General features: G+C 39.3%; 1 protein-coding gene and 1 pseudogene across 2 annotated transcripts; one reads left to right on the forward strand and one right to left on the reverse strand.

Annotated features, from left to right (window-relative positions):
• Positions 1 to 66,838: 66,838 nt before the first annotated feature.
• On the reverse strand, positions 66,839 to 80,058 carry LOC309639207 (large ribosomal subunit protein P1 pseudogene; annotated as a pseudogene). The gene has a single exon. The product of its transcript is annotated as a large ribosomal subunit protein P1 pseudogene (transcript).
• Positions 80,059 to 117,936: 37,878 nt separating this feature from the next.
• On the forward strand, positions 117,937 to 240,730 carry KLHL14 (kelch like family member 14). Its single transcript, XM_082416113.1, has 9 exons — positions 117,937 to 139,101; positions 141,101 to 142,078; positions 167,211 to 167,332; positions 214,664 to 214,753; positions 222,651 to 222,729; positions 230,334 to 230,524; positions 230,606 to 230,764; positions 233,628 to 233,785; positions 235,878 to 240,730. The coding sequence occupies exons 2-9, from the start codon at positions 141,144 to 141,146 to the stop codon at positions 236,016 to 236,018; spliced, it is 1,875 nt and encodes a 624-aa protein (XP_082272239.1). The 5' UTR covers positions 117,937 to 139,101; positions 141,101 to 141,143; the 3' UTR covers positions 236,019 to 240,730.
• The last annotated feature ends 4,594 nt before the right edge of the window (positions 240,731 to 245,324 follow it).

The raw sequence follows: 245,324 nt of genomic DNA on the forward strand, positions 1-245,324 counted from the left end.
TTTATAAACACTTAAGATTTTGATAACTCTGCATGCTAAATTGAAAATCTGTATGTCTAGAGTAGTTCCAAGGGGAAATACATACTAGATGACTTTGTCATTAAAAAGACATAAAACCCAGAATTATCATAAAGTGACATTTCTTTGTTTTTTATCGTGAAAAGAGTTGGCAACATCAATATCTTGGTTATTTTAGGATTTCCAATCAGGTATTAAGGAAATTAGATAGTAGGAAATCAGTAGCCTGCCTCCACAGCTGTCTTTCAAATCACTGAAGTCATTCCAGTAATGTCCCTCATGACATAATGAAAGTGAGTAGCAAAGAGCTGGGCAAGATCTCGCAGGTGTGAAAGTAATTTCCAGCTCTAGGCCCACATGTCAGCTGATTTTCCGACTCGGCGTTTTCTTAAGCTGGGAAACATGGGTGGATCACATTGAAACCACGTGGGTTGTGTTCTTAGAACATATCAGATAGAGAGTATTTCCTAGGAATTAAGGATTAATTTAAGAAGTGGAACTGAAGCATTTTTCCCTATAATATTTAATAAATGTGTTCTTGGATATGCGATAAGATTAAAATTCAAGGCAATTCTGGCCTTCACCCAGCCTCCTGATTCCTGTAGGAATTGAAATTAGTAGTAGTCTTTCTGATTCTGCTTCTCCAATGGAGACATACGAGAAGATTCTCTGTCCTATCTGTGGCGGTGTGTATGTAACAGTTTGTTCCGCTCGACGCATCACACACCACAGAACAAACACCTCAACCGCAGACGCCGGCTTTCTAACTGCGCCCATACCTGACCTCAGGGCTCGGCCACAACACAAACTTCTGACCGTAGGGAGGAAACTCGTGAGGTGTCAATCAGGGTCACGCCAGTAGAAGAGCTGGAGATAAGAGAAAGGCAACGAGAAAGAAAAGGAGAAAAAAGCTGGTGCAGGATGCATCAGAGCAGAATTATTTTTCATTCTCAGAGCTTTCCAAATAAAATTATGGAGGAAGCTGAAAAGCAAACTGTAACTGTAGCCAGTAGAAAGCATCATTCTCCAAGGAAGTTGCCTCCCTGCTCTGAGCTGGAGGGTCTTGATAGCAAATGTTTGCTGGGGATCATGATTTAATAATAATTGCAATAGAAAGGATTAGTTAAGAATGACTGACTGACATCATGAAACAAGCGAGAGATGACGAGGGTGGATTTTGAGCTCCGATTCTTCCACGCCAAGAGAGGAGGTCCGCAGTGTATCTGCCCAGCTGTGGCTGGAGCCTCTTCTTGAGCACCCACGTTCTTAGTAATTCACTTATTGTCTTCTGCATCCCATTGTTATCCTGCACTGATCCACCACAGAACCGGAATGAATTCTTCTTTAAATGTGTTGGTTTTCTTAACTAATTGCTGAGGACTCTTGTCTGTCTGCCTACAATTATCAGGCTCGCCTTTAACTGTATTGCCACAGCTGAAATGATATCGGCTACTAATTTGTTTCCGCACAAATGAGTGTCAGACAAAACCTTAGAGAAGGGTCTGTCTTCTTGCTCTGCTTTGCACTACCGTGATAGTGTGGATTATGTAAAACATTCTGACATTTTGGCAGAAAGACAACAACTTGTACAATGGGGGAAAATAATTAACCACTGTCTATAAATCATTGATTCTGTGTTACACTATTAGATAATCCTTAATGTTTCATGTCCACTCGGAAGGAATTAAACTTGAGATGACTAAGATAAGTGTTATGAGATAACGTTTACAGGACTTTGGGGGGAATTCTTAGATATGATTATGTCTCTACACATGACTTACAAAGATTAATACACTAAAGTAAAAACATAAAATAGGTTAAGTATTAGGACTAAGGAAAATATAGCTCCCAAGAAATCAAATGAACCAAAGAGTGAAGTCAGCACAAAATACATTCAGAAGTCTTATATATTTGCAAATTAGGCTCTGAACCTTCTAGTAGCCAACACAAGGAGGCAACCATTGCAATAACTTGATCATTCCAAGTTCATAATCCTGAACATGACTATTTAGTGGAATGTACATCATTTTATTTCATTGAACATTTAACTATAATTACTGCATGTTCAACTCTGTATACCCAGTGTTAGGCATACTCTATTGGTGGCAAAAGAGGAAGAGCTTAAACATTCATCGTATGAAAGAATGAATACACAACCTAGGTCAAAGTTTGAATGGCAGTAATAAAATAATAACCTCTGAATTTCTCCTTGAAATCCTTTAGCAGAATTGACTACTCACAGTCACACTGAAGATCTTTGACTTTTACCTCTGTTGTCATAACCAACTCAGAATGGTTCCCATCCAGGCCTTTGCAGACCATCTTTATTGGTTTACAAAACACCATTGTTTGTACTCAGTGTTATGTAATGAATCCAGAATTATTCCATTGGTATTTTATAAGTAACTGCTTGGTGCTGAAATTCCCCAAATCTTATTATTCCAATGATAACTTTTAATGCATTTTATTATTACAATACCTATCTGGCAGATCCTTATTTTTAAGGTTTATTCTTCATAAGTATAAGATAACAAGGTGTAAAGAAAACAGTGCAATACCGTTTATAGTATATGCATGTACATTTATCTCCTAGAGCCATAGATTCATAATCTCATTCACATGTAAAATGTATATGGTTAAGATGTGAGTAGCAGCATGAAAGAGAGAGAAACAGGTCAGAGATAATGAGAGGAAGAGAGAACAAATAAAAAAGGAAATGTATTGTGTAAGCCATTTAGAGTAATATTTTATTTCTGAGTCTTCATCAAAATCACAAAGCAGTTTCTGAATATGAGCATAGTTGTATATGCCTCTTTATTTGTAACAATTTTATTTTGGCATTTGGAATTGAATCACCCATTAAGATGTTATTTTAGTTGCTGACTTTATTAAATCATTTGAAACAAATCATGTAAGGAGATAGGAATGCTTCCTAAGAAATCTGTTCTGAGCAAGACAAGTGTACTCCGTTTTAACAAGGCACTCACAAGTCCATTGCTGGATTCCAAAACAGTTCAATCATGTTGCATTCACACAACTAGTCTGTAAATGTACCAATTTAGTTCTAACACATCAAGCATAAATTTGAGTTTGAAAGTCTCACTTGAATGAATTTTACAGGTGTCCGTATTGTTCCGACTATGATAAAAGGTGACATTTGGGCCATTGTGGAAAAGCCTTGTGCTGTATCTTGAAAAAGTTCACAATTTCCTCCTGTTCTGGTTCACTGTTGGTGTCTAGATCATCTTCTTTCACCTTTAACACATTCATTTTACCATCACAGCCTGCACAATAGTGTATTTCATCGACTGGATGTTTGCTAAGAATGACTGACCCAGGCTCTGCTTATTCTACCCAACCAACACGTCATAGCATTAGACGGGCTTAGAGGTGACTTTTAGAACCTGTGAGAGCCTGTGAGGAAAGGGAAACAAGGGAACTTAGTAGCACACACGTCACCAACAATCAGCAGTGGTCCTCTTCTCTGACTGCGACTGCAACTTATGAAAGGGCACATGGGGAGTGTTTAAGAGAAAAGAGAACGGCTTCCTGACCAGCCAGATAAACTCTGGTGATGGCTGGAGTGAGAGATCACATCCAGATTGACCTCATGTCTGGTCAGGAGTTAGATCAGTATTTCTGGAATGTTCAATGGGGAAGAAAGAGCAGGAAGGAGCAAGAGATGGCACTAGGGGAACCATATAATTTATTACTAAGACTGGAACAATTATGATCACAAAAGAAGGTAATACTAACAATTACACTGGGCAAACAAGCATAAGCCAGGACTGCCCTGGGAACACCGGAATGTACGTTACCCCCAGATAGCAGTAACCCAGTTACTTCCTTCAAAAAGGTTTATATCTTAATATGGGAAGCCTGACAAAGGCACAATCTGTACAAATCAGTAAGCTATGAGAAATGTGAGTTTAGGAGTGCATTGGGGAGCAGGAAGTTCAGTGTGATTAATAATATTGGAGGAGATAATTTCAGTTGCCTGTAATTGAACAATGAATTGATTTAGAATCAGAAACTCATACCAGTTCAGATGAATATACTCTGGGAAGTAAAGTGAGAGTAAACAATGTTCTTACTTGTTCCACTCAGGGTAGATGTAGTATTAACTCTTTCTGGCCACTAGGGGACCACTTAGTACTTTGCACATTGCATTGAACTGCTTATATCATCCTGTACAGAGACTTAAGAAAGACAATAGGATGCTAGTAGCATAAGGGTCCTGTGACATCTCTTGCCTATACAGCGCATACCGATAATTGATTATATGATACCATTGTCTAGTTGCTTCAAGTGTGTCAGTTTGGTCTTTTCCAACTCATGGACTTCTTAGATGTGCTAAAATCTTTGGCACATCTACCAAAAGCCTGGGACAGAGCTGCATACTCAGTAAGGATTAAACCCATTTTTTCTTCTTTTTATTGATGCGAATAGCAGCCCTATCTGGGAACTCCCATGGCCCTTCCCTAAGTGTTGCAATCTAATCTCAGGTAATAATTTGAGCCCTGGAGATAACAACAATAGAACTAAATTAAAATGATGACATATGTACTAGGTACCAGGTGCTATGTATTTTTAAATATATATTGTTTCTGCACCTACAGTTTCTTCCAATAAAGTGTTATTTTTCTCATATTAGAGATGAAAAAAACTTGAGACTTTGATTGAATTACTCAGGTAAGGCCCGAGGCCATAGAGATGGGGCAGAAGTGGAATCTGGATTATCATCCAAAGTCTGTGTGCTTTGCCCTGTCCCACAGCAGCCAAGGAGAAGCAACAGCTAATCACCTAGTTCTTGTCACGATGTCTGTGAATCCTAGTTTCCAAGCAGAAACTGGCCAACAGGAAGTCTCTCACTGACACACTTGCATTTGCTGTGGACTCTGTACAGAAGACCCTACCCCACGGTGTCTGCCTCACGGGCTCCCGCACGTCCTCCAACATCACCTACTGAAGGGGACATTCAGGGAGTCATCCTGGAGAGTGTCTCTGTGCCACGTCATGCACAGAGGTACCAAGGCGTGTGTGGAGTGCCAGAGCTGCAGCACCCTCAAAAATCTCACTGTCTGACATTATTTGTTGGGTGCCGATAATGGACATTTTGTTTCATTATTTTTAACGTTATTGTTTTTATTATGATTTTATATAGCTCTTAGGTAAAGTGCTAGAGAGAGAGAAGGGGAGAGAGCTTGCTTCAAGGTCACAACCACTGCAGCCACATGGCTGTCACAAGGTCACCCCATGTGGAAATTCTGGAGCGAGGACACCCACCAACCTCAAGTGTCACCACTGTCATGGTACTCATCATATCATATTGTGATTTTTTAAAAATGTAACATACCCGAGAGCTGTGAGAGGACAAAGCCGTATCTTTCCACAGAGCCTTTCCACAGAGAGATTTTCTATCACAGCAACACCAACACAATTAAAATGGACTATTAGACATCCCCAGGGCTGAAAAGTGCTTCCGTGATGTTGCCATGTTTCTCTTATCAGTTGTCTCTTCGCTCCACTCCTAAGTGTTCATGTCTAATGCAGAGCAATTGAAGTATTTCTTTTGTTTCCTTTTCTCCTGCTATTCCAGGTGCTAATGTATCCCCTGCAATCCTAAGGAATTTAGAGGATCATTTTCAGAAATTAAAGTCTTTGCTAACTCTTAAGATAACATATAATTTTTAATCTCACAATGGAAGGAAGGAAAGGAAGAAGGGAGTGAGAAAGGAAGGAGAGAGGAAAGAAGGGAAAGAATGGGGGAGGGGGAGAGGACACGAGTATGGAAGCTGCTTACAGCCCAGGGCTATTTTGTAAGGATGCAGAGAAATTGTGTTTCAGTCTCAAAACTACCATCATCCTCTTACTAAAGCACATAACTTACCTGGGGCATAGGCTTGATTTCTCTGTCTCTCTTCCCCTCCTCTCCCTTTAATGACATATAATCAACATGAAAAGCATATATTTAAAGTGTACAATTGGATTTTGTGACATATGTCTACACCCGTGAAACCATCATCACAAACAACCCAATGAACATATCCATCACCCCAGCATTTCCTCAGCTGCTTGGTAACGCCCCTACCCCTACCCTGTCCCCAAGAGCTCACTCATCTGTTTTCTGTCACCATAAATTAGTTTGCATTGCCTAGAATTTTATATAAATGAGATCAAACATCTTTTTTTTGTCTAGCTTTTCAGTCAAGGTGTATATTTTGAGATCCATCAGGTTTTTGTGTATATTAAGAGTTCATTATTTTTCTTTGCTGCAGAATTCTGTTGTATGGATATATAAAAATGTGTTCATCTGTTCATGAACATTTATTTCCAGTTTGGGCTATTACAAATAAGACTGCTATGAATGAATATTCATGTACAAGTCTAGGTATGTTTTCATTTCTCTTGGATAAATATCTGAAAGCGGAATGGCTGGATCGCATGATAGGTATGCATTTAACTTTTTAAAGAACCATCCAAACTGTTGTCCAAAGTGGGTGCACCATTTTATGTGCCCACCAGCAGTGTATGAAAGTTCTAGATCCCTCTGTATCCTTGTCTACATTAAGTATGGTCAGCCTTTGAACTTTTGGTCATTCCAATAGTTGGGTAATGGCATCTTGCAGTGCTTGTAACTTGTAGTTCCCTGAAGTCTAATGTTGTTGAACATCTTTTCATATGTTTATATGCCATCCACATACCTTGGTCAACTGTTCAGATCTTTGCCCATTTATAATTGGGGTGTTTGTTTTCTCAGTATTGCACTCTAGAGTTCATTTTCTATCCTAGATATTGGGTGGGCCAAAAGGTACCTTCGGTTTTTTAAGTAAAAATAAAAGACACATTTTTCATTCTCACCAAGAACTTTTTTGAATAATGTATTCACCCTTTTGTTCCACTACCTTCTGCCATTTTTCAGACAACTTCATAATTCCATCTTCCGAAAACGTTTTATCGTTTTGAGCAAAGAACTGCTCCAGGTGCTTTTTACAGTCTTCCAGGGAATTGAAATTTTTTCCATGAAGAGTATTTTGTAAAGACCTAAATCAATGGAAATCCGAAGGTACAATGTCTGTTGAATATGGTGGATGAATCAGAACTTCCCAGCCAAGCTATGACAGTTTTTGCCTGGTCATCAAAGAAACATGTGGTCTTGAGTTATCCTGATGGAAAATTATGCATTTTCTGTTGACTAATTCTGGATGTTTTTCGTCAAGTGCCGTTTGCAGTTGGTCTAAATGGGAGCAGTACTTGTTGGAATTAATTGTTTGGTTTCCCAGAAGGAGGTCATAATAGAGGACTCCCTTCCAATTCCACCATATACACAATATCACCTTCTTTGGATGAAGACTGGCCTTTGGTGTGGTTGGTGGTGGTTCATTTCACTTGCCCCACGATCTCTTCTGTTCCACATTGTTGTACAGTATCCACTTTTCATCACCCGTCACAATTTGTTTTAAAAACAGGACGTTTTCATTACGTTTCAGTAGAGAATTGCATGTGGAAATATGGTCAAGAAGCTTTTTTTTTGCTTAACTTATGTGGAACTCAAACATCAAAGTGATTACCATAACCAAGCTGGTGCAAATGATTTTCAGTGCTTGATTTGGATATTTTGAGTATGTCGGCTATCTCCCGCGTGGTATAACATTGATTCTTCTCAATTAATGTCTCGATTTGATCACTATCAACTTCAACTGGTCTACCCGACTGTGGAGCATCGTCCTGCGAGAAATCTCCAGCACGAAACTTCGCAAACCACTTTTGACACGTTCGATCAGTCACAGCACCTTCTCCATACACTGCACAAACCTTTTTTTGTGTTTCAGTTGCGTTTTTACCTTTCTTGAAATAACAAAGCATAATATGCCAAAAATGTTGCTTTTTTCCTTCCATCTTCAATATTAAAATGGCTACACAAAAATTCACCAATTTTGATAAGTCTTTTTTTAAATGCACACTGATATGACCGCTATCACATACAATCTAACAAAATTGTTTTGAATGAAGTTAAAAGACAACTAAGTGCTACTAGAGCCATCTTATGGAAAAAACCGAACGAACATTTTGGCCCACCCAATACAATTCTATAACAAATAGAAGCTTTGCAAATATTTTCTCCCAGTCTGTGGCTAGTCATTTCATTCACTTAGTGTTTTTTGATGAGCAGAAATTTTTAATGAAGTGTAAATTATCAGTTTGTTCTTTTATGGATACTCCTGTTTTTGGTCATGTCTATGAAGTCTTCACCTAAGCCAAGGTCACAAAAATTTTCTCCTTTGTTTTCTTCCAGAAGTTTTACTCTTTTAGGTTTTATAGTCAGTTTCATCATCCATTTGACTTATTTTTTGTATATGGTGAGAGACATGGGTCGAAGTTCATTTTTTTGTATATGGATATCTAATTTTTCAAGTACCACTTATTGACAAGAACATCTTTTCTCCACTGAATTGCCCTTACACCTTTGTCAAAAATAAGTTGTCCATAGACTCTCTGTTTCATTGTTCTACTGTCTATCTTGATGCAAATACCACGTTGTCTTGATTGCTATACGTTTATAGGTCTAAAAAAGTGTGAGCCCACCAACTTTGTTCTTCTTTTTCTCATGTAGGTATTAAAATCAGCTTGTCAATTTCTACTCCCCAAAAGAAAAAAAAAAAAATCCTGTTAAGATTTTGATTGGAATTGAATTGAATCTATAGATCAGTTTTAGGAGGACTAATATATCTAAATAATTTTGTCTTTTTTTTTTAACATCTTTATTGGAGTATAATTGCTTTACAATGGTGTGTTAGTTTCTGCTGTATAACAAAGTGAATCAGCTATACATATACATATATCCCCATATTGCCTCCCTCTTGTGTCTCCCTAATATTGTCTTTTAACCCACGAAAAGAGTACATCTGCATATCATCCTTAATTTCTCCCAGCAAAATTTTATAGCTTTTCGTGAACAGGTCTGTCACATATACTGTCAGATTTTATTCCTAAGTATTTTATATTTTTCATGCTATACTATTGTACATGAGATATTTTAAATTTTAATTTACAAGAGTCAATCATCAGTATATACAAATACATTTGCACATAAATCTTATATCCTGAAATCTTGAAAAATTCATTTATTATTTACATTTCTTGTAGATTCTGTGTGATTTTGTACATAAATAATCACATAGGAAAGCAAATAATAGTCTTACGTCTTCCCTTCCTATCTGGATGACTTTTCTCTCTTTTCCTTGTTTTATTGCATTGACTTGAATCCCTAGTGCAATGCTGAATAGAAGTGGTGAAAGTGGACATCCTTGTCTTGTTCCTAGTTTTAGGAGGAAAGCATTCAGTCTCTCATCATTAAGTATGATGTTAGCTATGGGTTTTCCATAGATGTTTTCATCAGACTGAGTAAATTCCTTTCTAATCCTGGTCTCCTAAGAGGTTTTTTGGTTTTGTTTTTTGTTTTTCCTTAATGAAGAATGATTGCTGGATGTCTCTAGTAAGATGATCGTAAGGATTTTCTTTTTTGGATTTTCAAATGTTAAACCAAGTTTGCATTCTTGGGATCAACCTGTTTGGTCCTTTATACATATAGTTAGATTTGATTTGTTAAAATGTCATTTAGAATTTTTGTATCTATGCTCATGAAGAATATTGGTCTACGGTTTTTTATTTCTTGCAAAGGATTTGACAGGATGCAGTATCAGGCTAATTCTGGCCTCATAAAATGAGTTGGGAAGTAATCTCTCTATTTCAGAGGAAAAAATATACACACACAGTCTTCTCATTTTTGAAGCTGTAAAAAATAAATTTACTTCTCCATATTTAAAAAGTTATTTTGTGATCTCCTTTTCTTTCACATATTTCTCATATGATATGCTCTCCAGAACCCGGACTTTACTTTCATCTTGAAAAGTGACCATCTTATACTCTCCTTCTTAAAATGCGACTCTGAGAAGAACACAACCCTAGTCATATTTTCTTGTCACTTTATTGAACAGCAGGACTTTCACATTCCTTGGTTGTGTCACTTAATTTTTATTAATGCAGCCAAAGATGGCTTTAATACAAACTAAACACTTCTCCACCGTCACTGCCGAAAAGCCATGTTATTATGTCACAACCAAAGCCTGAAGGAGCCCCAAATGAAAGGACCCTGTCCTTCCACCCCTGACAGTAAATTTTACTCTGCCTTTACCCAAATAGACAAGGATGCCCCTTCTTAAACCACAGACATAGGGAAGATCTAAGGAGTGAAAGCCTCTTATCCTTTTACTGGCAACTACTCCTCATATGAGTACAAAGAAAGTCTTTTGTCAAGAGATTATTCAAGGTTGCCTTTATATGTAGCCATCGAAACCGGGTTACCAGCCAAAGACCAGATCTAGGAATAATGAAAAAAAAATGAGGCTAGGGGTGAATGGACAACTCAGTTATTGGCACCAACAGAACAAGTCTTATCTTCTGTTTGTATGAGTCTTTTGATTTAAAAACAATAAAACTTGCTACTTATACTTTGGCCTAAGTGAACTAAAAAAAACCAAAACCAAAAAAAACTGGCTTGATATGAAAATAAGCTCTTATTCAGTGTCAAGAGTAACAGACATATCTTGAGATGACTGGTAGTACCTGTCTCCCAATTACAGGCCTTTATCCCAATAGGACATGGCACAACTAAGATAAGGAACTCATAGTTAGCTTTATCTAAAGCTTATTGACTATTTGGTAGAGAATGAGCTCTAAAGAAGCTCAGTGGAATGACTGGTAAATAGTAGATAATGCATAAGTGCTTGCTACATACATAATTAAGTAAATAACAAAAAATAACAGTAAATAAAAACACAAGAGAATGAATGAATAGATGTTGTAATCATCCAGGATAAGGGGACAAAGAAACAGGTGGTACCATCAAATTAGAATAATTCAGAGGGTTTATATACAAAACACTGATTCTAAAGACATGAGTAAAATGTAGAGGAACCATAAGGGATGGAGCAGAAATTCTGGGCTAACAGAAGTGGAACTCTCTCCACATCTAGACAGAAAGCGTAAGGGGAGGGAGAGGGCATGGAGGCCCATTGATGTTATCTGTGCAGATCTGCCTCCTGAGGCAGATAGCGGAGGAGGGTGGGCATTGGATCTGGAGGAATAAGAAGAGGATATTCAGTAAAATCAGGCTATGAACCAGGCCCAAGAGCAGTGAACTCCGGGAAAGAAACAGCTGCCAATGGAGCTCCAAGCTGTGGAAGAAGAGTCTAAATAAGATATTAATAAGTAGGAAAGGAAGTGGTACTCAAATGGTATTATCTGGAACACAAGTACATCATCATGTAAATAATAATCTCACCCCCAGACCGAGTGTCTGACCTCAAATTTACCAACATCAATTTGCAAGCAGGTCAACAGGAGGGGTGTGATCCCCTTCCCTTGGTGGCAACCAGGAGGTGGTAGAGAACAAGAAAAGGAACTTTAGAAATGGTCCTGAGTCTTGCAGCACTATTTACAATAGCCAGGACATGGAAGCAATGTAAATGTCTATCAACAGAGGAATGGCTAAAGAAGATGTGGTATACATATACAATGCAATATTACTCAGCCATAAAAAAGAATGAAATATTGCCATTTGCAGCAACGTGGATGGACCTAGAGATTGTCATACTCTAGGTCAGTGAAATAAGTGAAGTAAGTCAGACAAAGACAAATATCATACGATATCACTTATATGTGGAATCGAAAAAAAAAAGGTACAAATGAACTTATCTACAAAACAGAAATAGAGTTACAGATGTAGAAGGTAAACTTATGGTTACCGGGGTGTAAAGAGGGGGAGGGATAAATTAGAAGATTGGTATTGACACATACACACTACTATATATAAAATATATAACTAATAAGGACCTACTGTATAGCACAGGGAACTCTACTCAATACTCTGTAATGGCCGACTTGGGAAGAGAATCTAAAAAAGAGTGGATATATGTATATGTATAACTGATTCACTTTGCTGTACACCTGAAACTAACTCAGCATTGTAAATCAACTGTACTCCAGTAAAAATTTATAAAAAGAAACAGTTCTGGGTTGGAATACTGTTGATCACTTTTAAACGTAAAACAAAATAAATTCTTCTTAAAACCTAATTTCTTAAACCAATGCCAAAATAAGAATTCTGAACCAAAACAGAACGTGACAGTCTGCTGTACTAGTATCCAAAATCAAATAGTCTCCTCCAGGCAAATTTACTGTTATGATTTAATAGGAGACAGGCGGTGGCCTCCAATCTCTCAGCTCGTGCCTTTCCCCTTTTGCTCACGTTAGTCTAGTGATAAATGATGTAGAATTTCTCAGAGAGAGAGAGAATTATGCCCAGTATAAAAAGTGGTTGAAAAAGCTGATTACAGAGTCATTAGCCCCTGTGGGCTCATTTTATTGCTATAAAGTCATCATTCAAGTAGACATATATTTAGCTTCTGTGGCCTTCATTTGTGGTAAGCAAAATAACCTCAGACAAAAAAAAAAAAGGAGCCCAAGTTCAAACTTCCTATTTTTAGTGATGTGACAGCCAATTTGCTAAATTAGAAAAGCCCAGAGCAGAAGCAGAGACATGTCAGCAGCTCGTGTTCCCTGTACTGTGTGCTTACGGCACATCTGGAGACAAGTTTACCCCTGGATCATGGGTTTTCTTGTCATCCAACATGTGGCCAGAAGAAGGTACCAAGGACGGTGAGGAACTTATACTCCTTGACACATGAGAAGTAGTTAAAGGAAGCAAACACATTTAGCCTAGGAAACAGAGGCCTATATGACATAAAAGTCTTTTTTTATTTAACATTAGGGCTGACTGTGGAAAATATTGATTTATTATCTAGCTAGTCCAGATAAGTTGTGGGCAAACATTTTCAATTCAAAGTGAAACATTCATTCATTACTCATTCATTCAATATTTACTGATCAAATATACTTTTTCTGTTATTGTGCTAGGTTCTAAACGTTAAAGGAGAATTTATTAGCAAACACTGTGATTTTAAAAATTGTTAACTCCGTATCACTAGTGGGTCTGTAATCAGACACTAGGTAACTATCTGTGAGTGGTATTATAGAAGGGAGAACATCTGTGTTCCTTCATTTTAAAGTGCGCATGAATTACCTGGGAATCTTAAAAAGTTGCAGATTCTAATGCAGTAGATCTGGGCGGGAGCCTGAGAGTTTGCCTTTCCAACAAGCTCCCCGGTGATTCAGATGCTGTTGGTCCTTGGATCACACTGTGATTAGCAAAGCATTTAGGTCACTGCCTCTTGTACATTCTATGCTGTTGATGAGGCTCAACAGATCTATTTTGTGTTATCTCAGGTTCAATGTCTCGCATTTCAGAGAAAGAAAAAATTAGAAGACGTAGGCTTGTCAGATATCTGTCACTAGAAGGGTGAGTTCATGGAGCTGGCTTGGAGTTTGGCTCTGCGTCCTACCTTGCTACTGTATCCAGATTAAGTATATTAAGCTGCTTTGCCCATCCTGCTAATATAAACTGCAAACCATGCGAAAAGAATACACTAACGTGCAATCCGCATTCAAAATCTTGGTTCTGAGCTACTCTCCTTGACTTTCCCTCACACCAAATCCCTTCCTGTTGCAGCCCTTCCTATACACTCATCCTCCAGTACTGATTTTGTTTAGTTTGCCCTTCAGATTTGACATTTAGTGCTTTTTTCCGGGTTCAACCTTGGGGTATTTCAGCAAAGATCTTCCCTATCACTCCCACCCACCCTGAGGACCCAGGCTCCTCAGTAAACATTCTTGCACTTCAGCTCAGAATCAGTCTCCCGGAAACTGTTTCTGCCACTAGGTTCTTTCAGTGCTGAGAGGGGAGTGAACAAATCAAGGCTACTGAGATCAGGTTGTCACCTCAGGTGACCTAGAATCATTTCAGGTTTCCAGAAATTATTAGAGGGGCAGAGTTCATCCAACATAATTTTCAAATATTTTTCTTCTGTAAGTAAGAGTTAGAGGAGAATATTGACAAAATCATGTTAGCGATTCATCTAATAATGATAGTTGCAGTCTTTGGAGGAAAATGGGTTGCTTCCTTGGAAGGTAACCTCAGAGTTTACAAGTACAAAGATGCATTCCATTTTATGGGCAAAAGCTCCAAATAACCTCCTCTATCAAAAATCCATCTTCAGGTGGTTTCCATGTGGTTTTGATAAACTTGACTACTACATTGAATAAACTGATAAGCAGACACTAGGAAAACATACAATCATTGAGAGAAACTAGAATGATTTGAATACAAATGAACTAATTCTTGACACAATCGATATAAACAATATCCCTCAGTTTTTGCAACATATAGTCAAATACAGCAACATAGAAAGGAAGCCATTCCATTTCATATTTATGGCCACCATTGATGAACTCTGACAGAATTCCTTGTCTGAAGAACCCCCTAATAATTTAATGTATTCTATTTGCTACATATTAAACTTGCTTTTCCCCAAAATTATAAGCTCTCATAGGCAAGGACTATGTTTGATTCTTCCTTTGCATTTTCCTCTGTACTGGGCACCTAGTAGGGACTTAAAGAATGCTTGTTGTTTGATTTGAAGATGTTAAGACAAATATTTTCCCAACAACAGATGTGATACCTGCTTTCTATTTGGTAAGAGGTGAGTCAGTTGTAACTGGTGTTATGGAGGTGGGAATTGTAAACATGGCAGAGGCTTTTCAGACTGTTGTTTTGAATTCTAGAAAGAAGGGCTGAGCAGAAAGTCTCTGGGGTAGATGTGTGCAGTAGAGGCAGTCAGAGGAAGGAGTCTGAGCAGGGCCTTTGCTGCCTATCTTTTTACCAGGTTGGGGCTGGTGTCTGCTGCTTCGGAACTACCATGACCCCTGCCTGCACTTAAGAACAAGAGGGAGTGAGGACATCTTGTTACTAAGCTATTCAAGAAGAAAGACAGGTTTGTGTTGTGTGTACCATGTTTGTATGGCTGACTTTAAAATACTTCAAAATCTATGAGGTATCAGTAGTCACGCACTTCCCTTTTTCTCTTCAAAAACAAAATTATGTCACTCTCCTTCTCCACCTTTGTCTTCTCTGACTCCTCAGCCTGTGCCTTTATGTGAGCTCATGCTCTGCGGTATGTCCGTGTCAAACTGGCTGGGCCACTGTGTGCAGATATTTGGTCAAGAATGATTCTGGATGTTTCTGTGAGAATGTTTGTGGATGAGATTTACATTTAACATGGTGGACTTTGAGTAAAGCAGATTACCCTCCATAGTGATGGTGGGCCTCATCCAATCAGTTGAAGAACTGATTAGAACAAAAGACTGACCTCCCCCAAGCAAGAGAGAACTCTGCTGCAGAAGGCCTTTGGACTTGAACTACCACATTGATTTTTCCTGGCTCTCCAGCCTGACAGCCCGTGGACTTAAACTGCAGATCAGCTCTTCCCCAGGTTTCCAGCTGATGACCCACTTTGTAGATTTTGAACTTGCCAGCCTCCATAATCACCTGAGCCAATTTCTTAAAACCTCTCTCTCACTCTCTCCCTCCATACATATATGCACCACACTGGTTAGGTTTCTCTGGAAAACCTTAACTAATACAGGCTCCTTTCACTGTGACATTTGGAAGTTGGTCCTTTCTCACATGGCCATAGTAGCCATAAAACATTAAAAGAAACTCAAACAATCACATGGAGAAGACATTGACTGGCATAAAAGTTGCCTATCTTCAGTTTCCAAAGAGACTTTAGCACAGTGCAAAGGAAGGAAGCATCTGGATAAACTGGAAATGCTTCTGGTGTTTTCTCCACCCTGACAGAAGACTTCTCCAACAAGCCTCTTGTAGTACACGAGCTAAACTTCCACATCATCTGTCTGTCAGGACACAAAGGCTGTTCTGTTGAACTTAGTGAGAAGTGAGAGAGAGAAGGGGGAGGAAGCTCAGTTCATAAGGGTGCCATGGAAGACAAGGGCCCTGAAGCTCTGAAATGAAGACTATAGGACTGAAAAAGTGGGCAACAGCAACCAAATAGAAGGAGATCCTTCCTAACTGGAACTTTAGGAGAAGCAACAGAAGCTGCAGCATCTCACATAGGAACACTGGAAATCCACTGATGGCTCTCGCTATGGCATTCTGTTCTGCAATTTTTTTAACTTGATTCCTGTCCAGCACTATAGAGCAAGGGTGGCATTTGTTCATACTTACGGGCTGTAAATGTGATCATTTTTTCCAGTTGGCCATACTGTCAAAGAACCATATAATCTCAGGCAAAGATCATTATTGACTATAAAAATCAGCAACAAAGAAGAGATTAAATTTCAAACAATTCTACTTTTCTATGAGTAATGGGTAGAAAGGTTTCCTCTACCAAAATGGAGGTCTCCCCATAATTTTTTGCTGGATCTTAGACTGTTTGTCAGCAAGTATATTTCATTTCTTCACAGTTTCAAAAACCATGAAATCTTTACTCTTCTGGCTGCTGAAGTTGGAATTAGTTTGTAATTTAACACATCTGTGGTTATCTCTGGACAGGAAAAAATAAAAAAGAAGCGAACCCACCGAAAATTCCAATTTATGTTCCCAAGTATCCTGAAAGTGTGTCTTAATACCTCTCCCTTCCCTTCCCCTAACCTTCTATTGTTTTAGCTTGTCTCCCAAACAGTGATAAGCCCAAGGTTACATATTTTCTCCAGTTTTCAAATCAATATTACCGTGTATCACCATTGCTGCTCAGTTTAGGGCTTTGCGACTAGCTACCATGACAATAGATGCACAGCCTGGAACCAGTTTTAGTTAATTAGAGTCAATCAATCCAAACTTTGCTAACTTACTCATGTGAAACGATAGTATAATGAACCAAAGTCGGCAAGATGATTGGGAAACACAAATTATTGCACCCTGATAAATTAAATGTGACTATTACAAACCTTCTTTCTAAATGAATACTCAGAGAAGAAATGTATGGGTATTTAATATAATTAAGAATACAGGGAAAATGAACTTAAAGGAGCTATTAAAAGCCCCGCCTTTTTTTTTTTTAAAGGAAGGAAAACACTCAGCAGTTGTATAGTGGGAAGAGCTTGTGGCATCACTATGAGTGTTCATTTGGGAAAATATCTTCCTGTTGATTGGGGTCCTTGGGTGGAGTAAACAGAAAAGCAGGACATGCACACCTGTGGGCGGCAGAAACGTGGCAGGGTGGTGAAAGATCCAAAAGGCAGGGAAGAGACAGAAGAGTGTAAGCTTCCAGGTCTATGTGTGTGCAGTGCCCAGGGCATGGGTTTCTGTGACTAAAGGGTCAATGCTTTGATAATGTATGAAACTGAGTGAAAGCTCTTCCCCAGAACTCTGGCAAATCTGATGTGCCACCTATTTATCATTGGTCTTTGTGGCACATATGCTCGAAGTTAAGGGCCTGCTATAGACTAAATAAAATAAACAGCCATACACACATATAATTAATAGAATAAGACAAACCCAGGATTCACCATCCCGTTAGCCAAACCTTGCAGTTGCTTTATCCCAAGGGAATATGTGAATCCTATCAGAAGTATTACTTTGGGCTAAAAAACTATGTTTAACCATAGTTAAATGGAGGATAAGGGAGTTTTGAAATGCAAATTGATATGAAGGTATTAGAGGTCCCATTTGGGAAGTAAGAGGAAGCAAAAAGGAACTGGATAGGGGGTGAGAAGAGTAGATAAAGGATTGTGAAAAATATATAGAAGGATAACTATTAAAACAAGATTCTTATGCCTCAGCTTAGGCTAAAATTGGTCCTATTATTGGCTGTTGGCAGTAAACCATCTCGCATAAAAAAGCTTTGTGAGAAGCAGAGTGGAAAGAGCTCTGACCAGGAGATAGAAGACCTGAGGAGGAGGGTCCTTGCCCAGCTGGTTCTATGATGCATTTGGCCTCTGTTTCCTTACCTGCAAAGTGGGGTGTTGAGGTAGACAATCACGGAGGAAGCTTATAGCTCAAAATATTCCAACTCCAGGTACAATTTCAAGAACAGTTTTTAATAATTTACTGTAGTGACACATGTTCACTACTGCTATAGACTGAATGTTTGTGTCTTCCCAAATTCAGAAACTGAAAACTAACCCCCAATGTGTTGGGATTAGGAGGTGGAGCCTTTGGAAGATGATTAGGTCATGAGGGCAAAGCCCTCATTAATGGGATTAGAGCCCAAATAAAAGAGGCCCCAAAGAGCTATCTCTCATCCATTCTGCCATATGCAAAATGATAGGCATCTATGAACCAGAAAAGGGGCTCTCACCAGACAACAATTCTGCTGGAGCCTTGATCTTGAACTTAAATAAGCGTTTGTTGTTTAAGCCACCCAGTCTATGGTATTTTTGCTATAGCCTCTCAAATGGACTAAGGCAACTACTGACTTACTTTGTTACTTATGTCACATAATCAGGCAGATCAGGCAAATGCCAGAGATATTTACAGTGTGATTCATATGTTATGTTATATTTGATTGTTTTATATTGAACTCCCATCTATTTTTCTCATAATCTAAATCACAGCTAATTTAGTCTTCATATACTCTCAAGCTCATATACATTTTATTATCATTTACCAGGTGCATAAACAGGGCTTTTCTTAAAAAAGGATTTAAAGATTAGCCCCACATCCATGGTAAGACTTTGTGTCTGCATCTCATTGGGTTGGGAGGGGGACTGAGTGTGTTTCATTTTCCTTATTTTTAAAAGATGACTGCAGTGGTGATAAGGTGTCTCACCCTTCTTCAAGCCATTAATAAATAGTCAAATTAATTTGAAGCTTCTAGAAAACAAGGAATAGGAATTATAACAAATTCAGGTGTCTTATACTGTCTAAATGGTATATCAGCTATAGAAGCTGTTAGATGATGCATAGATGGATGGATAGATTACAGATGGGTCAGGGAATACATATATAAATATATGGAAAGTCAATATGAACACAATGGTGTATAGTTTCTATTTCTCTGCATTTAGAAAACTTTTCAGTGTTCAATTTTTAAGAGTCCTATTTTGAGAAATGGCAATATTTTATATAATATTTTATGTAATAGAACTGTATCGTGACAAAATTGGATGCATTTTTCTTCAGATTTGCTTAACATATCATACTCATTTATTACTAAGAAAGTGTACCCAAAGATAACAAAATAATGTTTTAAATTTCAAAGATGTGTGGCTAATTTAATCCTACATTTCACATCACAGATTCAAATTCTATCATTCACAATAAAATGAATTCTTTACCAAGGGCTTACTTTCTAGATAAAGTTTTCCTCTGTAACTTAAGCCTCCCCAAACCAGTTTCTTCTTCCCAAACCACATTAAAACCACAAAGTATTTCACTGACCATGACACCGCCAAATGGTGATGAGAAATTTGCTTGTGCTTTTGACACTTCTATGTAAAGCAACAGCTGCTTCACTCACTTGGAAGCAGCCTTTTTCCCCCCATTGGGGATTCTTATCCCCAGTGGAGGTGGGTGGACCTCCTGCTGGCAATGTTGCATGCGTACAAATTCTTCGATACTCCGTAGCTGACAGCTAAAATGAACGCATTCTGTAAAGAATATGTTTTCCAGTGGAAGACAGCCAACTACTTTCCTTTGGGGAATAGAGCATGAGAAGTACCATGGCCCTGTTCTCATCCTAGTGACTCAAACACCCACAGTCACACGGAGCCAGACATGTACCTTGCAGAAACCAAAGGCTAATACGTTAAATGCATCTTATCTACTAGAAGGAAAACGCTAGGTCGAAAATGAGCAGATGATTTAAAACAGAAACATATGTGGGAATGTTTCTCCTGTCATCGTCACCATCAACATCATCATTATTATTCCCTCACCCACCCTACCTTCTTACCTTTCAAAGTTCCTGAAACTTGAACGTTTGTTTCCCTTTCCTCCGGTCTCCCTTCCTACTCCCATAGGTACCTTAAACCATGCACTTAATGAGCATCCACATTTGTTGTGCTCTTAAAACTCAACCCCAGGGGAGAAGGAAGCTTCACTTAGGTACGTAACATCCAAAATCTGAGCTCTTAGAAGGTGGCTATCGTTCTGATACATTCCATACTAGGTATTTTGGTCCAGATCCTGCTGATTTTGTTTGCACTGTCCTCACAATGCACTTCGTGTGTAGCACTCCTTTACTTATCAATCCCACGTTTATCGTGCATGGTTTTGGTGCAAGTCCAAGGCTAGCTCGGCATGAACTCAAGTTCATGGGAATACAGCAAGGAGTCAGAAGACTTCACTTTATATACTAATGCCACTGCAGGGTGGATCTGTTCACCTCATGGAGTTGTGATAAGGATAAGTGCTTACTGTTGGTGGGAATGTATATTGATACAGCCACTATGGAGAACAGTATGGAGGTTCCTTAAAAAACTAAAAATAGAACCACCATATGACCCAGCAATCCCACTACTGGGCATATACCCAGAGAAAACCAGAATTCAAAAAGAGTCATGTACCACAATGTTCACCGCAGCACCATTTACAATAGCCAGGACATAGAAGCAACCTAAGTTTCCATCAACAGATGAATGGATAAAGAAGATGTGGCACATATATACAATGGAATATTACTCAGCCATTAAAAGAAACCAAACTGAGTTATTTGTAGTGAGGTGGATGGACCTAGAGTCTGTCATACAGAGTGAAGTAAGTCAGAAAGAGAAAAACAAGTACCATATGCTAACACATATATATGGGATCTAAAAAAAAATGGTTCTGAAGAACCTAGGGGCAGGACAGGAATAAAAATGCAGACATAGAAAATGGACTTGAGGACACGGGGAGGGGGAAGGGTAAGCTGGGAAGAAGTGAGAGAGTGGCATGGACATATATACACTACCAAGTGTAAAATAGCTAGTGGGAAGCAGCCGCATAGCACAGGGAGATCAGCTCGGTGCTTTGTGACCACCTAGACAGGTGGGATAGGGAGTGTGGGAGGGAGACGCAAGAGAGAAGGGATATGGGGATATATGTATACATATAGCTGATTCACTTTGTTATACAGCAGAAAGTAACACAACAGTGTAAAGCAATTATACTCCAATAAAGACGCAAGAGGGAAGAGATATGGGAACATATGTATATGTATAACTGATTCACTTTGTTATAAAGCAGAAACTAACACACCATTGTAAAGCAATTATACTCCAACAAAGATGTTAAAAAAAAAAAGATGTTAAAAAAGAAAAGGATGAAGGTCCTTAGTAAAGAGCACAGGGGTTTGTTAATATTGGTTATTACTATGAGGAGTGGTAGAGGAGAACCCTGAGTGTGGAAATTTCAAATCTGCCTTCAGTCCCTTGTTAACTCTGTGACATCACTTAACCTCTCTTAACTTCATCATCAGTATCTATAAAATGATAACATATGACTTTAATGATATGAATGTGTGCACATGTATGTGTGTATATACACAAATACAGAAGTACACGTCTAGATAGATAGATCTGACACTTCTCTGACTCTTCTAAATGGCTATTTCACTGATTGTAGCAAACAATTTAAGATTTTTAATTGAACTTTGAAAATTTTCTAATAATTTCTGTATTGTATGATATCCAGAATATAGGGGAAATTTTCATACATGCTATTACTAGTACAATGCAAAACAGATAGTAAATATCATTAAAATGAAGCCAACAGGGACTTCCCTGGCGGTCCAGTCGTTTAGACTACACACTCCAAATGCAGGAGGCATGGGTTCAATCCCTGGTCAGGGAACTAAGATCCCGCATGACGCACAGCATGACAAAAAAATTTAAAAATTAAAAACTTTTAAAAATTAAAATGTAGCCAACAAGAGAGAGTAATAAGCCAAAAACAGTCACTACAGAAATTCAACAATATATTTAGGGTAATGTATAAAAGAAAAGAAAAGTTCTTTTATCACTTCTTAGAGAACATCTAATGTTACTCTTTTCTCCCCCATGACCTATATTACAATCCAGAAGGGAAGCTCTGTGTTACTCTAATTTTTATCGATAGTCCACATGTTTCTTCTGTGATTCCTAAATTTTTGTTTCCACACTGATATCTATTTGGATTCTTACAACTTTATGTCTGGTTCCTCTTGATACTTGGATGTTTCACAGGCACCTTGAACACCACAGTTCCAGAAATTGAACTTCCCATGTTTCCTTCCCAAACTCTTCCTCCTGAAATGTTTTTACCTCAATAATTGGCCAAATGTCCACTCACACGCTCAGGACAGAAACCTCACAATAACCCTTGACATCTCCCTCTCACTCACACCCGTATTCGTTGATTATTCTTTTAAAATCTACCTCTAATTCATCCATTTCCCTCTACTTATTTCCACCACCGACAACCCCCGTGCGAACCATGCTTTGCCTCTTCACTTTCCACACTGACGCTTGCCCTCCTCCAACCTCTTCTCAGAGAGGTTGCTGGAGCAACGTTTCATAAGCTCAAATCTGAAAGCCATGTCTCTTCTCAAATATCTCCCATGAATTCCAATTTCTTTTAGGATAAATCATCAAATTAGTAGCGCCTCTGAATTTTTCATATACAAAGGGGTAAATATGAGAGAGTAGGGGGGGGCTCTGGCAGGAAGTTGGTAATTAGGGGGCATCTCTTGGAGCTACATTTGCATGGGATGCATGTTGTCCCAGCCTCGTCCATGGTCACATCCCTAGCATGGCCTGCCCTTGAAAGCATTGATCCAGACCAACTTTCTAACTCAGCCCCTATCTCGCTTCCCTCACTCACTGTATTGGAACCTCATTGCCTTCTTCAAATATACCAGGTTCATATGTGCATTTGCTGTTTTCTCCATCTGCCACTATCACCTTTTAATCACATTCCCCCTAAAGCCCCCTGTCCTCCTCACTTCAACATCTTTCTAGTTTCTGCTTAATGGTCACTTCTGCAGTGAAGACGTCTCTTCTCTAGGTCAGATTCCCCTCCTGAATGCCATCAAAGTACCTGAATTTGTCAGTTGAGGAATTATCACAGTTGTAGTAACATGACCTTTAGGAAGTCTTTTGTTTGAAGTCCACCTCATTCACTATTGTCTGTGCCCAAGAGGGTAGGAACGAGGTTGGTTTGGTTCACTCCTGAACCTTCAGTACCTAACACAGAGCTGGGCACATACTGGGGGCCTAGACAAATTTGTTGAGTAAAGAACTTACTAATTCTATTTCAGTCACTCTTTTCAAACTCCCTCTCAGGTCTCAAAAAGAACCAGTAATTTTAATTGTGTGTGGATATTCTCTTAAGCAGAGCAAATGAGACCTTTTCCTTCCAATATCTAGTTTGTTGATTGACTATTAGGCTGAGAAAGGGACCTGACCCTCAGATCTAATCCCATATGATTTTAGAACGAAGAAGAAGATGTTTATTTTTAAATTTGTTTTTAAATTAAAACATTCCTAATTGTTTAGGAATCCTCTAAATCTGCTTCTTAAGTGATCAATAGTATATATTTATTAAATTATAGATATTATTTTCTAAGTTTTTCCTGGAAGTTTGATTTTACTGAAATCCTTTCATAATTATTCATTTACTGAACACTTATTAGATACCTATCCTATGCCAGGACCTTAGCTATGTTCTGTGAATGGAAAACAATATTTATTGAGGACGTTATACTCTAGTTAGAGAAACCAATAAGTAAATACATTTATACACACACTTCTAAGACAGTTAATAAGAGATCTAAGATAACTATGTATATAGTGCTGTGGACACATAACAGAGAATGAATTAACTGTATCTGTGAAGATGAGGGTGTGTCACAGAGAAGGGGAAGCATTGGGACTGCTCTTCAGGGTGACTAGAAGGTGACCGGGCAGACAGTGGTCTCCTCCAGTCGTTCAGGAGGAAGGAAAACAACAAGAGTAAAGGCAAGCAGACACACATTTAACTACTGTCCTGTGTAACTGACTCATTAATAAACAGACCTGCCTCTTATCTGGAGAAAAACATGGTTCGAAAGGATACATGCACCCCGATGTTCATAGCAGCACTGTTCATATTAGCCAAGACATGGAAGCAACCTAAATGTCCATCAACAGAGGAATGGATAAAGAAGATGTAGTATACACACACACACACACACACACACACACACACACACACACACACACACACACTGGAATATTACTCAGCCATAAAAAAGCATGAAATAATGCCATTTGCAGCAACATGGAAGGACCTGGAGATTATCATACTAAGTGAAGTAAGTCAGACAGAGAAAGACAAATATCATATAACTATTGCTTATATGTGGCATCTAAAAAAAAAGGATATAAATGAACTTATTTACAAAACAGAAACAGACTCACAGACTTAGAGAACGAATTTATGGTTACCAGGGAGGAAGGGTGGTGTGGAGGGATAAACTGGGAGTTTAGGATTGACATGTACACGCTGCTATATTTAAAACAGATAACCAACAAGGATCTACTGTATAGCGCAGGGAACTCTGCTCAATATTCTGTAGTAACCTAAATGGGAAAAGAATTTGAAAAAGAATAGATACATGTATATGTATAACTGAATCACTTTGCTGTACACCTGAAACTAACACAACATTGTCAATCAATTATACTCCAGTATAAAATAAAAATTTTTTGAAAAGAAAAAATAATAATAAAATAAAGTATGACAGACAGGGAAAAAAAGAAACACATCTACATACCTGTGGTGAGCAAGACTCTCCTGAGATATAATGTCACTTCGCTGGGTCCTCAAAAGAGTTGATCTGAAGGGAATTCAGATTTAATAACAGGTCTCATTTTCTTTCTGGTCAACTATCAATATATGCAACTTCCCAGCAGTCACAAAATATGGACAATTTCCTCCTGTAAAGATACACTTTAATGATTCACCAGTGACTGTATTATAGCTCATTTGTAAAATCCCAAAGTATTAAAAAAGCTCCATCTTCATTATTACCAGACGTCTTACAGGCTCCTAAGTCAACCCTTCTCCTGCCCATCCTAGGGTAAAAGCTGAGAGTGAGGAGAGGCCAGCCTGCGTCCCAGCTACATGGAGATCCAGATCCCTATCTCTACCTTTTCAGTTGACTTTATTCCCAAGGTCTCTGAAAAAGAGGTCTTCCCTTGTTAAATCATCTAAATTCTGCATTTAAGACTGCTAGAGATATGCTTTTGTCCAAAATCCTGCTGAGAAAGAAAAAAAAAAAGCAAACTCTTTCGAGACTGCAAGTTCCCTGCAGCCTGAGCTGGCAAAACACACTCAGCAGTAACCATGGACCAGAGAATCCTGGGCTTGAGTGAATGCCCTGATTCAACATGGCCCTGAATGACATACGGCATCTATGCATTCCCATACACCCACTTTCCCCCTTCTGAAGTCATCACTGGATTCCATGTCTCTCACTGTTGTATGTTTTACCTTTAAAGTATTGCATTGGCAAACTGTTTGGGTTTTTTTCCATCAGCTGTAATCAGTTTCTGAATTCTGTTGTGTTTTATTTTTTTTTTATCCAAGTATGGTTCTCATGGTGTAGTAAATGACATTAGGCTTTTGTAAATTCTTGCAGAATATAACAGATCATTGGTTTTATAACACAGTCACTGCTTTTGCATTCTGATGAGATTATTAGTAGCAGCCTAGAATACAACATCCCTGCATACTGTTAGTTAAAAAAAAATAAAAGTTTACTAAATGGTCTCTTGTCAACTGTATCTGAAAATCATTATAGTTTCTCTGTTTCCTCTATATGAAGGGGCTCTTCAGCAAGCTGGTGGGTTATGTCAACATGAGGTTACAAAATTATTATCCCAGCTCTGTTTCAGTGGGGCTTATGCCAGGTATTAGTATCCCTACTGTAAGTCTCAAGGGCTTAGGTATTTGTACATCAGGTGTAGAACAATTCCAGTGTTCAACCAGAAGATACCCAAAGCCAGTTGGCCTAGTGGTAGGTAGCTTTCATCAGGAACAAATTCTAAGGGGGGGGAAAAAACGCACTGGGGCTTTTCTGATTTTCCATCTCTCCATAACATAGATTAGCCCTTTGGGGTGTTCTGTGGCCTCCTGTAGAGAGATTTAAAATCCATTCTATTAATAAAATTAAGCGTTTTTCCCTCTTGGGGCCATAGTCTATAATGCAAATTAGCTACGTGTGATATTTAAGGGGCAAATGGCCTTCCACGCGCTGCATTGTGGCGGCTCGGAAGGGACATGCTTGGCGTGTGAAGCAAGTGCCTGGCAGAGATCAGGGAGCAAAACGTTCCCTCCAATGTGTGCACTCCTCTTTTTTTTTAGGGCGGAAAAGAATGACATTTGAAAATTGCCTATTGCACGTGCACCTTACCTTTCTCTTCATACCACTTTACGTGTGCATATCTGCTATCTGCATTAGGATCATGTCATTCTGGGCTTCAAATTGATACAATGACAAATAAAAAGCTATTCTGTGAGCCGTAATGGTTCTCCAGTAGTCACGGCATTCAACATAGTCAATAATATAAACTTTTAAATGTGCAAATGCATATTAAAATGAGAGATCTGATTTGCTTCAATAGTTCTGGCCTGTAAGACATATAATACGGTGTTTTAAAAAACTGCTTACATCTAGTTTGCATTTTACCTGAATATGGGAATAATAAGAAGGATGAATTTTGTAAAAACTTCATATTCTGTTTTGAAACTCCCTCCATGCGACAGTTCCAAAATAGAATCAATTTCTCTCTCTTATTTTCTTTTATTTCAGTTTCTGGGGATATCTTTGCTTTGTTGGCCACACTTTAAAATTGAATAATGTTTAAAATTAACATTATTCTCTTTGGACTTTTAAGTGTATCCTTCAGATTCGTTTTTTTTTTTTTTTTAGTCATTCTCAACTAGTGACATAGTGACATGCCCCATCAGGTTTATTTATGGTTAATATTTAAGAACCACAATGTAAGTTCTTCTTAAAAATGTTTACTCTTCAATTGCTATAACTTATTTTATTAAACTAGCTCATGTGAATGGAAGACTGAAACAGTCAAATAAAAACAATTTCAAGGGATCAGGGTTTCAGGAAACACTCCAGACATCTGCCTTCCCCTGAGCTACAGAAACTGAGCTGAGTCCTAGGGGTGAGGAGACCAATTACAGCACAATATATTAAGTGCTCTATGATATATAATCAGAGGGTGTATTTTTCCTGAAAATCAGTAAGACCTAGAACTTCATCATGCACTTTTACACTTCAGCAGAAGCAGTCTTTTGACCCAGTGATCAGGTTTCTTTGCAAATCAATAGAGGATAATGGAATTCAAGTTCTAAATGTAAACAGTTAAAGGTGTAAATCCCACCTCCCATCCTTGCTGAGTAAAGCAAAAATCAGTAACTTCTCTTAACTTTATGTTTTCCTTCTGTGAAAATGGTGTGATATTCACACCTGCCTCATAGGTTTATTGTTCTAGGTGAGACACTGCATGCAAGGAGCTGAATACAGCGCCTGGCACAAAGCAAGTGTTCAGGATATGCTATGTGGCTGTACGATTATTATTGTTCATAGAGCCCAGGTGATTACGTACTTGACCTGTGTGCCTCCAAGAGTTGGGTGTTGACAAGGGCAGTGAATTTCTTCTCACTGAAATACGTGCTTCTTTCCCCTGATTGGAGCAGAGTGTGGTCCAAATGCTCCTGTAAAGTTCTCGCCCATATGGCTTCATCCCCCATCTCTCCTGATCTGATAAATGTGTTCCTTTGGCCCATTTTGCTCTCTCCCTGTCTGTGAAATTAAATTGCATATCATGAGGAAAGTGGATTTGATCAAAAGGATTCACATGTCTGTTTACATGTAGAAATGGAAGTTCATTCCATTTATTGAATGTGATGTGGCCTCCACTGTGTTCCGTGACAGCTTTGATGATCTGTGCTCTGCTTTACCCTGGAGCTGTGGTTCTCATATTTTTTCTATGTGAATGAGTACATTGTGCTGTTTTCTTAGGCGTCAGTCAGTACACAGTTGACTGGTCTCTGGCAAACTGCCAGGGTTCTGAGCCGAGGTCTCTGGCCTCTGCATTGACCTAGGCTCTGCAATGACCCAGGTCCTGTGCTGGGACCCCCTCAGCTGATCTCACTTTCTGCAGTGTGGATGCCAAGCCTTCCTCTCTCTTCTCCTCCTCCCACTTAGTAAATGCTTCCTTTGGATCTTAGTCTATGCAGACTGCTATAACAAAATTCCATAGGCAGGGTGGCTTATAAACAACATTTATTTCTCATAGGTCTGGAGGCTGGAATCCATGATCAAGGCACCAGCAGATTCAGAGCCTCCTGAGGGCTTGGCAGTCTTTTTACTGTGTCCTCACATGGCAGAATTGGGGAGGGAGCTCTCTGGAGCCTCTTTTATAAGGGCACTAATCCCATTCGTTGAGGGCTCCACCCTCATGTCCTAATCACCTCCAAAAGCCCACACCTCCTAACGCCATCATAGTGGGGATCCAGGTTCAACATAAGAAATTCAGGGAGACACATTCAGTCAATAGCAATTCCTTTAACTAAACACACACACACACACACACACACACACACACCACACTACTCAACTCTCCTCATCAAAACTCTTTAGTGACATTCCTTCAACAAATATTATTTGAGTGCCTTTACGTGCCAGGCACTGTGAATAGCACCAGAAATACAAAGTAAGCAAGAAAGAACTGGGCCTTGAGAACACTGCGTTTATCCTAGACAATAGAGGATAAATAGCAGACAAATAAGTAAATAACTAAAATCTTTTTAGACTGTGATTAGTGCTTTGAAGGAAATGAAGAAGTTAAGAGGGGAATTTACTCCCATGTCATGGACACAGAAGGTCTCGCTGAAGAGCAGACATTCAGGTAAAGATCCAAAGAATGAGGAGAAGCCTAGCAAATGAGGAACCAGAGGGGAAAACTTTTCAGGCTGGAGGCACAGCAAGTACATAATTCTCGAGTATGGGAAAGAACCAGAAAAGTTTCAATAAACATCCCCCCCACACAAAAAAATCAGTGCATTAGCTAGACTCTAGTGAGGCCGTACATGTTGGAAAGAGGTAGTCAAAAGCTAGAACATTCAGGGTCTTGCAGACATGGGGTAAGGGTGGGCAGTGGATGGAGAAGGATTGGTTGTGTTCTAAGCACAACAGAAAAATAACACAGGATATTAAACAGCAGAGCTACTTGCTCTGATTTATCCTGTGAAGAACTCTAAAATTTGAGTGGAAAAGGGGATATAGAAAAATCAGACTTACTGCACAGTGGTCAGTGTGGAGGTTATAGAAGATTTCCAGAGACTAGGGTATGAATTAGGGGCAGGACAGGAGGTGGCAGCAGAGTTGGCAAAGATTGAGTTGGTTTAGGATATATGGGTGGTGGAACCAAAAGAACTTAATGACAGATTTGGGGGAAGGGGTGAAGGGAATGGGGAGGATAAAGGAAATGAAGAGATTCCTGATGACTCCAGGTTTCTGGACTCAGTAACCAGGTAGATGACATGTTGATAATTAAGGTGAGGGAAACTTGGGAGGGACAGGTTTCAGGGACTGAAAGTAAGTGTCTAAAGTGCAAAATGCCTGGGAGACATCCAAGTGGAAATGTCAAGGAGGTACTACCCCACAGGGTCGGTGTGTCCCACTTACCTGGTCACCACTATGTCAATATGGCTTACTTTGGAAAACGTAAAAGTAACTGCCACCATTTTCTAGGTGACAGTTTGATCCATTTGGTGAATAGCATCTCTTTTGTGTATTGGCTCAATGTGACTTTGACACGTCAGGGTTGTTCCTTACTATCAGGGCCAACACACAAAGTCCACTGTAATAAATGTTCATCACAGAGCTCAGATAAGGAATGTCTAGCTGGCAGACTTTTGGAAAAGGCAGAAGGGATGGAAGTGCCAAATCCATAAGTCAATGAGGGGTGTCTCATGATCTAGAATCTGAAAAATGAGAGTGGACCAACAGGAAAACAGCCACCTGGAGAGATGTGACATAGTAAATGCTGACAGTATGCCTTGGTCAACACACCATAATGGTCTCACCAGGTTCCAGAAACGTCAAACCAAAGATATCTCTTCTAAAACACAGATCAAATGGTGCTGCATAGAGCAAAATGTTGGGAGGGAGGGAGGGAGGCGATGGGAGGAAAATTCCACAATCACATCCTCGATTCTTAGGGAAGAACATCGCAATATGCAAATTTTATCAAAGAAAACTGTATAACGTGTGGCAGAACCATTCCTTTCAAATGAATATAAGATGCTAATTGGTGATGTATGTAGTCCCAGAGATGCTTGACATGCAAAGAGTGAGTGGAGTACGACAAAGCATTTGCATGGGCCATCTGGAAGGGCATACCACACCCCTGTGAGTGATGAGAAAGTGGAATTAAACAGAAACTTTGGAAACCAAGCTCTAAATATGCATGGCTCTGGGTGCTAACATCTTTTTCACTGATCAAGACCCTGGTGAGAAAACTGTCCCTGCACCTAGAGACCACAGTGACCAAATGAAATAGAACCCGACTCTCCCCTGCACAGCCACCCCCTGTGCAATCGGCAATCTGAAATCTGGACATCTCTACAGCTTTACTAATCACGCAGGTTGTGTTTCTCATGTACTTTATATGTGAAACCTAACGTTTGACCCTGGCTTACTTCCAGAAGCAAGTATTTGACCTCATGTGATAGCAAACATACACAGTATTTCGATTTCTAAGGTGAAGATGCTTTCTACATGCACATACACACACACACAAATATTTTCCACAAACACCAAAGATCCTATGCAAAAAAGACATGTTTATTTCTGGTCTATCACCACGTGAGAGAATTTTTTAAATGTTCACCGCCAAAAAAGAGTAAAAGGTATGATCTACATTTTTATTCATTTCAGCTTCTAAATTGGATTTCAGAAATTAAACTTGAGGGTAATATCTCATTTTGAGGGATGAAAGTTTTCCTAAATTTTGTGCAAATAAATGTCTCACAATGTAAAGAGAACTAGTCCATTTTTTAAAGACTATTTGAAAGCCAAGAACTGGCCTAATGCTTGAAAACGGGCCATAAAATTTGATGATCAATTTTTAAATTAATGATTTGGTTTCCAGTGAGGAAGCCACAGCAGCATGAATTGTGGAGAGAGACAGAAGGGGAGAGAGCAATTCAAGAGAATAGAGATTCCCCCAAATTAGGGTGTTTGCATGCTCAGCCCTGAGTTCTGCACTTCAAGGCGCATGTTTTCTTCTAAGTTCTTGTAGTTTATGTCCGTTCTGAAAGAAAGTTTAGAGATTTCTTTAGCCCACAGCTGGTTAAAAGACAAACGAACCAAAAGACCTTCAAGATGGCAGAGGAGTAAGACGTGGAGATCACCTTCCTCCCCACAAATACATCAGAAATACATCTACACGTGGAACAGCTCCTATAGAACACCCACTGAACGCTGGCAGAAGACCTCAGACTTCCCAAAAGGCAAGAAACTCCTCACGTACCTGGGTAGGGCAAAAGAAAAAAGAAAAAACAGAGACAAAAGAATAGGGATGGGACCTGCACCTCTGGGAGGGAGCTGTGAAGGAGGAAAGGTTTCCACACACTAGGAAGCCCCTTCACTGGTGGAGACGGCGGGTGGGCAGGGGGGAAGCTTCGGATCAACAGAGGAGAGCGCAGCAACAGGGGTGCAGAGGGCAAAGGGGAGAGATTCCCACACAGAGGATCGGTGCCGACCAGCACTCACCAGCCTGAGAGGCTTGTCTGCTCACCCGCTAGCGTGGGTGGGGGCTGGGAGCTGAGGCTCGGGCTCCAGGGTCAGATCCCAGGGAGAGGACTGGGGTTGGCTGTGTGAACACAGCCTGAAGGGGGCTGGTGTGCCAGAGCTAGCTCGGAGGGAGTCTGGGAAAAAGTCTGGACCTGCCAAAGAGGCAAGAGACCATTGTTTTGGGGTGCGCGAGGAGAGGGGATTCAGAGCACCGCCTAAACGAGCTCCAGAGAGGGGCACGAGGCGCAGCTATCAGCACAAACACCAGAGACGGGCATGAAACTCTAAGGTTCTTGCTGCAGCCACCAAGAAGCCTGTGTGCAAGCACAGGTCACTATCCACACCTCCCCTCCCAGGATCCTATGCAGCCCGTGACTGCCAGGGTCCCGTGATCCAGGGACAACTTCCCTGGGAGAACACATGGTGCACCTCAGGCTGTTGCAACGTCATGCTGGCCTCTGCCACCACAGGCTCGCCCCACAATCAGTACCCCTCCCTTCCCCCAGCCTGAGTGAGCCAGAGCCCCCAAATCAGCTGCTCCTTTAACCCATCCTGTCTGAGCAAAGAACAGATGCCCTCAGGCGACCTACACGCAGAGGCGGGGCCAAATCCAAAGCTGAACCCCAGGAGCTGTGCGAACATAGAAGAGAAAGGGAAATCTCTCCCAGCAGCCTCAGGAGCAGCGGATTAAATCTCCACATTCAACTTGATGTAGCCTGCATCTGTGGAATACCTGAATAGACAATGAATCATCTCAAAATAGAGGTGGTGGATCTTGGAAGCAACTGTAGACTTGGGGTTTGCTTTCTGCATCTAATTTGTTTCTGGTTTTATGTTTATCTTAGTTTAGTATTTAGAGTTTATTATCATTGGTAGATTTGTTTATTGATTTGGTTGCTCTCTTCCTTTTTATATATATATATATATATATATATATATATATATATATATATATATATATATATAGTTTTCCTTTTTCTCTTTTTGTGAGTGTGTATGTGTATGCTTCTTTGTGTGATTTTGTCTGTATAGCTTTGCTTTTACCATTTGTCCTAGGGTTCTGTCTGTCCCCCCCTTTTTTTTTTTTTTTTAGCATAGTTTTTAGCACTTGTTATCATTGGTGGATTTGTTTTTTGGTTTGGTTGCTCTCTTCTTTCTTTCTTCTTTTTTTTCTTTTTTTATTACTCTTTAATTTTTTATTTTTAATAATATTTTTATTTTAATAACATTTTATTTTATTTTATTTTTTTCTTTCTTTCTTTCTTTTTCTCTCTATTTTCTTCTGAGCTGTGTGGCTGACAGGGTCTTGGTGCTCTGGCCGGGTGGCAGACCTGTGCCTCTGAGGTGGGAGAGCTGAGTTCAGGACATTGGTCTACCAGAGAACTCCTGGCGCCATGTAATATCATATGGCAAAAGCTCTCCCAGAGAACTCCATCTCAACGCTAAGACCCAGCTCCACTCAACTACCAGCGAGCCACAGTGCTGGACACCTCATGCCAAACAACTAGTGAGACAGGAACACAACCCCACCAATTAGCAGAAAGGCTGCCTAAAATCATAATAAGGTCACAGACACTCCCAAAACACACCACCAGACGTGGTCCTGCCCACCAGAAAGACAAGATCCAGCTTCGTCCACCAGAACACAGGCAAAAGTCCCCTCCACCAGAAAGCCTACACAACCCACTGAACCAAACTTAGCCACTGGGGGCAGACATCAGAAACAATGGGAACTACAAACCTGCAGCCTGTGAAAAGGACACCCCAAACACAGTAAGTAAAATGAGAAGACAGAGAAACACACAGCAGATGAAGGAGCAAGGTAAAAACCTACCAGACCAAACAAATGAAGAGGAAATAGGCAGTCTACCTGAAAAAGAATTCAGGGTAATGACAGTAAAGATGATCCAAAATCTTGTAAATAGAAGGGAGAAAATACAAGAAACGTTTAACAAAGACCTAGAAGAACAAAAGAACAAACAAACAATGATGAACAACACAATAAATGAAATTAAAAATTCTCTAAAAGGACTCAATAGCAGAATAACTGAGGCAGAAGAACGGATAAGTGACCTGGAAGATAAAATAGTGGAAATAACTACCACAGAGGACAATAAAGAAAAAAGAATGAAAAGAATTGAGGACAGCCTCAGAGACCTCTGGGACAACATTAAATGCACCAACATTCAAGTTATAGGGGTCCCAGAAGAAGAAGAGAAAAAGAAAGGGACTGAGAAAATATTTGAAGAGATTATAGTTGAAAACTTCCCTAATATGGGACAGGAAAGAGTCAGTCAAGTCTAGGAAGCTCAGAGAGTCCCATACAGGATAAATCCAAGGAGAAACACGCCAAGACACATATTAATCAAACTATCTACTATTAAATACAAAGAAAAAATATAAAAACAGCAAGGGAAAAACAAGAAATAACATACAAAGGAATCCCCATAAGGTTAACAGCTGATCTTTCAGCAGAAACTCTGCAAGCCAGAAGGGAGTGGCAGGACATATTTAAAGTGATGAAAGGGAAAAATCTACAAAAAAGAGTACTCTACCCAGCAAGGATGTCAATCAGATTCAACAGAGAAATTAAAACCTTTACAGACAAGCAAAAGCTAAGAGAATTCAGAACCACCAAACCAGCTTTACAACAAATGCTAAAGGAACTTCTCTAGTCAGGAAACACAAGAGAAGGAAAAGACCTACAATAACAAACCCAAAACAATGGAGAAAATGGGAATAGGAACATACATATCGATAATTACATTAAATGTAAATGGATTAAATGCTCCAACCAAAGACATAGACTGGCTGAATGGATAGAAAAACAAGACCCGTATATATGCTGTCCCCAAGAGACCCACTTCAGACCTAGGGACACATACAGACTGAAAGTGAGGGAATGGAAAAAGATATTCCATGCAAATGGAAATCAAAAGAAAGCTGAAGTAGCAATTCTCATATCAGACAAAATAGACCTTAAAATAAAGACTATTACAAGAGACAAAGGAGGACACTACATAATGATCAAGGGATCAATGCAAGAAGAAGATACAACAATTGTAAATCTTTATGGACCCAACATAGGAGCACCTCAATACATAAGGCAAAAGCTAACAGCCATAAAAGGGGAAATCGACAGCAACACAATCATAGTAGGGGACTTTAACACCCCATTTTCACCAGCGAACAGATCATCCAAAATGAAAATAAATAAGGAAACAAAAGCTTTAAATGATACATTAAACAAGATGAACTTAATTGATATTTACAGGACATTCCATAGAAAAATAACAGAATACACTTTCTTCTCAAGTGCTCATGGCACATTCTCCACGATAGATCATATCTTGGGTCACAAATCAAGCCTTGGTAAATTTAAGAAAAGTGAAATCGTATCAAGTATCTTTTCAGACTAAAATGCTGTGTGACTAGATATCAATTACAGGAAAAAAATCTGTAAAAAATACAAACACGTGGATGCTAAACAATACACTACTAAATAACCAAGAGATCACTGAAGAAATCAAAGAGGAAATCAAAAAATACCCAGAAACTAATGACAATGAAAACACGACAACTCAAATCCTATGGGATGCAGCAAAAACAGTTCTAAGAGGGAAGTTTATAGCAATACAATCCTACCTCAAGAAACAAGAAACATCGGAAATAAACAACCTAACCTTACACCTAAAGCAGTTAGAGAAAGAAGAACAAAAACCCCACAAAGTTAGCAGAAGGAAAGAAATCATAAAGATCAGATCAGAAATAAATGAAAAAGAAATGAAGGAAACAAGAGCAAAGATCAATAAAACTAAAAGGTGGTTCTTTGAGAAGATAAACAAAATTGATAAACCATTGGCCAGACTCATCAAGAAAAAAGAGGAAAAGACTCAAATCAATAGAATTAGAAATGAAAAAGGAGAAGTAACAACTGACACTGCAGAAATACAAAGGATCATGAGAGACTACTACAAGCAACCCTATACTAATAAAATGGACAAAATGGAAGAAATGGACAAATTCTTAGAAAAGCACAACCTTCCAAGACTGACCATGAAGAAACAGAAAATATAAACAAACCAATCACAAGCACTGAATTTGATACTGTGTACAAATCTTCCAACAAATAAAAGCCCAGGAACAGATGGCTTCACAGGCGAATTCTATCAAACATTTAGAGAAGAGCTAACACCTATCCTTCTCAAAATCTTCCAAAATATAGCAGAGGGAGGAACACTCCCAAACTCATTCTACGAGGCCACCATCACCCTGATACCAAAACCAGACAAAGATGTCACAAAGAAAGAAAACTACAGGCCAATATCACTGATGAAAATAGATGCAAAAATCCTCAACAAAATAGTAGCAAACAGAATCCAACAGCACATTAAAAGGATTATACACCATGATCAAGTGGGGTTTATCCCAGGAATGCAAGGATTCTTCAATATATGCAAATCAATCCATGTGATACACCATATTAACAAATTGAAGGAGAAAAACCAAATGATCATCTCAATAGATGGAGAAAAAGCTTTCAACAAAATTCAACAACCATTTATGATAAAAAGCTTCCAGAAAGTAGGCATAGAGGGAACTTACATCAATATAATAAAGGCCATATATGACAAATCCACAGCCAACATCGTGCTCTATGGTGAAAAGCTGAAACCATTTCCTCTAAGATCAGGAACAAGACAAGGTTGTCCACTCCCACCACTATTATTCAGCATAGTTTTGGAAGTTTTAGCCACAGCAGTCAGAGAAGAAAAAGAAATAAAAGGAATCCAAATCAGAAAAGAAGAAGTAAAGCTGCCACTGTTTGCAGATGACATGATACTATACATAGAGAATCCTAAAGATGCTACCAGAAAAGTAGTAGAGCTAATCAGTGAATTTGGCAAAGTAGCAGGACACCAAATTAATGTACAGAAATCTCTTGCATTCCTATACACTAACAATGAAAAATCTGAGAAATTAAGGAAACACTCCCATTTACCATTGCAACAAAAATAATAAAATATCTAGGAATAAACCTTCCTAAGGAGACAAAAGACCTGTATGCAGAAAACTATAAGACACTGATGAAAAAAATTAAAGGTGATAGAAACTGATGGAGCGATATACCATGCTCTTGGATTGGAAGAAACAACATTGCGAAAATGACTCTACTACCCAAAGCAATCTACAGATTCAATGCAATCCCTATCAAACTACCAATGACATTTTTCACAGAACTAGAACAAAAAATTTCACAATTTGTATGGAAACACAAAAGACCCCAAATAGCCAAAGCAGTCTTGTGAAAGAAAAACAAAGCTGGAGGAATCAGGCTCCCAGCCTTCAGACTATACTACAAAGCTACAGTAGTCAAGACAGTATGCTACTGGCACAGAAACAGAAATATAGATCAATGGAACAGGATAGAAAGCCCAGAGATAAAAACATGCACTTATGGTTACCTTATTTTGGATAAAGGAGGCAAGAATATACAATGGAGAAAAGACAGCCTCTTCAGTAAGTGATGCTGGGAAAACTGGACAGCTACATGGAAAAGAATGAAATGAGACCACTCCCTAACACCATACACAAAAAGAAACTCAAAATGGATTAAAGACCTAAATGTAAGGCCAGACACTATCAAACTCTTTGAGGGAAACATGGACAGAACACTCTATGACATAAATCGCAGCAAGATCCATTTGGACCCACCTCCTAGAGAAATGGAAATAAAAACAAAAATAAACAAATGGGACCTAATGAAACTTAAAAGCTTTTGCACAGCAAAGGAAACCATAAACAAGATGAAAAGGCAACCCTCAGAATGGGAGAAAATATTTGCAAATGAAGCAACTGACAAAGGATTAATCTCCAAGATTTACAAGCAGCTCATGCAGCTCAATATCAAAAAGACAAACAACCCAATCCAAAAATGGGCAGACGACCTAAATAGACATTTCCCCAAAGAAGATATACACACTGCCAACAAACAAATGAAAGGATGCTCAACATCACTAATCATTAGAGAAATGCAAATAAAAACTACAATGAGGTATCACCTCACACCTGTCTGAATGGCCATCATCAAAAAATCTACAAACAATAAATGCTGGAGAAGGTGTGGAGAAAAGGGAACCCTCTTGCACTGTTGGTAGGAATGTAAATTGATACAGCCACTATGGAGAACAGGATGGAGGTTCCTTAAAAAACTAAAAATGGAACTACCCTACGACCCAGCAATCCCACTACTGGGCATATACCCTGAGAAAACCATAATTCAAAAAGAGTCATGTACCACAATGTTCATTGCAGCTCTATTTACCATAGCCAGGACATGGAAGCAACCTAAGTGTCCATCGACAGATGAATGGATAAAGAAGATGTGGCACATATATACATTGGAGTATTACTCAGCCATAAAAAGAAACAAAATTGAGTTATTTGTAGTGATGTGGATCGACCTAGAGTCTGTCATACAGGGTGAAGTATGTCAGAAAGAGAAAAACAAATACCGTATGCTAACACATATATATGGAATCTTAAAAAAAAAAAGTTCTGAACAACCTAGGGGCAACACAGGAATAAAGATGCAGACATAGAGAATGGACTTGAGGACACGAGGAGGGGGCAGCGTAAGCTGGGATGAAGTGAGAGAGTGGCATGGACATATATACACTACCAAATGTAAAATAAATAGCTAGTGGGAAGCAGCTGCATAGCACAGGGAGATCAGCTCAGTGCTTTGTGACCTCCCAGAGGGGCGGGATAGGGAGGGTGGGACGGAGACGCAAGAGGGAGGAGATATGGGGATATATGTATATGTATAGCTGACTCACTTCGTTATAAAGCAGAAACTAACACACCATTGTAAAGCAATTATACTCCAATAAAGATGTTAGAAAAAAAAAAAAAGAGACAAACGAACCCAAAGCACAGACACCTGAGAAATTGCATCTCTGTGATCAATCTACCTCTTCTTAAATATATTTTGTTTGTTTGCGTATCTGAGTGTAGGCCCCAAGGCAAGAACTATCTTTTTAATGTCTTGCGCAGCACCAAGCATATTGTAAAAGCTGAGGCAATGATAAACAGTAGTAATAATGCCATTCAAAGGGAATGAATGCTGACGCTAATAGCATGAGTTTAACCCTAATGGTTTAGACATTGGATTTGGATCCAAATCCAATGGCCAGACGTGGATAAGAAATATTATTTCGGGGCTTCCCTGGTGGCGCAGTGGTTGAGAATCTGCCTGCCAATGCAGGGGACACGGGTTCGAGCCCTGGTCTGGGAAGATCCCACATGCCACGGAGCAACTAGGCCCGTGAGCCACAACTACTGAGCCTGCGCGTCTGGAGCCTGTGCTCCGCAACAAGAGAGGCTGTGGTAGTGAGAGGCCCGTGCACCACGATGAAGAGTGGCCCCCGCTTGCTGCAACTAGAGAAAGCCCTTGCACAGAAACGAAGACCCAACACAGCCAAAATTAAATAAATAAATAAATAAAAATTAAAAAATAAATCAATGCTACTATTAAGTTTAAAAAAAAAAAAAAGAAATATTATTTCATTACATCAAGCCATTTATATTGGAGAGTCATTTATTAAAACAGCAGACTGCATCCAACAACACTTGTAGCGGTGGAGAGTTTCCTTCCTTTACGTCAATGAGTTTCAGGATTTTTTTTTTTTTTTTTTTTTAAGGAAATGTCAGTCTGGAGCTAAACATTTTACACCCACACTGATCTTTCAGTAGCTCTGCACTAATGCCCACACAAGGCTAAAGGGTAACTAAGCTGATGGACTTAACAGTTTTTTGATGGAACGTAAAGCAGGGGTCACGGCGATCTTTACACTGAGTGATGTTTTTCTCCGGAGAGGTGTGCATTGTTGGATTCGTTCCATAAGCGTCACCTTCCATTATGGACCTTGCCACGTGGAGTCTTCTTAGAATTCTACTTTCTTTGGAATGAGAGAACCACAGAACTCTTTGAACAATTACTGAATATTCCTTGATGATTATATAATCACACATATTAGAGTATGAGAGGCCTAGACCCTGGACTATGGCGATGCAGCTTAAGTACAGCCTGGATGTGTCCGTGGGTTGGTAGCAAGAGTCGTAGCAAGTGTGTGGGATTCCTGGACCTTCTCTTGAGAGAGCAGTTCTACAAAGAGTGTATTCGCTTCACCTCTCAATCCCAACCCACAGGAAGGGTAGAAAGAAGAACTGAGTATTCTGCATTCTCTTTCTCTACTCCCATCTGGGTTTTTCACATACTCATTGGAATAAAGATATCTGGGAGCAATAAGAGGGTACATAGATTACTGGTGTGTGTGTGTGTGTGTGTGTGTGTGTTAACTGCTACGGTATCTGGGAGAGAAGAAAAATAGGGCAGGGAAGTAGAAGGGGTATATGAATATCCACCCAATCTCTGGCCTTTTGCAACCAGATGACTGGTATAATTCTGCACAATAGTATCATAGATACTATTAATTAGGATGTCATATTATTTGATAAACTTTTATTATAAACAAGAATATTTCAAGTTTTTCACTATTAATAACCAATAACATTTGTTTAGAACTTGATGGCCCACACAGCACTTTGTATAAACATTATCTCAAAGCAGACACTTTTTGTGACCCACATTACATTTATCTGGCCCACCTCTGAATTCAAAGTAGCTGCAGTAAGTACTTCCACGCACTAATTCTGCCACCCTCCTTTCTCAAGCCCAAGCAGCAACTTTTCTCCCCTTTTCTGCCTGCGGACTTTCTCTAAATCCACACAACCCACTCACAGCCAGGAAGTGTGGGCGTGGGTTGGGGGAATAATATCCCCGGGGCAGGATGGGACCTTTAACTAATGAGAAAGAAGCATCAGTGGATGAATGCCCCAGCATCCCATGTTTTAGATAGATCACTTTGAGGTGCACCCTCTCTACATTTCTTCAGAGGGTCCCCAGTGGGATTAATACCTAGATGCCCACAACAAGAACCAGTCCATAGTGCATGTGTATTATTTTTCCTTTCTCCTTCCTGCTCTGTCAAGACTGCTTCCAGGGATCATCTCCCAATAAACTACCTGCGTCCAAATCCTTGACTCAGGATCAACTCCAGGGTAACTTCACTAAGGCATCTCATTTAGTCTTCACTACTAGAATAGAAGCCCCAAGAATCATGACATGTACCAGTTTCATTTGTAGTTAAAAAGTAAAAGGTAGCCCATCCTCCCTCTGCTGAAGAATTTAAGTTGTCAATTAAGGACTGGCAGAGACGCATCTCACGTCCAGGACAGAAGTGCATGAAGCCCAGTGGAAGCAGTGATGGCCCCAAAGGTGCAGCTCAACAAAGCCTCACTGCCCCTCCCAACCACTTTCCATCAGCCAAAGGAAATCACGTGACCAAGACCAACGTCACTGGGGTGGGAGGGGTTACAAGGGCACATGGCAAAGGGTGTGGATAGAGGGAGAGGAGGAGGGTTGAGAACAATAAGATAATCTACTACAATTGGTAATTACCATGAACAATCATGCATTTAATAACTTATTTACCGAGTACATGACATGCCAGACGCTAGGGATTCAGCTGTGAACAAGATAAACATAATCTCTGCCCTTAATAGAGGTTACAGGTGTGTGTGTCCAAAGGTTATATTGTGCATAATTCATCCTTTGTTGATTTCAAAATACACTTGATGTGTGTTAGTTGTCTCCATTCTAAGCATGTTTTTATTGTGCAGTATTTAGATGAGGAAGATATAAGGAATGAATTGAATATACAGTAATTCCAAGATGTCTTTTCATTTTCAGTTTCAAATCTGATTAAATCCCCAAATCCTTACAATTTCCCCCCGTACAACAATGAAGCCCTTTTGAAAATTCCAGTTATTTTAGTCTTACATGTATTTACCTTCTAAATACATGGGAGTTCAATGTAAAAAATAAATATTCTCTTAAATGAGGTGAGTAGAAGGTGAAATTAGAGAATCTATGAAGTCCCGAAAGTGGCATGTTTCTATTGATGAAATCAATGAGGTTGATATAATCATTCTCATTCTTTGCCAAATCTCCTGATGTTTTTTTCCCATCATCTCTTATTCTCAGACAGAAGAGAGCATCCGTGTCATTTCCTCAGTGACTAGCACAAATACTGAAATATAGTAGGGGCTAAGTAGACATTTATTGAATCAATGCAGGAATGAGTACATGACTCAATCAATAAATCAGCCAATGAGAAAAGAGATAAAACTAATGATTCCCTGCTAATGTCAATAGACTGCCACAGGCTTCTGTAGTACAAGCTGGTTAGACATTGGGGGCACATATATCTTTGGAGATGGGTTGTGTGACCACTGACAAAACTCCCAGGGGTCAAATGGCAGCTCTCCAATTAACTCTCTTTCCTTGGTGTATTGTATCCTCTTACTATTATGAGATATGCCATCATCTGCAGGAGTTACAACATGTCCCTAATGTTGCATCTCCTAGGTTTCCACCAGCAGCATTCTCCTCCTCAGCTTACTGAGCTACTGTAGTTTCCAGAACTTGCCATGCTCTCTTCCACTTGACTGGTGACTATAACTGCTTTTTGCTATTTCCTGTCTATCTCTCCCTTCCTTGCCCTCCTAGAAAATCCTCCATTTCTCCAATGCAAACATATTTATGAAGTCTTCCCTGAACTCTCAATGCAAACCGCTGCCCCCCTACATTCCCAGAGAAACTGACACGCATGGAACTCTAACTTCATGGACATTATTCTGCAGTCACCAGCTCTTATCGTAGTTCCTACATAGGTGCTCGAATACCTGCTAAAAAATAAGTAATAACAGGTTTGCTCAATTGGCTAAAGAATTGTCAGCCAAAAATTTACTATTAAGTCACACATAAAAATGCTATAATAGGCATAATACACAGTCTTTTACAGGTGTCCTCAAGCCTTTCCCTCAATCCCACTATAAACACCCACTTCATCTCACATTCTGACCTCTTTTTATCAACAACCATTTTTGAAAACCTGGGAAACAACAACAAAACAAGCAGATGAGCATATTACCATGAAATATGCAAAATTCTATATTCTTGTTTGAAGGGTTGCATCTATCGCCCTTAATCCAGTTTACAAATTGAAGGAGCTTAGGATGCTCACCGACCTTTGTGTTTGATGAAGACATGACTATATATTTAAGAGCTGGCAAGTCTATTGAGCCTGGCTGTGATTGTAGCAGTAATTAGGCATTTTAACACATATTAATGTAAACAGCTGTGTAAAATCCAGATCAATGTTAGAAACACAAGTGATATGGTTCAACTAAAATATTACAAGGTTGGTTTCTGAAGGTGGCTGGAAAATGCTAAGATGTACCTGGGAAAATTCATTGTTCCCACACAACAACCTAGGCTAACAGAGGTGAATTTAAAGGAACTGCCTTTCAGATCGTATAAACCAGAGAAGATGCAGTAAACAGGAGACTCTGGGGCCAGGATTCCTTTTCTAACTCTGCCCCAGTCTTCCTGAGATGTCCTGCGTCTTGACAGAGCAAGTCTCACTATTGCTCACAGGAACTGGAAGATCTCAATAAAAGTAAACTGGGCAAGACTGCAAAGGCAGTCTTAGTTAGTTGTCACATTAATCAGGCCACAACTAAACACTGCCACCTTTTACGAGTTAGCAACTATCAATAAGTAGCTCCTACACTGGGAAAACTTTATGCCTAGAAGCAATGCATAGGTTTTTGGGATGGACACACCTGATTTCAAATCTCTGCCCTGCTCTTTACTATCTGGATCTGTTCTAGATCTCAGTTTTCTCATCTGTGCAATGGGCATAATATCTGTCCTGTGTTAAAAATTAAATGAAAGTATGTATCTCCTGAAGGTGCAATAGAAGATCCATATTGTCATAGATGATATGGATATCCCACGAAGTATATCATAAGCAAAAGATAATAAAATAGACTGTTACTCTATCACTTTATGTATTATGCTATATTTAAAGGATCTAATCCTCCATTGCTTCCATAGTCTTATGATGGTAGGTATGCTGCCTGTAAGGGCCAAGCCAAAGGACTGTCTGAGTCCACCAGCGTGTTCTGATGGCAGAGAATCCCTGGGGTCAGAAGCAGAATTTGAAGACCTCAATACCAGCTCTACTAAAGCCAGTGCTAAAGCCAGCGCTGGATACCAGACAGTCAAATGGTCCAGGTAAATTCCTGCTGTCCTTGGTGGGAGAGAGACAGAGATAGTGTAACCCTGCCATCTGTTGACCTAGCAGCATATTGTGCTGCTTCTCATATGATTTAAGGGCTCTCAAAGCTCAGAAGGAGGATAAAAGATCAATGTTTACAAGAATGGAATTGCTAACTTTATTCTGCAAACTCTAGCTGTACTACTGCACTTTAAATATTATACGCAGTTTGGTGAAACCAGAGATCCCAGGAACAATATTCCCTGCAAGTTCTTTCAGTTCTATCCCACTCCATTCCACCCGAATACCAATATGATTATTAAAACAGCTATCTGCACTTCTCTGGGGGGCACATTCACTAGATTTTTGAAGGTAAATCATATGAACAAAGAAGAAAAACTCCAATATATGTCATTAGAAATAAAGGGGTCCCTATAGGGCATGTGGCATTTTTAGCTTTATATACCTGATCTGTTAGCAAACACACAATACTGATCAAAAATTAATATACTATGTTCAGGGGAAACTGTAGTTCTTGTTCTAAAATATAAATTGACCTCTGATTAGATTTAAAATCCTATCCTAGAGCTGAAGCTGTATTTCTTGAGAAAAAGAAATCAAGAAATCATCATTTCCCTATTTCTAAGCAGGACTACATATGTGATTTTCAGATAGCTTCTAGTCTATCCCATTTTGAAAGATCTCCAGAAATTCCACTCTTGTTCTCCTTCCATTAGCATACCACAAAAGCACCTACAGCTTTAGGATGAGCTCGGTTTGTGCCAGGCTTCAAGCACCTTTATTTTTTTTCCTTTTGCCAATGAGGGTTGGCATCAGTGGGTTAATAAACCCTCTCCTAGAAGAGCTCTCTAAATCTTTAAGACAAGTATTCAACTTGACATTCATGTACTTGTTACTGAGTATTTCCTTTATTTTGTCGTGTTTTGTTGGTTTATTTTTGAGAGACAGGGATGTTTTCATTCCATTTATGCAATGAAAAGATGTTTACATGGTGCCTGTTAAACAGTGAGCAAAATGCTGAGTGATGAGAATTCTGGTGCAGGGGTTGGATACATCACAAGCAAATACTCAGGTGTGGGAAATGTGGAACTTTTCCACTTTTTTCTATGTGTCCATTAAAATCCCAATTTTAAACCCACATTTCATTTAATTAAGGAAATTTGCTACACGTCAGCTCAGGATTGTCTCACTCCCTTTCTCCCTAGAGTGGCATTAAAATTCCCAGAGGATTTCTGAGAATTTCAGGCATCCTCCACTCCCTACAAGTTCTCAATGAGGAGTCCCTCTTCTATCTCGTCTTTGGTCTGGCTCAAATTTTGCTCCAGGGAGATATGTCAGGTCCCCAGATGGCCATTGCTCCTCAGGTCCTGGTAGTCAATCTGCATCCCCACATCTCAACCCCAGGGCTCCTGGGCTTTCCACCAGCCCACTCGGTGGTATTCCACACCCCTCTCAAGAAGCACAGAAACTGTGATGTTCTCCTACACCTCTCTGGGTGGCTCTAGGAAGGAGGAGAAATGCCAGTTCAGGAGGTCTGTAGAGTTCCTGGCAGCCAATTTTTGTTTGTTTGTTTCCGCTACTCTTGCCTGGGGCCATGGAGGACTTTCCGGAGGGGCTCCGCCCAGGTTGCTCTCCTGTCCATCCCTTCTCTGCTCACCCCCATCTCAGGCTCCCTGCCTGCAGCAACCAAAGGGCCCTTTCTTGGGACAGATCTAAACAGTCTTCTGGGACAAGCTAAGCTCTCACAAGCAACTCTTCCCAAACTGAAAAGTATTTTCTCTACCCTTAAAGGATGTGAATAATCAGGCTTTCACTTGTTTACTTACTGTTCTTGTGTATCCTATTCTACTATTGCACTCCGTTCAGTACGCATCCCTGGAGACAATGAATGTCACTGATTCAATGGGACAGAGAAAGGTGGGAAATTTGGAAGGGGAGTGGTGGCTAAACCAGAGCTAATACAGTATCTCCAAATTTTATTTCATCACCCACCCAAAGAGAGTGAAGCACACACTAGTGAGATTTCTGATCTGACCAGCCTGCAAATTATTTGAAGGTAATGTAGTGCAGTTAAAATCCTACTTCCTGTCTTTATAATTACGCATCTGTTCCCTGGAACTCCTCCTATTTCTACCTCCTTCCCTTTTGTATAATTTCCATTACTTAAAGTTTCGAAGCATACACTGACTGTGAAAAATGAGTTGATCCTCCCAAAACAATGAGGTCAATCCCAGCATTTCAGCTACTTCTGACAAACCACGTGGGGGGGACGGGGGAAGTTTTAGTGGATGGGAAGAAAAAAAACTAAGACATGTTCTTGTTACCGAGTCCAAGCTCGCTCTGCTCACTGCACAACAGGCCAATAAATTGGAAACGAGGTGTTGAGGCAAGGAATAACGACTTTATTTGGAAAGCCGGGGGTCCAAGAAGATGGCGGACCAGCGTCCTAGAGTACCATCTTATCAGAGTCCGCATGCTAGTTTCTTTTATAGAACAGAGAGAGAGAGGAGGTGAGGAAGTAAAGTAAAAAGGCCATAAGTCTTGCAAACTATCTCCTGGTTTTGGCCATCCTCTGGGAGAGGATGTGTTCATTTCTTCTTTTCTGCAGCCATTCACAGGTGGGCAGGGTGAGGGTGTTTCCCTGTGGGCTGAACAAAGGCACTTTAGTTTAACATTCAGGCAGAGGGGCAGGGTTCCCCGAGGCAGGCCATTATGTATGCCTATAGCTATAGAGAGATCACCAGCAATGGAAAGCAAAGGTCAAAGTAAAAGAAACAGATCCAACATGGAGTCAGATTTTGTTCTTCCCTGTTCCATTTTGACAACCACATTTCAGGGAGAGTTACCCTGTACTTGGTCAGCCCCCAAAACAATTCATTCTCCCTATACCCAGACGATGGAATTGGGTATTGCATGGAGAGTCAAAAAGATATAGAGGGACTTCCCTGGTGGTCCAGTGGTAACGAATCCACCTTCCAATGCAGGGGACGTGGGTTCGATCCCTGGTGGGGGAACTAAGATCCCACATGTCGTGGGGCAACTAAGCCCACGCACCACAACTACTGAGCTCATGCACCTCAACAAGAGAGCCCATGTGCCTGCAAACTACAGAGCCCGCACACCACAACTGGAGAAGAGAAAACCCGCATGCCACAACTAGAGAGAAACCCAAGCAGACCGAATGCTGTAACAAAAAGATCCCGCATGTCTCAGCAAAGATTTCGTGTGTTGCAACTAAGACATGATGCACAAAAAAAAAAAAAAAAAAAAGATATAGAAAGCCCAGCATATCCTCTAAGACCTTATTTCTTTCTACTACCCTGAAAATCCTGGAAGAATCATCAGTCTAGAACATAATATTTTTAGTTGTTCATATTCAGGAAGAAAAAAGCTCTATATTTATAAGTTCACATAGCATCTTTGTTGGATAAAGCTGGAAGAGCCTGAATGGTTTACAGTCACAGCATTTGGCAAGGTGAGGGAAGCACACAAGATCACCCCTCGTTGAAAGGCAAGGATGATGCTGAATCGGAAATCTCTATACCACTGCTACATGTCCTTGAACTCAAGTATTTAAACATATGTTCCAGTGTGATGATTGACCTTTATTTTTGCTCTCAAAAGTCTCTGTTTGGACAATAAATATATGGTCACCCTTTCTAGAGTCTAGTGCAGTTTGATTTCCAAGGATTTCCTCCCGTACAACTCTGAAAACTGCTGATGGCCAAGTTTCCTAATGTTTCGGAGACATCCACCCCCTAGCCAGAGTGGACCTCTTCCCTTCAGGACTATTCCCTCTGCTTAACAAATGCACATTATTACCCCTAATAAACTTCCTGCAATTTGCCAGCTTTTATGGAGTGATAAAGGCTTTCTTTGAAACACTTACCTTGCTTTTTAGTTAGGAGCAAAAGCAAGCATGTTCCCCTAATGTTTTTATCTCCTATATGGTGGCAAGTGAGAAACCGCCCCCTTTCCCCCTCCCCCACCTACTTTTTTCCCCATGCAGTGTTTAGAAAACTCTGTCCAAGAATATTACTCTATAAAAAAAAATCATCTCAAAATTATTAAAATCTCTGTGGGAATTCATGATTAATTTTAAGGCCTGGCAGATTAAAATACATTATTATGTACACTCTAGTGCATCCTTTCAGATATTTTCAGAATCTGATTTTGCTCTCTTGATACACACCAATGACTCTACATGTATCTAGTAGATTGCAAGGAATAGATTAGCATTAAAGAGGCAGTATTGTGTTGTTAGGTTGTTATATGTAACTTGTGCTCATACATTAAGAAAAATGTACCTGGCATTCCCCCGGACATGACCGGGCCTCTTAAAAAAAGAAAACGAGTGAGAGAGTCATTAATACTTGGTGACAATACAGTTGTGGCAGCAGTTCTGAAATTCTGACCTTTGGAATATTCACTGACGTTTTTATCCAATTCCCAGACAGAAGACGAACCACAACAGCCTGCTAGAAAATGGAATACAGGCATTTATTTTCAGAAGCTGTCAAACTTCCTACTTCCTAGTCATAAAAGAATTGTCATTTTGGCTTTTCCTAGGAGGTCACATTTGCAGCTGTAGAGAGAAGGATAAGCCTGCAGCTTCCTTCTCTTTGTTAAGGGCAGAGAGTGAAATCTATGAAAAACAAATAAACAGAAACATAGACAAACCTTATCATGTTTCACTTCCAGGATATTCAAATACACTGACAGGGAAATTAGCTCGTCTCTTCTTCTAGGATATGACACACCATTTACAACCTTCCTCCTTGCATGACTTTGAACAAGTAGCATAGTCCTTGGCACAGAGGTGTGGATATCTGTCACTGAAGGGTCAAACTGCCCACCTCCACCCAAGGTATTCCGTGAGGTGTATGTTATTGTTAACAAATAGCACTCATAGAAACGAAGAAGATTCTGACACAGTTAAGGACATCGTAGGGCTTTTGACAGTAGCAATAACAACAGATATGTGTGCTTTTTGATCCCAAAGCTAATACCCAACAATAAATCAGGTAAATCTAATTTACATTTTCCTTTTGAAATGATGCAACCAAATGCACACACAAAGTTGACCTTAAACTAACAGATGAAACGCCTACGTTGGACACATCTCTCCCTTCCCCCTCCTCCCATTTCCCTTGCCAGATGCTTGCTCTAATTATCTTCCTTCCCCACTTCCAATTGTATAAAACATTTCTGTTTTTTGTTTTTTAAATCCTTGAGATGTGGGTTTGCTCTCAGCACCTTCACTTTTACTAAATACGATTAGACTAATCTGATTTCAATATGGGCTCCTCCTTTTATCTGCCTTGAGCACCTCACCCTTGCTCGCCAGCTACCATCCCCTCCACCACCATTTGTCTGCCACTCAACCTTTTTCTTCACTGATCTCTTCTCCTCTCCTTCTTCATTTTTCTCATCTGGATAGACAGTCCCTGAGTGAGAGGGACAGAACAAGGGGATATTCATAGAAGAGCTAAATACTGCAGAGGTCCTGCTTGTCTTTACTGCTGGTTATATTGTGATACTCTCCTCTGTGGCTTTTCCTATTTTAATGACTTTTTGCAAAAGTGTGTGTAGGGGCTGAGGAGCCAGTCTACTCACTCAAGACTACTGCAACCAGTCACAGACATTCCGCTTTTGAAATCATCTTCCTATATACATGTACACGCACACTCACACACATATTTTTGTTCACTATTCTAAGACCCATTTCATGGTAGTCATGTGTTTGTTGTAGTACTTTTGGAAATTTACAGTCTGAAAGAAGATGCAGTGATAATAGTGATTCTGCAATTAATTGCCTATTTCCAAACATCAGACGTGACCTTCCTTAATCAAGCCTCCAAGTCAACATAACAGACCCAAAGTGATTCCTGGGTTTTTATCCTGTGCCCTGATATTTCACATTCACGTACAAACCTCCCAAAAAACATATTAACATAGTTTTCATGTAAAATTTTTATAATTTTCAGCTCTATTTAAAAGACAAGATACCACCTTAAGCAACTAAGTGACTCCAGTAGAGGGAAGGGTGCCACGGCAGACATATGACGGAGATCGTTGGATAGATGGGTCCGTGAATAGGCATCTCTCCAATTCATCTAACCAATGGGAAATTTGGCAGAAATAACTAACATCAGGGAAGAAGGGTTTTAGGATTCATCAGTTCATCTCAAGTTCTACAAATAGTTGAGAATAGAATCATCTCTCAAGTCTAAAAAGGGAATTCAGTGAGAATCCCACTTGGGAGCTTGTATTGCTGAGCACAGAGGTGATGTCTTCCAACCAGCCCTTGCAGGAACACAGGCTGTGGTAGGAGAGCTCTCACGGAGACAATGCCCAACTTCAGGGCCGGGCGAGGCTAGTTCTAGCCAGGAAAGCAAGTGTGGAAGTGACGCTTTGCCAAATGCTGGCCCAGCTCAGTGCTGGTCATTGACTATACCAACGCAAGGACAGAGCTTCTAAATTTTGTAATGATGAAAAAGATGAGATGTTTTCATCAGCTTCACATACGTTCTCAATAAATATCAGACGGTATCTAGTAAATACACATACATACATATTGTGTGAACATATGCAGATAGATAGATGGTATATAAATAGGGAAAAGTGAGAGAGAGAGAGAGAGAGAGAAACTAGACAAAGACAGAAAATACTCAGTGCACGGTAGTATTACTCCTTTCCATCCCATTTATAATTTTACATCCAGGAGAATAATATATATAAGCCATGTAGAATTAAAATAGAATCATCCATTAAAATTTAAAAAAATTTTTTTTAAATTTTTTTGGCTGCATCGGGTCTTAGTTGCGGCATGGGGGATCTTTCGTTGTGGCGTGCAGGCTTCTCTCTAGTTGTGGGGTGCGGAGTTTTCTCTCTCTAGTTGTGGTGCACAGGCTCCAGGGTGCGTGGGCTCTGTAATTTGCGGCACGTGGGCTCTCTAGCTGAGGCACAGAGGCTCAGTAATTGTGGTGCGTGGGCTTAGTTGCCCCATGGCATGTGGGATCTTAGTTCCCCGACCAGGGATTGAACCCACGTCCCCTGCATTGGAAGGTGGATTCTTTACCACTGGACCACCAGGGAAGTCTTGGAGAATTAAAACTTTTAAATAATAACATCATTATTTTAAAATAATGAAGCTGTATGATATAATGGAAGAAACAAGCACAGTTTTTGAAAGTTAAACAGACTCAAGTTTAAATACTATCTCTACTGCTGTGTGACTTTGGGCAAGTCACTCAACCTCTCTGAGAGCTGGTTTCCACATCTGATAAAGTATATTCGTGGTTACTGAAATTCAGACACATATCGAGTATCTCGGACACTGAGTTTTCAAAACATTTTAGCTGCTTCCGTTTCCCTCAGTGCTGATAGCATAAAGCACAAAAGAGGGTCCTCTGAGTGCAGAGAGAGAGGTAGCTTTCTTTCTTGAAGGAGAAGGAACAAGAACACAACTCCAACTGCAGAACTGAAATAAATTCCAGAGCCAGAAGGGCTGACCTTAGGGTCCACAGGCAGGGAACAAACTTGGAAATAAATTCTGTAAAGATCAAGTTCCGTAAATGCTAGGACTAGAGGTGAGCGGTGTGAATCCATGTCAGATGTGACTGAACCAAAGGAATGAAAGGTTTTGTGCCCAGGAGGTAGGAGAAGAGCCACTCTGCAGCCTTGGTGACGTGCATTTGGATAAGTCATTAAATGTAATCACGTGATCTGGAGAGAAGATGAAGTGTGAAGGATTTACAGCTGTGGCCCTTACTTGGAAGGAATTATTTCTTTCTTTATTATTTGCTTGATTGATTGAGCTGTTTTGCTCCTCATTAGGAAGGAGAAGGCAGCGAGGAGTAGGCTAGTTTACACACTCACGAGTGTGTGGCCTGAAAAAAGAATGGTTAAATGGGAGGAAGCTGCAGCCTGGGAGTGAGGAGAAGAGTCTTCCGGAAATCCAGAAGAGAGCAAAAGGACAGCTGGCCTCCTTGTGCTGTACAGTCTGGGAGCTTTTCTAAGAAGTTATGTCGTATTTTTATGCAATGCAATATCCCCTGGTTACCACCACCCCCTCCAGGAGACTTCAGTGTTAACAAAAATCATATTAATTGCATCTTCCAGGTATTACACGTTTGCCACGTACACTAGTCCAAGCTCGTAAATAAGTTAATCCTAACACATACCAAGGAAATAGGTGCAGCCTTACTTCATTTTGCAAATGAGGAGACTCAATCACAAAGAGACTAAACAATTTCCCTCAAGTTGCCTACCCAGTAAGTAAAGGAACCTGGTTCTGGAATCTGGGCTCTTAGCCGCTAGAGAGTGGCTTCGGATTCTGGAGTCTGATGTTTGTTTATTTTCAGTGTCACATGTGAAGAAGAGAAAACGATGCCCCTGGTTTATTCTACCCATAGGACTAATGGTAGCAGTGACAACGGCCACTACCCTTACTTGTAATGTGCCGATTACCGGTGTTAAACACTTTATATATTACTTAATCCTCTCAACAGCCCATGTGGCCGTCACTCTGTCAAGTTACCTTCAGTGAAGAAACTTTAAGCCCATAAAGATTAAATAATTTGTACCAACACTAAGTGAGATATATCTATGCCCTTATAGTTCCTGGTTTTAAGTCGTTTTAGCTTCTGGGTTGAGATGGACAGCGTGTTGGTGGCAGACCCCAGTGTCTGGAGCACAATGAAAGGTGAACCTAGAGGGGACAGAATTACTGGGGACAGCAGTGATGGCAGCGCTCTTCCTCCTGGTGACCTGCTCACTCACAGCAGCCCCTTAACTCATACAATTAAGTGTCTGTGAGATGCATTAGGCCACTTGCCTACCTGAGGGGCATCCCTGGACATGCAGGAAGTCTCACACACACACACACACACACACACCCCTCAGTGTTGTACCCTAACTCTCTCTCGACTTAAACCTCGTACTGATGGACAGCTACAGTGGAAAACAAAAATTCAGGTCTCCTATTCGCTCAAGTCTCCCTTTTCACAGCAGTATTAGATAATAATTCATAAAATAGGCTCTGATTATGATGAGTTAAAGTCCAACTACATTAAGATTTCCACTTGCAACCAGGGTTAAAACTCTGCCTTGATTTTCTAAGACCTCACAGTGAAGTGGGCACTGAATTCTAAATGTCCTACAGTATTAATTCCCCTTTGTGTTTGAGGCGGCTTAGCCAGCAGCTTTGGGCAGACCTGTGAGTAGGAAAAAGAAGAAGCGAGAGGAAGGAGAAGGGGGAACCAGTGGTGCATGAATTGAGGGAACTCATCCTTTCACAAAAGGATTCTGTCATCAACATGTAAAAGGGTTTCTTTGTGAATTTCCCAGTCATTTTTTTTCTACCCTTGTCACAAGATTTTTTCGTTTTAAACGAGGAAAACTGTAGAAAAGAACCATCAAAATCAAGAAGAAAGTGAATAAGGGGAAAAGCAATAAGTTTGGTCATTATGTAAAAAACATTGGAAGTAGGTATTTGCAACTGCAATATCCTTTGCTGGAGAATTCATTAATTCATTTATTGTTTTATTCAATAAATATTTACTAAGTACGCACAGAGTCAGGAGTGGGAGACATAGTATACCCAAAAAAGATGACATTCTTGGCTTCATGGATTTCATATTCTACTGATAGAGAAAATCAATACACAAGTACATGTTCAAATAAACTTATATTCATAAATATTATGAAAGAAGGTAACAGAAAAGGGAATAACAGAATTGGGAATAATACCTTGGGACAATATTAAATTGGATAGCTGGACTAGAAAACAGAGAAAATCACATTAAAAAAATCAGACATTCTCATTCAATTAATTTTTTTTTTAGCAGACATTCAACACTGTGCTAGGCTTGGGTACATTCTTGGTTTTGATTGTGACACAGTCTAGATGGAGAAAAAGGAAGACAGATGGTCACATCATTGCAATACCCTGAGATAGCTCCTCCAATGGACGTATCCATGGTATGGAAACGGTTGGAAGGGCTGAGTAATCAGAGAAATCTTCAAAAGAGGAGACTTTTAAGCTGGGCCTTAAAAGATAAGCAAAAACTTAACAAATGGTAATGTGTCTGGAAAGAAACTTGGAATAATATTATTATGAAGAGATGCCTGTCTGCTAAGGAAATTACCCTTTATCCTATGGGCAATGGGGAGCTACAGAGACTTGTATGCAGAGGAGGGGTTCCATCACATTAATGTTTGAGAAAGATAGCCTTGAAGAAAGTGCAGGGAATCTGTAAGATAGTCAGGGACAGAGCCGGGGAGAAAAATAAGAAGTTATTAGGTCACAGGAGAGACGCCCTTTAGCCATGTTCTCTACTCCTAGTAGCCCCAGTGGGAGTTATGGAAGGAAATAGGCTGGAGAAGGGACCACAGCCATGCATAGCCTTTGCTCAGAGGTCAACGGGCCATATTAGGGGCCTGTGGGCATGCCCTCCCAAGCTGGCAGGTGTGAAGCCTGCAAAGGAAGGCGCGAGGCGGGGGCAGTCCCTTCCCCGAAAAACTGAGCCTACATCCTCAAATCACTGTGTGCCTCCGCCCTATGCAGATACAAGCCTGAAGAAGAAGTGCCCTCATCTACACAAGGCTCTCTCTGTGCTTTGGCACTTTTTGGATGAGAAAAGAATACTACTTGTCATGCGTCAGAAAGACACCTGTGCCATTAAGACCAAATGAGGATCGCTTCCTCTAATCCCACGTGTTTCTAGCCCTCCAAAAATTGAATTTCATCGTGAACAAATAATTCTAAGCTGGCTATGTTTGAGTAGGAAAGTAAACATACCATCAGCATTAAAGATGTAATTGTTCATCTTCCACATTATTCAGTAGCCTTGGTCCCAATTTCAATGTATGTACTTTTTATTAAAAAAAAAATGTATTTGGACAAAGTGTTGTTTTTAGACTTGCAGCTGTTCTTGGTCTGGTTTTGTGTCATTTCCTATTTGAAAACTTCAGGTGTGGCTTTCGATACTTGCTGTTCTTGTCCTGATGATTTGTCATACTGGCATATCAAGCAGGACCTGGCAACTAGAGGCCACGGAGACCAGTAGCCAGGAGGGGAAAGATATATTTTAATAGGCAAAAATGACATGGAGAATAAAACAAGGCTACCCAAATCCAATGGTAGAAAAAAAACTACTCCCCTTTTCTCATTCTAATTCCTGACATTTTCATCCTTTCTTTAAAGGTGTTTCTTTCAGAGCTCAGTCCCCCTCCCCCCAATAATGCCCATGATAAAAAGCATCTTGGTTTCCTGATAGGAGGCTTGTTTGTTATGCAGAGAGAAACCAACACACTCATTACAAATCCAGGGGACACAATTCTCTTATTTTCTTAGGTTTACCCGCAGAAGCAGCACAGCTCCTTAGAAGCCTGGGAAATTTTACATCCTATGAAATTGGATACAAACCACCTCCTTGAAAATCCACAAGCCAGGAATACATCCTGAGAGCAACCCATGCTTTGAGATTTTCAAACTTACCCCTGAAACATGAATTATGATTTTTCCCTCATGTAATTATTTTTCTATAATAGTTGTTCTGCTTTTCTAGTTCTCTGCTTGCCTCCTTTCTCTACGTCAGAGAGGCTGTTCCCAGACTGATCTCACGTGGGTGAGAAATAGTCACCCCAGCTTCCAAACTCCAATCAGAGGCAAGGTCCAGTAAGGGATGTAAAATGGGTTTTGTTTCTTGTTTTTAATGGAGAGCCATTTGTGGGACCCAACACGGGATTCAGTGACCTAATTCCCCCATCTCGGGAAAGGCGCTCCAGTTTACCCATTCTCAGAGGTGATCCACCCAAGGGCAAGGAAGAACAAGTAATAAGGTGTTCTTGTCATGCAGCTCAAGATTTTTAAAACACATTAACTGTAATTTTTAGATAGTCAGAATTTAGTGAACCATTAAAAGTGGTCCAGTTCACTGAACCAAACTGAACTGAACAGATGGAATTCCACCCTTGCTATGCTTGAGTGGGCTCCAAGAACAATACCGAGACCTCTTTTAAATCCCTCCTCTGAGCTGCTTACTTCACTTAGGCAAACATGTCGGGGATGCTTTGGTCATTTTTCTGTGTCTATTCTCTTACTGCAGCTGGAAGCTGGGACTCAGAATATGCCGAATTGATGGGGCTGAGTATTGGGCTTTGCAGGCTGTTTATATGTCACCATTATTTTTTTTTTTTCGGAATTTGACTCTGCATGTGAAGCTCGATAGTCCCAATTTTTTTTTTCTCTTTCAGTACCTGTGTCAGATCCAGCTCTCTTCGTTTTATGGCTCTCTTCCTTCCTTCATATTCTCTTTCTTCCCACAAACACACTGGAGGTGATATCCTCCCGTGTCCTTCGTCTGCTATTGGCAGGCTGCCAGGCACAACTGATTAGGGATACTTTGAAAATTAAACATCTACTCTTCAACCTCTCCTGTTAAAAAGTGGAGCTGATAGAAACGTTCCCATGAATCCGAGAATGGCATCCCTATGGATCAGAATCGTCCAGTAACAATGGCTGCACATCTTCTGTTGTTTAAAAAATTCCCAAATATCCTGAAGAACAATGTGATACAACGGTTGGAAAATGAAAATGAAAGGCCTCGCAGAGCCTCTAGGCAGTGAGGAAACAGTGAGACTATCTCACAGACAGAGATACATAAAAGGTTAAAATTGTGGCAAAATAAGAATAAAACCCAAAGACCAAAGCAGAGCCATCTGTATCTACACAGACTTTAGAAAAATAGAGATTAGAGAGGTTTCATTATGCTGGCTCTCACGTGACTGGAGAAGCCGTAAAACAAACTGTGTTACGGTCTCGGGATGAGGTCTTAGAAGTGGAACCAGAATGGGTGCGCATTTGTTTATTTTCGTCTGTTTCAGCTTTAAGTGTTAATTAACACAGTGCACTACATTATCTCTGTGTCTGTGGAGCAGATCGAGGACCCACGTTGTCCCCACCCCAGCCCCCCGCATAGCTTCCATGGGACACTTTGGTTTGGCCTCTGGCCTCGGTGTAGGGCACAGAGATGCAAACTTTATAGCCAAATGGGAGCTTGGCTCCTAATTTGGAAATGACCAGTCAGTCATCCTGCGACTTCAGTCACTCATCGGCAGGATGGGAATGTTAGCCCTGCTCATTATGGTCCTGAGGAAACTCACTGCTCCATTCTGATTGGAAACTCGGGCAGCAGCAGCCAAAGCAAAGGTTGACATTCAAGCTTTTCCCATCCTTTACAAATCTCAAGCTCTCCAGTCTTTCCAGGCTTTTCTGCCACCTGCCCTCGTTCATGGAGATAATCAAGGAAAGTGGCCATGAATGCCTGTGTGCGATCTGTCTTCATCTTCTGTGTGGCCGCTGTGACATCGTGGCCAGAGGAGCCTGAGGCAGTATGACAACATTGTCTTCATTCGTTGGTCAAATATAATGTGTACGCAACTAATCTTACTCTTAGTTACTTCCAAGTAATTCATTCATTATTTAACATCTATCAAGCACCCGCTATATGCAGGTTCTACAGAGACAGAAAGATGGATAAGGCAACCATTGCCTTAAAAGATGTCTAGGGGTCATCAGACTCAAAAAATAGTCATCATATGAAGATGCAATGGGTATCTGAAATGGCTTGCATTGTTTCATACCAGTGCAATTCTAAACAATTTTTTAAAGAAGAAACAAAAAATGAAAAGAAAAGAAAATTCTGTACCAAACAACTGAAGTCAAATAATAAACATTTTCCAGTTATCGATTGCCTTTCAAAAAGTGGCATGGACACTTTCAGCAAGAACTTTCCTGAGAGAGAGGAGTGAGGGTGTTCTTTTTTCCAATTATCTTTGTGCCATTGCCTCAAAGTGGTCACAACTGCAGCATCACTGATGTCATCTGGAATTTCTTCATCATTCTCAAGCTTCAAGATGAGAGCGTGGAGCCGTAGTGTGCATTTTCCTCAGCCGATTTGAAGATTTCAGCAGGGATTCCATCAGCTCCAGATGCCTTGTTGGTTTTCATCTGCTTGATGGCTTTCCTCACCTCATAAAGAGTTGGAGGGATTTTGAGATTGCCACTGATTGGGAGTTGTGGGATGGAGCTGAAAACACTCCCACTGATAAAATAGTTTCCACCAAAGACCTTGAAATGGTCTTTTCAGTGTGTGTTGACATTTTCTCTCTCACTGAGCAGTTTTCAAGCACCCTTGCCTTCCTGAAAGCTCTTACAGGGCTTCAGTGGCATCAAACCTAATCCATGTGGATGTTGAATCGACTTCACCATGACATCTCACCATCTGCCCTGTGTGTTGGAAGCCTCCTTCAATCTCTACCTTGACTTACAGATGTAACAATGTCTTCTTTTGGGATCAACGACAATGCCAAATGCCCAAAGATTAAGAACAAGAGAATCACTGCAGACTTAGGTTCAAGACTGTGATAAGCTTACCAGTTTGCATCTACTAAATAATATTTAAGAGAGTCAGGGCCTTAGGAAGAAACTAGCATATTGTGGCTTTTGCAGTGTTCACGTTAGGTCAGAAGAGGTGCATTAATTCACATGGGTATACATTGTTTTGATTTAAAAGTCTGTTCTCAATAGTAAATTGAGTTCAGAGTGTTCTAATCTTACAGGAAATAGTTCTGAGAAATTGGCTTTCTTTTGTTCTCTGAGTAGATGCCTCTTTCCTATTTACAGGAACTTATTTGGATTATAGCTTCAATTTTTATCATGAGAGTATTATAGCCCCAGTATTGCATTAGGGCTCCTATATTTTACTATGTAGGATCATCTATTCAGAAGGCATCATTGGTCATAGCAATCTAATGCAGTTTTCTACCCCTATCTAATACAGGACAAGTATTACATATATTGCATTATAATTATCTTCATCATAAACTGTTAGAACTGGAAAGGGGCTAGTACTTTAATTTTTTAGTGAGGAAACAGAATCCAAGAGAAGTGGAGTGATAGTTATCCCAAAGTTGCATAGCTGAATGGTGATAGAAACTGTTCTAGAACTCAGTGCTTCTAGGGCAGAGTTCTTCTAGCCGTGATATTCTTTCGCTCTTGACAATATTACATCTAATAAGGAATAAAATCCAACTCCTTTATCCTCTCTAATTTCTCTTGTAAACAATACCCAGGAAGCAGCAATATTTAGTGTATTTAGGCCCTCAGCAGTGTGAAGCACTACAGTCACAAACATTATAGCACTGGCATTAATAATACATCTTGAAAATCTCAATGTTTAGGGCACCAGAAAAAAATATATAAAGACCATTTCATTTCAAAAGTAAGAGCAATCAGAAAGACTACGAATGTTTTGTTGCTGTATCTAACAATGAGGAAAGAACTACAGGAATTCTGCAAATGTAAACCATAAGGTATATGACCTGCCAGAAGACTCCAAGGTACAGAGAAGGTCCACATGTGACAGTCTCAAAGAAGCATCAAGATTAACAAGGGATCAAGCATCAAAGTTAGCAATGGATGATCTTCCAAAGCACAGGAGCTGGTTTAAGGGCTTCTGCTGGGCCTTGAACACATTCATCATGAACCATCATTGTATATATCCAGTGAGCAAATCACAATACTGGAGTAGACTTTCAAAGACAGCATAAAGCATAAATTCCTGTCCTTGAGTCACTTATTGACTAAAAGGAGAAACAGGACATACGTGAATCAAGGGCATGCAAGTGAGGGTCAAATTATATCAATGAAGAGTAACAAAATACAGAACCTTGAAAGGCAAGAGCTCAACCTTTGTGCAAAGTATAGAGGGTCTAACTCTAGGAACTTGGTTACTCAGGCTTCCTTTCCACTCACTCTATTTAGCATATTAGACCCCTGTCCTCAGCCTGCTGTCATACCTCCCTGTCTCCCGTAGCCTGGCCTACTTCCATGCATTCATGCATTTATTTATTCTGCAAATATTTAGTGAATGTTCCCCAGGTAATAAGGCTTGATATGTCAATGAGAAAGCCACAGTCCCTACCCTTGGGAGTGTTTAAAGTCTAGTGAGGGGACTTCCCTGGCAGTCCAGTGGTTAAGACTCCATGCTTCCAATGCAGGGGGCACGGGTTCGATCCCTGGTCAGGAAACTAAGATCCCACATGCCAAGCCAATGGGCCTAAAAATAAATAAATAAATAAATAAATAAATAAATAAATAAATAAATAAATAAAGTCTAGTGAGAATGACAGAAAAGGAAAACATGATTCAAATACAGTATAACAACTCCCTCCGTAGGGGTGGGCATATACTGCTAAATAATATACAAGCCAAACTTGGCATTAGAAGACATGATGTCTAATCTGAAACTGTGGAGTAGAGAGAATTGCACATTTGATCGAGTTTTGAGGATGGAGAAAATGGAGGAGTGGCGAGAGAATACTTGAGAATAATAAGCAGAAATCAGACAAGAAAGGCCTTGTGTGCTGATCTTACAAGGTTGAAAAAAAAATTGGAGGGGGCTGGAGTATAAGGCAAGATTCTCCTTAATCCTCTCTTATCATTAAAGGGAGAGGTATGGACCCAAACTGTCCATCACCACAATGTCTTACTGTTATCAACTGCACGCAGGTTATCAGAGAAATGTTCAGGAAAAGAATTCATTTTAGGCTCTAATATTCCAAGCAATCTATACAGAACCCACCTTAGCTTCTGACATCTGTTTATCTCCCCCACCATCTTCTCAACTGTACAGGGACTATCCTCCCAGTTACTTATCTCCTGGTCCTACTCCTATGTGGACACCAAATCGCAGGTTTCCTGGGGCTCTTAGATTCCTTCACCCCCACCTCTTCCACTTCATGGATGAAAGGGGAGCGGAAAGGAAAGCAATTCTCAAAGGTCTGGCCCCAAACAAGGTAGAAAGCCCGAAGACTGTCACAGAATCACCCTGAGCGTGACCATGCTACGAGTTCCTCTGTTCCTTTTCTCTGCTTACAGATGCTTTAGCACACGCACCATTTTGTGATCGGTGTAGGTTTAGTCCTAAAACGGAGTGGACGTCTCATGCCTTCCGAAGATGTTTATGGTCAAGGGAAAACACCCCATGCTGCTGCATTTAGGGTTGTGGCATGCCCCGGAATGTGAATGAGAAGGAGCTAAAAATAAGAAAAAAGAGATGTAATCTAGCACACGGCATTCCTGTGCTTGGAATGGCTATGATCAGATTTGTGTCCTAGAACACTTCCTCTGTCTACCTCGTGGGAAATAGGCTAGAAGGGGGCATAACTGGAGACAGGGAAAACCATTGAGGCCTGTATTAGTTTTCTGTTGCTGCTGTAACAAATGACCACAAACTTAGAGACTGAAAACCACATGAATTTCTTCTCATACAGTTCTGAAGTTCAGAAATCTAAAATGGGTAAGCAGTGCTGCACGCCTTCTGGAGGTTCTAGAGAGAGAACCCATTTCCTTGCCTTTTCCACCTTCTAGAAGCTTCCTGTGTTCCTTGACTCGGGACCTCACCTCACTCCCATCTCTGCTTCTGTCATCACATCTCTTCCTCTCTCTGGCCCTCCTGCCTCCTTCTTATAAAGATTTGTGAATATATTGGGCCTACCCAGATACTCCAGGATAATCTGTCTCAGAATCTTTAATCACATCTGCAAAGTCCATTTGGCCATGTAAAGTGACATGTTCATAGGTTCTGAGGACTAAGATGTGGACATCTTTGTGAGTGGGAGTTATTCAGCCCTTTAAAATATCCAGCCAAAAGAGACTTGGGAGAAGTAGGTGGATTTGAGAGATATTCAATGAGTGGAATTAGGATTTGGTGATTGGCTGGTTGTGGGGATGGGGAAATAGAGAGGGAAGTCCAACCACAAAACCTCACGCTTTTTAACGCTATCAGCTTTCCAACTCCTTCCATTTTCTAAGACAGGATACGCAGGGAAGCAGGTTTGGCGGGGGTTGGATAATGAGGTCAATTTTTGACATAGTGATTTTGAGATGCCGCTGAGAAATCCAAGTGAGGCTGTCAACTGTCAGGTGAATATACAAGGCTGCAGCTCAAGAAAGGAATTGTGAACTAAAAGGTATATATTTGGAAATCAGGAGGGAAAAAATCAAGATAATTGAAGCAATGAAATCTGTCAGGAAGGGTATGTAAAATGAGAAGAGATAAGGCCTAGTGACAAAGGAATACCAATATTTTAAGTTCTGGCAAAGCTCTGAAGATTCTAAAGAGACAGAGGAAATGGGGGAAACCAATTTTCTTCCAGTAGCGCCCATTCTTTCTCTCCTGTTTCCTTCCCTTGTCTCTGCCCCGTGGTCTGGACCTAGTCACTACTCAGCCTTTTTTTTTAAGGAAGCACTGATTCTATATGACCCCCAATAAATGCTACCACCAGCACTCCTGTTGAAAGAGTAACCGGCATCTCCAAGGAGATAGAAAGAAGGGAACAAAAAAATAAACGTCCAGAAGAATTACGTGCAACAGTTGATGGGGTGAATGCAGACTCTGTGGTTGAGAAACTTTTCCTCTTCCTGCCTTCTCCCCTGTCGCAACCATCAAAAACTATCAAAAGGAGAGGAAGGGGTCAAGTAAAAAGTTCCGGCAGTCCCCATTAGCAGGGAGGTGAGCCCCTCTGGGAGCCATGGTGGGCCTTCCTCTTTATCACGAAGGCCTATCACGGATCAGGCATAGACAAGACTTCCATGGGCAAGAGGGCATTAAGCTTATAGAGGTGGCTTCTGTATGTTTGAAACATCAGTTCATCATCCTCTGTGTTGAGTTTCTGAGAGTTTGGCAAGGTCAGTTGGAGTATCTTGGGGCCCAGGAGGCACAGTGTCTCTGAGACAATAGGTAGGAAGATGTAAGCAACAGCTCCCATTGTTTCAGTGGACCCTGAAAACTCTGAACTTGGATTCAGGCCAGGGCTTAGACTCATATCTAGCTTGCTGCTCTGCTGTCCCAGCTACAAATGCCCAGCTACAAATGCCCAGCTACAAATCACATGTCCATCTACAAATCACATGTCCATCACCAGCAGTCCGCCCCCACCAAAGCATCACAGCATGAAAGAAGAAACAAACACCTAAGCTCTTACTCTGAAGATGTGCTCTGACCAGGATCAAGAAGGATTGCTGGGCAGGGTACTGCAGTGAGGGTGGAGAAGTACTGGTAACCTCAAGAATAAATCCTTTGTGGTGCAACTGCTGATGAGGGAAGTTCAGCCACAGGAAGTGCTGGCCGCCAAATCCCTCATCTGATGGCAAACGCCAGACTCCAGAGCCGGCAACTCCTGTCAGAACGTGCGTAGCTACTACCTGTGCCATCTCTTCCTCAGGGGAGGAAGCAAAGACAGGGCTTCTGGGGCGCAGAGATGTTAAAGGAATTCTCACTCTGAAACAAAAGAATGAACACAGTCATGAGAATTCTCACTGTGTTTTGTGTGTGTGTGTGTGTGTGTGTGTGGTTAAATCAGAAATCAATTGCTTAGTTCCTATCTGCCATGTTTATCATCTAAGGAAGGGCTTTGTCAACAGTCAGGATTCAAATTGTGGCTCTACCACTTACCCTGTGGCATGGAGATGAGACAGCATCTCAGAATCGATTGCCTGGCCTCTACCTACAGGTATATGCAGTGAAGTAGTTAGTGCCTGGCACAAAGTTGGCATCCTTCCCCTACTCCAATAAGGAAATAAAAGATAAATAAGGCCAAGCCCTTGCCTCAAGAAACCTCCAACTGAAATAGAAAATTAAGTCAAAATGTATGAAATGGTCAAGCCCACTGAAAAATTACTGACTATCCATTCAAGCCAGCACCAGAAGATGGTTAATTGCCAAACCGTCTGCAGACACAAAACTTGGTGAATGAGTTCAGAGGAGGACGAACACAACCTATTACTCATTTGGGGCTCCTTACAAGGAGGGAGCATTTATGAAGAGGGATGGATTTGCTCTGAGTTTTAAAGAATGGGCAGGGTTTGGATCAGCTGAGAGCACAGGGAAGGGCTCTACTGATAAAAGAATCCCGAGAATCAATACAAAGGGCCATCCTTGAGTCAAAGGCTTGCTGTTGTCTGTTCATTATTTCTTTACTGATGTGTCACATGGGGACGGCTTCCTGTTAGGCATACGCTCTCTCCCTTCAACGAAATCAGATATGCTTTGCCATATTCTTTTTCATATCACTGCCTTTTTGTTTCGTTGTTGTTTTTGTTTGCACGTGGTCTACGGGGGTCACCCTGTAAAAAGCCCAGCAGGATGGTCTGCATGAGGAGCGATCGGCCCACGTTGCTCTCTGACGCTGAAGTGGGGTTTAGGGCTCCTCTCCTGGGAGAAAGCGTCACACCAAATGCCTCTGGAGCTCCGACTGGAGACTGAGCACAAAGGATTTCAGACCTTCACGATTGCCTACGCCAGCTCAGCAGCAGCTGCTTCAGAAAAAGGTGATAGCAATCTATTTCTTGAATTTGTAATCCCTCTATATTTTGTCACTGATTGTGAAGAGCTTTGTGATGCAAAATATACAATATAAAACGATGTGGGGATGAACAGGGCTTTCGCACTCACCCAAGGGCTTCTGTCCTTCTAGCTCTTTCTCCCTCTGCCGTTGACACAGATGAGAAACAAAACCCCAGGAAGACCTTCCCTTTCTGTAGTCCATAAGGTGAGAATTCGGCAAAGCGAAGGAAATCCATCTCTGAGGCCAAACATAGAAACTCCCCACCCAACTGTTATTGGTGGGAATGAAAGCCAAGGTGTGCTTTGCAGAGCCAAGCACTTTTCTCCTCCAGCCATGAACCCCTGTGCACAGCAAGGGAATTTTAGCCCATTATGTTTCTGATTCATTTGCACTTAACTCATCAAGATATTGTTTTGTATGAGCTGCTTGATGTCCGAAGCACCTTATGAGCCTTTTTACGACCCTTTTAGCTGAGAAGCTGGGAATTATGCCTAGCCAAGAATAAACAAATCTCAAAGGTTCAAGTTCAGTTCCAAACATGGAACCCCTATTTAGGCAAAGGCTAAATAGTCCGTCTTTTCTGAGTTTTGCTGTGGTTAATTTGAAAGCGACTCAGAGGTGTATAAGGCCAGGAAAAGCCGACCCTGATTCAAAAATGCTTTCCTTCTGTCCTGGGGATGGTCAGTATTAATTAGTAAGGAAAAATATATCCTCCTTCATATCCAGCCTATTTTTGAAGTGAGGTACAGTGATAAGCAGATTTCATTTTATTGTTGTTTTCTGAGCATCCATTCTTAATCAGATGAATGAACTTATTTGTACTAGTTAACTTTGCTGGAGTTGTATTTAAAACAGATTTTATCCTACAGTGATATTAATTTGATAGGATCCCTGATCTGTAAACCATTGGTTATCTTGGTCTCTCCTGATAAGGAAAAAAAGTGCCGAGGATTTCCAGTTGGTGAGCACATTTGGGCAGAATCTTTCACACGTCACAAATTGCAGATGGGAGGCGGTGATCTCGAACATGCAGTCACATTGCGTGACCATCTGACACCTTCCATTTAGAAAAATAATACTTTCCTCCCAGCATACGCTCCCTGCTGCAACCAGCACCAAAAATTATGCCTGGGAGAGCCGTTCCTTCTAGAGCAGGGTCTTAAATATTTCTTAGGCGGCTTTTAAAAGATTCAGATGGCCGCAGCACCTAGCTCCCACCCTAGTCACCCTTAGAAAAATCCAGGAAAGGCGACTTCACAAAGATGCTACTGATAACAAAAACAGCCACAAAGAACAAAAGGGGTGGGGGGTGGGGGAACTGGAAGGAGATGAGAAAATTACACCAGACACATTGGTAAGGTGATTTATTCTTGTCTTCTGTGTGATTCAAGCATACTCATGTTAAAGTCAATGGACTTCTTTGTCGGCTCATTTCTAAGCCACTTCACAGTGGCAGAGGATTTCGCAGTCCCCAGGAGGGGCACCGGAGTCGCTGCGATTGTGTACAACTTGCTCACCCCCCAGTGTTCTTCACTAACCCTTGCTCATTTAAGAAAAGGAAGAACATCTCTGCCTGGCCTCCTTCTCTGTACACTTAATGACCCCTGGCATTAGCAAAGGCAGTGATTTCCGACAGACATGTTCAGGCAGAGAGATTTTTAACCAGAAATTCAGAATTCTGATAGAACGTCGAAATGGGCACAGCTTATTTGCTGATTAACAAAGGCCATGGCAAATTCTGTATCTGATCTCTACACACACACACACACACACATACACACAGAGGTTGTCTGAATCCATGTACACACACACACACATATACAGATCGCGTATGGCTGTCCCTCCTTTTTGCCCCAGACTGAAAGCAAACACACTTTCACAACCTTCTAGGTTGCTAATATCCATCTTGTAAGAATGAAGAGGGCTTGGGTAGCTGCTGTGCCCGTGAGAAGTGACCCCGAACTGTTTTCTTAGAATCTTTTGGGGAGATGGGGTGGAGGGAAGGGGTATTCTCTCTCCATGGTCACAGAACAAAGGTGACCAAAACAATCACCCACCTGCTTTAAAAAAACACAAGCTTCTTCCCATTTTCACACTGCCTTAGGTTTCGGGGGATTTCCCAGAGCAGCAGCAAGTGAATGGTTTTAAGGCTGTATATATCAGGATCTACCAAAATGTTTAAAAAGAAACTTTTCTTTTTATTAAAAACAAAATGGTACTCGCAAGATGCATACCCTGTTCTCTGTGTTTGTAGAAACAGGGAGCAGATAGCCTGATAATTAAATGTAATAATAACACCATCTTTCACTTTTATAATGAAGAGAAAGTGCTTGGAAAGTTACTTCATCAGAGACAGACAGGTGGGTTTGTTTTCAAGAAAGCTCTAGTGTCAGCTGCAGAGAATCTGACTTATTTTCCAGTTGCTTTTAAAAAACACAGGAGCAATCCTCATTTGTAAAAGCAGCTCCACCTCTGTATCCGAGGGACAAAAATAGCAAGTGGGGGACTTTAAAAGGAAAAAATAAATTAAAAAGACAAAGTTGCTTTGATCAGGATTGCCTCTAAAAAATCCATTGCTCCAGAGGTTTTGTATAAATATGCTAGCCTCCTGGAGTTCTCTCCAGATCTTTAACTGATAAAGTCTGTAATAACAATAATCTTTGTCTTACAGTCTGTTACTTTCTCTCTCACTCCTTTTTCTACTTGTATGTGAATATTCAAAGACACATATTCAGATATGCGTACGTCCGAGAAATTTAATCAGGTATTGCCTGAAATACCAAACAATATAAAACTTCCTCCAAAGTCAATCTGTCCATGGGATCTACAAGTATCATAACTTTGTAGTAGGGTTGAGCAGTGTGTGACTGCCTGATGGTTTCATTAGGTATCTCTTCTAGGTATAGCCTCAATCCATTTGCCTACCAGGTATCTATTAATCTTTATACCATAGCTTTAACGTCATCACTAACTCAATGACAAGGTATATTGTATTACCTTGAATAATTAAACAGATGAAATGCCTGATTCCTAAAACCTCCAGATAATTGAGGAAGTAATGATTTAGTCCTGAACTATTGCCTGTATTGTCCAGATAACCACCAAGTCTCAATTTGATATTGAACTTGGGAAATCTATCATAACTGGCAATTAATAATGAGAGCTCACATTTATTGAGCACTTATTATTTGCCAGGCATAGTTTTAAACACTTAAAATGTATTTGAGCAAGGTTCTCTTATCTTCCTTTACAAATAAGGAACCTAAGACACAAAGAAGTTAATTTCTCAAGATAACAAGGTTAATGAGCTGTAGGTCCAATATTTGAACTCTGGCAGACTAAATCTACCACACATGTTCCCCACCTCTCTGTAAACTGCCTCTTTGTGAATTCTGATCTAGGGATGTTCACCTACCAGTACTTGGAAGGGCTGCCTATCCAGGTACAACTCTAATCAGGAGGAAGCTACATGAGATGGAACTTTCTTACAAAGGTTGAAGGGAGGTGGTGTTTAGTATACTTGGGCTAGGTTTGAATCTGTTATCTTAACGAGAAAAGCACTTTATGCTGAGAATGGTAGAGCAGAAAGATGGAAGGAATCTAGGTTCTAAGGACATCTCTGACCCAACCCTGAGGGGTCCTCCCAATCTCTGGACTTCCAGGTATGGGATATAATGTGCCCTTATTGTCTCTATGACTTTTTTTTGTTATGTTGTGTTATTGAACTATTATATTTGAAGTTGTATAGCCCATTGAGTACTAGAAAAGCCACATTAACATTTTCAGTTTAATATTTGTTAAATTCTCCGTAAAGTATTGTCATTATTTTGGTCTAGTATTTATTAAACCATCATGATATATTAAGTGGTAGAAGAAGTTGTACATCAGAGATTTTAACCATAACAAGAAAAAAATCAAACGTTAAAAGAATGCTAAGGGGGACATTTTTAATTAGACTAATGTTATAATTAGATTCAGTATTTTGTGTGTATCTTAAACTATAAAATTGGCTTACGTGAAAGAATGCATCAAAAATTGCCAGCACTATATCTTAGGAAGAGGGGTAGAAAAGAATAACATGTGTATAATGATTACTGTTAGATGCACTGGCCAAATCTGAAGTGTCTTAACCAATTTCATAATGTCTTTCTCAAAACTGAAAAAAAAATTGATGTACACTAAAAAAAACATAGTGTAGACTAATCACTTGTCAATTTTATTTTTAACTGAAGCCATTTTGTGGTAGCTTTTATAAGGACAGATTCATGCAACATTCTATATCTTTCCCTTCAATTTCTTCAGACAATCAAACACAAATCTCTTCATAGTAAATTGAATAGATGCCAAACAGAAACTTTTGGTGGTAGCTTTGCTGCCTCTTCTTTGATAAGAAAAGGGAAAATTCACCATCATTCATTTAACAAATCTGTACAGAGTGCCTATTATGTGACAGGCACTCTTCTAGGGACATAACACCTAATGAAACAGATAAAAACACCTGTCCATATGGAGCATGCATTTTAGTTGAAGGAGATGGACAATTAACAAAAAAAAAACTAGTAAAGTAAGTAGTAAATGTTATAAAGAAAATAAAGCAAGAAATGAGGATGGGAATGCCTCTGAGAGGGGGGCTTGTGATTTTAAATAGGATGGTCACAAAACATGGCACTTAGATGAGGTCAGGTGGCAAGCCCCATGGATATCCAAGGAAAGAGTGTTCCCCGCAGAAGGAAGCCACAGATGCAAAGACCCTGAGGCAACATCACGCACGGCCTTTTCAAGAAGCTGCCGAAGTCACTGGAGCAGAATAAGCAAGGGAGAGGGATTGTAGTTGAATGTGAGGGTCTTGAGGTAACAGGAACCTTCTGGGGAGGGAGGCAGGGAAGCACTTGCAAGCATTTGAGATGACCTTGGCTTTAAAATACTCTCATAGAGGTAGGGCTTGAGAAAAAGCATTTCACTGTGGCCATCCTTTAGTTAATACAGATCTTTTTTCTCTGTCTCTCATGTGGCCCAAGTCTGTTAAGTGCAGCCAGTGTAATAAGACGGTTCACATGTACCAGATTAAAAGGAATGATCAGCTTGAGACAAAATCTGTCTAATCTGTTACTTTTTTTTTTTTACTTTAATTCTATATAGCTTTGCAAGTTAAAATTTTCTTCATGATCTCTTTTAGACTTTTATGAGCTTTTATTTTTTCAGTGTCCACACAAATCTATTGATGTTGTTATATATTTTAATCCAATAATAATACTAAATGAGTTTTAATAAAAACCAGCAGAAACTTGCCCTACCTCTCCCCAGTTCTCCTTAAAAACAATCATTCTCTCTTTTACCTGCTGTTCTTGGCATTCACATCTGTATATATATTTTGTTTGTTTGGTTGGTTTTGGCTGCATTGGGTCTTCGTTGCTGCACGCGGTCTTTCTCTTCGTTGCGGTGCGCGGGCTTCTCATTGCAGTGGCTTCTCTTGTTGCGGAGCACGGGCTCTAGGCGTGCTGGCTTCAGTAGTTGTGGCACGCGAACTCAGTAGTTGTGGTGCACGGGCTTAGTTGCTCTGCGGCATGTGGGATCTTCCCGGACCAGGGCTTGAACCTGTGTCCCCTGCATTGACAGATGGATTCTTAACCACTGCGCCACCAGGGAAGCCCCACATCTATATTTATAAATAATTTGCTAAGGTGATATGTCTTTGTCTATCACTTTTGACTTTCTGATACCTGCCACTTCTTCCCATTTTGATAAAATTAAAACAAAAAATAGTTAAATCAAAGATCAGTGTTCACATTACTACGTACTGCAGAGTGAAATAATTATTATGATTACATTTCCTTTCTTATACAATTGCCCCTTTCTGGAATTTATTTTTGCCTTTGTCTTTTACCTAAATAGATTTTTAGAAGCAAATGCATTAAAAAAAAATTCCGCTACTCCTTTGAAACCACCATACATTTTTAACTAGTTATATATTTTTTTCAAATGCTCAAACTCTAGTATCCCTTTTTGCCCTGCCCCACCTTTTTTTTCTGGGAATTTTCTTCCTACAAACTTTAGTTTTTCTTCTTCATTCTGAGTCTGATTTCTCTTTAGGTCTATGACGCAGACAGCATCCTGGGATTTCCCTTCCCAATTCTCATTAAATGTACATTTTTGTCCCTGAGCCCTATGTCTTCTTTTTCTTCAATTACTTCTTGGTTCTGCCAAAGCATATCCTCTTGTAGTTTGCTTAAAACTAACTAATTAATTTTTAAACAGTATACACAGGAGATGCACTAGAAATGGAACAACAATGATTGGTTATTCTCTTGATGGGTGATTTGATTGAGTAGAGAATTCTGGGTTGAAAATTATGTGAATGTACAAAGAATTTGAAGTCTTTCCATCCCTGGAGCTCTGCCATTCCCATCACTTTGCCCAATATGGTGATTTTGTTTCCATCCATTGTGCTGAGTGCCTTGAATCTCATGTTCTTCAAGGCAGAGAAATTGTCTTTTTCCTGATTAATCTGCTTTGCTTTCTCTACCATCTTCTTCTAGATGTTAGTCCTTTTAGATTGATCCTTTATATATATTTTTCTTATTTTCCCGTTCTTGATCTTTTTATCCTACCTTTGAAGATATTTCATGATTTTATCTTTAATTCTTCTCTAGATATGTTTCACCTTGTTTATAGCTACTTCATTATTCTCCTTTTCATGTCTGAGGATATTCATTGGGTGGCTTTGGTCCTTATTTCTATTTTTTGGTGGTGATGGTGGTTGTGGTGGTGGTTGATTGGTTAGTTGGTTGATTATGTGTATTTTCTTCTCTTCCCAGAATCATCTCTATTTCTTTCAAGTTTATTTTTTTTGTTGTTTTATTTTTAAAATTTCTGTCCTTTAGATTTTCATAAAAAATGGAGTTACACTTATCTCAGTTTCTGTTTATACTTAAGATTCATGTACTAAAGTGTGTTTGGACATTTTATGTCATCAGACAAGATTGTTGATTAGCAAACATTATTCTTGAGTCCTGAGGTTCCCCTTCCCCTTTATTCAGAGAATAGCTCACAGTCTTCCACCTGATTAATGAGCGGGTGAAGGACGCTGACTGTACTAAAGGGTTACTCCCGGGATCTGACACTGTTAATATACTTCTAACCACCCCTGACTTTCAGTACTATCTTCAGCCATGCCCTGCACTAACCTGGGAACTCCAAGTCCCAAGTCCCCTAGAGGTTCTAAAATGCAAATCAGTTCACTTTTTGTTACTATTCACCACTGCAAGACCTTTGGGTTTTAGTTTTTTCCATGCTCATAACCCCATCAAAAGACATTTTCCCAAATATATTAAGATACCTCCTCTGCTGCTCTCTTCTCTCCTTTTATCTTTGCTCTTATGAGTCTGTTTTATCCCTTTATTGTCTTTTTAGAAGTAACCTAGAGAGAGAGGAAATAGTATGGTCACACAACCGTCTCTGATCTATACCTGTGATTTTGATTTTAAACATTTTCTGATTTTTTTCTAAGACTTCCTTACTGACAAATAACAAATCTGAGAATATGTTGTTTTGACTTGGTTTCAAATAAAATAATGCCTAACAGAGCAGCTACTCATAAACATTTATTTACAGGTAGTGAATATAATGAAAGTATTCGGTAATTTAATGATTACAGTATAAATGACTGGTCAATTACTGAATTCGAGCTAATGCATAGCATCAGGGAAATATTTTACCTTGTCTATATGAAGAAGTGTCCTCCTCTTTCTGTAAAATAACAGGCACTTTTTTCTTATGAGGCTTCTAGTTAATTTATTAGCTTCAGAAATATCAATCTCCTTAGTTCTGAAAGCCATATTAGAATAATTTAAATAAGCATTCTGATAGGAGACTGCTCTGTGTTTTCTGGCTGAAAGACCTTTTGTGGACCTAGGACAAGTTACCACCAGATTATATAATACCATTTAATATCGAGTCCCCCCATGAAACCTATATCCTGCTTTGGTCAGCCTGGCCTATGTTGACTGAGGTTTAGGGCACTGAAGTGTTCATGCTAAGATCTTGCCATAAAAAAAAAAAAAAAAGATCTCCTCTTGGAGTTTTTTTTCTCTGACTGACCACAGATTGTTTAAAAAAAAAAAAAATCAGAAGCACTAATATGGCAAATCGCAGCTTGCCCTTAGCTCTGTGATTAAGCAGGATAAGCAATAACATTGACAAGTTGCCTTGATAAATTTCAGAAGCCAAATGAAACTGTTGACTCTTGGGAATGAATTCACTGGAGGATGTTACACTATTCTTAAGGAGTAGTCACTGGAGATTTCCCTAGGACTCCACAGACTTAAATAATAAAAATTAAAAAAAATAAAACTGTTGGCAAAAATAAAATAGAAAGGCACAGACAAAAATAAGGGAAAACTTATAACCAGTGTTTTTGATGTTGTTGTTTGTTTTATGACAGCTTTATTGAGATATAATTCACATAAAATATAATTCACCCCATTAAAGTATACAATTCAGGGAGTTTTAGTACAATATGTTTAGTTTATAAAATATTTAGTGTATTTAGTATATTCAGAGAGGTGTAGCCTTCATCACACTCTACTTCTAAAACATTTTTATCATCTCAAAAAGAAACTCCATACCCCTTAACGGTCACTTGCCTTTCTCTCTTCCCCCAGCTGCTGGCAACCATTAATCACTTTCTGTCTTTATGGGTTTGCCTATTCTGGACATTTCATATAAATGGAATCATACAATATTTGGCCTTTTGTGTCTGGCTTCTTTCACTTAACATAATGTTTTCAAGTTTCATCCATGCTATAGCATGGATTAATATTTCATTCCTTTCTGTCACCAATAATATTCCTTTGTGTGGCTATAACACATCTTGTTTATCTATTTATCAATTGAAGGACATTTGGATTGTTTTAACTTTTTGGCTATTTTAAATAATGCTTTTATGAACATTCGTGTATTTTTGTAGACATAAATTTTCATTTTTCTGGGGTGTATTCCAAGGAGTGAAATGGCAATCCATATGGTTTAAAGTGTTAAGAAAATGCCAGTTTTCCAAAATGGCTGTACTATTTTATGATACCAGCTGTGTATAAGGGCTCCAGTTTCTCCACAACCTCACCAGCACTTTTTATTGTCATTTTTTAAGCAATTCTAGTGAATGTGAAGTGGCATCCAATTGTGGTTTTTATTTGCATTTCCTTAATGAATAGTGGTGTAGAGCATCTCTTCATGTGCTTATTGGCCACTTGTAGATCTTCTTTGAAGAAATGTCTATGCAAATCTTTCTATAATTAGGGTTTATTGCAATCTAAATTTCATTCCATTCATCTATATGTCCGTTCTTATGCCAGTACCACACGGTTTTGGTTACTGTAGCTTTGTAATAAATTTTGAAATTAGCAAGTGTGAGTCCTCCAATTTTGTTCTTCATTTTCAAAATTGTTTGGGTCCCTTTTGTTTTCATATGAATCTTAAGATCTACTTGTCAAATACTGCAGAAAACACAGCTGAGATTTTGATGTGGATTGTGTCGAATCTGTAGATCAGTTTGGGTAGTATTGCCATCTTAACAATACTAAGTCTTCCAATTTGTAAACATAAAATATCTTTCCATTTATTGAGGTTTGCTTTCATTTCTTTCAACAATATTTTTCAATTTTCAGGGTACACATCTTGCACTTCTTTTGTTAAATTTATTCCTAAGTATTTTATAATTTATGATACCATTATAAGTGGAATTGTTTTCTTAATTTCATTTTCAGATTGCTCATTGCTAATATATAGAAAAACAATTGATTTTTATATAATGATCTTTTGTCTGGCAACCCTGCTGAACTCATTTATTAGTTCTAATATTTTTGCTGTGGATTCCTCAGGATTTTCTCTATGAGATCATGCCATCTATGAACAGAGATAGTTTTATTTCTTCTTTTAAAATCTGTATGCCATTTTTTTCTTATTCTCACTGATTGCCCTGTCTAGGACCTCTAGTACAACGTTAAATTGAAGTGGTGAGAGCAGACATCCTTGCCTTATTTTTAATTTTAGGGGCAATCATACTATCATTTGCCAGAAGTATATTAGCAGTGGATTTTTCCTAGATGCCTTTTATCGGGTTGAAGAAGTTTCTTTCTACTGCTAGTTGGTTGAATGTTTTTATCATGAAAGGGTGTTGGATTTTGTCAGATCTTCTCCTGAATCTCTTAAGATAATCATATAGTTTTTGTTCTATGTCCTACTAACATGATTGTGTTATACTGATTCATTTTCAGATGCTAAGCCAACCTTGCATTCCTGGGTTAAACTCCATTTGAACATTGTGTATAATCCTTTTTATATGTTGCTGACTACCAGTTTGACTTTAGTTATGATCAATACTCTGCACACTATTTGGAAAGTGGTGACAATGTGAAACACTAAGGATAACAACAGTAATAATATGCTTGCCTGACTCTGTGCTGGACATTTTTACATCCATTGACTCATTTAGTCCTCACACCAGCCCAATGAATTGGATCCTAATATTACCCTAATTTTACAGACTATAAACCTGATTCTCAGAGAAGTTATGTAACTTGCCCAAGGTCATAGTACTAGTACTAATGAGTGGAGATGCTGGTGTTCTGAACAGTCTGACTCCATAACTGAGCTTTTAGCCACGCATTCCAGGAGTATATATTGAGATATGGATACTCTTTCCTAAGTAAGCACTGTATCTTCTCTTCGTATTTTCACTTCCATCTGTCTGTTGTGTTCAGGGTTCAAGTCACTAAAGATGAATTAATCGTGCTGATTGACAAAGTTGTTTCTGGGGCAGAGGTACAGGTTCATTCAATTTAGATTCAGTTTGGCACTCACATACCATAATCTATAGGGATGAGAGCATGTGGGATAACTGAAAATAGATCACAAATACACACTGGATTTAACTAGAAAATGTCCAATTTCTTTTCACTAAAATGCAGAATTATGATCTAATTCACTGTCTTTAATATTTGCATGATTCTTTTTTCCAGATGTTTAGAAAGACTTCCCTGAGCTTACCTTGCCAGATCTGTTTGGGTCCCTCAGGTTACAAATATAGTAAGGATAAGGAGTTTGCAAAGGAATAAAGTCTTAAAGAGAATATGCAAAACTTGTATAGCCATAAAGAGAAATGGAAATAACATGTTGGATTGGTAGAACATTGTTTTCTTTTTCCAAAATACTCTGTAGTATGAACATATTGTTTTACAGTTCAAGGAAGGAGAAACATTAAATAAGTGAATAAATAAGCTTATTTTGAAGAAAAAAGAGACTGAGATTGTAACGTATATTCAAATACCATTTTGAATCTTTTTTCTACTTTCTGATTTATATTTCCCAATGCCCTTTAAATTTACTGTATTTAATAATCTGCTAGGATTTTTTTAGAAAGTACTAAGAAACCTTAGCTGCCAAGATGAAGAGAGCTTTGAAAAGATCTGCACCCCAAAATAATGTCCAACAGAAAATTATCATTCAGATTAAACAAAATGAGCTAACATTAATTAAAACTCCTTTCTTTTTTTTCGTGGTGAATGTCTCAGTTCTTACCAGTAGCTAACAGATCACGTCGGAGAGTATTTAGGCGTTCAGAATCCACAGTCCCCAAAAGAACCTCCAAATCTGAACTCCAGGAGCTAATATTTAAGTAGTTGTTCATCAATTCTACTCGGATGAAGAGAATTTCTGAGGAGCCCTTGTCTTTAACAGTGAGAAAAGTTGGAAGAAAGGAGCCCAACTCAACTATCCCTGCCCTAAATCCTCATGATTCTGAGCTCTTCCGTTTCACAGAGCAATCCTGTGTGAAGTGTCAGCTCTGTGCTCTCCCCCACTGCCCGTCTGTAGCGCTGCATGGCTTTGCATTGCTTAAGGATAAACAGGTTGAAGTTGCATATGGTTAACATTTTTTGTTTGAGCTGGTGCAGGGAGAGATTGTTTAGCATCTGCAGGTCTCACATGGTGTCACGGGCAGTAAAGGAATGACTGAAGTAGTTGCAGACAGCATGGAGTCTGCGTTCCTCTCTTTGCCTAAGAAATCATGGATAATTAACATGGATTGAATACAAAGCATGAGAGCGAGGCACGAGATCAGAAACCCCCATCTCCACGTGGGATCTCCATATTTACCTGTATTATATGAGGCAATAAAAAACCAGAGGAGAAAAGTAATAAAAACGCAATAGTAATAAAAACTTATATTTACATAATTTCTTTCTGCCCCAGGATTCCGAAGCATTTGATGAAAATCATATAGGAAAACCTGGCACGGGACCTGTGACTTATAACTGGCAGAAGAGCTCATTAGCAATTACAGGCTGGCCAAAGGAACCAGAGACAAAATACATTTCAGAAAGAGAGTCCTGCCTTAGGTCTTCTGACTTATCCTGTTACCTTTATGACTATAAATCAGAGTGATCAATTTCAAACATACTCCTACTTGTCATTTGACAGTGGCGAGAATCATTAAAAGCTCACAAATTCACTAAATTACAATCAACCTGGAACTGTGAAACCCATGCTCACTTAGGGGAGTGTTAAGTGCACATTTTATGTCCTTTCATCGGTGCTTCCCAACATGGAATTAAAGGATAAGGCCTTCATCTTATGTGCCCAGCATTATCAGGTTTCCCAGACATCTTTCCTATACGTGAGTTGAAATTCGTACTGTGGCTATGAAATCAGGCTGGTTTTGTTATGACTTGAAAAGGTTTGTAAGGCACAGCTGTCATCTCCAGCTGTTTTTATCAGTGATCTGCAGGCTACAGTGGTCCTTTGTAAGTTGTGCTCTTACAAATGCCATGAGGGTGTGTTCTACTAACACCCACATATTGAGAATCCCCACCAAAAACTGGATTTGAGAGAGAAATTGTGCTTGAAGCCAAGAGGATTTTTGAAAGATTAGACAGTAATAAAATAGCTACTTCCCCAGAACATGAGGACTTCTGTGGCAAATCCATTGCTTTTCAACTCAACAAAATCTCTTGTATGTATCAGGCAGGTGCCAGTTATAATTCTACTCCTCATGATAATAGTGAAGGCACATGATGTAGGTATTCTGTAAAGTCTTTAAGCATATTACCTCGTTTAAGCCTCAACAACATGATGAGGTAGGTACTACTTTTATTCCCATGTAAGGATAGCAAAGTTTGGGATGGTTAAATTATCTGCTAACGTCACAGCCATTTGCAAAGTGCCATTGGTTCTAAAATGAAGTCACAATGAAATCATTCTTTAGTCTTATCTCTAGGATTCTTGTCTCTAGATAATAAGTCCAAGAAATAAGAGAAAGTAAATGCTCTCCTGCCAGTTTAATTGAAAGAAAAGTAAGGAGTAGAATCTCATAAAGTCAGAGATGAGACAGCAAATATAAAATCAGCCCTATATCCTAGCTATTGATATCATGTCATTATTTTTTATCAATTCACCCAACAAAGACTATATATTTTTCATTGCTATAGTGGAAATCACAACTAAACTGTTATAATGCCAATTACACTAGAAAAATAAATCATAGCATAAGCACTATCACTTGCAAAGGGTTTTTATGTTCTGCTTGATATGACTTCATGAGACAAGATATAATAGATGATATTACCTATTTGTGAACTTCTCCAATCCACTTATTCACTCTACACACTCCCAGCCTCAGTTTCCCCTCTAAAATCCTCCCAGCTCAAAAATTCAATGATCCTATAATTCTAAGTCACAGCAGTTTTTTGAAAGTATGCTTTACTCATTATTCTTTTTATGCCTTTCGAATATAAGACAGTTGATATTAACCAAGTATTCTCAAATAGTCTCACAAACATTGGATGTTCATTATAGCAATCCTGACTCCAGCAAACCTTCATGAATCAACCTGTTATAAAATAAAGCATTACAGTAAGGCAGATAAATATTATCATCTGCTACAGCTTCTCAAAACATTCTTCATAAGTGATGTTTTATGCGACATGATTGGAAAGCACTGCCATCTCCCTTAAGGTTAAACTTGTGATCATCATGTAGATAGGAAATAAAAACGTCTGCATAGAATTGTATTCATATCATTTATGAAGCAGAAGTAAAGAATCACAGAGAATGAAATGTTTTCATAACAGCAAAGAACCACAGCTAATATTTTTTTGAGCCTTTGCTCTGTGCAACACTTTATACGCATTACCTCATTTAAATTAAATGTATAATAATCGTGGGTAAGACTTCTTGAGCTTTCTCTCATTGAATACTCACAAAAACCCTATGAAGTAATAAAGTAGATAACTGATATTCTACTCAGCACATTATTATTTAGAATATTCACATTTTATTTGAATTGTTTCTCAAAGTCTCCTCCATTAATAACAGAGACTGTTATTTTCCATCCAATTTATCTCTCCTTCTTCCTTTACTAAGAGAATGCTAATTGGATTAAGGGTGCCAACGTGCCCAGATAAAAACTTGCATTCCCAGCCTCTCCAGTAGTGAGAGGTGTTCCTTTACACACTCCTGACCAATAATATATAAACAGAAATTTCCTGCTAGGAATTCTGCGTAAGCCTATTTATTTATTTATTTATTTATTTATTTATTTATTTATTTATTTATTTATTTATAGCAGTAAGACCAAAGGCAGCAAAGAGTTCAGCTTTTTATTGACCCTGTTACTAAAGAGGCTTAGTCAAAAAGACCAAAGCGCATGCCGTCATGAGACTCTCCAGATTCTTCTTCCTTTGCTTCTGCTTTCTTCTCCTCAGCTGGGGCAGCAGTGATGGAGGGGGCGGGACCTCCTGCTGGGGCAGGTCCACCTGCCCCCACATTGCGGATGAAGATCCCGATGTTGACATTGGCCAAAGCCTTTGCAAACAAGCCTGGCCAGAGATGTTCAACATTTACACCGGCTGCCTTAATGAGGGCATTGATCTTACCCTCCGTGACTGTCACCTCATCGTCGTGCAGGATGAGGGCCGAGTAGATGCACGCCAGTTCCAAGACGGAGGCCATGGTGCGGGCAAGTGCTAGGTGGGGCTGCCGGGCACGGTGCTAGTCGCTGGATGAAGCGAGGGCCTCACCCCAAAAGTGGCCTTGGCTTCCTCGGAAGGACTGAGCACCTTAGAGGCAGCTGAGGAAAGGCAAGTAAGCCTTTGTAAATGGGACAGTCTGGGTTCTGGCCCGAGAAGATGTTTAAGGGGACACACGCTGCAAACAGATGGTCCTGGGTGGATTTACCCTGGCCCAGTCACATCTTGTTTTTCTTTCCGTACCACTTCGTACCTGTGGGTGTCAGGCCCCTCCCTCTCTTCCAAAGTGGGGCCTTTGGAAAGTGTGGTCTTCACACTCAGTTTGGATGGAACTCAGCACAAGCTGGAGCAGGTGAGAGGATCCTTAAAGGAATGCCGTTGATGGACAGTATCCACGTGCACTGAAGCACGGGAGCAGGCAAAGTTGTGCTCACCAGGCTTCCACCTCCCTTCTTTGTCACTTCCTCTCCAGACGCTATTTCTCTCCAGGTGACCCTACAAGGTGAGTCTAACCCTGACCTCCTGTAAGGTCATTGTCCCACCACCATCAAACCAGATCTACTAGCCTGGGAGCCTGGAGGTGGAGGGTGGTAAGGGGGATTCCTCTGCCTCTCCCTCTAGTATCTTCCCAATCTGTTGTTAGATCCTTCACTCTTTCAAATAGTGCAAATTTAAATTTTTAAGTAAAATCATAGAAATGCTAGAAACTGTGTTGTAGTTGAAAATGCATTTAATATTAGGGTTGAAATGTGCTGATAACTGTGATATCAAAGCAACAAATACTTTAAAGGAAAAGATAAACTCCACACGTTTTTTGAACTGTCTGAAACAAATAAAATATTTGAAAGACCTTTTAAACTGGAAAAATATTTATAACATATGTGACATTTAGATTTTACTATCTTTAATAGTAAAGATATATGGAGGGTTCTTAAAAATTAATTTTTAAAAAAGAGCACGTATTCCAATAAACAAATGAGCAAAGAACATGAACCGGCAGTAAAACACATACACACACAACTAAAGATAGACCAGGAGGGGCTTCCCTGGTGGTGCAGTGGTTAAGAATCCGCCTGCCAATGCAGGGTAACAGGGGTTCGAGCCCTGGTCCAGGAAGATCCCACATGCCGCGGAGCAACTAAGCCCGTGCGCCACAACTACTGAGCCTACATGCCACAACTACTGAATCCCACGTGCCTAGAGCCCGAGCTCCGCAACAAGAGAAGCCACCGCAATGAGAAGCCCGCACACCGCAACGAAGAGTAGCCCCGCTCGCCACAACTAGAGAAAGCCCACGCACAGCAACAAAGACCCAACGCAGCCAAAGATAAATGAATAAATAAATATTTTTAAAAAACAAAAAAAAGATAGACCAGGAAAAAGTTTTAAGTTCAATTATTTCAGCTAGTCGAATAAAAGCTGATTGAATCAGTGAGTTTTTACCTAGAAAATGTACTTTAAAATTGATAATATTCAGGGATAATGATGCAGGAATCATCAATAACCTTAAGGAATATAAATTGGTACAGCTATGCTGGATGTAACTTTGGAAAAATATATCCATTTTTTCAATCCTAAAATTGTGTACAAACTATGACCTAGTAATTCTTCCTCTAAGAATTCACCCTAAGAAAATGATTATAGATGTAACAAAGATTTATTTACCAAGGTTGTTTCTCAATATACTTCTTTACAATAACCAAAAACATGGATAGAACCTCCAGCCCAACATTAGGGAATTGGTTGAATAAACTGTGTATACACATATAATGGGAAATTATAAAACCTTTTTGAATAAGATTGAAAAATAGCATTTAGGAAAATAGAAATATATTCATGTTATATTGTGGGCAAAGGTTACAAAATAGTTTATACAGTATGATTCATTATTGCAATATTTGTAAATAAGAATATCCATGGAAATAAAGAAAAACTATATACCATAACACAGGTTATTTCTGGTTGATGATACTGCAGTGTTTCTTATTTTCTCCTTACCCCTTATGTAATGTATAAATCTTCTACCATGAACATCGATTGTTGTCATAAGAGACTATTATTTTAAACTATTAAAGTTAATGGCAAATAATTAGATAATCAAGTAGTCAAGGAATTAATTTTGATGCAATATGAGAAAGTTGGTTTGAAATATGTAACAGGGGAGTATCAGAGCATTTAAATCCCAATGTGGGAATGAGGAAAGCAATTGTGTCATGGAAAGAAGAAATTCAAATAAAACAAGTGTACAGAGGAAGACAAGCTGAGATTTGAAACTGGTAAAGAGGGAAAAGGATGATATTGACTATTAGCTCAGATAAGAAAGTCAAGGAACAAGCTTTCAGTGCATTTGAGTATTATAAGTCAACTCACTATCATACAAAACAATAATGTGTTTTTATTCGGTGCAAATGCAGTAATGGCCAAATTACTTACTCTAAAATGCAAACACCTTAAAGGGGAGCTAGTAGAACACTGGAAGCAGTTAACTGATCTCCAGCATGACTGGGATTTTCAGGCTGGTGTTAAGTTTAACAATCTTGAAAGGTGTTTTGGAGTTCAAATGCAAAATAGGTCCCTCCCTTGGAGGGAATTCTGTGAATTAATTGGAGACACAGGCATTTACAGCTCACAGGTTTCCTCATTTGCTGGAGGGTATCGTTATCTTTATAGTTCTATATATAAAATAGGCAAATGTCCTAGGTCATGCCTCTTCCCATGAAAACTTGATCATGTGCTGGGAAGCAAGGGGAAGCCCCAAAAAAGTCTACCAATGGACAGAGATACAGATACATAACCCAACACAAAGGCACATCAGTTTAGAAAACTGATGCCTTTCCCCAAGCATCAAGGAATTGTCCTCTTAGGGGAGAAAATGGTTATTTCTGAGGACTACTCATGATCACTCCCAGAATTTTCCTATGTTCCAGAAAAACACCACATAGAAATTTCCACCACTGTAGTATTCATATTTCCTAGCACATAGGTGTATAGAATGCTACAGCAAGTGGCTACCAACTGGACAGAAAGTTTTGTAGTTAATCAAACCAACTTGCCTTGTGAAGCAGGTACACCTGGATTTACTACTGAACTCGTTTTCCTTATATGCAAAATTGAGATAACAACATCTCACTTACACAGTTGTTTAGAAAATAAAAGTAAATAATACTTATAATGCTGGGTCCATAACAAACAATAGCTACCATTGGGACATGTGTTTTTGGGGGGACGAAGTTGGGGAGAACTTATTGTAAATGTATAAGACAAGAAATACAGTTGACCCTTGAACAACATGGGTTTGAACTGAGCAGGTCCACTTATATGTGGATTTTTTTTCAATAGTAAGTACTGCAGTACTACACGGGTTTGTGGTGGGTTGAATCCACAGATGTGGAACTGTGGATGCAAGGGTCAACCATAACTTATACGTGGATTTTCCATTGCCCCGGTGGTCAGTGCCCCTAACCCCTGCATTGTTCAAGGATCAACAGCATATGTAACTTGAACTGAAATACATTATTACAATAGCAGTGTTTTGGCTGACAACTTTTTATCTGAAATGCCACAAATATCCAAAGCAAAATTCAAATGCTTCTATTTATAATAAAGTTGGAAATTCATTTCAAATTCATGTTTTCATCAGATGTGGCCAGCATTTTAACAATTATTTTGATTTTTTAGCTCCATTCACATTCTCAGTGGCAAGTATATTTGTCCCATTTTTAGACCATTCTATACATTTAGCACAGCATATGTGAGCCAACATGCTTATATTAATGTCAAAAGACCGGTGAGATTGTTTTCCTGCTCTCAATAATTAAAACATTTCTGTAGTCTGGTACCTAAATCAGTAAAGAATAGAAAATTGTTAAGACACTGTTAAGCTAATCTCCATTTGTGAATTTTTCTTCCTTTTCTTTCTTTTTTTTTAACAAAGTAGGTTAAGTTTTGCCTTATTCATATCAGATATTTTAGAGAAAAAACTTTTCGGATATAATAATTTTCAAAGGAAATGTCTTATGCAAGCTTATTTGAGCTTGTTCTTATAGAAGCAATCTTTCTGAGCCATTGATTGCAACCTATAACCACTACAATATGGTGACATAAGTGACGATGACATGGTCAGTTAATCAGGAGTACATTTATTTTAGTTTAACAAAATTTGAATCAAGTGCTTTAGATCTAGAAGACTTCAGTCCCCTCTTTTCAGAGAGGGCAAGCTGTTTGGCTAAGGATTCAAAGCCGGTTAACAATAAAACCTGCCTTAAAACTCAGGTACCCAGCCTTCAGGTAAAAAGTGAAGTATTGGCATTTCTGAGAAAGGGTCAGGAATAGAATTTAATAATCAGCTTTTAAACACAATATTGCAAAACGCACTGTATACACATGCTGTTTCTTAGCTAGATGGTTTTGTTTGTAATTTCCAGGGTTGTGAGTAGAATGGAGTTGTTGAGTAGCATGATAAATGTTCGAGTCTCTGCTCTACCATTTAATACAACCATAAACTTTTCCATCTACAAAATGGGAACAATAGCATCTACCTCACAGGGGCATTAGGATAATAAAATGAGAGAGACTATGAAAGTAAAATCAATTTTTAAACTAATAAAAAATTTGAAAATGCAAGGGAGTGGTATTATCATTATTAATCAACTTAGAAAAATCCTGGCTCCTTTACTGTGAATGAACTTGATTTCAGGCTCTCACGCTTATTTCACCAACATAGCTCTTAGATTTAAGATATTGAGGGTTTTTCTCACTAGTGAGATTCTTGCTATGCAATAAGAAAATATAAGTAATTATCTAAAATAAGGCCATCTAATTATATCAGGGGGTTCTTATAACAGCATAAACCGTGAAAGTGGAACCTAAGTGCTTTATTATCAGAATCATAGAACAGAAATACATTGTTATTGCATTATTGCAAATTCTTTATTTTTATAATACAGATTTGAGAGTGCTTCCCAAACTGTCATTTTTATACTGAATATGTTCCCGTTAATTTTTCATATTGATGTTAATATTATTTCACAATATCATGCCATTTTTACTAATGGATTTTTTTTTGTAAATATACCATAGTTTCCACATAAAAAACATGATGGAGTTGACGTCTCCGCTATAGTCATTAATTCCCCCATGTAGTACACCAATTAGGCTTGTATCATATCTGCAAAAATATACATAAGGCCATTTGCACATAATTCATACACATACCTAATGATAACCTCATAAACTGTTTTCCCACCATTGAAGCACACATGTTTAACTTTGAAATGTGTTGCCAGAAGAATGCCTTTGAAAAAAAGAATCCCACTGCAGATGAAGTCTCATCAATTGCTGCTTTTTTTCTACTGTATACTTTATGAATTGCCTCATCATAATTAACTCCAGCCACTGGAATTAATTACTCCAGATGATCTGGAAATTGGTCTTCTCAATTCCTCTGAAATTCGTCAAGATCATCCCGCAAAGCGGGGGAAGGGGTTTGAATAAAGCAAAAATGTCTTTGAAAAACTGAATATGCTTTAGTGTTTTGTTTTGTAGAGAAGGAGAAGTAGCACAGGAAGATGACTTTGGGCATATTTTATTCCTTTTTCATTCCATAAAATGAGAGACATTCGGAGCTGAAAGTGATCATAGTGAATTTCTGGTTCAACCCCCTCCTTCCATACACGTGGAAGGGAGACCCTAAAAGCTTGGGTGAATTGGCCAAGGTCCACGTGGTCATGGGCTCATGATCCAAAACCCATGTCATGGTTCTGTTTGGCAGTAAAATAAGAAAGAAAGATAGACGATTGATTTCACAGACTTTCTCATACAGAAACCACACATGGCACTAAGGAGTTATAGATGAGAAGGATGCAACGAAAATGAACACTTTGCTAAAAACACACGAGGATGCTCATTTGAGGAAGCTTTCAGTTTGATTCAGCCCATCTCAACTTGGTCCCAATTGTTTTCAGATTTTCCATCACAGTCATTCTTCCCTAAATCTGTTATAATTAGAGACCATTTATATTTGATAGAACAATTCTGTGTCAGCCAACTGCAAGGAAAATTGGAAAACAGTTGATACCAGTTTACAATTTTTTAGCTGTCAGAGGAGATTTTACCTTTTGAATAATGTACATATTTGTTAGTGTCAATTCTTCCAAAATGTTAGCATTCTTTCAAAACATGCTAAATTCTCTCTTAGAAAGAGTACATATGATCCAACTAGAGCAGAAACCTGTTAATCAGGGATTGGAGGCAAGGAATATCGCAAAGTATGTCACACCTTTATATAAAGCAGAAATTGATATAAATGGGGAACATATGAGTAAATAAAAAATAATAAAAACAGGTTTTTAAAAATTGTTTTCCCATATATTCTCCACAAGCTCCCGATACAACGAAGTAAAGGGTGACATGGTGTGTCAGTTGAGCCTTTCCAGCAGCAGATCCTCAGACAGAGCTAGAAATGCAAGATATTCATTGGGGATAATGCCTGTTACAGATAAAGGGGAAAAGGAACAAGAGCAGTTAGAGAAAACTTTCAGACTCTGATGTAGGTCTGATGCCTGTGGAAATACAAGGGAAGGAAGGAGAGTCAGGTAGGGAGCGCCTCAGCCTGTGGGGCAGCTCTGAGGAAGCCTCGGTCAGCCAACAAGGGGCTGCAGGACAATAAGCTCCCAGAGAGCAGTGGGAGAGATCCTGCTCTCCAGAGATCGCAAGCCCTTTACCACTGTTTTGCTCAGTGGTCTGCTGGGGGCTGCCATGCAAGTGCTTGGCATTGGCTTAAAAGCTGAGGCAGATCCCAAGGTCACCTACACTCAGAGGCTGTTGGCTACTCGTGCTCCTTGTAGCAGGTCTTCCCTTGAAGGGATGGCTGAGTGGTGCACCAGGATGGCTTTCACTTACAGGCATTGATTCCTTTCCAGTGTGATTGCATGGGCTGAAATTGATGACAGCCAATCAGGTCACTGCATTGCTGCTGCCAACTTTAATTTGGATGTGTACTCTTTCCCAATGACTTACCCAATTACTTTCATAAAGAAATTCCTTTGTGAAAAATTTCCACATCTTATCAAGTCAAAAAACATATCATAAACACTTTTGAAACCTTCTCAGGTCATGGACTGTTTCTCCACAGATGTGACCCACCCCCTCAAACCCATTGAAAGCACTAAATGAAAGTAAAAGTGACTTTGTGTTTAGAAACAACTGATTCTGACGCGTTCCCTTCTTATTCTGGAAAATGTATTCTCTCCCCTGCATATCCATAGGACATTTACTCAATCTTGATTCTTCTCATTGATTTTTGTCTCCCCACAGAAAAGCTTTGTCCTGCTGATTTGTTTTAATCAAATTGCTCAGTGATATAAAACAGAAAGTAAAGGAAGGTGAGTTTTGCTTGTTTGCTCTGGATGTATTCTGGAGCGGTTTGATTTCTGCTTCCCTCTTCCCCGGCTGGGCCTGTGTGCATGACATTCATTGCTGTTGGCCCTCAGGCCAATGCACAGAGCTGGCCTGGCTCCCTGGGCCCTGCCCCCTAGGCCCCGCAGGGTACTTGATGGTGTTGAAGGCAAACTGACTCAGAAGAAATTTTTTTCCTCCTTGTCAGAATTTAAATCCATGTTATTTCCATAATTTTGAGCTATAAATGTAATGTTTTCATCTAACAGCAGAGGATAATGCATTTCCAAATTTAATCTTGAGCCCTAACCTCGCCCCAAATTCTAAAATCATGTATTCCAGTATTTGCTCGACATCTCCATTTGATGGATGATTAATAGGAAAAGACATCTCAGACTTAACGTGTCCAAAGCAGAACTCTTGATTTTCCCTCCCCCAGACCTGTTCCTCCTTCAGTCCTTTCCCACTTGGTAAACAGTACCTCTGCCCTCTAGTTGCTCTGGTCAAAAATTGTGGACTTGCCCTTGACTCTTCTTTCTCACCTTTGTGTTCTATCCATGAATGAATCATCTCACCTCTCCCTAGAGCATTTCTAACCATGTCCACCATTATAACTCTAGCCCAGACCACCATCAGCTCTCACCTGGGTTATTTCAAGAGTCTCCTGAGTGGTCTCCCTGCTTCTTTTGCCTCTTCAATCTATTTTCCTTTCTTGCTGCCAGAGTGGTCCTTTTAAGCATAAGATATATCATCTCACTCCCTTTACCAAAACCCTTCAAAGACTTGTCTTTTCATTCTGGATAAAATCTGAAGTCCTCGCCATGGTCTATGGTGCTTTCCATTATCTGTGCCCTGACTACTACTCTGACTGCATCTTTGGTCACTGTCTCTTTTCCCCACTCTGTTCTAGCCCTAGGACTTCCTTGCTCTTCTTTGAGTAAGTCAAGCTCACACTTACCTCAGGGTCCTTGCATCTGCTTTTCCTTCTGCCTGGGCCAATCCATCCAGCTGTTCTCAGAAGGACAAGGGCTGCTACTGGAAGAGAAGCAAGAGCATGAGAGATGGTTAGAGGAAACTCAGAGGGCTCAAAGCCAGGAGTGACCTAGCGACGCACAGACGCAACAGAAAGTGGATTTGGGGCTTGAGTCAACTTTCCCTAAGCCTCAAAACACTGGGGAGCTCCAGCTGCCAGCTGAGCTATACTAAACAATGGTGAACAAACCTCCCACTCTCTGCCCCCAAAGGAAATATTTACTGTTGGCTTTCACAAACCCAGTGCTTTACATATCTTATTCCCGTAACTCCCTACAACAATACTATGGGGTATATACGATTATTATCATCATCGGTGTACATATGAACAGGGTTTATATGTTTCACATATGGTGAGGTTCCATGTCACACAGCCAAGGAATAAAGGCAGAGCCAAACACAGGTTGAGCCAACTCCAGAGTTCATGCTTTTCTCTTCCTGTCATGCATGCTCCTAGTTAAATAAGACCATTCGCTACAATCCCCACAACTTTCCATTTCCCTGTTTATGATATTGCATCAGAATATCCCCTCACACTCCCAATCCCTTCTTAAATTCTACTTATACTTCCAGGACCAGCTCCAATGATCACCTGGACCACCCTCCTCCCCACCTCAAATAAGAATGAGAGACTTTCCTCCCTATCCTCATGGTTTGTGGATGTGGTCTGTGCCTCGGTTGTACCCTCATTGTTGTCAGGTGTATATGTGTCTAACTGCACCCCATCAATCCTAAGCAACTGGAGGCTAGAGCCATATTTTCGTCATATTTTTACTCCTCAACACACAGGACAGTGCCTTGCACATGGTAGATGTTCTCCAATGCAGTTGCAGTTGAGTAGACTTGAATGGAAATAATACTACCAGGTCTTAGTTTGCTGGTCATTGGTAATACAGGCTAATTTTCATTGATCACTTTCTAGGTGCCAGGTGCTTGCTAATCCTTTATGTGATCTATCTCAATTTATTCCTCGCAATAACGCTATGACCTGGGAAATGTTATTATTCACATTTAACATGGAATGGAACTGAACAACAGAGAGGTTAATTAACTTCACCAGTGATTTCAGCCCTAGGAAATGGCAGGATTTGAACCCAGGCTGTCTGAATTGAGATAGCCCCATGAGGTAACTATCACACTATCCAAAATTGAATTTTGTGACCTCAGTAACTACTGTAACGATTGCCTCTTTTATTCCAATCCTGCCCACAGCTGTGCCACATGATGCTATATTGTCTGTGCATTTGCCCGTTTTAAGCTGCATTTCAGGGCAGGACCCAGGAACCAGAGAGATTCATTTTGTCAAGAGGTGGGTGTCATATGTGTGCAGCGTGGCTACGGGGCTACATCTAAAGCAAGTCCCAGAATTTGGAATTCCCACCTGAGGTCTTCACTGCATCCACATAATACCACTGACGACTATGAATCGGTCTAACCAGACTCACTCATCCTAAAAATAAAGAATTCTTTTTTTTTATTTTTAATGATGAAAATGTGTGAAGATTCAGGAGACCAGTTAACGTCTTAGTGACCATGGTTTTGGCCCACAGTGATCACCCGTCCTGACAAAAATGATGGACACAGCTAGCAAACCTCAGACATGGCCCAACACCATGGTGCATGCTGGCCACAGCCGTTCAGTCTTCAAATCACCTACCAGACCACAGGCTTCACTGCTGCCTGAGACGGGAGCTCTTAAGAACACGAACTCACAGAGAATATTAAATGTTAAAGACCTTCTGTGGTGATTGCTGAGAAGTTGACTAAAATTTGGGACTGATTTAAAACTAGCTTTTTCCATTTGGATATCTATTGTTTTCTACATCTTAAAAAAGACAGATACCTTTTCTCTTAATAATAATAAATAATCACATTTTTAAAACGGTACAAGATGGATAACTGCTCCTTAACTTGCAAGTGAAAATTAATTTCTTCATCTCAGATGTAAGTGGATGGATTTCAGTATTGATCAGAGCACATTCTGTACAATTCTAATAACATCATCAGAGAAGGAGGGGGCTGAGGTGTTACCTGTCAGATTCTGCGGTCCCTTGACAGTGTTGAGCATTTGTCATTAACAGAGGGAACTAAGTTCCTCTACTCAGAGGGAATAGGATTTACAAACTGTAGCACACACATACACACACTTAGAGGATGAAATGGGAGGGGGATGCCAATGATTTGTTTGTCATTTGAGATGGAGCACGGGGGAGGACTGGTATAGTTTCATCTGAGTCAAGTAGCAGAAAGTCTGAATTTAAGTGCTGCTCATTTGATTTTATTACCGAGTACACGTGGATATTAGCAGATTGGCCTCTTTTTTGCCCATGCCTGCTGCCCTGTTTTTGGTCATTAGATTATTTGATTTGACACCTACCATACAAATAGGTTGTGCTGTATCAGGGCTGATAGGAGGAACAGAGGAGGAAGAAAAATTGCACAGCTGGTAATACAGTGAACCCAAAAATATACAGCAATGTACCAGAGGGAATAGTCATCAACACGAAATGAATAAGCACCCAGACTATCGATTACATGCTGCTCACAGAACACCAGGCGTTTCTGCCAACTCCTTTCTACTCATACACTGAACTGCAGACAGCATGCTGTACCTTGCATCATCAGTTTTGATGAATAATGCACTGATAAGCACTGCAGCCAGTATTCCGGGGAGCTGGGTAGCCAGATGTCATCTGGACCTCCAGTAGTTTGAACCCTGGGTCTCCGACAGACACTGATAAAAATCCAAGGCGAGCACTGCAGAGGGGGCAAGGCCACTGCAAGATTCTGGTGAATATTACGGCGCTTGGAAAATGAATGAGAATCAGCTTTGTCATGTGCAGCATTTTGAAGCATAATCTAAACAGAGGGTTAGTTGCTAAGTGGCAACGCCGGTGAGGTGAACTTCCATCTGAGACTTATTGGGAAATTGCACACTAACACACACAAAGAAAGGGCTTTTGAGAGGAAATCATTTTTAAAGGGCTTACATCCACTTGGCTGCAAATGGGCCATCGTGACAAACAGATGGAACGGGTTCCCTCCACGATGGAATTCAGATGGTGGTTCTGACAGATTTGAATGTTGCCTTGGCGGGAGGGGGCGTGGGATCCGATGCCCCTCTCCCCCCCCCCCCCCGTTCACTGCACCCTCGAAGCATTTCAGCAGGAGTGCTGCACAGATCATGTTTTAATTCCATCATTACAGGTAAATGTTCAAAAGGATCAATTAGACACAAGGTTTCCTTCACTCAGTAACTGCAGACCTACCTCAGGTCGTTTTATGAGTGAAACCTGAAGTTGGGGCAACCATTGTCTTTGCTCTATTTAATTCTTCATCTAGACAACAGATTTTTCTGACCCTAGATTCCCAATGGTCTCTGGCTCCATCCTCAATTGCAATCGCCTTTCCTTCTCCACTCCTTTCCAGGCCGTCTCCTCCCTGCGGCTCCCCCCAACCCCGTCACACTTTTGTCCAGCAGCCTCGACTCTTCCAATATACTCAGCCTCCGCAACCCACACTGTCAGTGTCAAACGCTGATACCTGGCAAATCTACTCCCATAGCTGGAAGGACTCAATGATAAATCTCCAACGTGGGAGATTTAAGCTACAAACATTGTGACGCTCAAGCTATTACTTTGACACTGTCCCAACTTGGCTGTTGTCCTTTTCCATACATTCTAACCCACTGCACCAGACTGGATCACATGAGCCGAGAACCAGAGGGCATCCTGGGTGGCCATTGCCTGGAATGTACAGGCAAAAACCACACGAGCTTTGGGTGGCCACACCCCTATGAGGTCGGTCACTTCAGGCTTGGTTCTAATAGCATCATAACAGGCGAAAGTCAGATGAGGTCAAAGTAGTTTTCCAAAATCCCTAAAGTAGCCCATAAAGTATAATACAAATAATTTTGTATATGCAAACATATAGTAGGATATTATAATAGCATTTCCATGTAAAATATCCTTTTGTAATAGAGTTTCTCTCAACAAGGCAAGAAGACAACCGAAAGCAAAGCCCATACTCTCCTTTTCCTCACTCCCTGCCTGTGGTCTGAGTGGAGACAGGCTCATTTGCACTGGAGTTTTGGGGGGGGTTTTGGTTTTATTTTTACTTGTTATTATTTTTAAAAATTGAAACACAGAAGAGTAGAAAGAATAGTATTCTGAACATCAATGCAACATTTACTAAGCTGTGAAAGACATTAATCTTGGCATATTTGCTTTACCTTTTTTGAGAGGGGGATTGAAAATGCAAAATAAATTATAGATACTGTCATTTTACCCAAAAAACTTCAGTATCTCTTTCAAAAGAGGGAATTTTCTTTAATGGCCCAATTTTATTATCACACCAGCAGAATTTATAACTTCTTAATATCATCTAACATCCAGTCCATATTCAAATTTCCTTTAGCATACTCAAAATACCTTCTATAGTTAGTTAATTTGAGCTTGAATCCAATTAAGCAACATGCATTGTATTTTCTTTCCCCTGCACTATTTAAATAGGTATTATTTCTCTCTCTCTCTGTCTCTCTCATTAAGTGCACTTAAGTAAACTTCATTAAGTTAAAATGTGTAATATGCAATTTGTCTTAATGATAATATAAAGAACGTGATATATGTCTTAATAGAACATAGTAGAAAATTTCATGGGATAATAATGACTAAAACAATAAATGTACTTTGGGGGATTTAAAAAAAATATGTTCACAAGTTCTTTGATACTCCTCCTTTCAGGAGTTGAAGGTTAATTCCCTTCCCTTCGATGTGTGGGCTGAACTTAGTGACACATTTCTAATGAATAGAATATGGCAAATGGGATGAGATGGGCTTTTGACAGATTGCAACTTCCGTCTTGAATGTGATCTCTCTCCTCTCTGTCTGTCTTTCTCCTTCTCTTCTCTCTCTCCTCATGTCTTTCTCAGAAACCACGTCCTGTGAGCCCTATCACAACTGCATTGCCTGTGCCTCAACTTCCCATTTAGAAGCACCCAAAGCCTCAAGACACTTTTAGCCAACAGTCAGAGAATCCTTGGTTTCATAATTTCACAGCTCAGCTACAGTTACCACTCTGCTATCATATCATGGTCTTAGAAGAGAAATCAAGAAGCAGCCCTGACATCTAGGAACTGGTCTGACACTTACAGCGAGGACTCAGCATTGTTTGAAGCTGGCTAGGTGCTCACAGCCAGGCCATGTGTTTATATATTCTTCTGTTAAACATAGATCATCTCACAGAACCATAATCAGACAAGGTCACTTAGATAAAACAAGGCCACTTCCTAATTTTGGCTGAATACAGATGAAAGCAAGGTCATCGTGCCACCCACGAAATACCAAACATCCCCCTGTATAGGCTAATGTGAATGACTGTTCCTTCTTTACCAACCATTACGGCTTTATCCTGACTCAGGGTGCCCTTCCTGTAGATAAGATTAATTGAGATACTCAATTATAGAATGACTCCTGCTTTCTATCCTGTCCAGAGTGAACTCCAGCCTCCTTGGACCCCTTCCTAAATCACCCAACCAAAGCCCAAGTCCTCTAATAGGCTCTTTCTAATCCCCTTACTAAGACCCCCTACGGTCCCCCATGGCATGTGTTCTCCCTTCATGCAAGGGGTAATAAACCCAAACTTCAACTACAGGTGTGTTCCTGGTGGTCTCTGGCTAGAAAACATTAGCATAGTAATAATTATCATTTATTTCTTCTCCAATGGGGGCACAGACCTAGGTTATTATAATTCTGACTCTATAACATATTACTTGTATGACTTTCGCTAAGCCACAAATTTTTAATGCCTCAATCTCCTCATCTGTAAAATGGTACAATAGCTTAACTAATTAGGCAGTTGTATGAATTAAATGAGGTAAGGTATATTAATCACTGATCATACTCACTTGCACATAGAAAATGGGTTTCCTTCTTAGTTCAGTAAGGGTAAAAAAATTATTTTTATAAAAGCTAGGAAATTACTTCAAGTTTTGCCAAAATTTAAAATATCCTAGGCTATCTTATATTTGACACTCATCTAAATAAGTGAAACTAATCTTATACATAAACACTTACTTAACCTTCCCAGGATGAGAACTTATTTCTACTTGGTGAACTGTGTTGTAATTTTTCAAAGCTTTGAACTCTTAGAAATGGTATATTGGTTAAAATTATTTTGGACTTGGAAGCTTCTTGGAGTTGTTTGTAAGGCTGAGTTGTAACAATAGATTCATTAAATGGCTCTAATTTTACCAGTGTTTGGATGTGTCAGATCGGTGTTTCCTCTAGGTAGGCAATGTGTACACTTTGGGTGTTCAAATGCAAATCCCCTGTCGTGCAGAAGCAGCCTCTCCAGGGAAGCGTGTCTCGCCTCCAGGACTGACCCCCCCTTCAGGTGCATGTCCTTGGTGCGTTGACTACAGTCCAGGGGCTGTCATCAGCCTTGCATCCTCCGAAATTTCACCTTATCTTTATTCTAGAGACCACCTAACTTCCGGATGCTAAAGCATGCATCAAAGCTACTAACAGACTTACTTGTAAAATCTGAATTTTTATTTTTAATTTATAAGGAGAAGGTTAACTGCCAAAGAAAACTTTAATATCGATAGTGCTAAACAAGCACATATCTTCCCTATAGACAAAGCACATAGGAAATCAAATGATGAAAAGATTGGCATGGAATCAGAAAAAGTGGGTATATGATTCTGAAGTTTAATAGCATTAGTTCTGATAGGGGTTGCAGATGGCTATTCAAGGGAGAGACAAAGTAGCTACTTCATTGAAGAGGGCACCTCCCATGGGCAGGGCCTGGAGAGCCCTAATAAAACCTGCCCTTCTGATTGTCCTTTCTTTGTCCTTCCATTCCTGGAAAGTCATTCCTTCTTCCTTTTTTCTTTATGCAATATGGAAATTTGGAAGCAAATGAATAACCAAGAAATTTGGAGATGACTCAACATTACATTATTTTATGTTTGCCTTGTTGAACTTTCAGGCTAACCCACAAACCTACATGTCTAGACAAGGCTGAAAGGAATGGATGCCTTCTTTTGCTGTTCATCCTAAATATGAACCTGGAGAGGTTTGGGGCAGTGCTTGGGGGTGGGGACCGGCGATGATGTGGAAGGACAGAGTGAATTCTTTCAGTGGATGGCACGTGCTGTCTGGAAGATGGTCTGGGAGCAAGGCACAGGGCAGCCGGCTACAGGACACCAGGATAATCCAGGTTGAGGAGATGTATCTTATTCTCCATGTTGATCTTCTGTTTGTTTTTCCTCTAAAACATCAATGAAGCCTCATTTTAAAATGTATAATCTGGGACAAGATGCCAGAGTAAAGGCGCTTATCAAAAGCACCTATTTATTACTAAGTAATAAAAAGGAAGAAATTAATCTTCATTGAAACAAGGAAATAGTCCCAGTGCCAAAGCCCAAAATACGAAATGTCCCTGCCAAATACTGTGTCAATTGAGTTTTATTAAATTAATCAATTGATCAAGAATAATCACATCCCCAAGTACTAATCAAGTGGGTGTTTGAGTAAGGAGATATGATCTAGGAGAACCAGGGCACATCCCATAGATGTGTCAGGGAGCCCTAGGAAGGCTGTAATGAAGGCGGAATTATCCTACCCATCAAAACCCATGTTGTTTTGATTGTCAACATCCTGGACAACTATCCAGGGGACAGTGTGAGGTGAAATGTGAGGAAGCAATGTCATGAAAGGTAAAAAAATCACGTGAGAGACAAGCCATCAGGAAAAGGATATAACTTATTTGACGAACGGTTATTTGTAGAAGAAAATCTGGACAGAAGTTGTGAGTTATCCTACCTCATGCTCCCCTGTCCCCCTGCCTTTATTCCATCCTCAATCTCTGCCCTGCTTAGAATATTTTATAGCAAATATTAGAATCCATTCAAGTATGAGCTAAGAGTCAGACAGGAGACAGTATGGAACATAGGCACAGAAACTACAAAAAAGAAGAAATGAATATAAGCAAAGGGCACACAAAGAATAACCTCAAAAAACAAATCAATCAAGGAAATGGAAGAGCTAAAATACCACAATCTAAATAAAATTAGAGATAGCATCATGTCTTTTAAAAAACAAAAGAGGAGTCAAAAAAAAAAAAGCTACAAATGTTCAAATAAGAGATTATAAACTAAAACAAAGATCAACTAATACTGAGCTGGAAGAAAAATAAGAAAGAAATTGAAGAAAAATTTTAAAATATTACAGTGATGAAAGCCCATTAAAAGCAACAAACATAAAATAATCATGACTGGAAACTGTCATGAGCAGTATGGACGGGTTTGAGAAAAGAACAGTGAAATGTACTGAAAATGCTATACTGCAATCTTCAAGGAAGGATCTAGAAAGAGAGGTGTGTGGAAGGGGGCTGTTTAAGCCCAGTCTTTCACAACCAGAGTTTCTTAAAAATGCAGAGAAAAAAATACAGAGGAAATGACTGTATTAGATGTGTCAGGGGGTGGAGTCAGGGTAGGTTAGAGCCTAGACTGTCCAGTTACTGGGCCAGTCAGGGTGTGGATGGACATGAGTGACCCCTGACCCCCCCGACAGTAGCCTGGGAGAGAAAGGGGGACCACACCTAAACTTCATCTGGAGTGAGTCTGGGCTTAGGATCAAGTTGTGAATTCTTCCCCCATATTTTACCACCATTCCTTTATTCCTAAAAGTTAAGCAACACCTCATTCAATTTACGACACGGTATTTGTAAATGTTATACTATAGGAAATTGGGGCAGGACCTGTGCCCGATATGGTACAGAATAAAACCATGATCCTTCCCTAAGGATGGGCTGAGGATGGCAGGTGTAACCTCCAATGAAGTTATCAGTCATTAGCAGATGCACTGTCCGATGAGAGACAGTCATGGAAGAGGTAAGTGCATGGTAGCCAATGAGGAGGCCAGGGTAGAGGAATCTGGGATATGCACTCAGAGAACAGGTAAAGCAGCATCTTGGGAAGCTCCCTCGGATATGAGAATGAGTCTCTTTCAGGTGACCGCCTGCGCTTCATTCCACGTGCACCGATTTTGTAACTTGATTCTCGGAGCGTGATCTGGTTTCCCTTATTTCCAAGTTCTTCTGTGTATGAAGAGTAATAAGTCCATACAATGAAATACTATCTTTCTGGAGTCCTTCTGCAATTGAATTACAACGTGCAAGAAATATAGTGCAAATACAATGTGCAACCTTATAAAAAAGTTGAGTATTCATTTCTGCTATACCTCTGTCCCTCACTCTGTCCTGTTTCCCTACAGCGTTCACAACTCCATCTGCAGCGCAGAACGTGAGCACTATTTCATCCTCAGGGACAGTCCTTCTCTGCCATCTGCACCAGCAGCAATAATTCCAGCAGGACTTGTTTAAAACAACAGTATGTCATTTCGAGACAGGAGGTCCTCAAAAGGCAATTTTAAGGTACAAAGGCTCCTCCCATTATCTCTTTTCCATTTTTCTCCTTTTTAAAAAAAAAAAGAACCCTTTTTTTAAACTGTAGTGTCTCAAAAAGGTCCCATTTAGAAGCAGAATTATAAAGTTATATATATATATGTACATATATATATATATATATATGTTATATATTATATATAGTTATATATTATATAATTTTAAAATCCGTAGTATAGTTTTGAAAACTCAATTTGAACCTATAGATAACTAAAACAGACCCTAATGACCCTAAATTTTGCCATCCACCAGTTTAGGAAAACACATAGGATTTAACTTGACTGTATTATTAGTAGCCTTGTTAATTTCAAAAGATTATATTCTCTTAAATAATGAGTTTCTTTAGTGAATTAGAAGCACTGTGTTTAACATATCTTGAAATAATGTGACTATTGCATAAAAGAAAAGAACCAAATACAATAACGATTCTCAATGAAAAGGTTACAGATTTAACAGCAAATTTACTTTGTGGAGGTCACATAGATGGGCGCTGATGAAAAAAATTAATAGAACTGTTCAGCAGAAACAGTATATACTGGAAATCATCTGTTGTTAGGCACCCTGAAATAACTAATAAATGCCAAGTTGTATCCTGAAAAAAGGGAATGTGACGTTCCCCTGCCACTCAGGTGTGTCATCTCCGAGGGCAGAGTCCCCCGCTCTGCCAATGGCCCTCTCAGGAGGAAAATACTGGGCGAGACAAGACAGATCTCTCAACACTCTGGTTCAACAGCTCTGACTCAGCCCTGAGGGCAGGGTAGAATAATTTGAGGGAGGGAAAAGAGAAAGAAACGTTGTCTAATTCAGACCCATACTAATATTTTAAAAACGTGGCTGGACCTAGAGTCTGTCATACAGAGTGAAGTAAGTCAGAAAGAGAAAAACAAATACTGTACACTAATACATATATATGGAATCTAAAAAAAAAAAAAAAAATTTCTGAAGAACCTAGGGGCAGACAGGAGTAAAGACACAGACATAGAGAATGGACTTGAGGACACAGGGAGGGAGAAGGGTAAGCTGGGACGAAGTGAGAGAGTGGCATGGACATATATACACTACCAAATGTAAAATAGATAGCTAGTGGGAAGCAGCCGCATAGCACAGGGAAATCATCTCCGTGCTTTGTGACCACCTAGAGGGGTGGGATAGGGAAGGTGGGAGGGAGACGCAAGAGGGAAGAGATATGGGGATATATGTATATGTATAGCTGATTCACTTTGTTATAAAGCAGAAACTAATACACCATTGTAAAGCAATTATACTCCAATAAAAATGTTTAAAAAAACAAATACACACTAAAAAAAAAAAATAACTAGGGAAACTTGGTAAGAAAGGAACACCTAGTAGTTGGGGCCAACTTATTTTATAATAAGAAAATTTGAGGAAACCACTATAATTCTCTAGTGTTTTGTACTGGAAACTTAGGAGCCAAGATCTTTATCTTGAAAGCTCATATGTTAATATGCATTTTTAAATGTATATTTTATTTCTACATCAATTTTCCCTCACCCCACCCACTCTTATACATTTTTTCAAAAACACATTTTTATCAGTACAGATATAAGAAGAGTGTACAAATCATAATTGTGTAGCTCAGTGAATTTATGTACAGGGAACACGCCATCCAGATAGAGAAATAAATATCACCACACTCCAGAAGCCCTCCATGGACCTTTTCTTGGTACCTGTCCCTACCTTCCCCTCCAAAGGTACCTCCATCCTGACCTAGAAGACATATATTAGTTTTGCCTGATTTGCAACTTTATGTACGTGAAGTGATATATGATACATGTACCCTCTGTGTCTGATTTCTTTCATTCAGCATTGTTTATAAGCTTTATTCATGTAATTGCATATAACAATGGTTTATCTTCATTGCCGTGAGGAATTCTATTGTGTGAATATACAAGAGTTTATTTATTTATTTTGTTTTTGCTAGACTAGTGGGTTGTTACTAATTTTGAACTGCTATGAATCAGTATTAATAATGCTGCTATAAGCATTCATACATATATAGATACATATATACTATACCTGTATGTGTATATATAAGTGTATGTGTGTATACACACATCTTTTAGTGAATATATGTATGCATTTCTGTTGGAATGGAATTAAGTCACATGGGTATGAACATATTCAGTTTTAGTAGATACTCACAATGGCTTTCCAGAGAGGTTGTCCCAATTTACCTTCCCATCAACAGTGTACGAAAATTCCAGTAGCTCCACAGTTTAATCAACATTTCATTTCTCACTCTTTTTAATTTTTGCCTTTCTGGTGAGTGTGCATCGTTATTTCACAGTAGTTTTCATTTTAATTTCCTTAATGACTAATGATGTTGGACACTTTCTCATACATGTATTATCAGATGGGTACTGTCTACTATGAAGTACGGATTTGCCCATTTTTTCCACTGGGTTGTCTCTTTTTTTCTTCTTGATTCATGAACAATGCTTATATATTCTCGACGGAAGTACTTTGCTGGTTATACATATTGCAAATACCTTCTCCTCTTTGGCTTAACATTTTACTATGTTGGTGGTATGTTTTGATAAATTGTAATCTCATTTATCAATATTTTCCTTTTTGCTTACTGGTTTTTTGTGTCATGTTTAAGAAATCTTTACTAACCCCAAGGTCATAAATATCTTCTTACTTGTTACCCTCAAGAAACTTTAATATGTTTTCATATTTAAGCTTATAATCCTCCTGAGATTGATTTTTGTTTAAGACAGATTTTCTCAGTCTTGGCACTACTGACATTTTGAAGAAGATGATTCTTTGCTGTTCCAGACTATACTATGCATCATAGGATGTTTAGCAACATCCCTGATCTGTACCCACTAGATTCCAGTAACACTCACCCACTTACTCGTGACAATAATGTCTCCAGACATTTCTGGATGTCCTTGGGGGTAGGGGGGCCAAAATCACTCCCACTGAGAATCACTGATTTATGGTATTAAATGGGGATCAAGATGATACCCAGTCAGCTTAGCACTATTATAGGAATAACATTCTTTTTTCACAGTCTCAGGGTCACCAAATGTTGCAAATCAAGAGACCACATGTTGTCAAGAGAATGCAGAGTTTTTTCTGGATTCTATTCTGTGCTCTTGGTTTAAGGGTCAACCTTTATGTCAATTTCACACTGTCTCATTATGAAGCTACCATAATTAGGTCTTGATATGTAGCACCATATGTATTCCAATTTTGTTATTTATGATTTATTTTCTCTTACTATTCCTACATCTTTGCACTTTCATATACATTTTAGAATCAGCTTGTTGATTTCCATCCCCTAAAAAAACCTACTGGAATTTTGACTGGATTACTTTAAATTTATAAGCCAATTTGGAGAAAACTGACAATTTAGTGATATTGACTCTTGCAATTCTTAACTATAATATCTCTATTCACATGGTTAAATCTTTAATTTCTCTCCATGTTTTATGATTTTCAGTGTAGATTTCTTACATCTTTCCTTAGACTTAGGTAAAGGCATTTGACTCAATGCTATTGTAAATAATATCTTTTCTTTAAAACTTTTTTTAACAGTAGTTTCTAGTATATAGGAATACAGCTGATTTTTTTATATTGAGCTTATACTAATTACCTAGCTAAATTCATTTATTTATTCTAATACTTTATTTTTAAAGTATTTTATATTTTCTGAATGCTTACACTGTCCTGTAAAAAATGACATTTTATTTCTTTTCTTTAATATTTATACTATTTTTTTCCCATTCACGTTGGCTAAAACTTTTAGTAGAAAGTTGAATAGATATGATAATAATATGCAGTGTTGTCTTATTCTGATCTCAGCAGGAAAAGCATTTCACTTTTAATTATGATATTTAATGTAGATTTTATCAAAATAAGGAAATTTCATTTTACTTTTGGTTTGATATGAGTTTTTGTCATAAATGATGTTGAATTTTATCAGATCTTTTTATACATCCATAGCAATGATAATATAATTTTATTTTGTTCTTGCTAAAATTGATTTTAAAACATTAAGCCAATCTTGTATGCCAGGAATATACTAATTTGTACTGATGTATTACTGTTTTAAGTGTCATAGAATTTAAATCGTCAATCATTTCTTTAGGATCTTTGCACCTCTGATGATGAAAAAGATGGGTCTGCAATTTTCCTGTCTTGTAAAGATTTTATCAAGTTTTGGTATCAAGGTTACTCTGGCTTATGATAGAGATACTTTGAAGTTCTGGGTGTTATCTTTTTCCAGAGAAGATTTACTCCTGCTTCTGGCAGGTAAAGACTGCAGTTTAAAAAAAAAAAAAAAAAAAAAAAAAAGTTTATAGAGAGAAAAATATAAAGGAAAACCCAGGAGGATCCTTTGTTCTTGAAGAGACTTTTGAGAAATTCCTGTCTCACAAAGTCATACAGCTGTCTTAAACATCTGCTGGAATTATTGCTGTTGTAGTAAAAAGTAATTGAGAGGGTTTTTCTCCTATTTTTGTGTAAAAGTGATCTTATTTCTTCTGCAAATGTAAGAAAGAATTTACTGACAAAGTCTTCTTGTTCTGACATTTCTTTGTGAAAAGATTTTTTTTTTTTTTAGATTTAACAGCTTTAGTAAATATAGGACTGTTTAGCTTTTCTATTTCTTCTTACATCAGGTTTATTAAATTGTGTTTCTCAAAGGATTTGCCCATTCTGTCTGAATATTCAAATTCATTACTTTAAATTTTTCTTAACATATCTTATTATAGTTTTAATGTCTGAAGGCAATGGGGTAATATCTGCAATGCTATTTTGATAGTTTGAGTTTATTCTCCATTTTTTTCTTTTGATCAATCTTGTTAGGATTTTATCAATTTTATTAGTCTTTCAAATACCCGACCTTTTGCTTCTTTGATTTCTCGATTTGTACATTTGTTTCCTGTCTGTCATCTTTATCTTCTCTGTGTTATTTACGTTTTATTTGCCAATCTTTTCATAACTTCTTGAAATAGGTGCTCAGATCATTGCTTTGTAACCTTTCCTCTTTTCTATAGTATGAATTTAAGACTAAAATTTCCCTCTCATCACAGCTTTAGCTGCAATCCACAAGTTTTAATATATCATATTTGTATTATCAAGTTAAAAATGTTTTCTAATTTCCACTTTAAGTATTTCCTTGTGAATTATCAAAGGGAATTTTAAAATTTCTAAACAATTGGAGATTTTCTTATTTTAAAACAACTTTATTGAGGTATACTTGATATACAAAAAACGGGCATATTTAATGTAAATAATTTAGTGAGTTTGGATCTATGTACACACCCATGAAATCATCATCACAATCAAGGTTATAAATATAATCTACTACCTCCAAAAGTTTCCTGCTGTCCTTTGCTTTTTTGTTTTTGTGGTAAGAACATTTAACATTAGATCTATACTCTTAACAAATTTTATGAGTATGATACTTAAGTGTTAACTATAGAATATATTCTATATATTTTCAGACTTTTCAACTTAATTGAGTTTTTCTTTATGGCTCAACATATGTTTCATTTTGGTAAATGTTCTACATGAACTTAAAAAAAAGTATATTCTACAGTTGCTTTGAGCTGTGTTCTATTTAAGTCAACTAGGTTAAGAGTGTTAATTGTGTTAGTCAAACTTTCTATATCTTCACTAAGTTTTCTTCATACTTGCTCTCTCAGTTATTAAAAGAAATGTGTTTGAATCTATCACTATGATTATAGAAGTGTCAATTTCTCCTTTTAATTTTGTTAAATTGGCTTTACCTAGTTTGAGGCTTTGCTATCTGACACATACAAATTGGAACTCTTATTTCTTCCTGGTGAATTGATCCTCTCATCGTGAAGTCTCCCTAGTACATTTATCCTAAAGTCCACTTTGTCTGATATTAATATAGCCACTCTACCTTCTTTTTTCTTTTTGGTTAATTGGCACAGTATTATAATCACAGTTATTTTAAAGTCCATGTCCTGAATTCTCATTATCTGAATCACCTGTCAGTCTTTCTATTTTGCTTATTGTTTTCTCTTGGTTTTCTGCAACTTGGTGTTTTCTCTTGGTATTTTCCTTCTTGGCAATTTGTCGTTCTTGTTGTGGAATACCAGACGTTGTGCATGATAGTTTGAAACTCTGAATGATGTCATCTCCTGAACAAATGATTTACATTTGCTTCTGGTAAGCAGTGAGGCTAGGGGTGGTTTACACTAATCCAATTTCAGATGGAGCTGAACTGAAGCTGAATTTCTATTTTTGTGAAAGCTAAATTTTTTTACCTCTACTGACAGAGTGTAGACTTAAGGGTCTCAACTGAAAAACTAGCATGTTTCCTAGGTCCTGCTTTCTTGGTGGGCCCTGAATTTTAATTTTGTTTCCCCAGGGCCACAAGACTGCTGAAAGTCTACTTGGCTTCCCATCCTCTTAGCTGAAGGTTTCTTCTTGGCTTTTCAACTTCTTAGTTAATGCTCATAAATTAGGAAATGTCACTTCTCTTCAGGACTTTGCTCAAGTTCTGGCTGCCCTCATAGCCCTGAACTCTAATTTTCATCTCCTCAGCGTTGTAAAACTGCCAGAAACTCTGCTCGGTTTCTCAGCTCTCAAGCCCACCCCACCTATGGATTGGCATATGCATTGAGAGGAAATGTATTAGCACAAAATATTGGGATAACCTTGATGCACTTCCTTCTCCCTGAGTTAGTGGTCCCTCAAGTAATGACAGCCTTGGTAGCTAGCCCTAGCCCTAACAATAACTCTAACCCTCCAATCGGGGATTACTCCCTCCAATCAGAGATTTTTAAAGCTCGTTCCAACCTTTCTACTTGTACCTAGAGGAGGGTTATTTTATTACAAGGTAGTCTGTTATAACCAGGGGCAGAAATGCCACTCACACCCTTTTGAAATAACATTCCTTTAGAAAAATTCCAGTCCCCTTTAGCTGTGCTAAGGTGAGTGAAAAATACAAGATTGTTTTGTTTTCTTCAATAGTATTGCAGAATACTCCCAAGTCTGGCTTAGGTGATGAAAAACTTGTTTCAAGTGAGAAAAATTGAAAGGGAATTTCTTAAGGGAAACTTAAGCGTCAATGTTATAGCCATCTCTTTCCATCTGGAGATTTTCCTTCTAGAGCATAATGAGTATTAGAAAATATATAACTAGCACATAATGCCTCTGATTTTACAGGTATCCTTGTTGAGGATTGAAATTGGTAATTCTGTGATAATCCACTTCAGGCAGACCTCATAAATTAGATATGTAGGGATTGGGAGCTTTAGATGTGGCATTGTGAAGGTGGTACACAAGGATACTTTACACCAAACAAAAAATTTTGTGATTCCGAGGACACTTCTTCAACTTTCCTTTTTCCACACCTTGCCTCTGCCTGGAGTGCTCTTTTCAAACCAACAGGACTGCATTAACCTGTTTGCCCTACTGCAAGCTCCAGTCCAAAGGCAAATGCTAGAGCTTCTTGGCTTCTCCAAACACCTAATTCACATTTCCTGTACTGCTTTTATGGAACTTGCATCTGTTTTACTAACATTGTATTTGTTAATGAATGTTTTCTTCCACTCAGAGTTAAATCTCATTGACGGCAGAGAATGAAATGTTTTCATCTTTGTTTCCCCTGAAGTACTTTGAGTTTATAAATAGTTGTTGGCAAAATAATTATGTTGAAAAGCCTAACTATAATGAACGGCCATATGGCATTCAATGTAAACCAAAGAACAAGAATAATTCTCTCTACTTGAAGTTGTGGATAATTCAATATACCAAAATGTAAAAGATAAATAATAAAAATAAAGGTGAATTATAATCACAGTACAACTGTGGGGTGTGTGCGTTTGTGTGTGTGTGTGTGTGTGTGTGTATGTGTGTTGGTGGCAACATTATCTTTTTCAGCTAAGAATGGACAGCCAATTGTTGATCATTAATCCCAACAAATTCATGCTTCATTTGTATTTAGCTATGTGTATTTGCATAAAAACAATTCAAGTAAAATCAACAAACATCATGTTTGAGTTCCTACAATATAAGACACTGTGTTGTATATTCTGAGAACCACAAAGAAATATACTATATTAATCCTGCCCTCAAGACGGAATATTCTGAGGAGTTAAGACAGTAACACATTAAACATTAAAATATTGATAAAAGAATTTTTAAAACCACAGTTGAAGAGATGTCACCAAATAATACATGATTAATTGCCTAATGAATTGTAGACGCAATCACTGCTTTAGGAATTGGGGGCAGGGTGAGCACTTTCTGGGGGGTGGGGGGGAGGAGGTAGACAGGGCCACCATTTGTGGAAGAACATTTGTGTTCTGCATGAAAAGCCCAGGTGGATTGGGGGCGGGGCAGCTGAAATCCAACCCAGCTCTGCTCACCAAGCCCTCTGCCCTCCTGCAGCCTGCTTCGGAGCAGAGAGGAGAGGCCTTTTTATAGCAATTCACACAGAGATATAGTAAGTGCCAGGAGGCTCTAATTGAGTGGAATTTTACAAAAGGTGTAAGCTTTGAACACGTCTTGCAGTATGAGTGTACTTTGCTGTAATTCCAGCAGATGAAAAGTACCAAGGATATGTTTGGGAACCACTTGTGTAGCGGGGGAGTATTTTGAGATAAGGAAACATATGGGGAAGATGTATGTACTCCAGGCTAAAAAGTATAGGATTTATTTTCTAGCTACTCAGAGCCAACAAATATTTCTGAACAGGTTACAAGTGGTTGCTATTTTAGTAACATTTATCTAATGCAGTATTAAGTAAACTGGAGAAGTGAGAGAAGAGTCAGGGCATCTTTTCGGGGCATCATTGTAATTGTCCAGGCATGATGTGATGAGGGTCTGGTCTAGGGCAGTGGCAACAGTAAGAGAAAGAAACATCTAAAAGAAATGCAAGAAAAAAATGCAAGATAATTGGGAGGCTAAGATAAATAGGAGGAGAAAGAATCTTATTTTATAATAAAGGTATATTCGTTATTAAATGCAATATTTCTTCTTTAAGTTTAATATTCCTTTTCCGATCTTGATTCTTGATTGTTTTTCTTAAAGGAATTTCACTAGCCCTCAAAAAAATCTTCAAAAATCATATTAAAATTGTATTTACACCTTGAGACTAAGGTAATGAGGTATCACAGTGTCTTAAGATGGCTAAAAGCATAGCTTTGGAGCTAGACTTCCTAAGTTGTATTGAAGATCAGCACTTACTCCTTACATGAACCTGGAAAAGTTACTTGATTTCTCAGTATCTCAAATGTGTCACCTCTAAAATGGGGGCAATAATAGTATCACCTCTAGTATCGCCTCATAGTATTGTTGTGAGGCAATTCTGAGAGCTCTAAAGGGACCCTGAGACACTGCTGTTATCACAGCCACCAGTGTCAGCCCCACTGTGCTACTCTCTCCAGCGCTGCCACCTCTAGGACAGTACAACTTCTCCTTCACCATATGGCAGTCAACACCATGGCCACTGACGTCAATGCTACTTATACCCTGTGTTTTTATCATCTCTTAGAAGTGGAGAAATTGCACATTTTATTTTCCCTTGGTCTTCTTTTTCCATGTCCCTCAACCCTAAGGACTCAGGTTTATGTCCTGGTGGCCAGCCTACTGGACCCTTCACATGACAAGCACAATTACCATATTAGGATTTTCTCCTCTGACTTGAAATTTACCTTTTGCCCTTGAATCTCCTCAGGAGGAGTTCTTTCCTAAGAGTTAGTTTATCCTAGAGGGCAACAGCCCAGCTTTTGGCAGCTCTATCTTCAGACGCATGTCAAAATCTTGGTAAACGCTATATGGGCTCAAGTTAGGATTCCTGGTCCAGTTGGTTAAAAAAAAAAGTCATGCCACATAGAAAGGCCACTTTTCTAAAAAAGAGTCGAATTCATAAAAACAGTTATTAATGTGAGGAGATATGTTTTCCTATAACAGAAAGATGGGAAATGAGCAGAAAAAAAATGGGGAGGCTTTAGAGAAATAAAAGTAGTCAATGTGATGTAATTTCAATCCCCTGACAATGACTGATAGATCACAGGAATGGAATCGGATGGATGCTTTTCTCTGAATGCATTGCAAAAATGTTCCCTCACATAGCTTGTGAAGCAATCAACAGGACCAGGGCCTATTCTGGACTTAGTCCAAGGAAATGAAAATAGGTGAAATGAATACTGCAACATGGATGCTAATAAACCCCTAGGGGAAAGTTATCATAATATCACCAGATTGGAACATACTTCTGAGAATATTTGTGAATGGTAATAGAAATATAAAAATATTGGAAATGTGGAATGAGTTAAAAAAAAAAAGTTGATTGGAATCAACGGTTGTGTACTATAATGGAAAGGTATACAGTGCTGAGAAAGAACATATGACATTTGCTATCCTGAAATTCAATTCTAACAACAGAAGTTAATGTAGTCTCATAACAATGTAGTAATGGAAATCAAAAACAACTTCATTATTTAAAAATACTATCAGCTTTGATATGGGATTAGAGTCTGGAGATTAAAAAGAATGAGAGAAGTCACAAGCAAAATTCAAAAATGTATTTTAAAATGTAGTTTCAAAGGAAGCTGTATAGGATTGCAGAAAGAGGAGGGATTTTGAATATGAGTGTCCTGAATTCACGATGGTAAGCAAGTCACTTCTCTCATTTCCTACCTAAAGTATGTACAAGAATATCTACTTTAATGGAACTATTGTTCACAGAAAGTCAGATCAATCGTGTGAAAGCACTTGCATGGCACACGGCATTGGGTAGCTGCTCAATAAACATCACCTCCACTCCCTTGATCCCCCTTCGTTTCCATGACCAACAGTGTATCAGACATTAGTTGTCCCTTCTCGCTTTCTTCTTACTTCTACCAAGATAATAGTATCTCCATTGCCAGGTCAACTCTTAAAGTCTGATGGGCCAGTGGGAAAGATGGAGGAGTAGAAATGGACTTGAGAAATCTTGAGAGAATAAAACATATACACGAATTGCATTATAGGAAGTGCTTTTCACCAGCTGGTAGACACTAATCCAGCTTAGGGTAGCTCTAAAATACAAAATAAGATCATCAGTGGATTGGCTTTTTTTTTTTTCCCCCCAATGTATAATGGAGAAAATGCAGATTTTAGATGGGTAAGACCAAATGATTTCTAATTCTCTTTCAAGCCCTTTCTTCTGATTCCAGTCAGACTGACGTGTTCTTATTAAACTGGCATCCAGGGAGTAGGGTTGTTAAACCATGGCAGCCTCCTCAGATCTGTGCCCTTAAAATGTAGGCAGCGCCCCCATGGGTGCTAACAAAATTGTATATTTTTAATATGAAGGTTCTGTCCAAGCTTACAAAAGTACATACAAAATGAAATCAAGAGAACTCTATCTGCTATTTTTACCATGCTCAGCTTATGAGGTATAACCCAAAGGTAATTTTATTTTGATCTCTCCTCCCTCTTTAAAATGTACGTAATGGGGGAAAGTTTCCCCCGCCATTAAATGCCCTCTTCAAAACATCCCTTTACTTTTGTGTTTACTATTTAGAAATAGATGCTTTTAAATTCACCTTAGGTTCAAAACAGTCTCAAATCAATAGTCAGATGCTCATCACTGGTAATTAGCAAAATTCTGAGCTTGATTTGGAGTTAAATTCTCTCCCGTCCACCAGCTGGGCCAGTTTCAGGAGATCTGCCTGCCACCTAGAGGGCAGGACACTCTTCTTCTTTGTCCAGAATAGCTCTTCCACTCCTCCTTCCCTGCTCATTGACTATGGTTTCTAACCCCTCCTGGGTTGCCACATAGGGTGTTAGAAAGCAGAAAGGTGGCAGGGAAGTTTCTTTCATGAATTGGTATTGCTATAATCTGACTTCATGCTACTTTATGCTACCTGTGTCTGGAAGATGTCTAAGCTCACTCCTTCTCTCCTGGAGGTTATAGGAGCTAAATTTGGCAAGTCCCCTACTGGTCTCCTCCAACTCTATCTCTAGTTTCTGCTTCACCTTGAACTCCCCTCCCCTAATGCCCTACCTGGGCCCCAGTTCTCAGATGGTCCATTCTATAGAGATTTTTCTCTGCTGGAGTCCCATTGCCTCTTCTAGGCCAGTTTCTTTGCCAAGACATAAAATGGCTTCAGGTCATTCGTACATCAAATCTCTCTCTGGTCCCTGGGGTTTGCCTCTTTGAACTTCTGGCAAGAGAGAGAAGTTACTTTCTGGATGCAGCAGAGACAACGCTGCTCAGTTGCTCAACCATCTTTCCAACACATCTTGTCTACTCCCTGATTTCCTGGGCTGAAATCAGACTCTGTCCACTCTGGGCTCAAAATCAGAGGAAGGATAACAAGCTCACCAAGTGATCCTTGACATTCTTCCTTACTCTGTGTGAGGGCAGGTATGTCTCTAGCCACCTTCCCTTAGGGGAAGAGGAGGCTGTCAATGCAGTGTTCCCTGAGAAACAGTCCTCAAAATGCTCTCTCCTTTCCTCTCTCTTAACACTGTTACATTCTCCATGTGGGTCAGTGTCCCCCTAGTGTCAAGCTCCAAATCTGTGAAACCAGCTCTTAACCTCCTGCTTTAAAGCACGCACATTTTGATCCAGCACCTCACTTTCCTGTGCCACATCTATTGTCTTGTGAAAACTTGCTCAAAAATTTTAACATCCTATTACATATACGCACACCAAATTTTTTAAAAAACACTGGATATAGGAAAATCCACCATATTAGTATTAGGGTAATATTGCACCAAAGTATGGGAGGCTATTCAACTACACCTGAAGTACTGAGGTTTCCACTGAGGAAATGGAATTTCCTCAATTCCATTGAGGTATTCGTTCATTCATTTATTCCGTATCAATTGAACATATATCATATGCAGGCACTGTGCGAGGCTCTGAAACCACAGCAGTGACCAAAAAGGGTTGTGGTTCCTGATAGTGGACTGTACAGTCTATAAGGAAGGCGTCTGCCCCCATTTTCATTTGCCCTCCTTATTTTTCAAATAAAGACTTTATTAAGCTCTTGTACTCTTGTTTCAACTTTGAAAACACACCATTTTCTTGTGTTGGCCTGTACGAGTCAATTAAGTCAACGTATATATGAGACAACCAGTTCTTGCCAAAAAGTAACTGGAGTATATGATATGAGCTTGTTACCTAAAGTCCTTGCCAAGGTTTTGTGTTATTGAAACCTGAAAGTTCACTTAATCAGAAGTACTTCTTGGTAGAGCACCATGGGTCAGTAGGTGAAGCAATGGCATGGAAAGGACTCTGGGAACATGAATTTTAATTTGGTTCTGCCACTGACTGTGACCTTGATCAAGTCCCCAGACTTGTATCTCAGTTTCCCTGCTGTAAGAGCAGGAGGGGACTGATAATAAAGTTGGCTGAGTGTTGTGTTCTGCTTGCTTTACATCTAGAGAAGGCAAGTTAGCACTGAGTATCTGTTTTATGTGTATTAAAACAGAGCTACAAAAAAAAAAAAAAGTCAAAAGATGATTCTAGATTCATATAGTGAATGAGAAGCCAACCGAATTTGGACCTGAGGGTCTGTAACTCCCCGATCTCCTAGCTTGGTGATACTCTTGGCAATGTTAAAAATGAGTTCAGGTTTTAGTGCTTCAGTTTTCATTTCCTTTCCACTGTCTTCCACAGAAAGTTTCCATCCTCAGTCCTTCCCATCCTTTAGTGAAAGAAATATGTAAGCTGCCTCTTGAAGTCATATTTTTTTACTATGTGGTCTAAGGACGACATGAGCTAAGGGAAACAGAACATGTACTGCAGGCCTGCTGTGAGCCAGACACTGCAGAGCACTAAGTATATAAAATAATATAATCCATCAGGGGTCATGGTAGTTGAGGGCTTACTATGTGCCAAGTGCTTTACGCGGATTTCTTTAAATTATGAAAGCAACTTCCATAGTGTAGCAAACAGCCATTTTACAGATATCGAAACTATGGCCCAGAGTTGCTAAACATCTTCTCCAAGGTCACACGGTAAGTGGAGGAGCAGAAGTTTCACCCAAAGCTTCTAACTCCAGAGTCCATATTCTTAACCACCAACTTACTCTGCCTTCCAAAGATGAATGAGATTAGATAGAACCTCTTGTGAAGAGGCTCACGGATGAGTGGAGGAGAAAGATTCATAAATAACTGCTACGAAAGTACAGAGAAATGTGCAATTAAATTTGTTCAGAGCTGAAGCAAATGGGTGCGTGAGAAAGTGTTGCAAGGGAGACAATATCTGAACTTGAAGGAAACAAATGAGGGGTTAGAAGTAGGCATTCCAGAGATGACAGCATGCGGCTAAGATACTGTAAGATGTGTTGAGGAAGGAACTCTGTGCAGTAGAGTGTGTCTTGAGCATAGTACAACTGGCTCCTTCCTTCCTGAGTGTCCATCCACTCTTAGACCTTGCAATGCCTGCACCAATCCTGAAAGGAGACATAAGACTTCTCACTACTCTGCCCTTCAGCCCAAAGCCCGTGGGGTGGGGAAAATCTACAACTGTAAAGATATTGCCAACTCCACATCAAGCACTGAGAAAATGCCCATGGAACCAGTTTACTACAGCTCCATTGTCCCCCAAGTAAAAGCATAAAATTCTGAGATAACATTGGTTAATCGATAGATGAATGAATTTTGTAATTCTGTCTGAATTTGGAGCCAGTCACAGACTAATGGTAGCTTTTAGGACAATGGCCTTTTGTCACCAGGATCCAAGTTAATCTCACACTCCATGTGACACTAACATATAGACAATATAAATAAGTTAGGGTTCAGAATTGGGTTTGAGTAATGCTATTGAAGATCTGGCAGTGGGAAGGAATAAGCAGCAAGAATGAGAATGCAAGCAAACATGGTGGAAAAAGAGAAAGTCACATTCAAAAGTATTTCTCAAGAGCCTATGAAAATGCAGGCTCAGATCTAGGCTAGAAAGCAAGGCTCTTGCCCTTTATTTGATGTTATTTTAATATTTTAAAGAAAGTGTTATGGAAGCCCAGTATGAACAGGGAAGAAAATTGATTTTTTTCCTTTGTAATGGTATTCATCAGTTTCTGCCTCAGGAGTCTTCCACATATGGTTGTTTTTTCCATAACAACTCATGGGGAGTAGTTAAAATAATATTTAAATTAAAATATTTTCTAAACTATTCCACAGTTGAAAATCCATTATTTTAAGTCCTAACCACAAAAGAAAACACACAAAAGAAAACCGTATTAACTTTATTTCCATATAGGAAATACACAGAATCCTTTAAGAACTCATTTTTGTGTGGTGTTGGAGTAGGTGACAATGTAAAATGTGTGTCCCATGATGAGTCACACTTAGAACAAGATAGAGAAGGATTTAGATTTGCTCTCCCTAGACTTACAGCCCAACTCCTGGACCTTCAATCAATGTTACTAAACAGGCACCTCTGAGTGTGAGCTTAGAAAGATTTTATACAGGGTTTTAAAATATATTATAAATATGTATTTTATATAGGATATTTCAATATATTTCCTCATAAGTATTATTGCTGCTTATCAGGCCTAATAAACAAAACAAGCAAAGACTTCCTGAAAGAAGATTGAGTCACTGGGAAGAAAAAAATCAATGGGAAGAGTCAAGCTATTAACTTTGTAGAATATAATATTGCATTCTGAAAGAGAAAAGGATAAAATTCCTGAATAAAAAATCCAGGTCGCTATTAATGACGATTGTGATAATAAAAATAATGTCAACAAATAATAACTTTGCCTCTATTATTTTTCAATGTTGAATATTTTGCACCCTGAAATAGGTGTCATTCTTATTTTACACTTAAAGAAACCATGGCTTTGCAAAGTTTAGTATAGGAATATATAAACTTAGAAGTCCAGATTCTCCAACGGCTTTCCAACACTGTATTTTAATACTCTCGCAAAATACTTAATTCTCTGCCCTATCCTTCATCTAATCCAGAAACTGTCTTCTTGCAGACTCAGACATGCCTGTCCCTCTAACCAGCTCTAGTCTTAGTTCAGAGCCATGTGAAGGGCTGAGAGCCACAGGATCATTCAACATCAAACTCATGCTTTCTGTTTATATCCTATGCCTATTATTCAGACCTTTTGAATGGCTTCTAATCTCTTGTTGTTGAGGGGTTTTGACCTGGACTCATGACCCCATGTTGCCAAAAACTTCTTTTTCACCCCCTGACCTTGTGTGTTCCGGAATCCTAACCTCAGTATCTGATCCCTAATGCCTGTCTCCCTGGTTTCTGGTCCTCTTACTTGCAAATCTCTCCCTCAGCTGACCTCTCTGGAATTAATCAACAGTCCACCTGCCAGTACATTTTGTGCCTACCCAAACTCCCAATCCTGGCCCCTCTGGCTTTATCTCTGGCCCATTGTCTCCCAAACCCTATTAGAACATGCTTTGAAGAAATGGTCTGATTTTCAAAGAAGCAAAATCAGTTTAAAGCTTTACAAAACATAAGCCTTGAAAATGAACGTATCTACAAAATCCCAATTCTGAAGATATTGACATGCTGATCATGTGTCAACAGACCATGGCACCAGTTATGAGTCAAAATAGGAAGGTGAACAGAGTATAGAAATCAAGGAGCCACTTGGATGGCATGTATTTTCAAATGCATAATTGTCTCTGACTGGCTTATTGCTCCTAAATTACAGTCTCCGGGAAAACAGAGACTTGAACTTCGTTCCGTTTTAGATCCCACACAACGTGCAGTATAATGCCTGACACTAGTTAGCCCTCATACATACATATTGAATTAACTAATTGATTGACTAATGCTTAATGAATTGACTGCAAACAGCCTTTTGATCTCTTGGTCCCCTAAGAGGATCTTTGGCACTTTGATTAGCAATGCATGTCTATAACCATCTGTATCAGTTTCCCTTCCCTGTGCTGTCAGGATTTTAGAAGCCAAGAAAGGACTGAAATCTGTCTTGTGGTCTGGCATTCATCTGCAGTTCCTGAAAAGAAGTGAAAATTAAATAATAAAGTCAGGCGAAGAGAGTAACACACTAGTCCATGTTGTTCAGGCCTATTCTCACACACACACATACACACACACACACACACACACACAGTCTTTCAAGGTATATCTATATCTGGACAGATTAAAATGAATGACAACTCAGGGCAGCATTGAAAGAGAACAAAACATTCAACTACTAACATACACTTGGAAACAAATGGAAAATAACACTGGGACTTTGAAAATGATGGGGGTGTCCCTGAGAGTTTCAAAATGGACTGCCTTCCCTTCTGCTTGAACAAAAATACCACACAACCGAACAAAGAGCTGAGGGGCCGTGTTCCATCCTGAGAGCTCCCCACGTGTTTGCATTGGTGAGGTAAGCAACTACAGAGGAGGGGACTTAAAAGAAGACTTTGTATTGCTTGTGGAGCCTTTCAAGCAGAGCAAGGGTGGAATTCCATCTGTTCAGTTCGGTTCAGTGAGCCGGTTCACTTTTAATGGTTCACTGGGTTGTGACACCTTGTAGAAATTACAACCAATGTTTGAAAAAAACCTTTAGTGATCATTTATGAAACTGTGTAGTAGCATTTGTGAAAGTTTACTTTAAAGTTTTCAGCTCCTGGTGGGTCTAATCTGTTTCCAGGGCATTTCTCTCCCGGTGGAAAAAAAAATAGAGTTAGAAAATGGCCACCAAAAAAGAGGAATGTATTTGTTGAGCTCTGCTTTGCACACTGGCTTCATTTGTGCATGATTTCAGACAAACACAGGAAGTTACCAAGCTTTCACTCAAGGTTTGCATTCACCTAACCATGAGCGTTTTACACGTAGAAAGAGCTATGAATGCCTAACAGTCTTTGCAGCAGCCTAGCAGATACTTTACCTTGAGGAACAGGTAGAATTCCACTCTGCTCGCTTGAATGACTCGCTGAACAATACCAAGTTATTAAGTTTTTCAGCAGTGAGAAGGTGATGGGGGAGGGAGCTCCATCTGATATCTGCTCCGAGGCATCTTGCAAAAAGCCCATGTGCTTGCATGGACCTCTGCAGGAGGCCAAGTACTGATCAGCAATGATTATGGTCTCAGTCAGATGATCATTTTCACTCACCTAGAGGAGAAGAAATAAGGTGCAATGATACGACGAGGTAAAGTGATGGATGGTTATTTGCAGTATGTTTTGCAAGCAGCACGTTGGGCGTGATGAAGAGGAAACCTTGTAAGAAGTTCAACAAATAACAAGATATTCCCACTATGCTTTGGGAAAGCCACCTCAAAACAGCCAGACCTATTTCTCACAAGGTAAAGGAAGCATGCAATATATTGGGAGGGAAAAAAGAGAAAGAGAGAGGAATGCTTAAGGAGGATTTCCACTACATGCACTGGGGATCTGAAAGGAATGGAAGTAAATCTCTAAAACAGAAATCTAAGGTAGGAGAAAATGCAAAAGAAATTGACCACATCAGGCACCAGGTCCAGCTGATTATGTCTTCATCACCGAATGCCACATCGAATGTTTTTGTTTTATTGTGCATTGTACATCATTTCAGTTCACTCCAGCATTTTCATCTGACCATTGCTCAGGAAAGGAGGGGTATGTAAGGCAAAATGGACAAGACACCCCTGGGTCTCAACAGAAAAGAACTTCTTGTTGTAAATATTTTATCAGATAAAAGGATCCAGATTTTTGGCCAACCAAGGAACAAATACCATTCAAAAATAGAGAACTCTTTTAAGTGGTGCTTTCGCCAGTTTTTACTTCCTATACATCTCTGGGATTATCGCATTTATTTTGCAGCTCAATTTACCATATTATTCATCCTAAGACCGCCCCTGGGAACTGTGCTGTTGTCTTTCTTCACCATCACTTCCGGTATCATCATCGCCACATCAAAGCAGGTAGGGCAGAGAAATGTCACTGCAAAGAAACAACCTGATGGGAACCTTGCTTTTCTAAGGTCTCCTCGCATTTCTGATGAAAGCCCGTGCTCTAGACTTTTTGGCGGTTGGTTGTTGGATGTTTTCGTCTTGGCTGTGTCCACGTGCACTTGTCTGGCTCTAACTCTCTTAACTGCCCTCATCTTCCATCAGAGTGACTGGATGGCTAATTTTAAACATTTAGGAAGGTGGGTCAACAGCATGATCTCCAATAGTATTTAGAGCAATATTTTAGCTTATTTTCTCTTTACTAATCTTCCTTTCCAAATCTTCTCATTTTACAGTGAACTTTTCCAGCAAATTAGTTTTAATCAGGTGAAAACTGGGTGACCCAGGAAGCAGCTAATAGGTCAACTCTGTGCACTTTACATATCTACTCATTTTTTTAAAAAAAATAAATGTATTTATTTTTGGCTGCATTGAGTCTTCGTTGCTGCCTATGGGCTTTCTCTAGTTGCCGCAAATGGGGGCTAGTTTTCGTTGCGGTGCACAGGCTTCTCATTGTAGTGGCTTCTCTTGTTGCAGAACACAGGCTCTAGGAGCATAGGCTTCAGTAGTTGTGGCACACGGGCTCAGTAGTTGTGGTGCACGGGCTTAATTGCTCCGCGGCATGTGGGATCTTCCCGGACGAGGGCTCAAACCCGTGTCCCCTGCATTGGCAGGCAGATTCTTAACCACTGCACCACCAGGGAAGTCCCTCTACTCTTTTTCTTTTAGAAGAAAAAAATGTTCTAAAATGCTTTGTGTGTTAATCACCCCAACAAAAGTCAGTACCAAAATCTCCCTATAATTAGGACTGAATTTTTATGAAAATCTATAACAAAAGGAAATGCTTCTCTCTAGAAATAAATATGGAAATAAAAAGAGAAAACTAACAAATATTAATTTTTGCAAAACAAAATGCTTCTGAGTCTCTGGAAAGTACATCAGCTATTTGTGTGTCTGTGGGTTAAATCTTTGTTTGAAACTGCTTCAGAAGCAAACCTGGGTGGCATTTAGAAATCGCAGCATGATTAAAGATTGCTGGCATGCTTTACAAAAAGGGAAGAAGAAAAAGAGGAAGGTCAGGCCTCACTAACTTCTTGGAATTTCTGGAAGACACAACTGACCGTGAAGACAGGAGAAGAGAATGAACACTCTATTCTTTGCCTTTTTTTAAAGAAAGCTTTTGATAGTGGTCTCTGTTAGATACTGTGAAACATCTTAAAACAGGTAAACTCATTAGGGGCGTGGGGAAGAGTTTAGAAAATGTCCGGTTGGTCCCTGAAAAATCGGTCCATTTGTCCATTTAAAAGGTAACAAATCTCAAAACATGCATGAAAACCGATAAAATAAGGAAAGAAAATTGGCATTTATTGGACACCTACTGTGTTCCAGGCATGTCACACGCTTGCTCCCACCGAATCTTCACTCAACCCTGTGAGGGAGGTACAATTATCCTCATTTACTACATGAGGAGGTTGATGATACATGAGATTATGCAGATGTCCTCAAGTCACCCAGCTGGTAAGTCAGTGGGAGAACAGGGATTCAAACTCAGGTCTAGCTGGCAGCACGCCTGCCACTACCCTACATGGACTCCTGGGGAACTAATGTTGGTGTTTCTGGCACTCTCATCCTTCAGATCCCTTCCCCATGGGAGGGACCTCTGCCAGCCCGTCCTTCCAGATCCCTGCTGAACAGATCCTGGAGTTCTTCATTCACAGTAGGATACAAATGCTCTATTACCACATTGAAGGTATTTGCATTTTCCCCCATGTTTTCAACCTGAAACTGAAGGGATTTGGTTCTAAGAGGAAATGCGGGCATCTGCAGGGAGTGACAAAAAGAGAGGCTTTCTGACTCCTTGTGACCTACTCCTGGCTCAGCACGAGGCTTCCCTTGCTCATGGATACTTTTAAATATGAGTGTGTGCGACGCTCCGTGCAGAGTTCAGCAACATCTTTTGGCTAACTAGATGACATTTTGGTGCTTAATAAAAAGGGACAGAGCGTGGGGGAGTCAATTACAATAAGGGTACCGAGCTAGAACCTCGCTGGGAAGGAAGAGGAAAAACAAAAGAATAAAGTGGCTAGAATCGAAGGGAAAGTGTAACACGTGTGCTATAGTTATGATTATATTTGTTCTTATCATAAGCATTGTCTCTACAGCTATGGAATGCCTTTTAATGTTTTAAAGGTCCATACCCCTCAGCTAGTAAATTTTAGACACCATATTTACACACACACACACATATACACACATACACACACATCTATAAAAAAAAATCATAAACTCACTCTTTATAAACTTTTGAAAAACTAAAGCAAATTAAAATTATTTGATGCAAAGTTTTTTTTAAAAATAATCATCCACTGAGATCATTTTTTTACATCCTGGGGTATCACAAAATCAAAGTACCTTATGCTCCAGTGCTAGAAGTATTTTGGCCTTCAGAGAATAAATGCCCTGAGAATTCTACCAGAGGGACTTGCTTAAAGGGAGAGTCACTTCTTGTGGATCTTCAGGAAGTCCATTAATGATCCCCACCATCATCCACGGGGATCCCCAATGACATTCAACACAGCAATGTTAACCTTTTTCTTTCATGCTCAGATGTGACATTTGGCCATGATTGTGAGCTCTTCCTCAGAGAGTGTGAGTGAGAAATGAAAATGTTTACCAAGAGTCATTTTCTTATACTCCACATTAGTGATTCTCACACATTTTGCTTCAAGAAACTTGTACACTCTTTAAAAAATATTGAGTACTCCAAAGAGATTTTTAGTTACATGGTTTACACCTATTGATAACTAGAAATGAAAAAACAGACACTTCAAAAATATATTTGTTAATTCATTTAAAACGATAAGCCTGTTACATGTTAGAATAAATCACAATTTAGGAAAAGTAACTGTATTATCCAAAACAAATGAAAATTAGTAAGAATTGTGGCATTTTTGTATATGTTTGCAAATCATGTTAATGTCTGGCTTAATAGATGACAACCTGATTCTTATGCCTGCTTCTGCGTTCAGTTTGCTGTAATATGTTGCTCTGATAGGAACATATGAAAATTCAGACCCAGACAGACATGTAGTTAGAAAAGAGAGGGCATTTTATTTTAGATATTCTTTTTTGATATTACATCAAAACTCAGCAAGTGATATTTCCCTATAATCAGTTGCAGTGTATGAAGTCATACTAATTAACTTTTGTTTTCTGGTACATTAAAATCCATTTGTCTGTCTCAAAGTTTTCATGAATCCTTTACCCATGTATGATTTTGTATCATCAAACATTAGTATTGGGAAAATATTGCCTCACTGAATTATACAAAGTTTCTAAATGTTGACATATATCATTATACAATATTTTTAAAAATATTATCCATTAATAGTACAATCAATTGCATTAGATAAGTGTTTAAATCAAGTTCATGGTGGTGAATACAGGTTTTCCAAAATTTTATTTTTCACTGGAAAGCTCAAATTTCATCCTTGGCAATAAATACTGTCGGTTGCTTTTCTCGAAGTTCATTGTCTAGAGAATTTCTGCCATATATCCAAGTCTGAAAATACCTGTCAATCATTCTTTCAAGTCGAGTCACATTCCATGAAAAAAATGTCTAGTTTAGCTTGTAACTCAAACAGTTGCACAAGAACTTTTCCTTAAGACAACCATTATACTTTGCTATACAGGAGAACTTCCCATTTTGTCACACATATTATTTAAACAATATGTATTAAAGGTGAAGATGCAATAAAATTAATATTTTTATTGCTTTATCAAATATGTTCTTAAGTGAAACTGGCAATATTTTAAAACTGGAAGTACATAACATTTAAGAATATAATAACTACTAGTTCAGTTTGGTGTCACTGCCTTGATTCAAGACACCAGCAGTTTTACCCACATTGCTTTTCCATCATCAGTACAAATGTTAACACAGAAAAACATGAAGATAACATCTTTGTATTATTATAAAAATAGCTTTGACCTCATGAACTCTCTGAAAGTATTTCCGGCACCCCCGAGGGTCTATGGATCACATTTTAAGAACTGCTGCTGTATGCAAATACTCTCTTGTGTTTATAACTACAAAAAACTTGAGGACCTCGGAGCTGTTAGAAGCTCTACATCCTTGCCTTTAAGCCTTCTCTGACTGGTTTACCTGTGGTATTATTTATAAGGTGTGCATAACTGTATAAGTTTGTCATGAAAGTTCCTCTAGGTGAGTGTGTTTCAGCTGGTGCTTTGTCTGCTATTTTCACTTGCCTGATTTTTTTCAATAATTACTCAGTTCAACAATTACCTGTCCTTCTCTTAAGTCCTGCAGAGTTGGATTACTGAACAATTCCAGAGCAGATACTGTATTTTTTTCATCTTTAAAATCCCAGCACACTACACTTCGGAAGTGTTTAGGAAAGACTAGGGTTCATTGAGTTGAAGGATATCAGGGCAGTTGTCTTCCAGGGTGATATCAGTTTACCCTTATTTTATTATTGTTCCTTTAGGGGAAGTAGAGAATGGTGATATGGAAATTATCTAAGAACCTAAGGCAAGATCATATTTGGACACTGTCACTCACTTTCTTTGTCATCTTTATTTGTCTCTTAAAAAACTCAATGCCACAGTCATGTTGTTGAAAGACTTGTAGGCTATCTGGATGTGCTTGTTTAGTTACTTGTCTTTTAGCATACCAGAATTCAAGAACAGCTTTCTTTTGAATTACTAGGGAATTGTGTAATGAATGCTTTCTCTCCTATCAGTTGGTGGAGGACCTTGGTATTTCCTCAGATTTGGTGTGAGTCTTTAGTGCACCAACTGAAGAAAGTCATGTAGTCAAACTGGTTTGAATTTCCCAAATGTGTGCTTGGAATGATCCTCTAACTATAATTGTTTTACTTTGTTTCTGGCAAAAACTAATATATCAGCCAACGTTTATGCATTCTTTTATGTTTTACAAATTATTTCATGTACATTTGCATGTTCTTTCATAATAATGAGAGATAGTCTATATCAAGGACTTTCTATTTGCCAGTCTCTAGGCTGGAAAATCAACACACATAGTTCTGTTTGATATTAACAAAAACTCTATGAGGCAGGTATTAATATCACTCCCAACTTACAGATGAGGAAACTGAGGCTCAGTGCGATACATAACTTGGCCTTATAGCTAGTAAATTACAGAGGTGGATCTCAAGCCCAGTTTTCTAACTCCAAAGCTTGAATCTTTTCCACTAAAGCACACTCCTGGAAATTTAATTTTAAGTTATTCTTATTGAAAATGCTCCAAATTCTTTATCAGAAGTTTGCTTCAAAACACTGTGGTTTGGGATTTGCTCTTTTTGGAAAGCTTACGAAAAGATTAAGAGTCTTAGGATTGATACTAGTTTTTAAAAGTCTCAGAGCTAAGAGGGACTATTATCAAACCCTGAGATATTTGGTTAGAATGACAATCTTGGAATATTAGTAAAAGTATTTGGCTAATGCCTTTAAGAAACTTAGCACTTATCTAGGAGCTAGGTTGTTTTAAAGAGGTTCTTTGTATTATTTTCTCCCATTTTCTAAAGATAATTTTTAATTTTAATATAATTTTTTAAAAAAATACTATTTAAGCCATATTCAGTAAACTAATGGAGAATAATATCCTAACTTAGATTATAGTTTAAAAATGGATTTAAGGATCACTTAAACAAATTCCTAAATATTATATTTATGTTCTTGAAAAATTATACTCTCCCATCTAATAGTAGTTAATAATAACACAGAAAGAAGATTGGCCTCATGAGTATGACCCATAGCTATCTTGAGTTTGTGTTTCTATTAAAATGAAGACAATAAGTCAGTCTCGAGTGCGTCTGTAAGTCAGTGAGTATTAACCTTTGTCAAATGTCTTAATGTCTAATATATAATTAGAAAATGGGAACATTTTTCATTAAGTTTCCTCTCCATTCAAATGGGTTTGGCCTAATACTCCATAGCTTTTTCCCCCTAATTCATTAGCAAATCACACTTAAATATTATTCATTTAGATGTTCATTCATTAAATAATATTATTTTACCAGCCAACATGTAGGCGTCCCTCTAAGATTTCACTTGTGAGGAAACATTAAGGAATATTAACTCTTAAGCATTCTTGGTGTGTGGATTTGAAGATATGACTAGACTTACTCTGAAACACTCGTTCTCAAACTTGAATGAGCATCAGTATTACCTAGAAGGCTTGTAAAAACACCAATTGCTGAGCCCCACCTCCAGGGTTTCTGATTCAGTGGGTCTGGGATGGAGTCCAAGAATTTGCATTTCTAACAAGTTCTCAGGTGATGTTGGTGCTGCTGGCCCAGGGACCACACTTTGAGAATCCCTGTTCTAACATAACCAGGGTCACGCTGGATGTTGGATGTGAAATTTAATAACAAATTATCCTGCAAGTGGATCTATAGCCATCCCATTAATCAATGTATCTATAAAGGTAAGCATGTTAAAAGTTGTATCTGCATTTATAGCAGAATGAGAGAGAAAAGGGAAATGGGAAAAACCCTCTAATAAATGATTTCAATAACTGAGCTAGCATCGATGAAGGAAAGAGAATCTTACGTTGCCTGCTGTATTTGCACATTATCTTAAAGAGTCTTGACAGTAAGTGTTGGAAATGCTCTAACTACTCAAAGATAATGACTTGATAGCATCAGATTTGGGAACAAAAAATCAAAACATTAACGGGAGGAAAGAAATACAATCTCTTCCTCCTTAAGGTAAAAGGGACACTTTAAGTAAGCTGCGAAGGTCTTTAAGACACTGCATTTCATCCACATGTGATAGTCCTAGCCTTAAGTCTGATAAAGGTTAACTTCATGGAGCATGGAGGGCACCACTAAGTAATCAACTGCTTTAACAGGCAATCTAGATTCTTGCACACACGTCTGTCCTTGGGGCCGCCACCCTCCTTAGAACCCCTGTGGCCAGCTAGCCACTGCAAACCTATCACCTTTCTGTGGACAAGAGGCAGGAACACACATACCTTTCTGAAATTCGAAGCAGGACCAGGAGTACCGCTCTGACTCCGGAGCTCACAAAAACGTACCAGTCACTGTTCTGTTCAGACACAGCTTTCACCCTCACAGTCAAAAATAACGCTTCCGGGGGAAAGTTGGGGTCATCTGCAGTGGAAGGATTCTGCCTGAAGTTAACCCATAGTCTTAAATGGTGTCTGTACCAGTCAGTAATCTCGTTCAGCTATGAATTACAGTGGCTCCCCTTTCTCAGTAAGGGATTAAACACGCAGGTTTTATTCTGTCATGTAAAAAAGATCCAGTCATAGGCATTCGAGGACCAGTGTGGTGGCTTCATGAAACCATCAGGGACCCAGAGCCTGGCAAGCTCTCTGACCCACCAATCCCATCAGCCTTGTCATCAGGGTCCAGGATGTGCTGTTGAGGCTCCAGCTAATATAGGCACATTTTAGGGGACAGATTGGAGAAAAGGAAGAAAAAGGGCATGCTCCCATTTTTAAAGGAGACATTTTATAAGCGCTGCGCAAAAGCCCCTCTTGCGCCTAGCTGTGAGGAAGGCTGGGAAATGATAATTGGGCAGCAAGGAGCTTAGGTGAAAATTAAGGCTTCGTTATTAAATAGAAAGAAAAATATGGATGTTGGGTTACCTAATAGTAATGTCTGCCATCAGGTCCAAGAAAATCAGAATTTTTACTTTCCACCACAGAAAGTGATAAAGGGGTAAAACACACCCACATTACAACTGTGGGTCTCACACTTGGGGAACATGTTGTTGGAGTGCTTGTTGAAGTCTGGGATGCTGGCACCCAGGAGATTCTAAGTTCACACTCTAATTCGGTTATTGTGATTCAAGAGGTACCAAGGACCATGCTTTGAGAAACCCTGCTTTACAGCTTCCTTACCGTTTGTCAGCCATCTGTCTGCCACTGTCTGGAATGTTATTGATCACCCCTTGATAACAAATTCTGTTCTGTTCCCTTTTAACTCTTTTATTCTCTATAATTAGATCTTGCAAATGGGTTGGACACACTTTCCAAAATGTTTGCTCCATCAGTACAGCAAAGTTGGAAGGATAGTAAGAGGAGGGTTTTAGCAACACAATAAGCCCCTCCTCAAAGGCAGGAGGTAAAAGTCTTCCCCAGGAGGAGTTTACCTGGGTTCCAAAGTGGAGTGGAAGGGCCATGCCTTTTGGTGACTCTGATGGCCGGAAGCAGCTAGATCAGGCACAGCAGTCAATCTAACAGTGAGTGATTAATAGCCAAGCAGAATCTCTAGAGCTTTATTCCCCGGTCCTTGCTCTGCTTCCTCTTTAACACTCAGGTAAATGTCAAAAATGGACCTACGGATTATAGCTGACAGGGGGTAAGTGCCTTCGTGTTGTCCTCCAAAGGTTAAGGTTTCCCAGACTCAGATGGAAGCCCCAATCTCCAATAACCATTAATCCACTCTACATTGGTAGGAGTGAGCATATTTATGACTGCAGTCACTAAAAGGTGAAATAAAGATTAGTTTTTAGTTAGGAACGCAAAGCTTTTGAGATCAATACAAACTCACTGCTGAAATCAATCTAAAGTTTGGAATTTTTAAGTAAAGATTTACTGGGCTTCCTTGTACAGTTAATTTTCCCTTTGGAAAAATAAGCTCAGAAATGTAACATAGTAATCAAATTGAGTAAACACTAGTCAGTTGGTAAACTGACCTCAGTTATGTACATGTCAAGTAGGGGTGTAAAGCAATAAAAATGCCCATAATGTGGATTGTAAATTTGCCAATAAACAGGTAAAACCAAAATCCACAGAGATTTACATGATCAAAATACTAGCAGCTACATTTGCCTATTTGAAAACATAAATAATCGATAGACATTAATAATGAAGTTATTCATGTGTTTCCCTATTACTGTGCATATTAAGTGTTTCAATTATTTCTACTTAGTTTGATAGATAAATGTATAGCCATATTTTATGAAAGCCTTCAAAAGGGATATAGAATTGTTCTTGAAAACAAAAGCTGCTGTTTGGATGAGAGAGCAAGTGGACTGGAAAGACATAGCTTGTTATACTCTGCTGTTCATGTTTGATGCATGTATACAATTTATTATGCAATTTCTTGAGATTTGACAAAGTAATTGTCTGGCAAACCATAGCTTTAGTGATTTTTTTTCTGTTTCATATGAAAACACTGTAGGTATTTTGGGGAAATGGTTTAATAGATCAGTGTCCATCAGTACTTTTTGGCGTGTTACAGATCTGTAGGTTGTGGAGAGCCAGGGATATTTTAAGAGGCGTGTGATTCAATGTAGTAAATTCATTTTCTTCAGAAGAGTAAGTGCATGAAAGCTTCCAGTAAGCTATAACTTCAGAAATTATTTGTTACCCTTGGGCCCTCACGGTAGAGCTGCGTATCTTCTCAGTAGGGTATATGGGAGAGTGAACAGGAGAGCACCTCCGACGTGAAGGGGATTCTGGGAGACAGGCACAGCCTCCTGTTCATTTTCGACTAGGCTATCGTGATAACAGGTTGATGTCACCTGCTGTGGTTAGAGGGTAGAATGATCAATTACCCTCCAGCTGATCCACAGCTCAGACTCATTTGCCACTATTTGCTGCCTGGATGCCAGAGATGGGCTCTGATAGCCCCTCACCTAAAGCATATGCCTTCCATTCACTCCCTGCTTAGGGGCAGAGCTGGACAAGAATTTGGATACTGGGGGCTGATGTTGTCCCCTTTGAAATATTTATAGGGGAGAGCAAATGTTTTGCTTAGTGTTGGCACCTACCACCTGGTGCCCTACTCTTGGGAAATATACAAAGCCACTGAGCAAACAAGTGTATGTATTCCTAAATAGTAAAATCCACGTAGGTCATAGGACACAGGTAATATTTCTTTCTCTACTAAAGCTATTAAGTTGGTCCTAAACCATATTTTAATACATTATTCCCTCTAAGGATGGGTACAGTAATTCTTAAGTTTTACAAAGTGCACATGTACAGTAATCAGACATACTATATATGTATATCTATGTATTTAGATGGTATGTATGTAAATATGAAATTCACATGTACACATGAATGCGTATATATGTGCATGCATGCATACATTCATACAAAATCACCATGTCTACCCTGGAATAGAGAACTTGACCACTTAAATTGTGATTCAGATGGTTTGATCAACAATACATTATTTTCCAAAATAATTTGGCAGTTTTAAATCACTTTAATAAATAGCATTTTTATTAGGAGATTCATTTAGCACAAATACACCCTTAGATTCTGCCATTGGAATAAAGATATTTGGGGTGGAGATTGCTAAACTGCTATCATGAATCTGTATGATTTCAAGAAAAGCCAGGTTAGGAGGTAAGATACCAGAAGAGTTTGTAAATTTCCGCAGATTTCAGATCCATATCGATAAGTGACAATGTGCTTAAATAATCAAATAATCAAATTTTCATACAGTGCCAGTTCTTCCGTTGCACAAACCTCAAAGCATTTGTTCTAAGGAAAAAACATATGAGTGCAGAGGTCACCTTACACATAACAGTAAATATTTTGCTGATGAATGAATGAATGATGAATGCATAGTGGAATCCATCAGCACAACTGGAACAAACAAGTCCAAGTCAATTGCCTGAGTGGCTCCAGGTAGCAAGTTGAGCCCTTGGGAGCCACCAGATTCCTCTAAGCCAGTAGGGAAGGAGACGTACAAACAGAAGGAAGCTCTGAGAGGCTCAACTCTTCGTTTCACGGAGAAGATTCCTGAAATACAAAGGATCTAAAAGGAAATCTAAATTCAGTCCTGCACCTTTGTACATCAGAGAAATCCATCTACTCCCACAGCCTCTTCTAAGAGACTTGGCAGAATCCTCAAAGAAGCAAATGTGGGGTACATACAGGAGCAGATACGCATTCTCTGGTGCATAAAATTACAAATATTAAAAAGCTAGCAATACCACAAACATAAATAATCCACGAAAATCACATAATTTTAACTAAATAACTGACAAATACACACCTCTCTAATACTCTTTTCCCTGAAATTTTGGCTTCATAGTCTTCAATTAGCATGATGGCAAAGTTTTTGTAATACTATTTTCTAGAGAAAAAAATATATATATCAATTAGTCTTTCTAGTCTTTCTTTTAACATGATTGATCAAAATTTGGGTTTTTTATTGTTGTAGCTTAGAAAATTTCTTTCAGCTTCCCAACTTGTATGTGTGGGTAATATGCATAGTTGAGAGAAGCTCTGTAAGTTCTTTCATATATGAGCTGTAAGATTTCAAATTTTCTTGTGCAGAGAACCATCTTAAATACCTCCACGTTCTTCAGGAACTGTTGCAACAGTACACACTCATATGATAACATAACTTCCATTCCTACACCTTCTTATCTCTATTTTGTGTGAGTCAGCACAGTGGGAAGTCAGAATATTTCTGTTGGTCATTCTTTCACTGCGGGGGGCTAGCAACCACTTGGAAGTGCAGACAGTCCCTGACTTATGTTGGTTCGACTTAACAATTTTTCAATGACTTACAATTTTTCTAACTTACAGTGATACAAAAGCAACATGCATTCAGTAGAAACCTTACTTCAAATTTTGACTTTTCATCTTTTCCCAGACTAGCGATATTTGGTAAGATACACTCTTGTGATGCTGGGCAGAAACAGTGAGCTGCAGCTCCCAGTCGGCCACGTGACCACGAGGGTAAACAACCAACACACTTACAACCATTCTGTACCCAGACACCCACTCTGTTTTTCACTTTCAGCACAGTAGTGAATACCTTCCATGAGATATTCAACACTTTATTATAACGTAGGCTTTGTGTTAGATGATTTTGCCCAACTGTTAACTGGTGTAAGTGTCCTGAGCCTGAGGCCAGGCTAAGCTGTGATATTTGGTAGGTTAAGTGTATTAAATGCATTTTCAACTCATGGTATTTTCAATTTATGATGGATTTATTGGGACATAGCCCCACTGTAAGTGGAGGAACATCTGTAATTGTGAACACATAAATACATCCTACTACCTCAATCTGCACTAAAGTCCTGGATCACCTTCCCTTTCACCATCTCTCAAAAATGTTCAAGGTCCCTCCAATACCATCTGACATGAGGGAAAGTCGAAGTGAAGTGGAAATAGCAATCAACTGATTGCAATTAAAATGCAGATTTTACACATTGCAAAGGCCCCTCCCAGAGATTTGGAAGGGGCCTGTGTAAGTGAGGGCCTTTCCAACTGTAGCCTTCTCTGATCACTGAAGTGGGGGGAATGCATCATAGCTAAATTGAGGGGCCAATCCCTCTGGCTTACTTCAAGAAATTTACCCAGGTTCTGCATTATGAACTGGGAGCACATTTCCCATGCCTCAATCAGCATTTCAAGGAAATAGAGATTCAGAATTTGAGGTTTAGAGCTAAAAAGCTAAAAAGGAAGTTAGCAACTGTACAAACCCCCTGCCCACTCCATAGATGATTAAACTAAAATCCATGGAAAGTTAACATGGGGATAGCTTTATTTCTCAGTTCTCTTGTGAATTAATTATTTGGGGTTCACCAAACTGATATTAAGTGTTTTCCATGTACAAGGCATTCTCCCACCAAATTCTCACAATGAGTTTATGGGATAAATGAATCTCATTTATCTAGGCGAAAACTGAATCTCAGTGAAATTGTTTCTTGACCAATTTTACACAATTAGTAAACTGTGTCATTGGGATTTTAACCTAAGCAATCTCTTTCCAGAATTCACTTTCTTGACCACCATGGTATATCACCGGCAACTACCTACATATGTGTGATCTCCTCCTGTGAAGAATATAAATAAGAATACTTTTTGCATTGTCTTTTCAGTTCACAAATTACTTTCACATATGTTAGCTTTCTTGATCATTACACTGCCCCTAAAAAATAAATATTATAGGAATTATTATTATCTTATTTTACAAATGAGAAAACCAAGGTTTAGAGATATTAGGATTATTTATATTACTAACAAATGGTGGAGGTGACCCTCAAATCCATTTCTTTCTATTCCAAGTCCCATGTTCTTTCCTCCTATTCCTACGGGACATTGAACTATTAGGTGCACTGTAGCTTCAACCACCCCTCTCCACCCCTCTTATAGGAACTTCCAGTGGTCATCAGGATCAATGGCCTAGAGAAGCAAGATCGGACTAGGCTGGGATTCTTTGTCTTATAGCCTCCTCCCAATAGAGCTGTGTTTGAAGTCTCCCTCTCAGGCTACAGAATCCTGACATCTCTCCTATTGAAAAGATATTGGACTTCGAAAAGTCCAACTGAAAAGATATTGGACTTCTGTTGCAAAGTATTCCTTTGCTGCATGTTACCCTAAAAATGTTTGAAGTATAATCCTATTAATAGTAAATCTGAAAATTGTTACTAAAGGATGTATTAATAGTTTCTTCCTCCATTGGAGTCCTTGTTTACATCCTTTGGGAGTTCAGTGTCATCTCTGGTCTCATCTACCCCAAAGCAGGGACACTGTTTTGCCTGTTCTTCCTTCTCCTCATGTTTTTCCCACGTAAACCATTTTAGTTAAAATTAAGTTGGCTGTTAGTGGATTAGAGTTAGGGACATGAGTATGAACTCATGTTGAGCTTAATATAGATACAGATGGTTACATATAGAAACATGTATAGATGTGTACATACAGCTTGCTCTGTCAGCTGAGAATGTCTAAAAGAAACACCCCAGTATCAACTAGCAATCTAATGTCCAGATCTTTGTTCCTAACACCAGTCTCCAAAAAGGCAAGCAGGGTTCCTGGGAGAAATTGTTGATTCTAGGACTGGGGGATGAAATAAACAAGATGGCATGCAGTATTTTGCCATGCCAGGAAGCAAGGAAGGAAAGAAGGAAGGGAGGGAGGAGTGAGGGAGGAAGGTAACAATGGGAGTATGTCAAGGAATATAGAAGCCAACAGAAAGACTTGCCAATGGCCAAAGCTGAACAGTTCCGGCAGCAAAATAAATAAAGTAGTATTGGATTCTAACCCAAAGTACAAAATAAATATCCATGAGCCCATACTGATATAAATAAATGACTAAATAAAGAAAAATAAATAGATACAGGAGAATGGACAAATCTCCCTTGCAGACAAATCTCAAATCTTTTGTGTAGATGCTCCACCCTCAAGGAGCTGGAGCTAAACTCTCCACTCCTTAAGTGTGGGCTGTGAATAAAACATCCTCTTTATAGAAAGAGGAGTAAAAAATAAAGAGTACCTTTACTGCAAATACCACCTCAGCCAGGTGATCAGGTTTAACATCAACTAGATATTCTGTGATTAAAATGGGGCTTTACCTCTGTGGTCCTCCTTCCCAAAACCCACAACCCCAGTATTATCATGAGAAGAACATCAGACAACTCCCAAATGAGAAGCATTCTACAAATTATCTGATCAGTATCCCTAAAAACTTTCAAGGTCATCAAAAACAAGGAAAGTGTGAGAAACTATATAGCCAAAAGGAGCCTACGGAAATATGACAACTTAATGTAATGTGTTTATCCTAGATGGGATCCTGGAACAGAAAAAGGACATTAGGTAAAAACTAAGGAAATTTTAATAAACTATGGACTTCATTCACATAAAACGAGATAAAACTGGACAAAATATTCTTGCAGATGGGATTTAAGTCCCCACAGAGAATTTAAATCAGTCCTATTGGTGAGCTCAATAAGATGTAAAGACAGAATGAAAAGATTCCAATTCAGATTTATCGGGTTGTATTAGCAGTGGCTGCCTGTTACTATCAGATTTTGAGAAAACATATCCATTAGGTAGTCAGTTGTCTTTAAAAAATAAAATAAAATGAAATACCCAGCAGAATTCTTTAATCATTTATCACCTAAGCCAGCCGACTCCCAAAATTTATCCAAACTGTCAGACAGTTCTTCAACAATAAAACTATTAATTCATAGAATTTGAACAATTTGAAACTTTACTGAAATACTATGAGATATTGTATTATAAAATGTAATATAATTAAAAATAGGATTGGGTATACTGAGAAGGCATAGAGGAGTAAAGAGGATATGGAGAAAGGGATAAGGCAGAGCAACAGAGAAATATTATTCTAAAAATTGAAAAATTGGGAAAATTTGCACTAATCAAAGAAGCTGAGAGCAGAAATAAACAGATATTTCAAGGTATAAACAGGTCATCTCTAAGGAAAACTGGACCTCAGTCAAGATAGTATGTCCTTGTAATGATACAATGATAATTAATGATTAGGCATATAAGTATTTGACTAAAAAACTTAGGTCATTTTTCTCTATTAACTATAAAAAAAAAAAAATTTCAACGGGCTGTGGAATATTCCAACACAGCAATACTTACCTTCGTTTTTAAGAATCAGTAAGAGAAAGAAAAAATATTGCCACAAATAAAAGAAAAATTTGAGGGTGGAGAAGGTGATTAGGATAATTTGCAAATCTGGTTGATAACTCTTTATGATAAAGGTGCATTGCCTTGCTTATAAGAAAAGAGTTCCATGCCTTTCTTTAATGAACATTCGGAATAGGGCATTTCTACAGTAAAACAAATACTTTCCCATAAACTCCAACTGTTTGAAAATTTTGATGCATATAAAAGCATTTATTATAAAAGGGTTTCATCTTCAAGGAATTCATGGAAAAGACTCTGACAAGTACAGGTTTCTGGTAACTGACTATACTGCTGAACTGAATGAATAAGCATTTTCAGAACTCTAATGGAAAACTGATGAATTCATAAAAGTGCTAACAAAAGATCAAGATGAAAAAAAAATTAATTACATGGGACTGAGTGAACTGATGAGGATGATTATAATTTTTGTGACTTTCTGTTTGAATTTTAAAAAAAGCATTTATTTGTGAATGTATCTAATATAAGTTCTGTTGATACACTCAAAATACTTTCAATTTTGGATTTGTTGTTTGCATTTTGACTACTTCCACAAAGATGACTGGGTAAATACCTCTGGCCCCAAGCCTCTGGGCAGTTTTCAGGGAGTGAAGAAGATTTTTCTTCTTCTATTATCTAAATCTTCATCTTATTCCACAAGTCACTAGGAACGTTCCCAATTGTTCTTGGGGACCATTCACTCTAGCCACTTCCCCTCAGCGCAAACCTATACAGTAGTTAAATGAAGGAAATGCTACCTCTCTCCAAATGCTATCTCTCTCCATATATGGGGAAATTGAGACCTGGAGAAGAACAGTGATTTGTCCAGAGTCACAGGTAACATCAAAGACAGAAGCTATAATAAGGACCTACTGTATAGCACAGGAAACTCTACTCAATACTCTGTAATGATCTATATGGGAAAAGAATCTAAAAAAGAGTGGAAATATGTATATGCATGACTTATTCACTTTGCTGTACAGCAGAAAGTAACACAACATTGTAAATCAACTAGACTCCAATTAAAAACAAAAAGACAGAAGCTGAAGTGCCCAACATCCTCTCTCATCTCAGTCATTGGCATGAAGAACTATTGCCAAAGAGCTGCTTTTCAGAATCAGGAATATATTCTGCCATCTATCAATAAACTATCATTAATAATAAATATCCTTACTTTTTTAGAATCTCAGTTACTCAAGACATGTATGTGAAATGCCAAATGTCCCCAAAGATAAAAGAAAGATGACTTTTAAAACTATAGGTAAACAAACTGTAACATAAAATATCTAAAATGAAAAGTCAAAACTAGAGGTTCTTTCGTTAAAGTGACCAGTTGCTTCTTGAACAGCGTCATGAATCATTGCACCCTTGAGAAAAGTAGATGTCTTTACTCCTTCCTCCATCCAATATTTGTTGAGCACTAGACGTAGTGCTCAGAAAAGAAAAAGGAAGCTGAAAAAGAAAAAAATCTTTAGCTTCATATGTTTATTTTTTATTTAACAGACATTCACGTGACGCTCACTATGTGTCTGGAAGTGTTCTAAGCACTTTTACAAATATTTACAAAAATTTAAGCATCATAAAACCCTAGGAGGGCGGTGCTACAACTATCCTGATCCTCAAGATAGGGAAACTGGGCAGAGAGAGATTATTTGCCCAAGGTCACACAGATGGAAAGAGGTAGAGCTAGGATTCAAGGGCAGGTGATCTGCTTCCAGAGTCCAGGCTTAGAAATACGGTTCTGTGCTATGTATGCTTAGTAGTTTAATATTTCCATACAAGTCGCGGCTCTCTTCAAGGATTTAGAGCACTTTGCTGAGTGATGGTTGCCATAGGTGAGATTTGAGGGAAGCACTCACTGAGGTCCCATCAAACTCTTATCTGTGTGCTGTGAACAGTAAATTGTTTACTTCACAATATTATAAAGACTTTTATTAATTTTTAGATAATAGGTCAATATAATCAAAGAATTGAATAATACCACTTTAGTCAAATGCCAAACACAGTCTCTGATTATAAAATACCTCCTTGTTCTTTCTGCTGTTACCCTGATAAATTTGAAATTTTACCTTTCATAGTCTATCAACATATTTATTGAATAACTACGATGGGCAAGATACAGAGCCAGGCTCCATGGGAAATTTTACCAGGCACTAGGCTCTTTCTACCCTAGAAACATAATCTAGCTGAGATCATAAAACATATTTTCCTAAATAAGCAACTAATAATACAAAGAAGTAAATAATAAATGTCAAAAGAATATTACAGATAATAAGTGCTATAAGAAAGTTAGGAACCTGCTCCTTTCTGCTCCAGTAGTTCATTACACATACCCTTATTAGAGCAATTATCACATGGTAATTACTCACTTGCTGTGTGTAATTTACCTGCCTGTCTCCTCCATTAGAATGTCAGCCCCTCGAGGGCAAGAATGCAGTTTTATTCATCATTGTATCTTCAGTGTTTACCACATTGTCTGGTATATAATAAATACTTGACATATGCTTGATGAATGAATGAATGTAGGTCACAGGAGGCAGGCATTTCTTCTGTGGCCGGTATAGCCGACTGGTTCATCTCTGGAGTCAGACTGTGGGGTCTGAATCTCAGCTCTACCTTTGAAATGCTGTGTGACCCTGAAAATTTTACTTGATTTCTCTGCACGTCATTTTATTCATTGGTAAAATGATAGTAATAGAACCTTTCTTTATCAGCTAATTTTACTATGGAACATATCACCCCCAAAACGAATAGCTTGAAACGGCAGCCATTTATTTAGCTCAGTGTTCTCTGGGTCAGTAATTCGGGGTGTGTTAGTTCTTCCGCCTCGGCTAAGTTCAGTCACACAGCTGAGTTCGGTTATCAGGTCAGCTGGGCAATGGCTTGGTCCACGTGGTATCTCATCTGCCACAGGCTAACCTGGGCTTTTGCACATGGCAGCTGGCAGGGTTCAGAGAGGGAGAGTTGAATTATACAAGGCCTCCTGAGGCTCAGACTTGGAGCCGGCACAAAGTCATTTCTGGCAGATTCTATTGGTCAAAGCAAGTCACAAGTCCAGCTCACATTCAAAGGGTGGTGAAATAGACTCCACTCTTGATGCAAAGAGCAACCAAGACACATTATAATGGGGTGTTTATATGGGGAAGGATGGAGACTGGGGCCATTCTTACAGTCTACCAAATTCTCATAGGATTAGCAAGAGGATTAAGAAAATAAAACACCTAAATGATTTAGACTAGTGTCCACCACACAAGTTAATAAGCTCAATAAGTATTAGCTATTATTAGTCTGCTTGAAGTTGCCAGGAAGTTTCACCTTGGAAAGAAATCTGAGTTCAATCTTGAGAACTAGATGCCGTTTCTATACGTAGAGAACCAAGGCCTCTGGTAAGAACACAACCTAAGCGTTGGCACTGTGGTGTGAAAGTGGGTTGTGTTCAGAAAACAGCTAACAACAGACTTCCCAGAAGCAATAGAACTAGATCCTGGGAACCCAGGATGCTGGCCAAGGGGTTGGATTCGACCCCGGGGCAATAGCAAAGCACTGGCTTTTGACTAAGTGCTAGTCAATAGCACTATTTCTTGACTTTTATTGTTATTTCAGATTTTTTGTTCTTCAATAAGCTTCTTGATGCTGATGGTTTGTGGTATCTCAGGCCACATCTCCCCAAGATTTAAAATAAAACACTAGAAACCTGCAAGTTTTGTCTAGGTTTTGCCACTCCCTGGCTTTGGGGAGCCAAGAGGTCCTTCCTTCCTCCATTTTATTGTAAAATGGAACAATACCTCTCTTCGTCCACCCATTTTACAATGGTGGCAATCTGAAAGGTCAGGCCACGGGAAGTAGTATTTACTAACCGAAAGACGCACGGGGAGGCCAGGCTTTGATATTGATATAATTGGAGGATAATTCATCAATCTTAAGCAGAAAAGTCAAGAACCAGAGAAATAAAGTTTCAGTGTGGCTGTCCCTTCCTGTTAGGCAGCAAAATGCTTCTTGAACTGCTCTGAAGATAAAATTAAGTTCACCCAGTCCGGTGAGATGGTCCTGAGCAACCTGAACCACAGATACACCTGGGTCCCTGGCACCCTGAAGGCTGACCAGCCTGCCCAGAGCTGGTGGCAGCTCTCGTTAGACTGCTCAGTGCCAGCATTTTCAGCATCTTTCCACTGTACATAGTTTAAATGCAGATTCACTGATGAATAAATCTGATAATTCTGTCAAAGTATGAAGACTGTTTGAATTAGATGACGACATGATCATAATTAATTTTTTTCTATAAGACAATTCTGGCTCCTCTTACGCCATGTGAAATCCATCCCGCTGAGGGCTCTTGACTAGTCACGTCCTTCCTGCCATTTTAAAAACAATAGTGGCAGAGATGCAAGCTGCTGGTAAGTGCTCAGCAGGACAGATCAAACACACAGATGCAATTTCTGTACGTTGAACAGTGAAGTAAGATAAAATTCAAATACTTACCAACGCTTAGTAGCTAGCATCCGATTGCTGCAAAAATTGAATCTTCCATAACGGGATTTATTGTAAATAGTGTCATATCACTTGTGAGTTCTGCGATAATTTCAGTCAAAGCCAGGGCAAGATATTGGAGGTATGTAATTTATATGATATTAACACTGGTTTACGCACAGATTAAGAACGGATTTTTTTTATTATCAATATTCTTTTTTTTAATTGCTTACAAAATAGCCATAACTGTAATTTTTCTCTGAATGGTAAACATTCTCAAATAGTGTAACTTTAAAATCCAGAAGAAAACAGCCTAACCTCTTCATTTTAACAGCTGTTTTAGAATTGCAACCTCCAACGGGTCCCCCTTCCCTTCCGTCCAAGTTGTTAAATAAGCATTACAATTATAGGTAGTTAAAATTTTTGAAATGTGGCTTTTATATTGTTTGAAAACAGCAAAGGTCCTAGTAATCATAATTATATATCAATATCAATATATCCTATCAGTAAATATATATACATATACATATATAAATTCAAAACTAAGATACTGCGAGGTCTACAAAACAACCTTCATTCCTAATTCCTTTATGATAAAATGGAAAGATGGCAATAATTTAAGTGATCAATACTCTTTGGGTTTAGCCTTTGGGTTTATTTTCAAATACTTCATTGGAAGCTCATAAAAGATCAACAGCAAAAGCGTACCATAAAATTATACTTTGCGTGTCAGAGAGTTTGGTGACACTTCACACACTTGATAGCTTTGCTTGCTAATGAAACAGAACCCCCAAAAGGTGTTATATTACAGTCACACAGTCTTCCTGTTCAAGACCTAAATAAGAGAAATTTAAAAAAAAATAAAATAGGAGGGCCAGAAGATTTGGATGATCTGTTCTCTTTCCTTCCCCTGCTCTAATCAAAAAGTCCTTTTCTATTATTTTATCATGTATTGGGGCTTTTTATTATAAATATGAGTATAAGAATGCAGCATCTCAGCAAGACCTGAATAAAGTAGTCTTACCCTCAGATAATCTAGGACCTTGATAGAGAAAGGCCTTTGTGAAGGATAAACGCTTCGGTATGATCTTTCCTCATCTGTTCAAGAGTAAATATCCCATATGCATGTTAATGTTGATCATTTTAAATGGGGAATTCCTGATTTCTGAACCAAAGAATTTTCAGGTTTCCCCCTCCCTTAAGCAGGTGTCTTTCCACCTCTCACCAATCAAAGGGGAAGGTAAAAAGGCAGGCTTTCAATGGTGCCCTGATGTGTATTTTAATAAGTTTACTAATCAGAGCACATATCAATTAGAATGAATCATGTTCATACATTTAATAGCAAACAAAACTCAATCTAACTCAAGTCCAGCTTTCTTCCATGTTCATTTTATTCAAGGGCATACCTTCTTTTCTCTGCTTTTTTTTTTTCCTTCTTTCTTGGACACCTCCAGCCCCCATTGACAACCAAAATGCAGGGCTATAAATGTAAGGGTGCAATACATCATGAGGTAAGTCTAGAGAACATGTCCTCTACCAAAATGCACATGAATCTCTGGTACAGCAAAAATTCCAGAGTCATGCTGGGGTTCGTTTTGCATGCTAAGCAGGGTCAAAAATGTGAGCTCTCTGTGGCCGACCTTATATATCAGATGAGCTCCAAAGTTTAAAGGTTATATTTGTGAAATTGCAGCTGGCTTTCCTAGCACTTGATTCTAGCTCCTGCAAATCAAAGACTCCTAATTGAAAGGCACATCTGACAATAAGCTTAATCTTCCAGTAAAAAAAAAAAATTGTGACTTCTGAATCCTTACTGTTGAAGCTGACAGAGAAGTTCAGAGATGGTTGTATAACCAGAGAAAATGTTTTCCAACAAGATCATAAAGCTTGAATGGTGCAGGGAAAAAAATGTAAAGCAAAGGGCTGTCCTCTGTTCTGTCTACTTCCCCCACCCCCCGTTGTGCACTTAGCCACTCACCTCTTAGGCAAGGGCTCCTGACTTCCAAGTCAGACTCAAACCCCAAATACCAAGACACTATAAAGTGGCATCTTGGCATACTTTGAGATCAGACGGTTTCTGCATTTCATAGTGTGAGGGGTGAGGGGGAGGTGAAAGGGAAAAGCAGCATACCAATGTAGTGAAATCTGGAAACAACAGCACATACACAGACACAAAAAGTTTGCATATTGCACAGAGCGCTTGAAGATCATAAATCTATGCATGAGAAAGACGTAGTGGAAATTTGGGGGGGGATTAGAGTTTATTTTTGTCATCTCTGTGAGACAGCTACTCATTCATCCAGATCACAGCTAAGAAAAAAGCTGGTCACAGAAATTAGCAGTTTCAGCTCAGCAGCGAAGTCGCCAGCCTGTGAAGGCAGAGAGAAATTGACTAATTAGCAATGCGCACTAAAACTTGACGGTTCTTTATAGAGAGAGAGAAGAGAGAGGGAGAGAGAGGGAGAGGGAGGGAGGGGGGGCTCGCTTTTTCCCCTTCTTTCTTCCAAAGATGTTTGAAATCGCAGTCATTTACGCTCGACAATTTTTACAATAGCCTTGAGCCATAATTTTGCGAGTCTCTCCAGCATCCATCCCCCTGTATGGTCTCTCTCTACTGGCCAAGCACGACCGTTTCTCTCCCCAACCGTGGATTTCCTATTACTCTCGTTACGACTCACTGAGCCCCAGGCCCAAGGATAATGATGTGTTGTTTCTTGGTAGCATAATTTGTCACACGTACATTTTTTCTTCTTCTTCTCTTGCAGAAAGCTCTGCTCCCTCTCTCTCTCTCTCTCCCCTCTCTCCCTCTCTCTCTCCCTCTCTCTTTCTCTCTTTTCTCCCTCTCCTACATTTTCTTGCTGTTGCTAATTCATGGTGATCAAATGATGTACGACAAAATAAATTGTAAAGAGTGACTGCCTGGAGTTGGGAACCAGAAGGTGTTTTCCCCCTCCCAAGGAGAGAGCAAACCTTTAAAAAGGAAGGACAATTGATTTTTGGGGGGGAGCTTAAGTGAGCCTTGACTTTGCAGCTGGTTGAAAGCAGGTAAGTTTCTGGCCTTGTGTCTGCCTTGTGTGTGTATTTTGTTCTGTCTTTTGGGTTGCTGGCCGGGTGGGGAGGGACGCGAAGGGAGTCTTTCAGAGGGGTGCGGGGGGGTGGTTGTGTGGCAAACGCTCATAAAGAATAAAACTCCTATTGCAAGAAATAAGCAGATGAGGGGGGAAGGCAAAGGAGGAGAGCAAGAAGGAAGGGGAATAGGAAAAGATGGGGTGGGGGGGAAGACAACGAAGCGGGGAGAGCGAGAGGGAGGTATGACCGAGTCCACTTAAAGGGAGAGACTCTGGGAGATGTTTCAGGAGAGCCAGAGATTTGGGGGGGGGGGGGGTGCTGCCGGGGGAGGGAGCTCGCGGGAGATTAGGGTCCACCTGGAACGGGATGATAAAGTGAGTCGAGAGGAGCCCAGTCCGGTGGAAATAGGAAGCCGGCGATCCAGGGCTGGCGCCAGGCAGGGCAGAGTGAGCCGCAGTGGAAGGGGCAGGTCCGGCGGGATCCCTCTGAGCCTGGCGGCGGCGGCGGCGCCCGCGGCGGCGGCGGCGGATCTCCCGGGCTGGCGGGCGCGCGGGCGGGGTGTGGGCAAAGGGTCCCTTTCTGCTCAGCCCTAGAAGGTGCAATTACACGTTAAGGACCTGGCGCATCGATTTCGCCGCGCCTCCCCCCATCCTGCCCTCCTCCGCCTGGATGCGGGCGGCTCAGACTTTTTACACAAGTAGTTCCAGGGCCGGGGGAGTCGGGGTGCCCGAGTGGGGGGCCTCGGGGAGGGCTGTACCGAGGGGCTCTGAAGGAAGCTGCGGCTTCGGCGGCAACGCTGGCTGCAGAGATCCCGCGCCGAACTGCGCTCCCCCCCCCCCCATCGGATAGCCCCCAGCCCCTCCCCCAACACCTGCCAGTTAACTTGAACTTCTCATAGTTACAGGAGTTAAAGCCACTGCGCCTAGTGCCCGGGAGGGAGAACCGTCCACACGAATCCCACCGGGCCTCCCGGCTCTTGCTCTAAATCCACCCCAGTAGCCCCACTTCCTTCCTCCTCATCTTCCTCGGTGCCGCCCCGCGGGGGAAGGGGAGATACACGCCCGAACTTCCGCGCTTTGAAATGCAGGGGGTGGGGGAAGGCGGGGGAGAGGGGGTCTGGGGCTGGAGGGATTCTCCTGCCAGGTTTAAAGGCGTCTCTGGAAAATTAGCAAAACTGAGTGGTGACTGGGAAGCCAACAGTTTGCGAAGCAGGGAAGCAGGCAGGGCCGGGGTGAGGGAAATGAGCTAGAATTGATAAGGACAGCTCCCGCCTCTGCCGAGTCCACTGAGCTGGTCCTCACCGCGCTCCGCTGCACTTTCCCGGGAGAAGAAAGGGCTTTATCTGCTCCCTCAGACTATCAGTCTAGGAGTTTCTCGGGGCAGCACGGCTAATCGAAGGGGTCCCCAGCTTTTGGAGGGCGAAGAATCGCCCGCCCGCACGCCTGTCGTGTCCCCGTTCCCACCCCCCCAAAACTGGACCAACTGCGAAAAGCAAAGCTGCGGGCGCGAGTTGACCTGGAAGCTCCGCCGACGGTCGCCTCTGCGCTCTCGGGCCACCCCCCGGCTCCCCACTCCCCGGCCTCTCCCCGCCCCGGCCCGGCATGGACACGAGCCCACGGGGTGTCTCGGCCTCAGCCGCCACTTTGCCGTCGCTGCTGCCACCGCTGTCGCTGCCAAGAGCCGAGCCCGGGTGGTTTTAGGAAAGTGGGGGACGAAGTGTGTGGGCGGTGGCGAGAGGCGTAGTAGGGAGCAGAACGGGCGCCCGGACCCCAGACAGGGCCCTTCTGGTGGCGCTCACGGATCCAGCGCCTTCAGACCTCCTCCTAGGGTCGGGGTCCGGAGGCCAAGCTGAGCACTGATTGTGGTTCTTCGCCCTCCCCTCCCCTCCCCTCCACACCCGTCCCCACGCCGACCACACCCCACCCCTTCCACTACCCTTCTCCCCTCCCTCCCATCCCCCACCCCTGTCTGCCAGGTCGGAGGAGGGTTTAAAGCCAGGTGCGCCGAGTCAGCTCGCCATGTCCAGATCCGGGGACCGGACCTCCACCTTCGACCCCAGCCACAGCGACAACCTGCTGCACGGCCTCAATCTGCTGTGGAGGAAGCAGCTGTTTTGCGACGTGACCCTGACGGCCCAGGGCCAGCAGTTCCACTGCCACAAGGCCGTGCTGGCCTCCTGCTCGCAGTACTTCCGATCGCTTTTCTCCAGTCACCCCCCTCTCGGGGGAGGGGTCGGCGGCGGCCAGGACGGTCTGGGGCCCCCCAAGGACCAGCAGCCGCCGCAGCAGCAGCAGCCGCCGCCGCCGCAGGAGGAGCCGGGGACTCCTTCCTCCTCCCCCGACGACAAGCTGCTGACCAGTCCTCGGGCCATCAACAACCTGGTGCTGCAGGGCTGCTCGGCCATCGGGCTGCGCCTGGTGCTCGAGTACCTCTACACGGCCAACGTGACCCTCTCCCTGGACACGGTGGAGGAGGTGCTGTCGGTCAGCAAGATCTTGCACATCCCCCAGGTCACCAAGCTCTGCGTGCAGTTCCTCAACGACCAGATCTCGGTGCAGAACTACAAGCAAGTGTGCAAGATCGCCGCCCTGCACGGCCTGGAGGAGACCAAGAAGCTGGCCAACAAGTACCTGGTGGAGGACGTGCTGCTGCTCAACTCCGAGGAGATGCGCGCCCTGCTGGACTCGCTGCCGCCCCCCGTGGAGTCGGAGCTGGCGCTCTTCCAGATGTCCGTGCTGTGGCTGGAGCACGACCGCGAGACCCGCATGCAGTACGCGCCCGACCTCATGAAGCGCCTCCGCTTCGCGCTCATCCCGGCCCCCGAGCTGGTGGAGCGGGTCCAGTCAGTGGATTTCATGCGCACCGACCCGGTCTGCCAGAAGCTGCTGCTGGACGCCATGAACTACCACCTGATGCCCTTCAGGCAGCACTGCAGGCAGAGCCTGGCCAGCAGGTATGAGACAACAAAGCGGGGGGGGGGGGGGGGCGGCGAGAGGCCGGAGGGAGGGGAGGGGGCAGGCAGGAGGGGGATAGGGGTGGCCCGGGCGGGAGGCTCAGGCAGGCTGAAAACAAACGAAAACAAACAATTCAGACTGTGTGGGGAAAGTTGATTTGAGTGTCCCTGAAAGGTCAACAGGAAACTGGCCTCACAGCTTCCCCGAGCGCTAGAAAGCCCACGGTCTCAGTATCCCCAGAGCCGGAGATGTGGGACTTGCGGGCTGAAACTGACAGGCAGGTGGGGTCAAAGGCCAGGCAGTTAGAAGTACAGCTTTGGAGCCCTTTTAATCCAGACTTCCCTCTACATCTCAAAATATGCTTGCTTAAGAAAAAGGATTCTGTGATGAGAAGTCCCCACCCCGCTCCCCCTCTTTCCTGCCTTGGGCAAGCAGAAGTGCCAGGCGATGCTCCAGGAGGAAAGCTTTCATTCATTCTGACACTCAAGTTATTTTCTGTTTTTCAGCGACTGGGGTTTGCTTAGAGCTCTGAAAGGCTTTGTCTTTTAGGGTCGCTGTTAGAAATTCTGGCATCCCATACCCAGGCAAACTTTTCTATCTTATGAAAAAGCAAAACCTTTCCTTACAGCAAAGCAAGAGGATTCGGGGTGTCAGAGTGAATCCTGCCTAGCAGTTCCCATGTCAAAGGGAAGCACGGTTGAAAACTGAGAGGAGGGGAAGGTCATCTAGCTGCAGTTAGGTCTGTGCGCCTGCTCTGAAGTCACAAAGAAGTTGGAGAGTTGTTATTGCTGTTGATGTTGCTATTTGGAATGTATCCCCTGTGTGTAATGAACGTGGGATTTCTTGTCAAAGTGCAGAGAGAAACAATGCCTTTGAAAAATGCTGCTGAGATTTAAAAAAAAAAAAAAAAATGTTGGAATTGACAATCATGTTTTATTGGCTCCAATTTTAAATGCCTTTTTAAATAAGCCCTAGCAGAGGGTTGCTTTCTCTCTTTAGAAAAGAGAAGCAGTATCTTCTCAGTTTCTCATGATAAAACATCATGATTCCAGATGCCAGGCTATCCCAGCCTAACCCACCTAAGTGCTATGTTAGAAAGTACAAGATTTAAGAATCCACTGTGGCCTTTTCCCACTCAGAACGATGTCTTAAACATGGGGTCCACTTTCTGCAGTCTTGTGGAATTAAATGTTTATTTTTTCCGTCATAATGTTTCTACCAGACCTAGGTAACTAAAGTTTTAGGAAACTGGAAGATATTCTCTACAGTTGTTTAGGGAGCACTTGTATTCAGGTGAGGCCCACGGGAGGCATGGGAAATCTTGAACTTAGAAATCTTGTAAGTTGATTTTTCTGCTATTTGGAAGAAATGGATTGTAGTGTCAGAACATGACAGTTAAGACAATAACACAAACGAGGATCCAAACTCATGTGCTTGAATAGTGAACACAGGAGTCCAAGCGACAGGAACATGGAATGTATTTTTATTTTGTAAGAGTTCCAATTTGCCTAAAGATCAAGATGGTAAGCTTAATGTGACGGGCAAATGTTACCACACCAAGGAACACTGGTGATCAATATTCTGTTATTTTAACTTTTGTGACTTATAAATGACTTACAAATATACTTAACTTAGCATGTATCATACTATTATGTTATAGTCCTGAACATACATTTATTCATATTTTTTAAATGTACAATCTAGTATAAATTCAGAAACCCAGAAGGATAATAAAATTAAGATTGAACTTGTTCTAAGAGTAAGTTGGGGAAATAAGCATTATAAATTTGATCCAATAAATAAGCTTGAAGTCCTCAATGCACTTTTACCTGATAAATATGTCCTAGGTTTCAGTGTTGGAAGAGTTGACTTTCAAAATGCAAAATCCTTTTCCCACCTTAGTCTGGATTCAGCATGCCAGCTGGGGCCTGCTGGCTCTGTCCTGGTGGATGGCTGATACCAGGCTGCCTGGCTCTGTGACGACACCGTCCAGCTTCACTGGGCCATATCATTTGAAGGATATGTAGTGGCATCTGACCACTGAATGCTTACAAGTGTCATGGATGCTGCAAGAATCTGATACTTCTGCAACAGGAAGAAAACTGTATTTTCCTTTAAAAGCGGAAGATACGGAAAATAGTTCATGTGAACCTATTGTTGATCTCAAAGTAATATAATTTAGACTTTGTTCCATTATTAGTAACTGAAGCATTTTAATTTTAGGGACTAATTACATTATTCTAATTTTAATTCACAGAAAGAATGCAAGAATACCCATCAAGATCTTAACTTAAATGTAGACAAAAATGCTGTAAGTTGCAACCAATAGTATGATATCAGCCCATTTGTTACAGCATCAGAGCAATACAAAAATGTTCTCTCAGCCTTACCTGTAGTCTAACAGAGGGATAAATGTGTTAAACAATTGTTTTTGAAATTGCATCACTTTTTATTGAAGACAGTTGAATGGAAGGGCATTGTATTTATTACTTTTTATCCACCTGTAGTCTAAATATGAAAGAGTTCCTCAGATTCAGAGAAGGAGTTGAAAAATTTAAATTGGCCCGTCTGTTGGAATAAGTTCAAAATACAAGCACATAGAATAACTTCAGAAGGAATTTACTTGTTTAAGAGTACATGTTATCTATAGAATGTAGGGCTATTAATATAATAACAATATTTTAAATATTTTTTTAAATTATTGAGTAATTTTGAATTTTTATTAAGTCTAGAAAAATAAAGCAAGCCAAGCATAGAGACTTTATAAATATGCAAATTAATTTAATTTTTGTCCTAGTTGTTTAGTTTTTCTGATTATGACATTTATACTCAGACTCATATTTTATTTTAGCAAACTAAGCATTAAGGATATTAAAAATAATAGACTTATTATCTTATTAAAATATATACATAACTAATTTAAGACCACAGGACTTAGATGGACAAAAATTAAAATATTTTGAAGTTTTATTTCTTATTTTCATATTGCTTTATTGCAAGAAATGGGACATTTAAGAAATAAGTTTTGAAAAAGTTTCTGGGAAAGTCATTATTAAAGGCTTCTAAAGCAAAAAAATTTAATAAAGTGACATGACATGCAACATTTAGTGCATTAAAAAGTAAATATCAAAAGACTTGTAGTGTAAGTTTAGCTTAAGTAACCCAAAATGTTTTTTTATTTGTATTTTTTAAATTTTTATGCATAATTTAGTAACTGTCCCAAATAAATCAAATTGGACTGGATTAATTAACTTCTCTTTTACATTTTCATTGCACCTCCCACAATGTAACAATTAAATAAATGTTTAGTGAAAGTTGAAGGAACAAAATTATAAAATAAGAAAGCCTCAGTGTTACATTTTACCAAAAGTTCTCCAACCTATGTTACTATTGCACATAACAAAAGTCCATTGAACCTCCTCCAGGAGAACAACTGTAATAGAAAAGCATTCATAAAAATAATTATATTTTTAAAATATTTTATTGCCAGCTGTTACAGTCCTGTATACGGTCCTGTATTGAAGTGTAATTTTCAAGAGATTATATTTTATAGATGATAAAAGGCTACCTTATAAAGATTTCACTTTCTGCAAAAGTCTATTTAAAGAGTTCATATAAATTAATGTAAAAATCTATTTAAACATCAGAAATACTAATTATCTATTTGCTAAAATGACTTGCAATGACTAAAAAGCCGTTAGAATTCCTTAAGGCACAGTTTTGATTCCTGGTTTTGGTGCTTAGAAAATGTTTCTTTAAGTGTAGGACAATATTTTCTATTGATTCCCTTCCTAAGACCTGAATAACAACCTTAACAAAGCAAACTAATCTGGTGTCCATGAATCCTCTAAATTGTGATTTCCCTTTATGTCAATTTGATACCCTCAGATAAGAACTTGTTAGGTAGTTAGATTTTGTATCAGAAGTCACTCAACCATTCAGAATACAATTTGTTTATTATCTAAAACAGGGCCATTGATTACAAAATTATATCACAGATATGGGAGCCAGATAGTTATATCCTACAATCAAAAAGCAATTAGAGTAGATATTAGTGCATTGCATTGGCTCAGAGGACTTACTGACAATAGTGGACATGTTCAAATTTTAACTCATCTTTGTTTTTTTTCCCCATACTTATGAACACATTGAGGCTCACTCATTACCTTAGCTAATTTCTAAGTATCTCAACTTTCTTATCTTAAAAATACAGTGAAAAATGTTACTTTACTTACAACAGTTACTTCATACCAGGTGATATTCTAAGCCTTTTACAAATATTAAGTTATTTAATGCTCATAAGAGCCCTAAGGGATGGCTACCATCATTTGCTTCATTTTATGCAAGGAAAAACTGATGCACAGAGAAGTTAAGCATTTTGCCCATGGTTGCACAGCTGGTAAGTGGTAGAGCCAAAGTCTGAGCCCAAGCAGTTGTGGCTCTTGAGTCCGTGTTCTCATCCATGGTGTTCTGCTTCTTACTATGAGCCTCTATATTCTATCATATAATCTGGTGATTGACCCTAGAGTTATATGTAGGTTTCAGCCTTCCCTTTTGGAAAGACATTTGTGAGGGTTAAATTTTAATGTATCTGACTTTAAAAGAAGTTAAGGAGATGTATTATTCTGGACCAAAGGTCAGCTTTTTTGTTTCGGTAAAAGGTCAAATAGTAGTTATACTTGGCTTCAGGGTCACACTAACTCTGTTGCAGCTACTTCACTCTTCCTTGGTAGCACAAACACAGCCATAGACAATATGTAAATGAATGAGCATGGCTGCGTTACAATAAAACTTCATTTGTGAGCATTGAAATTTCATGTAATTTTCACATGTTATGAAATATTATTCTTCTTTTGATTCTTTTCCACCATTTGAAAATCTAAAAACCATTTTGTGTTGGGGGGGGTGCTGTATAAAAACAGGAGGCAAGCTGGATTTGTTCTGTGAGTCATAGTTTGCCAAAACCCATTTTAGGCACTTGGGATACATCAGTGAACAAAATGGACACAAAATTTTGCCCTTATTCTAGTGGAAAGAATCCCTCTGGTCTTCTTGCTTCTGTTTGGAAGGAATTCAAATCTAAATAATTCTACCATGCCAAGTTAAAATTTCAGCTTTCTATAGTAAGACTTAAGAATTTGAATAGCGACCCCAGGAAGGTAAATGGTGATTAATTAAAACAGTGAATGCGTTGCTCATTTTTTTCCAACATACTGGATATAGAACCAACTAACATAGATTGGTCATTATTCAGAATAGGCTTTAATATCATTGATATGGTATTTTAATGATTTCCAGGAGGAAAGTAGAGGAACCAGGTACATTTAACACACTGCTTTCTGAGATTGACATGTACATATCGAATAAACGAATCTAGGCATATGAATGAACATGTGAACAATTATTTTTCTAAATGCCAACCTGTATCTCCAGCTGCTGTGATCAAAGGGCATTCTTGGCAGGATTCCTGACTTCTAAGTGAATCAGCTGGATTGAGTATGTCTATAGAACCTCCCTGCCTTCTCCAAAGTGGGTAACCTCTGGAGGAGCGTGAGTGCTGCTGTGGGTTTGGCTTATGTGTCTATCTCCCCCACTAGATCAAGTGCCTGGACTTGACCCCAAAGTGTGAGTTCAGTATGAATGAGTATTGGTCTTAGATATAATTGTGGTGGACACTTAGGATTTGTTTCAGTTTCATGTGAATTGACAAAGCCAATGAAAGATAAAAATGGAGGTAATTTTAAAGATGATTACATACACACACACATACACGCACACAACTGCTGTTTGCCAGTAATAATGGTACCTATCACTAATTGAGCACCTACCATGAGTGAGCTTGACATATTACTTACATTCTTTCTAGTCCTTTCAATCTTTTTAAATATTAGACAGTTGAGGCTCAGAGAAAATAAGTAAGTTGTCCAATTATCTGAATAATGTTGAGTTGGGAGTCAATTGTCATCATCTGAAGAATAGTCTCTTATTATGAGTGCATATTGTAAATATGGCCTCTATGAAAAGCAAACTCCAATCTACACCTCCCATATCTTTGTTTTACCACAGCTCAGTAGTGATTAACAGTTCCAAACTTCTAACACATCTTCAAACCACCCAACCAATGAAGAAGAGTGAAAGGAAGAGAGTAGAAAGCCCAGATTTTTTCCTACTGGTCTACCATACTCAATTATTAGTTCTGAGATTAAGGGCCTAAATAATGAGATTGCTGAGATTTATCACTATGATACTGACTTACTAAAAATAAGATGAGCCAATATATTTTAAATAAATCAATAAAAATAAGAACTTTTCAGCTTAACTTTGAAAAATAATTGTGAAAATAAAACAAACCAAAACAAAGCCTTGGAGCTTGTATTGGAACCAAGAGATTCCCCCCAGCCCCCTAGATTTCTGTGCACTGGAGTCCTAGAGAAGCTATCAGCTTTGTTTCTGTGAAGACAAGAGAAAACTCTTCACATTGGTGATACTTACAAGTGATAAATACAACAGGTAGAAGCCAGAATTATAAAAATACTCGTATGTTTTAATAACAGAAAATAAGATTACTCTAATTGAAAATTTATTCTGCTTATCTTTTGTATCAAGAAAATCATTTTAACATTTGCTACACTGTAGTGTTTATGCCTTCTGTCATTCGTTTGGAATTTCAGAAAATATATTCAGTGCTATGTCATTTCCATTAACATCCAAGATAATTCTTGATGCATGAATTACTAATGATGATTTCTCTTAAAAAAAAAACCAAACAAATAAGCACTGTTATGATATGGGCAGGACAGTGAGTTAACCAGGGGAAGGACTCTCGGTTGTAACATATAGTGAATATGTCTATTTTACTGTAAATATCAAAAGGGCTTATTTACTCACAAATATTAATGACAACCAGGTTAGAACTATTTGCAACATAAGAAGTAAAGCAGAAAGGCACTAGAGAAAGCTTACTGTAGTTGGGAAATGAAAATAGCAAATATTTGTGATAGAAAGAGAGAAAATAAATCAAACGGAAGTAAAAAAAAAAGAAGAAAAAACAGCAGTAACAAAAATGCAAGGAAATATGGGAAATCAAAAAATTATTAAGATAGAAACCATCTGAAAAAGAAAGAAAAAGAGAACTAGTAGTAAAGGAGGATGGGGAAGAAACTTCTAGAGTTTGGAGAGTAGACGCTCAATATTTGTTGGACTAATAAGCACAAATTAAGAAGCATTTAAGTCACTACATAGTGAACATATAATTTGCAGAGTTATAGACAAAGTTCCACTAAAAGGAAAAAAAAAACTCTTTTCCTCAAAAGAAAAAATTTTTCAACAAGAAAAAAATGGTCAGTCATGGACCCTTCACTCCTATAATTTGATTCAGTTCAATAATTATATATTTGTAATCTGAGTTAAGATGTTTTATAAATAACTTTTTGTTCTTGTGCTAGATAATGCAGTAGCTTCAGAAGCATCAGGGTTTAAAGGGGCAGTCTGTTATGCCAACAGGAGGAGATGAAAATGTAACTGTATTCTTCGTAAATCTTGATTCTCAGTATAATTAGAGCTGGCAGCAGACCTGAGAAACAAGGGGACCTTCATGACCTTGGGCAGATTTTCTAAACCCATGCCCATGGCCGTGCCACTCCCACGGTGGGAATTTGGGGTGATGCGTCGAATTTACCACTAACAAGAAGTTCTGCCACGGAATATCCCCCAAACTTGTGTTGAACATGTATAACACACCAAACTCTGTGCTATGCTCTGAGATACAGAGTGAAGAAGACAGACACATTCGTGACTTCATGTGGTTTACCATATAAGGAAAAAGTAAATAAGTACACAGATTAATCACACTGGTAATACATGCTATAGATTGGAAAAGTGCCATTTGCTGGGAAACGGTATAACACAGTGCTGTAACCTTGTCGGAGTGGCCAAAGAGTTCTTTCTCTGGTACCTTCCAGGGGCTGAAAGAAGGTGTGTGTGGCCAGAGATTGTGCAGAGAGGGTTGTCCAAATCATAGAAGAAGTTGTGGGCTCTGCTAAGGATTATCCACTGCATGGATGAATTCCATATGGAAAAACCAGCATGCTTTTATACTTGAACTGAGTAAATGATCAATACTGTATTGGAAACACTGCCACCTTTGAATTCGTAAACCTAAATGTGTATCTTAGCTCTACTTTAGCTGAGTCCCACATCAGTAAAATGGGTTAAGAATTATTGTTCACCTTCCTGGGGTTTTGGTAAGGATCAGCTCAGAACGTGAAAAAACTACAAACAGAAAGTGCTAGTTGTAATTGATTTCCTTTTAATTTTAAAAGATACACTAAGCAAAGTGACCTGAATACGTTTTTGCCCATCTAGAAAACTCTTGAACATAATTTGTGATTTCACTGACAGCACAGAAATAGTCAGACTTCTAAGGACCTAAGAGTGAAGTTGGAGGGACCCGAAGGTGAACACAAGGTCATCAGAAGGAAGTGGGAAAATCAGAATTTTTGATTGCTCTCAGCAATTTATATTTCATTCCTGAAAATGATGGCCTTTTTAGGTATAAGAGTCTCCATTTCTTCCTTTCACAGAGGAGAGTCCCTCCTCTTTTTAATCTCATACATTCGATGTAGGACTCCGTTTGCTGCCGCTCGCAGAGCCTCTGGCGCCCGTGTCTGGCTCTCTGCTCCCACAGCGCCTGCGAGCGGGTTGGTGAGTTACACCTGCGCTGGGACCCGAGCTTCCTCCGAGCTCAGCTGGGCCACCGTATGGAGACTGGCTCACTGGAGGCTGCAGAGAAGTGAACTGAAGAATTACAGTCGGTTTCACTTCCCTGCCTTATGTGCCTTCAGGTGCCTCTGAAGACAGACGAGGCCAGTGAAATGGAGAGGAGGACGAAGAGAGAAAGACCTAGGTTAGAGAAGAAAAGAGTCCTTGAAAATATAGAGGCATCGCTGAAAGATGCGGAGGGACAGATGTGTTTGCGTGTCTGCGTGCGTAGCCCCTGACACTGCGTACTGTGGGCTGCCAGCTTGAAATTTTCTGTACGGTGGCTTCTGAGAGGTGTTTTTATCAGCTAAGGGTCTATTTTGCGTGTGGGTGGGGCCGGGACAGTCAAAGATTCACAGTCTGGCACTGAGTGAGGAGTTACTGGGTTGGGAGGGTCAATTTTTCGCCAAAAAGAAAATAGTCGTATTTTGTAAATCCTGCTTAGAACAAAGCAGCAGACTCTGTGTGGCCCTGATTTTTAGCACCCCTCAGAACCAAGCACACCGGAACATCCTGGGCAAATGGAAAGGATTAGAAGAGGGAATGGAAAATCTGTGAGTCAGAGAGGGAAACTTCGAAGGAAGAACTTTACTGCTTTAGGATGCACACCAGGACCTCAGCACTTCCTACCCCATATGCATTAACAGCGGGCCATGGGTACTGTGAGGGATTCCCAGCCAATACTGGTGTGTTATAGAGGCAGAAGTGTGGGCCTCCTAGCAGGGACCAATTTGGTGGATTGGTTACTATGACAACTGTACCACTACTGTCAGTGGCAATTCCTATAAACTCCCTGTCTTAAGGTTTTCGCAAGGGTTCACTCCAGAATAACATCTGTAGGTACAGACTACAGAGTAAAGCTAGGAGATATAGGTATGGAGAGAAAGAGAATACGACATAATAGGAGGTACAGATAAAAATGTTATGTTATAGTGCAAATATCTTAAACAGTTCTATTGCAGAGTAATTAAGACCTAAAATTCAGACAGATGCAGGTCAAATCCCACCTTGACCACTTAAAAGCTGGCTCTCTTTGGGGAATTTACTTAATCTGTTTTCAGATTGCTTACCTCTGAAATGTAGATAATGATACCCACCTCATCAGGGCAGTTCTGAATGTTGGAAGAATGTATGTACTACACTTAACACAGTACGTGACAGTAAATACTTAATCATTGATAGCTTTTATTTTTATAGGAATAGTTCTGTTTATATCCAATTTGCCTTTCTGTTCACTTGTTAGGACTCCTAATTCCATACAGGATGTTCATTCTAGAGCCGGAGTCTCACAGTCTGAGTTCCAAGTGCTGCTCTGATAGTGATAAGGTTTAGCTGACAGTGTCCATTTTATCCACCTTTGAGTAAACTACAGAGCTGAGACCAGTCCTGAGTCTGGCCCATTCCCTTGTTCTATCCATGTCAGCAATTGGAAAAGTTAGAAAAGCCTTTGTGGATTCAGGTTGAACAGCTTTTTTGAGGTGTAATTTACATCCAACACAATTCACCCATTTCAAGTGTACAGTCCAAGGAGCTTTAGTATATTCACAGTGTTTGCTACCATCACCACAATTAATTTTAGAACATTTTTACCACCCTCTCCAAAAAGACCCCATACCTATTAGCAATCAGCCCCCATCTGCCCCTGCCCCTTGCAGGTGTAGGCAACCACTAATCTACTTTCTGTCTCCATAAATCCATAGATTTTCTTATTCTGGACATTTCATATGGAATATGGCATCATGCAATATATGGTCTTTGGAGCTGGCTCCTTTCATGTAGCATAAGTTTTCAAAGTTCATCTATGTTGTAGCGTGTAACAGTACTTCATTCCTTTTTATGGCTAAATAATATTCCATTGTATGGATAAACCACACTTTATCCATTAGTGGATGGACATTTGGTTTGTTTCCACTTTTTGCTATTATGAATAATGCTGCTATGAGCATTTATGTACAAGTTTTTGTGTGAACATATGTTTTCATTTCTCTTAGATACATACCTAAGAGTGGAATTGCTGGGTCTTATGGTATCACAGTTAACACTGAACAAATGTTTAACTTTTTGAGGAACTGTCAGAATATTTTGCAAAGCATCTGCACTGCATTCTCACTAGCAGTGTATAAAGGCTCCAATTTCTCCACATCCTCGCCCACACTTAATACCTGCCTTTTTGACTGTAGCCATCCTAATGGATGCGAAGTGCTATCTCACTGTGATTTGCATTTCCCTAATAATGCTGAGCATCTTTTCGTGTGTTTATTAGCCACTTGTATATTTTTTGGAAAAAAGTTTTTTTCAAATCCTTTGGCCATTTTTTTAGTTTGGTTATTTTCTTTTTCTTATTGAGTCGTAAGAGTCTTTTTGGCATTTTTAGGAGGGCTTCTTATGGTTCCTAGATCACAGCTGGGGCCACCTTCTGCAGGAATTGGGTGTTCCATTTGACAAAAATGAAAATCAAATGCATGCACATGTACAGTGGAGAATTCTCTAGATACTTTTCTAAGGCACATATGTCATTAAAATTCTTGGTTTTTAGTGTGGCAGAGGAAACTATCTGTGGTTGATTTTGATGTTGTTTGTGTTCTTCTTCATGTGATTATTTTGGCTTTATGTTGATTTAGGCATTATATTCCTCAAGTGGTAGTCTGCACTTGGTGTAGCAAATCTTTTATTCAAAGAAAAAATATTTATTACTCAAGTTATTTATTTACATTGTCTTAAAGGCACATCAGACATTTTTATTCAAACTATGTTTATACAATGATTATTTTAGGGAAATGAGGTAAAATTCTTTGACTGCCAAGAAAATGATGACTCATAAGAACCACTGAAGAAGAAGAAGAAATTTTTTAATAAAACCTGAGAAACAGATGCTCTTATTTGAAAGGGGATGCAAAAGTGTTCCTTGTGGGGATCAGCAAGAAACAGCACAGCCCAGAATTTTCAGTCACGGCTGACATTCAACTGAGGGCTTCCCTATACGTATCACGAAGGCAGTTTTTGACATGGAAAAGCTAAGTTCATCATGAGAATAACTTGTCCGGTTTCATCTTCCTTTGCTACAGTGTCCTTGCAATTTTCCTTAGGGACAAAAAATATCTACTGCTCTTGACAAGAAATTACTTTTACTACTCTTAGTAGGTTAGGTTACTTCACTGACTTTTTTTTTTTTAAGTTTTTAATTTATTCATTTATTTATTTTTGGCTGCACCGTGCAGCATGTGGGATCTTAGTTCCCTGACCAGGGATTGAAACCCAGGCCCACAGCAGTGGAAGCGTGGAGCCCTAACCACCGGACCGCCAGGGAATTCCCATAGGTTACTTCACTAACTCTTGCTTTGAGTGTATGGATGTGGCAGAATGTTCAGCAAATCATTTCCTAAGCTTAATGTTTATGCTTCCGGATGGAACAATTTCTATTTTGATTATGAATCTCTTTGAACAATCAAATTCTTGCTTTCTGTTAAAAGATTTACATGTCTATTACACGACAAAGAAGACTTCAGGCCACCATCATAGATCTGAGTGCAAAGCAGTAGAAATTTTAACGTGGACTTCTTATCTGGCTATTCAAAGGGACAAAGTGTTATTAAAAGCATGTGATAACTTCGTAGGTTTTAGTAGCACTACCACCAGATCCCAGGTAAGCAGATAATTGCCTAAATTAGTCACTTTGTGTGTTTAGAAGGCAGGCACCTTCTTCCCTCGGCAGAATTATAGAGAAGATACCTAATTCAAGGTAGTCAGTTCAGAACCCTGAGAAGCCCAATAAACTTCAACTGTCACTCAGACAGTCTTATATTCAAAATTTGGAACGAGAAAGCAGACAAAGCAAAACTGAAATAGTGAAACACCACTTTGTTGCACTCAAACTCAAGATCTGTGCTTGCTCCAGAGTTAGGAAGCAGCAAACAAAACCAGCAGCAAGCAAACATCCATTCCAAGGAAGGGGTACCCCCTGTACAGGAAGAAGCCCCTCAAGTCTTGCATCAGCCTAGTCAAACTGAGAGCCCAGGTTCCAGAACACAATAGTCTTTTTGACCTAGAAAGAATAGTCTCACCTCAGAAAGATTTTTCTGGAGACTGCTTCCCATTTTTTATGGCAAGGAAACTTTAGAATCTCAGAGCATGAGAAACATTCAACATGTCTGAAAGCACAAAGAAATGTATGTCTGTAGCTTTACAGACGCTAATTAGAGTCTGCCACAAAAGCTTATGGGAATCACTTCTCTCCTTTATCCGTATCTGTTCTTATCCCTCCTGGTTGCCCTCCCTTCATTGGAACATTGCTAACCGTTAACATTTACTGCATGTGTAAGTAGCAGAGCACCAAGCAGAGGAGGAGATAAGGAGTCTGCCTCCCATGTTCCAAATTCTCCATACGGTGAGTGGTCGGTTGACTGCTATAAAGTACAGCTGTCGTGTGGTGAAATTAAGATGATCCTTTCTTAAAGCAGTCGTGCAGGTTTTGACCATTGAAGCCTCCTTCTCAAGTGTCAATCCCCAAAAATGAGTGTGAGAGTCATTGTCATCGTTCTGCCCTGTGTTCCTGTCGGCTGGATAGTTCTGTTAAGGACTGTATTAGTCCGCTCAAGCTGCCATAACAGAATAAATATGGACCAGGTAACTTAAACAACTGAAATTTGTTTTCTCACAGTTCTATTCTAGAGGCTGGAAGTCCAAGATCAAGATCCAGCAGGGCTGGTTTCTGGTGAGGTCTCTCTTCCTGGTTTTCAGACAGCTGCCTTCTCACTGTGTGCTCACATGACCTTTCCTCTGTATGCAGAGCTGGGGGGTGGGGTGGGGAGAAGAAGAAGGGAATCTCTGGTGTCTCTTCCTCTTCTTATAAGGACACCAGTTCTATTAGATGTGGGCCCCACCCTTATGACCTCATTTCACCTTAACTACCTCCTAAAAGCCCTATCTCCAAACACAGTCACATTGGGAGTTAGGGCTTCAACATAAGAATTTGGAGGCAACACCATTCAGTCCAAAACAAGGGCCAAGAATAGAACACAAGGAATTATAAAACAGGTTCGAGGCACTAACTGAAATGTTACTTTTCAACTAGATCTATACAGGCAAAATTATCTAGGCAGATGAGCAATTATCCAAGTCAGCAATGTGTTGATAGATCCTCCAATAATACAAACCTAGAAGAGAAAAAAAAAGTACAGATCTGCTTTCCTCAGCCCCATAAAATCTTGCCTAAATCAGTAGTTCTTTGAAGAATCAACCATAGAGCTTTTTTACTGAAACATATCTTCCCTAGTCCTACCCAGAGATTCTAAATAGATTGATCTGGAACATGGACCCAGGAACCTGCATATTTAGCAACTTCCTGGGTGATTTTGGGACCACACTGAGAAAATCACGAGACTAAACAGATGCTTCTGTTTTCCAATTTGCTACATATCTATGGACGATGGAAGAAAATACTGATTGCAATTTACTGGAAGATAAGTTTAAGGAAAATTTATTGCAAAACTAAAAGAAATCAGATTCACTGACATGAGAAAAAGGGAAATGAGTCTTAGGGAAAGTTATTGGAATTACCGGACTCTAGGGGATTTGCTTCCTGATGATGAAATTTGGGTACCTACTGCGCTAGAGAATTATCAGGATAATTCAAGCCACACAGTATAGAGTCCACAATTCAGCTTCAGAGAATGTGGTGAATTTTCCCAGAATAATTTGTTTCTGCCTGTCAGAGATCTGATGATTGAAAAGGACAGTGTCAAGGATTGGCTGATCGGTGAGTCTCAGAGGCTTCTGCAAATTCCCCTTCCTGGGGAGACGTTGGAGGGCCTCCTAGATCCTGCAGATCCCTTGAGCCAGGGTTTCCTTTATCACTTAGCCCCTCCAGGGTTGGTGAAGCAGCAAAGAACAGAAAGAACTGGCTCCCCTCAGGGAGGGAGAGGAAAAGAAGAGGAGGATAAGAAATTCCTATTTCACCCAGCGCAGCGGGGTGTCCCTGAGCTGGATCCCACAAGCTACACCTCATCGTCTCCACAGCACACACCCCAGGCCTGCCTCAGTCCCTCACGGCTTCTCTACCCCAAAGTGAGGATAACTTTCATTTATCTTAATCCCAGGATGGTTTCATACCATTATTCTTTCCCTAAAAATAAATTCTGGGCCCATGTAGAAGGTATCAGCTACAACTCCCTTTTCTTGAAGATGGATACCTATTTATTGCCATGAATATTCCAAGAGAAGCATGGGGTAATACATTCAGTTACTAACTAACTTTTCTCCCTATCTCTCTGCATGACCACTCCTGCAGTGACGCTCCAACTGGCAACAGCCTGCCTGGCAGGAGGCTGGCTCCTTTTACTCAGAACGAGCTTCCTACTTTCCCCATGAGAAATCTTTCCCTGGAGTTAGAGGAATGGATAAAATCAGTCTCTAGACCCATGAGGTGTCAGTCAGGCCATTGTCCCCTCATCCTGAATGGCTGAACTTCTGTTTGGGGAACGTGATTTTGTTAAAGATTCATTTTTACTGTTAGGTCTTGGACTGTCAGATACAAGTAATTTCAGTGGGAGGTATGTGACATCCTGAACTTGGATTTTCAGCGTCATCATGTGATCTTGTGTCTTTCTGCACTTTGTCTTGTGCAGCAGGTACCAACATTTCCCCAGGTCAGGAAGTCACTCTTTTCTCTTCAGAAAGGCGGCCAGATGGGAGGGAGAGAGAGAGAAGTCTCAATAATGAGATTGGTTCTCAAGAGGCAGCGTAGTCTAATAATTGGCCTTTATTAGGGGTTTAAACGCAGGCATTACTTAGGAGTCCATCACTGGCATGAGAGTGATGCTGTATCGCTTTTCGTCACTAGGCCACACAGAGCTTGAATAGCTCCTTGGTGACAGGCTGCACGGAACCACTTCTCTCTTGAGCAAGAAGAAGAGTTTTTTCCTATTACACAAACATTGGTGTCCCTGCCAGCGTGTTGGGTGGCATCTGTGCTAGTGAGTAGGGAGACCCCGAGTCCCACTTGGAGGCAGGATGGATTAGCCGAAGAGGTCATACTTGCCACACAACTTCCTCCCAGGAATAGGGAGGATTAATGAGATGCTATTCCCATTGCAATTCATGCTCCTCAGAAAGTCACTATGTACTAGGTATTAGAATTAGAGATTATATAGGTAATCACGCAAAGAAGATATTCAACTACTTCTAGTTACCAAAGGAAGCTTTAATCTAGGAGGTTGGGAAGAGGGGGGGTGTGGAAATGCAGTGAGTATAAAGTTGGCTGGAAGCCATTTTTCCTCATGAAGCAAAGGACCAGGAGTGAAGTGTGAAATGCTATGTACAATATAAAGATAGACCCATTCTGGCTTATGAACTAAGCCTTGGGGAGGCTTACATTTCATGGATTCAGATGAGGACCTTAAGACACTTTTGTCATATCTGCCTCTGCCATCATGAACCCGTCTACAGCTTTGGTGTTCAGAGAAATGTAGCAAAAACATCAGCAAACTACCCCACCTGCATGCTGGGGGACCCGGTGACATTCTGAGTTCAGTATGTGTCAGTGAAGAATTGTGGAAGAATGTACTAGTGTGCTACAGGGGCTCGGGTGAGAAGTGAAGGAGTGGGAAGATGGTTCATTACAATTGTAACATGCAAAGCTCCAGTCATTCAACATGTTGAGCTTCTCATGGTCAAACCTATAAGAAGGGGCCAAGTTGAAATGTGATTAGGTTTTCAGAGTCACAGGTTTTCAGAATGTGACCAGGGTTCAAGATTTTAAAGTCCTGGTTTCTTCCATTTACTAGAGTGTGTCCTCAACTATGGTTTACCTGCCACTGGTAGAATGTGAGACCATTTCAGATGGTACACGAGAAACCATTTTTAAATTTATTTTAATCGTTAGGTATTACTATATTTTAACATGTATCAGAGATAAAACACAGTTAACCCATGAAGCCCATGATTCATAAATAAAATTGCTAGAACAATGATTCTCAATACCGGTTGTATATTAGAATCACACAGAAAGCTTAAAACGATTTTTAAAAAACACTGATGCTGGGTCCCACAGTAGATCATGAAATCAGAATCTCTGAGAGGCGCCCCGACCCTAAATATTTTATAAAAGCTCTCCCAGGTGGTTCTAAAGAGCGGCCACCATTGGGAAAGACTAGAACAGACCGGGATGAAGCATTTTAAAGTGATGAGTTTTAAATAAAATATTAAGTAAATAATATACGGATCTGGCAAAGATCATTAAGGTCCTGTACTGTGCTAATAACTGAAATTTGGTAAACTTCCCTCTATCGTGGGTAGCTCCCATTCTGGGGGACAACACTGATACTAGGTAGCAGGTTAGATCTGGGCGTTAATCAACAAGACTGTCTGTTCTCCAATACGTCACCTTCTGACTCTTCCACACTTTGGTTCAGAAACATGGCTTTTCCTCTTTCCTTTTTGCCTTTTGACACCCCCATCACCACACCCACTGACTGGACCTTAAAACAGATGAGGAAAAAAAAGGATGATAAGAATCTGTAATGACATATATCTGGATTAGTGGGATTGCAAATGACTTTGACTCTTTTCACCAGTTCGTTCTTTTATTCATCATTTCTTCATTCCCACAACAAGCATTTACTGAGTACCTATGTAGTACTAAGTCCTTTTTGTGTTTAACTATACTTAGAATTTTTCTCAATGAGCCTGTGTTGTCTTTATGATCAAACGAATCTTAAAGTTACTTCCATTTTAGGAAAACTAAATACTGTATATGACTGACCATTCTCCACTCACCACGCAGCCAGACTCCTGGTGGGAGAAAAAGTGTCAGAAGATGGAAGCAAAGAAATTTTCAGCCATTCCTGAGAATCACAGAAGGGTTGTATGCGAAAGCCCTAGAGACATTTCCTCTGTGAAATGGAAGAAATAAAACCCATCCTGAGGCACTGGAAAAGGTGCCCAAACCCTTTTTCCTCTATTCCTTCATCTGTTAAATGGGGATAATGATATTTTATGTTTACCTACCTCAGAGAGGCATTACCAGGTCTATTTAAAGGCTCTTCTGATGAAAGCTGCTGTGTAATTACCAAGAACAGCTATGATAAAAAAAAAAAACCTAAATACAACAGCCAATCAGCTGGAACAAGTTCTCCAGGGAGTTTACTTCTCTGGAAAAATTGAAGAAAGGGGTAGCAGCTCTCCTCTGGGGACTTTTGGGTACCCTTCTAGCTGGAAGTTTAGGGAAGGCTAGCTGATCTGGAAAGTCTCCTCCTGGCTACTGATTTGGGATCTTTCTCTGTTTACTTTTTCCCCACGGTCTAAGCAGTTTCCATCTGAAATTCCTCTTTCAAGTTTTTCAGATCTTAACTCAGAAACTGTTTTATCCGTGAAAAGAATCTCAAGCAAGGCACTTAACCTATGACAGAGAAACAGAGAGAGAGTGTTTGAGAGAGACAAAGAGAGAGAGAGAGACAGAGAGACAAAGAGAGAAAAGGGAGGCTATAATGTAGAGGATATGTGCATTTTATTGAGGATAAGTAATGGGGAATTCTTTGATAGTTTATAAAAAGAGGACCGAAGTAATTGATTGTTAATGTCAGGCTTTGCTGAAATTCATTTGACAAAGCATGTAGGGTAAGTTAGATGGGAGCAGAAGCTTACAAAACAAGGACATCACTATTAAAACAGCTCAAGAGAAAGGCAACCCAGCTGAATCAGGCTACTGGCAGTTTGGTTGAAATGAAGAGATATATTTTTTTTATATTGGAGTATAGTTGATTAACAATGTTGTGTTAGGTTCAGGTGTACAATAGAGTGATTCAGTTATACATATACATGTATCTATTCTTTTTCAAATTCTTTTCCCAATTAGGTTGTTACAGAATACTGAGCAGAGTTCCCTGTGCTATACAGTAGGTCCTTGTTGATTATCTATTTTAAATATAGCAGTGTGTACATGTTACAGCTCTAGAATCCATAGGATTTGGTACAACATTGACTATAGCAGGAAAATGAGGGAAGAGTCAAGACTACCATAAAATTTGGAGAGTTGGATATCATAAGGTTTGGGGACTTCCTTAACAGAGAGAGATGGCAGCCAAGAGTGAGTGGGTTGAATCTATGAATGAGATCTAGACCAATGCCATTGTAGGAAGCCCAGTGGTTTTATATTTTTGCTAAACTTGCTTGTGCAGTAAATATTCTGACTGTTTATAAACAGTGAACCTATGGTACCTGAAAAGGCTTCTAATCAATAAAAGAAAATGTCAAAATTCCAAGATGGATTTTCAAATGAGTGCTTTGTAAGTTTAATAATTATGCATAGTAATAACCATTGTCATTTATCGATTGATTACTATGGGAACTACATACATATTTTCCATATGCAACTCAGATGTCAGCTGGTGGCTTTTCAGTTCCGGTAAAGAGCTGGTGAAATTGTTGCAAACTCCTTCAATCCAAAGGCCTGTGGAAATCCAAAACCTGTCTTTGTCTCTGTGAATCCCCAGGGCTTTACATCTTCCCTAATTTCCCTGCCTCCGGATCACTACCAAACACCACTGCTGTACCACCAGATGTGAAATTGCATATTCACTCACCGCTTGTATAAAATGCTAAGCCATCATAGGGTTAGCAAAGTTTACTGAAGTTGGAAAGTCGTGGGAAAGAGGCATAACTTCTTCCATTCTTCTCCAGCCTCTCCCTACTGGATCATGTTGGGAGCATCAGGTTTTGTTTTGTTTTTTTTTAATAAATTTATTTATTTTTTAGTTATTTATTTTTGGCTGCATTGGGTCTTCATTGCTGCGCATGGGATTTCTCTAGTTGCGGCGAGCGGGGGCTACTCTTCGTTGCGGTGCGCGGGCTTCTCATTGTGGTGGCTTCTCTTGTTGCAGAGCACGGGCTCTAGGCGTGCGGGCTTCAGTAGTTGTGGCTCGAGGGTTCCAGAGCGAAGGCTCAGTAGTTGTGGTGCACAGGCTTAGTTGCTCCGTGGCATGTGGGATCTTCCCGGACCAGGGCTTGAACCCGTGTCCTCTGCATTGGCAGATGGATTCTTAACCACTGCACCACCAGGGAAGTCCCGGGAGCATCAGTTTTTGTCTCCCCTCACTGTGCAGAGACATTCATCTTTAAAGGCAACAGCAGCACGAAGTGCCTTTCATTGGTTGAAGAGACTAGCTCTAGAAGGTGATTTTGTTTACGAGTTGCAGCCATTTCTTTTCCAAATTATGCTTAAATGACTTCATTTAACCCTCACAACATTCCCACTTTACAGATGAGGCAACTGAGGCTTCAAGAGGTTGAATACCAGCCCAAGGATATAAACATATGAAGTGGTAAAAAGAGAACTTCAGTCCAGGTCTGGCTGATTCTTAAATTAAAATTAACTTAGCCTTTGAAAGATGGAATAATTATTATCTACCCCCATTTACATTGCCCCTTCAAAACTGCTTAGTTTTTCCATTACATCTTTGTTTAAAAAAAAAAAATGGCAATACACCTCTGAAGACCATATATGGGGAATTACAGAGTAAAAATCCCAGTATTTATGTATCATTTCAGAGAGAATGAGTTGGGATGACTAAAATGTCTAAACCATGGAAATGTGATGCTATTACTTCTTAAGTAATAAAATTTGGATGGGGACATGGGTTACTCGCTTATCAAACCTGCAGATTACACAAAGGAATGGCTATACTTAGGATGATGGCGATGAGGAGGAGGAGGATGGTGATAGACGGCATTTAATTAGCACTGCTATAAATGCTTTGCATATATTTTTTTTAATCCTGAAGATTAAACAAACCTATGCCTTAGGTCTGTTCTTATCCCAGTTTTACAAACGAGATTCATGAGGGCAAAGAAGCTAGCCCGAGGTCACTCATCTCAGAAGAGCTGAAGCCAAAAGTCTCACCCCAATTGTGAGACCTACACTCTTAACAACCAGGCTGTCCTGCTTGGAGAATCGTGATATTTCCAATAGATGTCCCCACTAGAATGGAAGTAACTGCCATGAAGAACAGGGAATTTATTCCTCTTGTTCGCACCATGATCTTTAGTGTTTAGAACGTAGCAGAAACTGGAACATAGTAGAAACTCAATTAATAATTGCTAAATGATAAATTAATTGAAACAAAGTGTCTCAATCAGTAGAGGATAGAAAAGCATTTAAAAAGGGTAATGCATTGATATTTAAAATACTTAACTAGGAGAAATATAGGATAGGGAAAAGCCTGACTTGACAACCTGGGTTGGTTTTTTAAAGACAATCTGTATTTGTAGTCAGCTGGAAGCTGTATAGGAACCAGCACTGCATTGTGGCAGCTGAAAGACCATTGTGATTTTTAAAAAGCCTTAAAAAAATACATCACATCACATATCAATATCATATTTGTTATATTGTGTACAGTTCTAATAAGGTACATTGAGTACATTTTTAATAAGGAAAATGGAAATTTTTTCAGAAAGAAATGGAAATTTTCAACATGCTAAAGAGAAGACATATAGCAACTATCTGCCATTATCGGAGGTGCTGCCATGACAGCACCTTGCTCTTTTTCTCTGAAAGACTTTGGCAGATTCTCAGCTCAGCATAAGGAGAAAAAAAATCAATCTAACACAACTGTCCAACAACTTTCCACAACAGAGTGCGTTTGAAAACCTAAGGTCCATTTCATTACAAATTTCCAAATTAATAAGAATACTTATAAAAAAAAACTATTGAAAGGATTTCTACATTATGTAGAGAACTGGACCAAATCAGTGACCTCAAGTCTGGCTGTGTGTCAGAATCAACCAGAAAACTGTGAAACATTATTGATTTTTAAGGCCTCATCCCGCTGAATCATAATCTCCGGGAATTGGGACCTAAGAATCTATCTCAAGAATCTTAATTTTTTAATCCCCTCAGATGATTTTGATGACTTGCCAGACTTGGAAATCCCTGAACGAGATGACCTCAAAGTTCTCTTCTAACTCTCAGACTTAACGATTCTTAAGAATATTGCAGAACATTTTCTTTAATAAATAAATAATGATTAGTCATCTGCAAAATGAACGTAGCCTAAATGTACATGGGTGGCTCTAAAGTGCCAGCGGACCAGCTGATTTCTTAAACTGGTTAAAATACGTCTTGCAATCTAGTTAATAAAAAATGTTTATATGTATCCTGGGAAGGAAAACTTTATCTGGCCTGTTTCCCAATTATTAAAGTTCCAAATCACTGAAATATAAATAAATGAGACTTTACCATACTTAGAACACCAGTATGATGAAAAATTTGTTTACACCAGGAGGTTTTAGGTTATCCTTCAATCATTCATCTCTGGAACCAAAGTACCTATGCGCGCCAGCGCACACGCATACACACGCACACACACGCACAAATGTGACACATGGTAAATGTTGGGCAATTACTGAGCTGGAACAAAGGAGACCTTCAAATTCCATCGCCTTTTTAACCTTATATTTTTCTTTGCAAGAATCTAGGGACCCAAAGACATCTAAATAATATTATTAATCAAGACATACTCAGCTCTTTAAGTTTCTCTAATTATTTAACTCTTAAGTATATTACTTTGGTCTAAGTGGTGCTAAGATGAGGAGTAAAAAGGAGTATTTTTAAAATATTAACAGACTTAAAGAGAACAGATTAATTTTGGCTAAATTGGCTTCCTGTGTAAAGAGCTTCTAAAAAGTATACTATGTTGCCATATGAAGGAACTCTAATTATTGCAATATTGTAGATTTTGCCTAATCTAAAATTGAACCTGTAAGGCTCCACTGGAATTGTTTAGAAGAGAATAATTGAAACCCCCTTCAGCAAGTTAATTCAGATTCTTCTAATTTTACTTTTCTAGTTCACAAGGTATCTTTTTTTTCATGGTGTTTTCAAATTGAAGTTCACACACATCAAATAAATGGCATGATAATCAGAGGTTTCAATATCCAATATGCATTCATTATTATCTGTCATTATTGTCATTGTCACTATTATAATTGCACACTGTAAAAAGAATGGAAGCTTTTCCACAGGAATTATTCACGTGTATTAGTTTCTAGGAGTAATTGAATAGCTGACATTGCATTTATATCAAAGTAAAATATGTGCTGGGTTTTCTCATTTGTTTTATTCTTAAGAAATAAGAAATGTAGAGTAATCTCTATTAGTTCTCTTTATTTGGATCCCGAAATGTTCACAGTTTTATGTAATGTCCGATGTATATTTTCTTATAACAAGGCTCAAGATAGCCAATATAATTAAAATGATAATTTTCTAAGAACATACAATTATAAGATAACAGCTAGGTAGTGAAACCCTCTTAATTAACTTGTATTTATATATATGAATTCAACAAGTATCTCTGTGAAAAATACTACTTTTCTTTTTTAACTAATCAGGTTTGGCATAATGAAATAAAGCCCACATTGTATTAATACTAAAGATAAATTAATAATAATTTACCTTAGAGTTTACATAGAACTTTTCACTTCATTGTTTTACATAATCCTCATGACAATCCTTTGAAGATGCAGATCAGATATTACTCCTCTATTTAAAGATGAGAAAACATAGGCTCCAAGAAGCCAAGTAATTTATACAAAGTCACTCTGCTGAATAGCAAAATCAGCCCTAGAATCCAGGTCACCTGGGTCTTAACCAGAATTTATGGTAAAATAAAAAATTTTTAAATAAATTTGAATTTTAAAAAGATCATGGACCTGGTAGAGTTAGAAGGGCTAGGTCTGAACACTGTTTCTGCCACTTTATTTGACTATAAGAACTCCCAACTACTGATCTATAAGGCATATGGGTACAGTTCCAAAGTACTTCAGCTTCAAAGAAGTCGAGTTTTTTTGTTTGTGGCAAAATTAATATTGCAAGCTGATATCACATTGAACATTCTTCTACAAGTACAGCTCCCCCTATGCATGAGTCCCTGATAGGAGGTTTTCCAGAAGGTATTTTTTTCTGCTGAGGCATATAGGAGGCATTCTATGGCACCAGAGTTTCATTAAAGGAATTCTCTTGTTCCCTTCCTTCCCATGGAAATGTCATTAACTGTATTCAGTTAACTCTCCGAATGTTAGGTTCTTAACCAACAAACAGTGCTTCTCCACAAGGGCGTACTTCGCCAAGCGTCCTTGAATCAGAACGACCAGGCTGAATATGTAATAATAGATTCTGAGCCACGCTGTGGGTGGTGATCATATTTAAGAGGAACCCTTTTACATTTATTGACTTTTTCCTTCAATCATGGTTGTTTCGTTTCTTCCCACCACCACCTTCAGCCTTTCAGGTGAACGAAAGGTTCAATTATATGTAAAGCGACCGTTAAATCAGCAGGGCCCTTGTGGGGGGCTGGGTCTCTCCTCCTCCGTCCAATCGCAAGTGAGCTCAATCCATTACTGTTCCCGAGGATCATACATCCATCAGGTCGAGTGCGCCGGCCAGGGTGCATCTTATAGCTTTTACTGCATATGAGACATTGCAGGCCTGTTCTCAGGAGCTGCCAGGCAGGCTGGGAATCACAGTCACGGTTAATAGCAGCGAATTGCCAGCTCTTGATGGGTGGGTAGTCACTCCTTTCAGTGGTTGCCCCCTGGGGGAGAAGGTAGAAAAACAGAGGGAGGGAATTAGAGTGACTTTGCACAGCTGAGCAAGTTCATGCCGCTGGATCAGTGGCAAGCGTTGGCAGGGCTCCACTCTGGGGAGGCTCAAAACAACCTCACAGTCTCATTTTTACCAATTGGTGCTGCTGTGTCGCCACAGTTGCCCTGGGATGGGGGGAGGGGGAGGAGGAGCTGGGAAGAGGATGAAGGCAGAAGTCTCAGCTAAATTAAACAAAAAGTCCTGTTCGCGCTGGTGAACCCACCCCAGTTAGCCCTGGGCTACCAATTGTACCAAACTGGTATTTGAAGTTCGCTAGGTGATTAAAGAGTTGGCTCACAAAGTCTCTGCATAACCTTAATTTTTTCAAGGTTCTTTGAGTGGAGAATGGTTTATAATAATGATTTTGACTAATACGATTTTTGACATGCAACTTCAATGCTTAACCTTAGCACAACTCCAGAGCATTTCATGTGTACTCAGCTGTAAAGAGTGATGATTTAAAGGGATAATATAAGAAAAAGGTCGTTCTAGAATGAACCTCTAACAAATTGCATAAAAGGAGCTTATTATTCCTTGAGTATGGGGATATGCCGTGCTTCTGATCATTTTTCTGCTTGGTTCAAAAAAATTGTTGAGACATGAATGGGAGAAGAAACAGGAAAAAAATGAAATAGAAATCTGCAAGCAGGGAACATTCTTTTGATGGTTATGATTTTGTTGCCACTAAAGAGGCTCTACAATAATGTGGTTATTCATCTCCTCTTTTGTTTTGGGTGAAGAATTCGCTCTAACAAGAAAATGCTGTTGTTGGTTGGTGGATTGCCTCCTGGGCCGGACCGGCTCCCCAGCAATTTGGTTCAGTACTATGATGATGAAAAGAAGACATGGAAAATCCTCACAAGTGAGTGCCTTTCTTTCTTTATTTACCCACCTATTTATTTCAGGTTAGAGCTATCTTGATGAATTTGAAAACATGGTTAATCAAATTAGACATTTTATTGATTTGTTACCCTTTGGAGGTGTGTTTATGTATCACAGGGGATTTAAAGTAAAAGACTAAATTAACATTGCAGAGTGGCTGATTTGGTAGTGGAAGAAGCCTAAATTAAAACTGGCCTAAAATCAGTGCACTTGAGTTGGTGTTTCTGTGTGTGTTGCCACAGAGGGGGAGGGAAGACAGAGATCTTCCAAAAGAAGTTCTTCCATTATGGTTTTGCTCTTGGAAAAGGGAAAGCTTGGTTAATAGCACTAGTAAATTTTCTCATGTCAAAATGATTGTTTAGTTCATTGTCTCTGTAACTAATGTTCATTGTCTCTGTAACTAATGTTCATTTTGCTTTTTAGGCATCTTTGCTCATTAACCTTTAATCTGTGGCCCTGGGTCTTTAGAGAACCATCCCCTTCCATTGCTCCACTGTTCAGATGCACAGATATACCCAGGACCTCTCCCTACTGCATTAAATTGTGCTTGCAAACTTCCACCCAAGATTCTTCTCCTCCCCTCCTTAAAGGGTGATTGTGTTTTACAGCAAACCTCTTGCCTTGGGCACTGAGATTTGGAACTTATTGTTACATCGGTTATGATTCCCAATCTGACTCGGTCATGGAATCAAAAATCATCGTTTCTTGAATGTAGCGGGCTGTGTGCACCGGTCCCCTTGTGGGCACCGTGGCTGCACTGGTCAATAAAACTAAATTTTAACTGTCAAAATTGCCCAGAGCTGTATAGATAAAATAATAAATGAGCAATTTTCATCCATAAATCAAAGCCATACATTTAAAACCAACAAAAGTGAAAGTTAGATTTTCTTATTGCATGTGTCTTTTAAGCAGTTATATATATTAGCAGATTTTTTAAAAAGTCATTGCCTCTCCTCTTACTGAAAGCCCTTTAAAATAACAGAAACAGGACAACAGTTTGCCCATAAATGCAGGAGAGGAGCAAAGACATGTGAGGTGGTGCTTGAAATAATACATTTTGGAGCTGGCTTACCCCAGCGAAACCTGCAGTAGCATCGTCCAGGAACTGCAGTGAGAAAGCTCCCTGGACACCTATACACTCTGGTTGTAGTAACGAAGTGATGGAGAGTAGAAGCCAGATTAGGAAGGAAGAAAGAAAAATAAGTTAGAGATGCCTTCAAATGATTTTCATTCTCTTTTTGACAAAAATACCGTTCATAGTGATTTAAACATCTGAATGACTTGAGCAAGCTGTATTTTCAAGATTCGTCAGAAACTCAAGCTAAAGTAAAACCAAGGAATCAATTTTCTGACACTTGATCAATAGAGAAAGCCTACACAGAAGTAGACATGGATACCGGGAGGAGGAGAGAGGAAAGAGGAATGACAAGAGATTCTTGATGTGAGATGACAGAGAAACAGAGGCCAAGGGACAGGGAGATATTACACCCAAGCGATAAGTGATATTCGCTCACAAATCCATCTCTTCTCCCAAATACATCAGGCAGGGTCCAATTTTCTAGTGGTTTGAAGCCCTACATTAAAGGCAAAAAGATTAATTAAAACATTATGAACAATACCTAAGAAAAATCTTAGGCTCATTTCAAGCCTTATTCAGAGACAGGGTGATCATCCAATTTATTGTTCAACCTAGGAGACTTTAGAGCATGAAATGGGGATCTGTTAATTATGCTGGGGCAACGGGTATAGACTGGAACATAGGCTCACCCTACTTCAGTTTTTCATATTGCCTGATTTAACTCTTTACTTAGCAAGATGTAGTAAGAAAGCACGAACTTGAGTCAGTCAGACCTGGGTTCGAACCCACATCCGTGACCTTGAGCAAGTCATATACATGTCCTGAGTCATGGTTTCTTCATTCTGCAGCATCCTTTGAGTATTTTGAAAATAAAGTTGTGTTTGTAAATCATCTAGCACATAGCAGGAACTCAATAAATTGCAGATAACTATTGCTATCGTTGTAACACTGTTACCAATATTAGCATAAGAACTGTATGTACCTTTATACCTTGGAGGCCTCAGTCAACTGAAGCTCTCCAGGAAGAGGGGAGACAAATTACATTGTAACAGATGCAACACAAAGACCCACTGCTTCAGTAGGGAGACCATTTTCTCTAGTTTTTATATGTTGAATGTAGTAATCTGCAGACTAAGAAGTAAAGATAGATGGGTTTCTGTTGACTCCATTCATCAGATTTGAAATTGAAGGAAATAAAGACATTAATGTATAGAAAAGTTCGAATAATGGGAACATTTTCAAAGATCTTGAATCTTTTTTCCCTATACTCAGGCAGCTCACAGCTTTGAAATAAATGTCTACTCTACTTGTACTCTTCATTTCACTTGGCTTGTACTTTAAAAAATAGAGTTTATTACTTGCTGGGCTGTGACTACATGGTCCCAAGTGAAAGCATATTTTTTAGGTTTATTGGAGAAATATAGACAGTTTATTTGGATGATTTCTGCTGCTGGTTTGTATTTTTTAATTAAGGCGTCTTATTTGGCTAAACTGAATAAATAAGTCAGGTAACTGATCAATTTCCACACTCTTTGGCCCATCTAATAATAAATGAAGAACTGTTTCTTACTGGAATAAGAAAGTATCCAAATTCTCTCCAAATCCAATGAAACATTAGGAATTGCAGAGCTTCCCACGGTCATTTTTTTTTTTTTTTTTTTTTTTGACCCCGAAGAACTGCCAAGCTAATTGGCAGGGAGTTGAGGATGACAATTAATGCTAGGAGACAGTTCCTGGTGTGGTGTCTGCTCATTTACTGAATGACTCTCTCCATAAAAACTAACAAATAAGCTAACCAGCAAAAACCTAAAACCTGAGATTAGCTAGAGCCTCTGAATCTCAGAATCCTTTACCCACTTGGCTTGAGCAAACATTTTCCAGCCTGTCTCACAGACGTGCTTCTTTTAGAAGGATGCCATCCACGGGCAGGAGCACAGATGCCCACTTAAGGGTGCCACACCACTTACACATGTAATAAAACCAAGAAGAATTAAAAGGAAAGTCAGTCATAATTTTCTTTAGCTCTTATTCTGTTATGTTATTTATGTTTTAGAAACACTATATAAGGGGTCCACAAATAACAAGAAATTGAATAGAGTGGAGGTGAGTGGAAGTGAAAAAGTGGTTCTACCTAACATAAAGAAAACAAAATTCAACAGTCAGCTAACCAGTGGCTTGGTCTACCCAAACAGCAAAGGGAATGATTATTCTCACTGAAAAGATTTAGTAACATGCTAACACAACCTTCATTTTTATCCTCCTCTTTGGAAAAAAATCACTTATTTAACCTTATAGAATTAATATTAAGAATAGTAACAGCGTTCCTCAGCCTCTATCAGCAAAGTACTGAGAAATACCCTGTAAAAATGACGGTAGGTCCTTTTGTAAATGTGAAATGTTAAGTATTGGCATTGTTGTTCTCTTGACTGTTAATAATGACAGGGAAGTTGAAATGCACTTTTGTTCATTTTTATTTTACAGTACTGCTTTTCTTGCATTTCTCACTCCTGCACGCAGTCTGCCGTTTCATTCTTAACCTATTAGGAAGCAGTACAGGAGACATGAATACTAAAATGGCCAATGCAAAAAGCATGCCTCTTGCACTTTGCAGGTCCTAAATCCTTTGTTTAAAGATCAAACAAAACAGTTCCCATGGCTACTATGTACTTTCATAGCATATGACTGACACATCAAAGTTTTTATGAAGTCCTCGTGTGGAAGCAGCTTACCTTCCTTCCCAGGAGACAGTACAGAGGGGCTGTCTATTCTATTTGGGTTCCCCACTGACCACATTCTTTACTGGTCAGTAAAGTGTTTCCTGGAAATTGACTTTCTTTTTGCTACATTTCAGATAAGAGAGTCTACTTATTAGATGCTTCTTACTGTTTTCTGTGAGCAATGCCAGGAAAAAGGATTTCAAAATATAGATTTAGCTCTCCATGTGCTGCTGAGGAGTTCCCTTTAATAAGGTTAGAATGAAAACTAGAAGAGCTAGGTTAGAAAGGTGTGTTCCTTCTTTTGGCCACTTTCAGTTCCCTTCATTAGAGGGAGGGGGAAATGCCTTTTTTCCTCTTCCTTTCAATTTACAATTCTGTTCTTTGCTTGGTAGTGCAAGGATTTGGGGACTTGTATTTTTTCATTCGTAGAAAAAAAAAGAAAGCATTGTGCAGAGGTTTCCTGGGTTGTCTTCTATGGTTCATGGAGGACCGTGAACTTGATCCCATCCACCACGCAGGAACGGTCCCGGGGCTGGGAGTCATCGATTTCTTTTAGGAGAGTAACAAACATCAGAGGCTGGTGGACTCTTCATTATTTTAAAAAAATATACTTTCCATAAATGTTGAAGAAAGACTACTGAGAAAACACATCTTATCTAAGACATTGAACTTCAGTTCCAAAAGATAAATATAGATTTGATGTTTATCCGATATTTGAGCAATGGAGAATGGTTTAATTGCTGGTTATTCAGGGAATAATAAACCTGCACATTGACAGTTTTGATCAGACTTTTTTCTTGGTCCTCTGTTTCTTGATTTCAGTTCATTTCTGTTCTTTGAGGGTATGTTGAGAGGAAAGGCAAGTTAGTCGAAAACAATCATTTCTTATCATTTGTTTTGAAAGAAATAAAAAGTAAGCTTAATTGAGGGTTTTATACCTGTAGGTTTCCTCTATTCATATGATCTTTATTACCAAGAACCAAAGTCCACAAATTGTTTAATTTAATTTAATTTCTAGACAGGTAGGTAGGGTCTGTAGATAGCGCACTTCCCGTTGCAGGAGAACCTCAGAGAACAACTATGTGCTTCCAGAATGACTCAAAATGCCTGGGAAGAATTTAGACTTAACTACAGACCTTATTCCTTTATGTAGCAAGCAATTATTGCACACCCACTCTGTGTTGGGTGGTAAAGTAGAATGTGATCATCTCTCCTTCCAAGAACCAGAGGAAGCAGTTACAATAAGAGTGTGCTGAGGGATAGACAGGGGAGGCTGGGCTGCTATGGGAGCACAAAAGGGGCCCTTCATCTAGACGTGGGAGGTTAGGGAGGCTTTCCTAAAAGTGACCTTCTGTAAAGCTGGAAAAAACGGGTAGGAATTATTGATGCAAAGAGGTGGGTGATAAAGTATTTTAATAAAAGGGTCCAGTACTGGGAGTGCCAAAAGGCAAGAGAGACTTGGTGCCTTCTGGAAACTGAAATGAATTTGTGTATCTATAGGAGAGCCTGAGGTTGGGGAGGTATGTGGTGGGGCTGGAGAGTTAACCAAGAGCCCTATTGTATGGGACCGTTTCAAGGAATTCCTAAGATAGGTTCAAGAATTAAGAATTGAGAGTAGACATACCCCTCTCATTTTTATTTTTGGTGTTAGTGAAAACACAGTGATCTAAAGGTTTTAAAAAATAGCATGGCAGTTCTTCTCTCTTAGCTTGGAACTTTGAATTTCAGTTCATGGAGTAATTGTTTCCAGGACATTGGACAAAGAAGAAGAAGAGAGAATTGTGTTTGGACTTTTAAAATATGTTAGCATCTAATTTTACCTTCAATGAGCTCGATTCTAATTTGGGATCCATGGCTGCACATTGCTATATATTTTGAATTATTTGCTGCTGTGTATTCATGCACCAGTGCATTAGTGGATTTTTCATAGATTTTTTTTAAAAAAATATGTGTGGTGGTCACTCTATATACTGTATTTCAAGTAAGTTGGGTGACTAGAAAAACCAGTTGACTTTATTTCTGGTTTATATATACCTCCCTTGAATATGGCAATTGCTTTTTCTCCAGAGAACAGCATGGGTACCAATAATTCTGATGCCTTCTTTACACACCAGCTGTGGTATTTGCTACTGAATCTGGCGTGAAGGAGGTCTGAGTGATACGGGTTGCTTGGATTTGCTCTGTGTCAATCCTAGGTAAATTGCAGGCGAAGTCCAGCAAACCGTTGCATGTGAGCACTGAAAGATTAAATGATCTTCTTACCCAACCCTCTCATTTTACACATTAATTTCATTCATTTAACAAATATAAGCAATACCTTCTATGTAGCAGGCATTGTCCTAGATACAGAAAAAACAATGCTGAGTCAAAGCAAATAGCATCATGTGTTCACCAAGCTTAGAGTTTAGTGGGGGAATCAGCATTAGTAAATAATTCCAGATAGCAATATATAATAGCAAAGTGTGATAGTGCTCTGAAGGAAGGGTATAAAATATATAAAGTCGTGTAATGGAGAGACCAGATCTAGTGTAGGAGTCATGGACGATATCACCAAAGAAGTGACACTTGAGCTGAGAACTGAAGGATGAGACAGAGGTAGCCAGATGCCCAGGTAAAGATATGAGAGACGATTGCTTCAGGTTAGTTAAAAGTAAGTCCTAAGACCCTGTAGGAAGGAGGTGCGTGGCTGAACTCAAATAGTGAGGGGGAGAAAGATATGACGTATGGCTAAAGGCCTTAGCAGAAACCAGACCATGGAAGCACTTCTATGGCACATTCACAATTTTGGTTTTTACTTTAAATGACTGAAAGGGCAGAGGTGTCGTACCCAGAGTCCCATGATGATTTAGTGACAGGATGAGGAATAGAACACCGGTCTCTGTGTTTCTCTCAAACAGTGCTGCCTCACGTACCACACCAGTCTGTCTCACCAACAAGTGCTGTTAGTCAAGACTCCAAGCAGACGAATGGGATTTAATCTGTGCCGACCCATTGCACCCATGAAAATCTAAATGGATCCAATGCACTTGGATTAGTTCCCCATTCAGAGAGTAGAACTAGTACAGGTTAACTGAATAAATATCCTACTCCTAGAGGTCAAGAATATATTGGTTTATGAACTAAACTGCAAATTAAGACGTGTAAGTGATGGAATTTGCATGTAAGATTACTGACAAGCCATAATTCAATGAAGATTTCTTGACATTTTAAATCTGTCTCGGAAGCAGTGTCAAAAATGAAACTATACACAGACACACACACACACACACACACACAGACACACACACGCACAGACACAGAGCAACATCTCTCAGGACAGACAGATCTAAATGGAAATATACCCCCAGACATTGTTGACCGTGAGCCTTTGGTCATGCTGCTTCCTCTCTGATCCTTCTCATCTGCAATGTGAATATAATTATACTCACCTCTTAGATTTATTGTGAAAATTAAATAAAATAATACAATAAAGTTCTGGGCTCAGCATCTGTAATATAGTTATTCCCTTATACATTTTTTTAAAATTTATTTATTTAATTTATTTTATTTTTGGCTATGTTGGGTCTTCGTTGCTGCATGTGGGCTTTTCTCTAGTTGCGGCCAGCGGGGGCTACTCTTCGTTGCGGTACGCAGGCTTCTCACTTCAGCAGCTTCTCTTGTTGCGGAGCACAGGCTCTAGGTATGCGGGCTTCAGTAGTTGTGGCTCGGGCTCTAGAGCACAGGCTCAGTAGTTGTGGTGCACGGGCTTAATCGGTACGTGGCATGTGGGATCTTCGTGGACCAGGGCTCAAACCCGTGTCCCCTGCATTGGCAGGCAGATTCTTAACCACTGGGCTACCAGGGAAGCCCCTTGATATATTTTTATTCTACTTGACTCCATTTTGCATTGTTTTATAACCAAAAAGAAGTGAATCGTGTCTTCTGCTCTTATCATAAAAGGTTTGAGAAAGGAGACACACTTTTTTTTTTCTTTTTGTAACAGTTATACATTTTATTTTTAAATCTAATTACATATATATTTTTAAATTTTATTGAAGTATAGTTGATTTACACTGTTGTGTTAATTTCTGCTGTACAGCAATGTGACCCAGTTATATATATTCTTTTTCATATTCTTTTCCATTATGGTTTATTACAGGATATTGAATATAGTTCCCTGTGCTATACAATAAGACCTTGATGTTTATCCGTCCTATATATAACAGTTCACACCTGCTAATCCCAAACTCCCAACTTTCGCTCCTCACCCACCTCCTTTTTGGCAACCACAAGTCAATTCTCTATGTCTGTGAGTCTGTTTCAGTTTCATAAAATGTTCATTTGTGTTGTATTTTAGATTTCACATGTAAGTGATATCATATGGTATTTGTCTTTCTCTTTCTGACTTACTTCACTTAGTATGATAATCTCTAGGTCCATCTATGTTGCCGCAAATAGCATTATTTCATTCTTTTTATGGCTGAGTAGTATTCCATTGTATATATATACCACATCTTCTTTATTCTTTCATCTGTTGATGGACATTTAGGTTGTTTTCATGTCTTGGCTATTGTAAATAGTGCTGCTATGAACATAGGGGTGCATGTATATTTTTTAATTATAGTTTTTTCTGGGTATATGCCCAGGAGTGGGATTACTGGGTCATATGGCAACTCCATTTTTACTTTTTTAGGAATCTCCGTACTGTTTTCCATAGTGGCTGCAACAACCTACATTCCTACCAACAGTGTAGGAGGGTCCCCTTTTCTCCACACCATCTTCAATATTTATTATTTGTAGACATTTAATGATGGCCATCCTGACCAGTGTGAGGTGGTACCTCATTGTAGTTTTTATTTGCATTTCTCTAATAATTAGCAACATTGAGCATCTTTTCACGTGCCTCTTGGCCATCTGAACAAGACACACTTTTGACTCAGAATGAAATTTCTATTTCTAGCATGAAGCTATGTGTATCAGTTGGGATGGGCTAGATTATGCTGTGGTAACAAACAACTCCAAAATCTTAAACCAACAAAAAACTTAGTTGTAACTCATGCTAAGTGCCAGCACAGGTTGGCAGAGGACGTCTGAGTCATTCAGGGATCCAGGCATATGAGGCTCTCTACCTTAACAGGCATTTCTACCATCAGCACAGCAGGGGGAAGAATGAGCTGCAAGCATCTTGCACTGGCAACTAAAAATGACATTTGTCATTTCTGCTCAGTCACAGGATTCATTTGAGACTCCCCTTGATCTGGAAACCAAATAAAGAGACAAACTATCTGGCTCCCTAACACAAAATGCACAGTGATAGATTAGGGGCAGTATGAACACAACAAACTCTTTAATTTAGAAAGAGCGTAGCAATTTAGCAATCCCACCAAATAGGCATTTGGAAGGGTGCCTACCCAAAGTTGTGTTCCTTGATGAGAGTCCTCCCTAACGCTGCCCATCAGCCTTTGTTCTCCATCGCCATGGGTCCACTGTTTGGAAGATTCTTCTTTTTCATTATCTTCCTTATCTGAAGTGAACCTGAGGATTGTACACTTCCTAGGAGTGGAAGGGTTTTCTAAGTACATTTCATGTCTAAGACATTTAGGGGACAATGGTTATTTTAAGTCTCTAATTGTCACAGGCTCTTGTAGTCCAGACTGGTGAATCTTTTGGTAATTCATCCTCTAAAAAACTTAGCTATCTTCTTATATTTATATTTCCATCTACTCCATGGCCAGTGACCATATGCACTTTTCTGATATACTTCTTATATTGCTTTTTCCTTTGTTTTCTTATAGCCATTTTTCTCTTCTCTCTCTCTCTCTTTTCTCTTGCTCCCTAATACTCTCTATATTTGTCTATCTACCTGGCTCTGCTGGGAAAGCTCCCTTTTTACTCTTTTCCCTGAGTTAGAAGAGTTTACTGGGTGTCTCTCCTTTCATTGAAACTTTCTTCTAAGATACTCTAAGGTGGTAAAATTACTGTGAAAGCAATACTTTTTCTTTTTTTTTTGGAGTTCGGAGCAGAGAAAGGTTTATTGGAGGGCCAAGCAAGGAGAACCGGTGACTCGTGCTCAAAAACTCTGAACTCCAAAAGCCGTACTTTTAATTTTCTTTGTCAGTAAGCTGAGTTTTTTCTTAAATTTTTTTTGGAGTATAGTTGATTTACAATGTTGTGTTAGTTTCAGATGTACAGCAAAGTGAATCAGTTATACATATACATATATCCACTCTTTTTTAGATTCTTTTCCCATGTAGGCCATTACAGAGTATTGAGTAGAGTTCCCTGTGCTATACAGTAGGTGCTTATTAGTTATCTATTTAATATATAGTAGTGTGTATATGTCAATCCCAATCTCCCAATTTGTCCCTCCCCACCCTTACCCTCTGGTAACCATAAGTTTGTTTTCTACATCTATAACTCTGTTTCTGTTTTGTAGGTAAGTTCATTTGTACCCCTTTTTTAGATTCCACTATAAGCAATAGCATATGATATTTGTCTTTCTCTGTCTGACTTACTTCACTCAGTATGACAATCTCTAGGTCCATCCATGTTGCTGCAAATGGCATTATTTTGTTCTTTTTGATGGCTGAGTAATATTCCATTGTATATATGTACCACATCTTCTTTATCCATTCCTCTGTTGATGGACAGAAGCTGAGCTGTTTTTTAAAATTTTTATTAGAGTATAGTTGCTTTACAATGTTGTGTTAGTTTCTACTGTACAGCAAAGTGAATCAGCTATACGTATACATATATCCCCTCTTTTTTGGCTTTCCTTCCCATTTAGGTCACCACAGAGCACTGACTAGAGTTCCCTGTGCAATACAGTAAGTTCTCATTAGTTATCTATTTTATACATAACATTAATAGTGTGAATATGTCAATCCCAATCTCCCAATTCATCCCACCCCCCAGAAGCTGAGTTTTAATTTACCTTTTTTGCTCAAAATTCTTTTCAATTTCATCTTTTCCCAGATGAGACTGAAAAACATTGCTTCTTCCAATGCTGCACACTCCTAGATTTTGGGACTGTTTCTTTCACTCCTGCTTATAAATAGGCCGATGTTTTTTGTGAGATCATCTCTTCTTTGCAGATCTTGCCAAGCACAGCCAACAGCAACCAATACACACTATCAACATTCTGTTTTCCAACCTCTTCCCTTGGAGGGGGAAATTTATTAAATAACTGATTAACCATCAAGTAAAAGCAAACAACAGTTTTTACCTAGTGGTTTTCCATACCATAATGTGCATTTCCATCTTTCCACATTCCAGCATCAGTTTCCTTGTCATCAGCCACTGGGCCCTCTTAGAACCAATGCCTATATCTTTTAGAGGCTAGGCTAGGTTAGGCAGGCATAATAACAATCCCCAAATCTTAGTGGCTTATATAAGTAAAGATTTATTTCTTTTCATGTCACATGTCTATGGTAAGTTATCTAGGTCTCTATTTCATTTCTCCTCCTCTGGTGCTCCGATTGATGGAAATTCCACTATTTGCCTTATTCCGGTTGCCAAGGCAGAGCAGAGAAAAATTTCACACTGACTCTTTAAGCTTCTGGCCTGAATTAACAGATTCTATTGGCAAAAACAAATCACATGGCCACACCTAACTTCAAAGTAGGTGGAGAAATGCAACCTTCCCAAGCTCTCAGAAGGATAATCAAAATATTTGTTCAATAGCCCTAATGATTACAACAGTGCACCCTTACGTTCAACAAATATTTGGTTCACTCTTCTTCATGCAAAGTATTCTCACTCCTCCTATGAGCAGTTATCAGTCAGAAGTCATAGCTGCTCCATGCATCTTTCTATCTCTTCCTGCATCAATGTGACTTTATTGTTGGGACTGATCTTTATTCACAGAAGATTAGATGACTCTACGTTAAAGGAAAATTTTAAAATACACTCCAAATATTATTATAATGCATTTGAGAGGGTATTTTTCTAATTCGGACTCCTCTCAAATAGTTTAAATATGTCCTAGTTTATGTGATTTTTACTAGTTCTACTGTTCATTATATGTCAACTAGTATGCATCTATAATATAGTTATACAAGAACAAATATAGATATAAATCATATAGATACACATAATTCCCATAGAACAGAATGGTTTTTATCATTGAGAGAGATGATAAAAAAGGAATTGAAATGACTTTCAAAATTACAACAACAAAAGAATGAAAACCTAGGGCAGTGATTATTATATGCAAATAATTCCATCAAAATAAAGGAGTAATTAAGGCAGAGTGCAAATAAGCAAACCGTTCCTTTTCAGACTCACAACATGACTCTATGGTGGCGTCAAGGAACTAAATCTGTATTTTGTGACTATCTGGCCAGTTAGAATTTTTGGTTTTGTGTATCATATAAAAAATAACTCCATTACTGGGGAATGATCATACTATGACCATACCTTAGTATTTATTAATGATATTGCTTTCGATGAAGCAAACAGTTATGCTTCATAGAAGATACCTGAAGGGCCTGTCTGTATTTAGCTGGCACTAAAGATGGTTTTGTAAAAGGGGAGTGTTGAGCAGATACTTTCTCATCTCTGTGTCTGGATGTCAAGGCAAACTACTGCTCCTTACAGGGTGTGCTAATTATTAATCCTACTGACATGCCTTATTTGGTCATTAAGTCTTAATTTCTTTAAAGAAAAGATTTTAAGATTGAATTCCAGTTATCTAGCTAGAACAATAATCATTGTGAGTTTCAAAGACGAAAATCTTGCCACATTTTTATGTTGAGAGCCACAAAGCACTTTCAGAAAATCCTACTGCTAAGGCAATGATGTATCACTTTCACTTTCATTATATGTTTTTAATCAGAGCGTGACTTCACACCAGACAAAGCGATGCTTTACGCATGGTCTCACTTGTTTTTGCTAAAATCTTTTGACATGATTAATTTTACTTTAATGCTTTTGTCTTGTTGTAATGGTAAGGATGATGGGTATAAACCAGGCAAAAATACATGCTTTTCTATTATAACACCTCTGAGCATTAAAAATATCTTAGATGAAAGGGGGAAAAAAAATCACAGGAGACTGGTTAGACTGGAATTAAATTTCTTGCTACCTGAACACAGAGAACATGAGATTAAAAAAAATGATTCATTGTTTTTAGTTTCATTTTTGGTATTTTTTATAGCAATTTATTCATCTATATGATTAGATCTGAAGAGGAGGAGAGAGATTGTAGCTCACAGATTTCTTGATCTCATTTGTCACTTTGTAGCATTTACCTCCTTCACAGTATTAAGGGACCAAAAAATTAACCGATTCTATACGAGGTGTATCTCAACCAGATGCAGGTAAAGTAAGCCATATTTTCCATAGTGATGCCTGGCATCGGATATAAGCGAGTTTTCTGTGGTACTAATTTTCAGTCTACAAAAATTGAATACAATATCCTTTGTCCAAATTACGGAAAAGCAGTGGTGTAGGTGACCTTAAGAAGAAAACAATAGGCCATTCAACAAGTGAGACTTCCTGTGAGCAGCTGTCCAAGTATCAATTATTCCATATTCATTTGAATTATTCCAAATACATCAATTTACCATATTCCAATTCACATATTCTTTTTTCCTTAAAAAATGGAGTTGCTTACCCATATTACAAGAATATGACACTTTCTTTTTTCTACACGAACTGTCTGCTTGTTTTACTTGCCTGCTGAATAAATCCTATTACAATACAAATATCATCTAATGCTGTCTAATGGAACTTTATGCAATGATGGAAATGTTCTGTATCTTCACAATACAATATGGTAGCCACTAGCCCCATGTGGCTATAGAGCACTTTAAATATGGCTCATACAACTGAGAAACTGAATTTCTAATTTTAGTTCATGTTGATGAATTTAAATTTAGATAACTCTTTGTGACAAGTGGCTTTTGTATCAACAGCACGGCTCTAGATAAAGTTGTGTGATGTGGTCACAGTCACTTAGGAGAGCTGTCTGCTGGCCCAAACCTATTCCCCTTTAAGCAAGGTTAAAAAATCGGTGACTCCATGAAATAACTAAATTCAAAGAACACCCAATGAACCACCTGTGAGCTCTCTTCTAGGTGCTGGGATTTCACCTCATTCTTTCCTAGAAATCCCCACTTTTTGTTTTTGTTTTTTAATTGTTCAAGGTTTTCCTTGAGGAGTTATGGGTTTTTTTTTTTTAATTTATTTATTTTATTTATTTGGCTGTGTCAGGTCTCAGTTGTGGCATGCGGGATCTTTCACCGCGGCACGTAGGCTCTCTGGTTGTGGTGCCCAGGCTCTCTATGTTGTGGCGTGTGGGCTCCAGAGCGCAGGGGCTCAGTAGTTGCGGTGTGCAGGCACAGTTGCCCCGAGGCATGTGGGATCTTAGTTCCCCAACCAGGGATTGAACCTGCGTCCTCTGCATTGGAAGGTGGATTCTTAACCACTGGACCACCAGGGAAGTCCCACTTTTTCATCGAGGTTACCTGCTGTATTCATTTCCTGGGGCTGCCATAACAAAGTACCAAAAACTGGATGGCTTAAAACAATAAAAATTTATTCTCTCACAGGTCTGGGGGCTAGAATTCCAAAATCTAAGTGTCAGCAGGGCCATGATCCTTCCAAAGACTCTAGGGGAATAATGCTTCCTTGCTTCTTCTTAGCTTCTGGTGGCTCCTGGCAATCTTTGGTCTTCTTTGGTTTGTAGTTTCATCACTGCAATCTCTGCCCTGTCTTCACCTGGCCTTTCTCCCTGTGTCACTCCTCTGTGTCTCTGTGTCTAAATCTTCCTCTCCTTTCTCTTATAAAGACATCTGTCACTGGCTTTAGGGTCCATCCTAATCCAGTATGACCTCATCTTAACTTGATTATATCTGCCAAGACCCTATTTCCAAATAAGTTACATTCACAGGTTGCTACTGGTGGTTAGAATTTAAGCATACCTTTTTGGGGGACACAGTTCAACTCACTATAGTTGGCAAATGACACACATCAGGAAAAAATATAACAAAGCAAAGAGCTATTAAACACTTGCTATGTGCAAGGCACACATTCTAGGCACTTCACTCGCATTTACACTCTGTGGTATTAGGCGCTATGATTGTTTCTACTTCAGATGCAGAAATGGAGGCACAGAAACATTAAGTCATTTGCTCAAGGTCACACAGATGGTAAATGGCAGAGCCAAAATGTGTACCCAAATAGAGCTCCAGAGCCTGCACCGTTTTCTGTTTCTCATTACTATAGTAATGACAGAGAGCAAATCGTAAAAATAGTTAAAGGTGAAGCAAGACTAGACTTCAGCATTTTTTGCAGGATAAAATGGAATATTCTCTGCACAAACGGAATATATTAATATCCGAAATATGCATGTTTCTTTGTTGAAACTTCCACTACCCCTTTGTTGTTAATTGAAGATTGAAGAAAGAATATGGTACATACTGGGTTATTTCTAGGTGAAAATTATTTTAGAAAGAGGTGATTTTCACTTCCCGGGGCCTTGCAGTTCCTTCCACGGCTTTCTGTGTACACCTTCTCACTTGCAAAAATTACAGTTGTAAGGGCTGTGTGGCAAAATACAGTTTCCTAAAGAGGGAAAAGCCGTGCATTTTGCTTTCTTGGGTTGGTTGTCTGATTTTTCTCGTACTAATGATGACGAGGTATTCCTCAGTCTGGATATGTTGGTAAATCTCAGATCTTCGTTTCCTGTTCATTCATAAATTTGCTTGAAGTTTTTCATTACCGAAATCATTAACTTTACCAAATATCAGTAGCTGCTTTTGTGTGTGCATAAAATTTCCTAGGATTAAATTACTTGTTCCACGTTAGAGCTTTCATTTTTTAAAAAAAATGATAAGGCATCCTTTTTTTGTCTTTATTCTTGTCAAAAACCCAAATCATTTTCCCCACCTGAGTGATAATCAAAAGATGTATGTGCAGATGAATTAAGGAGAAGTGTAATGGTTACTTGTTTTCAATCTTCTTATTAAATTTGCAAGGTTGGATATCCTGTATTGCGTTTGTCACATATACATGTAAATAGGTTTCCTGATCTAATTCGGAAAATAATCCACAATGTTTCTCATAATTTATATGTATCTCTAACGTCCAGTTCATTTGCTAATCTCAGCATTGGGGATTCGTCTTCCATGTCTTGCTCCAGCTGGTTTCAGCCCCGAACTGAAAAGCTTGAGTGGACGTGGGTACAAGATGAAGCCAGAAGCGTGGCACTACCCAACACTTTCATTGGAGGGAATAACCTTTCTTGACCTTTGGAAAATTTTTAAATTTTCCATTTTCTGTTTTATTTATTTTATTTTATTTTATTTTATAACTAAAAGTTTTTATTTTGGATTTTTTCACACAATTAACCACATTACCTCTTCTGAGATCAACATCCTTTTGAACATGAAACATTTGTTAATAATTTCTGTTCCCCAACAGAAATTTTGTTTGTTTGTTTAATTTTTATTGAAATATAGTTGATTTATAATGTTGTGTTAGTTTCAGGTATACAGCAAAGTGATTCAGTTATATATATACATTTATATATATTCTTTTTTAGTTTCTTTTCCATTATAGGTTATTACAAGTTATTGAGTATAGTTCCCTGTGCTATACAGTAGGTCCTTGTTGGTTATCAATTTTATATATAGTAGTCTGTATATTTTAATCCCAAACTCCCATTGCCCCCTTCAGTAACCATGTTTGTTTTTTATGTCTGTGAGTCTATTTCTGATTTGTAAATAAGTACATTTGTATCATTTTTTTAGATTCCACATATAAGCGATATCATATGATATTTGTCTTTGTCTGACTTACTTCACTTAGTATGATAATCTCTAGGTCCATCCATGTTGCTGCAAATGAAATTATTTCATTCTTTTTTTTGGCTGAGTAATATTCCATTGTATATATGTACCACATGTTCTTTATCCATTCATCTGTCGATGGACATTTAGGTTGCTTCCATGTCTTAGCTATTGTAAATAGTGCTGCTATGAACATTGGGGTGCATGTATCTTTTTGAATTAGAGTTTTCTCCGGATATATGCCTAGGAGTAGGATTGCTGGATCATATGGTAGTTCTATTTTTAGTTTTTTAAGGAACCTCCATACTGTTCTCCATAGTGGCTGCACCGATTTACATTCCCACCAACAGTGTAGGGGGTTTCTTTTTCTCCACATCCTCTCTAGCATTTATTATTTGTAGACATATTCTGTTTTTTTTTTTTTAAAAGAAACAGAAACAGAAAATAGTTGTCTTTTTAAGAAGCAGCTTTTGTTCCTTTTACCAAATAAAGTTCAGTGATTTACAAATATGATAGCCAATGCCTGATTCTATCAGGTCTGAGAAAAGCCAGGGGTGAGAGTTGAATTCCCTTTACAGTTCACCTGCGTTCGTATAGAGGGAATTTTTTTTTCCCAAACCACAGGCTGCACCCCAGTCAGCTCTGTATAAGCATATATGACTATTGATAATGGAAGCCCACTGAAAAGAGAGGCTGGAAGGGTGCAAATCCATTAACATTACTGGAAAATAACAGGACATTTATTCTGCTGAAAGTAGGTTAGTAGCATCATCCTGATGCACGTTGCTTCCTTAAGCAGAACTGATGGAGGCAGGGAGAGCACAAAGCAGTACCTTCCGAGCTCTCCTGAGTTACACTTGTTAGCGGTGTATAATATGTCACTTGACAGAGTGCAAACGCTATAAACATATTTCCCCAGAATAAATGTTTTCTATGCCAACTTTTCCTTCTGAGAAAAATATGTTAATAGTAGTTTTCTATCCAGGAATCAGCAAACTTTTTTCATAAAGAGTCAGATAGAAAATATTCGGGGCTTTGTAGCCATAAGATCTCCATCGCAACTACTCAACTACCAATGTAGCATGAAAGCAGCCATAGACAATAAGTAAATGAATAAGCGAAGCTGTGTTCCAATAAAGCTTTATTTATAAAAATAGGTGGAGAGCTGGATATGACCTGCATGCATAGTTTGCCAACACTTGCCCTCTAATCTAAGGACATGTCTATTTTATTCACAAATCACACCACTTTGTAATAAAACAATACTTATCATCGTAAGCATGACTAATATTTATTGTCCTGACTAAGCCATGTATATATATTAGCTCATTTAATCCTCACAACAATCAATCCAATGATGCAAGTTCTACTATGATTCCCATTTTATAGAGGAGGAACCATGGCATAAACAGGTAAGATAACTTGTCTAACACCGGGAGTAAAAAGCAAAGCCAAGATTCGAACTCAGGTAGTTTCCCTCCAGAGATCACGCCCTTAAATCACAAGCCATACTGACCCTCAGGGAATATTTTGTGACCTTTATATTTAACTTTGAGACAGAGTCTGTTCTGAACATAAATGAAGCACTTTCTCAGCCAGCAACATGGGGGCAGACATTATATTTACTTTGTTAATTACCTCCATTCCCCTGCCTATTTCACAGGACATGCCCCACAAACACGGGACAAATGCTAAATCAGGAGATTAACTCACACTTGCCAGGGCCACAGGCAAGTACCAAAAGTAGCTAAACTTTGGCTCATTAGCTATGGGGTCCTGCAGGAGGTCATACACTGCTTGCACTGAGACGTCAGCCTTTCAAAGGTATGTCCAGCCCTTAAATATGTGTAGTTGGGTTTTTCTGCTTACCTGTCTTTGAACTTGCAAATACTTGTTATGTAAACCAGCTTCTTTGTGGACTCTTCATGCAAAAGAAGTAAGGGATAAAAAGACAAGGAAGGGGAGTTTTGATTTTAGCAGCACCAAAATGATAATGACCGTTTTAATTGAGCACTTGTGTTAAGCACATTACGTACCTCTTATTTGGTGCTCACAAGATTCCATTTTAAGGCAGATATAATTATCCTGATGAATATTTAAAAAAACTAAAGCTTAGAAAGACTAAATAACTTGTTCAAACTTACAGTTAGTAAATATCTGAGTTAATATTCCAAGGCATGAAATTTTGACTCCAAAAGCTGGATGCTGTACCCTCTCTGACCCTGTCTCCACTGAGGGTGTCTCTCTCCATCTCGTGGCTGAGGTTAACGTAGATGGAGAACTTCTATGTGTGAGACTTTGTGCTTCATGCTTTACACCAGGGGTCCCCAACTCCTGGGCCACAGACCAGCACTGGTCTGTGCCTGTTAGGAACCGGGCTGCACAGCAGGAGGTGAGTGGCAGGTGAGGGAGCAAAGCTTTATCTGTATTTACAGCCGCTCCCCATCGCTCCCATTACTGCCTGAGCTTCGCCTCCAGTCAGCATTATGGTGAGTTGTATAATTATTTCATTGTATAGTACAGTGTAATAATAATTGAAATAAAGTGCACAATAAATGTAATGCGCTTGAATCATCCCGAAACCACACCCCACCCCAGTCAGTGCAAAAACTGTCTTCCACGAAACTGGTCCCTGGTGCCAAAAAGGTTGGGGACCGCTGCTTTACACGGATTATCTCATTTAATACTCACAGTAACAATGTAAGGTTGAGATCATTATTATCCCCATTTTCTTGTTGAGGCAACCAAGTCAAGGAGCGTGTCCAAGCTTGTTCGTGGTGGAGCCAAATTAATGAACCCAAACAGTTGGCTTCAGAGCCTGCCTCTTAAACTCAACATTGCACTGCTTTTATCTTGTCGCTGTGATTTTAAGGATAAGAATGGACATGGGTTGAGGGCTTTCTAGGATAATGGAACTTTATGTGCTTATTTATTGGCTAAATTATATCCTCATAACCACTCTGGGTTATATCCCTATCTAGTCCTCACAACTGGAAAGCACTTTCAAGTCTATCATTCACTGGGTCCCCCACAATAACAATGTGAGATAAACAGGACAGGCATTATTATCACTGTTTGACATATGAGAAAACTAAAGTTCAGAGCAGTTAAGTGACCTGTCAAGGTCATGTAATAATTGATGAATCTGTGACTCAAACCCGTGGGTTCTGACCTAATTTAGTTTAGTGTTCTTTCTATTAAGCCATGTTCCATGAAACCTTATTAGGAGTTCTTTGACCTGTAACTGACATTATTTGAACTCTTTTTAACATGGTATTTTTTTTCTGACTGGATTATTTAGAAAAGTATATATCAGAAGCTTTTAATTCACTCAAACCATTTTGAATGGAAAAATAATTAATTCCTTGATTGCAAATAACGCAGCAGTGAGAACTCACAGGTGCCATATTAAAGCTAAAGCATATTTGGTGAATAACACAGGAAACAGAAGATGTTTAATTATGAGTGAGTTACTTAGAGAGATGTGGGCAATGGTTAAGAACACGTCAAAGAGTAGTTTACCTCCTTCCCCGTCCCTCAGTGCTAACAGTGGGGCACTTTCACCACTCTTAGGGCTGAAAGGCTAGGGGAGGGAACAGTTTCCAGAACAAGAGACAGAGAGCTGTGTTGAGATGACCATCTAATAGACATTTTATTCAAACAAGGAAGGCAGCCCACACTGACCCAGAAGAAGAAAGCTAGGGAAAGAAATACCCTGACCTTTCTCTTCTCCTTCCCTCAGTCTTCTGAAACCAAATCCAGCCAGAAGCCAGAGAAAAGGGAGCCCCGAGATGTGGTCAGTAACATCAGCACCCGGAAGAACCAAGCAGGCTCATTGGGGTGGAGAGTGGATCTGCAGGGCAATCAGAAGATGCTCAGCATTCACTATTCATAAGCCACCTTTTATTAGACACCAAACCCTTCGATTGACAATGTCAAAATACAGATATTTTCAGTTCTTTGGAACTGTAATACTTAGTGTGGCTTACCAGAGTTCCTTAAAACATGAGCTGTATTATATTTTCTTCTGGGTCAAACTGGCCCACTACCAAGTAAACAAATTAGAGTGGAGGCAGGTAGCAAGGAGACAGTGACATGGTACCACCAAGCCTGCACACCAGTTACAGGTCAAGCCTGTAACCTGTATTATCCTAAGTCCATCCCCCATAGTAAGAATGACCGTGAATATTTGTTTGACTTTTCAAAGATGGATGACTTTTCTTCTTTCTTGTGATTCTCTTTGCCATGTTGAAGACAGTCTCCATGGTACAGTGTTATGCTTTGCACGCATTAATGTGATGAAGTGAAAATTCGTGGTTTGACTCACCTTTAGCAGAAAGCACAAGTGTGTTTGAGGTGAGAACTCAAACCACTGCCTTCAATAGCATAGATCCCTGTTGAGCTCTGTGAGTTCCTTGTGTACAGAGCGCTGCCCTGCTACTATACTGCTTCTCTCCATGGTCCCAGGATCCTTTTGGTTACATTTCTCTCTCTTTTTTCATTGTTGGTCATATCGCATTAGACTTGAGCCTTGTTTCTGATCAAAAAAAGGCCCTACATATCTGAGGGATGACATAGGTTTGAGCTGGGGCCTCCGATTGGCACTAAATGCTGAAGGAAAAGCCATTGTCGGGAGGGTCCTGTGGGAGAGTCACACTGTCTTTCAAAGTCAGATGGGTATTTGTGGGTTTAAAATGGGTGAATCAGGCAAGTGGGTTCACTGTGCTTGAGATCTGAAAGCAGAAGGAGACTTCTGGAGAAGGTGTCCCCAAACTTGTGTCCACTGGAGCACTAAGTGTTCTAACAATTTCATCACACAGAGATTTTCAGGTCGTCAACTGAGGAAGATCAGCCATGTGAAAAAGAAGAGTTTGATTAAAAATCCATTTAAAACAAATGTGTCAGGGTTGGGGGAGAGGAACCCTTCCCTGAAGTGAATAGAAAACAGGTAAAAATGTAAATTTCAAAGGCATCAAGCCTGAACAAATACTCAGGGAATGTAGATGTCAATAACGCATCATTTTTTTTTCTTTTTTTCTTCTTTTTCTTTTTTCTTTTTTTTCTTTCTTTTTTCTTCTTTTAAAAAAATTTTTTTTCACATCATTTTTAGTGAGTATTATTAACTTCAATATAAATCTAGTTTGAAAGCCATTTTTTCCCCTCTCTTTTATCCCTTAAATATATGGTTTACCTCTTACTTATACAGTTTCTTATGATTTATGGTACCAGGGCTTCAGGGCTGGCAGACAACTGGGGCATCCCTGTGCCTCTCTAAAAGCCCAAGGGGTGCGTCACTCTGCAGACTACAGTTGACCTTTGAACAACATGGATTTGAACTGCGTGGATCCACTTATATGCGGATATTTTTCAGTAGTAAATATTACAGTACTACACCATAGTGTTTGGTTGAATTCCCAGATGCGGAGGAATGGCGGATACAAAGGGCCAACTATAAATTACACTTGGATGAATGCTCTGCGTTGTTCAAGGGTCAGTTGTACTAAGAAATGCCCAGCTTTCCTCTCGGCAGGGTTTTAAGTGTGACTTTGCCACTTTGGTTGTCCCCTGCCTCCTCATGTCATCTAAGTGTCCAGAGTCATGGAACAGAGGGTATAGTTTTTAAAGTAGCTTGGAAATCACCAGCCTCAGAGCACCAGCACACTCCTGGCCCACACGGGAGTAAAGAGCCTTCTCTCTAGAGAACATGCTTTGTTCTCGACAACTGTACTTTTCCTCTTGCCACTGTGCCATCTCACCATTCTCCCATATTTCCAGTGAATAAGACTAATGTGAAGGGGATGATCTTTAAACACATGCGCTTCCAAAGGAGGGGAAGAGGAAGAACTTGAGGAAGAGGAGAGTCATGACAATTATTAACACTGTTCATACATGAGGAAACTTGCTGGGCCTGATCTTGAAATCATGGAGTGTTTATTTGGCAATGACTTCTGGTCCAGAGAGCATCCATTCTGTACTTCTAGTACTTCTAATATGCCCTTCATCTCGATGAAAATTGTGTCTGTCTGGTTAAGTCATCTTCTTACTCCAAAAATGTAACTTTGTGAAAAATGTGTTTTCTCAGTAATCCTGGATGCTTCTTTTTTTTAATTACTCTGTAAGTACTAGGGTTTGGCAGAACATCATCCTGGGCCCTCGTCTCATCCTGAACACGCTTCCTGCAGCATGGCATCTGTAACAGTTCATGATGGGCCATTCATCCTAACACTAACCCTAACCCTAATCTGTATTTTCTTCCCAGAGCTCTCTCTTGAAACCAACTGCTATATTTCCAACTGCCTCCTGAACATCTCCACTTGGCCTTAAAATCGTTATCTTGCCTTTGAACCCATTGTCTTTTGTTGGTCTCCATTGAGGTGAATGGCATCTTCATCTCCCCAACCTGAAAACCCAGGTGTCATCCCTGACTTGTCCCTCTCCTCCAGTCCTTTCTTCATCTTGTCAACAAGTGTTGTGATTTTTATCTTCTGTATCCACTTGAATCTATTTCTTCATCTCAATTCACCTTGTCGATCCCTAACATAAAATCTTTCGCAAATTCCCAAAAGTAGATTCCCAAAAGATGAGCTCCAGCTCCTCAGCAGGGTTTCTAAAGCCTGCCTCCCCGGATTCACTTTATACCCATTGTCCCGTCCCACACCTTTCCTCCAGCTTTTCCAAACTACATGCAGATCCCTGAGATGTAGCCTTTCTGACACCTAGGCCATTGCTCATTCCCTTTCTTCTGCACGGAATGCTCTTCCGTTCTAATTGCACATACAATTGTGCAGCTCTTGCTCTGTTTCAAGCTTTGTGCTTGGAACTTGGGATACAAATAGGACATGGCCCATATTATTAAGATCGCCACAGTTTTCCCAGGAAACATACATGACTCAGTTCTATATAATGTGCTAGGTCAAGATAAAAGTAGGCAAAGATTGCTAAGGGAGCACATAGCAGGACACCAACCTGGCCATAAATGTCCTTCTGAGCAGGCGCTTTCTGACCCACCTCTAATAAATAATTGATTTCTTCTCTGTGTTTTCACAGTTCCCTGCCCAGACCTACCTTAGAAAGCTTATTGTTTGTTTGTGTTGTAGTTGTTTAAATGTCTACCTTCTTGGGGAGGGGGAGATAAATTAGGAGTTCGGGATGAACATATACACACTGCCATATATAAAATAGATAATCAACAAGGACCTACTGTATAGCACAGGGAACTCTACTCAATATTCTGTAATAACCTAAATGGGAAAGGAATTCGAAAAAGAACATATATATGTATATGTATAAATGAATCACTTTGCTGTACACTTGAAACTAACACAACATTGTAAATCAATTATAATCCAATATAAAATAAAATTAAATTAAAAAAAAGAGAAAACCCAGTCATGATATATATCTATATATATACACAAAAGGTATATATATAGACAAAGGGTATGTATATATATACTTCATGTTTTCTAATCTTCCAAATATATTTATTTTAATATGAATTTCTTCTAAAAGCAAAAAAGTTAAGTCAACAATATCTATAAAAGTGGGGGATGTAAAATACATTAGACTTTTTTTGAAATATTTGGATTAATATATTTGAGACAATATTAAAAGGTCTAAATATGAAACAAAAATACATAAATAAAATAAATGTCTACCTTCCTAGGCTGAAAGCAAGAATTACTGTGCTTTATGTTTCTTTATAGCCATTGTGTCAAGTATATGTAATAATCATTGAAGAAATGACTGAGTGGTACCTAAATTACAATAGCAGCTTAAGCAGACCTGGAAATCAATAAACTGACAGACATCAAAGTCAGTTTACCTTCACCTCTTATTCCTCCAGTGATCAGTTTGGATGAGAGTTAACATCAAATTATTTGAGATATACATAAAATGAGGCCCCAAGGTGCTTATAGTTGTTAATGATGAGAGAAATTCCAATTCATTCTGGTCTTCAAAGAGTGGACTTATGGGTTATACACATATCTTATTTATAGTTCAAGTTCAAACATTGTGGGCAAGCTTTGAAAACGTATTCTTTCTTATGAACTGTGTATTAAAACAGGTACTGCTAAATATCTGTTGAAATAGTGTGTTTCCACCAAATTGTAGCACATTTTGATGAAACTTGCAGGTGCTATTTTTACAAAATGTTCATGGAAGCTAGGCTGTACCAATATTGTGAGTATATTTTATATCACTGTAAAAATACACAAAGATTGAAAATAGGATGGCGCTTACCATAGTGACTATAAAATGTTGAAATTATTTTTTAAACTCTGATAAGTATAATAAGTCCAAAGATATACGGAATTTAAGAATTGGCTGTCTGTGTAAAAGTTGCTCTTAGATAAAATATATGACACCAAATACAGAGGGAAACCTATGCCTCAAATTCATTTTATTCAGTAAAAATGCTACACCTCAATCTAGTCTGTTTTTTGGTGCTAGGGCCCATTGATGTTTAGTATCTGGGCTCCCTTGCTAATCATAAGACCCTCAGTAAATTATTTACATGTTCAGAGCCCTGGCTCTTTTGGTTTTAAATTCTGGGAAATGATCCCTGCCTACCTCATGGAAGGTACATGGGAAAAATCCTTATAAACTGGAAAGTGACATACAAATATGATGAGTTCTTGTTATTCCAGGCAGAGAGAGAACAACGTAAACAAAAGCAGAGTGTGACATTGCATTTTAAACTTAGGAAATTGCAAAGAGTTGGGAAATGCTGAAAAGTGGGTTGAGAGCAGGTATAACGGGTCAGGTGAAAACCATTCAGATCTTATTCTATAGTCAATGGGGAGTCACCAAAAATCTTTGAGCAGGGTAATAACATAATTAAATCTGTGTTTTAAAAGTTAATTTAGGGTAAATTAGAAAAGGAGAAGTTGGAGACAGGGTAACCATTTATTACATAACCCAGGCAAGGGATAATTAGGGCCTGATTTACAGCAATGGCTATGAAAACAACGAAAGAATGGCAAAATTAAAACTCATTTCATAGTCGAGTTAAACTTCATTTGGTAATGCTGGACACTAGGAGGTAAGAGACAGTCTGGCTTGATGGGCTAAATTGAGTTGATGCCTTTGCTCAAAAGAGGAAACCAAGAAGATTCAAGTTTAGAGAAGGATGGAATAAGTTGAGTCTTAAACACTGAGTTGTGGTGTCTCTATCCATCATATTCAGCTTTGCGCCTGGCACGTTGTAATTGTTCAATAAATATTTGGTGAATGTATCAATGAAGGAAGGAAGAATTAAAGACTGAGAGAGATTTAAGGGAAGTTATCCAGGAAGGACTGGGAAATATTGGTCTATATGACAGAGGAGAAAAGGCTGGAAATACAAATTCTGAAGTCAGCATGTAAGCAAATTGAGATCTGAAAGGAAGAAGAGATGGAGGAAAAAAAAGAACTGATGACTCTAAGAAAATAGAATTATGTATGTCCAACGCCTGGCATAGCATAGAGTTCAATAAATATTTGTTGAGTACATGAATGAAGGAATGAATGAATACCAACTTTTCAGGAGCAGATAAAGGGAGAACAGCTGGGAGTCTTGTAGTAGCCCTTTGTTTTGCCTGAAGTGTTTCGTCTGAATTGTAGACTAATTCTACAGTTCATCATCTGGCTCCCATGAGGAAATGTGAATTCTATAGCCTAAATTTCAGGCAACCATGAGGAATTTCTTCTCCTTGTCCTTCTCGCTTCCACGCGTTTTCTTTCCAGTTCAATGTATTTACTTAAATCTATCATCAAACTGCAGTTGTAACAATTATTCTTTCCTTAAGACTGCCCATAATACAACAATGACAGGAACTGATAACACTTTTTCATGTATTAAAAATGGGCCAAATAGAACCAAAATACTCAGTGCATTCGTTTACTGTGACCCATATATACAACATGTTGCATGAGACGTTTTGGAGCTATTGGTCTAATACCTTGACCATCGTTAGTTAGGAAAGCCGGTTTGGAGAGAGAGGGCACTTCAGTCTCAATCAGAGTTGGCCTTACTCTTACAGGCCCAGCCTAGACTAGCAGATGAGGACAGCAGGGTGAATAAGAATATGTAAATAATAAGAAATTAAACCTAAAGCTTTTAGGAGTCCTAATGAAAAAGGTTTATATCTGCAAAAGCAGTATCTGAAAAATACTAAATATATAAACTAGATACAAAACATCATGTAAAAAAACCAATTTCTAAATATTAATTGTATCAGTAAAGGGATAAAATTGATTGTTAGAATTCAAGCAAACTACAAATCTCACAATTTGTAAAATTTTAACCTTATCATCCCCTTTCCTCACCACACACACGCACATACACACAAAATCAAAGTTTTTTCATAGCTGATACATGATTGATTTATTTGTATTTACCACTGTCCTTTGGCTTTACCTACTCTCTGAAGAATTAAATAACCAAAGAGCAGGCTGAAAGGAGGTAACAGAAGAAATAATAATATAGGAACCAGACCACTGGTCATTGAATAATCATGAGTTGACTCTATTTTTAAAATAGAGTCATCATTTATCATTAGAGTCCAAGAATTCTTGTTTCTCAGTTAATAAAAAATTTTCCATTAAAATTACTTCTAAATGTCAAGTGAAATGTAATTCAAAAAATGAGAACATAAAATTATGTCTGTTTTCAGAAGCACCATTAAAGCCTTTTTGTAATTTCACTGACTTTTTAGATTTTCCAACTGACGGTGCACCTATAGTCATTTTTGCATCTCATTATTGTGTAGTGGAAATGAACTTGGAACCGTTTTTGTCAGGTCAAAGACCCCAGTTGGTTTGAATGATATTTCCCCACAAAGGATGATCATATTGATTTGCTACAGTCATCTTTGACTATTAAGGACTCAGAAAGTTAACTACCACTTGAGATGAGGAGCTGTGATTCACATAAGACCTTAGGTTAATATGACAAGAAAGGGTAGAAAATGTGGTGAAACTACTTAATCCAAAAAGGATCATCCATAGTTTAAATGCACGTGTTATTTGTAAAATCTGGGGGATTACTTCAAGGTAAGGGAGATGACTTTTTTTTTTTTTTTAATTTTATTTATTTATTTATTTATTTTTGGCTGTGTTGGGTCTTCGTTTCTGTGCGAGGGCTTTCTCTAGTTGCGGCAAGCGGGGGCCACTCTTCATCGCGGTACGTGGGCCTCTCACTATCGCGACCTCTCTTGTTGCGGAGCACAGGCTCCAGACGCGCAGGCTCAGTAGTTGTGGCTCACGGGCCTAGTTGCTCCGCGGCATGTGGGATCTTCCCAGACCAGGGCTCGAACCCGTGTCCCCTGCATTGGTAGGCAGATTCTCAACCACTGTGCCACCAGGGACGCCCGAAGATGACTTTTTTATTCTTTCAACTTCTTCACTAAAATGTTTGCTTCTTAACTGAAAGCAACTTACTGTATTAAAGGACTTACCTGCAGATCTGTTAAGTTATTGGAAAATCTGGTCTATTTAAAAAATCTGTCTTTAACAATATCAGCATAGGATGTCTCTGCTAAGTATTTGTCCATATGAGTCTCGAAAAGAGAAAATAAACTATTTAGATTGCTTTCAGCACTGAAGTATGAAGTTCAAAAGTAGGTTACCATGAATAGCTAGAGAATGAGAGAGAGATTTTGTCCAGCTCAGATATTTGGAATTACTTAGGAGAAATGGAGTAAAGAAAATAACGTTTATATTATTCTCTAAATCAGCATGGTCTGCATCAGGAAAAAAAAAATGGACACCAGAGTTTTAAAGAGATCCCCCAAATCTTGTCTTACCGTCGTAGTTTTCCTCTTTGTTTTCGTTGGCCTTACTTAGAGCCATATCTGAGCATAGTTCTTGATGCTTTTTCTGGGGGGCAAGCAAAGAACAGTGTACACCATCTAGTGGCTTAGTTCAAAATTGCAGCAGTGCAAGAAAGGCTTTTGAGCAGAGTGCAGCCATGATAATCAGCAGACTGACTTCTTCCACATTTCTCCAAGGGCCTGAGGAACGCTGAAGGGGTTGCCATGAATTCCAGAGGGAAGCCCTCACAGCACATAAAAAGATTCGATCAAGGAAGTTAATTTAAATAGCCCACTGTTAAAATCCTACTCTATTCTGACTACATATCTGTAATCACTCTGCTTTAATGAGAACTTTTTGCTTGCCTGTTTAGTACCAGAATTAATACTCCTACTGTAACACTGTTATGTCAAGAAGTGAGCAACTTGGATGGGAGAGGAAATAGGTTCCATTTATGATCATATGCTAAGTGAATTGCTTCTCTAAATCATCAACCAAAGCTGTGGTTGCCAGTCTATGAACTCCTGCGGAGCCATGCAACTACCACAAGAACCTTGAATCCACAGTCACAAGGCACATTTTCTATAAATCAAAGGTACAATGTCTTTTACATACACTGGATTCACAACTGCAATTCAGATGTAATTGGTAAAAGAACATTACTAAATTATCAGTAGTTTGTTATGTGATTTTCATCTATATAGATTAGTATATCATGCTCATCTAGGAATCCAGAAAATGCATTTATTTATTTTTATACAGTTATATGTAAATTACATAAAAGATAGACTTTTAAGAAACAAAATGGTCCTGACTTCAGCAGTGCTACTTCTAAGATTTGTTCTAAGGAAATAATCATTCACATGTTCAAAGATATTCACATCAGTATTGTTTATAAGAACAATTAATAAGAACCATACTCAGGTGTTCGACAATTAGGGGTTGCTGAGTAAGTTTTAGTTTATCCATACCAAAAAATATAGCATACCACTATTAAAAACGACCAATGAAAATCTATACTGTTTTGAAAATGAAAATACCATACATTTACAGGTGAAAAGAGCAGATTAGGAAAGCATATATATCATATGCATACCATTTTTATGTATTTGTGAGTAGGCAAAGAAAAAGTGTAAAAGGATATCTTTTATCCCATGAAAAATGAATAATTTATTTTTATCAAGCATGATATAAGAGAAAGAAAAGAGTCAAGGATTCTTCTACTAAAGTTTTTGTCCTGAGCAAGTGGAAGGTTAGAGTTGACACTGGCTTAGGTGGAAATGTTTGGATGGGAAAGCCAGGGGTTTGTTTGGAGGCATGTTGAGTTGGAGAGTCCATTTGGTACCCAAGTGGAGCTGTATTGAGGTGTTTAAAGTCATGTGGCTGAAAGATCTCCGAGACAGTGAGTGATGGAGGTGAGACGAGATTTCAAGGCCAAGTTCTGGGGGCATGCCAACGTTTACAGATTGAGTTGATGAGAAGCAGCCAGCCACGAGTCAAACTAGAGAACAGCAGTCAGGTAGAGGAGGATCCAGAGAAAGTGGTCTCCTCAAAGGACACAGGTAGAGAGTGATCTGTGCTAAATGCTGCAAAGACATCCCATGAGTTGAGCGCTGGGAAATGACATTGGTTTGAGCAACATGGACGTTAACAACAGCTGTTTCCATGAAATCATGAAGCTAAAAGCCTAATTGAAAAAGCTTAAGTGAAAATGGGAGGGGAATAATTGGAAACCTTGAGTAAAGACAACTCTTCTGAGAATTATTTATGTAAGGGAAAACAGAGAAATGGGATAGGGAGGAAAACAAGGATATTGATTCAAGAGTTTTTTTTTAAGGTGGCAACATATCAGCATGTTTCTCTGCTGATAGGAGAGATCTGATAAAGAGGGAAAAAATTAAAGACACAAGACATGATAAAATTGCTCAGAAAAATATCCTTGAATAGTCAAGAGGGAATGGGACACGAACGGAGTGCTTGACTTTAGAAATGAGTGTGGATGGCCCATCCATCCTTAATAACAAAAGGAAGCAAAAGGAAAGGCGAGTATAGATAATACTGATGCAGGTAATTTGGTAGGTACAATGCTGAGAGCGTGCGGGAGTTCTTTTCTAAATGTTATATATTCTCAGTGAAATAGAAAACAAGGTTATCAGCTAAAAGTAAATCAGGGAGCAGATGTTAGAGAGCTGAGGAGAGAGAACAAGGTATGGAGTAGTCATTTAGGACAAAGGTCAGAAAACTTTTTCTTTAAAGGGCAAGGTGGTAAATATTTCATCCTTTGCAGGCCATTAGGTCTCTGTTGCAACTATTTAAATCTACCATTGCAGCAAGGAAACAGCAGTAGATAAAATGTAAACTGATGGCCATGGCTGTGTTTCAATAAAACTTTATTTACAAAAACATGTGGCGGGCCCAATTTGGCCCTTAGACAGTAGTTTGTTAACCCTTGATGGGATAATAAATGGTGTAGGGGAACACAGTAGGAATATCAGGCAACAATAACATGAATTTTAAATGATGGTATAAATATCACCAGCCACATGCAGTTGTGTGGGGCTGGATGTAACCAAGATTTGGTTTTTCTACACAAGTGTGAAGAATGGAGAACGGAGCAAGAGAGTTGAGAGTGTGTGCCAGGAAATGATTACAAGGTGAACATTGAAATCTAAGCTGAGTTAGGAGCGAAGTAAGGACATGAGGGCTATGGGGTATGAGAGACAATGGAAAAGAGGAAGGTAATGGATTTAGGCCTCACTACTAGCCTTTGATGCTCAGATGCTTTTCCTGAGGGAAGACAACAATTCATTGGCTATTTTACTGGAGAGTAAGAGCTAAACAGTGGTTCATACATTATAGAGTAACAATGCTTAGAGTAGTTACCATTCTGTGGGGTAGACGTAACGCTACTCCCCATTTTATCAACTGGAAGGGAAGGAGAATCCACATCGACATGGACGCTGTGTTTGAAGGACAGTCTTGTTTACAATAATATCTAATTTCTTAGTTATTAGGACTACTCCCTCTCTTCTTCCCCTATGTTATTATAAATATGTTCTTGCTTAGTCCTTCTCCACAAATAATCCATATATCCAGTGTCATGTTTTAGTTAATGGTCTTATTTTCCCCTCTTGATGTCTCCCTCTTTCCTTGTCTTCACCTCTTAGCCTTTACATGTGGTTATGTTTTACCTTTTCTGGGTTGACACTTAAAGGTGCTTATACTCTGCTTTTTTCTCTAGACCTTTCTCTTTTTTGTTGCGTTTATGATCTTTAAGATGATGGCTTTTCTTTATTTTAGTAGAAACATACGCAAGTGATGAAAGAATGTTAGCACCATCTAAGCACAGGACCTATCCCCTGTTCACTTGGTTAAGGCTTTACTGCCCTCCTGAAACCTTCACAGCCTCTCTACTGAGAGTCGTTGACTCTTTGGTATTCAAGGACCTCCCTGACCTTGTCTCGCACTACTTTCCCAACTTTACATCCCATTGCTTTTCAAATCTTACTTTACACTCCAGCCCCACAAAGCTCCCTAACAGTTCCCCAGCCACCATGCCTCTGTGCACACAGATGGCATTGACTGGAATTCCCCGAGCCCCTCTCCATCAGTCCATCTCCCATCCTTCCTTCAAGGACCCATCACAAATCTCCTTTTAGCTCTTATTTTCCAAGACAACTAAAAAAATTACTCTTCATTTGCCTCATCCTTCTCTGTACTTTGGACTTATGTCATTAACTGCAGTCTACTTTGCATTATATTTTCATGTGCACATAAATTTTTCCTCCATTGGACATGAGCCCCTGGATTCTTCTCTGTTTTATACACAGCACACAGTAGGTGTCTGATATATATTAAGTAAAAACTAAATGAAATCTCTTATCTTCACAAAACATGTGTTGTTAGGAAGTTAGTTTAAACCACATAAGGATCATCAACATACCTCTTGATAATATGGGGACCTGTGTCACTTCATCCCAGCCACAATCCAAATGTGAATCTTTTGGGGACCATACATTTCTACCCCAATAAGCCAAAACTATGTTTTAAAGTCCATTCCATATCAAATCCATGCTTTACCAATTTCATGCTTTTGTCAACTAGTTAATATTGCAAGTGTAGGAATTTTGCTTGTTTGCAGATTGTTTTTGTCCTTTGTAAAATAAAGCGATGTAAGAACATTTGAAGGAGGAACGAAGGAAAGGGAACAATTAAAGAACTAACTTTTATAGTTTGTCTGTAATGAACCTGGTGCGTTCCGTAAGTTATCCAATTTAATTGAATTCTTCAATAGCCCTATGAGGTAGATATTATTATCCACATCTTACTGATGAAGAAAACCATGACTTCTAAACTCACACAGTTAAATGATATCAAACCTAGATCTGTATGACACTGTACTGTCTTCCATTTTAAAAGGCAAATTGCACATTAGTCTCCAATATTGAACCTAGGAGCTAAAGCCACATGCTTAGTACATTGTTAGTCTACCTTAACTAAATTGCTTTACTTTCTCCATCTGAAATTTAAAAGTGTTGGTTGCAAGTTACAGAAATCCAATTCAATATAACTTAACTATTTTGTCATCAACTTAACAAATATTTATCGGGAGCTTTCTGTGTGCAAGACGTTTTTCTAGGCACTAGGGATTCAGTGGTGAGCAAGACAGTCATGCAGCCACATGGCTAATATATTAGTATATTGCCTACCTATGCAGCTAATATATTAGTGTGAAAATATTTTATAAACAAAAGATCTGTCGAACAGTTAAGAACTGTTAAGAACAGTACAGCAGGGTGAAGGAATGGTGAATGAAAGGGCAGGCTTTTTATTTTATTTTATTTTATTTTTTTGTGGCAAAGTCAGAATTTATTTGCAGGGCACCAAGCAAGGGAGTGGGAGACAAATCTCAGATCCACTCCAACTTGGTCTTTGAGTTAGGGGGGTTCTTTATTTATTTATTTTTCTTTTTTATTAATTTTTATTGGACTATACTTGCTTAACTATTTCGTTTATATGTGGAATCTAGAAAAAAATGGTACAGATGAACTTACTGGTAAAGCAGAAATAGAGTCACGGATGTAAAGAACAAACTTACGGTTACCAAGGGGGGAAGGGACGGTTGGACGAATTGGGAGTTTGGGATTGACATACGTGCACTACTATGTATAAAATAGATAACTAATGAGAACCTACTGTATAGCACAGCGAACTCTACTCCATGATCTGTGGTGACCTAAGTGGGAAGGAAATCTAAAAAAGAGGGGATATATGTATACGTATACCTGATTTACTTTGCTGTACAAGGGATGCTTTTTAAATGGGATTGTCAGAGAAGATCTCCCTTTCTAGCAGACACTGAGCAAAGTGAAGGAGTGAGCCATGGGAATACACAAAGGAAGAACACAAGAGGCAGAGGATAGCAAGTGCAAAGTCCCTCAACCAGGGATGTGTTTGGGACGTTGGGGAGATTCCCAAGGAAGCTAATATGACCGGAGCACCACTGGGGAGGGGACAGTGGTAGGAAAGGCGGTTGGAAGGGTGGCCAGCAGCCATGCCATATGGTCCTCGTAGGCCATTCTGAAAACTTTAACATTTATTTAAGGTAGATGGCAAGTAAGGAGAGGACTGACAAGAAGTGAAGGTCCTCATCTTATTTGGTTTTTAAAGGATCATCTGAGAGCTCTGTGAAGATTGAGCCAAAAGGGGACAAGAATGAAAGCAAGGAGACTGTTTGGAGGCTTTCATAAAAGTCCAGTGGGGAAACGGATCCATGGGCCACATAACCAGGAGGGCAGGGGCCGGCCTTATGGACGATGCAGAAACAAAATTTCAAAACTGTGGTCTCATTTCTCCTCACTCCTCTCCTCTCATTTCTCATTTCTCCTCATTTCTCCTTGCTCAGACCTACTTCTGCATTGCCCCAAGCAGCTCCAGGATCTGTGGTCAGAAAGGAAAGGTTTCCTCTTGTCAGCACCAGGGTGCAACCCCCTCTGAAGGGCCTGGCTGGGTCATGGGACCATTTCAAGACCAATCGCTCGCTGTGTCCAGCACTGTGATTTTGAGCCCAGATTTATGGTCCAGGGGATGGGGTGCTCTCAGGATACCTGCAAGGAGCATCAGGATAAAGAAGTTTGCATTTTCTGTGTTTGGGGGTTTTTTCAAAAAAAAAAAAGAGATAAGGCAAAGCACCCTGTGAAGACAGCAGAAGGATGTAATGGCTGGGGAGAGATTGAAGATTGTGCATCGATACCTGACGGAGCCAAGGCCCAGTGACTGCTCCTTTCTCTGAATTTCTCTGCCACAAAGCTCCTGGACCACTGTATACTCCTGACAGATGGTCTCCTATGTGTCTGTATTAGTGTTTCAACTAATATAGTGACTGCACGTTTCCCAAGAAAATAAAAAGGGCCATAGTGTCAAATAATCCAATAAAGCCTCTAGTACCTATGATGAGACAGTGCTGAGCACTAGCGGATTCTCAGGCGATTTGCACATTGATTCCAACCAGAGGAAATGTGGAGCCCATGCTTACCCAGAGTCCAGAAGCAGTCATGTCATACATACGTATATCCACGATCGGTTTATTGAAAGAACTTCACGTATGGGGCCAACAGAAAACAACTTCATTTTTTTCCAACCACAGATTTTCCAAAACCTCTCTATTGGATGTCTCGTCTCCCCCTGTGGCTACACCTCAGGAAGTTCTTAAAGCAGCCCCAGGTGTCTTGGGATGTTCAATAGAAACCTTGTTCTCTAAATACACTTGAAGTTTCTCTGTCTCCTATTGACCCCCAAGTTCAGTGATTTACTAGGAGAACCGACAGGACCAGCATGTAGTCATACTCACAGCTATGAGTTATTACAGGGGGGAAGTATAAGGCAAATCAGCAAAGGGAAAGGGTGCATGGGGCAAAGTCCAGAGGGAACCAGGCTCAAGCTTCCAAGGGTCTTCTCCCAGTGGCGTCACGCAGGATGCATTTATTTCCTCCAGTGTCCGTTTGTGACAACACCTGTGAAATGTTGTCTACCAGAGAAGTTCATCTGAGGCTAAGTACCCAAAGATTTTATTGCGGGCTGGTTAGGTAGACATCTGCCTAGCACATACCAAAACTCCATACTCCCAGAAGAAAAGCAGGCGCTCAGCATAAATCCCATTTTTTGTACAACTTGGGCACAGACAGCCACTCTTAGTTAAGGTTGTGGCAACACTCTTGAAATCTAAGTTCCCTAACATCAGCCAAAGTCCAACCTTTCTAGGAAAGGCCAGGCCTTTGTAAGGATAACGGTTTCAGGCCTGCTGTGTTAAATCTTTCCTGCACACTGAGGTTGACATGAGGGTGAGAAAGGCTGACCCACCCTTGGTTGGAAATCAGCCATGCAAGTAGTCTGGTTCAACCAGAGATAGAGCTCGAGGAGGGGAAGGCAAAGGGAGAAAAGCTCTTATTTGCCTGGTGTTTTTAGAACCTGGCTTGCAGGAGGTAAATGCGATAAAGCTGACTTGGTTTTCTCATGAGCTGTCTTTATGGGCTCTGCTGTGAACCTTTTTCTGAAGACTTCCCACTGTCTACCACATAGCTTCTGTTAAGGTCATCTTGAACTAGCAATTAATCTTCTTGGGTGAGGGGGTCCTTTCATGGCAGTTCTAACCAAACAGACCCACAGCTCAGCCCACAGGGAGGTACTGGGTGCTATTGTTCCACCAAAACCAGAAATGCAGGCCACGTCTGCCCCCGCTCTCTCCCTGCACACTCCCATCACAGACGGCTCCCACCAGCCTCTTGTCTTCAGACTTCTCCTTTTGCTGGCCAAGCCCCAGGCAGCACGGAAACATCTGGCCCAAGATTCTTCCACCAGTCTTTGCTTTTGCTTTTGGGGTGGAGGATGGGAGGAGAATTCTGTTCCCCCGTGGATGGAAAATGCCCAGTGATTCCACAGTCTCCCACAACCACTCTCTTAAAAAAAAAAAAAAAAATCCCTACCCACTAATAGTCTTCCACATCATTGTATATGTAGGCAAAATGTGTGTGTGTGTGCGTGCGTGTGTGTGTGCACAATTACATGACCAGTGAGACACAGATTAGGAACCACTTTTAGAAAGTCTGGCATCAATGGCCTGGCACAGACCTTTTTTTTTTTTTTTAAACAAAGCTACATTTATTGAGCACCAACTATCTGCCAGACATTGACTTACAAAAGTGCTGCTTTCCATAGAAACGGAAGGAAGTAATTTACCAAAACAGTTTAAGGAGTTCAGTTTTTCTGACCCAATTTAAACATGACTGTTTGGACCAAGTCTTTTTGGGATTAGTGTGACTGTCGATGTGCCTAAGAACAATCTCAGAAGCATACTGAAATTTCAGGTTCCTGGACCTAACCTTAGAAATTCAGATTCAGAAGGTCAGGCCTAGGACCCAGGAGTCTGGGATGGGGCCCAGGTGATTCCAGTGCAGGTGGTCTGGACCAGCCTGTCGTAGCTCAGGAATGCTCAGACGCTAGAGTACCCGTGGGGTCTGTAACATGCAGTCTGAGTCAGGATGTCCAGGGGGGTCCTGGAGATTCTGCATTGCTCATTATCCCCCGGGTGAGGTTGCTGCAGGTCCGTGCAACATAGTTTGAGTAACAAGAACTTAGATGGTCAAGTCTTCCAGAGGCTGGTTCATGCAGCACTTACCGGCCAAAAGGCCCGACACAACTCTTTAGATTAGCTTCAGCCTTAGGGTCTCAACCTAAATTCTAAGACAAGAAAAGTGCCAAATAGTCATGCACGTTCATAAATATATTCCTAAGTAAATATCACTTAACATTCAATGACTCTCTAGCTTTACCAGTAAAAAATGGTGCCAAAAAAGGAGAAAATGGAACTTCACTATTCATCATATTGCCTACACGTTTCCCTGTTTGGATCTGCACAGCTCCAAAAAGTTGTCTACTTTTTCCAGCAATACAGATTTCAGAACTTTCTCAAGAGATGGCTCTAGGTGCCTTGTCATGGCCAAGACCAGGGGCTCATCTCCTAAGATCATGGATGGCACTTTCATTTCCCCTGTGTGTTATAAGCTACTGACTCAGTACAGTCTTCATTGCCCAGCCCGCCTGCCCTCGTGCTTCCCAGATCCAACACATACACATGGGCTCATGGGAAGGCACACACGCACACACCATGAAATGACCATGGAGGAGTATATAACAAATCCTTCTGGATCTTTGCAACGAAATGTCCTTTGAAATCAAATAAGTGCAATAGCCCAATGATGTACTGAAACGGCAAGCGCAAATGCCGTGAGGGGTGGTCTGAAAGGAACGATGGTATTGCTCACTGTTCTGATAATCCTACCAGCTGCTACCAGAACCATCAGGTGGCTCCAAATACCAGGAGAAATTCAATTAGGGTAGAGGCCATGACTGCTTGTTGTCTAAGGAGAGAGTGCTCCAGAGGGAATTTGAGTCGAGGAGTAGGCTGCCCAAAAGGACAGCGGAGGTAAGAGCCCACCCTTTTTATTTGCTCCCATGTTCCCCAAACACGTTTTCTCTGGCCTCAACATAATAGCTGATATAGTATAGTGATCATAGTATTAAGGACATTTTGGAAATTGATCTAATTTTAATAATCACTTTTATAAAAATAATCCAATTAAAATATATCCCTAGAACTTAGCCTAAGATCTGGCACATAGTAGGAGCTCAATAAATATTTGTTGAATCCATGTTCCTTTTACTGATAATGACTTTTGCTGCTGTGACAACCTGGAAAATCCCGTCTTGGTTTTATGATTTATCTTAAGTCTCACTTTCTCCCTGAAGTTACAGGCACTTCCTCCTTGGTGCTTCCATTGTTCTTCTTCTAGAACATTGTGTATTCTATTTCTCTGTTTACACATTCTCTTTCTCTCTACACTGTGAGCTCTGAAATACAGGAATGGTGTCCCAGAGTTTAGCACGATAACTAATTCCTCAATACGAATTTTTGAATGAAAAAATGAATGAAGAGGTTGATAGATTCTTTTGCTGCCTCCTGGATTTTAAAGTGAACCAATGGAGTTCACTTTCCAATACTGAGTATGTGTGATCTACATCAGAAAATGCTTCTTTACAAATCCTCATTCTATGAACCATACCCATTTCCTTCTTCCCACCGTCAGTAACGATGGGGCCATCATCTAAGAGAATTTAAGCTGTTTCACAATCATTTTTGCTATCCTGTTGCCATATCATTCACAGTATAAATAGCCCTGGCTCCTTTGACCTTTGTCAAGGATCTTATTTTCACACGTTTAAATAATATGAGTTGCTCTACTACTTTAATTCATTTACAGAGTTGACTGTTTTTTTTACTGAGCCTTTTTAGGTGTAGAACAATGAAAAGTGCAATTTCTCACTCCCCCAGAAAGACATGATCAGGAAGACACTGTATTGGCACTTAGGAAAGGATAAACATCAAAGCACTAGCATGTTTCATCAATGTGTCTCTGAAAACACACTTTAAAACAGGAAAAAAAAAAAAAAAACCCTAGCATTTGGAAGAAATTGCAGTGTTCATTCCCAAAGATGTTTTACTTTCCAAAAGTGAAAATAAAACTATTTTAAAATTCTAACTAACATATCAAGAACTAAACAAAACAAAATAGTTGGTACACTGCATGGTAATAATAGAGTCGTAATTTGAAAAGTGAGTTTTGCTTGAATAGCTAATAGAAGTCTTATTTTAAGTCCCCTCAGCCTCCTCTGGTTGTTAGCATTTCCCTCCATTTAAGTGCTCAGAGATAAAACTGTAAATCAACAAGGATTTATTGAAAACCTTTGACCTTGGCACAATTAGGCCTATGATAGATCCTAAAGAAATACGTCACAGTCTTTGAAGAACTTACAAACCTCCTTTGTTTAACACATGTTATTGCATATAGGGTGACATCCACCCTAGATGCCATAGAATCCTGATCTAAGGCATATATCTTTCTTCCCTTTCTTCCCTTTCTTTCACTTCTTCCCTCCTTCGCATCTTCTGGTACCCATACATTTTTTACACCTTCCAAAGAAGTAAATGCCACAGTCTCTCTTAGTCAGCATTCACTCATTCATGCTACTAACATTTATTGATTCACTAATATTTCTAATTACTGTATTAGGTATAAAAGCTGTAGCGATGCCTAAGGCTGTACTATCCTATGTACTGGGCATTGTGGTGGGCATAAAGCTATAGAAATGACACAGTCTGGCCTCAAGGAGCTTACAGATCCTTTAGGGGGTGACACACAAAAGACAGATGATTTTAATACACTGTATCATGACTTGGCAAGTATAGGGTAAAGGCATGCATTTACTACAATAGTGGCACAGAGGAGAGAGTCACAAAGCAATACTCATTGTCAGGAAAACTCTCCCTTAGATACAATTTTGAATTATGAAAGAGAAGCAAACTCTCTTGTTCTTGCATAGCCTCCAAAACCTAACGCATGGGCACTCTTTTTCAGATTTATACATTTCGAACGCACTTCAACAACTTTGTCTCCAGTGGGACTGTGGGATCCCAGCTCTGTGTGTGCAGAATAAGTTGGGAGTGAGGAGAAAGTGTTGGCCACCTTTGGGTTAATTCAGAACCTTCACCAACTCATCAATGGATTCAGACCATGTGAATTTCTTACAGGATTTAATTTTCCAGACTCACTATCTATAATGATCAAGTCATCCCCAAATACACAAAACATTTCCATTTATTTGCAGCTTAGAGGGATAGTAACCATCCATATACAACAGAAAAAAATGTAACAGAACCTTTTCTGTGCATTATTTATTCAATAATATGTATCAAGCACGTGCGTCATGTAAGATGTTTGACTATGTGTCTGTTTCTACCTCCAGAGAAGCACTGGCCAAATTTCTAGATCTTTGCAGAAAGACAGGATGGTAGGATTAAACTAGTAAATTTTTAAACATTTATGTTTCTCAATTATACTTACTATAAAATTGAAGAAAATGTAAGAAAAAATTTCTCTACAACCCTATGGCAAGAAATACTCTTTCAATGTCATTAGACTGAGGCACCTTTCTTTCAGGTTATATTTGTTTTCAACAGCATGTAACTACTATTTGAATTTGCTTTAATGAGTAAATATTGCACAAATATATATTCTAGCAGTACCATGCTTCCAAAATATCATTTATTTTGCCAGTATAGATAATTCCATAGAAAAGAACACTTTAAGAACAGAAATCACGTAACTATAGGCAACTTCTGATATCAAGAAGTCAAAAAGCAACAGAAAAATGTATACCATACAAATGGATTTGAAACATATGGAAAGATGCTCAACCTCTATCACAAATGAATGGAGATTTAAATTTTAACTAGACACCAATTGTTCACCTACCGTGTTGGCAAAGGTACAGATATAAAAAGGGGTACAATGTGATGGTATCCATTAAAATGTAAGACACACCCATTCTTTGGCCCAGAAATTTCACTTGGAGGAATTAATCCTACAGATAAATGCTCGTGTATGCATGTTGTGGACCCATGAGGACACTCGGCAGAGCACTGTTTGTAACAGCAGCAACCTTCAACACATCCCCTTCCCTCCAGCCCCAGCGCCCCTACCTCATCCAGCCTCCATCATCCCTCATCTGGACCACAGGAGGGGCGCCCTGCTTGATCTTCCTCTTTTCCCTCTTTCACTCCTACAACATCCCTAGGAGCCAGAGTGATATTTTTAAAACATAAATCAGATCATGTCCTGCTGCTGCTAAAACCCCTCCAATGCCTTTCCGTCATGCTAAGAATAAAATCAACACCACTTATCCTGGCTTCTAAAGGCCCATCTACCCAGCTTCTGCCTGCCTCCTGACTTCTCTCATGCCTCTCTAGCCCTCACCCTCGGTGCTCTAGACACAGAGGCTTTCTCTGGGCTGCTCAGGCACGTCCAGCTCATTCGTGCTCCAGGGTCTCTGCAGGGATCCCTTCCCCTTATTTTCTCGCAATGGCCCTTTCTCACCCTTCAAAATTTACCTTCAACGCCAGTCCCCAGAGAGGCCTTCCCTGACCACCTCAGCTAGCCAGGCACTCACTATCTAACACACTGTCCTGTTTTTCCCTTTTTACTGTCTGTCGTCGCCTGGCTGTGTTCCTGTGCATTCCACTGTGTATTTGCTTACATTCTTCTTTTCCCTATCATTTAGGTCTCGGAGAGCAGGGACGCTGTCAGCTTCATTCGTTGCTTTATTACCAGCAACCAGAAAAGTATCTGCACATAATTAGTGTTTAGTAAATGTTTGCTGAGTGAATTAATAAATGGCCATCAGAAGGGGATGGGACACGTTATAGGACACCCATCAGATGAAACACAGTATGGCTGTTGAAAAGAATGGGCTGGTAGGCAATCCAAGTGTCGTCCTCCGACCAAGACTGCACCGTCGCACAGATCTGGCCTCGGTCTCCCTCCCAGACCTCCTCTCAGATCCTTCTGTTCTTGGTCTTCTTACTATTCTTGCTACACTCCACATCTGTGCCCCAGGGCCTTGGCACTTGCTATTCCTGCATCTACACCTACCTCTACCCCTGCATGGCTCCCTTGCTCACTTCTGTCAATTCTCTGCTCAAAAGTCATCTGTTCAGAAAGCCCTCCCTGACTACTCCCAAAATTCCTCACCCTGTCCCTTCCTCTCCTTGGACCCAGCTTTACTTTTCTTCATTGCACTTATCATTGGAAACAAAAGTGCCTATTTATTTGTGTCCATGTTTATTACATGCTTCCCCTGACTCGAACGTTCCTTGATGCTGTCATGACCTCCCCAGCAGGTAGAACCTTGCCTCGCATACAGTAGCAGCTGAACAGGTCTTTGATTGGTGAGGAATGAATAAATGAATGTATTCTTGAGTGCAAAAAAGCAAGGTACTAAACAGTGTGCCCATAGAATGCTGTGTCAATTTTATTAAAATAAAATGACCCGTATATATAATCTCTCTGGAAGAAAAATCCAAGAACACAATAACAGGGATGGCTTCTGCAGTAGGGAACTGAAAGGCTGAGAGGCATAAGAGGAAAACTTATTGTTCCTGTATATCATTATTTTTTATAAGACTGTATTTTTACGAAACATGGGCATTAATTACTTTTTCCAAAAAATTATGTCGTATTTGACAGTTTTGCAAGTTTATGTATTTGAAGCCAAAAGGAAATCAAGACCCTCATAAATGTTACTTGAAATGATAAACATTCAACAGCCATGTATTTAGCAATCCTATAAACTTGTCATAGCCCTGTGCAATCTTGTTTGGATGTTCATGCAAATCTGTGGTTGCAAAGGATACCTATACTTTCTGTTGGAAGGGGTATATATATTCCTTAGCTATAAAATATGGGAGGAAACAGGAGTGTGGATCTTAAGTAGAACAAGGCCTTCGTAAATGCAGCAAGACCCCTGCACATTTTATATGCCAGGAAAAGGGCCTCTGTGCCCAAGATACTTTGAATCTGCTCGCAAGGTTGAAATATGCCCTCGCTGTTTAAAAAATAAATAAAAACCCTCTGCCAATAGACTCTACCCATCCTTAACTAGCTGATTTGGTCAGTGTTTTTCTGGCTCCATCAAATACATGTAAATGTGTCTCACTTTAAGAAAATCCACTATTTGAATATGTGGATTTATAGAAAAAAATGTAAAGGAATGTCCACTTGCTTTAATCACGGATTCTTTTAAATATGAAAATAAGAAACATTTAAAATGTGATTCAATACCAAAAAATTATACAGAAATTTCAGGAACACCATCATTGAACACACAGGTACTTGGTAATTACTTGCTGGTTGGATGAACATATCTATTGAAAATCAGTAGAGTGAAATGGATGAGAGCATGGGTTGGGATCAAGATATCCCTGTGTTTGGATTCTATCTCTGCCATTCATTAGCTGAGTCTGACCTTCAACAAGTGACTTAACCTCTCAAGGCCTCAGTGTTTCTTACAGAAACAAAATGAATGACCAATGCTTCCCTAATAGTTAGTTATATTAAATGAAAGATATAGGCAAATAAAATATAGATATATTTTATCATGTATTATATTTTATCATGTATTATAATATCATATATTATTTCCTTCATGTAATTTCTGCCTGATTAGGAGCAAGTAAGAATGAATCGTAAGTGCTGTTATATTTTCAGAGATATAGTATAGGTAACTATATATATATATATATATAATTACATATACGCATATGTATATAGCACCTGCACAATGCCTGGCACAGAGTAAATGTTTGGTAAAGGGTGGTTCCTACTGTGAAAAGTAACACAAAATACTCTGAGAGTTTGACTCTTCATTTTCATATCCACAAAGACCAATTTTGTGCACAACATGCCAGTACATTTCATTTCACTGTACAGGGAGGGGTAAAAGAATTTGTGTCACTGAGATTTTTGTGGCCTTATAATTATGGGAAAACAATTAACAGGTATGTAAGTGAATTGTGGCAGAGATTCAACTTGTAATAATGGCTAACATCTATTGAGTGTATGATGATTAGTCATTCTGCAGAGTAAATACTGTGACTTAATATCCTCTCCAAGGATGGCCTGCTTCCTACTTTCTTAATTAAAAATATTAAATGTAAATGTTTTATTGAATTTCCCAGACTAGAATAGAATAGCAGGTATTTGGAGTGGGAAAGGCAAAAATGGTACAAATTGCTTCAAACTTAGAGACTAAATGAATGTGCTCCCTCGGATGACCAAAGGTTTCTTCCTTTTCAGTTTTCTGGCTTTTTTTTCCCCTTTCCTTCTAGCACTTCGAGTTTGTTTAATAAAGTTGAGAATTTTCACAAAGGATCTTATGAACACGTGTTATTAGATTTTAAATCTGATTTGAAAGTGCCTCTCTCCTACTCCCTGTGAGTAAAGTGACCTTTTTAAATGGAGGGAAGTGGGTTTAGATGACAGTCATGATAAATGCGGTCATGTTCACTCAATAAAATAAGGCCCAGTGCATTTGAGGATAAATCAGTGAAATGTACAGCCCCACCTGTCTGTCTCCATCATTCATTTCCACTGTCACTTTCACAGTGGCTGATGGATCACAGTCGCTGTAAAATTAGACAGCCTTTAATCTCATTTCATCCTGATTAGCTTCTCTTTACCCTTTCCCTCTAACTCACTGACTGACACGCTAAAAACTCACACCGGGCTGTATATGAACAGGGAGTACAAACTTCTCCTCCGGTACCTGCTTGTGAGGGCGAGGCCGGCGTGCATCCCTAGAGAAATCTGGAAGGGAGAGGGCATGTCTTCCTTGTTATTTAAAAGATAATCAATAATTGTGGTACCCAGTGCCATTTTAAGCAGATGTTTTCTCTTGATCACTGCCCTCTTTATTTTGCTTTCGTTCAGGTTTAATCAGAAGTCAAAGAAATGAGGTCTTTTGCAAAACTCAAACATTGATTTCATATCGATTTTTTTCTAATGGATTTGGAGCGTTTTACATTCAGAATAATCCCAAAGAGTTATTTGTGTGTATTTATAGCCTCTCAATTCACAGTAATAAATCAGAAAAGACAACAATTCAGGAATGAAAATGCTGAAAGAGCCAAGAAATATAGCATACAAGGTTTTAAAACAAGAATAAAAATGGGTAGATAAATGAGAATATCTTCAAGCAGCCTTTATATTAGCATTTCAAAGACCTTCTCGTATTTTGAAAGTTTCAATAGTTAGTTTAGTGCAATAGTTTCACTTGTTTGCATAAAGCATAACAATAGGGGTAATCAAATGAGAAAGAGGCTTAAGAATAAATCATGTATTCTTTCCTTCACTTAATTTCTGCCTGAATGGGAGCAAGTAAATGGCAAGAACAAAACACAACTGTTGTTCTATTTTCAGAGTCTGTGCTTTATTATAAAGCTGGACTTCCGGTTGAAAAGAAGATAATACAATTTTTTATTACTTATAAAATGTGGGCATTGAACTGACCAAAAATTTTAAATAAATATTGGAAGACTGGTAGTCATAAAGTAAGTTGGTTGTATCAGTGGCCGCTGTTCTTACACGCATGTCTCATATGAGTATATGCTTACAGGTGACAATGCTGTAAGTTTACTGCCCCGATGGCATTGTGATAAACCAGAGTAGCACCAGACTGTTCACAAAATACACAATATACATAATATATGGGTAGCATAGTTTTGTGTTTGGTGTTTTGCAACCAGCATCATAATCCAAACAATGATGAGTTAATTTAAGAAAAGAAAAAAAGATGTTCAAAACGTATCCAGTCACCCAATTTTAGTTGCTGCATGAACTCAACATATACTCTGCCCCAATGGGCTCTGAGAAGTGAAGCCTGCAGAAGCTATATGGTTAAAAGCATTTTCCAAAGACATAACTAAGGGTTGAAGGGCAGAAGGACATTGCTGAAGTGACTCCCTAAATCAATTGACCTAATTCATGAGCCACACAAATCCCTGGCACGCCCAATTTCTACATGATCCCAGAAATCCAGGGTTTCCGTACCAATGTCTTCTCCCTTGTGGCTATAAGTTCGAAAATAGTGAATATTCACAGTAAAAGTGAATACATAATAGAATAATGAAAATTCCTAAAATCTTTTCATATGAAGCGTAAGCGATCTGATTTGCTCTTTCAGAGGCTGTGTTACAGGTTTCAAAGCTATGCCTGTTTCTCCTTGTTTTTGTTTACATATCTTAGCCAGCATAAGTGCATTCTGAGAAAAAAGATAATAAAAACAAAGTGAAATGAGATATATATCATCCAAAGTAAATTGGGTATAAGATAGGCTCGTTCTCGCTCTCTCTCTCTCTCTCTCTCTCCATTGGCAAAAAAGTAGAGTACGAGCTGGCCCTGACTCATATTGATTTCCCACTGCACTGGTTTCTTAAGTGCTCTGCTGATCTGTGTCAAGCAATAAGTTCCCTGCCTGAACATGCATATCACCTCCCCATTTGTCCTCACCTAGATTTAAGGTGCCCATATGATGAGCTGAACAAGGACATCATTTTTCCTACTGGTGTCACTGGGCCCAAACCACTGCCTGTGATATAATAACTAATGCTGTGTAAGTTTACATTCACCATATGACATAATAGCAGAGACTAACACTGCACTGCACACGGGGTGACGGGGGCGTCCTATTCTTGTTGTGTGTGTCTCCCCAAAGAAAATGTAAATGAGAACAGATCCAGCAAAACCTTTGGTGGGTTTCTGAATCACTCTTCCCTCCTCACAGCCACCACATTTGGGGCAGAGCAGGGCAAGACGAGGGGAATGGATATTTATGATGTTCCTGACGGTTTTTATCTTTGTTCCAGAAGAGCTCTTAAGCAGATAGATAGAAAATGTGTGATTGTGCTGCTAATGACATTGTACAGGAAATTAAGCATATACATTTGGAGAAGGCATTAAATCAGCAGGACCTTAATTTAAAAACTTAAAACTGTATGGAAATTCAGCTTGCTCATTGCTGTGGAATAGAAAGCAACCAAGCACCCTGAGTCTGTTTATGGAAAGATTGCCAGCAAGCCAAGTTTGGGCAGAGCAGCTTAATGGCTCCAAGTGGATGCTGGGTTATTTCTTCCAAGAAGTAAGCCCCAGCCCTGACCATTTGGGAGTGTCAGTCATGGTTGTAGACTGCACGATCCCCATCATCAGGCAGGTGAGGAGGACTTAAGAATTGAAAGCAGCCCGACAGGTTGTTCTTGACTAATTTGCAGAATAACATTATGTAAAATTAATCAAAAGGGGTGGGGTTGGCAATTGCTGGGAACACACCGCTGAGCCACTGTGGATTGGTGGGTGCCCCACTCTGCTTGTCTATGTGCTTTTCTTCCTTCTCACTTAGTCTCACGTTTTATACATTTTGGTGAACGCACAGAACTAGTGAGCCAAGGTATCAAGTCCTAAGATGGAAAATTTTATACGTCTTTTTTTTTTTCTCAATTCCAGTTATGCCATACAACAGTGCCCATCACTGCGTTGTGGAGGTGGAAAACTTCCTGTTTGTGTTGGGCGGAGAGGACCAATGGAACCCTAACGGTAACTATTGAACCACTTAACAGTAGGTGCTCAACAAGCCTGTGTGTGATGAGAGGTGCCAGCAGCAGTCCGTTTTGTAATTACCGTGGAAAACATATTTCTGTGCAGCAGGGACAAACAAAGTAGTCGGTGAAGTGGGCTGACAATTGGAGGGAGGGTCCACCGTTGAGCTGGCAGAGGACACACGCAGCAGTGCATTCACTCATGGACTGTCTGGGGATTTGGCTTCACCGTGACGCCCAGCCCCTCTCCTGACCCATCCCCTGAGGAATGCCACCAGCGTAAGCCCAGACTCCCTCAAGGGAGGTAGCAAGCGGCAACTATTAAGAATTCTCACCACCTTCTCCACCACTTTTCTCCCATTTTATCAGGATAATAATATGCAGTTTCAATAAATAAGCGTTATCTGCTGTCGCACTGTACATGACCTGAGCTGAAGTTCCTTTGCAGCGTTCATTACTTGACACCTGTTCCGGCTGCTGCATTTTCTGCAAGGGCTTCGTCCACAGATTATCCACCATCTTCCCTGTTGATGCGATTACTTCATAATTGTATCACAAAGAGAAAGTAAACATTTGAATACACTTCCCAAGCCTAATGTAGGGAGAACACTGCGCCTTGCAGAACACGCAAAATTATCAAGATATTTTTGGAAATCTTGCACGTGAAGGAGGGGTTGCAGTTGTAGCCTTCTGTGTAACAGAGATCATTATGAGTGAGAAACCAAAAAACAGCTTGCAGGTACACATTTTTGCTTTAAACCCCCAGAACAGCCAGCTGAAATTACATATACTGCATATATTTTACGGTGAATGTTCTCTTTCAGCATCTGCACAAAGGCAAATTATAGAAAATTGTTACATCTGTTCACTCTAGAAAATCTTAAAGGAAAACAACCCAGGCCACCCTCCAAGAACATTTCTTTGAAGAGAAGGGGACATTCTTTCTCAAGATCAGCTTTGTTGGTTCATATCTTTCAGGTTTGGAGAGATGGTTCCGGGGCTTTGGGAGAAACAGATTTGGATCAGGAACAAAAATATTTAATATCTCTCCTCTAACTTATCTTTGCAATGACTGATTTGATATGTTAAAACAAAACAAAACAAAAACCCTGGCCAATACACAATCCACTGTAAACCCTCCATTTCCTGTTTAACCTCTTCTTCCGAGGAAGTGATTTGAACAGAATGGAGCATTTGTAAGGAAACGGTACACAGCCAGCAGGTTTATCTAAAAAAGAATCTGCAGAACTTCATTTTTGGGGGTTTTTTTTGTTTGTTTTCTTGAAGGCCAGATGAAAACTAACACATAACAAGAGAAGGCTGGAAAGTCCTGTTTCTTTCCCCTTTTTTTTTTTTTTTTTTTTTTGGCCGCACCGCACGGCATATGGGATTTTAGTTCCCCGTCCAGGGATCGAACCCACACCCCTTGCAGTGGAAGCGCAGAGTCTTAACCACTGGACCACCAGGGAAGTCCCATGGAAAGTCCTGTTTCTAATGATGGTGCTCTCTCAGCCCACCTCCGTTCCCACGTGGGATAAGCCTCTGCTAAAAGACCAGTCTTGGGGCGACAACTCAGTTTTCACAAATCACTATGAACCTCCCATTCCTGTGAGACGGACCTTAATCAGCAACACAGAAAACCCGCTCCCTGGGTTTACCCCTGCCCCCCCTGCCCAAAATAACCTGCCACTGCTTACCGTTCAACTTCTATCAGACACACAACCGAGAGGATGGGTGGGGGGATTAGGGGCGAGTATAAGGGACATATTCCTTCCTCTAGTCTAGAGAATCGAGATTTTATCGTTGAGCTAATTCAGATTCCCATAAAACTACGCCATTGGACCTCACTGATTTGCCTCCCCCTGACCCCTGAGAGGAGCAATGATTCAGTTTAAAGCCCTCAACAAATATGCTGTGAGAAAAGACTACAGAAAGCACAGCATTGCATTTCCTGTGGGGGCACCTTTCACTGCCACCACTCAGCGTGCTCTATGTGAAGACCTGCGTGACAAGTCCTTGTCAAACCAAAGTACTGAGGCATGGTGTGCTTTGAACAATTACTTCTAACGCCAATCATATGATTTAATGTGTCTCTTTTGCTTTAGCCGCCAGGAGGCTCAAAATTGAACTTCAGTAAAACTTTAATTACTATATTTTGTTTACTTTTAATCTCCATATGGGCCTAGCAGCTCACAACTCTCTTTCTGTAAGACCCTTATTTAGAACTTTGGGAGTTCCACCTGCAAATCTGAGTCATTCTGTCCCTGACTTGTTTCGCCTTTGAGGTCATTTAGTATAGATCTGGGTAAATGCTGATGAGCCACTGATTAGCATCTCCTAAGCAGAGGATAATTGGTCACACTGTGAGGCAAGCAGGCCAGTCTTTCGTACCTCATGTCAACCAATCAGTCATTGGCTGAGGCCTTCCCCCAGGTGGGGGTGAGGGTGGGCAATGAAGTGGCCTGTTCAGCTGAGGGCAGTTCTCTAGAGAGGGAGCAGCTGTGACCATGAACAACCAACAACCAGCAGCTAGGGAACAGGTGTACCAATCTGGTAAAAGTATCTCAGCTAGGTACCAAAACACACATCCATCACCATCCCTTAAATGGTTTCCATGGAGCTTCATATTCCATCCATCTGGTCAACCACAGCTGACCGTTTTGGTATTAGTCGTAGTATTTATTGAGTACTCATTATTTCCCAGGAACTTTGCTAAGCACTCATCTGCATCATTTCACTTAATCCTCACGACCATCCCATGAGGCCTGTTGCATGATTGCTCTAGTTTTACTATGAGGAGTCTAAGCCCTAAGAGTTTAAACAACTTGCCAGGACACACAGCTTGCAAGAAGATGAGTGATTCCAACGTAGGTCTGTCTGACTCCAGAGTCTCAGCCTTTAACCAGTGTATCACACTCCCCACCTCACATTAACATATGTATTTAATTAGATATTAAACAACAATTGTGCATTTGCCTTTGATCTTGTGAAATTAAATCAGTATTGTATCACCATGGACAGCGGCTCTTACTGGCTCCCAAAGAGCTCTTCATTATTCCCCATTTAGAAAACCATGAAGGGACACCATCATCTCAAAGATATAGGATTTTCATTTTATAATACCTCATACAACTAAAAAGGAAGCAGTTAATACCCAAACTTATAAAGAACAGCAATGCTATAATAATATACAACAGGCTTTAATTTCACTACTGACAGGGAGGAAAAATTAAAAATCCATGAGTTTAAATGTTATGTATACATCAGTTCCAAAGATGAAATCTTAAGTTAAACTTTAGTCCTTATGAAAATGGTGCCTGAGATGCATGTCTTTGAATGAAATACAAAAAAGTACATTTCAATACATGCTCATAAAACACAAATAGGTACACATAAAATACAAATATAATTTTATTTACTGATTATCTTGATTACAGAACCAAAATTTGAAATCATAAAACATATGAGTTACTGGAAATATAAGCAGGATACATACATTTTTTCTCTACTCAGCTATACATATTAACTCCCATTAACTCCCTTCATGTCATTAGTGATAGACTGCATTGTAATATGCTAATATACATGCATATATTCCTTCAGTGCCCCAACTAACAGAGAACCAATTTACATTTGTCACTTACTGATGATTGACTCCCAAAAAAACTGCCCGCGGGGGATTTCCTTGTCTTCCTCCTTCCTTCCCCTCCACCACTGGCTGAAAACTGCCACCCCTGCCCCATTTTACCTATCTCCCAAATGATAGTCAACAACAGGGTCTGGTGACAGGACATCATCAAAAAAGGGAAGAAGTGGAGGAAGGGTTAGAAGAAAATGGAAAAGATGAGAAGAAACTAAAGGAGTGAAGAGTATTCCAAAATTCTATTGCATGTGGCTACCCCTCTCAAGCTTCTAAGCAGTGTCAATGAAAGCCACAAGGAAGAGATGGATGTCCCCATTTTATCTCACTTGCCTCACTCTACCACACTCATTCCTTCTGAGATTTATTATCCCCTCTGCACATCCTTTGCCAACTTTAGAACATCTTTCTTCTTTTTATCTTCCCATCCTCCATCCTTGCCCTTTTTTCACACCATCGACTCTGCCTCTGGAAACTCTTTCTTCATCTTCCATCGAAATCACACCAGTCCCTGCTTAGCCTTTTCTCTGAGTGAAGGCCACTGCCGTTACCACCAATAAGCAAAGCAAATAGCTGATTTCCACCACCAGTGCTCAGCATGTGAAGGCATCTGTCCCATTGCTGAAAAGAGGCAGATGTCTTCCTCCAAATGGAAATTCTAAGCCAAACTTCACAGAGAAACACTCTTATACATGGTGTGTATATTCTACATTCCTCTTAACAACACTGATCTTCAGATACATTTGGGAATTAATCTTGAAACCTGACTATCAAGAATGGCTTTTTTTCTACAGGGAGATGATTGCGAATTCTACAAAAACTTTCTTATAAACCAACTCTAGACATAATCCTTCCTTGGGTTGGAGCCTCCCTTTGTGGGATCCAAGTCTTTTGGGTCATACTCACTCCTGACACTCTTAACTCTTTCTGCAATCCCCAACTCTTTCTGTAATCCCCAAATAAAACTTGACTTACCACCCAACCAGGCCATCCAAACCCTCCCATGCAATCCTTGGAACTCATGATCTCACATCAACAAGATCCCTGTAATCCTTAAACTCTTCCCTAAATGGTTCCTTCAGCTTCTTTTCTAATCAAAGCCTGGCTATTCTCTGAGAGGACTCTTTTCCCAGCCACCCCCTTCAATGGGGACTATGTTCTGTTCCCCACCCCCGCCCTTATATTTCACATTATTGGAGGCTGATAGCTTTTCTACTTCTTCTTCATTGCCACTCCCACATCCTTAAAACTCACCACTTTAAAGGATGTCTTCAGATTTTACCACCTGCTGCCCCTTTATATGGCAGCTACCCACTGTTATCCTGGAAATGCCACCTCCTTCACTCTACCCTACCACTTTTTCATTGTCCATCATCCCCTCATGCCCTTACTTCCCTCCTTACTGAGCTTATATTCTATTGCCCATCCTTATAATCACATTAGTGCATACACCTGCAGCCCTCGTGTCCTTCTCTCCTATTATACTTGCCTGGTAAAGCCCTGGTCCTGGTTAAACCCAACTCTCTTCCACTTCTCCCCTCCCCCTGAGCAACTAAATGTGGACATAGAAAACCATACAGCCATGCTGGCTACTAATGAACCATGCTGGCTACTAGCCAACTCCACTAAGTTTCCCTGGTCAATGCACTCTTCCACCCTCTGAGTTAATTATTTCACACCTTCTCTCTCCCCAAATACCTTTCTCCAAAACCTCCCTCCTCACTCTCAGCTGATAGCCTTGCTTCTTAGTCCAATGAGGACAGAAGCAATCAAAAGATAAAATCTGCATCTTGCTACTACCAAATCCATGGCTACTCGTATATTTTAGATAAAACATATCTCTCTTATTACTGTTTCTGCTCCAACTTAAAGCCTATTCCTCATTCCCTTTTGCCTACTCAAGGACTTTGGAGTACTTCTGAATTGAAAAACACAACCAAGAACTAAATAAAATTTTCTCTCGATGCTGCATCTTCCTGCTATAATCTTCTTTTTGTGTCAAAAGTCCCAAGAAGCATTGCTTATCCTCTTGCCTCTGCTTTCTTACATCTTCGTCTCTCCTGAGGAGTCCCCACTCAGGCTTTCATGCCCTCCTATCCACTGAAACAATGCTTGTCATGGTCACCACCAACCCCCATGTTTCCAAATCCTATGGTCAGTTCTCCGTTGCTCACTCCTCTTTTTGAAACACTATTTGACGTGGCTTCTAAAATACCACCATACTTTTCCTCCTGCTTCTGACAATTCCTTTTCTTTGCTAGTTTTTCTTCTTCCCCCCCAGGGCTCATTTCCAGCACTCATTATCTTCCATTTCCATACCCTTTCCCTAAAGAGTTTCATCTTGTTCTTTGATTTTAAACAATATCTCTTGACTAATGACTCCAAAATTTGCACCTGCAGCCTCATTTAGCCAGTGGCCTACCAGCCACTTATGCTTTGAGATCCGATAGGCCTCTCAAGGTTAAGTCCAAAACAGAACTCATGGCTTCTCTCCCTAACCCCCCAACTACCCCTGCCTGGTCTTCCCCACCTTGGCAAATTGCATGACCTTCCATCCAGTTCTGCTGGCTAAAAACCTAGCAGTCGTCTTTAATTACTCACTTTTTCTTATACCAATGCTCAATCTATCATAAAATTTTATTGGCTGCGCCCATAGAATAGATCCCAAACTTGACCATATATTGCCTCCACCTCCACTCAAGCCAGCTCTTGCCTTGACTGTTGCGATGGCCTCATGACAGGTCCCCCACTTCCAGAGCAGCCCTTGTACGGTCTAGTTTTTTACACAACAGCCAGAGTGATCATGATAAGAGGTAAATTAGGCCATGTTTCTCATTTGCTCAAAACCTTCCAGTGACTTCCTGATGTTCTTATGACAAAAGACGAAACTTGACACCAGTCCATAAGACACACCGTGTCTGTACCTTGATATACTTCGACTTCTGTCCAAGTCACCCCAGCATTCTTGCTGGTTTTGAATGCATGGCCAGCCCAGGGACTTTATACTCACCTTCCCCACTGCCTGAGATGCTAATTCTGTAGATATTTGCATGGCTTGCAGAAGATATCTGTGAGCAGGTGACCATCCTACTGAAATTGGCTTCCCCTCTATCAATCCCTGCTTTATTTTTCTTTCTGGCATTTGGTAAAGAAAATATAGCATTATTATATATGTATTTATTTACAAGTCTGTGTTTATTTATTTGCAACAATGAGGACTTTGTCTTTCTCATTTACCAACATATTCCCAGAACCTAGAACACATAAGACACATAGTGAGCGCTCAATATATATTCTTGCAATTAATAATTGTGTTGTGTATACATGCCCGTGTGAGTGCGTGTACACACACACACACAATCCTATCTGTTTATTCCTGTGGTGAAGTTTGGTCCCTATATTTCAATGGTTAGTTACACATACATTAATGAAAAACAGACTTTTAGAGCTAAGACTTCAGGTGCTTTAGATGATTGTCATCTCAGTTGCTACACAGAAAATGGAATACACTCTTTTGCTTCTATTTCTTGCTTTGGTGTCAATCTGTATGTAAAACAAGATTCATTTTAATACCTTGGAGGCATTACTGTGTTTCTTAGGCTCAACAGAGGAGATAAGCTTGTTAACCAGCTCTGAGGACGCATGTTTCCCATTTCAGTAAATGTACCTGTGATACATCACAGCAACTGTGCTTTCCCCAAATGCACAAACAGAACTTGCATGACAGTCATAGCCTACAACTGATTTCCTAATGCAAACTCTTATTGTAGTGATTGCTATTGTTTCCCTGGAGACCGAGTGGACTCTTCCACTGCTAGAATTCTTGGATCATTTAGAAAAAGGTTCTATCCAGAGATATCACACAAGTTAGTCTCTGGAACTGATTATGTATAGACAATAACTTCATGTTTTTAAAACCTATAAACACCAAAATACAGAAATTTTACCCTAACTTTGGGATAAAACTAGTCTGGTAAACATACTTGCTTTTATTATTATGGTTGATTTATTTTTATTCCAACTCATCCTCCCCCCAGAAAAAGAGGAGGAGAAAAGAAGAAAAAAAGGAAAAACGTTCGAAGGGGCACATAAGTTTTTCTTTTGACTTATCACTTCTCATACTGTGTTAGATAGTCCCTCTACTTAATTCATCTGTTTGTTAAACCTGAGAACAGAGGCATCTTATAAAATACTTTTAAATGTGCAAAACAACAAAGGAATTTAAGTTTTAAGTGTCTCAAATATATTTTTACAGGAAAACACAGTACAAATTTTGTCAGCAGATATGATCCCCGTTTTAATAGCTGGATACAACTTCCGCCCATGCAAGAAAGGTAAGTGTCTATTTCTTAGGTCTGAAACATTTGTGGCTGCTTTACTGGAAGCAAGGATGCTGACTGGTTTTCCATGATAAGGTACGCTAAACAGAGCCAATGAAAGACACGGGAGTCAAATACAAAACCTGGCCTGGCCAACTTAGACTAACTGCCTTATTAACTCAATGGAAAAAATAATCAAGTAAGTCAATTATTTGTCCCAATGGAGGAAGAAAAAATTTGTATGACTTGTCTTGCTTTTTTTGTTACTAGTTAAAGTTCACTTTTTTACTGAAGTATAGTTGCTATACAATATGTGTACAATACAATGATTCACAATTTTTTAAAGGTTATACTCCATTTATAGTTATAAAATATTGGCTATATTCCCTGTGTTGTACAATATATTCTTGTAACTTATTTTATACCTAATTGTTTGTACCTCTTAATCCCCTACCCCTATCTTGCCCCTCCCCCCTTCCCTCTCCCCATTGGTAACCACTAGTTTGTTCTCTATATCTGTGAGTCTGCTGCTTTTTTGTTATATTCAATAGTTTGTTATATTTTTTGGATTCCACATACACGTGATAGCATACAATATTTGTCTTTCTCCGTCTGACTTATTTCACTTAGCATAATGCCCTCCATGACTTGTCTTCCTTTTCCACATTGAATTGGTTTTTGTTGTTGTTGTTGTTGACAAGCAGAGCTACAATTTCACTGGCTATTCCACTCTTCTTAGTTATAATATATTTAAATCTTACCATTGAAATATAAAACACCATTCTCACAATGATATGTATATACTTTGATGCAGAAATTTTAATATTGAAGTTTTCAGGTCTCACAGTCTCAAATTCATTACATTTACCTCCTCAGATATCTCCCCATCGTACATTCAAAAACAGGTGATTTGTTAGCTTACAGAGAAAACAGTTTTGCAAAGTGTCCTCTCGTTTTTAATGTATGCAGTGTTTATCTCACCCAGTTCTCTTGGCATCAGAGGACAATAAAGCAACTATGTTTATACATATTCAGTTCTCCTGACTGTTACTTAGGCAGGACACCATGTCTTAATATGCACATGTAAATTCACACACTAAAGTTTGAACACTTGGTTCTTTTCAAATAATAGCTCAACATCCTCTTGAGCAAATTTTCCAATATAATAGTAACGATAAGCTGCAACCTATTTCCTCTTCTCGATTGGACTAAGAAATAATTTTCTTTCTTATTTCCTTCATAACCTTAACATCTCCTTCTTTAAACATTCAATCAGATTGCACTGAGATCAAGTTAAATCCTTAATCATAAATTCAAAGTTAAAAAGAAATTTTCAGATCATACCATTCCTCAAAAAGGTACATTACTACAGAAAGAGAGTATGAATCTCTGCTATAAAGAAACAATATCTAACTTCCCATTCCATATAAACATATTAAAACTCTCTTTCAGGAGACTAAAAGCTATGCATTGAAAATGATGAGGCACAATATAGTCTAAGGACCACAGACACTGGTAGGGAATGTCTAGTTGTAAGGTACCTCAAGAAATTATTCTGAGTCAATTAATATCCTGACAAACTTCTCAATCCTCCTGTTGTGTATACATGTATATATAAAAGCCTCTCCTGATGTCTTTCTCCAAAGTACCTTGTTTCTCTCCTTTTGGGGTTATTTTCTGGTTGCTGTTATTGTAGCTGCATCACTTTACCCTTTAATCAAAGCCATTCCAAAAAATTTTATTAAAAAAACATTTTAAAAATACACATCAATAACATGTTTGAAATGTCAGCATCTCATCAGTATGGTCGCCTTTGCTGGGGGCTGTTCACCACGATAATTAACCTTCACGCCTTGGGTTTGGGAGGCATAACTCACGTCGCGGTCAATTATCTCACTGTAGAGCCCCTAAGGATGAGAAGTATTGCTGCAAAACCTAATTAGTAATTTTTTAAAATGTGTATTGTTTACTTGATATTCTATAATGACTTCCTCTGAGGCGCTATGGCCTATCATGGCAGGGTCCTACTTAGACAATTTTTAGCAGCTCATTGACCTGATAAAAAGACCTGCCATGGTCTGTCGGCACCCGGCAGCCACCGTTGACAGGATGGACTATTTAACGTTTCTTTCGAAGTCATTATGGTATATCATGTCAGGTCCCTAGTAAAAGAAGTTTTTTTTTAGATTTAGAACAATCAACTCGATAGACCAAATAAAGAGCTCCTTCCAGAGCTGAATGGGAAAAGGCAGATCTCACAAATGCCCAGTCAATCTTCTAGCTCCATATCTCCTATGGGTTGGTTGACCCAGGCAGCAATCCATAACTTAAAATGAAATTTTCCTGTCATTGCCGAGCTTCCGTTCAACATAGCAAGTACAGTTAGCTACCAGCATGGTTTAATTGGTGATTAAACAAAGAAGGGGAAAAAATCTAAAATATATGAGATACTCTTCAGATCAGAAAAGAGGTTTCTTGAGACATTTGAGTTAATTTTGCATTGTATAGATTATGAGTCAAACTCACCAGAAGTTCCCCACCTCCCTCCTTCCATTAGCTGCTGCCTAACTGCTGAGAAGTTGTTATTATGCTGAGAAGTTACCAAACTGATTGAGAATAATAGAAACACATTGAAAGCCACCTCTGGGGTCACCCACTCTTACAGAGCGGGCTGGGCAATTTCCTAGGATTACCTTACCTAATCAGAGCGTCCAAAAGAATATAATAAAAGTGCAGGGGCTTCCCTGGTGGTGCAGTGGTTGAGAATCTGCCTGCCAATGCAGGGGACATGAGTTCGAGCCCTGGTCTGGGAAGATCCCACATGCCTGGGAGCAACTGGGCCCGTGAGCCACAATTGCTGAGCCTGCGCGTCTGGAGCCTGTGCTCTGCAACAAGAGAGGCCGCGATAGTGAGAGGCCCGCGCACCGCGATGAAGAGTGGCCCCCGCTTGCCGCAACTAGAGAAAGCCCTCGCACAGAAATGAAGACCCAACACAGCAATAAATAAATAAATAAATAAATAAATAAATAAATTTATAAAAAGTGCAGAACACCCTCCCAGTTCAGCAGAGAAATGGGCACGTGAATTCCAGGCTTACTCAACCATAGGTCAACTCATGAATTGTATGCCTGCTGCCTATGAGGTTACGGACAGAAGTAATTAGACAAAAGTACAAAGATAAGTGTAAAGCTGTTGAGTTGTTTTGGTCTCAGATTTAGGATTTGATTCTTCAGTAAGAAGAGGGCAAAAATGAACACTTGGATCAATAAAAATGCTTTGGTGACTTTAATGTTGTTTTCCAAAAAAGTAGACATTTTGGGTATTATTCTTGTGGAGATATTACCCCCTAGCTAGTCTTGGAAACAGAAAAGAAAAAGAAGGGAGGGAGGGAGAGAGAAAGCCATTTGGAGAGCATCAGTAACAAAGTTTAAGTTTCACAGACTAAGTGAAAAGCTGGAAGCAAATACAACAAAGATGTTTCCAAATTTAAATACTATGTTTCTAGCAGCCTTACAAGAAACAGTGGGAGACAATACTGTGTTTAAAAAATCTGTTGTTTTTAACAGGATGGTAAAAGTCAAAAGTTGAAACTGAGATACAATCTCAGTTTTCTGACCTAAGGGTCAGAAAGAACTTGTAAAGATCTGTACAATACACAGGTTCAAAGTATATTTGTAGAGGTCATTGGTAGTCTTTTTAAACTTATCTCAATTCATTGAATATCCTCTCTGGCATTGGGACAGGGGATGGAGGGGTGGAGGAGAGAGAGAAGAACAATTTGAAATACAAATAGTGTAATTCCATTAAAAAATCTTCAATAATCTTGAGCTTCCATTTTCCCCAAAATAAAACAGCCTAATCAGGTGTGCTCTTCATGTGGGTAGGTGGGGCAGGGAGCATTCCCAGGAGAGACCTGGTACGGTAAAATTTTAGCCTCGAGCAAATGTTCACAGTTGCTGATAGACCATTAACTATCCAGTGTTTCTATAATGCATTTCGTGAATTCTCACTTTGGGCATGCAAGGGAATAAGTCAGAGACTCAGAACCTTCGCTATTAAAATTTCTGCATAAAAATGCACTTTTAGTCAGGAAGTGAAACCTACTGATTTTTTTTTTTTTTTCTTTTCCCCGTTCAGAACCTAACAGTGACACTGTGTGGATAAAACTAGGAGTACACGGAGCCTCAGATTAGGAACGCCTGGGCTAAGAATAGAGAGTTTCGACAGGCTCCCTCGGGTTAAGAGAGGAACGAAGGAGCCAGAATAGAAAGAGTGAGAAAACTGAACTTTAGACAAGATTAAAGGAGTTCACACTGCCAAAAGAAGATCTTTCTCTTATTCTCCACTATCTAGACTTCATTAAATAGAGTATTTTCATACTTGTCATGACTAACATTTTTCTCTTCTAAACCAGAATATAGTACATAATACATAGGAGAATTCAGAATATAGTACATTACCCACATGGTCCAAACGATGGGATTGGCCCACTAAAGATGGCCTATTAGTAACATTAGTAAATTAATGATTTCAGACGCCCCAAAACCTGTCATAGAATCATATGAAAGAGGGACACTGACCTACCCTGGTGTCAACGATGCAAAGAAATATCTGTGTTACTTTAGTACAGATTTTTCTAGACGTGAGTCGGTCTTTTCAATCAAATATTTTAACTTGAGAAGGTAAAAGCGCTAGTAAAATAACCTTGACCTATCATATTCAATAAGAGAGCAATTGAAATCTAGTTAGAGAAATGGAAGGAACCAGTGGTCCATCTGTGTGCACTTAATTTTGCTATTGTTTTTAAACCCAATTTTATATTTAGATGAGTTTTTACTTCTTTATAACAGGAAATCCCCAATTTTTTAGGTTATTAATCCCCTTGATAATCTGATTAAAAACTTCCCCCCAAAATCTTTCTCCAAACATATTCCAAAAAATGCACATATATACATAAATATATATAAAATACATGACATTTTATTAAAAAACTCTTTTCACAATTTCGGAGCTTCATATATGCCTCAGAAGACACGGGCCCAAGATAACAACAACACTTATTTAATGAAATCTATCTCACTTGCTCTTTATCCTCCTTCCTATTTTTATCCTTCTCTCTTTTTCCTTTCATCATCTTTCTGTGTTTTACACAGCACATATTTCTTTCAAAACCATCAAGAAAATATAGGGAAAAAAATCATAGCCAAAATATTACTCTCAAATTATCAATGATGCGAACAATTCTAGGACTATCCAGAAAAGGTTCTATCTGAACTTCAGACTTCAGGACTTCAGACTTCAGGACTATCTGAACCTTACGATCTAGCAATCCCACTTTCGCATACACTGTATCCAGAAGAACCAAAATCAGTATCTTGAAGAGATATCTGCACTCCCATGTTCACTGCAGCATTATTCACAAGAGCCAAGATATGGAAACAACCTAAGTGTCTGTTGACAGATACATAGATAAAGAAAATGTGGTGAATATATATAATGGAATATTATTCTGCCATAGAAAAGAAGGAAACCCTGCCATTTGCATGACAAACATGGATGAAACTGAAGGTGATTATGCTAAGTGAAATGCCAGACTGAGAAAGACAAATACTGTATGATATCATTTATATGTGGAATCTTATTTTAAAAGTCAAACTTAAAGAAACAGATTAGAATGGTGGTTGCCAGGGGATAAGGGTGGGGAAAATGGGGAGAGATTGGTCAAAGGGTACAAACTTTCAATTATAAGATAAGTAAATTCTGAGGATCTAATGTACAGCATGGTAACTATAGTTAATAATACTGTATTGTTTACTTTAAATTTGCTGAGAGACTAGATCTTAAGTGTTCTCACACGAAAAAAAGTTACTACATGAGCTGGTGGATGTGTTAATTAATTTGATTGTGAAAATCATTTTACAGTGGATGCACATATCAAATCATCCCATTGTACCCTTTACGTGTATTACAGTTTTGTCAATTATACCTCAATAAAGCTGGAAAAAATAAAATAAAACTGCATATATCACCATCCATAACATATGCCATACATTTATGGTATAAATTATATAAAAACACTAAAGAATTTAGTCATCACTTAAATTACTATTCAGAAAATTTTATATGCAAACATCTTGATAGCTGATTTTTAAAACCTTTTTATCCAAATAATATCAACTGATAGTTCCTGAGCATGAACAAAATGTTGGACACTATGACAAGCACTTTACGCATGTGTTCACAAACAACCCCATGAGGAAGGTACCATCATAATCTCTATGTTACAGATGAGCAATCTGAGGCTGAGGGGGTTAAGTAACATGTCAAAGCCCACACACCCAATAAGTCATATAGCCAGGCAATCTGATTCCAGAGAACAAACTGTTCATCAAGATGCTATATACTGCTTCCCAGAGGTTTTGACACTTAGTAAACACAACTTGGAGAATCTCCAAACAATATAGGTTTACCTGATTTAAAAGCTCTAGGGCTCCTCATTTTGCTGTTGACGTTGCCCAAAAGTCTTGGCATCAATTTTTATAAACACCATTAATTCAACAAACATAAATTATGTTCTCTGAGGGGCTTGGCACTTCACGATTGTACTTTTTCAGTATTGAACCATACGTTATCCTTATGAAGTATATTATTCCTGTAGCATGAATGAGAAAAAAAGAAGCAAAAGGTCAAGGACTTGCTTAAGATTTCAACCTAGTCATCCTAACTCCAAATCTTTGAGTCCTCTTCCAACCTCTTTTCTCCCTCAGCTCTCATATATTATTAGTAACTAAGCCTTACATCCTCCTTTAAAATATCTTGCATCACCTCGTTTCATGTCTTCTACTAAAACTCTAATTCAGGTCCTCAATCTCTCACTCCTAGATTATATTCTCCCTCAGAACTGGCCTCCCTGTCTCCAGTCCTTTCAACACAGCTTGCATGTCTTTTGCCTTTGATGGCAGGTGGGATAATTTAATAAATAGCCTCTCTTGAAAAGAGACTTTAAAATATCCTTATAGGTTCGTAAGAATCAACACCAAAAGCTACATAGATGAAATTCCTAATATGGGTTATATAAGAGCAAGATTTCAACACTATATTCAGTTGGAAAAGTTTCTCTATTTGCAGTCATCCTGGGAGGAAAAAAGAAAAAAATGATAATTGAAGAAAAATTTTGATGATGTAGTTCTCTTATAAATTGGGAACAATGACCCTTGAAGGACCATAAAGAAAGTGAATGTCAAGATAATTTATTATTGTTGCATTATCTACCTCATTTTTCACTTTGTCTTACTGAGCTGTGATATCCTTACAAGGTACCAAATATCCCAAACATTAGTGAACACTTTAACAGTGTATAAAAAGCAAGATAAAAAGAGCTGAAACAAAGAGTTTGTGAATTTCTCCTCTACTGTGACTTTAGTATCGATAATCTTAACCAGCATGGGCACTGCAGATGGTTGCTGTACAAGGTCTCAGATTTAGAAGGGAGCTATATGTGTAATTTCCAAAGGTCTGCACCCCTTTCTGAAGCAGGATGTCCCCCCTTCCTGTGACTGACTGGACTCCTTTTGTGATTTACATTGGCTTGTTTTGTTTTTTGGTTTTTTTCATTGTAGAAGAGCCAGTTTCTATGCGTGTCGGTTGGACAAACATTTATACGTTATTGGTGGACGGAATGAAACTGGCTACTTGTCCAGCGTGGAGTGCTATAACCTAGAAACAAATGAATGGCGTTATGTGTCCCCTTTGCCACAGCCTCTGGCAGCTCATGCAGGAGCAGTGCACAATGGGAAAATATACATTTCAGGCAAGTCATTCATCCACTTTGTGTTACAAAGTTCAGTTCCAAGGCATTTTCTTGACTTGTGTGTCTATGCTTAATTCACAGGGGGTGTACACAATGGAGAATATGTCCCATGGCTGTATTGCTATGACCCCGTCATGGATGTCTGGGCTCGAAAACAAGATATGAACACAAAACGCGCCATCCACACTTTGGCTGTAATGAATGATCGCTTGTATGCAATTGGAGGAAATCATTTGAAAGGTCTTTTTTTTTTTTTTAATCACAATAACATTTGCATCTCATATTTCTTGCTAAGGGGGTTTCTTGTTAGATAATCATAGTTAACCAAGTAAAACAACAGGTTGACCAAATAAAATCTACTCTTTGCAAATTAGCAGTACCCTTGGCTTGGGCAAGCACTTATTTTGGCTCTCCTGCAGATAGGATTATTTTGAAGTTACCACATACATTAAAGAAATGAATAATGATGTCTACAGAAAAATTTAAAAACCAGAGCATTAATAACTGAAAAGCACAAACAATTTGTTGTAACAATGAATTCAGTAAAATAAATGATTCCTTATCACCAAAATTATAGTAATGGATTTTTTCCAGAAAATTGTTTTTGTAATAATCGTAAAGAACTTTAGTCAGAGAAGCACAAAGAAGCGTGTATGTGATTTTTCTTAAAGAAAACAGTAGAATTTCATGTCTAAATTTAGAATTATTTCTTTGAATAGTTGAATATCGAACCATCTATGATTCTCAAATTCTTTCCATTTGCTTTTTTAATCAGTAACATTTAAAGCATAGTCTTTTTAGAGCCATATTTTGGCTTGTTTCCCTCCTCGTGTATGTATGTGACTGCAACTTTTTTGTAGTTTGTGTGCATGTGTATAACACTGAATTTGACAGGAAAGCAGAGAGACCTGTGATATTGAGAACATTATTGAACTTCTTTGAGCTTCAGTTTTCTCATCTGAAAATGAAGAAGGTGGTCAAGTTGTTCTCTAAAATCTCTTCCAGCTCTGACCATCCATGATCTTTGAAATTGAACAAAATGAGAAACAAGCCATCTGGGTATGGCACATAAGGCGATTCTGTGCATTTATTTTCCAATCATATACCCATCTTAAACCATGAGTTAGATATAGACATTTTTTCTATTTTTCATAATACATATTATCCCTAAATGTAATAAATACTGGACAAGTGTAATTTTTTAAGTAAGTATTTCCAAGTTCATATTCAATCAGATATGTCAATATTCTGGTCTAGATCTGCTTCTCACCTTAGAGATCTCCTCAGTGGAAGGGAATTTATCTTTACTGCTTCAAACTCTTCCCTTTTCATTCTTTTTTGCCTTCACTGGTGCTCTTTCATTTCAATCCATACACCATTCATTCCTTTACATCAACGTATTTTACATTAACTTTGTAGTTTTCTGCATTAAAATATGACTCCTACTAATTTCTTTTGCACAAGAATGCCTAATATTTTAGGAACTTTTAGTATTTAAGGTTATACTTGGACAGAAAAGACTTGGGTAATGACAACCTAAATGAAAAATAGCACATGCACATCAGAATTAGGTTAGCTCAGAAAGACATTGTGAAAGGAGGAGAGTATGGATTTTGCATCTAAGCCTGGGTCTGAAGCCCAGTTATGTACTTAGAGCTGTGTGATCTTACTCTAGACATTTACCTCATGTCTGTAAAAAAGAGGTAATTACCCTTTCCTTGGTAACTGTGAGGGTTATAGTCAACGTAGGTACTCGGTACAGAGAAGGCACACATATCCTCATAGATGCCACTAAGGAAACTTGCCCAAATCCCCATTTCATATAAATGCTTCAACAATTATCATCAAACTCTTAATGTTAAAGGAAAGGATTGCATCATAGGGTCGCAGTAAGCACATTGCTCTCTTGCTCCCAAATGTGATTTATCCCAAATGTGTTCCTCCCTTATGTGATTTATTTTATGTAAAAAGTCAGTGGCCTGAAATAGTCTGTCCACCACTTCAAGAGTGAAAATTTTTCTGATTTTTGGTCTATCTCTTTAGTTACTTTGAAGACACCAGTATGTTGACTAATTTACCATTTGTGTTGTGATTGTCAGCTAGCAAACATCCATAGCATGTGTTTAACCGTTAAAAAAATAAAACATCCTTAAAGGTTTGGTCTGCTCGGTGACCCTGAAGCTCCCATTAAGGATTTTTCACTCCCTAAATGAAAGACAGGGCTTCGGTGGAGTCTGGGGAAATTAGTTGTTCTCTGCAACCTAGTAACTGCTCCAGTCACTGAGAAATTTTATCAAAAGTGGGAAAAGTCTTTCAGCGGAAGATAGCCCCCTACTCTAAACCTTGATCCTTAGTAGATACTGGAAACCATTCACATCATCACAGCTGTTTATACATATAGTCAGACTGTAAAAAAAAAAAAGAAAAAAGTAAAAGATTTTGAGAGAACTCAAATGAATATTTGAATATTCACTTAAGTGAATATTCACTTAAGAAAAGCAATAAAGCTTAGTCTGTGAAAGTGTGACCTTTGAAGCCTGTTCACCCAGATTCAAATCTCAGCCTATCTAATGGCTGTATGACTAACTCAGGTCATTAACTCCCTCTGTTCCTCAGTTTCTCCTCTATAAAATGAACATAATGGTATCTATAGGATGCTTGAGGGGGTTAAATGAGCTTCTTTATACAAAGCACTTAGAAAACAACCAGCTTATTGTAAGCAGTCTATAAAATGCTTGCTTTAGCTATTACTATTTTAAACCTGTTTTAATAAGGTTTAAGTAAACCTTTACTGATACTCCAAGGTAAATCAGCTTTTACCAATGACATCTAGCCAGGCATTTTTGCTTTAAAGTAATCCAAAGCATCCAGGGTTGGAGTTTCTGTGGCGAGGTGGAGGTGGGGGAGGGTTGTTTGTTTGTCTGTTTGTTTCTTAGGTCTTTCTGACATGTCTCCCAATTTCACCAGTCAGCTTATCCATGTGTCTTCAAAGACACAATCATCTACTTCTTGGCCCTAGTCCTTTTGCAAAAAGAAGCCCCAGCCTTAAATTGGGACCCTGAGAGTTTATTCTTTGGTGATTCCATTTTGCTATGTCACTTAGGTTTCTCCCACCTCGATGTGATGCTCGTGGAATGCTATGACCCAAAAGGTGACCAGTGGAATATTCTCCAGACTCCCATTTTGGAGGGTCGCAGTGGTCCTGGCTGTGCAGTGCTAGATGACAGCATCTACCTTGTGGGAGGCTACAGCTGGAGTATGGTATGTGTCCACATTTACCTCCTCCTCCTTTTTATTTGTGCTTCCTTTTTGCTTCTCTCCAAATGTGTTACCACCCACACAAGTACCTTTTAAGAGTAACATGTTTATGTGCATGCAGTAAATTGCTTTAAGCCATAAAATAGAATCAGTGTGGTCGCTGTAGAGCTGTCTTGCTATCTGGTCAATTGTATCGCAAAATGCGGTAGGTCTCTGCTTCCCTCCCACCCCCATGCTTTCCAACTAAAAGTCAGACTGAAGTGGTTTTTACAAATGTTCTATTAAAACTGTTTGGGAGAGTCTGAAAAGTTTCTGACCAGCTAAGCATAAAAAATGGAAATTAATTGTTTACTTACCCACAAATTCTATTTAGGATTATGTAATTTGCCATTGCTTTCCACTTTCCCCTCTCTTTACAATGAGAATTTCTAAACATACACAAAAACTGAGGGTTCAATGGGCCCTTGTTAACGCACCATCCAACTTTGACATCCATCAGTGCTTTGCAGTACTTACTTCATCTATCCTCCCTTTAAAAAATTTTGGTTGAAGCAATTTGAAGCAAATTCTAGACATGTTATTTCACCCTAAATGCTCCAGTATTCCTCTAAAAAAAAATCACTTGCTCATGTAAACACACTATCATTATCACACTCAATAAAATTAACAATAATTCCTTTATATGCAATCCATTTTCAAGTTTATCCCATTGACTTGAATAAAAGTGTATTTTTCAAATTGGTATGTTCAAATCAGGATCCAAAAAGTCTCACTTGTATTTGGTTATTATATCTCATACATCTCTTACAATCTGGAGAATTACTACCGCCCCTCTTCCTGTCCCATGCCATTGTCATGTTGAAAAAGCAAGGTCAGTTATCTTATAGAATATCTGATACTCTCGAATTGCCTAATGATTTCCTATGTTGTCATTTAAAAATAGTCCTCTGTCTCCCTATTTCCTATAGACTGGAAGCTAGAGATAAGGACTTAAGTTCAGCTTTTCTCTGTTTTAAATTTTTTTGTTATTTATGTACCATTTATTTATTTATCTATTTATTTATTTATCTATTTATTTATTTATTTTAGCGAAAACACGTAAGGAGGTGGCTGTGTAATTCAAATAACATCACATCAGAAGACACATAGGGTCTAATGGTCTACACAGTCACTTTTTAAATGATGACCGTTCCTATATTTTCCTATTTATATGTGCTGGTTTTATAAGATTAATTTGGGATTTTAATAATATTAATTAGTTTTATTTCTTTTGCATCCAACAAGGTTGTTATATAAAGTTTGGAGGAGTTTTAAAAAGCTATTAGTTATATGGAAGTGAATGTGTATTGACATATATCACTAGATATTGGTACATGTGCTCTTTCACTAGTGGAAAGTGATAGCTGCAAGAGTGTGTATGTTTGGAACCAGACACCAGGAATACACTTTCAGAAAACGATTATGTTGGTTGGGATTTTTGTTTGTTTCTTGCTTATGGTAAAAACAAAGCTGCTTTGGTTTAGGAAGGGAAATATTATACAAGCACTAGCCTCAGAGGTTGACAAAGGAAACAAGATTAAAGACATTTTTTATTTCTCACGTGGCCTTTTCAAAATAAATAAGTCAGTGTGTGAAGAAGTTGGCACATCTTCATTTCCAGTTTATTTTAAACTGGTTTTGAACCCCATCTCTGATTCTCTATAGTAGTAAGGTAAAAATGGAAAAGAGAGGTGACGATCTAAAATCCAATTTACTTCTTTTATTTCAATATTTAAGATAAATTTTCCTTTTTTTTAAAACTTAAACCAGAGGGATAATTTCCAACTTGAGGTAAGTTATCATAAGGGATTTATAAATCATCTAGGGTGTTGTAGGTGCTTGACTTTTATTATTAGTCACACACACATACAAAAACCCAGATTTTGAAATCTTGCCAATCCCAAATTTTCCCTTAGAGTACAATGGTTTAAAATCCATTGCTTTCATCTGGAATTTTTTAGCAAGAAGAGAGAAAAAATATTGTCTTCCTAATGTAAATGTGATAAATAAGCTTGCTGTGGCAATTCTCTAAAGGCTCTCTGCTCTGCCATTCCAGGGAGCCTACAAGTCATCTACAATATGCTATTGTCCAGAAAAAGGCAGCTGGACAGAACTTGAAGGAGACGTAGCAGAACCCCTGGCAGGCCCAGCCTGTGCAACAGTTATCCTGCCTGCCTGTGTACCTTACAACAAATAACACCAGGAAACCCTGGAATGAACAGTATCACATTCTAGGAAGCAATGACAGGTGACATCCCTATTATAATAGGAACAATACATCCTAATGGTACAACTGCCGAAACCCCATTCTTGGTTTCTGATGATTTACAAGAAGCTACAAAAGAAAAAGACCTGTTCTTGAACAGGTACACTGTCTGTAACTCGGATTACACCGAACTTCCTGTGGTGACAGACTCTTCCATTTCAGACTGGTTTTAACTTGTCCCAGCTTTACAAAAACTCCTCACATGGATCTCAACTTTCAAAAGGAGAAAGATAAAATACAGGAGAGACCTAAGATCAGTATTGTGCATTGTAGTCTACCTGCATGTGATCTATGTTGAAGTTTTGGGGATATTGTGTTCATGAATGATTCAAAATTTGACCCATCAAAATACTTACACCACATTACAGAAATTGCCACTTGATTCTATATTCCTAACCTGTGGCTACTTCACAGATTCCGTAGGCAACACAGTTATAGAAAATCATATAAGATTAAAGAGGAACATTTTTGTTTCCATATAACTTCATTTCATATACCTTCTGCCCCTTACAGCACCTCGTGGGAATGTAGAAGAGAAAGATACTGGCTCTTGTAGCAATTGCTTTCTGCCCTGTACGTTCCAGGCTAGCCAGAGTCACAATTTCTGTGTCCTCCATTTTATCCGAAAGATTAAGACAAAATACGCTGTGTCACTATTCAGTTTATAGAGGCTCACGCTTTCTCATTTGGAGCAGCATATAAGTCGTGAATACACCTGGTCTTTGCTTCAAACATATAAGACTGACAAAGACAGTCATGCAATATTGAATATTCTGTAAATAGCACATCTGACCCAAACTTAACCCCTAATGAAAACTGAGAGATTGCTTTCGGAAATTCAGGGACGAAAAGACAGATTTCTCTTAAGAACTGTCCCCTTTTCTCTCTGTCCACAAAATACCTCCCCCTCTTCCTCACCTTCGGCTCTAAAAAAAGCTCTAGATGTGGCTCTAGAAAAGCCCATGACGGACCCTCCTTCTTCCCCCTAACTCATCACATTTCTTTGTTGTCACCAGAGATGCCTGGGCTCAGTTAAGCGAGCAATAGCTAGCTGTCTTGAAAAGCATGAGGAATTTAGAAGCAGAAGGTCAGGAGAGCATGAGACAGTGTCAATGCGGCCCATCAAAAGAGAAAAGCTAGCAGGAACGCGGATTTGCTTTTCAAGCTCTTCAGAGCTGGCACAACAATAGTTAGGAATAAATCAAAGCCTAAAATATTTTGTGAATCACCCAGAGATGTTGTTGAATCCCTCAACAAGTGTGTCTTTCAAAAACAACCTCACAGGGAAGCCACAGATTAAAAATGCCTTGGTGATAAGTTTTCACTGCGGAGCATGTCCAGATGGATGGGTGTACTAGAATCCAATGCCGTTTCTACAGTAAAGTGCAATCTTTGTTGTTTTTGTATTTATTTGTATGTTCAGATCCAAAGGATCCGTTGTAAAAATATATATATAAATATATATATATATCCAGTGCAATCAGCTTTCATTTCTTCTTTCCTTGATCGCATATGAGTATATAGAAAAAAAGAAAAGTTACAGTACTTTGTGAGAAAATCCCATCTGACGTCATGAAGACTACAAGGTCTCCTTCAAAACCTTTTATCGTCAACGGTCCCCATTTCTTCTGAAAGTCACCATTTCTACAAGGGTATTTGCTTTCCTTGGACTTGTTGTTCATTTATTTTTTATTTCTAGCCAAAATAAATAAAAGCATTTACGAGAACTATAAGTAAAGCTTTCTGTATTTCAGAAAGGCACAAACTATTAGAAAGTGAAAAGTGAATAAATAAGTCACAGAGAATGTAAATTTTGTACAGTATTAGAATGTGTAAATGAAGCTTGCTTGGAAGGGGAAAACTTTAAATAAAAACTTTATGTACTAATTCAACTGTCTCTCCTATTCTGACTTACAAAGCATGTGTATAAATCTACACATTAAATTGTTTGAAGGTTTGTAATAGGTAAATGCATAAATATGTTTATTCTGCAGATATACTTTACAAGTTTATTTAGCTTCCTGGCAATATATAGTATGTATGTAGTGCGAACAATGTTAAAAATTATGGAATGTTTCAGAGAAAAGTGTTGTGAGTTAAAAATCATGAATTGAATCTGGTTTTTCCACCGTAAGAGTGCTGCAATAAGGCATACTTATCCAAGATCTGATAACCAAGTATTTATAGAAATTGTTAGAAGCACCATATGCATTAAACAATACTTGCACACTTAGGATAAATGAATCACATATTTAATTAGGTCAATTATCTAAATATATAGTGTTCCATTTTATTTTCTTTTTAGAAATCTGAAAAAGAAGCTGTGCAGGGCAAGGAAAGGACTGGGCTATGGAAGACAATAGGAGTAACTGAGGCATGTGGCTGCAGGTTTGGGCAAGCTTCCAGGTAAAGAGGCTGCAAGCTAGAAAGAATTAAACACTTCCCAGCCAAATATTCCATTATTAATGATTAAACTGATAATTAGAGGGTCATTTGACCCTCTGTAGTATTCTACAGAAGCAAGAGAAATGGAGTTTCTTTTGCCCACTGAATCTTCAGCTCTCCATGCTAGTGTAGCATAGCAGAAAAGGCCCTTCTCTATAGTAGCTTCTTATCCTGAGCCAATGGCTAGTTGTTGCAGAACTTCTTTCATATACTCTGAAGCCCCAAAAGCTCTAGTGCTGACCAGTTATCATGATCAGTTAAGCAAATATACTTGGCTTTTTCCTAATCCCAAGGGACCACCTATTTTAAGTCCATAACTAAACTAAAACTGCCTAAACCTGGAGGAGTGAGTATAGGACCAGATTTTTTAATTACATAGGCTGTGTCTGTGGTCTTAAAATTAGTACCTGTGTTTGTTCTCCCCTGTGAGGGCCAAATTTCTATTTTCCCAGCTGCTTGACACTTACATCACTTAACAAACTCATCATTATCAACACTGTAATATCAAGTGTTTATTGAACATATCCCAAAAGGCATCACTGTAAATGCCAGGCTTCTGATTAAACCTGGTTCGCTAGGTTAAAATATTTTTAAATGAGCAAGCAAACCAGCCAAAATAAGATTGGTAAAGCATACCAGAGCCAATTAATACACACTGCTGGGTATCTTAACAGACTGAGTTCCCGTACATGAGGTAGGAGGAAGACCATGACTGATCAAGCCTGACTTTCTAGAAGCGCCTGACCCAGAGGATTTGGAACTTTGGTGGAAAATAAAATGGCAATAAGAAGCAGCAGAAAGGTCAATATAAGAAGAAAATAGGACTTCCCTGGTGGCACAGTGGTTAAGAATCCACCTGCCAATGAAGGGGACATGGGTTCGAGCCCTGGTCAGGGAAGATCCCACGTGCTGCAGAGCAACTAAGCCCGTGCACCACGACTACTGATCCTGCGCTCTAGAGCCCTCAAGCCACAACTACTGAGCCTGCGTGCCACAACTACTGAAGCCCACACGCCTAGAGCCTATGCTCCACAACAAGAGAAGCCACCGCAATGAGAAGCCCGCACACCGCAACAGAGTAGCCCCCGCTCACCACAGCTAGAGAAAAGCCCACACGCAGCAACGAAGACCCAATGCAGCCAAAAATAAATAAATAAATTTATAAAAAAAAAAAAAAGAAGAAAATATCCAAATAGTCTGTTTGATTTGTACAGCTGTAAAGTGCTGCTCTGCATCAAGCATTAAATATGGGTCACATATTGGGTGGGGTTTCTTAATGGCGTTATTGGCTGGCTCTATAGGTTTGGTGCAAAAACACAGGGTTCAGTTCTAGAGATAGGTCCTGATAATGTGCTTCAAGAATGCAGCACAATGGGATAGGACTAAGGGAAAAGTCTTCTACAAATTGAAGCTTGAGTGGCTTATTCCATTCTATTCCAGGCTGTTGCCTAGCATATATTAAGGACTTGGTAAATGTCAGTTCTTAACACTAGCAGGAGTAGCAGCATTACCTTAGTGTTTTCAGCTCACTGAAGATGTACAAAACAAGATGGCTGGAGTGAGTTGACATTTAAGACTGTCTATTCAGGCACAGGGGAATTATATCACTTCAGGCAAAGTGATCCTTGATTGTGACCTCTCCTTCCATTTTTTTCACTTATTAAGTGGACTCTTCCTCTGTGACCTTCCAACTCCCCTACGTACAAAAAAATGACATATGGGACTAGGCAGGAGGGAAGGTGAACATTTGGCTGCAGGACCAAGGCATCCTACACTTACAGAGAAGGCAGGCTCCTGGCTTCCCATCAAGTCCCTCAAATCTGGGCCATTTGGGAACTGAATGAACTAAATTAGGGAAAAGGAATAAAGGAATAGGGTTTAGTTATGAATTCAAAGTTATATCAGCAATATTATAACAAACAACATAACACTTCCACTAACTTCACGTTTGTTATGGGCCAGGCACTCTACTAGGCATTTTATACATGTTTTCTTATTTTCTCCTCTAAACAGCTCTATAAAGTAAATGTTAGTTGTATGTGAAAGGTAAGGACACATGCTCAGAAAGGGTAAACTATTTGATAAAGTTACACAGCTCATAGGTAGCAGAGCAAGGATTCAAACTAAGACTTTAATCTTAGGCCACCTCAAACCACCATACTCTCCTGCTCACAAAATAAATTTCTTAATCATTTGAAGTCTCATAGGAATTCCTGGTGGATTGACTGCTTTTTCCAAATACAAATAGGATGTGTTGGAGGGGAAAGTGAACAATTAATGATGGTGCATTATGGCAAATGCTATATTGTTGTTCTGAATGAACCACTGGGAAGAGTAAGCAGGGGAAGGAACTGACTCTGTGACGTTGGGGAATCAGTTAGTCTCTCCAACTTCAGTTTTGTCATCTGTATATGGAGTGATAATCTCATCTTCAAAACATTACTGGGAAAATCATGTAAAGAATGTGGAGACAAGACCTTCAAGATGGCGGAGGAGTAAGACGTGGACATCACCTTCCTCCCCACAAATACATCAGAAATACATCTACATGTGGAACAACTCCTACAGAACACCTACTGAATGCTGGCAGAAGACTTCAGACTTTCCAAAAGGCAAGAAACTCCCCACGTACCTGGGTAGGGCAAAAGAAATAAGAAAAATCAGAGACAAAAGAATAGGGATGGGACCTGCACCTCTGGGAGGGAGCTGTGAAGGAGGAAAAGTTCCCACACACTACGAAGCCCCTTCGCCGGCAGAGACTGCAGGTGGCGGAGGCGGAAGCTTCAGAGCCATGGAGGAGAGTGCAGCCAGAGGGGTGCAGAGGGCAAAGGGGAGAGATTCCCACACAGAGGATTGGTGCCAACCAGGACTCACCAGGCTGAGAGGCTTGTCTGCTCACCTGCCGGGGCGGGCAGGGGCTGGGAGCTGAGTCTCGGGCTTTGGAGATCAGATCCCAGGGAGAGGACTGGGGTTGGCTGCGTGAAGACAGCCTGAAGGGGGCTAGCGTGCCACAGCTAGCCGGGAGAGAGTCCGGGAAAAAGTCTGGAACTGCTGAAGAGGCAAGAGACCATTGTTTCGGGGTGCATGAGGAGAGGGGATTCAGAGCACCGCCTAAACGAGCTCCAGAGACGGGAGCAAGCCACGGCTATCAGCATGGACACCAGAGACGGTCATGAGATGCTAAGGCTGCTGCTGCAGCCACCATGAAGCCTGTGTGCAAGCACAGGTCACTATCCACACCTCCCCTCCCAGGAGCCTATGCAGCCCACCACTTCCAGAGTCTCGGGATCCAGGGTCCCAGGATCCCACTTCCAGGGTTCCCCGGGAGAACACACAGCATGCCTCAGGCTGGTGCAACGTCATGCCAGCCTCTGCTGCCCGCAGGCTCGCCCCGCATTGTGTACTCCTCCCTCCCCCCGGCCTCAGTGAACCAGAGCCCCCTAATCAGCTGCCAATTTAATCCCATCCTGTCTGGGTGGGGAAAAGACACCCTCAGGCAAGCTACACGCAAAGGCAGGGCCAAATCCAAAGCTGAACCCCAGGAGCTGTGCCAACAAAGAAGAGAAACAGAAATCTCTCCCAGCAGCCTCAGGAGCAGCAGATTAAATCTCCACAATCAAATTGATGTACCCTGAATCTGTGGAATACCTGAATACACAACGAATCATCCCAAAATTGAGGTAGTGGACTTTGAGAGCAACTGTAGACGTGGGGTTTGCTTTCTGTCTCTCATTTGTTTCTGGTGTTATGTTTACCGTAGTTTAGTATTTAGAGTTTATTATCATTGGTAGATTTGTTTATTCATTTGGTTGCTCTCTTCCTCCTTTTTTTTATATATAGATATATATATATTTTTCCTTTTTCTCTTTTTGTGAGTGTGTATGTGTATGCTTCTTTGTGTGATTTTGTCTGTATAGCTTTGCTTTTACCATTTGTCCTAGGGTTCTGTCTGTCTGGTTTTTGTTTGTTTGTTTTGTTTTTAGTATAGTTTTTAGTGCTTGTTATCATTGGTGGATTTGTTTTTTGGTTTGGTTGCTCTCTTCTTCCTTTTCTTTTTTTATTACTTTTTAAATTTAAAAAAAATTTTAATAATTATATTTTATTTCAATAACTTTATTTTATTTTTTTCTTTCTTTCTTTCTATTTTTCTCCCTTTTCTACTGAGCCATGTGGCTGACAGGGTCTTGGTGCTCTGGCCGGGTGTCAGGCCTGTGCCTCTGTGGTGGGAGATTTGAGTTCAGGACATTGGTCCACCAGAGACCTCCCAGCTCCATGTAATGTCAAACGGTGAAAGCACTCCCAGAGATCTCCATCTCAATGCTAAGACACAGCTCCACTCAACGATCAGCAAGCTACAGTGCTGGACACCCTATGCCAAACAACTAGCAAGACAGGAACACAAACCCATCCATTAACAGAGAGGCTGCCTAAAATCATAATAAGGTCACAGACACCCCCAAAACACACCACCGGACGCACTCCTGCCCACCAGAAAGACAAGATCCAGCCTCATCCACCAGAACACAGGCACCAGTCCCCTCCACCAGGAAGCCTACACAACCCACCGAACCAACTTTAGCCACTGGGGGCAGACACCAAAAACAATGGGAACTATGAACCTGCAGCCTGCGAAAAGGAGACCCCAAACACGGTAACTTAAGCAAAATGAAAAGACAGAGAAACACAGAGCAGATGAAGGAGCAAGGTAAAAACCCACCAGACCAAACAAATGGAGAGGAAATAGGCAGTCTACCTGAAAAAGAATTCAGAGTAACGATAGTAAAGATGATCCAAAATCTTGGAAATAGAACGGAGAAAATACAAGAAACGTTTAACAAGGACCTAGAAAAACTAAAGAGCAAACAAACAATGATGAACAACACTATAAAGGAAATAAAAAATTGTCCAGAAGGAATCAATAGCAGAATAACTGAGGCAGAAGAACAGATAAGTGACCTGGAAGATAAAATAGTGGGAATAATGACTGCAGAGAAGAATAAAGAAAAAAGAATGAAAAGAATTGAGGACAGTCTTAGAGACCTCTGGGACAACATTAAATGCACCAACATTCGAATTATAGGGGCCCCACAAGAAGAAGAGAAAAAGAAAGGGACTGAGAAAATATTTGAAGAGATTATACTTGAAAACTTCCATAATATGGGACAGGAAATAGTCAATCAAGGCTGGGAAGTGCAGAGAGTCCCATACAGCACAGGAGAAATCCAAGGAGAAACATACCAAGACACATATTAATGAAACTATCAGAAATTAAATACAAAGAAAAAATTATTAAAAGCAGCAAGGGAAAACAACAAATAACACACAAGGGAATCCCCATAATGTTAACAGCTGATCTTTCAGCACAAACCCTGCAAGCCAGAAGGGAGTGGCAGGACATATTGAAAGTGATGAAAGGGAAAAATCTACAACCTAGATTACTCTACCCAGCAAGGATCTCATTCAGATTCACCAGAGAAATTAAAACCTTTGCAGACAAGCAAAAGCTAAGAGAATTCAGCACCACAAAACCAGCTTTACAACAAATGCTAAAGGAACTTCTCTAGGCAAGAAATACAAGAGAAGGAAAAGACCAACAGTAACAAATGCAAAACAATGAAGAAAATGGTAATAGGAACATACATATCAATAATTACCTTAAATGTAAATGGATTAAATGCTAAAACCAAAAGACATAGCCTGGCTGAATGGATATAAAAACAAGACCCATATATATGCTCTCTCCAAGAGACCCACTTCAGACCTAGGGACACATACAGACTGAAAGTGAGGGCATGGGAAAAGATATTCCATGCAAATGGAAATCAAAAGAAAGCTGGAGTAGCAATTCTCATATCAGACAAAATAGATTTTAAAATAAAGACTATTACAAGAGACAAAGAAGGACACTACATAATGATCAAGGGATCAATCCATGAAGAAGATATAACACTTGTAAATATTTATGCACCCAACATAGGAGCACCTCAATATATAAGGTAAATGCTAACAGCCATAAAAGGGGAAATTGACAGTAACACAATCATAGTAGGGGACTTTAACACCCTACTTGCACCAATGGACAGATCAGCCAAAATGAAAATAAATAAGGAAACACAAGCTTTAAATGATACATTAAACAAGATGGACTTAATTGATATTTATAGGACATTCCATTCAAAAACAACAAAATACACTTTCTTCTCAAGTGCTCACGGAGCATTTTCCAGGATAGATCATATCTTGGGTCATAAAATCAAGCCTTGGTAAATTTAAGAAAATTGAAATCGTATCAAATATCTTTTCTGACCACAACACTATGAGACTAGATATCAGTTACAGGAAAAAATCTGTAAACAATACAATCAAACGGAGGCTAAAGAATACACTAATAAATAACCAAGAGATCACTGAAGAAATCAAAGAGGAAATCAAAAAATACCTACACACAAATGACAATGAAAACACGATAACCCAAAACCTATGGGATGCAGCAAAAGCAGTTCTAAGAGGGAACTTTATAGTAATACAAGCCTGCCTCAAGAAACAAGAAACATCGCAAATAAACAACCTAACCTTACACCTAAAGCAATTAGAGAAAGAAGAACAAAAAAGCCCCAAAGTTAGCATAAGGAAAGATGTCATAAAGATCAGATCAGAAATAAATGAAAAAGAAATGAAGGAAACAATAACAAAGATCAATAAAACTAAAAGTTCTTTGAGAAGATAAACAAAATTGATAAGCCATTAGCCAGACTCATCAAGAAAAAATGGGAGAAGACTCAAATCAATAGA

This window comes from Balaenoptera physalus, assembly GCF_965194825.1.
Source record: "Balaenoptera physalus genome assembly, chromosome: 12".
Taxonomy (NCBI): Eukaryota; Metazoa; Chordata; class Mammalia; order Artiodactyla; family Balaenopteridae; genus Balaenoptera; species Balaenoptera physalus.

What these genes read in the sequence shown, in the direction of transcription:
- KLHL14 (XM_082416113.1), top strand. Translation starts at nt 141,144, where the DNA reads ATGTCCAGATCCGGGGACCGGACCTCCACCTTCGACCCCAGCCACAGC. An exon ending in GACATGGAAAATCCTCACAA is followed by an intron (nt 167,333 to 214,663) that starts GTGAGTGCCTTT and finishes TCTCAATTCCAG; the next exon opens with TTATGCCATACAACAGTGCC. An exon ending in TGGGAAAATATACATTTCAG is followed by an intron (nt 230,525 to 230,605) that starts GCAAGTCATTCA and finishes CTTAATTCACAG; the next exon opens with GGGGTGTACACAATGGAGAA.